The following is a 288,358-nucleotide window of genomic DNA, read 5'->3' on the forward strand; positions in this document are numbered from 1 at the left end:
TTAAGACCTTGCATTGATTATAGAGGTCTTAATAAAATCACCATCAAAAATGCTTACCCTATACCGTTAATAACAGAATTGTTTGACAGGCTCAAACATGCTACGGTATTCACCAAATTAGATCTTAGAGGAGCATACAATTTGATACGTATAAAAAAGGACCACGAATGGAAGACAGCCTTTAACACTCGGTCAGGTCATTATGAGTATACCGTCATGCCATTTGGGCTTTGCAATGCCCCAGCAGTGTTCCAAGAATTTATTAATGATGTCTTAAGGGACTTTATTCACTCATTTGTTATTGTGTACTTGGATGACATTTTAATATATTCTACAGACATTCACACTCATCACAGACATGTTACGACAGTTCTGAAGACCCTTCTTGCTAATGGTCTTTATTGCAAATTAGAAAAATGTCTATTCGACCAATCCGAGGTCCAGTTTTTAGGGTATTTGATTTCCGCTGAGGGTTTTCGGATGGATCCCCAGAAGCTCGCTGCGGTCATAGAATGGCCTCTGCCGCAAGGTCTGAAAGCCATCCAGCGTTTTCTGGGTTTCTCTAATTATTATAGACGTTTTATCAAAGGTTTTTCGTCTATAGTAGCGCCTATTACTCGTATGACTAAAAAGGATGGCAATACACGTGTCTGGTCTACTGAGGCACTTCAGGCTTTTGACTTTCTTAAGACTACGTTCGCCTCTGCCCCTATTTTACAGCATCCTGTCCCCTCATTGCCATATATACTTGAGGTTGATGCTTCCGATATAGGGGTAGGTGCTGTCTTATCCCAAAGAGAGTCTCCTGACAAGCCATTGCATCCTTGTGGCTTCTTTTCTAAACAAATGTCCAAAGCAGAAAGGAATTATGATGTGGGTAATCGCGAACTCCTTGCTATCATTTTAGCACTCAAAGAATGGAGACATTTGTTAGAAGGCACTAAGGATCCCATCCTCATATTTACGGATCATAAGAACCTGTCCTACCTTAGCGAAGCTAAAAGATTGTCTTCCAGGCAGGCTAGGTGGTCACTGTTCTTGTCTCATTTTAATTATATAATAACCTATAGGCCAGGTGACCGGAACACTAAAGCGGACGCTCTGTCCAGACAATTCGAGACTATTGACAAACAGGAGATTGATGTCACTCCTGTCATTCCCCCAGACAGGATAATAGCAACTACTATATTGTCTATTTCCTCGTCCCTCTTGCAGGCCATACAAGCGAAACAGAGCATGGCACCTGGCGAGAGGCCTAATGATAAATTGTTCGTTGACGTTCCCGAGAGACGGGATATTCTGTCACTGTATCACGATACTAAGACTGCTGGACATCCTGGTATTTCCAAAACAGTGTCAGCCGTTTCTCGGTATTTCTGGTGGGATACCTTACGTAAGGATGTTACTGACTATATAAGTGCTTGTTCTACTTGTGCATGTATGAAAACCTCTCGTAGAGTTCCTTGTGGGCTGTTGCATCCGTTACCCGTTCCCGAGAGACCTTGGTCTAATCTATCAATGGATTTTATTGTTGAATTACCCCCTTCGAATGGTAACACAGTCATCCTAATGATAGTAGATCGGTTTTCCAAAATGGCTCACTTTGTGTCTCTTCGCAAGTTGCCCACTTCCAAGGAACTGGCTCTTATCTTCGCTAAAGAAGTGTTTCGATTACATGGTATTCCCTTATCTATTGTATCCGATAGGGGTAGCCAATTTATTTCCAGGTTCTGGAAAGCCTTTTGTTCGGAGATGGGTATTTCCCTCTCATTTTCTTCCGCTTACCATCCCCAGTCTAATGGAGCTGCTGAACGTGCCAACCAGTCTCTGGAGCAGTACCTCCGTTGTTTTGTGTCTCACCATCAGGACAATTGGTCTGACCTGCTTCCTTGGGCTGAATTTGCTCGGAATAACGCCACTCATGATTCTTCCGGCAAAAGCCCTTTTTACGTTGTCTATGGCCAGCATCCCGTTGTTCTTCCGACTGCATTCTCCTCACAGGGCATGCCAGTTCTGGGTGAGCATTTGGCTGGTTTGCGTAATACTTGGGAGCAGGTTCAGCGTTCTTTGGTGGACTCTGCTGCCCGCCAGAAGGCTCAGGCTGACAAGCATCGCAGAGCGGCTCCTTCCTATGTTGTGGGGGACAGGGTTTTGCTTTCCACACGGAATATTCGCCTCCGGGTGCCTTCTATGAAATTGGCTCCCCGCTTCATTGGTCCTTATCGCATTATACATAAGGTTAATCCCGTTTCTTATGCCTTGGGTCTGCCTAAAAATCTGCGTATACCCAATGTATTTCACACCTCGTTGTTGAAGCCTTACGTACGCAACCGCTATACCCGGAGTACACCCCCTCCCCCTCCTGTCTCTGTGGAGGGTCATGAGGAGTTCGAAGTGTCTGCTGTTATTGACTCTCGTTTCCTCAGGGGTCGGCTTCAGTACTTGGTACATTGGAAGGGTTATGGGCCTGAGGAGCGCAGTTGGATTTCTGCGGATGCTGTTCATGCTCCCCGCCTTGTACGTTCTTTCCATTCGCGTTTTCCTGCCAGACCTGGTCCTGCCCGCCCGGAGGGCGTGTCCTCAGGGGGGGGTACTGTAGCGGTACTTACCTTATCCGGGGGCCGGCCGCGGTCCTCTCTTCAAGCCGCGCGCGGTCCTGCGGCTGCACGAGCCGCGCGCGGCTCATCCAACTGCTCAAACAGGAAGGCGGGCAGTGACCACGAGAAGCGGTCACGTGTCCCGCCTGCAGCTAAGAGCGCGCCGCGAATCTCGGGCGCGCTCTTAAAGAGACAGTGGGAGCCTAAATTGCAAAAAGGCTCCCATTGGCTCCTGTCACGCCAATCACCCCATACACTTACCTGTTGGGGGAGTGGAAGTGACAGGAGCCAATCACGTTAGTTTGAAGGCTACTTATACTTACCCTTTTCCCTTAGTTCCTTGCCCTATCGTGGTTTCTGCTACAGTTCCCTTTAGTGCTTGTTGTGTTCAGTTGTGTTTCTCCGTATTTGACCTTGGCTTTGTATTCTGACTTTGTTTTCGCTTTATCCTTGTCTGTACTGTTTGCCGGCTTGCTGATTCCTGTGTACCAGACCCCGGCTAGTTCTCGTTTACGCTGTCTCTTTGTGCCCTTGACCTCGGATCGCTCCTGACTCTGTACTTCTCCTTTACGTCGAGTCCGGCCACTCTAAGGTCCGGTAGACGTATCTCTCCTCTGTGCTGTCTTCTGTTTTGCTGGATCCTGCGTGTAGGGGTATATACTCGTTACAGCCATTCATGCGTTCCACTTTACCACTACTTTGTGGGTGGTAAGGGGTGTGAAAAGCTAGGGTCACTCCCAGAGCATTCCAAATTTCTTTAGTCACTGTTGCTGTAAAGGCTGGGCCCTGGTCACTTTCAATGACTTCTGGAAGTCCAAATCTACATACAATATCTGCAAGTAGACGTTTTGCTGTTGTCGTGGCAGTGATATTGGCCACTGGGTAGGCTTCTGGCCAGCCTGAGAACATGTCCACTATTACTAGTGCATACTCATGAGGCCCACTCTTGGGCATTTGTATGTGATCAATCTGAATTCTCTGGAATGGGTACATGGGCTTAGCCAGGTGTTTCAAAGGCACCTTGGTTGGTTTTCCTGGGTTGCATTTTGCACAAATGACACCGGCCCTACAGAAGCTGTTGATCAATGTTGTGATTCCAGGTGCTTCATAATACTTTTGTATGAGGGTGGCCATTAAGTCTTTTGACAGATGTGCAGGTCCATGTGCCCATTGGACAACTGCTGGATATAAATTCTTAGGAAGGCAGAATCTAAAGTTGTTGTAATATACTCCATCCTTTAGGACTGCTCCTTTCTTCTTCCACTTCTGTATTTCTTCGGGGGTAATTGTAGCTTGCTGTTCCCGTAAGATTCTTAGGTCAGTAGGAAGAGTCTGCAAGGTAAAAATAGGAAGTTCTTCGTGTCCGGACACTTCTTCATCCACTTCCTGCAATTTTCTTGCTGCTTGCTTAGCAGCCTGATCAGCTAAATGGTTGCCCCTTGCTTCATCTGTATCCAACTTCCCATGTGCCTTCACTTTCAAGATGGCCACTTCTTCAGGGAGTAGGAGGGCATCCATTAGTTCCTTGATTGCAGAGCTGTGTTTGACTGGTGTACCGGCAGTGGTAAGAAATCCTCTTGTTTTCCAAATTAGGCCGAAGTCATGTGCCACACCCAGAGCGTATCTTGAATCTGTGTAGATGTTGGCACGTCTTCCTTCGGAGATTTTGCATGCTGAAGTCAGGGCTTGCAATTCAGCTTCTTGTGCAGACATTGCTGGTGGTAAAGATGATGATTTGATAACTTCATCTGTTGTGGTCACGGCATATCCTGTGTGGTATTTTCCTTCTTCATCAGCATACCTTGAACCGTCCACAAACAGAGTGAAATCAGGATTTGTTAATGGATTCTCATGTACAGTTGGTAAGTGTATTGTCTCCATTTTAATCTGTTCAAAACAGTCATGAGGTGTCTCTGGGTCATAATCATTCACTATGACCAGATCTTGAAATTCATTTTCCAGGAAGTGGCGTGGCCATGCTTCAAGATGGTCAGTTGTTGGGTATTTGACAATGCCATTTTCCTGTAGCTGTGATTCATCCATGGTGGCCCATAATTTTGCCATGGGCCCAAGATCATTCCATGATTTTGTTTTCAACTTGGTGACAGGGACATGTGGAATGGCAGTATCCCAATGACGGTACAAGTATTTGAGTTCTGAAGGTAATTGAATCAAGGCCAGGCTGTTGCCTTCAGAGTCACAGTAGAAGTCTTGAGCAGTGAGTTTCACCTCCACCAGGTGATAAAGCTCATCTTCGTAGCAAGGCTCAGGAGTGCTGTTTGGCTTATACCACATGGTACAGAAGGCATATCCTGGTCCCTCGCAGAGAGGAGCTTGTCCATCATGAAAGGATAAATCAGGATGCATTTTCTTAATGGTACCAGGATGCATTTTCTTAATGGTACCAGTAAAAAGGTAGATGCAGGTTTCATCCATGATAAACCCATAGTGGATACCTCCCTCAGGTAGTGGGAGAAGAGTGGACGGATTGAGAACTTGACATCTTTGTATGGTAATGTTGTCAGGTAACAAGAGATGACATTGGAGGCGTAGGTGTCTTGCAGGAGACACATGCTTGAGTTGTACTTGGTTGATGATGGCAGAAATGTCATGAGGGGCCAAGACAACTAGAGGGTGGCCAAGGACCAGGTCTGCAGTTCTTTCAATGAGTTCTCTTGCTGCAAAAACGGCCCTAAGGCAAGAAGGGGTCCCTCTGGCCACGATATCCAGCTGGCAGGAGAAAAATCCAATAGGCCTTTGACGGCCTCTTAAGTCATTTGTTTGGGTAAGGACTCCTGTAGCATGGCCTTGTCTTTCAGAGACAAACAATTTGAAGGGTTTGGTATAGTCTGGTAGGCCTAGAGCAGGAGCAGATGCAATGGCACGTTTTAGTGTATTGAAATTATCCAGTGCTTCATTGGTCAGGCAGAAAGGGTCTGACTTGAGTGCATCATAGAGTGGTTGCATGAGCAGAGAGGCTTCTGGGATCCATGCTCGGCAGTAGGAAATGAGGCCTAAGAAGGCATGTAGAGATTTTGAAGTCCTTGGAGGTGGAATATCCAGTACTGCTCTAACTCGGTCACGAGTGAGGTGTCTGGTGCCTTGAGATAGACAATGTCCAAGGAAGATTACTGTAGGTTGACAGAATTGCAGCTTGAGAAGTGAAGCTTTGCATCCTTGTTCTGCTAAATAGCAAAGGAGACTAATTGAACATTCTTCAGTTGTTGGTATGTCATCTCCACAGAGCAGTAAATCATCCACATACTGGAGCAGGACAACTTTTGGGTGGTCTGCTTGCCATGGATCAAGGATAGAGCACATGGCCTTTGCAAACTGACTTGGAGAGTTTTGTGCCCCTTGGGGCATGACAGTCCATGTGTACTGTTGCATTTCATGTGTGAAAGCGAACAGGTATTGGCAAATTGGATCCAGTGGTACACTGAAGAAGGTATTGGCCAAATCAATGACTGTGAAGTATTTTGCAGAAGGTGGGACCCCAGAGAGCAGAGTGTGTGGGTTTGGCACAAAAGGGGTGTCCAGGACTGTTGCTTCATTCACTGCACGGAGATCCTGAACCATTCTATACTTCTCTGGTTCACCTTTTGGAGTTTTCTTCTTCACAGGAAATAATGGGGTGTTGCATTTTGATTCACATTTCACGAGAGCACCCTTCTCCAAGAGTGCTTTGATTTGAATTGAAATAGCTGCAGCTTGAGCTGGTTTTAAAGGGTATTGTTGTTTTCTTGGTAACTTTGCTCCTGGAATGAGCTTTACCACCACAGGTGGAACTTTTAGGTGACCTATGTCCTCTGGGCCTGAGGACCATAGTTTTACAGGTACCCTTGTCTTTAGGGCATCTGGAAAATTGGACCTCTGTTCCTTTGCTTCCCCATGGGGTTTTTCTAAATGCAGCATCAGAGGCAGGGAGCACAAGGCTGAGGTGTCTGATACAGATAGAGGGGTAGATAGTTCTACCTGTCCATCTGGAGTGAAGATGATAGATGCCTGCAGGCGTGAGAGGACATCAGCGCCTAACAGGTTAATTGGGCATGTGGAGGATACCACAAAACGAGCAAGCAAGCTGGGGTAGTTGCCAACTCGTAATGGAGTTGTTAAGGGATTGTGTCTTGGTTGGCCATCCACTCCTACACAAGAGACATCGATATTTGACAGAAATGATGGGTCTGGCAGGTCTTGTTCTCGTAGAACACTTCGGGCTGCACCTGTGTCAACAAGAAATGTAGTAGGTTGTCCTTCAATGGGTAGAGTCACAGTGGCAAGTGGCCCCCCTTTATCCCCTGAAGACACTGCCATGACAGGGGTTAATGACACAGGCTTGCCAATTTCCTAATCATCAGGTTCCTCAACTATTGGAACTGTTTTTGAGGCCTTGGGGCTAGGGGCAGGCTTGGACACCTTTTTTGGTTCAGGGCAGTCATTTTTGAAATGTCCTTTGGCTTTGCAATTGAAGCAATATCCATCCTCGGGTTTGGTGCCTTTAGGGACAGGTCCGGTGCGGGACACCATGAGAGGAGCTGAATTGGGCCTTTTAGGAGTCTGGGCAGATTCCAGACCCCTAGCAACTAAGAGTAAGGTATCCAGAGGGACTACCTTATATTCAGGGCGTGCAGCAATGATTCCCTTGCGTATGGAGTCTTTAACACCCTGGACAAATGCACCAGACAGCATTTGAGAATGGATCTTGTCTGTAAGATCAAATCCCAAATCTGTAAACAATTGAAACAGTCTTGCATGAAACCTTTCCACTGATTCTCCTTTGTCTTGTACAATATCAGTAAGGCCAGCAGCCTGATCTGCAAGTTTGTCCTTAGCCCATTCTTTTAGTTGGTTGCAAAAAGTTACTCCGGAGGGGTAGTCAATGTCACTTATAAGCAGATCTGTACTGAGGTGGCGGGCCATGCTGGGCCAGTATGCATCCCCGGCTTTAATAGCACAAATGCTCAGTAAATCACGCCATGCTGCAGAATAAGTCTTTTGAATCTGAACTATTCCTCGGTAAAAAGGCATAGGTTGTTTTTCTGGGTCAGGGAGTGATTTCATCAGGGCACTAGCCTGAGTAGGATTAAAAGCTACATATTTAGGAGGGGCCCGATCCCCCCGGCCCGTATGTCCGAAAGGATCATCGAGGGAACGGCGGGGCGGGGGCCCCGTGGCATCCTGTGAGCTCTGGGATCCCTCCTCATACTCATCTTCATCTGTGACCTGGACCCCTCTGAGCAATGGGGCCACTTGAAGTGTCAGAACCGGGGGAAATGAGGGAATCCCAGAAGCTGGAGTGGCCAGTGGATTATGAGCTTGGGGTGAGTAATCACCGGGAAGTACCGGCATTAGGGGTGCTGGATGACTGGGGACCGCCATATTGGAGGCGTGAAAGGAAGCTGCGTTAGGGTTAAGGGAAGAAGTGGCGGCCATGTTGGATGTGGGCACATCCGGGGCAGACTGTTCCGGACTGGGCATGACCGGGGTCTGGGGAGTGGCTTGGGAAAGGAAGTAGGCTTGGTTTGGATAGGGCAGGGCCAAGGGGTAAGGGAAGGGGTAGGGCCAAGACAACTGGGTAGGGTTTTGGGCGGAACCTGGGGAGGGTGGGTTAGTTGGGCAGGGGTTAGGGGAGGAGGTGGGACATCCGAGATACGGATATGAAACTGAAGGGGTGGGAACCTGGGCTGTGGGAGGGGTGGGAAGGAGAGAGAGCGGAGAGGGATTAGCAGAGGCAGGTGTAGTAGGAGGAGCCAGAGCGGGTGTAGTAGGATTGACAGTAGCAAGGGAGGAGGGGTTAGTGAACTGGGTGGATGCAGACGGGAGGGTAGGATTATTGACGGAGAGAGAGCGTAGGGAGGGAATGGCGGATGAAATGCTTGGATTAGGCAGAGAAGGTAGTGCAGGGATGGATGAGGATGATGGGAATGTTAGGGATGATGATGGGGAAAATAATGATCCATCAGAATTCAGGATCGGACAAACAGGGGAAATGACGGGATGGGTGATGGGAGGATTGGGAGTGGGGAACATGGTCAGCTGGCTGTCACTTATTGCTGACTGAACCTTGGGGATGGACATCCCCTGGGCGCCATTTTGGGGCGCTGGCTGAGGGAATGCCCCAGCAACACAATTATTATGATACACAAACAATTTTACACCTTTGTGATCTATTTCTTCCTCAACCCAACCTTCCTGCTGAATAGCCTTCGCTACTCTGTACCATGCTTCAGCAGTACGCAATAAATCATTATCTGTAAGCTTGCCTTTCTTCTCTGTCAGTAATCTACGCCAGCTTTCTGGCTGCAATCTACCACATGAAGGTACAGCAATTTTACACACTTTAGCAATCTTTTCAACTCCTTTAACCATCTCTTCACCCTCTCTATCCTCAACTAGATCACACGCTAGCCAGCCCTTACCGGGCTTACTCAATCCCTGTCCCATATCCCCCTATAAAAGGCGTCCCAGATATAGGGAAAGGAAAATGAAACAGAACGTCTACAATGCTCGACTGCCACTCGGGAGGGTGGGTCCCCCCAAGTGCATCCCCCCAAGTGCGTCTTCCCAAAAAGTGCGTCTTCCCAAAACGTAGACTAGTCACTAAATCCGCCTACCCGAGGTGGTAGTCACGGATTGGAGCGGGGTGAGAAGTGTGTGACCAATCACTTCTCTCACAAGAGAAATAGGAATGGAAAGTGTAAATAACACAGGAAGTAGAGTAAAAGTAAAAGTAAAGTGAAATTTAGAGACAGACACAGGAGTTTGAATGACTCCCAATTAAACAAAAACAACAATTCAATTGAAATACAGTGCATGCATCACAGTTCAAATAAAATCAACAGTAATCCCTTTCCTTTACTCATGTGACCAAAGTCACCTCCCTCAACCTCGTAGTGTCCCCGCTCGGAGAACAACTTTCGTAAGTTTCACTACCAGCGGCCAAGGATAACAGCTAACACCGGCCCGAAATCCATATGCCTCCCTCGTTACAGCAGTCCACTAAGTGTGGCCACCACTATCCTCACCCCCGTAGCGCCCCTATGAACCCACTCATAAGTCTCACTACCCCGTGGTGATGGAGACAGCAATGCCTGCCCGAATCCACGCACCACAAATAAAAATTGGAATGCCACCAGCCTCAGCGCTCGAAGCTGGAGGGTACCACCTCTCTGCAAGCAGAGCTATGTGCACAATGAGGCTAGCTAGGCTATCAAAGTGACACCATGGGGAATCCCCAGGAAGCAATGAGTCTACACCCCCTCCACAGATTCCCCCAACTTCTTTTTCCTTACTGCTGCAGCTACCCAGCACCTAAAAGAGGTAAACAGGCAAAGAAGACCCCCAGGAAAACTTCCACAGGTCCACCCCCCTTTTTCCCTACAGCCACAGCCACGTGGCTCCTAAAAGGAGTAAACAGGCAACAGAGGACCCCAGGCACACACCCCCAGGTCCACCCCCCTTTATCCCAAAAGGGGTAAACAGACAAACAGAGGACCCCCAGGCAAACTACCACAGGTCCACCCCCCTTTATCCCAAAAGGGGTACACAGATAAACACTCTACCCGGGCACTTAAACTAAAGACAGACCAATACCAACACACCCAGGCAACAGATAGACTAAATGCAGGTAAACAGGTGGGTAACAACAAGACACCGGGCAAGATATTACCTGTCTTTGATGTCCTCCCGGTAGCAGTCACAGACACGTGGACGGGTCAATCAAAGGGGCTGGAATCATACCGGATAGGCTCTGCAGTAGTCTCTACCGTGTACAGGGAGGTGATAAATCTCCTTTCCTTCCCCCCGGATTCCTCCGTCCAACAGCGTCTTCCTTAGGACGGCTTACCGGCCAGAGGCCATAGCCCGGTGCCCCACGTTGGATGCGCCAAATTGATGTAGATTAATTTAGAAATAAACAAATATGTTTAAATATCTATCTGTTCCTGTCCAAATCTGAGATAATTAAATTGCGTATACGCAGAAGTAAGTTCACACTGACACACGGAGTTCAGGTTAAAATAACTTCGAGAAAATTTATTAGCATCTGATTAAAAGCGGGCTCGCAGACCCTTATAAGAGCAAAATTACATCATCACTGTATATCAAGATATCAGTAAATAAACATCATTAATTGGATTAAATGTTAAGTGGCTATGTCAATGTCCACCCATCAATATTATTAATTGGCTCAAGAACTAAGTGGTTAGCTAGGTGTCCTCCCACCGGGAGGTGGTATTGTTCTGGACACGGGTGTGGACAGATGGCTCAAGCGCCATCTTACCCAGCACGAGGCTTACTCGGTGGGCAAGGGGGCTTGGGCGTCATTTTGCGTAGTTAGTGATGTCAGACTCGTGGTCAGGTTCAGGGTTCTTTTTATGAATAGAACATTTCATTAGGCCAGCTTCCCATGGCCTTGGCTATACTTTGTTGCATGTTACAGGAGATTCAGTAATTCCGGGGTTAGTCATGTCTTTATAGAAAATACAGTCTCTATTCATTACACTAAATGCTGTTAGGAAATTCTGTCATGTAATGTAGTTTAAAATGGAGGATCTGTCAGGTAATGTGGGTTAAAATGGAGTTAGTGCAAAAATTCAACACAGGTTCAATACAGGTTTTTAATAATTCTACATCAGTAGGACACTGACTGGCTGCTATTAGCTTACACTGGAAACCTTTTTTCTTTGTAAAAGCACGCTATAGAGACACCAGATATGAGTGGCAACTGTCAAAGTACGCTGGCAGGGTTGTGCAGGGCACACGCTGAAGGAAGGCCTGACAGAGCCGCTTGAAGGACACTGACTGGCTGCTATTAGCTTACACTGGAAACCTTTTTTCTTTGTAAAAGCACGCTAAAGAGACACCAGATATGATTGGCAACTGTCAAAGCACGCTGGCACAGGTCTGCAGAGTACCCGCTGAAGTAGGCCTGACACCCAGATGCTTGCAGACAACTAACTGCTCTTCTATTACAGTGAAAAAAAATTATTTATTTTAAATCTAAAAACCAAAGAAAAGAAAATGTTACTTGCGCTTTTTCCTTAATCCCTATGTATATTTAGGGATTAAGGAAAAAGCGCAAGTAACATTTTCTTTTCTTTGGTTTTTACTATATATTGGGGCTGATGTGTGTTGTAGTCCTTGCAGCTTAAGCGCAGGACTTCTCTTTTTGTATTTTAAATCTAAAGCTTAAGCTATTGTAAAAACAGATATGAGTGGTGACACTGGGCAAGTGGGCACAGTATCCAATGTGAACCTCACACAGAAGCTGGCAGGCAGGCAACTGCTCTTCTATTACAGTGAAAACAAATTATTTATTTTAAATCTAAAGCTTAACCTATTGTAAAAACAGATATGAGTGGTGGCACTGACTGTGCAAATGAGCAAGGCATCCAACCTGACACAGAAGCTGGCAGGCAGGCAACTGCTCTTCTATTACAGTGAAAAAAAAATATTTATTTTAAATCTAAAGCTTAACCTATTGTAAAAACAGATATGAGTGGTGGCACTGACTGTGCAAATGGGCAAGGCATCCAACCTGACACAGAAGCTGGTTGGCAGGCAACTGCTCTTCTATTAGAGTGAAAAAAAAATATTTCTTTTAAATCTAAAGCTTAACCTATTGTAAAAACAGATATGAGTGGTGGCACTGGGAAAGTGGGCACAGTATCCAATGTGAACCTCACACAGAAGCTGGCAGGCAGGCACCTGCAATTACATTACACAGGAAAAAAAAAAGCAGCCTGATGTTATAGCCCTAAAAAGGGCTTTTTGGGGTGCTGTCCTTACAGCAGAGATCAGATGAGTCCTTCAGGATTGTAGTGGACACTGAATACCCTAGCCTAGCTATCAATTTCCCTATCTAATCAGCAGCAGCTAAACTTTCCCTCCTCTCACTAAGCATGCAGCTTCAGAATGAATCGAAAATGGATGCTGGGAGAAAGGTTGGAGGGTGTGGAAGGGAGGGTGTGCTGCTGATTGGCTGGAATGTGTCTGCTGACCGAGAGGCACAGGGTCAAAGTTTGCCCAATGATGACGAATAGGGGGCGGATCGAACTGCGCATGTGTCCGCCCGCCGCGGCGAACGCGAACACGCTAAGTTCGCCGGGAACTGTTCGCCGGCGGACAGTTCGGTACATCACTACCTGACAGTTGTGCAGAAAACCATCACTGACACCCTCCATAAGGAGGGAAAGCCTCAAAAGGTAATTGCGAAGGAAGTTGGATGTTCCCAAAGTGCTGTATCAAAGCACATTAATAGAAAGTTATGTGGAAGGGAAAAGTGTGGAAGAAAAAGGTACACAAGCAGCAGGGATGACCGCAGCCTGGAGAGGATTGTCAGGAAAAGGCCATTCAAAAGTGTTGGGACTGAGGCTGGAATCAGTGCATCAAGAGCCACCACACACAGACGGATCCTGGACATGGGCTTCAGATGTCGTATTCATCTTGTCAAGCTGCTCCTGAACAACAAACAACATCAGAAGTGTCTTACCTGGGCTAAAGAAAAACAGACCTGGTCTGTTGCTTGGCGGTCCAAAGTCCTCTTTTCTGATGAGAGAAGCTTTTGCATCTCATTTGGAAACCAAGGACCCAGAGTCTGGAGGAAGAATGGAGAGGCACACACTTGCAGATGCTTGAAGTCCAGTGTGAAGTTTCCACAGTCTGTGTTGATTTGGGGAGCCATGTCATCTGCTGGTGTTGGTCCACGGTGCTTCATTAAGTCCAGGGTCAACACAGCCGTCTACCAGGAGATTTTGGAGCACTTCATGCTTCCTTCTGCAGACGAGCTTTATGGGGATGCTGACTTCATTTTCCAGCGGGACTTGGCACCTGCCCACACTGCCAAAAGCACCAAAGCCTGGTTCAATGACCATGGGATTACTGTGCTTGATTGGCCAGCAAACTCGCCTGACCTGACCCCATAGAGAATCTATAGGGCATTGCCAAGAGAAAGATGATAGACATGCGACTGAACAATGCAGAAGAGCTGAAGGCCGCTATTGAAGCATCCTGGTCTTCATAACACCTCAGCAGTGCCACAGGCTGATAGCTTCCATGCCACACCGCATTGAGGCAGTAATTGCTGCAAAAGGGGCCCAAACCAAGTACTGAGTCCATATGCATGCTTTTACTTTTCAGAGGTCTGATATTGTTCTATGTACACACCTTGTTTTATTGATTGCATGTAATATTCTGATTTAGTGAGAATGTGGATTTGGGGTTTTCATGAGCTGTAACCCATAATCATCGCACTTATGACAAATCACGGCTTGAACTATCTTGCTTTGCATGTAACACCTCTGTCTCATTTATTTGTTTCCCCTTTTACATTGTGTTACTGAAATGAATTAACTTTTGCATGATATTCACCTGTAGATGCATACAGGCTTAACATAGGCGTGTGTGTGTACACTTTTTTAAACATAAACAAACTAAATAATAACAGGCTGAACATAAGTGACGAATTACAATACAGTTGCAAGAAACAGTTGCTATACAGTTGCAAGAAAAAGTATGTGAACCCTTTGGAATGATATGGATTTCTGCACAAATTGGTCATAAAATGTGATCTGATCATCATCTAAGTCACAACAATAAACACTCACAGTCTGCTTAAACTAATAACACACAAAGAATGAAATGTTGCCATGTTTTTATTGAACATACCATGTAAACATTCACAGTGCAGGTGGAAAAAGTATGTGAACCCCTAGAATAATGACATCTCCAAGAGCTAAGAGATGTCAGGCAACTGGAGTCCAATCAATGAGATGAGATTGGAGGTGTTGGTTACAGCTGCCCTGCCCTATAAAAAACACACACCAGTTCTGGGTTTGCTTTTCACAAGAAGCATTGCCTGATGTGAATGATGCCTTGCACAAAAGAGCTCTCAGAAGACCTACGATTAAGAATTGTTGAATCTCCAAAACGTTGTATCTCCAAAAGCCTTGCTGTTCACCAGTCCACGGTAAGTCCACGGTATAAATGGAGAAAGTTCAGCATTGCTGCTACTCTCCCTAGGAGTGGCCGTCCTGTACAGATGACTGCAAGAGCACAGCGCAGACTGCTCAATGAGGTAAAGAAGAATCCTAGAGTGTCAGCTAAAGACTTACAAAAGTCACTGGCAAATGCTAACATCCCTGTTAGCGAATCTACAATACGTAAAACACTAAACAAGAATGGATTTCATGGGAGGATACCACAGAGGAAGCCACTGCTGTCCAAACAAAACATTGCTGCACGTTTACAGTTTGCACAAGAGCACCAGGATGTTCCACAGCAGTACTGGCAAAATATTCTGTGGACAGATGAAACCAAAGTTGAGTTGTTTGGAAGAAACACACAACACTATGTGTGGCGAAAAAGAGGCACAGCACACCAACATCAAAACCTCATCCTAACTGTTAAGTATGGTGGTGGGGGCATCATGGTTTGGGGCTGCTTTGCTGCGTCAGGGCCTGGACGGATTGCTAACATCAAAGGAAAAAATTAGTTTCCAAGTTTATCAAGACATTTTTCAGGAGAACTTAAGGCCATCTGTCTACCAGCTGAAGCTCCACAGAAGATGGGTGTTGCAACAGGACAATGACCCAAAGCATAGAAGTAAATCAACAACAGAATGGCTTAAACAGAAGAAAATACGCCTTCTGAAGTGGCCCAGTCAGAGTCCTGACCTCAACCCGATTGAGATGCTGTGGCATGTCTTCTAGAAAGCGATTCACACCAGACATCCCAAGAATATTGCTGAACTGAAACAGTTCTGTAAAGAGGAATGGTCAAGAATTACTCCTGACCGTTGTGCACGTCTGATCTGCAACTACAGGAAACGTTTGGTTGATGTTATTGCTGCCAAAGGAGGTTCAACCAGTTATTAAATCCAAGGGTTCACATACTTTTTCCACCTGCACTGTGAATGTTTACATGGCGAGTTCAATAAAAACATGGCAACATTCTATTCTTTGTGTGTTATTAGTTTAAGCAGACTGTGATTGTCTATTGTTGTGACTTAGATGATGATCAGATCACATTTTATGACCAATTTGTGCAGAAATCCATATCATTCCAAAAGGTTCACATACTTTTTCTTGCAACTGTAGATTACTGCAGTATAGTAAATGCTTGAGCATACATGTCGGTGGGAAAAACAAGGCAGGAGCATCAAACATAAGAAATATCTGACATGTAGGTTTTAAAATGATTAAATAAGTGTTATGCACTAGAAGAGAAATGGCATGAGATTAGGCTAAAAAAAAGTGAAGGTATCTCTCAGTAGGGCTATAGAAATTAAAACAAAAAACAGTATCAAACATGGTGTGTTAAAGTTGATTAGGCTTACACTTTGCCTGAGTTGGATAAACTGTGGATAGATGTCTGAACAGGGTAGTAACAGTCAGAAGCGAGAGAACAAACTAGGTTCACCAGTCTGAGCTTTAAATGTAGATTAAGTTTAAGATACTGAGAGACTGATACGTTCTAGAAATATAGTAGCATAATAACAGCGTTAAACCCTATAAAATGTTGTTGCTTTCGTGCCGATGGGTTAAGGGTAGCCTAGGTTAGAGTCCCTGTCTGGAGACTTATCTTGGCCGGCAGCCAGCTCCCAAAGTTAGAAAGTCAGCCAATACCCTGGCTGGGCTTCCATCTTCCTTGTGTATATTGTCCACTCCAGCTCGGTAGCCCATGGGTTGAGGTGCTGATGGATCATATGCCGCGTGGATGTGGTCTTAGTGAGGCATATAGAGTCTGTCTCGTGGTTGCCGGAGTGTGGCCTATTGGCCCTTGCTTGGGCCAGTGTGACTGGCTAGGGCGGTGTAGGGGCTGGACAGATGGTCTCCTACCTCGCTTCCCCAGTCGTGCAGAGTTGGGCCTGCACATGCGGAAAGTAATAAATTTATTTTGCCCCATGATGCGCAGTTCGTTTTTTGCGTGGTCCGGTCTTGAGGCTCCCTGCAGAGTCTCAGCATATCTGTGCGGTAGGCTCGGGCGTACCCTTGGAGTTGCTGCAGGGGCTTGGCATATCGGCTGCTGTGATGATCTCTGCTTTGCTGCTCGAGGTGCACGTCGGCCTTGCCTGCATGTGACGTCCCATATGGGAAATGCTTGTTTTTGACCTGGAGGTGAGTCAAGGCTGTGTAGTCGTTGCTCAAACAACCCTGGGGCACCGGAAGTTGGTTTCCCTGTACTGGCACTCCCCTGGAGGTCTCCTGGGCCTGGCCCTGAGAGGGACCTCCGCAGGTGCTGACCCCTCGTGGTTGTGTGTTGGGAGGGAGTTGTTGCATTTCCCTGCCAGGTCTCCTGTGGGGTGCACTGTGAAGATGAGTGAAGCAGCTTCTCAGCGACTGAGGGTGTCATACGGGCTTCAAATTTCTCCCAGAAGGCAGTAAAAATTGTATTTAATCGTAGCTCCGTTTCCCGCCATGTGTTGTGTGGGTCGGCGGTGTGGTAGGCATCCTCCATTTTGGAGGCCGCAGGGACAGTTGTCTCGGGGCTCCTTAGAGCCTGTACTGGCTCATTGCTTTGCCAAGGTATCATGTGGGGGTAGACCGAGATGACCCCACCGGTTCGGGGGGGGGGGGAGACTCACCTCCAAATACCCGGCATGGTGTGGCCGCAGGGGAGCGGCCGTCTCCCCTGCACCTGCCATGCCTGTAGGCCTCACCATGAGTAGAGCTCGATCTATTGCTTGAGCGGTGTTGGTCTGTTCACTTCGATGCCCTCTCTCGTGTGGTGGCCTTGTAACCTCGATTGAGTGCCTGTGTGGCAGTGAAATTCAGCTTTGAGTGCCTAGTTTAGCAATTGCTGCTGAGATGAACGTCCTCACAGCTCTGCGGTCAGGCCCCGCCCCCCCATGGATACATTTTGTTGGAGAGTATAAACTTCAGAAAAATTGGATCTCTGGGGTGACAGAGGGTATTGTCATTAAAATGTAAATATTTCAGCAGCAACTCATATCTTGCTCTAGACATGGTTTGGGTGTACACTGGACTAGAACAGATAGGGTTGGTGCTCCATTAAGAGCGAATTGATGGCTTCTTTATAATCCCCATGAACATTGTAAGAGCCCAGAATTTTTTTTAAGTTCAGGGACATCTGTGGGATGCCAAGCATTCTCCCTGACTGCATAGCTACCTGGATTGGTATCATTAAATTGGGTTGCATATAAATTAGTCTGGGAAGCAAACTCCTCCCAGATGATATCCCCTAAAAATAGCTCCATATATTGCATAGAGGAGAAGTCATCCACATTGATATTAATGCCTGCATTGGCACTAAAAGCGGGGATGTTGGGCTCAGCTAACTGTGGAGGTATCCAGTCCTCCTCCACATTCGGCGTAGCAGGGAAAGCACAGCTTCTTTTTGCAGCCGGCTCACACACAGATGACACATCACTAGACGTGTTAGAAAACTGATCTTTGTCAAAATCGGATGCAGTGTCAGTGACGTCATCCAAACTGCACATGCGCTGCATATTTCACCAACACACTAACTAACTGACTAAACGAACAAATTACTAACACACAATTCATTTTTTTTTTTTTTTTTTTTTTTTTTACTAAAACAGATAAAAATTGATTAAAACAGACAAAATGAGACTAAAACTTCCTTTAGCAGCAATCCTATACTAACTCCTGCAAAAAGAAGCTAATGGAGATTTGAGGGAAGGAAACTTACTGACTAAAATAGATTAAGACAGAATGAGACAGACTAAAACAGAATAAAACACAGCTGTTTAACATAAATTTAACCCTTAAGGACAAATAAAACAATTACTGGTACAAATGCACTGCTGTAACAGATTTGGCATAGAAGGGGTTAAAATGATTTTTTATTAAGTTTTAAAACTTTTTACACGTTCTGGAACACTTCTGGCAACACTGCTGGCTACAATATATCAGTATCTCTGTCTCTCTCCCTCACAAAACGCTACAGAGGAGAGAGGGGCAGAGATCACTGTCAAAGTGAGTACTTGTAACACCCACTTTGACAGCAGCCAATTATAAGCCACTCATTTTCCGTTGTCACCGGTTCTCAAGGGTATGTTTCCAGTGACGGTCATAACCCGTCAGTGGTCCTTAAGGGGTTAAAGGGAAACTATTGGCTTGGTATACAAAATCTTTAAGCGCACACATATTGTGTATTAGTTATTATTAGTATTGCTGTGTTAAGAAACCACAATGCTTAGGGAGGTTTTGCAGCTATTAGAACTTTATTTTTAACTTTTTAGGCACTATTTTCCATTTGTTTCTCAGTAGCTCTGAATAGTCCAACAAGCAAAGGACCCGTTGTGTCTCCTACTCCATTTAATAATTTTAGTTTATAGTGTATCTACTTATGTTGAAAATTAGGCAAGGTTAGCCCTTTAACATATATCAGTTTCATAGAATGCTTCTTGTGCTGCAACTTGTGCCATAATCGTGTGTGATGTCATAATCTTGTGTGATGTCATAATTGTGCATGACGTTCTTTACTTGCTTTAGTTCTGAGAACTGCTTTGTTGTGGAGTAGTTGGAGTGGGCAGGTGAAAATTAACTAGGATGGGGAAGCGAATGATATATATGAGTCTAATGGTGGTGAGAATCTTAAACAGACTGAGAGCAAAAACAAAAAAGGTGAGCTCAACACATGTGCAAATAAAAAAAGTCAAAAGTGTGAAAAGAAGAAGAAAGGAAAAAAGTATTTTGCTGCAGAAAAAATGCACAAAAAGTGTGCAAACAAAGAAAATAAAAAAATGTGACAGAGCAGCACAAGCGAACATGATGAATAAGTGCACAAAGAGCACGCAGACCTGCAGACTTGGTGTCCGTTCTATCAGTGTGCAGGCTAATATGGTAGAAAAAGATGAACCAATGGAGTATATAAATGCAGGAAACACCAGGAAGAAGAAGCCAAAACAAGAATCGATGGACACCAGCTAAAAAATGGGCTAAATAGACATCAAATTTGTCTTTTAAGTTTGTTTTTACATTTCATTTCAGCCTGCATTTTTTCCCACCATCCGCATCCTTATCGGAACGTATGTACCCTATTAGCTATTAAAACTATTATTTTGTGGGGGAACAGTGGAAGCCACAAGGCCGAACCAAATGGCCGACAGCACTGCTCCCCACACAGCACAATCAATGACCAGCGACTGGGCAGCAGCCTTCGAGGCAAGATTTGATGCCATATGCAGGCGATTCTGGGAACACCTGGAGAACAAGCGCCAGCCACCAGCCCCAACACAGGTCAGCATTATGGCCAGAGCACCACCGACACAGCAGCCAGCCAAGGATCTGTCCTCTGAATGGCGAAAGACCAAGGCGCAGTCGGAGGGGCACCAACCGGGCAAAGCAACTAACAGAACTACCTACTATCATCATGACGGCCCATCAGGGACTAGAGCCACCTAGGGGGCGACCCCTAATCACCACCCACACCTGCGAAGGAAAGCACGACGTCAGCGGAAACATGCAACTCTGCGCAGCCCCACACCGGGGAAGGACTCCCTGGTAATGACTCCCCAGAAATGAGGCAAGTCCGTGGTCCAGTGGTACCGGCTCTCAGAAGGTCCCCGAGCAGGAGGGGTGCCTCACCTGGACAGCGCTGTGCAGCTGACCCAGTTCACAATATGAGGACTCTTTCTCCACCTACCAAAGGCAACACACGCTTACTAGTTTAATGTGTGTAGTGATAGTGTCCTATATCCCGAAACCCATGCAGAAAAGTTAAGTCTCCTTTGAAAACTTGTGTGGTTTTATGATATGTTTTCTCTCTCATGCCACTCACATGGTAGACATGTTGAAACGCACCCATACACATTTGTGTGCCTAATCCAGCTTGGAAGTACACCTAATGCTTTTCACAGCTTGTAGAGCCTATATACATTTTACCTTAGTAGACTCACCCTAGCTTTGTACTCTGCTTTTATGTATTTAGCTGATCTCATTCAGTACGCTTAGCTAAGCACTGACTATAGTTTAATTTGCTACGGTAAAGTCTGTACACCTTCTAAGAGCCAGTACTAGTAATATGTTTTTCTCACTTAAATAATTAATCTATGTACCTAGCGTGTTCCATAATATTAGCCTGTTTAAAGTCCCTATATAATTTGTGCTATGGGAACTGTCCCACTTAAGCCTGTACTCACATGACTTTCAATCCTTATGTCAGCATTTTCACTCTGTCTAGTACCGACTCTTTCTTCTTATATAGCTGACACAGAGACTTATCTTGAGACTTTTATACTTTATAATATAAAATGTGCACCGATGATGTATGCCTAACACATGTTTATAAATGTTGAATTGACAGGCGAACAACTGCTGTTGTGGCATTGTATGTCTCTTTGTTTTTTCACAAGCACAATAAAATAAAGAATTAAAAAATATATATATTATTTTGTATGTTAAATAATTTTGCTATGTGTATTTTCACATTTAATGTATGATAGAAAGCAGCTATAACACTTCTGTAATATTAAACTTGGGGAAAAGTGCAGCATTATAGGAACACTCCAAGCAAAGCTTATAGGATCTGGTTGAATAAAGTAAAAATCTTGTAAATATCACTTTTATTGTAAATGATGCACATATTTTACCAATCAGCGAAAGCCATGATACTATAAAGATGGGTACGTGGGGGTGACTCTGAGTATGGATTGTGTTGACTTATTGTTATACATTTTACTGGGATTAAATATCAAGTCCACTAGCCACTGCCAGCCTGAGAGCCCATGGCACACTCACCTGGGCTAATTTACTGCTTTTGCTAATTGATCACCTTCAAATGGAAAGTAGTAAGTATAAATTAGGAACCCTGCATTGTATATGCAACAGAATGTTTAAGTAATAGTGTATTATCTTTGCTGTACCATTAACCCCTTAAGGACGCAGCCAAATGTACATGTTGTGATCAAAACAAAACGTAAACAAAAACTGGAATTTGTGCTATTTGTCTGTTCAGGCGTAATTCGTGCACCCACGCTTATTATATATCATTTTATTCAGGGGAAACAGGGCTTTCATTTAACATCAAATATATCGGTATGAAACATAATTTAGTATGAATAAAATATAAAACAATGGGGAAAAATAAGAATTTTTAAAAATTATTTAGTTCTATGTGACATTCTAACTGTGATTGTCATAATACTGTTTGCTTTTACTGCAATACAATACACATATTTGTATTCAGCGATGTCTCACGTGTAAAACAGTACCCCCTATATACAGGTTTTATAGTGTTTTGGGAAGTTACAGAGTCAAATATAGCATGTTAAATTTTTCATTTTTTTCACATTGAAATTCACCAGATTGGTTACGTTGCCTTTGAGACCGTATTACAATGACGATATCGGCAGTGAAAGTGACATTTTTTGCATTTTTCACACACAAATGGCACTTACACTGACGATATAATTGTTGTGATACGTTTTACTGTTTTTAAACACTAATATTTGTGTTCAGCAAAGTCTCCCGAGTATAACAGTACCCCTCATGTACAGGTTTTATGTTTTTTTCAAAAGTTACAGAGTCAAATATAAGGCTTGCGTTTTAGTTTTTTCACATTGAAATTCGCCAGTTTGGCTATGTTGCCTTTGAGACCGTATGGTAGCCCAGGAATAAGAATTACCCCATGATGGCATACCATTTGCAAACGTAGACAACCCAAATGGGGTATGTCCAGTCTTTTTTAGCAGCCAAAGTTAGTGTTAATATTTTAAAATGCAAAAAACTAATTTGAACGCCAATTTTGGCCAGTGTTTGGGGGTAATTTTCATTCCTGGGCTACAGTATGGTTTTAAAGGCAACATAGCCGACCTGGCGAATTTCAATGTGAAAAAAATGAAACGCAAGCCTTATATTTGACTTTGTAACTTTTGAAAACACCATAAATCCTGTACACAGGGCCGCCACCAGAAATGTTGGGGCCCCTAACTCAGCTCAGGGTCTGGGCTCCCTGGGGCCCGCCTCCAATCCCGCCCACAGGGTCCGCCTCCAAATCCCGCCCACAGGAATACACACAGACACAAAAACACACACTGATACAAAAGGACACAGACACACACACACACAAAAATACATACTAACAGACACACATACTGAAACAGAAATACACGCATATAGACATACGTACTGACACACACATACTGAGACATACACACATATACAGACACACAGGCATACATAGTGACAGATAGACACATACTAACATACATACAAACACACATGCATGAGGACTTACACATACATACACCGACATTACATACATACACACAGACATACATTAATTCATACTGGCATACATACATATATACATACATACAGACATACTGACATACTGACATACACACACAGACAGTCACAGACATTCTGGCATACACACAGACATTCTAACATACACACAGACATACTGACATACACACAGACATACTGACATACACACAGACATTATGACATACATACAGACATTCTAACATACACACAGGCATTCTAACATACACACAGACATTCTAACATACACACAGACATACTGACATACACACAGACATTCTAACATACAGGTATACACACCATATATATAACAGTTGCCTGGTATTCGCACTGCATATCCATATCGGTGATTCAAGCCTTTTTTAAGTGGAATTAGCTCCTGGATTTACCTATTTCATTGCATCCACAATGATATAATTGTTTCTCTATATTTTGGGACAGATTTTTGGTGAAATTTCTGCCTACATCCAGTTTTGAGCACTCCATTTTAAGTCAGACTCCCTCATCCCTGAGTGTTGCTTTAGGCATACCAGACTAACCTATTTTAACATACACACAGACATACTGACATACACACAGACATTCTAACATACACACAGACATACTGACATACACACAGAAATTCTAACATACACACAGACATTCTAACATACACACAGACATTCTGACATACACACAGACATACTGACATGCACACATACATACTGACATACACACATACATACTGACATACACACATAAATACTGACATACACACAGACATTATGACATACACACAGACATACTGACATACACACAGACATTCTAACATACACAAATACATTCTAACATACACACAGACATACTGACATACACACAGACATACTGACATACACACAGACATTATGACATACACACAGACATTCTAACATACACACAGACATACTGACATACACACAGACATTCTAACATACACAAAGACATTCTAACATACACACAGACATACTGACATACACACAGACATACTGACATACACACAGACATTATGACATACACACAGACATTATGACATACATACAGACATACTGACATACATACAGACATACTGACATACACACAGACATTATGACATATATACAGACATACTGACATACACACAGACATACTGACATACACACAGACATTCTAACATACATACTGACATACATACAGACATTCTAACATACACAAAGACATTCTAACATACACACAGACATTCTAACATACACACAGACATTCTAACATACATACTGACATACATACAGACATACATACATTCTGACATACACACAGACATTCTAACATACACACAGACATTCTAACATACACACAGACATACTGACATACACACAGACATTCTAACATACACAAAGACATTCTAACATACACACAGACATACTGACATACACACAGACATACTGACATACACACAGACATTATGACATACACACAGACATTCTAACATACATACTGACATACATACAGACATACATACATTCTGACATACACACAGACATTCTAACATACACACAGACATTCTAACATACACACAGACATTCTAACATACATACTGACATACATACAGACATACATACATTCTGACATACACACAGACATTCTAACATACACACAGACATTCTAACATACACACAGACATTCTAACATGCACACAGACATACTGACATACACACAGACATTCTAACATACACAAAGACATTCTAACATACACACAGACATACTGACATACACACAGACATACTGACATACACACAGACATGATGACATACACACATACATTCTAACATACATACTTACATACATAAAGACATACATACATTCTGACATACACACAGACATACTGACATACACACAGACATACTGACATACACACAGACATTCTAACATACACACAGACATTCTAACATACATTCTGACATACACACAGACATACTGACATACACACAGACATACTGACATACACACAGACATTCTAACATACACACAGACATTCTAACATACATACTGACATACATACAGACATACATACATTCTGACATACACACAGACATTCTAACATACACACAGACATTATGACATACATACAGACATACTGACATACACACAGACATTCTAACATACACACAGACATTCTAACATACATTCTGACATACACACAGACATACTGACATACACACAGACATACATACACAAATACAGCTAATTTGTCTTACCTTTTTTTGCAGGTGGAAGGCTGTGGCTGATGGGAGTCGGCGTGGCTCCTGCGGGCTGCGGCCTGTCTTTCTTGCCTCCCGCGCGGCGCTGAGGGGAGGGAGATGGGAGGAAGTAACGGCCACTTCCTCCCAGTAGTACTTTGCGGCTGGGATTTTTTTAAAGGGGCCCGGTCGCGCTATTGCACGGCCGCAGCACTGACCGGGCCCCTGAAGATACAGGGCCCATCGGGTGGCCTAAGTGAGTGGGCCACCCGATGGGCCCCATCAGCATGCGCTACACGTGGGGCCCGGGCGGCCGGGCCCCCCAGGGCCGACGGGCCCGTGACAACCGTTATGGTGTTCACCCCCTGATGGCGGCCCTGCCTGTACCTGAGGGGTACTGTTATACTCGGGAGACTTTAGTATATATTAGTGTTTCAAAACAGTAAAACGTATCACAACAATTATATTGTCAGTGTAAGTGCCATTTGTGTGAGAAAAATTCAAAAAATTTCACTTTCACTGACGATATCGTCGTTGTAATACATTTTACTGTTTTAAAACACTAATATTTGTGTTCAGCAAAGTCTTCCAAGTAAAACAGTACACCCCCCCCCCCCCCCCCCATGTACAGGTTTTATGGTGTCTTGGAAAGTTACAGGGTTAAATATAGTGCTAGCAAATTAAGTTCCCTGAACTTTCGGCCTGGGTTGTCAGGCAGGTCCTGCAAATTGTAATTAATTAGATGGCCTAATTATGTAAAATAATAATATATACGTAGAAATATATATATATATATATATATATATATATATAAAACAGGAAGAGGCTGAAATGGGAATACAAAGAGATCTTCACAATATCAGTCCCTATACCCTAAAAGAAAGCTGTTCATAAGTCTAAGGCAGCAAATTGCCAGTATAGAACATAGATGAAATCTATGAAAAATAATACATTTTATTAACCCCTCTTAAGGAAAAATAATAAACAAATAATAATGGTAAAAGTGTATATACAGTGAAAGAATATAAAAATATATATATACAGGAATCATCTATTGTGTGCTATGTGTACAGCACACCAATAGGCTCCTAAGTTGGCAACTGAGATAACAGTATAAATTGTTGCTAGTAGTACATATGCAACAATGTCTCAGTAGCCAGTGTAACTGTTGTGTGTATAAACGGAAACCAGAATTAATCACGAGAATAAAGTGACCTCAATAACTTGAGATTAATATAGATGCAAATATAATGCAAACAGTCATCACCAGATCAGCCAAACTTTCATATTTTGCCCCTATGATACATCTATGGGCAAGATACATAGATGATAATTAATCGTTTGGAAAGGCACATCTAATGATTTTATTCGATTTGTGGTCCTATTAAATGACAATGACTGTAATCTCAGATTCACCTCTGAGTTCGGAGGGAAAACCCTTAACTTTTTGGATTTGACTGTTTCTACTGACAATCAATCATCAATTCAAACCACTCTTTTCAAGAAATCGACTGCTTCAAACAGCCTTCTGGATTGGGGCAGCTTTCATCCTAAACCCCTCAAGCAAGGCATCCCTATAGGCCAATACTTAAGGGCCCGTAGGAATTGTAGCACCATCCAGGAATTTCAAATTCAAGCTGATAGCCTGCGACTACAGTTTAGGGATTAAGGCTACCCCAACCGGTAACCGGTGTTTGAAAAAAGCATACAGGAGAGCCTTGGAGTCAGACAGAGAGACTCTTTTGAGCAAAAACAAGCCTGTAACATCTACTATCTCCCGTCCTCGTATGATTGCAACTTATGACGCTGGATGGGATAGAGTAAATTCTGGCCGCTTCTAACGGGGGATGTTCATCTCAAAAAGATTTTGGGACAAAGAGTGGAAATAACAGCACGCAGGGGCAAAAACCTAAGAGACCTCTTAGTTCCCAGCCATTTTCAACTATCACGTCCGGAGATGAAGACTTGGCTCAATAGACCTATCACTGGCACTTTTCAATGAGGGCGCTGTGTCGCCTGCAAATATATAAAACGTGACTCGAAAAAAGTGTCTGATAGTGAGAACAAACAGGTCTTTTGCATTACCTCATTCTTCAACTGTAACACCTCAGGGCTAGTGTATCTATTCACCTGCGAATGTGATTGTAAATATGTGTGTAAAACTTTCCGTCCTTTTTTTTTTTTGTATAATAATTTTTATTACATTTTCAAGTTTATAGTCAAGTTATACAGATGTACATAAATGAAATGATGGTCACAGTACAGAAATTAAATCATTTTTCGTGAACAGCATACATCTCCGAATTGATATTAGGAAACTCAGTGCAATGACAGAACATTAATTCGTATAACATTGAACAAGAACGTGCACCAGTATCTGTATCTCATTTATTCGGTTAGTTTCAGTAGCTATGTGTAACCATCGTTGCGAACTTTAAACAGGGGGATGGGGGTGAGGGGGAAGAGGGGGCAGGGGGGTATATGGGGGGGGGGATCGGCTTGTATTCTGAGGATCTGTGTCCCTTCAGGGTCTATACTGGTCGTGTGTTCTTTTGGACCGACAGTCGCCAATCATCCCATTTTTTCCATGCTGTCGGCCAAACCTTGTTAACAGCCCTCATCCGTTGTGCGGCTATTTCATATGACTTGGTGGTGTCCACCAGGTTTAAACATTGGTCAACACTCGGTGGGTTCTCGTTAAACCAGTTTCTACTTATGGACATTAGAGCTGCGATGATAATATGATATATGAGATATAGGTCTACCTTTCGCAATGTGTGGGGTAATGCTAGTAAAAGATATGTTTCTGGGGTAAACTGTAGCGTTTCATTTGTGGACTCATTTATCGTATTTGAAATATGTCCCCAGAAGGGTTTGAGCTTCGGACAAGTCCACCATATGTGGAGCATTGTTCCGGGCTCTTTCAAGCATCTCCAGCAGGAGTTTGATTTCCGTCCGTCAAATTTGTATAGCCTAGTAGGCACCATATACCAACGGTATAATATCTTCCTACTAGTCTCAATATGGGTTGTGTTCAGTGTTAGGTGTTTGTGGGCAGTCAATATTTTTGACCAGACTTCGTTGGTTATATCTAGGTCTAGCTCCTTTTCCCAGGATTTTATGAATTTTAAAGCCTTTGGTGGGACTCGGGTTCCAGATAACTTATATAAGAGAGATAATAATTTTTGTGGTGGTTTTTGGGCCATGCTGATTTTTTCTATCTCGGTCAAGTTGTTGTCTTGTTGGAGTGCGCTATCCGCTCTTATATGTTTTTTCACGCAGGAATGTAGTTGTAGGTAATTAAAGTATGCTTTAGAGGGTATGTTAAACTTTTTGGATAGTGAATCAAAGTCCAATAGGCGGCCCTGTGGCATTATCTGGGATAAGCATTTAATTCCCCTATTGTGCCACATGCCATGATCAAATCCGGGAATAAGGAGATGTATCGCTTGGGTTTGTAGTGCCGGGGAAATATAGGAGGCATGATAGTGTTTTTTAACATATCCATCCCACACTAGGAGTGTCGCTACCGTAGTAGGACATATGTTCTGGTATTTCGGTCTGAAATGTTTGGGGATCCAAGCTAGGGTTGATAGTGCCATCCCGCCAGTGTGTGCCATTTCTATTTGATGCCATGGTGGTGGCGTAGTATGATGGAAGGTCGTTATGAGGGTGCCTATTAAGGCCGCTGTATAGTATCTCGCTAAATCTGGGGCCCCCATCCCACCCTCTTTAAAGGGTTTGTACATGGTGACCGCCGCTATCCTGGGTCGTTTCCCTCACCAGATGAAATCGTTTAACATGCTTTGGGCCTCTGTAAATAATTTCTTTGGCAGGCTTATCTGGAGTGTTCTGAATAAATATTGGAGCTTGGGCAGTATCATCATTTTTGCTGCTGCTATCCTACCTGTCCACGAGATGTATTTCCCTTTCCAGCTATGCAGCTGTTGTTTGATGTTACTAAGTAATTTTAAGTAGTTCGCTTTATATAGCTTCTTTGTTGTAGGTGTGAGGTGGATCCCTAGGAATGTCAAGTGAATCTTCCTCCAATCATATGTGTGTTTGTCTTGCAACGTAGTTAGTTGTTCCGTTGTGAGATTGAAGCCCATGGCTTGTGTCTTAGTGACATTGAGTTTATAGTAGGAACAAGCACTAAATCTTGTTAGTAATTTGTGGAGTTGCGTTAATGAGGTGTCTGGGTTGGAAAGTGTGAGCATTACATCATCGGCGAACAGGGTGAGTTTATGTGTATTCTCCCCTACTTTGATCCCTTTAATGTCTTGTGAATCCCTTATGTGTTGTGCTAGGGGTTCCAATCCCGGTATATAGAGTAACGGGGAAAGCGGACATCCTTGCCTGGACCCATTAGAGACCGGAAATAGCTTGGAGGTAAAGCCTCCATTCGCTGTCCGTGCCGTAGGGTTGTCAAAGAGTGCTGATACCAAGGTAATGAAACATTCCGGGAAGGCAAACTTCCTCAGTACTGCATCTAGGTATCCCCAGTGCAGCCTGTCAAACGCTTTCTCAGCATCTAATGACAGTGCTACACTGGGCACCCCCGCCGTTTGGATTCTGTGGATGATGTTCACTAGTTTCCTCGTACCATCTGAGCCTTGCCTGCCTCGGACAAAGCCCACCTGGTCGTCATGGATTAGTTTGGGAAGAATATTCCCCAGACTATTTTCATAAATTTTTGCCAGTATTTTCAGGTCTGTATTTAGGAGTAATATGGGCCTTAAATTCTGGCATTTGTGTGGTGGTTTTCCAGGTTTGGGCAATGTTGTTATGTGAGCCAGGAGCATCTCTTTTGGTATTTTGCCTGACTTGAGGATAGTGTTGTAGAGTTTTTCTAATGTGGGGGCTAAAATGTGTGAGAAGGTGTGGTAATACAAATTTGTAAAGCCGTCTGGGCCTGGTGATTTCCCTTTTGGAAGGGTCTTAATTGTGTGCATTATTTCCGTCTGGGTAATAGGTTCGGTCAAAAGGGTGTGATCCTCTTGCGTGAGTTGATGCGTATGGGCTTCCTTTAGAAACATATTAATGTCCGTAGCTAGTGGTTGGTGTGTGTGTTTATCGTTTTTTAAGTTGTACAATGAGTCGTAATAGTCAGCCAACATGTCGTGGATGTCATGCGGGTTATATACCTTATTTCCCAAAGAATTTAGAAGGAACGGTATTTTCGCATTTTGTCGCTTTTGCTGCAGAAGCGCTGCCAATGCTTTCCCAGCTCTGTCCCCCTGGGTATATGTTGTAAGTTTAAGCCTATGTGCTATAGTAGCTGTAGTGTGTAGGTGGATGTCGTTCAACCGCCCTTTAATTTGGTCTATACGCTGTTGCTTGGAGGTTGTGGGGTTTAGGATTTGGGCAGAGGTTTTGGCCTTAAGCGCTCTCATTAGAGTTATATATTCTGTCTTTGCTTGCTTATTTAGATGGGATGCTTGGCTGATCATGAGACCTCGGATGAATGCCTTATGCGCCAGCCACGTTGTAGCTAATTTGACATCGGGTGTATAGTTTATGGCAAAGAACGAGATGATTTCCTCGTTAAGTTTGGTGGTAAAGTCTGGGCTGCTCAGGAGAGCTTTGTTCATGCGCCACGGTTTTGATCCGCAGGATTGAAATTCGTCCTGCAGGGTTACTATTACAGGGGCATGGTCGGACCATACTATATTTCCTATCTCACTATGTAGAGCTTTCGGCAGTATATCGCCGGAGATAAATATAAAATCAATTCTAGAGTACGTTTCATGTACAGATGAATAAAATGTAAATTCTCTGTCATTCGGGTGCTGTGCTCTCCATACATCATACAAATTGTGTTCCAGAAGGAGTTTTACCAGTGCTGCCGCCTGTTTACCCAGTGATTTACATCTTTGGGACTCAGCTGACTGAGTGGTGTCTAGTTTGGGTTGCATTACATGGTTCATATCTCCACAAAGGATTGTGGAAGAGGGATAAGTGTTGGGGATTTTATGTAAGATTTTTTGTAAGAAACTTCTCTGATCGGTATTAGGACTATATACTCCCACTAACGTGTATAGTGCATCATTGATTTTGCAGTGCATTATGAGATATCGACCTTGTGTGTCTTTTTTGATGCTCAGGAGTTCAAATGTAACCAACATAGGAATGAGGAAGGATACACCTCTTGATTTGGAAGAGTAAGTGGAGTGGTATTGCATAGGGTAATCCTTGCTCGCAAAGTTGGTTACCCTGTGGGGTACACAATGTGCCTCCTGTATGCATAATATGTCTGTTTTTGTGCGTTTTGCATCTTCAATGAGGAGCTGCCTTTTGTGCGGGGTATTCAGTCCGCGAGTATTAATAGTTTGTATTTTCATAATTTGTGTAGGTTTGTGACTACGTGAGAAATAATGCAGCTTCTGATTAATATCTTCCTTATAGTTAATAAGGGACCGTGTGTTGCCATTAGTAGCAAATAGGGTAGGCTCGGTTCTGCCGTTATAATGTGTCTTAGTATGTGGGTGGTTGGGCAATAATGTGTGCAGTGACTTCTATCAGTCTGTCCAAGGATGTGAAGCCGATCACGGGTTTCTATAGGTAGGGAGAAAGAACTTGGAGGGGGATTATTAACTATATACAGAATGTCTCTCTCGGAGACAGTGTGTGGTTGTACGACATCTGGGAGACAGAAGAGGTGTTTCTCTTCCATTAGCGTGGCTATTGGACACCTATGTTTGCGGTCATATGTTGCATCTACATTGTTGTGGTTTTGCTAACGCACCTGGTGTATGTCCCAGTGTTTGCAATGGCATAATCGCCCCGTTAGGATGGTGTGGGCCCCCCTGGGGTTAACCGGAGCACCGCCCAGGGGTTCACACCACGTTTTTATGTGTTAGCGACTTGAGGGTAGTTACTCTCCCTCTGCCCGGTGTTGGCCTGGTGTACATGTGTAACCCTACATCAGATATATTTTAATACAGACAAAGATTCGCAGGATTTACAGGAAGGGAGCAACCCAGGGAAGAATAAAGCATTTCACCATCCAAATTAACCGCCTCCCTTACTGCCCTCATTTTCCCCCGCTCCCCAAATTCCATCCCATATTGTTCCTCTCAAGTCCCTCGGTCTGCATATATTATGAGCCTGGGCTCCCAGGCCCCCCATTACCTTGCTGGGTTAGTGGATGCCCACCACGTAAATCAGTTCAGTTGGGCTGCCCCATTTATAGCTGTACGTTGGTTCACGATTGTGTGAGCGAGTCTTTACGGTAGCGTGTGTGCACCCAATCCAAGGCGCGAGGTACTGGAGCCCAGTAATTCAGAGTCCCAGGGTGACCTGATCAATATTCAACGGGGAGAAGGAGAAAGGGCAGCTCCGGTTCGGGCAAAGATCCAGACCGGGATCCCCCGCGTTTCTCCATTGCTCTGCTTGTGCCTCGTCACAGGGATGGCAGGAGACCCCGGTCCAGCACCCCACCCCCACCCCGCAGGTCAGCGTCCAGCGTCGTATAACTGAGAGTTACTGTTGGTGGTCCAGTGGGTTATTTGTCTGTAATATATTAATGTACAGGTAATGCATATGCCAGGGTCATCGTCCGCCAACCAGTATTTCGGTTGGTTTTATGTTTTATTTGTGTGAGCGTGTGTGCACCCCATCCCAAGTTGTAAGGTGTTTGAACCCAGTAAGTCAGAGTCCCAGGGGGACTGGCTCGACATCCAAGGGGGAGAAGTAGAAAGGGTATCACCGTTTCGGGCAAGACCCAGACCGGGATCCCCCGCATCTCCACTGCTCTGCTTGCGCCTCGTCACAGGGATGGCGGGAAACCCCGGTCCAGCACTCCATCTCCACCCCACGGCTAGCGTCCTGTTACACACAACTGAAAGTCACTGTTGGTGGCCCAGTGGGTTATTTATCTCTAGGGTAATAATGTATAGTCAGTGTATATGTAAGGGCTTTCGCCTGCTAACCAGTAATTCGGCTGGTTTTAATGTTTTTTCTTGGGTCTTCTTCCAGTCTTGTTTGAGTGTACCTGCTTGGGTCGTTGATTGTGTGGTCGGTTCTATCGGCAGATCCCAGGCCTGCAATTTCTTCACACCTTCCTCAGGGTTGTTTATCAGCGCTGCACTGCCATCTTTCAGGATCATCAGTTTGGTGGGGAAGCCCCATCTGTACCTGATACCGTGTGATCTCAGCGTAGCGGTAACTGGGGCGAATTATTTTCGCTTTTTTAGCGTAGCGGCCGACAAATCCGCATATATCTTGACGGTGGGGTAGTCGGTTGGTGGTTTAGCCCTCATTCTACTACCTCGGAGGATATGTTCCTTTATATGGAAATAATGGGCGCGAAGCAGTATGTCTCTAGGCACTGTTTGGGGAAGGTGCCGGGGTTTCGGGATGCGATGCACCCTGTCGACCAGCAGCATATCCGTGGGTATCTCCGGTGCATGTGCATGTAGTAGGTTTCTCACATATGCCGGCAAGTCATCGTTGGTTACGCCTTCTGGGACTCCCCTTAGACGTAGATTGTTTCGGCGGGAACGATCCTGCAAGTCCGCCAGCTTGTCTTCCAATTTGTTGATTTCTGTTGCCATGCGTTGCACTGTCGTAGCCAAATCGTTATGAGCTGTAGCGAATTCATCGCATTTATCCTCCATGTGCGATGTCCGTTTACCCAGCTCTTGTATGTCTTTCCGCATGGAGTCTGCTGTATGCTGCCATGTGGTGATGAGTTTGCTGGATAGAATCTCCAGGGCTGCATTAAGATCAGTTCGCTGGTGTGCATGCCGTCGTCCGATTCCGGATCCACGGACGCTTTTGAGGCCTGCGCCGCCATAGACGCAGAAGTTTGTTTTTGGCTGAAAAAATTGAGCTTGTCCGGTTTTGCCGAGCTCCGCTTACTTTTGTGGTGGGACATCGCCGGATAGTAGTGTTAGATGCCGCTTTAGTTGTTAGGATTGCTTTGGATTAGGTGTCCCAGTGCCGGAGCAAGTTTTCATGCGACCATCTTGCTCCGTGGTTAGCCACGCCCCCTTTCCATCCTTTTAAAGAAAGGATAAAAGAACATGTCAGGTCACCTAAACTCACTACGGAAACGCCAATTGCTCGTCACCTGAAGGAACATCACTCAGGCAAGTCACATGGCTTGAATTATGTGAGCTAGAATTAGTAAAACGTGACATGAGGAGAGGTGACTATGACAGGTTCCTAAGGCAACGTGAAAGCTTTTGGATTTATAGGCTTAAGACTCTACAGCCTAAAGGGTTAAATGAAGGATTTTCCTTTGCACCATTTATTTAAATACTGTGGAAGTTTAGTGTTAACTCTTGGACTCTAATCGGCGCTTCCTAAATAGAGGATACGTGAGAGTATTGTCCAACAATATACTGGAACTAGGATTGATCATTAAATTATCTCGTGAATTCATATGATTACCACATTTTGGTCATATAATATAATTCATAAGTCATCAATTTTAATAATTATTATGTAGTTCTAGTTGATTAATCAATGATTTAATACTCTCTTGAGCATCTATACTCATAGGAATATATAAGAAGCATTATAACCATAGACTAATTGTCACATTGGCTTATATGCAACTGGACAATTAATCTCCTATTTACTTGTATATTTTTCCTATGATTAGCATCCTCACTGTTTTGTTCCTTTTTCATATTCACTCAGTTTTCTGCATTTTGAAAATATGTTCATCCTCGGTACAGGTATAAATTCCTTTTTTGATCAGCTCAATATTTGTTGAAATGTACTATCAATATTTTATATTATTCCCTTTTTTAGGATTGTAGATTATACTAGCTTTAGTGTAACTATAATCTTAATTTTATTAATGACAGGAGGCGAATATTTGCTTAAGTCTCTCTTTACTAGAACTCCACAGCAGCACATTAACATAGAGAGATAAACACCAAAGACAAAAATAAGGTATCTATATAAGGCTCCTCCTAAGCCACCATTTCCTCTTTCACGCTGCGACAACGTAACGTACACAACAATGACAATAACTAAATAAAGAAAAATTCACAACATAACGATGAATGTCATCTGGAAAAACTTCGGATAATGGATGAACTTGATCTTTAACCCGCCAAACGGCCGATCCTATGAACTGAAGTCGAACCATTAAACTGAAACGAAATAAACAGAATCGAAAACACTGATTAGTGAACGAAATGTACTGATAAAACATAAATCCCACGATCCAGTACTGATAGAATAAAGACACGAAATCCATACTAATGACCGTCAATACAGTATAACATGCACTTCCCACAACATCACCCCAGACTAACCAGACTAGCCCAGATAATCAGACAAATCAACAGAAATACAATCAATGCAATCCATCCAAAACAAGGGGGGGAAGAAATCAAATTGGGTGGGAAATATTCGCCTCCTGTCATTAATAAAATTAAGATTATAGTTACACTAAAGCTAGTATAATCTACAATTTTATAACATGACAGGAGGCTTCAAATTTGCTGTTTTAAAGCATGTTCCGACGGTCTAAAGTAAAATAGGCGAAAAAACTCTACACGGGACCCGTCCGCCGAACGCAAAATGTCCTGAAGGGAAGCGCTCGCCAAAAAAGCTCCGGAAGCTGCGGCGCCCCTAACCAAAAGCGCTCCGAAGGTCGCATCCACGCCCGCCAGAGCCAAAAGACATCTTATCCATCGCGCCAGTGCCTTCGCTACACGAAGCTTAGGCGAGTCCTAGAAGTAAGGGCATGATACAACCGTCGATTCCGACTTGGTACATCTAAGCACCTTGACGGAGATCCCCTCTGGAGAAAAACGAGAAAGCGCCGACATCGAAGGCCCGGACATCCGAAACACGTCTGAACGAGACCAGACACAACAAGAGGGCAAATTTCGCTGAAAGCTGGCGAAGAGAAAGGTCCTGGTTATCAGGCCAAATCCGAAAGAACGCCAAAACCAAACGCACGTCCCAGAGGGAAGAATACGTGGGCGCCAGAGGGCGCACCAGTCTCATTCCACGCAGGAGCCTGCAGACTAGCGGATCCTGGCCAATGGGGAAAAACTCGAAGTGGGACATGTGCCGTCGAGATAGCTGATCTAACCACGATAACCGAGCGATATGACCGACCCAGGTCAAAGAGATGAGACAAGAAATTCAGCATGCAAGATACAGGACCCGTAAAGGGATCGGTATCCCGTTCCAAGCACCAGCGACACCAGGAGCTCCATGTTGAGAGATAACACCTCCTCATCCCAGAGGCCCAGGAATCCCAGAGAAGGCCACTAGCCGACTGCGATAACGCCTCGACATTCCAGGCACCCCTGAAAGAGTCCAGGGTCATCCCGAATATCGCCTTGCTGTTCCAGGCGGATATATGCAGGAGGCACCAGCTTAATCCGGCCTGCACGTCCGAGGCCAGGGAGATCATCTGGTCCTAAGAGGGTCTCTTGCGGAGAGAGTGCGCCTTCAGCCGCTGCATGGCCCTGTAATGTAGTGGGCCCGGGTAGAACGCCTGTATCGAGGCCAAGAGGAGACCCACCACGCGAGCCAACCTCCGGAGGGGAGTCCGGTCTTGTCAAAAACACGTCTGATCTCCTTCCGAATGGCCGTTATCTTCGCCACAGGCAGGCGGAGAATGCCGTCTTGCGCAACGACTACGAAACCCAAGAATTCCACCGTCTGCGCAGGTTCCAAGGCCGATTTCTTCAGAATGACCACGAACCCCAGGCATTCCAACGAGGAAAACGCAGAGCGCGTCCGAAATCTGAGCCCGGCAGGGTCCTCGCAAAGATAAGCAAGTCGTCCAGATAGATGATGCAGCGTACGGCCTCTGATCTGAATTGGGTGACCACCGGTTTCAGGAGCTTGGCCCAAGGGGCCGAGCTGAGGCCGAAGGGGAGGCATGGGAATTGGTACGGAGAGTCTCTCCATACGAATCAGAGGGGACTGCGACAGGCCCCGTCCACCGGGACGGAGAGGTAAGCGTCTTCTAGGTCCAGTCACGTGACCCAGTCTACTGGCCAGAGAAGTCATCGAAGAAGGTGAATGCCCTCCATCTCAAAGTGGTTGTATACCACGAAGGCGTTCATTTCTCCTAAATTGATCACTGGACGGAATTCTACAGACTTCCCCCTTACCAGGAGAAAATCGAGCTGACTAAACCCCCCAAATCCGGGGCCTGTAGGACCGCGCCGTTGGCTAGCGGAGCTCGAACTTCCACCTCCAACAAGGGCTGTTGGCCTCTTGTGATGCCGGGGATCCTCGGGCGTCCAACCTGTGTAGGGGAAGAGTGGAAGTCTGTGACATAACTCCGCACTGTCCCAAGGACCCATACGTCTGAAGGTAACCGTGGGCGGAAGACCTTCCCGATCGAAGACTTCGCTTTATCCCGGGAGGTAAACAGAATAACCTGTTTCTGCAGTTCCTCAACGAAAGGCTCCCTGAACAGCAGACCTTTAGCCAGGGGACCCACATCTTCGGCTCCCAAATCCGACAGCTTGTTGTCCATATGGAAGAGTGCCGTCTTCCTGGGTTCCGTGCAAAGGGCCACAGTGGCATTGCCCAGCAGGCAAATGGAACGAAGTGCCCAGTCCCTCATGGTGGCTGAGTCCAGAGCCCTACCTTCTTTGAAGGCCTCGTCTGTTAGGGCCAACTTCCGGGGTAACCGCCACCCTGTCCGGCAGTACCGGTCTGGGGCATTCCGCCCGCAGCTTCTTGCAGGCCTCACTTCCAAGGGGTCTACGGACCCAGTAGCGCACAAATTGTGCCAAGTGGTCGGGCAGTGACTAGTCCGAGGACCTGGGGCGTCGGATAGATTGAGGCTCTAACAGAGGTTCTCCAGTAGTGCCCAAAAGGGTATCGTCCCCCAACATTGTCGTGGGGGCCCTAGTCGGTGGCGCGTCTTCCTCTTCCCAGCGTCCACCGGGACCCTCGCCAAGGTCCTCAACCCAAACATCTTCTCCATCTGAGGGAGGCTGGCCTGCCCGCCACACATCCAGCGCGGCCAAGGTGGGGGGGTTAAGGAGGCCTCCTCCCCTGCGCCCGATAGGCGGTGGCGCCTGGCCGGTGAGGTTGTCAACCTCAAACCACGTCACTTCGCCGGAGTCTTGCCCGTCCAGGAGCGTGGTTCAGGGTCTTCACCCTTTCAATAGCGCGTTCGCGCACTTGCCTGCTCTCGCACCTGAGAGTCTGACTCATCTGAGTCTTCTGCCAAATGAGGGGTTCCACACACACCCCTGTCCGTATGTGGTTGAGGGAGGGCCCTAGCCAGGGCTTTTTCAACAGATGCGGTCACAGCCGCATTAAGTAAAGCCTGCAAATTCTGCTCCTGTGCAGAGGCGTCCATAAAGTCTGAGTCTATGATACTTGATACCTATGAAGCTAGAAAACAGGTATCATTAGCAGGAAAAAGGGGCAGCACCCCTAGTGTTGGCAGAGGCAAGTAATAATGCATGCAGGCTCAACAAACCGTTATCCAGGGTATGGAGCCACCAGTCCAATAGCATGCATAGTATGGCACAGACAAAGCAGGCCAATCATGGGGCACAGACAAAGCAGGCCAATCAAGGGGCACAGACAAAGCAGGCCAATCAAGGGGCACAGACAAGGCAGGCCAGTATAAGGGTACGGGCGGTACCGACCCAGAGGTATAATGCAGGCGGAAACCTAGATCCTTTTAGACATGTAGTAGAATCTTGACTATTAGGGTGCAGGGTAGAGACGAAGCTGGATCCTTATAGGCAAGGTTCTTCAAGATAGCGAAACACTTTAGTTTTTATATGGTTGTGCCTAATTCATTAGGCCACAAAATACGAGTGCCATGCTCAACCACCCAGATGGGGCCTGAACCCACAATCCCTGGCTTTGGACGCCAGTGCGACCTCCATCAGGCAACTGAGGCTTGATTAGAGCAGTCCTAGTTCAATAAGTGGGTAAGGACACCAGGCAGGGACACCTGCAGGAGGCACGCAGTGCCATGTGGAAGTCAGGAAAACCAGTAAACCGTAAAACCATGTCCATAGAAAAACATGCAGGGCAAGCACACATGCAAAGAATCGAAAACTAAAGTCTATAGCTTAGTTACTTGGGGAGGTGAGGGGGATTGAATCTGCGACCCTCATATATGGGGCATAATTTATGATGCAAGGGCTCACAGAGCTGCCTCACATGGACAGAAAAGAAAGCTGTCACCAAAAAATATGCATCCCCAAACCGCCCAGGAGATGGGGAAACACACTGGACCAACTAGTCACTGTACCTTTAATAAGGCAGTGACACGCGCGGCAAACAGTGGAGAGCCGCGCACCCGCTGCCCGACCACGCGGTCGCGGGGAGGGTGACCTGGAGCGGAGGCTCCCGCGGCAAATGAGTAGATCCCTGCACCGTCCCCACTCTGATAACAGTGTTAGCGAGTGAGCGGGGACGCGGGCAGGGTAAAGAACAAAACGGGGATTCCCGCTCGGCGGACGAAGCCGGCGGGCGGGAATCAAAGGCAACACACGAGGGACCGCAGGAGTCTTTCTCCGCGGTCCCGGCTTCTCGGCGACCACCACGGCCAATAAGCCAGAGGAAACAGAATAAACAATAAAGCCTACAGGGTAAAACAAAACTCCCAAGGAAAAAACAGGCACAGAAGAAATAAACACATGGTAAACTACCAGTAATCTGTATAAATAAACACATGGTAATCTATCAGTAATCTGTATAAATAAACACATGGTAAACTACCAGTAATCTGTATAAATAAACACATGGTAAACTACCAGTAATCTGTATAAATGAACACATGGTAAACTACCAGTAATCTGTATAAATAAACACATGGCAATCTATCAGTAATCTGTATAAATAAACACATGGCAAACTGTCAGTAATCTGTATAAATAAACACATGGTAAACTACCAGTAATCTGTATAAATAAACACATGGCAAACTACCAGTAATCTGTATAAATAAACACATGGCAAACTGTCAGTAATCTGTATAAATAAACACATGGCAAACTACCAGTAATCTGTATAAATAAACACATGGCAAACTACCAGTAATCTGTATCAATAAACACATGGCAAACTACCAGTAATCTGTATAAATAAACACATGGCAAACTACCAGTAATCTGTATAAATAAACACATGGCAAACTGTCAGTAATCTGTATAAATAAACACATGGTAAACTACCAGTAATCTGTATAACTAAACACATGGCAAACTACCAGTAATCTGTATAAATAAACACATGGCAAACTGTCAGTAATCTGTATAAATAAACACATGGCAAACTACCAGTAATCTGTATAAATAAACACATGGCAAACTACCAGTAATCTGTATAAATAAACACATGGCAAACTACCAGTAATGTAAAGGAAACATTCCCCAAAGAAAATAAAAGAGCCAGAAAGGCACATAAATCTCACAACCAAGTATAGTTCATAACAATCATAAATAAATCACACTAAATCCCAAAGCCACCCACTAGAAGCAGGAGGCAGTGGTACTCTGACCTGTACTGATGCAGAGCAGCAAAGAAAGAGGAAATGGTGGCTTAGGAGGAGCCTTATATAGATACCTTATGTTTTTGTCTTTGGTGTTTATCTCTCTATGTTAATGTGCTGCTGTGGAGTTCTAGTAAAGAGAGACTTAAGCAAATATGAAGCCTCCTGTCATGCTATAAAATTACTCTGCATCCAGCTGTATAACCGGCAAAGTTAGGGTTAACCTCAGTTATTCCCTCATGCCGAATGGATGCTCATGCCACTCAACTCCCCATTCCCCGCCCACTGACTGACGCCATCCGAGAGTGACGATGACGTCAGGGGTGTTATGGGTGGGGACTATGGGGTTTAAATTGTGGCGCGTTCTCTCGTTCCGGTAAGCTCTTGACAAAGGCGCAACGCTAGTGCCAAAACGCACGTTGAGTTTTACCGAGACCACTTGGTCTTAGATTAGATAAGGTATCTGTTTGTAGTGTTTACAATTAGGAAAGGGTATCAATATGTACTAGGACTTAGGTTTCTAGCCCGTTCCTCCTGCTCCTTTGCTACTTTAGCAACAGTAATATTTAGCAACAGTGTTCAGGATTACATCGATTAATATCAGTAGAAATTAGACTACTATACTCTGAACCACGGACAGGCTCTGGGGGCTGGTGATATATTGAGCTCCATTTCAACATATCTTATCCTTATATGGCATGATTTGATTATAGGCTATAGACTGACAGGCTCTTTGTACTTACATCCTGCAATCTAGTAGATTAGGGATCTAGACTATGCTCAATATATTTGTTTTTTTGTTGAGTATTTTTGGGATTATAGAACTACTCTATCGGCCACTATTCTGACGATTTTGTGTGGTCTGATAGTATTTGCCGTTTACATTTCCTCTATACTCCCTTACCCCCTGTATATATCCTTGGCTTTGGTATTCCCCCCTCCTCCCCCTTATTTACATGGATACTTAGTGATACATCTATATTCATCTCAAGTTTTTGAGGTCACTTTATTCTAGTGATTCATTCTGGTTTCTGTTTATACACACAACAGTTACACTGGCTACTGAGACATTGTTGCATATGTACTACTAGCAACAATTTATACTGTTATCTCAGTTGCCAATTTAGGAGCCTATTGGTGTGCTGTACACATAGCACACAATAGATGATTCCTGTATATATATATATATATTTTTTATATTCTTTCACTGTATATGCACATTTACCATTATTATTTGTTTATTATTTTTTCTCCTTAAGAGGGGTTAATTAAATGTATTATTTTTCATATATTTCATCTATGTTCTATAATGGCAATTTGCTGCCTTAGACTTATGAACAGCTTTCTTTTAGGGTATAGGGACTGATATTTGGGAGGATCTCTTTGTATTCCCATTTCAGTCTCTTCCTGTTTTATGTTATATCCTCTGGGTTATGCCCTAATACCCTGCAACCGTACCAATTCCAGTGCAAAGGTGAAAGGCAGTATAGACCGTGGCGCTGTAAGAAGTGGCTAGGACACACTTAATAGGAATAATCACTAAATCCCACAATACAACAGTGAAAAAATAAATAAAACAGTGTGCAGCACTAATTGTAAATACCACAAAATGAAATGCAATACATGCACTGTGGTGGTGTATATACCTAATCAAAGAACACACATACATATACCCCAAGTATATACAGGATCAGATGGTAGCCAGAAGTCAAATATAGTAAAATTCTGTAGTATATCCCATTTCTGAAACTCTGTATTGGGTGATGGTGTTAATAGGTGGTAATCCCAAAGGTATTTCTTTGTTTGAAGCTTGTTCCTCAAAGTAAATAGTGTAGAACAGGCACACCAATTAGGTATTCAATATACACATTTATTGGTAGAAAAATATAAAAATCTTACATTCAAGTAATACTGATGCCGTTCACAGGTAGATACCAAAAGCAAAACGCGTTTCGACGAACTAGGTCGTCTTCCTCAGGTGCAGCAATACATCACAAGCTTCAAAGTACATTTAAATGAAAAATAGCGCGGGAACGGGTACTTCCAACCCGCCCCCTTCGCCCAACAGCCAATCAACAGTAGATTTGCTCGTTTCCCTTTTGGATCCTCTGTAATCACTGTAGTCACGGCTGTTTTACTTCCGGTTTTCAGTGCTTTGCGTCGGCCGAGTTCACTTCCGGGTTTCTTTGCGTTCCACGGATGGCCAATCACACTCTCCATGCATTCCACAGATCGTAAATACAGTCTCTGAATGCAAAAAGCTGTGGTAATCACAGCTCAGTCCATAGAAGTTAGTAACAAACAGTCCATAAATAAAAGGGGAAAGAAATATAGATAAAATAGTTGTAAAAATAGCCACATATATATAAAAAAATAAAAGTGTCTAATGCATATATAGTGCAAACCTTAAAGTTAAATATAATTATACATGTCAAAGTCAATATTTAACCCCTGAGGAGAGAGGGTTTCCAGATCGAAGATCCATCTCATTTCTGTTTTATTGAGGATCTTCAGATGGTCACCCCCTCTCCAAGGTTTTAAAACTTTCTGAATTCCCATAAAGTGCAGTGCTTTTACATCTCCATTATGTTTTTGGTGGATATGAGCCGATACAGAATGGGTTAAAACCCCATTCTGTATGTTTCTTAGGTGTTCACCGATTCTAGTTTTTAATGGTCGGATAGTTCGCCCCACATATTGCAAACCGCATATACATGTTAATAAATAGATGATGTTGTGGGAACTACAGGTTATGAATTCGTTGACACTATATTCCTTTTTGGTTATGTTAGACTGGAATTTTTCTGTTTTTCTAGTTAAAATTCTACTGATTTTACAAGCCCTGCAATTTCCACAATTATAAAAACCTCTAAGGGTATTTCCGTGCACATCTTTATTTGACCCTATTTCTTTGGGTATATAGCTATGGGTTAAAATATTTTTACAATTATTAGAGCCTTTATATATTACCCGTGGTTTATCTCCTAAAAAAGAATGCAAGTCCTCGTTTTGTTTTAAAATGTACCAGTGCTTTTTTAAAATGTTATGAAAAGAGTGGCTCTGAGAATTAAAATCACAAATAAAAGAAACTCTTTCTTCTCTAGTATCATTATTTCTCTTTTTATAAGTTAGGAATTCTTCTCTAGGCATAGTATGTACTATTTTGAATTGTTCTTCTATGGCATCTCTCTCATACCCTTTTTGAATGAACTGTTTCTTAAAAAAATTGGATTGGTCTAAAAACATATCTTCCTCAGTGCAATTGCGTTTAAGTCTGATGAATTGACCCTTAGGGACATTAGAGCGCCACGGCTTAAAATGACAGCTATCACAGCTATAACCCCATACACCACGGTTTGAAAGAAATACACCTAGACAAAATCAGAGGGAATCGTTTACAGATAGAAACTTTGGAACTAATGATGAGTGGACAGAAGTTAGGAGGAAAAAAAGATATAATTATCAAACATCTAGGAAGACTTCTAACGCATATGCCCCACGATCCAGACAATATTATCCGAGAAATATGTCCCAAGACAGAATACAAAATGCACATGAACCGAGATCTAAATACTATCACACTAGAGACAGATCACAAGAAAGATCATACACATACAAAAATAAATATGAGCCTTTGCGCAATATAGAAGAACCGTTTTTTTTAGGGGTTCCAAAAACCCTTATAAGACCTCCTCGTTCCCCTCTGAAAAGAAGACGTTCCTCTGGGGCAGAGGAACAAGAGGAGGAAAGGGGAAAAAGAAGAATAAGGAATGTGTAGATAGGGACAGCCAAAGAGAGGAACCAATAAAAAATTTTAATCTTTCAGATAAAACCTTAAATGAAAATCATATAAAAATTTTGACTAAGGGATTCAAATTTGCCCCCAGTTGCAATATCAATAAATTTGATACGTTTATGGACCTTAACAGATTCATGCGAAAATTATGCCTCAAAATTTTTTTTGCCACTAAGAGAGATCAAGAACCTGCCACATCGGAGTTAGAAGGGTTCAAACATACTGATTTAAGACCTAAATCTTCCTTCTTCCCTCATTATTTAAAAACAGCTAGCATGAAAGCTTTTGAAAAAGCCTGTATTATTGACTTAAATTAAGCCTCTCTCTAAGTTCCAACAAAATCTTACATGGGGCGAGAGAAAGGCCTTAGAGGACCTTAGGAAGGATGAAAAAATGATCATCAAACCGGCTGATAAGGGGGGGGGGGGGGGGGTCATTATGAACAGGGAATTTTATATAGAGGAAATGTTTAATCAACTTAAAGAGGAGACCACATATGGCAAACTTTCTACCAACCCAGAACCCAATATTAAAAAAGCTCTTAATACATTCTTGAACCAAGGAGTGGAGGAAGGTGTCTTGAACCAGGACGAATATAAATTCTTAAATATGGATAAGTCTGTTATCCCAGTAATTTATATTCTGCCCAAGATGCACAAAGACCCGGTACATCCCCCAGGTCGACCTATAGTGGCAGGGGTGGATTCGCTTCTTTCACCTCTGTCCCACTATATAGATACTTTTTTGCAACCTATAGTGGTCAGTACCCGTGCGTACTTGAAAGATTCTATTCACGTTCTCCAAACATTACAGGAGATCACTTGGTCAGAGGAATATTTTTTAGTGACCAGTGATGTGAGTAGTTTATACACTATTATAGAACACCAGAAAGGTTGTGAAGCAGTGGAATTTTTCTTGAGAAAAACTGAATCCTTTAGGGAACAACAGATTAAATTTATCATTGGGGGCATTTCTATGACTTTACAGAACAATTTTTTTTGGTTTGAGGGTAATTTTTATATTCAAAGGAGGGGTAACGCCATGGGGACCAAGTTCGCGCCCAGCTATGCCAATCTGTTCATGGCATACTGGGAAGACTCTTACCTGTATGCGGGGCATGGCTGGAGCGCGAACTTGGTCCTCTATAGGCGGTACATAGACGATATCTTCCTCATTTGGAAGGGTGACTTACCCTCTCTTAATGACTTTTTGGCCCATCTCAATGCCAACTCTTGGGGCATAAAACTTACCTCTGAGATCAGCAACCAAGAAGTGCATTTCTTGGATCTAAGGATTTTTATTAAAAATAATAAGATCATGACAAGCACCTACTTCAAAACTGTTGACGCTAATAATTTTAAAAATATTTTAACCCATAGCTATATACCCAAAGAAATAGGGTCAAATAAAGATGTGCACGGAAATACCCTTAGAGGTTTTTATAATTGTGGAAATTGCAGGGCTTGTAAAATCAGTAGAATTTTAACTAGAAAAACAGAAAAATTCCAGTCTAACATAACCAAAAAGGAATATAGTGTCAAAGAATTCATAACCTGTAGTTCCCACAACATCATCTATTTATTAACATGTATATGCGGTTTGCAATATGTGGGGCGAACTATCCGACCATTAAAAACTAGAATCGGTGAACACCTAAGAAACATACAGAATGGGGTTTTAACCCATTCTGTATCGGCTCATATCCACCAAAAACATAATGGAGATGTAAAAGCACTGCACTTTATGGGAATTCAGGAAGTTTTAAAACCTTGGAGAGGGGGTGACCATCTGAAGATCCTCAATAAAACAGAAATGAGATGGATCTTCGATCTGGAAACCCTCTCTCCTCAGGGGTTAAATATTGACTTTGACATGTATAATTATATTTAACTTTAAGGTTTGCACTATATATGCATTATAGAGTATAAATAGAATAGGATGGCGCAGAAGTATGGAGAAAACAAATTAAACAAATAAATGCAGCAACCTACAAGGGGATCTGATACAATTCACCAAGTAAGACATAAACCATAAAAAGTAGGTGCGCAAAATAAATTTATCACTTCAACAATAAAATGTGCAAAGCATGCAAACTTATCTTACAATAAGCTGTAGAAACGCAGGTATATCCATATATTCGGAAAACACCATATATCAGGTGACCAGCTATAGAATTGCAGGTCTATACATAAATTAGGAAAACACCATATATTGAGTGATTTGTGCAGAACAATTACACACTGATCAAAAAATAGTGAATAGTAATAAATAATACTTGCACAGGTCAGCTCAGATGGTCCAATCTGAAAATATAAACAGACACAGACCTAGTGCAACACTGTTAAAACGAATAGATATAGCTGGAGAGGAATATTTCAAACTCACAATTGTGGAGTGGTTGTAGTACCACTCCAGACTATCTGGCTCTGGGGGGGATCAGTCCCCTGTAATCGTGGGATCCGGTGGGTAGACAACTGGAAGCAATCACTCGGTAACAGGTCCGTTTATAATTAAAATTCCATTTTATTTCCACATAAAAATTATGTATAAAAATAACATAAAAGTTAAAAATAAGTCTTCCTGTCGCTAGTATGAGAGTTCAACAAGTCCAGAGTTGCACTTTCTGCATAAAACGAAAGTAATAGTTCTCTTACTCTGTCTTCGAATTCTCCCAGCCAGTGAAGATACTTCCGGCTTCCGGTTTCCGGTATCACGCAACGCGTTTCGCCCCGCCTCTTGGGGCTTTCTCAAGCGTAAATGTGGGTGGCTCCCAATGTCCTTTAAATAGTCTCTACCCAATTAGCCAAATTGGCATCTTTATAAGTGTCATTACTTGATCCTGTCATATCATACATATAAAGTGCAAATGTGCTTCAAAAAACCAGCATCTAATGTGTCCATTAATCCAGTTATAATTAGTTGAAGATACATACATCTGTTAGAACGATATCTAAAAAATGTGCAGTAAAAATGTATAAATGCTTTGAGAATTTATATTGCAAATATATACATACCAAATCAAAGCAACAATATTCTTGGAACAAGATCACTTAACATAGTGTCTGAATACATGTTAAATGAATACATCTTGTGGGGGGATTTAAATATATACATAGATATGGGTGAAATTAAATGCAGCCTAAAATATATTCACCAACTAATGTTAAGCTGTCACCAATTTCCCAAAACCAAAAGAGAAGGGGATATCTACTAAACACATACCCATCTGAACACCTTATTATCTCCTTATTAGAAACTACATAAATGTTGAACATTAGCCATACTGATCATATGACCACCAAAACCGTCAGAGAGGGTTAAACTCTAGAAAAAAATGGAGGGTTAAGCACTAGAGAAAAATAAAGGAAATTATACTGATAATATGTCCCAAATATATTAATCCTCTGTCCAAAATAGCTATCAGAGAGGGTTCAACACTAAAGGAAGTTAGAAGGTCAAACGTTAGAGGAAGTTAGGGGGAAAATATATTGATCACATGTCCCGAATAACTGCCAAAGAGGGTTAAACACTAGGGGAAATTAGAGGGTTAAGCACTAGAGGAAGTTAAAAAGGTCAAAATCGATATTCAGTCCTGTGGGGAATAATGTATCCATATAGTAGGCCCATTTCATCTCTTCCTGCCCAATTTTCTTGATGAAATCGCCTCCTCTCCAGTCTTTATACACTCTTTTTATCCCTGTAAAAGAAAGGCCTGAAGGATCTTGATTGTGTGTCTCCTTAAAATGGTTTGAGACACTGTGACTTGTGACCCCCTTCCGGATGTTGTATATATGTTCACGTATTCTCACATAGAGAGGCCGTGTGGTTCTCCCAATATACTGGAGACCACAGGGACATTCTAAGAGGTATATTACATTAGCACTTCGGCATGTAATATGCTCCCTTATGTCGTATTCCTTTTTGTTTTTAGTTGACCGGAATTTGTGTACTACTTTGTCAGTCCGGCGTGTATCTCTGCACCCCAGGCATGTTCTACATTTGTAAAAACCTTTTAGGTCGAGACTATTTAAAGGACATTGGGAGCCACCCACATTTACGCTTGAGAAAGCCCCAAGAGGCGGGGCGAAACGCGTTGCGTGATACCGGAAACCGGAAGCCGGAAGTATCTTCACTGGCTGGGAGAATTCGAAGACAGAGTAAGAGAACTATTACTTTCGTTTTATGCAGAAAGTGCAACTCTGGACTTGTTGAACTCTCATACTAGCGACAGGAAGACTTATTTTTAAAGGACCACTCTAGGCACCCAGACCACTTCAGCTTAATGAAGTGGTCTGGGTGCCAGGTCCAGCTAGGGTTAACTAATTGTTTTATAAACATAGCAGTTTCAGAGAAACTGCTATGTTTATCAATTAGTTAAGCCTTCCCCCTAATCCTCTAGTGGCTGTCTCACTGACAGCCACTAGAGGCGCTTGCGTGATTCTCACTGTGAAAATCACAGTGAGAGCACGCAAGCGTCCATAGGAAAGCATTGTAAATGCTTTCCTATGTGACCGGCTGAATGCGCGCGCAGCTGTTGCCGCGCGTGCGCATTCAGCCGACGGGGAGGAACGGAGGCGGAGAGGAGGAGGAGAGCTCCCCGCCCAGCGCTGGAAAAAGGTAAGTTTTAACCCTTTTCCCCTTTCCACAGCCGGGCGGGAGGGGGTCCCTGAGGGTGGGGGCACCCTCAGGGCACTCTAGTGCCAGGAAAACGAGTATTTTTCCTGGCACTAGAGTGGTCCTTTAACTTTTATGTTATTTTTATACATAATTTTTATGTGGAAATAAAATGGAATTTTAATTGTAAACGGACCGGTTACCAAGTGATTGCTTCCAGTTGTCTACCCACCGGATCCCACGATTACAGGGGACTGATCCCCCCCAGAGCCAGATAGTCTGGAGTGGTACTACAACCACTCCACAATTTTGAGTTTGAAATATTCCTCTCCAGCTATATCTATTCGTTTTAACAGTGTTGCACTAGGTCTGTGTCTGTTTATATTTTCAGATTGGACCATCTGAGCTGACCTGTGCAAGTATTATTTATTACTATTCACTATTTTTTGATCAGTGTGTAATTGTTCTGCACAAATCACTCAATATATGGTGTTTTCCTAATTTATGTATAGACCTGCAATTCTATAGCTGGTCACCTGATATATGGTGTTTTCCGAATATATGGATATACCTGCGTTTCTACAGCTTATTGTAAGATAAGTTTGCATGCTTTGCACATTTTATTGTTGAAGTGATAAATTTATTTTGCGCACCTACTTTTTATGGTTTATGTCTTACTTGGTGAATTGTATCAGATCCCCTTGTAGGTTGCTGCATTTATTTGTTTAATTTGTTTTCTCCATACTTCTGCGCCATCCTATTCTATTTATACTCTATATTGTTCCATTCTGATACATTGGAATTAGGGGCTGCAAACATGTCAGTTTTTGATTATAGAAGGAAAACGTGTGTTTTTGATCAGGAGGACGATCATGTAGAAATTAAAGAACAGACTGACAGTAATATTGATATTATATTTAAAAATTTGGAGAAATTGCTTATAAAAGAAACTAAGTACAAATGGGAAATCGCCACAATGGAAAAATACCTGAAAGAAAATATTACCCCTAGGGGCCTTCGTTTTTTTAAGAAACCCACCTTTGAGAAGGAAAATGCCAAATATGCAGCCATTTGGGATGCGGCATTAGAACGCTTCTCAATGGAATGTATGAATATCCTTATCTCATGCAGAATGGAGTCTTTGACAGAACTTGACAAACAGGTTGATTCCATACAGGAGCAATTGCAACCTTGTGTGGGAACAGAAGATTTTAATGAATTGTCAGATAGAACTAAAAAAAGTCTGGACAAAATAGAAAGGGAAATCAAAGACACCAAATATAGGAAATATAAGAGAGATAAGAAGGATTATGAAGAGGGGAGGGTCAGAAATTTCCAAAGAGAGAAAAGTAGCTCTGACATAACCCCACAGAGGAATTATTATAGACGTCAGGACCGAGTAAAATTTGTTACAGAAAGGTCTACCCAACCGAAGATAACCCCGTGGAGGGAAAGGGAGTTTAAGCCCAATGAGAAAGAAAAGAAAGAGGATTGGGTACAAGTTGTCAAACGAGGAAGGAAAAATAGCCATACCGAGCGTAATTATCAGACAAATAGAGATAATGTTAGATCTCAAAAAGAAAGAGGGGAATATATGCCCCCCAATAGAAATACCTTCCAAAACTATGCGTATTCCAACAGGAATACTTATCAAAATCGATATTCAGTCCTAAACAGAGAGGAAGGATCTGATTTTTTAGACAGAACACCGATGAGGAGAGAGTTTCCAACAAAAAGAACCAGGACGGCAAGCATAGAGGATGTAGAGGAGGGAAACAACAAAAAAGAAAAGAGATACAACCGATAATTCCAGTTGGCATTACTAATATCTCCACTCACACGTTGAGTGATAATGAGACTAAAGTGCTTAATAAGGGACTGAAGTTTGCTCCATCTAGAAAGTTTGATCCATTTACAGCACACATTGATGTGCTGAAATATGGTAGAAAACTATCTATAAAAAAATTCTTCCTAAATTCTAATAAAGAATGTAATAAGACTGAGAGGGAAGACCCGTTCAAACACTCCAATTTACAAAACAGGTCCACCTTCTATCCGAGTTATCTAAAACAAGGTGCAATAGAAACCTTTGAGAGGGTGGTCTCACATGATTTAAAGAAGTTGCAAAAGAGACAACAAGAGCCGAATCTCACACATGATGAGAGACAGGCATTGAAAGGTCTTAGAGAAAATGAACACATCATCATCAAACCCGCAGATAAGGGCGGAAGTCTGGTGGTGATGGATACAACTAAATATGTGGCAGAGTGCAAAAGGCAATTAGAGGATCGGGCAGTATATGAGAGACTGAGGAAAGATCCATTAGGGGATATAAGAAAGTCTCTTGTGAAAATTTTGGACAAGGGTAAATTGGAAGGGATTCTCTCCAAAAAGGAATACGAATTTTTAAACATCAAATCCCCAAGAACCCCAGTCTTTTATATACTCCCGAAAATCCACAAAAATCTGGAAACACCTCCGGGTAGACCCATAGTGTCGGGCATTATGTCCATTTCCTACAACATCTCCAAATATATAGATACATTTTTACAATCTATTGTACCCCTCACCAGATCATATTTGAAGGACACTATGGATGTACTCGATATGGTGAAGGATTTTGTATGGAAGGGAGAATACCTTCTTATTACGTGTGACGTGTCTTCACTGTACACCTGCATCCCACTGTCAGGGTACCTGAGGTCTCTACCTCTAAGAGAGGTAGAGACTTAGTAGTTTATCCGTCCAAACGAGCTGTTTCCTTCGTTCCTCGCGGTTCATCCAGTCACTTAAACACCGACCGCGAGGAATCCACGTCCTTTTCTAGCGGTACGCTCAATACGTGACGTCATGACGCTATCACGAGCGACCTGCCACTCAAGTGTCCGATATCCAATCGGTACTTGTCAGAGGCGTGTCTACCATCCGGAGCCAGGGTATTTAAGCTTACTTCTCACTTCAGCTCATTGCCCTGTCGTGGTTCTAGCTTGTCTAGTCACTCAGTGCTCTGGTATTCTAGTTTTCTCTATTGGTTTTGACTCGGCTTGTTGTACTACCCTGCTTATCTCTGTTATCCCTTGACCCGGCTTGTCTCTCGCTTATCTGTCTTCTCGTTCCCTCGACCTCGGCTTGTCTCTGACTATTCTCTATTACTCTCGGTACGTTAGTCCGGCCATTCTAAGGCCCGGTATACGTACCTTTCCACTCTTTGTACTCTGCGTGTTGGATCCCTGTCCCGATCCTGACATTACGACAGGGCCAATGGATCCTGCAGGTACAAACAGTCAGCTTGGTTCTTCTGATCCCAGGTTTGACGCCATGGAGCATAGGATGGATCAGATGGCTCTAGCACTACAGGCACTTTTGTCTCGTGCTAGTAACCCACCTGAGGAGACACGTACTCCTTCTATTTCTCCTGCAGTCTCAGGTCTAGAGGTAGCCACTGTAGGTGCTTCTTCCCGTATTACCCCACCAGTACGTTATGGCGGGTCACCGGAAAAGTGTCGTGGCTTTCTGAACCAGATTAGCATCCATTTCGAATTACAACCCCGCTCTTATCCTACAGATAGAGCGAAGGTTGGATTTGTTATTACTTTACTCATTGAGAAAGCTCTGAGATGGGCCAATCCTTTATGGGAGAATGATAATCCACTAGTCTATAATTATAATGCCTTTGTAGCTGCGTTTAGAAGAACTTTTGACCCTCCTGGTAGAAAGGTCAATGCAGCTAGATTACTGTTGCGCCTTAGACAGGACGATCGAACACTAGTGGATTATGCACTAGAGTTCAGGTCCTTGGCGGCAGAAGTTAAGTGGAACGAACAGGCTTATATAGATGTGTTTCTGAATGGGTTATCAGATGTAATTCTTGACGAGGTTGCTACTAGAGAACTCCCTGAGAATTTGGAGGATTTAATTTCCTTTATATCTCGTATTGATGAACGCCTAAGAGAGAGGCAGAACACTCGAGATAGGACCCGTAGACCCTCCTTTAAACTAGCGCCTACCTTTCAAAATTCTGAGTTCGAGGACTTACGTATTTCTGAACCTATGCAGATAGGCAGTACTCATCTCACAGAGAGGGAGAGACAGTACAGAAGAAGGGAGGGTTTATGTATGTATTGTGGAGTCAGAGGTCATTTACGCCTAAATTGTCCTAATCGTTCGGGAAACGCTCGCACCTAAGTTTCTCTAGAGGACAGGCCTTGGGTGTTTCTACTTTGTCCTCTATTCACAACTACAAAGAATTCAGGCTTCTGTTACCCGTTTCTTTAAAATGGGAAAAGGGAGTAGTCAAGACTATGGCACTAATCGATTCTGGAGCTGCTGAGAGCTTTATAGATCAGGGTTTTGCTGCCAAGCATGCTATTCCATCCCAGTTAAAAGAGACACCACTGGCTGTTGAGGCCATCGATGGTAGACCGTTACTTGAGCCTGTCATTTTCCGTGAGACCATACCGATTAACTTAACTGCTGGCATCCTACATAGAGAGGACATATCCTTACTGCTCATTTCTTCTCCGTCTATTCCCATAGTCCTGGGGTACTCCTGGTTGAGGAGACATAACCCTATTATTAATTGGGAGTCAGGGGAGATAGTTTCATGGGGACAGAATTGTCAAGAGAAATGCTTGCGGAAGGTCTCACCTCTCTGCTTAACCAACACCTCGACTAACTCTGACAATCCTACAGAGACACAAATTCCGTCTCAGTATCTAGATTTAAAGGCAGTGTTTGACAAAAAGAAAGCCGATACCTTACCCCCACACAGGTCCTTTGATTGCAAAATTAACCTACTCCCTGGTACCATGCCGCCCAGAGGTCATGTATACCCGTTATCTACGAAAGAGAACTCAGTTCTAGAGGAGTATATTCACGAAAATTTAGACAAGGGATTCATTAGGAGGTCCTCCTCTCCTGCCGGGGCTGGATTTTTTTTTGTTAAAAAGAAGGATGGTTCTTTAAGACCTTGTATTGATTATCGAGGCCTAAATAAGATAACCATTAAAAATGCCTACCCGATTCCCTTGATCACCGAACTCTTCGATCGTTTGAAGGGCTCTACAATTTTCACCAAATTGGATCTCAGAGGGGCATATAACTTGGTGAGAATCCAGCAGGGACATGAGTGGATGACGGCATTCAATACTCGATATGGCCACTATGAATATACAGTCATGCCTTTTGGGTTATGCAATGCACCAGCTGTATTCCAGGATCTGATAAATGAGGTTCTTAGGGAATTTCAGCAAGATTGCGTCATTGTATACCTAGATGATATACTCATACATTCTAGTGAGATTGAGACTCATCACAAGCAAGTCAGGAGGGTTTTGCACAAGCTTCTTCAACATGGCTTGTACTGCAAGTTGGAGAAATGTAGCTTTGATCAAACCCAGGTAACCTTTCTCGGCTATGTGATCTCGGAAGAGGGATTTAAGATGGATCCGGATAAGCTCCAGTCCATTCTAGAGTGGCCTTTACCCAAAGGTCTTAAAGCCATACAGAGATTTATTGGTTTTTCTAATTATTATAGGCGCTTTATTAAGGGTTATTCTTCAATTATCGCACCTATCACCAATATGACCAAACAGGGGGCTGATACTAAGAATTGGACTACTGAAGCCCTTCTTGCGTTCAAAACTCTCAAGGAGCTTTTCGCTTCCGCTCCAATTTTAGTTCACCCCGACACTTCCCTGCCTTTTCTACTTGAGGTAGACGCATCAGAGACTGGTTTAGGTGCTGTCCTATCTCAAAGGTTGGGTGTTGATAAACCATTACATCCATGTGGATTTTTCTCTAAAAAATTGTCTGGTACAGAGAGCAGATATGACATTGGTGACAGAGAATTACTAGCGGTTATCAAGGCTTTGAAAGAGTGGAGACATTTATTGGAAGGTACATTACATCCTGTTACCATTCTAACGGACCACAAAAATTTGTCTTATATCGGAGAGGCCAAGCGTTTGTCCTCCAGGCAGGCTCGTTGGTCGTTATTTCTTACCCATTTCAATTACGTTCTGACTTACAGACCTGGGTCAAAAAATTCTAAAGCCGATGCGCTATCTCGCCAATATGAGCTGTCTGCTTCAGTTGAACCACTTTTGTCCTCCATTGTACCCAAATGCAATATTATTGCTAATACCAGTCTCAAGATCCATTCTCCGCTACTTGACCAGATCTTGAAGTCACAACATCTGGCACCCGGAAACACTCCTGAGGGAAGAAACTTTGTCCCTCCTGAACTCCAACTGGAACTCTTACAATGTTTTCACGAAAGTAAAGTAGCTGGACATCCTGGTATTCGCAAGACATACTCTCTGATATCCAAAGATTTCTGGTGGCCTTCACTACGAAAAGATATTGAGGAGTTCGTCGCAGCTTGTGAGACTTGTGCCAAGACTAAGCAACCTCATACATCCCCTTGTGGCCTGTTGCACCCCTTGGACATTCCTGAGAAACCTTGGTCCTGTTTGTCCATAGACTTTATCGTAGATTTACCTGCTTCCAAGAGACAGACTGTTATTCTCACGGTGGTGGATAGATTTACAAAGATGGCCCATTTCGTGCCATTACCTAAACTTCCGACTTCTCCTGAATTGGCAGAGATTTTTGCGAGAGAAGTTTTTCGCCTACATGGGATTCCTTCGGAGATTGTTTCTGATAGAGGTTCTCAATTTATCTCACGTTTCTGGAGATCCTTTTGTTCTCAAATGGGAATCAAATTGAACTTCTCCTCTGCCTATCACCCTCAGTCTAACGGAGCTGCTGAACGCACCAATCAAAAGATCGAGCAGTATCTACGTTGCTTTGTTTCCGAACACCAGGACGATTGGGTCGGTTTGATCCCTTGGGCGGAGTTCGCACACAATAACCTTGTTTGTGATTCAACTCGCTCTAGCCCTTTCTTCATGAACTATGGCTTTCATCCTTCAATTTTTCCTTCGGTTTCCTCTTCTCAGGGGATACCGTCGGTTGATGATCATGTCGCCAGCCTGAAGAAATTATGGGATCAGACTCGGCAAATTCTGTTACATAATTCCTCGTTGTTCAAGAGACACGCTGACAAGCATAGAAGAGCGGCTCCGGTCTTCGTTCCTGGGGATAGGGTGTGGCTGAGCACTAAGAATATTCGCCTAAAAGTTCCATCTATGAAATTTGCTCCTCGCTACATAGGTCCTTACAGGGTTCTCACTCGTATCAACCCGGTTGCGTATCGCCTTGCTCTGCCACCTGCCTTACGCATTCCTAACTCTTTTCATGTCTCCTTGTTGAAACCTCTTATTTGCAACAAATTCTCCTCTAAGGTTTCCTCACCTCGTCCTGTTCAGGTGGAGGGTCGGGAGGAGTACGAGGTCAGCTCCATCATTGATTCCAGAATTTCAAGGGGAAAATTGCAATATCTGGTCAACTGGAGGGGATATGGTCCTGAGGAGAGGAGTTGGGTACCTCAGGAGGACGTTCATGCTTCTCGCCTTCGCAGAGCATTTCACCTCCGCTTTCCATCTCGTCCCGGTTCCTTCCGCCCGGTGGGCGTATCTGAGAGGGGGGGTACTGTCAGGGTACCTGAGGTCTCTACCTCTAAGAGAGGTAGAGACTTAGTAGTTTATCCGTCCAAACGAGCTGTTTCCTTCGTTCCTCGCGGTTCATCCAGTCACTTAAACACCGACCGCGAGGAATCCACGTCCTTTTCTAGCGGTACGCTCAATACGTGACGTCATGACGCTATCACGAGCGACCTGCCACTCAAGTGTCCGATATCCAATCGGTACTTGTCAGAGGCGTGTCTACCATCCGGAGCCAGGGTATTTAAGCTTACTTCTCACTTCAGCTCATTGCCCTGTCGTGGTTCTAGCTTGTCTAGTCACTCAGTGCTCTGGTATTCTAGTTTGCTCTATTGGTTTTGACTCGGCTTGTTGTACTACCCTGCTTATCTCTGTTATCCCTTGACCCGGCTTGTCTCTCGCTTATCTGTCTTCTCGTTCCCTCGACCTCGGCTTGTCTCTGACTATTCTCTATTACTCTCGGTACGTTAGTCCGGCCATTCTAAGGCCCGGTATACGTACCTTTCCACTCTTTGTACTCTGCGTGTTGGATCCCTGTCCCGATCCTGACACCCACATGATAGGGGATGCGCGGCCGTAGAACACTTTTTGTTGAAATATCATGATTTACCCCCTCACAGGTGAAGTTTCTCTTGGAATGCATTCGGTGGTCCCTCCAGAACAATTATTTTTGGTTTGACTCTTCATTTTTTCTGCAGTTACGTGGAACGGCGATGGGCAGCACGTATGCACCTAGCTATGCCAACCTATTCATGGCCCATTGGGAGGAAAGTTTCATCTATGGTGACCATGGCTGGGGTGCACACGTGCTTGCCTATCGCCGTTACATAGATGATATGTTCCTCATATGGAATGGTACTGAAGACACCTTTCTAGACTACTTGAGGTTTCTTAACCATAACGACTGGGGAATTGAACTTACCCATAATATCAGTCCCTCAGCCATTGATTTTTTAGACCTGAATATCTACGTAGCGGATAATACATTGAAAACAAAAACCTTCTTTAAGAAGGTGGATGCCAATGGTTATGTGGCGTATAACAGTGGCCACTATTCACCCTGGCTCAATGGTATCCCGAAAGGGCAACTGTTGAGACTGAGGCGGAATTGTACAGAGGACAACACCTTCCAGATACAAGCCAAAGAGTTACTGAATAAGTTTAAGGAGAAGGATTATCCTGATGATATTCTAAACAAGACATGGCATGAGGTGGAAAAGCTAACGCAGAGGGATGTTTTGGAAAAACCTATAAACAGTAGAAAGGACCCCCCAAAAGATTTAATGGTGTTTAATTTTAATTCGGAACATAAAGCAATAAAACGAGTGATTAACAAATCATGGCATATCCTGAAAATGGACAAAGATCTTGGAGATACATTACCTGAGAAACCAAATATCACTTTCAGGGGAGCACCGAGTTTCAAGACTTCATTGGTGAGAAGTTTTTTAAAAGAAAAAATTCCACCGATGACTAATAATGCATTTGGGGACCTAAAAGGTTTTTACAAATGTAGAACATGCCTGGGGTGCAGAGATACACGCCGGACTGACAAAGTAGTACACAAATTCCGGTCAACTAAAAACAAAAAGGAATACGACATAAGGGAGCATATTACATGCCGAAGTGCTAATGTAATATACCTCTTAGAATGTCCCTGTGGTCTCCAGTATATTGGGAGAACCACACGGCCTCTCTATGTGAGAATACGTGAACATATATACAACATCCGGAAGGGGGTCACAAGTCACAGTGTCTCAAACCATTTTAAGGAGACACACAATCAAGATCCTTCAGGCCTTTCTTTTACAGGGATAAAAAGAGTGTATAAAGACTGGAGAGGAGGCGATTTCATCAAGAAAATTGGGCAGGAAGAGATGAAATGGGCCTACTATATGGATACATTATTCCCCACAGGACTGAATATCGATTTTGACCTTTTTAACTTCCTCTAGTGCTTAACCCTCTAATTTCCCCTAGTGTTTAACCCTCTTTGGCAGTTATTCGGGACATGTGATCAATATATTTTCCCCCTAACTTCCTCTAACGTTTGACCTTCTAACTTCCTTTAGTGTTGAACCCTCTCTGATAGCTATTTTGGACAGAGGATTAATATATTTGGGACATATTATCAGTATAATTTCCTTTATTTTTCTCTAGTGCTTAACCCTCCATTTTTTTCTAGAGTTTAACCCTCTCTGACGGTTATTCTGGTCATATGATCAGTATGGCTAATGTTCAACATTTATGTAGTTTCTAATAAGGAGATAATAAGGTGTTCAGATGGGTATGTGTTTAGTAGATATCCCCTTCTCTTTTGGTTTTGGGAAATTGGTGACAGCTTAACATTAGTTGGTGAATATATTTTAGGCTGCATTTAATTTCACCCATATCTATGTATATATTTAAATCCCCCCACAAGATGTATTCATTTAACATGTATTCAGACACTATGTTAAGTGATCTTGTTCCAAGAATATTGTTGCTTTGATTTGGTATGTATATATTTGCAATATAAATTCTCAAAGCATTTATACATTTTTACTGCACATTTTTTAGATATCGTTCTAACATATGTATGTATCTTCAACTAATTATAACTGGATTAATGGACACATTAGATGCTGGTTTTTTGAAGCACATTTGCACTTTATATGTATGATATGACAGGATCAAGTAATGACACTTATAAAGATGCAAATTTGGCTAATTGGGTAGAGACTATTTAAAGGACATTGGGAGCCACCCACATTTACGCTTGAGAAAGCCCCAAGAGGCGGGGTGAAACGCGTTGCGTGATACCGGAAACCGGAAGCCGGAAGTATCTTCACTGGCTGGGAGAATTCGAAGACAGAGTAAGAGAACTATTACTTTCGTTTTATGCAGAAAGTGCAACTCTGGACTTGTTGAACTCTCATACTAGCGACAGGAAGACTTATTTTTAACTTTTATGTTATTTTTATACATAATTTTTATGTGGAAATAAAATGGAATTTTAATTGTAAACGGACCGGTTACCGAGTGATTGCTTCCAGTTGTCTACCCACCGTTTTAACAGTGTTGCACTAGGTCTGTGTCTGTTTATATTTTCAGATTGGACCATCTGAGCTGACCTGTGCAAGTATTATTTATTACTATTCACTATTTTTTGATCAGTGTGTAATTGTTCTGCACAAATCACTCAATATATGGTGTTTTCCTAATTTATGTATAGACCTGCAATTCTATAGCTGGTCACCTGATATATGGTGTTTTCCGAATATATGGATATACCTGCGTTTCTACAGCTTATTGTAAGATAAGTTTGCATGCTTTGCACATTTTATTGTTGAAGTGATAAATTTATTTTGCGCACCTACTTTTTATGGCCTATATATGCATTAGACACTTTTATTTTTTTATATATATGTGGCTATTTTTACAACTATTTTATCTATATTTCTTTCCCCTTTTATTTATGGACTGTTTGTTACTAACTTTTATGGACTGAGCTGTGATTACCACAGCTTTTTGTATTCAGAGACTGTATTTACGATCTGTGGAACGCATGGAGAGTGTGATTGGCCATCCGTGGAACGCAAAGAAACCCGGAAGTGAACTCGGCCGACGCAAAGCACCGAAAACCGGAAGTAAAACAGCCGTGACTACAGTGATTACAGAGGATCCAAAAGGGAAACTAGCAAATCTACTGTTGATTGGCTGTTGGGCGAAGGGGGCGGGTTGGAAGTACCCGTTCCCGCGCTATTTTTCATTTAAATGTACTTTGAAGCTTGTAATGTATTGCTGCACCTGAGGAAGACGACCTAGTTCATCGAAACGCGTTTTGCTTTTGGTATCTACCTGTGAACAGCATCAGTATTACTTGAATGTAAGATTTTTATATTTTTCTACCAATAAATGTGTATATTGAATACCTAATTGGTGTGCCTGTTCTACACTATTTACTATGAGGAACAAGCTTCAAACAAAGACGTACCAATTCCAGTGTAGGATTTTCATTTCTTACACTGGATGTTGTGCCTTTTCTTTAATATATATATATATATATATATATATATATATATGTATATAATTTTTTAAAATTATTTTTATTTATATATAGGTATATATATAGTGATATATACGTATATACTTATGTTTATATACAAAGTAACAACAAATTAAAAATGTAGCGCTTATGTGTCAATAAATTATTCACCTTTTGGAGTTGTTAAGAGCAGAATTTCACTGTCAATTCAACAGGTAGTAGCCTATAAAAAATAATCATACATAGTGTAGGTCTTACTTTATATAACGATTTGTATTTATATAATAATATGCGCACTCACAAACAGAGAGCTATAAACCCAGCTCTGGTGTGGATAATTTCTGGGTCCGTACAGGCGACCCACCCCTATTTGTGATGTAAATTGGAGGTCTGTAAAACAGTAAAGGTATACCCAATTGCGCAGTATTGTTTGAAAATATTTCTAGACATATAATGCACTTATCCCAAGTGGGTACTCACAAGTGTGGAGTCAGGATATACTGACTCACTTTTGCAGCGTTGTGCAGATTTGGGACTGCACTCCCTGTTGGATATAATGATGCTGGGAACCAGGATCAGTAAAAACAAATTAATTTAATAATACAATATAATACATAAAATAAAATAGCTTCAAAGACCTGAAAAAAGTAGGGACGCATTTCGCCACTACAAGCGTGGCTTCAAACCGGGTATAATTGATGAATGTCCTGGATTTCCCTGTACAAGTTTAAATAACCGAAAACGTCAGGCAAACAGTTCGTGCACATTAATCGTCACACATTGCGGTCCATGCCTCTTTTCCATGTCGGGTATCGTAGAGGAGAGGGTACACACACACACACACACATCATCCAGCACACACACACACGCACACACACATCATCCAGCACACACATCATGCGGTCCATGCCTCTTTTCCATGTCGGGTATCGCAGAGGAGAGGGCACACACACACACACACACACACACATCATCCAGCACACACACACACGCACACACACATCATCCAGCACACACATCATCCAGCACACACGCACACACACACACATCATCCAACACACACACACACATCATCCAACACACACACACAGACACACACACATCATCCAGCACACATACACACACACAGCATCCAACACACACACACATCATCCAACACACACACATCATCCAGCACACAAACACACACACACACACACACACAGACACATCATCCAGCACACACACACACATCATCCAACACACACACACACACATCATCCAACACACACACATCATCCAGCACACACACACACATCATCCAGCACACACACATCATCCAGCACACACACACACACACATCATCCAGCACACACACACATCATCCAGCACACACACACACACATCATCCAGCAAACACACACATCATCCAGCACACACACACACACACATCTTCTTGGCTATGTCTTCTTGGCTATGTTCTTCTTGGCTATGTTCATTCCTCCATGTAGTGGACTGCATGTGTATAAAATCCAATTCAGCAGTAAATTCGTTGGGAGCTTGTAGTTCTATAGTTCAGTATAATCTTTTACTTAATGTCCACATATATTTAATTATCGTAAGATGATGTCCGCATATAAAAGAGAGAGTAAGACAAAACAAAAAAGGCAATATCAATGGTCTTATCATTGCAGATATGTAGTTTATTCTGATCTATAACGTTGTATCTCATGAATTATAATTTGTAATGATAACACATCAGTAAATATTATTAATTCCAATTTTAAATGAACAATTCATTTTTATAGAACAAACAGGGAGTAACGAAAGAGCCACAGGGGAAGTACACTTTTAGAGAACGGGGGGTAACCCCAAAAGTAACATAGCAAAAAGAGAGGGCAAAAGTGTACCTATGTATATTGAATAGTTACTCAAAGATACGTAAATGCAGATAGGACTAAGGTGAGCTATACAGAGTATTCAACTGTAAGACAACGTCTACCTTAGGTAAATTGCTCAGCAAATTTAAGCAAAGAAAAACAAATACATTTTATTCATTAATATTAAAACCACAACGTGCTAGTGTACAAAAGTGTGAACCTAAATTAGTGATAACCTGAAATCCCAACATAGGTGTAATATATAAAAGAAATGAAAAAAAAGAAAAAAAAAAAAGAAAACAATCGCTTCCAGGACCTATATATCTATATAGTGAAAAATATCAGGACTGTTAAGTTGTCCCCAGGCCGCTGGGTAGGTGTATGAAAAACCTCAAACCCTTCTTGCGGTAACACAGGGTAAAATACGTATAATGTAGGTCAATATGATAAGGCTCAGTCCTGAGTTGAGAATGTATAGGTAGGGATAGACAGAGAAAAGAGCACTTTCTCCCCGTAACAACGGAAAGATAGTGACAGTCACGGCTGTATAAACTGCCACAGTGTAGCTGGATTAGTTACTTATTAATGGTCTAGTTGTTAGACAATTCGTGACCTCTTATTTAAGCGTATATTGTCGCAGTGGCAGTGGTAGATCTGTCCATATGATAGCAGCAGCCTGAAGTCATAGGTAGTCAAATATAGCATAAATTATCGGCTGTCTGTGCCATAGCGAACTCCTCAAATGAACAATTGTTTAGTACGGTAAACAGAGCAGTGGTTTTAAGGAAAAAGAGGAAGTTCCTCCCCGTGCCTACATGGGCACCTAACAATGCTTCCACTTTAGCAGACAGAATATCTTGAAGTGTTCTTTAGTATATAATTGCTTAGTACGGAAACCAAGCTTAGTACGGAAACCCCTCTGACGAGCCAGGTCGGGCGAAACGCGCGCGTCAGGGTGTCCTTCAGTACTTCTCCTATGATTTAGAGGGAAGCACTGGAACTAGCAACCACGCTACTTTCTAACTATATTTAACTTTGCCTTTATTTGGAGGCTGGGAGTGTGCCTACTTGATCTATATTGCAGCGCACTAGTAGTTAGATTCCACTATTAGTTCCTCGTTACTCTGAGGACAGACATCTCTTCCAGGGGTGTTAGATTTGAGGTGCCCTTGAAGGCACAGTTTTCTAGGGTATACGGCAGGGTAACTCTGTTACAGCAGCATTCTTGTTTCTTACTTAGCGATAACTACCTCCGGTATTTACGATTTGCTTTGGTACATCCAAGATTCTCTTAGCGATCAAGTGGGATTACTGTTAGGTGCCCATGAAGGCACGGGGACTAGTATTTTCCTCTCCGAAAAAGACAACCTACCAACTCCGCTTCCTTTACCACATATAGCAATCATATACCTAAGTACACTTAAGATACTCTGTTTGTTTGAGTGGGCTTGGTGTTAGGTGCCCTCGAAGGCACGGGGATTGGCTGTTCCTTTCTTTAAGACCACTTATTAACATAGCTTGGTTTCCGTACTAAGCAATTATATACTAAAGAACACTTCAAGATATTCTGTCTGCTAAAGTGGGAACATTGTTAGGTGCCCATGTAGGCACGGGGAGGAACTTCCTCTTTTTCCTTAAAACCACTGCTCTGTTTACCGTACTAAACAATTGTTCATTTGAGGAGTTCGCTATGGCACAGACAGCCGATAATTTATGCTATATTTGACTACTTATGACTTCAGGCTGCTGCTATCATATGGACAGATCTACCACTGCCACTGCGACAATATACGCTTAAATAAGAGGTCACGAATTGTCTAACAACTAGACCATTAATAAGTAACTGATCCAGCTACACTGTGGCAGTTTATACAGCCGTGACTGTCACTATCTTTCCGTTGTTACGGGGAGAAAGTGCTCTTTTCTCTGTCTATCCCTACCTATACATTCTCAACTCAGGACTGAGCCTTATCATATTGACCTACATTATACGTATTTTACCCTGTGTTACCGCAAGAAGGGTTTGAGGTTTTTCATACACCTACCCAGCGGCCTGGGGACAACTTAACAGTCCTGATATTTTTCACTATATAGATATATAGGTCCTGGAAGCGATTGTTTTCTTTTTTTTTTTTTCTTTTTTTTCATTTCTTTTATATATTACACCTATGTTGGGATTTCAGGTTATCACTAATTTAGGTTCACACTTTTGTACACTAGCACGTTGTGGTTTTAATATTAATGAATAAAATGTATTTGTTTTTCTTTGCTTAAATTTGCTGAGCAATTTACCTAAGGTAGACGTTGTCTTACAGTTGAATACTCTGTATAGCTCACCTTAGTCCTATCTGCATTTACGTATCTTTGAGTAACTATTCAATATACATAGGTACACTTTTGCCCTCTCTTTTTGCTATTCATTTTTATAGAATACAATAAAATGAATTATTATCAAATCCAAAGAAAAACATAATAAAACAAAAGTTAATTTCCCCCTTTTTTTTTTTTTTTTTTTTTTTAATTCTGTATTTTATTTGTGCATGAAGATATACATATAGCACACCTTGCCACAATAGCTAGAGTATGCAGAATGAAACAAAGGTGTACATCGGTAAGACAGTGGAATTACTTTGCACATTTTTTAAATTTTAAACGTTTAACAATGAGTTATGTCTAGGCTGATTTTTGATAAAAATACGCAACTGGGTTAGCTTAAGACAGGTTATAACTGTGATAGTTAACATAGCATGTTAGTTGTTTAAGCATACGTTACTATGCAATAGATATGTTATTGATTAGCTGCGTCTGGCTAAACATGCTGTTTAGAGCAATAGAAGCTTCACACGTTAGTATCTATGTTACGCAGGCTGGGAAGTCCAGCAGAGAGTAGCTTAGGCAAGATAAGTAGCCTGATACTGCTAGAGAGGTGAACCACAATAAGCAGATTAGTAGATAGAGCAAAAGAGTGAAACAAAAGTAAAACAAAAAGTCACAGGCAATACATCAATACAAAAAGCAAATGCCATGATAAAAAATAATGTGGCTGCAGGAGCGTGGCTTGTATGAGGCATGAGTCCTTCATCTGTGGCATTGTCTCATGAATTATGAGTGCAGGCCTGTGTTTAGAGTCCCGATCAGCTCACGCCTGTTCTGGTCGGAACAGAATAAACGAAGTATAAGGAGCTTTACTGGCTAGAGTTATCAGAGTCCGAGGAGGTAGTCCATGAATGCATCAGTCATTTCCTAGAGGCAAACGGTATCTGTGTAGTTCTTTTAGCCGATGCCCATGAGTGGGGGGTCAGTAACCCAGGAGTGTAAAAGTCTCGGGTGTCGTGGCCCTAACTGGGGCCAGTGGGGCTGGCTGGGGCAATTCAGGAGCGGGACAAGCGTTGGCATACCTCGCTCCCTTGGACATGTGCGGCCATCTCCGCTCGTACAGCAATTGCCAGGTGTTGTCAGTCCTGTAATGCTCTGGTTTTTTATTGCGCCGTCTGGCTGTATGTGCCATCGCTGGGTCCCGGTATTTCGGTGCGGACGGCTCGGATCTGTTCCCAGAGCTGCTGCAGAGGTGTGGCGTATCGGTAGTAGTGAAGATTTCTGCCTTATAGCTCTGGGTGCTCCTCCGCTGTGTCGACTGTGCTGTTGGATCCGTGTGCACGGGGGGTTTGGTGCCCCATCCCGCCTTAGAGCCCGGCGGTATCTGTTGTGCCGGACGGCCATCTTGGAGGCCCGGGGTGTCTGTATATAGTAGCTGCGCCTCGCTGCAGGACGTATCCATGAGGCCACCTTTACTTCAGCTTGGCGGTGAGTTACTCCCCGGCTATGTAAAGCCTTCCTGAGGCCTGTGCAGATCCAGTCAAAGGTTTCCAGTGAGGACTTGTGGGTCCCGAGGCTGGCACTCCGCATTTCAGACACTGGCTGGGTGGCCCTTGTGGGCAGGTTGTGTGGGTTTGTTGCCCCGCTTTGCTTCACCTCTCTCTTTCTCGCTTTAGAGCTGTGAATGGGTGATGTAGGCTGCTGCTGCGTGCCTTCGAGTTCTGTGATCGCTTGCGTCCGCCATTTTGGAGGCCCTCACCTCCGGTCTGTTTGTTCCGGCTGTCGGTCCCGATTGCTGGCGTGCAGCCGAGCCAGCTCCATGCGGCGGGGACCGGGATATCCCCCCCGGTCCATAGGGGGGGGGAGGGATGCTTGGTGTCCGCTCGTGGCCCGGTGTGGTAAGCAGGAAGCGGCCGCCTTCCCAGCCCGACCAACTCTGTAGGCCTCACTCCGCCGTTTCGGTTCCCGGGCATTCTGCGTGGCAAGTCGGGTGTCCGCAGGTGTGTGCCGGTTTCCCCAAGCTTTGTACACGCAGAATGTGGTTCCTTCTGTGGTTCACCCCCAGTTATTAGGCTGTAAGTGTTCCGATCGGCGGGAGCTCGAGCAGAGCACGTCTAGCTCGCTTGCTTGTCAGGCTCCGCCCCAATTTCCCCCTTTTTATCCATAATTGATATCAGTCTTATAATTAATCTAAAAAAATAAATGGATAAAACGGACTATTAATTAGTCCTCACTTCTTATCTAGTGTCTACCTCAATTTTATGATTAATGCTATATACAAAATTAGATCCAGATAGTGTTTAAGTGTGTTAAGCCCTGATGAATTAGACTTTCTGTTCTGATATTATGTATCTATAAACTCATGTTTCTATTTCACATACATTGTTATACGTTATGTAGACTCTTGCTTATTCCCACTGTTCTTAATATTCATGCTTTGTCATCTATTAGATGATTGATTTATTTTTATTTCAAGGTTATGTATCTTTTTTCCCCCCATTAATTCCAAAATTCATAAATATTATACTAAAATATCTATTTTCGGGTATGTAGGAGAAACTGCAGGCGACCCTAACAGTGTATTATTTTGAAAGTTCCTAACTATTTCCATTTAAAGGTGGCAGCTCTAATAAGTGAGTAATCACACTATAATATATATCTATATACACCATATAACATATTATAGTGTGATTACTCACTTATTAGAGCTGCCACCTTTAAATGGAAATAGTTAGGAACTTTTAAAAAATACACTGTTAGGGTCGCCTGCAGTTTCTCCTACATACCCGAAAATAGATATTTTAGTATAATATTTATGAATTTTGGAATTAATGGGGGCAAACAGTAATACCACTCATGCATAGGCTTGTCGGGTTGTTAGGGGGCTAAAAAGCCACATTTGGCAGGTGTGCATATCCATTTTCCAACTTGGAAATTTGACATGTAGTCAACCTGTGCCCGTTTCCTATTTGGGCCAATGCATTTTATCCCCATCAAATCATATATTTTTGGAAAGTAGATAACCCAGGGTATTGTAAATGGTGGTATTTTAAAACATTTCATGCACTGAATTCTACCACCAGCCTTTGTCAAACTTTTGGGTAGTAATTTTGTTTGTGTTTTTTTTGACACATACATTGTACTTTATGCATGAATTAACAGATCCTGTTATGTATCACTGCCAATAAAACACCCTAATATGTGTTCAGCAACATCTCCTGAGTACAGTGATGCCACCCATGCATAGCTTTGCTGGGTTGTTTGGGGGCTCAAAGGCCACGGTATAGACTTGTGCATGTCAGTTTTTCAACTGGATATATATGTATGCTTGGCCTATCCTTATTTTGGTGTATTTTTACATCCCCCAGTAATATTACCATCATGAAAGTATATATTTTTATAAAGAAGACATGCCAGGGTATTGTATATGGGGTATTTTAACATCCTTCTCCCAATGATTTTGCTAAAAATTTCAGAGAATGTGCATGGTTGTAATTTTTGAATTCTCCTTTTTGATTTTAGCCAGCTAGTTATATGTTACTGCCAGTTTTCCAGGATTCAGTATTTTAAAAAGCAAAAATTAATTGTGGGTTGCTACTTGCATCAGATAGCCACCTTTTTATACCAGGCTTTTGTTTTTCTTAAAACAATATATGGCTGCATCAGCTGATCAGCCAAATCAACACCCCCCATGTGCCTGTTATAAGCCCTGATGCAAACAGGTTTGGTCTGTTCTCTGCCTCGGACCGTGACGTCTGACATCTTTCGTCATGGATGGTGGTTAGCATGTTAACACCCTTCCTGTCCTTAAATTTTATTAAAAGCACTTTGGCTTAGCGCAGAGCTTTACATTCACCTTTTTTTAATTTGGCCTCTATGAGAGGTCTGGGAATATCCTTGGCATTTGCTCTCACAGTGCCACAGGCCAGTGTCTGCAAACCATAAAGAGTTTGAAACAAACGGACACTGCTATAAAAATTGACCACATAAAGGTGGTAACCTTTATTGAACAAGGGGATCAGTAGGTCCCAAACAATTTTCCCACTTGTCCCCAGAGAGGCAGGACAGCCAGGAGGGTCCAGTTGACCATCTTTTCCCTCACATACACGAAAGGCAAATGTATAGCCACTTTCAAGCATAGTTTGTAGAATTTTACGCCATACCTAGAGCGCTTTTCGCGGATGTATTGTTTGAATCCTAATCTCCCTTTATATTTCATTAAAGATTCATCCATGGATACATTTTGTTGGTGAGTTTAAACTTCAGAAAAATTGTGCTGAAAATGGTCTAGCAGTGGGTGTATTTTATGAAGCCTATCATATTGGGGTGATCTCTAGGGTGACAGAGGGTATTGTCATTAAAATGTAAATATCGGAGCAGCAACTCATATCTTGCACTAGACATGGTTTGGGTGTACACTGGACTAGAACAGATAGGGTTGGTGCTCCAGTAAGAGCGAATTGATGGCTTCTTTATAATCCCCATGAGCACTGTAAGAGCCCAGAATGTTTTACGTTCAGGGACATCTTTGGGATGCCAAGCATGCTCACTGACTGCATAGCTACCTGGATTGGTATCAGTAAATTGGGTTGCATATAAATTAGTCTGGGAAGCAAACTCCTCCCAGATGGTATCCCCTTAAAATAGCTCCATATATTGCATAGGGGAGAAGTCATCCACATTGATATTAATACCTACATTGGCACGTGGAGCCCTTTGTTTGGTTAAAATGGGACAAGAACATGCTAGACCTTCAAAGGTTATGTGGCTTGTGATATTGTTAAAGAGAGGGCAGGAGAAGAAGCTAAGCTGAAAATGAAGAAGTTAGCAAAAAGATTTCTGGTTTTCAAATGTCACCCAGTGACCTTATTCATTATTGTATTGTGATGATTGCTTAATTGTAGTTATATTGTGTGTGGTGTATTTGCATCTGTGCGATGTTGGGCTCCGTTAACTGTGGAGGTATCCAGTCCTCCTCCACATTCGGCGTAGCAGGGAAACCACAGCTTCTTTTTGCAGACGGCTCACACACAGATGACACGTCACTAGACGTGTCAGAAAACTGATCTTCGTCAAAATTGGACACAGTGTCAGTGACGTCATCCAAACTGCATGTTGTGGACAGAATATTAGCTAAAGTAAAATGCCTATTTACTCCATTTAGTCATAATCAGTATTATTCAATAAATTACTAAAATGACCACTAGTTGTCACTCAGGAGTACCCCACCCATCGACTGAATACTCTCATTTTCAAGATGGCGCTGGAATCCGGGGGAGAACTTCATGACGACAGTAATGACATAAGATGGCACACCCAGTAGGACGTGCTTTGAATAAAACACTTAACACTTAACCAATTATTAATGTATTATTTCATGTTATCTCTGACAATGCTTATGATGTGATTTTGCTTTATAAGGGGCATGCCACCCCCTCTAATAAACATTCCTCAAGTTTTTCATTAACCTGAAACTTGTGTCTGGTGTGAATTACTTCAGGGAGCGTGCACGCACTGTTTCTTTAATTTGGCTAGGGGCAGATACACAAAATAATCAATTTATTGATTGATTTCCACTTCATATGGCGCCCAACGTGGGCGCACCGGATTTGGACGGCCAGAAACCAAGGACCGGAGCGGAACCCCAGAAAGTGGGACAATCAGAGCCTGATCACCTCCTAAATACAAACGTTTGTCTTTATTCTCCTGTTTTGTGCCGGTCCGTCTCAGTGTCCACTTCCGGCTTCCAGAAGGCTACAAGACAGGTAATCTCTTATCCGGTGCCTCTTTGAACGAACCTGTCGATTGTCTATCTGCCTCCTGAATGACTGTATGTGTGTGAGATGTCCGGTGTGTGAGTTTTGCTTTTTTTTGTAGTTATATTGTGTGTGGTGTATTTGCATCTGTGCGATGTTGGGCTCCGCAAACTGTGGAGGTATCCAGTCCTCCTCCACATTCAGCATAGTAGGGAAAGCACAGCTTCTTTTTGCAGACGGCTCACACACAGATTTCCACTTCACTGCACATGCACTGCATATTTCACCAACACACTAACTAACTGACTAAACGAACAAATTACTAACACACAATTATTATTTTTTTCACTAAAACAGATAAAAACTGATTAATACAGACTAAATGAGACTAAAACTTCCTTTAGCAGCAATCCCTATACTAACTCCTGCAAAAAAGAATCTAATGGAGATTTGAGAGAAGGAAACTTACTGACTAAAACAGACTAAGGCAGACTGAAACAGACTAAAACACGGCTGTTTAGCACAAATTTAACCCTTAAGGGCAAAAAAGAAATAAATACAGACAGTACAAATGCACTGCTGTAACAGATTTGGCATGGAAGGGATTAAAATTATTTTTTAAGTTTTAAAACTTTTTACAAGTTCTGGAACACTTCTGGCAACACTGCTGGCTACAATATATCAGGATCTCTGTTTCTCTCCCTCACAAAACGCTACAGAGGAGAGAGGGGCAGAGATCACTGTCAAAGTGAGTGTTTGTAACACCCACTTTGACAGCAGCCAATTATGAGCGATCGCATGTCACTCAGTCGACATAATTGGCTCTTACTATCTGCCTGGCATCTCTGATCGCCGCTCGTTTTCCGTTATGACGCTTCCGGACTGTCACCAGTTCTCAAGGGCATGTTCCCAGTGACGGTCATAACCCGTCTGTGGTCCTTAAGGGGTTAAAGGGAAACTATTGCCTAGGTATACAAAAAAAATGTTCCTCTTTAAGCGCACACCTATTGTGTATTGGTTATTATTAGTATTGCTGTGTTGAGAAATCACAATGCTTAGGGAGGTTTTGCAGCTATTAGAACTTTATTTTTAACTTTTTAGGCACTTTTTTACATTTGTTTCTCAGTAGCTCTGACTAGTCCAACAAGCAAAGAACCCATTGTGTCTGCTACTTCATCTAATAATTTTAGTTTATAGTGTATCTACTTATGTTGAAAATTAGGCAAGGTTAGCCCTTTAACATATATCAGTTTCACAGAATGCTTCTTGTGCTGCACCTTGTGCCATAATCGTGTGTGATGTCATAATCGTGTGTGATGTCATAATTTTGTGTGATGTCATAATCTTGTGTTATGTTCTTTACTTGCTTTAGTTCTGAGAACTGCTTTGTTGTGGAGTAGTTGGAGTGGGCAGGTGAGAATTAACTAGGATGGGGAAGCGAAAGATATATATGAGTCTAATGGTGGTGAGAATCTTAAACAGACTGAGAGCAAAACCAAAAAAGGTGAGCTCAACACATGTGCAAATAAAAAAAGTCAAAAGTGTGAAAAGAAGAAGAAAGGAAAAAAGTATTTTGCTGCCGAAAAAATGCACAAAAAGTGTGCAAACAAAGAAAATTAAAAAATGTGACAGAGCAGTACAAGCGGACATGGTGAATGAGTGCACAAAGAGCACGCAGACCTGCAGACTTGGTGTTCGTTCTATCAGTGTGCAGGCTAATATGGTAGAAAAAGATGAACCAATGGAGTATATAAATGCAGGAAACACCAGGAAGAAGAAGCCAAAACAAGAATTGATGGACACCAGCTAAAAACTGGGCTAAACAGACATCAAATTTGTCTTTTAAGTTTGTTTTTACATTTAATTTCAGCCTGCATTTTTATCCAATGTCCGCATCCTTATCCGAACGTATGTTCCCTAGTAGCTATTAAAACTATTATTTTGTGTGTGGCCGAACCAAGATTGCCGACAGCACCGTTCACCACACTGTGCAATCAATGCCCAGTGACTGGGCAGCAGCCTTCCAGGCAAGATTTGATGCCATATGCAGGCGATTCTGGGAACACCTGGAGAACAGGCGCCAGCCACCAGCCCCAACAAAGGTCAGCATTATGGCCAGAGCACCACCGACACAGCAGCCAGCCAAGGATCTGTCCTCTGAATGGCGAAAGACCAAGGCGCAGTCGGAGGGGCACCAACCGGGCAAAGCAACTAACAGAACTACCAGCTATTAACATGATGGCCCATCAGGAACTAGAGCCACCTGGGGGGTGACCCCTAATCACCACCCACGCCTGCGAAGGAGAGCACGACGTCAGCGGAAACATGCACCTCCGCTCAGCTCCACAACGGGGAAGGAATCCCCGGTAATGACTCCCCAGAAATGAGGCAAGTCCGTGGACCAGTGGTACCGGCTCTCAGAAGGTCCCCGAGCAGGAGGGGTGCCTCACCTGGACAGCGCTGTGCAGCTGACCCAGTTCACAATATGAGGACTCTTTCTCCACCTACCAAAGGCAACACACGCTTACTAGTTTAATGTGTGTAGTGATAGTGTCCTATATCCCGAAACCCATGCACAAAAGTTAAGTCTCCTTTGAAAACTTGTGTGGTTTTATGATATGTTTTCTCTCTCATGCCACTCACATGGTAGACATGTTGAAACGCACCCATACACATTTGTGTGCCTAATCCAGCTTGGAAGTACACATAATGCTTTTCACAGCTTGTAGAGCCTATATACATTTTACCTTAGTAGACTCACCCTAGCTTTGTACTCTGCTTTTATGTGTTTAGCTGATCTCATTCAGTATGCTTAGCTAAGCACTGATTATAGTTTAATTTGCTACGGTAAAGTCTGTACACCTTCTAAGAGCCAGTACTAGTAATATGTTTTTCTCACTTGAGTAATTAATCTATGTACCTAGCGTGTTCCATAATATTAGCCTGTTTAAAGTCTCTATATAATTCAGGCTACGGGAACTGTCCCACTTAAGCCTTTACTTACATGACTTTCAATCCTTATGTCAGCATTTTCACTCTGTCTAGTACCGACTCTATCTCTTCTTATATAGCTGACACACAGACTTATCTTGAGACTTTTATACTTTATAATATAAAATGTGCACCGATGATTTATAAATGTTGAATTGACAGGCAAGTTGTGGCATTGTATGCCTCTTTGTTTTTTCACAAGCACAATAAAATAAAGAATTAAAGAATATATATATAATTTTGTATGTTAAATAATTTTTCTATGTGTATTTTCATATTTAATGTATGATAGAAAGCAGCTATAACACTTCTGTAATATTAAACTTGGGGAAAAGTGCAGCATTATAGGAACACTCCAAACAAAGCTAATATAATCTGGTTGAATAAAGTAAAAATCTTGTAAATATCACTTTTATTATAAATGATACACATATTTTACCAATCAGCCAAAGCCATGATACTATCAAGATGGGTACGTGGGGGTGACTCTGAGTATGGTTTGGCAAATTTCCTTTGTCCAGATTCCTCCTGCATCACTTATTGTTATACATTTTACTGGGATTAAATATCAAGTCCACTAGCCACTGCCAGCCTGAGGGCCCATGGCACACTCACCTGGGCTAATTTTCTACTTGTGCTAATTGATCACCTGCAAATGGAAAGTAGTAAGTATAAATTGGGAACCCTGCATTGTATATGCCAGTGTTTCCCAACCAAGTCCTCAAGGCACACCTACCAGTCCAGGATTTAACCCCTTCAGGACGGAGTCAATAGTGCACGTTCTGATCAAAACAAAACGTAAACAAAAACTGGTATTTGCGCTATATGTCTGTTCACCCGTAGTTCCCATCTTTCATATTAAATGCACCCACACTTATTATATATCATTTTGTTCAGGAGAAACAGGGCTTTCATTCCATATCAAATATTTATATATGAAACCTAATTTATTATGAATAAAATGTAAAAAACTGTGAGAAATGTTAAATTTTTTTAAAAATTTGTAGTTCCGCCTCACATTTTAGCTGTAAATGTCATAATACTGTTAGGTTTTACTGCAAAAAATGCACATATTTGTAATCAGCGATGTCTCACGAGTACAGCAGTACCCCCCATTAACAGGTTTTATGGTGTTTTGGAAAGTTACAGGGTCAAATATAGAACGTTCCATTTTTAAATAGAAATTTGCCAGATTAGTAATGTTACCTTTGAGACCGTGTGGTAGCCCAGGAATGAGAATTACCCCCATAATGGCATACCATGTGAAAAAGTAGACAACCCAAGGTATTGAACGTGGGGTATGTTTAGTCTTTGTTAGTAGCCACTTAGTCACAAACACTGGCCAAAGTTAGCGTTCATATTTGTTTTTGTGTGAAAAAAGCAAAAAACTAATATTTGGCCAGTGTTTGTGACTAAGTGGCTACTAAAAATGACTGGACATACCCCATTTGCAATACCTTGGGTTGTCTACTTTTGCAAATGGTATGCCATCATGGGGGTAATTCTTATTCCTGGGCTACCATACGGTCTCAAAGGCAACATAACTAATCTGGCAAATTTCAATGTGAAAAAAATTAAATGCAAGCCTTATATGTGACTCTCTAACTTTCCAAAACACCATAAAACCTGTACATGGGGGGTACTGTTATTCTCGGGAGACTTCACTAAACACAAATATTAGTGTTTTAAAACAGTAAAACATATTACAACAATAATATAGTCCATAAAAGTGCCGTTTGTTTGTAAAAAATGCAAAAAACTTCACTTTTACTTAAAATATCATCGTTGTAATATAATTTACCAGTTTTAAACAGTAATATTTGAGTTCAGCGAAGTCTCCTGAGTAAAACAGTACCCCCTATGTACAGGTTTTATGATGTCTTGGAGAGTTACAGGGTCAAATATAGTGCTTGGGAATTAAATTCTCTGCACTTTCTCCCTGTGTTGTCAGGCATGTCAATCAAATTTTAATTAATCAAATGACATAATTATGTTAAAAGATTACTTAAATATACACGTAGAATTTTAATATATATGCATTTATAGGTATTTAAATTCTACGTGTATACTAATGTAATCTATTATGTAATTATATGTATTTATCTCTCTATATATATTTGCGGTTATTTGTATTTTATATATAGATAGATATATATAGAATGTCATTCTAAGTGTATTTTGTTACCAATATATATTTTTTAATAACAAAATACAGTTAGAATAAAATTACATATGAATATATAATTTATTTTAAATTTTGTTTCAATATTTTATTTATTTATTTAATAATTTTATTTATTTATTATTGTAATTATATGTATATATATATATATAATATATGTGTATATATCTATTATATATATAATATATATACATATTATATATATGTAACGTCACTCTAAGTGTATTTTAATACTAATATATATACTAATATTACTATTAAAATACATTACGCATGACGTTACATATATATAATATGTATATATATTATATATATAATATATATACATATATTATATATATAAAAATGCATTTATTTTAATTTTACACATGTCTAATTATTTTTTTTAATTCTTCCCACCAGCAGGGGGTCTGTCTGATATTTCAGACAGCCCCCCTGCTGGCAGATCCACAGCCAGCTATAGGGGGCCATGTGATCGCTCTTTGAGAGCGATCACATGGCCCCCGGGGGCCTGATTTGCCGTGGGGGGGCTGCCTGGGCTCTGAGGCCGCCCCCCAGAAGAGGATCGCGGCGGAGGTGAGTACCGCCGGACCTCCTGGGCTGCAAGCCGTTACGGCGTTCTATGCCGCCGCAACGGCTTTAAAGCCCTTTAAAGCCGCGACGGCATAGAACGCCGTAACGGCGTTAAGGGGTTAAGGATTACCCAGTTTTGTCTAAGGTGTTTTTAGAAAAAAAAGAAAAAACACCTTAGACAAAACTGGGTAATCTTTAAATCCTGGACTGGTAGGTGTGCCTTGAGGACTGGGTTGGGAAACACTGGTATATGCAACAGAATGTTTATGTAATATTGTGTTATCTTTGCTGTACCATTAACCCCTTAAGGACGCAGCCAAATGTACACGTTGTGATCAAAACAAAACGTAAACAAAACCTGGCATTTGCGCTATATGTCTGTCCAACCGTAATTCACCTCTTTCATATTAAATGCACCCACACTTATTATATATCATTTTATTCAGGGTAAATAGGGCTTTCATTTAACATCAAATATATAGGTATGAAACATAATTTAATATGAATAAAATATAAAAAATATTTTTAGTTCTATGTGACATTCTAACTGTGAATGTCATAATACTGTTTGCTTTTACTGCAATAAAATACACATATTTGTATTCAGCGATGTCTCACGTGTAAAACAGTACCCCCTATGTACAGGTATTATGGTGTTTTGGGAAGTTACAGAGTAAAATATAGCGTGTTATATTTTTCAGTTTTTTCACATTGAAATTCGACAGATTGGTTACGTTGCCTTTAAGACCGTATGGTAGCCCAGGAATAAGAATTACCCCCATGATGGCATACCATTTGCAAAAGTAGACTGTAACGGATCACCTGGCACCCCGACTGGGTACCTCCGTTAATGGATGCTCCTAGTGCTTCCTGAGGACTCCAAGCACTCTGGCAGACACCACAATCACCGAATCCGAGAAACCTTTAAATTCTCCCAAGCATATGAATGCTGTAGACCATTGAATAGGAACCATACGAATAGGCTTGTACTCCTAGCAGTCAACTGGAACAGCATACAATAAATCCTTCCCCCCAATAATGAGACGACACATCACTTTGAGGGTAAAACAGGAACTCTGGACTGGCTCATCCAGCCTGGCTTTTATTACACTAATCCACATACAGGCCACACCCAGGGGGAGGCATAAAATAACCAATCACATACATGGTTCAGCCCACACATCCCCTCCCCTCAGATAACATTAAACCCAATTATCCGGTACACTTTTTCAGCCAAGTTCTGGATGTACCCCAAAACCCGGGGGTACACCTTTAAATCCAGCATCGCTGGATAGCCCTTATTCAGGGGGACAACATATTCAAAATTCAAGTAATTCGGATGAATGGTTCGTGAGATATGGGGTTCCAAAGATTTGACCGACCGCATGGGTAAAGTATCCGAAAACAGTTCCATGCATTTTGGCCCTGCGGTCGGTCACAAACAAGGGAATGAAAACAGGCGAATTGCCTGTGTTATAGAGCCTGGAGAGGGTTTGAATGAATTCCCTTGTTTATGGGGCTCTTTCTACCGAACGGCGGGTCATTCGGTAGTTTCCATACGAATTTCTGGAAGTATGGAGGTCTCAGCGGTGTTTGCCTAGTCAAGTGTCCGATTTTAGTTCCAGACACTCAACGGCAAAACACCGCTGTTCGGTAGTTTAAGATGGCCGCCGCCACGTGTTTGTTTCCCGAATGGCGGCCACCCAGAGGACAAAGACCACACTGCACTGATTGCCAATTACCTGTTTGCAACATTGTTGCAAACGGTAATTGGAGGCACACTCATTCCTGGGTGGTCTGGTTGTTCGGTAGTTTCACTCAATATACTGAATGGAGTGATTCTGCCGAACAATCAGAATGCTGCATACAAATCACCCAGGATAAACTTAACACATCTATAAATACATATATAATATTACAGGCATTACACTTGAATATGCTTCACAATCTTAAAGGGACAGTAGTCCCAAAAGTCCCAATATGTCCATAGATGCTGTTAAAAGGGCCAGTAGCAGCAATATACAGTACAATATGCCCAAAATAACCCAGGGGCCATAGTCAGTAGGTAGGAGGCTAGCAAACAGGCTTCTCCAGGGCCCAGTGGCGAGGTTGGTTTCGCCACACTTCTCCCCTTTTCCAAACAGACTAACAGGGTACCTGACCTCTTGCCGGTCAGTGCCCTTGTTAGTCCAGCAGCCCACCCACAAAACAGAAACAGCAGTACAGCCCACCCACAATAAATGGTTACTACACCTGAGTAATGGAAAAACTTGTCCAGGTCCAGGTGCCTCACCCCGGCTGTGTGGGGGACTGGTAGGCTGTTTTGGTGGGTTGCTGAGTGGGCAGAGACCAGCGGTACTCTGCCCTGGTGCCAGCACTACTACAGGAGTAGTCTGGTTGGAGCCTGGTTGCTGGAGACCGACTGTCTCCCCTTTTGCTGCGCAGCTCTGCTGCTGGAGACCGACTGTCTCCCCTTTAGTTACACAGCTCTGCTGCTGGAGACAGACTGTCTCCCCTTTGGCTAAACAGCCCTGTTGTGGGGGGGCAGGACCGACCGTCCCTACCCCCTGTACTGGAAGTGCAGAGACCCCGGTCCCATCTGCACAGGTGTGGGGCTTACAGTCTCCCCCTGGTACATTAAGCTGCCGCTGGGGAGAGGTGGTAACCAGCTCCTCTCCCATTAGAACACTCTGCCCATTGATGATCCGCCGCTGGGGAGAGGAGGTAACAATCTCCTCTCCCATGCCTACTTTCAGTCTTTGTGGAGGGAGACCGACTGTCTCTCCTCCCAATTCAGTGTCCTGCTGCTGGGGAATAGAGACTGGGCTCTCTATTCCCAAAAAATCACGCTGCTGCTGGGGGGTAGGACCAACTACCTCTGCCCCCTGTAACTCAGCCTTCCGCTGGGGAGGGAGGACGCTGCTCTCCTCTCCCTGCACTTCACACTGCCTTCCCGGCATATCACTCTGCTGCTGGGGGGTAGGACCAACTACCTCTGCCCCCTGTAACTCAGCCTGCCGCTGGGGAATGGAGACTGGGCTCCCAATTCCCTGCAATTCACACTGCCGCTGGGGAATGGAGACTGGGCTCCCAATTCCCAACAAATCACACTGCCGCTGGGGAGGGAGGACGGCCCCTTCAGCTCCCTGTAACTTGGGCGCAGAGACCACGGTCCCATCTGCGCTGGTGTGGGGCTTACTGTCTCCCCTTGGTGTGCTAAGCTGCCGCTGGGGAGAGGGGGTAACAAACACCTCTCCCTTACACACTTTCTGCCGCTGGGGAGCAGGGCTGACCCTCTGTACTCCCTGTAGGCAGGGCGCAGAGACCACGGTCCCATCTGCGCTGATGAGGGGCTTACTGTCTCCCCTTGGTGAGCTGTGCTGCCGCTGGGGAGAGGGAATAACCAACTCCTCTCCCTTACACACCTTCAGCCGCTGGGGAGAAGGGATAACAGGCTCCTGTCCCTGCAGCCTTGAATGCAGCTGGATAGCAAGAACGGCACCGTCAGCTCCCTGTAACGCACATTGCCGCTGGGGATCTGGGCCGACTGCCCAGCATCCCTGTAGGGCCGGTAGAGAGACCGCAGTCCCATCTCCACCTGCCATCTGTGGGTCTTCCCAGGACCAATCCGTGAGGCCCCTCAACATTTGTGAGTAAGGGCCACCTGCTTCCCCACCTGGCAACTCTGGCTGCTGCTGGGGATCTGGGCCGGCTGCCCAGCATCCCGGTGGGCCCGGTGGAGAGACCTTGGTCCCATCTCTACCTGCCTGTTGTGGTTCCTCACAGGACCAGTCTATGAGGACCCCCACTTCGGGTTCCTCCCGCCGCCTCAGGGAAAGACGGCTAACCTCCTCGGATGCAGCCTCTACCCGGCTGCTGTAACGCTCCTGCTGCTGAGCATACTTCCTCTCTTTTGCCAACCGGAATTCTCGGTCCAGCCTTGTGTTTCGCTCGGCCATGACCTGGTTCCAGATCACCCGGCGTGTCTCCATGGGTATATCATCCCCATACTCGGCCACTCGCTGCCTCACCTCGGCCAGCCAATCATCTCCAGAGCCAGAACCTTCCATACTTGTCTGCTCCCAGGGGCACTGCACGACTGCTAGCGTTGCCCTCAATTTGTAAATCCAAACGTACTGTGTCTCCGAGCTGCTTTACCTCGCACTAGGACGCCATCCCACCGCTTGCCACCAATGTAACGGATCACCTGGCACCCCGACTGGGTACCTCCGTTAATGGATGCTCCTAGCGCTTCCTGAGGACTCCAAGCACTCTGGCAGACACCACAATCACCGAATCCGAGAAACCTTTAAATTCTCCCAAGCATATGAATGCTGTAGACCATTGAATAGGAACCATACGAATAGGCTTGTACTCCTAGCAGTCAACTGGAACAGCATACAATAAATCCTTCCCCCCAATAATGAGACGACACATCACTTTGAGGGTAAAACAGGAACTCTGGACTGGCTCATCCAGCCTGGCTTTTATTACACTAATCCACATACAGGCCACACCCAGGGGGAGGCATAAAATAACCAATCACATACATGGTTCAGCCCACACATCCCCTCCCCTCAGATAACATTAAACCCAATTATCCGGTACACTTTTTCAGCCAAGTTCTGGATGTACCCCAAAACCCGGGGGTACACCTTTAAATCCAGCATCGCTGGATAGCCCTTATTCAGGGGGACAACATATTCAAAATTCAAGTAATTCGGATGAATGGTTCGTGAGATATGGGGTTCCAAAGATTTGACCGACCGCATGGGTAAAGTATCCGAAAACAGTTCCATGCATTTTGGCCCTGCGGTCGGTCACAAACAAGGGAATGAAAACAGGCGAATTGCCTGTGTTATAGAGCCTGGAGAGGGTTTGAATGAATTCCCTTGTTTATGGGGCTCTTTCTACCGAACGGCGGGTCATTCGGTAGTTTCCATACGAATTTCTGGAAGTATGGAGGTCTCAGCGGTGTTTGCCTAGTCAAGTGTCCGATTTTAGTTCCAGACACTCAACGGCAAAACACCGCTGTTCGGTAGTTTAAGATGGCCGCCGCCACGTGTTTGTTTCCCGAATGGCGGCCACCCAGAGGACAAAGACCACACTGCACTGATTGCCAATTACCTGTTTGCAACATTGTTGCAAACGGTAATTGGAGGCACACTCATTCCTGGGTGGTCTGGTTGTTCGGTAGTTTCACTCAATATACTGAATGGAGTGATTCTGCCGAACAATCAGAATGCTGCATACAAATCACCCAGGATAAACTTAACACATCTATAAATACATATATAATATTACAGGCATTACACTTGAATATGCTTCACAATCTTAAAGGGACAGTAGTCCCAAAAGTCCCAATATGTCCATAGATGCTGTTAAAAGGGCCAGTAGCAGCAATATACAGTACAATATGCCCAAAATAACCCAGGGGCCATAGTCAGTAGGTAGGAGGCTAGCAAACAGGCTTCTCCAGGGCCCAGTGGCGAGGTTGGTTTCGCCACATAGACAACCCAAGGTATTGCAAATGGGGTATGTCCAGTCTTTTTTAGTAGCCACTTGGTCACAAACACAGGTAACGTGTTTAACTTGTTTGCCTGTAGTTAGATGGGCGTCAGAGTTCTACATCAGCATTTATGAGCAACGAGACGCGCAGGTCTCCACAACATTTGGTTAGAGGAATCGTGTCAGTAGTGCTGTGTTTCTGTGGCCCTTAGCGCCCTGTTAGTGGGGCATTGGTTAGCAATTCATTCAATGTAGCCGTTTTACTACCCATGCCTTAGAGTGTGTTTTATTCTATTGGTGACTTCTATGGGTGTGGGCAGGGCCAGATTAACCCCTTAACACCGCAGCCAAATGTACAAGTTGTGAACAGAACAAAACGTAAACAAAACCTGCCATTTGCGCTATATGTCTGTCCAACCGTAATTCACCTCTTTCATATTAAATGCATCCCCCCTTATTATATATCATTTTATTCAGGGGAAACAGGGCTTTCATTTAACATCAAATATTTAGGTATTGAACATAATTTAATATAAAAAATATATAAAAAAATGGGAGAAAAAAAATAATTTTTTAATTTTTTTTTGTTCTATGTGACATTTTAATTGTGGATGTCAAAATACTGTTTGCTTTTACTGCAATACAATACACATATTTGTATTCAGCGATGTCTCACGTGTAAAACAGTACCCCCTATGTACAGGTTTTATGGTGTTTTGGGAAGTTACAGGGTCAAATATAGCGTGTTACATTTGAAATTGAAATTCGCCAGATTGGTTACGTTGCCTTTGAGACTGTATAGTAGCCCAGGAATTAAATTTACACCCATAATGGCATACCATTTGCAATAGTAGACAACCCAAGGTATTGCAAATGGGGTATGTCCAGTCTTTTTTAGTAGCCATTTGGTCACAAACACTGGCCAAAGTTAGCGTTAGTATTTGTTTGTGTGTGAAAAATGCAAAAAACGCCAATTTTGGCCAGTGTTTGTGACTAAGTGGCTACTAAAAAAGTCTGGACAAACCCCATTTGCAATACCTTGGGTTGTCTACTATTGCAAATGGTATGCCATCATAGGGGTAATTTTCATTCTTGGGCTACCATAGGGTCACAAAGGCAACGTAAGCAATCTGGCGAATTTTAATGTGAAAAAAATGAAACACAAGCCTTATATTTGACGCTGTAACTTTTGAAAACACCATAAAACCTGTACATGTGGGGTACTGTTGTACTCGGGAGACTTCGCTCAACACAAATATTTGTATTTCAAAACAGTAAAAAGTATTGCAGCAATAATATCGTCCGTGTAAGTGCTGTTTGTGCGTGAAAAATGCAGAAAACGTCACTTTTACTGGCGATATCATCGTTGTAATACATTTTACTGTTTTGAAACACTAATATCTGTGTTCAGCAAAGTCTCCCGAGTAAAACAGTACCCCCCATGTACAGGTTTTATGGTGTCTTGGAAAGTTATAGGGTTAAATATAGTGCTAGCAAATTAAATTCCCTATACTTTCGGCATGGGTTGTCAGGCAGGTCCCGCTAATTGTAATTAATTAGGATACCTAATTATGTAAAATTATTACATAAATATATGTGTAGAATTAATATATGTATATATATACATATGTGTATATATACGTATATATATATATATAATTTTTTTAAAATATTTTTATTTATATATAGGTATATATAGTGATATATACGTATATATTTATGTATATAGATATATATATTAGATATATATATTATTTTGTTCTACGTGTATTTTGATATAAATATATATATATATATATTAATATCACAATACAGTTAGAACGAAATAACACACATCTATATATTTTTTAATTATTTATTTTTAAATATTTTTTTAATTTTATTTTTTACGTATTTACATATATATATTTTTTATATTATATATAAATATATATAACAATAATTATATATATATTTAATCAGTATCAGTCTACGTGTAATTTGATATTAATATATATATATATATATATATATTAATATTTAAATACACGTAGCGTATGTGTAAATGTGTGTATGTGTATATATATATATATATACTTAGATCATATATATATAATATATATGATCTAAGTATATTTTATTTGTAATATTTTTATTTGTAATTTTTGTAATTTATTTTTTTAACTAATATTTTATTTTTTTCACAGGACAGGGGGCAGAGACAGTGTCAGCCAGTGATTTCACATCACTGGCTGACACACAGGATCAGTGATCACAGTGACTGCCTGTCACTGTGATCACCTCCTGCAGATTGGGTAATAGACCACAGGGGGGAGTGCCTGGGTGGTACAAGCACTCCCCCCTTCCAATCTGCAGGGGGATCATTGTGCCAGTTACATGTGTCAGCCAATAGGCTGACACATGTAACACTGATCGCAGTGACAGATCAGAGCGCTCTGAGATCGCAGTGACATCCTGTCACTGCGATCTCAGACTTAGCAGATCGCGGTCACTGACCCCAGGGGGACTGCCTGGGGGGCCAGGTAAGTCCCCCGACCGCGATCTGCAGAAGGGGAAAGCCGCCGGCCGCATGTGTCAGCCGATTTGAAATCGGCTGACACATGCTGAATACTGGTCGCAGTGACAGCCTGTCACTGCGATCAGAGACTGCAGATCGCGGTCACCGGCCACAGGGGGGGTTGCCTGGGGGGCCAGGCATCCCCCCGACCGCGATCTGCAGCGGGCGATTAGCGCCGGCCACGTGGGCGGCCATTATGGCGAGGGCGTACTATTACGCCCGCCGGCGTTTAGAGCCGGTTCCTGCAGGGCGTAATAGTACGCCCTCCGGATTTAAAGGGTTAAGAGCCCAGTGGGCCTGGTGCTGACAATTATGACGGACCTAATTACAGAATCATATCAACCAAAAACACTAAAACACTCCCAAGCGTGGTGCTGGAGAGAAAGAAAACAGCAGCTATAAGCAAACACATACCCTAGGCCAGTGATGGCGAACCTATGGGACGCGTGCCACAGGTGGCACGCCGGGCCCTCTCTGTGGGCACGCGGCCATAGGTTTGCCATCACTGCAGAGTAGGCGCCTGCCTGCCCGAAACGGCAGGCGCCTACTCTGCTTCCGTGTCGGCAGGACCGGAAGCAGGGGGGAAGGATCGAGGAAGCAGCTCTACTGTCCTCCCTCGAGCTGTGTGGAGCGTTGCCGCGCGTTACCATGGCAACGCTCCACACAGCATCGCGCGGGAGGACAGGAGAGCTGCAGGACCTGTCCTGTCCTGCATAACACCACCGGACCACCAGGGATGGCTGTGTTCCCCCCCTCCCCTTCACCAAAGGTAACAAGAAGGGAAGGGGGGATACTGATTTAATTACCTACCCCCCTTACCTACAGCACCCCCTACTCCCCTTACCAACAGACCCCTACCATAGCACCCCTACCCCCAGCACCCCTACTCCCACTACTCCCAGCACCCCTACCCCAAGCACCCCTACTCCCACTACCCACAGCACCCCTACCCCCAGCACCCCTACTTCCACTACCCACAGCACCCATACCCCCCTTACCCACAGCATCCCTACCCCCAGCACCCCTACTCCCACTACCCACAGCACCCTTACCCACAGCACCCTTACCCACAGCACCCTTACCCACAGCACCCTTACCCACAGCACCCCTACTCCCAGCACCCCTACTCCCAGCACCCCTACTCCCACTACCCACAGCACCCCTACCCCAGCACCCCTACTCCCACTACCCACAGCACCCATACCCCCCTTACCCACAGCATCCCTACCCCCAGCACCCCTACTCCCACTACCCACAGCACCCCTACCTCCCTTGCCCCCAGCACCCCTACCCCCTTACCCACAGCACCCCTACCCCCTTACCCCCAGCACCCCTACTTCCACTACCCACAGCACCCATACCCCCCTTACCCACAGCATCCCTACCCCCAGCATCCCTACTTCCACTACCCACAGCACCCCTACTCTCAGCACCCCTACCCCCAGCACCCCTACTCCCACTACCCCCAGCACTCCTACCCCCAGCACCCCTAATCCCACTACCCACAGCACCCATACCCCCCTTACCCACAGCATCCCTACCCCCAGCACCCCTACTCCCACTACCCACAGCACCCCTACCTCCCTTACCCCCAGCACCCCTACTCCCCCTACACACAGCACCCCTACCCCCAGCACCCCTACCCCCCTTACCCACAGCACCCCTACCCCCAGCACCCCTACCCCCTTACCCACAGCACCACTACCCCCTGCACCCCTACTCCCACTACCCACAGCACCCCTACCCCACTTACCCACAGCACCCCTACCCCCAGCACCCCTACCCCACTTACCCACAGCACCCCTACCCCCAGCACCCCTACCCCACTTACCCCCAGCACCCCTACCCCAGCACCCCTACCCCCCTACCCCAGCACCCCTACCCACAGCACCCCTACCCCCGCACCCACAGCACCCCTATCCACAGCACCCCTACACACAGCACCCCTACCCACAGCAGCCCCACACACAGCACCCCTACCGCCCCACAAACACAGCACCCCCCCACACACAGCACCCTTTCCTTCCCCTACACAGCACCATTTCCCCCCCCCACACACAGCACCATTTCCCCCCCCACACACAGCACCCTTTCCCCCCCCCACACACAGCACCTTTTCCCCCCCCACACACAGCACCCTTTCCCCCCCACACACAGCACCCTTTCCTCCCCCCCACACACAGCACCCTTTCCTCCCCCCACACACAGCACCCTTTCCTCCCCCCACACACAGCACCCTTTCCTCCCCCCCACACACAGCACCCTTTCCTCCCCCCACACACAGCACCCTTTCCCCCCCCCACACAAGCACCCTTTCCCCCCCCCACACAGGCACCCTTTCCCCCCCCACACAGGCACCCTTTCCCCCCCCACACAGGCACCCTTTCCCCCCCCCACACAGCACCCTTTCCCCCAAACACACACAGCACCCCAACCCCCCACACACAGCACCCCAACCCCCCACACACAGCACCCCACCCCCCCACACACAACATTACACACAGACACATACACTGCACCCCTCAATGCAGTATATGTGTGTGTTCAGCAGTCTTTATGTATTCAGCAGTGTGTGTGTGTGTGTGTGTGTGTGTGTATTCAGCAGACTGCGTGCGTGTATTCAGCAGACTGCGTACTCAGCAGTGTGCGTGTATTTAGCGGACTGTGTGTGTATTTAGCAGTCTGTCTATGTCTCGGTGTGTGAATGTGTTCAGCAGTCTGTGTGTATGTATTGCATTTGTTGGAGATACTAATATAAGCTTAATTTATATCATTATTTAAAATTTGTATAATTTAACTCTATGTTGTGTTCTTCTTTTAAAACAAAAGTTGTTAACTGAACGAGTAGTTTTTTCTAAACGTAAACCTCAGTATTCAGGTTTAATTGTCGTGTTGGCACTTTGAGGGAAAAAAAGTTGGCATGTATTGCAGTTTGGGCACTCGGGCTCAAAAAGGTTCGCCATCACTGCCCTAGGCTAATCTCTCACTAATTTATGTTTTCATCTTTCAAGTAAATCCATAACCCCTAACAGCAGTGTCCAGTCAAGCAGGAAGTCAATGGGCACGGTAAAAGGGTGGGCCACTGACACAAATCACGTACCTGCCAAAAGGGCCGAACATGCCCAAAAAGAGGATATGTCTTCCCAAAGAATTAGAAGGCCAGCCTGGCATGAATGCATGTCAGGCTGCCTGCCAATCATGCAGCTGGCCAACTAAGGGTATACTATGCATACTGCACCCTGAGCTTGGCATAAATGCATCTAATGATGCGCCCGCTCAACGCTTTTTAAGGACTGTCCCCTAGCACTCGCTGGTCCACTTGTCTCCTTACCTTCTTACTAGCAGGCAGAAGCTCCTGGTATATAGTCTGGGACATAGAAAAGCTGTATGTAGTGAGTGTAGAAGAAAGGGGACATGCCACAGTGTTAGAGAGACCAAAACCAGCATTACGTTAAAGGATCACAATAGGGTTAGGAACACAAACTTGAATTCATGACCCTATAGTGTTAACACCACCATCTGGCCCCCCTGTGCCCCTCATGCCTCCATAAATATAGCAACATCTTACTGTTTTCAAGCCTGAAGCTGTAACTCTGTATGCTGTTAGACTCAGAAAAACAAGCAGTCTGCTGACATCATTATAAGTGGTGGTCTGATCCAATCACAGTGCTTCCCCATAGGATTGGCTGAGACTGACAAATAGGCAGATCAGGGGCAGAGCCAGCATGATTCAAACACAGCCCTGGCCAATCAGCATCTCCTAATAGAGATGAATTGAATCAATGGATATCAATAAGGAAAGTTCAGTGTCTGCATGCAGAGGGAGGAGACACTGAATGTTTGGATGCATTTTAGGCAGCCATGACCCAGGAAGGATCTCTAACAGCCATCTAAGGAGTGGCCAGTGAAGTTATCACTAGGCTGTAATGTAAAGACTGCAATTTTTCTGAAAAGACAGTGTTTACAGCAAAAAGCCTGACGGTAATGATTCTACTCACCAGAACAAATTCAATAAGCTGTAGTTGTTCTGGTGACTATAGTGTCCCTTTAACTATATTTATTGTCAGCCAGTCCACAAAAGTTTTGTTCCCATACATCCCTCTTAAGTTTCCATACTTAAGTAAGAGTATGTGAAAAGTAGTTAGGGTTGCCACCTTTCTTGGAAAAACATACCGGCCTTGCTAATTTGCATAATTAAATATGTACGGGTGACATCACATGATGTAAATCACAAGGAGTGACATAAGAGAAAATGCTGTAAAATCACCAAAAAAACTACTTAGTTTGATTCTGCTGTATAGATGGATTCCTCCCAGTGCCCCCATGTGTCGATTACTCCAGGTCTCAGTGTTCCTATGTATCAGTGTGTCAGTGCCCCATGTCTCCCAGTGTCACCTAGTATCGTGTCCCCAGGTCTCCCAGTTATCCTATGTATCACAGTGTCTCAATGCCCCATGTGTCCCTGTGTCCCCATGTATCCCAGGGTCCCCATGTCACTAGGACACTAGGAAGATGGGGAGACCTGGGGACACGGGGAGACCTAGGGACACGGAGACACCATTGACACTGGGAGACTAGGGGACTCTGGCTGGGACACATGGGACACTGGGAAAATAGGGGACACTTGAAGACATGGGGACACAGACACCAGGGACACAGACACTAGAGACACTGGCTGGGGGACATGGGGACATTGAGACATAGGGGCACTGGGAGACATGGGGACAATGAGACACCAGGGCCACAGACACTAGGGACACTAGCTTGGAGACATGGGGACATTGAGACACTTGAGGCACTGGGAGACATGGAGGCACTAGGAGACATGGGGACAGTGAGACACTGGCAGACTGGGGACACTGGGAGACTAGGGGGCACTGAGACACCAGGGACACTGGCTGGGAGACATGGGGACACTGAGAGACATGTGGACACTGTGTACCCATGTGTCTGTGTCATAATGTCTCCCAATGCCCCTTAGTGTCACAGTGTATGTCTCCTTGCAGCCTTTTCCCCATCCCTTACTACCTTTAGCTGTAGGCTGTCTCTGCAGGGTGGGAGTTGCTGTCTGGACTCTCTGTAGCTGCACCCCTGCAGATCAGTGAGTATAGATAGGCAGGGAGGGATATGCTGGAACTTCCTATCCCTGCCTGTTTCCACACACAGTGACCCCTACTGGCCAGTGCTGGTATTGCATAGTAATCTCCATTAAAAATACCAGCATTTGTATTGCCAATATCACTGTAATATTGGCACCAGCCAGGCAGCCTCAAATACTGGCTGTGCCAATAAAATAATAAAAGCCAGGTGGAATCCCTAAGAGTAGTGTGTGAAAAAAAAATGTAAAAAAAATATATATATTTTTTTTAAATCAATGGGCCTATTCCATGGGCCTGGGCCTGGAGCTGCAGCTCCATCAGCCCCTATGTTAATCCGGCCCTGGGTGTGGGGTGGTCCCATGAGGATGCAGGGCCGGTGCAAGGATTTTTGCCGCCCTAGGCAAAAAAAATGTTGCCGCCCCCCCATATGTCCAGCCCACCATGTGACATCACAATGCCCCGCCCATATGCTCTGCCATATGGGCCAACGCCAGTCTTCACAAAGTGTCTTATCTGAAAAGACAGTGTGTTTACATTAAAATGCCTACAGGCACAGGCTATAGACACCAGAACCACTACATTATGCTGTAGTGCTTCTGGTGACTATAGTATCCATTTAATGTGAGGTAAATTAGAGATTTACTTACCACCAGATGAGGACAAGAGGCTGATGATGGGCTCAGTCTGGCTCCACAGGTCTGGTGTAGAAGAGGCTCTCTGGAGACTGTTTTTAACAGTGCTCACAACAATTAACGAACAGGAAGCAGCTCCATTTTTTAGGGCCCCTTACACAGCTCAAGGTCTGGGCCCCCAGGGGGCATACGCCTACAATGCCCACCCATAAATCCACCTACATGGCCCATCCATGAGTTGGGGATGTTTTATGTGTGCAATTTGTGTAAGGGATGTAGTGTGTTTATAGGGGATGTAGTGTGTGTTTGCGTGTAAGGAATGCATTGTATGTTTCTGTGTGTGTGTGTGTGTAAGGGGTGCAAGGTTTGTTTCTGTGTATGTAATTGAATGCAGTGTGTGTCTGTAAGGGGTGCATTAATTATGTAAGAGAACGTAAGGGATGAATTGTGTGTTTCGGGTGTGTCTGTGTGTGAGTAGGAATGCATTGTATGTTTCTGTGTGTGTGTGGGGGGGATGCATTGTGTATGTGTGTAGTGTAAAAGAGAGTGTTTGTGGGGTAGGATAGGGACTGAGATGGGAACAGCTTTCTTTTTTTTTTTTAAATTCATAGTGCTCTCCCCTCAATTATTGATTTCCCCTTCCCTTCTGTCCCTCCGTGTTCTCCCCTTCTGTCACTTAGTGCTCTCCCTTGGCCCCCTGTCCCTCCTTACCCCCCTTTGGTGGTCCTTCCCCCCCTTAGTGGTCCTTATCCCCCCTCCCCTAGTGGTCCTTATCCCCCCCAACCTCCCATAGTGGTTCTTATCCCCCCTCCCTCCCTCCCCTAGTGGTCCTTATCCCCCTCCCCTAGTGGTCCTTATCCCCCCTCCCCTAGTGGTCCTTACCCCCCCTCCCCTAGTGGTCCTTATCCCCCCTCCCCTAGTGGTCCTTATCCCCCCCAACCTCCCATAGTGGTCCTTACCCCCTCCCTTAGTGGTCCTTATAACCCCCCCTCCCTTAGTGGTCCTTATACCCCCCTCCCCCCTTAGTGGTCCTTATACCCCCCCCCCTTAGTGGTCCTTATACCCCACCTCCCTTAGTGGTCCTTATACCCCCCCCTCCCTTAGTGGTCCTTATACCCCCCCCCTCTCCCTTAGTGGTCCTTAACCCCCCCCCCTCCGTGGTCCTTAACTCCCCCCCCCCCTTAGTGGTCCTTACCCTTCCCTCCTGCCCATGTAGCGTGGCCGGGCGGCACGGAACGCGAGACAGGAACCTTTGTTTCCTGTACCCGGCCACCGGCGGAATGACAGGAAATGCTCACTGAGTGAGCACTTCCTGTCATTCCGCCGGCGGCCGGGTACAGGAAACAAAGGTTCCTGTCTCGCGTTGCGCGCCGCCCGGCCACGCTACATGGAGAGACCGGCAGGAGGGAGCGCTCTGCGCTTCCCTCCTGCCGGTCACAAACCCGGCCGCCCTCCATGCAGCAGTGCTGCGCCGCCTGGGGCTTGCTAAAGCGCTCAGGCGGCGCAGCATGAGGAGCCACAGCGGGGACAGGGATCCGGCGCCCCCTGGTAAGTTGCACCCTAGGCGGCTGCCTAGGTCCCCTTACAGGTGGCGCCGGCCCTGTGAGGATGGTACGTCTCCCTTGTATCATGTTCGTGTTTTTGGACACTATTTGTGTTAGTTAGTGATTGCCTCCTCAGGTATATTGGGGGAGGGGGTCGGCCCAGTGGTGTGTGTCGGTTGTCTTGTGTTTAGTCATCTCTCCAGTAAAGGGGGGGGGGGGGTCTAAGACATACAGGTGAACCCTCAAGGGTTCACCTGTATGTCTGAGTCCCCCCCCCCCCCTTTTACTGCTTTTGCCACAGTTCCTCTTCGTGTGTGGTGTGTTGGGGTTTGTTCGTTTTCGACCTAGTGGGTTTCTTCACGTCTGAATTCCACGTCTCACAGCTTTTCAGTTTGCAATTTGTTGTGTGTGGTGTTGGCTAGTGAGTCGCCCACCATTGCATCCAGTATAGCCGTCTCGGTTACCCCTGTTTTGTCGTATGTCCGCTGGAGTGGGTATCTGACGTGTTCCTCGCTGAGGGGTATTACATATTTTTTCCCCTCCCTTGGCGCTCGTCTGTTTGAAGCCTCTGCTTCTTGGGTGTCTTATCCTTTGTTTGGTTGAGCCTCTAGTTTCGTTTGAAACACTAATGTTTGTGTTCAGTGAAGTCTTCAGAGTAAAACAGTACCCCTCCATGTACAGGTTTTATGGTGTCTTGGAAAGTTACAGGGTTAAATATAGTGCTAGCAAATTAAATTCCCTGAACTTTAGGCCTGGGTTGTCAAGCAGGTCCTGCAAATTGTAATTAATAAAATGGCCTGGTTATGTAACATTATTACATAAATATATACGTATAATTATTATATATATATATATATATATATATATATATATATATATATATATATATATGTAACAGTATAGAGTATAGTACCAATATGGGTAATTTTCGGAGTTTAAGTATTGGCACATTGATGTATGGATATGACACAGGTTCACTTTTATGTATATAGTAGTATATAGCACTCAGTATCACTTTAAAAAATATATGAGGCACTTTAATGTACATAATAAACACTTTAGGTCACTTTACTACACAAATGGCATTTAGCACTTTAATGTACATATTAGCAATGAGCATCACTTTAAGATTAAATGAGACACTTTATTGTACATAAGAGCACTTTGGGTCACTTTAGTACATATTTGCATATAGCACTTTAATGTACATAATAGCAATCAGTACCACTTTAGAGTCCATATGAGGCACTTTAATTTATATCCATACACATTAGGTCACTTTAATACACATTTGTAGATAGCATCTTTATGTATATAATAGCATCAAGTACCACTTGTTAAATCACAGGAAGCACTTTAATGTATATACTATTCAGCATATTGTTTGACACGTGAGTCTTATAATGATGTGTATTTTTCATTTTTTATTTGATATTCTTTATTAGGCATTGTATGTGATACCTGTGTGGGTTTCAGTATAGCTTTGCGGATATTAGCCGAGATCAAAGTATCTTATCTCTTTTTATCTCCCTGCATCACTATGTTTGCGATCCCTGTTAGTACTATGCTGTTACATCTGTAGATTAATATGTGTAGTGTGATGGTTTTATTTTATGAGTTTGATCACTGTGTAGGAGCCCTGGCGATTTGTAGAGTCATCCCGTTGCCGGGGAGCTTGTCAACATTGCGGGTAACCCCGGCAACGGATGATGACGCGAACACGCCATTTCCGGTTTCGGCGTGTTCGCACATGCGCACAGTCTCGGGAGAGACGCCGGGCGCACGGGAACACAGGTGGTGAGTGTTTTTAATTATTTAATTATAAGTCTGTTTAGCTATATATAAGCAAACATTTGGAAATGTATTTTTTGTGCTGAAATGATCCTGATGAAAGCCACAAGCAGTGGCTGAAACGTTGATGACAGCAACTATGTTTTAGAATGTTGGAATAAAGAAGAATTGTTTTACTACAATAACAGACCGTGAGTGCAAGCCTTTTTTCATTATATTTTATAAGTTTTTGGCTATGGCTGTAATGCACCCGGCATTTTTTTGATTCTTGAAAGTGTGTGTGCTGGGTACCATTGGAAGTTATATATATACGTATGTGTATATATATATATATATATATATATATATATATATATATATATATATATATGTATATATATGTATATATATATATGTATATATATGTATATATATGTGTGTGTGTGTGTGTGTGTGTGTGTGTATATATATATATATGTATATCATTTTTTAAATTATTTTTATTTATATATAGGTATATATGTAGTGATATATACGTATATACTTATGTATATAGATATATATATTATTTCGTTCTACATGTATTTTGATATCAATATATATATATATATATATATATATATTAATTTTAAATACAGTTAGAATGAAATTATACATGTATATATATATTTTTTTTTTTATTTATTTTTTTTTATTTTTTTTTACTTTTTTTTTTTACATGTACTTTGATATGAATATATGTATTAATATTAAAATACACTTAGACAGTGTATGTGTATTTATGTGTATGTGTGTATATGATCTAAGCATATATTATTTAATTTTACACTGTTTTAATGTTTTTTGTTTTTTTTTCAGACAGCAGGGGGAGTGCCTGTCATAACAGGTACTCCCCCTGCTGGCAATGCCGTCCATGTGATCGCGAGGTCCTCGCAAGGACCTCGCGATCACATGGCCCAGAGGGGATGAAGAGGAAGGAGGGGGACTCCCTGGGCTCCCAGGTGAGTCCCCTTACCGCGATCATCGGCATGGGATCGTCAGCATGGGATCGCCGGTGACCGGGTAAGTACATAAGATCGCGGGGAAGTTCTATGCCGCCTCGCAGCGTTTAGAGCTGCTTCCTTAAAGGTGGCATAGAATGTCCCGCGGTCTTAAGGGGTTAATAGTAAATTATTTCTCTTCTCTGTATTACAATATATAATTTCCTGTTCACAATATACCGTATATACTCGAGTATAAGTCGACCCGAATATAAGCCGAGGCCCCTAATTTTACCACAAAAAACTGGAAAAACGTATTGACTCGAGTATAAGCCTAGGGTGGGACATGCAGCGGCTACTGGTAAATTTCAAAATAAAAATAGATACCAATAAAATTACATTAATTGAATATTTATTTACAGTGTGTGTATATAATGAATGCAGTGTGTGTGTGTGTTTGTGTAGTGTGTGTATATAATGAATGCAGAATGTATGTGTTTGTGTGTGTATATAATGCACAGTGTGTGTTTGTATGAATGCAGTGTGTGTATATAATGCAGAGTGTGTGTGTATGAATGCAGTGTGTGTGTGTGTGTGTGTGTGTGTGTATAATGAATGCAGAGTGTGTGTGTATATTTTGAATGCAGTGTGTGTATATAATGCAGAGTGTGTGTTTGTATGAATGCAGTGTGTGTGTGTGTGTGTGTATATAATGAATGCAGTGTTTGTTTGTATGAATGCAGTGTGTGTATATAATGCAGAGTGTGTGTTTATAATGCAGAGTGTGTGTTTGTATGAATGCAGTGTGTGTATATAATACAGAGTGTGTGTGTATATAATGCAGAGTGTGTGTGTATGAATGCAGTGTGTGTGTGTGTGTGTGTGTGTGTGTAATGAATGCAATGTGTGTATATAATGCAAAGTGTGTTTGTGTGAATGCAGTGTGTGTGTGTATATAATAAATGCAATGTGTGTATATAATGCAGAGTGTGTTTGTATGAATGCAGTGTGTGTGTGTGTATATTGAATGCAGTGTGTGTGTGTATATATTGAATGCAGTGTGTGTATATAATGCAGAGTGTGTTTGTATGAATGCAGTGTGTGTGTGTATATATTGAATGCAGTGTGTGTATATAATGCAAAGTGTGTTTGTGTGAATGCAGTGTGTGTGTGTATATAATTAATGCAGTGTGTGTGTATAATGCAGAGGGTGGGTTTGTATGAATGCAGTGTGTGTGTGTATATAATGAATGCAGTGTGTGTATGTATGAATGCAGTATGTTTATAATGCAGAGTGTGTGTTTGTATGAATGCAGTGTGTGTTTATAATGCAGAGTGTGTGTTTGTATGAATGCAGTGCGTGTATATAATGCAGAGTGTGTGTGTATGAATGCAGTGTGTGTGTGTGTGTGTATATATAATGAATGCAATGTGTGTATATAATGCAGAGTGTGTTTGTATGAATGCAGTGTGTGTGTGTGTGTATATATTGAATGCAGTGTGTGTATATAATGCAAAGTGTGTTTGTGTGAATGCAGTGTGTGTGTATATAATGAATGCAATGTGTGTATATAATGAATGCAGTGTGTGTGTATAATGCAGAGGGTGGGTTTGTATGAATGCAGTGTGTGTGTGTATATAATGAATGCAGTGTGTGTATGTATGAATGCAGTGTGTTTATAATGCAGAGTGTGTGTTTGTATGAATGCAGTGTGTGTATATAATGCAGAGTGTGTGTATATGATGCAGAGTGTGTGTGTGTTTGTGTAGTGTGTGTAAACTGGGTGGGGGGAGGGCATTTTTATTTTAATATGGTTATTATTTTATTTTATTATTTTAATATTGTTAAAATTTAATTTTTTTATTTTAATATTTATTTGTTTCTTTTTTTCTTTTTATTCGTCCCCCCTCCCTGCTTGTTTCCTGGCCAGGGAGGGGGGCTATCTCAATCCCTGGTGGTCCAGTGGCATGGGCTGTGCAGGACGGGGGCTGGGAGCAAGCTGTTACTTACCTGTGCAGCAGCTCCGTTCACCTCTGCGGTTTGCGTGCCGCGCGGAGCGTTGCCACGGTAACCCGCGGCCACGCTCTGACGGCCGTAGGTCTCGCGAGATTTACACAGGGAACTGAACGGAACCGAGGTGAACGGAGCTGCTGCACAGGTAAGTAACAGCTTGCTCCCGGCCCCCAACAGGACTGCCAGGCTTGTAATGAGCCCGGCGGTCCTGGTCTGTATTATGGCAATGTAATACAGAGAAGAGAAATAATTTACTATTAACCCCTTAAGATCGCGGGGAAGTTCTATGCCGCCTCGTAGCGTTTAGAGCTGCTTCCTTAAAGGTGGCATAGAATGTCCCGCGGTCTTAAGGGGTTAATAGTAAATTATTTCTCTTCTCTGTATTACAATATATAATTTCCTGTTCACAATATACCGTATATACTCGAGTATAAGTCGACCCGAATATAAGCCGAGGCCCCTAATTTTACCACAAAAAACTGGAAAAACGTATTGACTCGAGTATAAGCCTAGGGTGGGACATGCAGCGGCTACTGGTAAATTTCAAAATAAAAATAGATACCAATAAAATTACATTCATTGAATATTTATTTACAGTGTGTGTATATAATGAATGCAGTGTGTGTGTGTGTTTGTGTAGTGTGTGTATATAATGAATGCAGAATGTATGTGTTTGTGTGTGTATATAATGCACAGTGTGTGTTTGTATGAATGCAGTGTGTGTATATAATGCAGAGTGTGTGTGTATGAATGCAGTGTGTGTGTGTGTGTGTGTATAATGAATGCAGAGTGTGTGTGTATATTTTGAATGCAGTGTGTGTATATAATGCAGAGTGTGTGTTTGTATGAATGCAGTGTGTGTGTGTGTGTATATAATGAATGCAGTGTTTGTTTGTATGAATGCAGTGTGTGTATATCATGCAGAGTGTGTGTTTATAATGCAGAGTGTGTGTTTGTATGAATGCAGTGTGTGTATATAATACAGAGTGTGTGTGTATATAATGCAGAGTGTGTGTGTATGAATGCAGTGTGTGTGTGTGTGTGTGTGTGTGTGTGTGTGTATAATGAATGCAATGTGTGTATATAATGCAAAGTGTGTTTGTGTGAATGCAGTGTGTGTATATAATAAATGCAATGTGTGTATATAATGCAGAGTGTGTTTGTATGAATGCAGTGTGTGTGTGTGTATATTGAATGCAGTGTGTGTGTGTATATATTGAATGCAGTGTGTGTATATAATGCAGAGTGTGTTTGTATGAATGCAGTGTGTGTGTGTATATATTGAATGCAGTGTGTGTATATAATGCAAAGTGTGTTTGTGTGAATGCAGTGTGTGTGTGTATATAATTAATGCAGTGTGTGTGTATAATGCAGAGGGTGGGTTTGTATGAATGCAGTGTGTGTGTGTATATAATGAATGCAGTGTGTGTATGTATGAATGCAGTATGTTTATAATGCAGAGTGTGTGTTTGTATGAATGCAGTGTGTGTTTATAATGCAGAGTGTGTGTTTGTATGAATGCAGTGCGTGTATATAATGCAGAGTGTGTGTGTATGAATGCAGTGTGTGTGTGTGTGTGTATATATAATGAATGCAATGTGTGTATATAATGCAGAGTGTGTTTGTATGAATGCAGTGTGTGTGTGTGTGTATATATTGAATGCAGTGTGTGTATATAATGCAAAGTGTGTTTGTGTGAATGCAGTGTGTGTGTATATAATGAATGCAATGTGTGTATATAATGAATGCAGTGTGTGTGTATAATGCAGAGGGTGGGTTTGTATGAATGCAGTGTGTGTGTGTATATAATGAATGCAGTGTGTGTATGTATGAATGCAGTGTGTTTATAATGCAGAGTGTGTGTTTGTATGAATGCAGTGTGTGTATATAATGCAGAGTGTGTGTATATGATGCAGAGTGTGTGTGTGTTTGTGTAGTGTGTGTAAACTGGGTGGGGGGAGGGCATTTTTATTTTAATATGGTTATTATTTTATTTTATTATTTTAATATTGTTAAAATTTAATTTTTTTATTTTAATATTTATTTGTTTCTTTTTTTCTTTTTATTCGTCCCCCCTCCCTGCTTGTTTCCTGGCCAGGGAGGGGGGCTATCTCAATCCCTGGTGGTCCAGTGGCATGGGCTGTGCAGGACGGGGGCTGGGAGCAAGCTGTTACTTACCTGTGCAGCAGCTCCGTTCACCTCTGCGGTTTGCGTGCCGCGCGGAGCGTTGCCACGGTAACCCGCGGCCACGCTCTGACGGCCGTAGGTCTCGCGAGATTTACACAGGGAACTGAACGGAACCGAGGTGAACGGAGCTGCTGCACAGGTAAGTAACAGCTTGCTCCCGGCCCCCAACAGGACTGCCAGGCTTGTAATGAGCCCGGCGGTCCTGGTCTGTATTATGGCAATGTAAGTTGCCATAATACAGGCCTTGTATGTACGTAGTGGGGAATTACGATGCAACATAAACATAACTAACCCTATTCAACCCCCCAATAACGACAGACAACGTAGTATGGATGAACAGGCCACAGCATTTATTATAACATAAATAAATTACTGTATAACACATCCATAACTTCATATATTAAACTCTTCTTTTCTGTAACAAAATTGTTAGAAATAAATAATCATAAATTAACATATATACATATATAACTCAACATACAGTGCTATACAGAGACCCAACTGTCCTTGCCAATAAACCTACAGTGGCTCCTAAACACCACTGCCTCTCACCTCCCCCCTCGTCATAAAAACATATCATTCCAATGCCCGCCATCAGCCGACCTTATCCACGCTCGATGGGCACGAGACCTCAGGCATGTTAAACCTTTGAAGCAGGGGAGGTTGAGACCTGCAAACATAATGAACTTACCCCATCCTTAAACATAACCAAACTTAATTGGCAAGGACATACCCCCGCCACCAGACCCGCTGCTTTACCCCCTAAATCAGCGGGGAACCCCACCAAAACCACCCATGGCCTGTTCCACCACCTCATGCAGGGCGAGATTAAAAAGGTCGAGCCCGACCTCCGTTCGGTGTACACCATCCCCACGAAACAAATGAGCCGCCTCCCGCTCAAAAACCCTATGGCGGACTGGGAGCCCCCGAGCCCCCAAAACAAACTGGGAAACCCGCCCGTTTAACTTGCGTCGGCAACGCTCCATGGCACTCTGACTCCTGGTGCCACGGCAATGGTTTCTGGCAATAACTTCAGACCAGATCATGCGCATGCCAGGGAACAAAATCAAAATGCGGGCCAAGTCCCTGAACCTGAGGACTGAACCTGAGGCGGGAGCAGGGCAGGGGACCACGCTGACCGGAGCTGACCATCAATAGCATTACCGCTAACCGCCACCCCCTTTTCCCACTGATCCAAAAAAACCCTAAGACCTAAGAGGAACCCCCCAACCCGGGACCCGCAGCGCCAGAAACGGAAGGAATAAGGTACTCAACGGTCGCAGACTGGCGATCCAAGCCCGGTACTGCGCTCACAGAAGGCTGAGGCAAGGAAACTGCAGTTCCAGCATCCACTGAAGACGTCAGCTGGGATCCAGACGCCACCTGCTGGACTGATCCATGAAGTGCAGCAGTATCCGCCCTACCGCCCCGCCGGCCGCGGGGGGACCTGGATCGTTGCCGGGCGGCCACCTGCCGCCCGGATGGCACATTCCGCCGCCCACCGCCCCCGGACCGCAAACCAACACAGGCGGCCGGGGCGGACGGTGTAGAGGGGGATTCACGAGTAGGCCGCGCGGCACCCGCACCAGGGGGCCGCGCGGAGGAAGCAGGCCGCATCCCTGGCCTAGTAGTGATAGGCCGCGCGGCCGCGGAGGCAGCAGGCCTGGCGGCGGACGTAGGCCGCATCCCCGGCCTCGAGGTAGAAGGCCGTGCGGCAATAGAGGCGGCTGGCCGTGCGGCAGTGGCAGGCCCTGTGTCTGAAGGCCGTGCCACGCGCGCGGCCGCAGAAGGCCGCAAAACGCTCCTCCTAGTAGTGATACCGGAGAAACTGACGGAAGCCAAACACAGAGAGATGGACACAGGTTTCTTCAGGTAGTAGGCCGCGTGTCTGGAGCCCCAGACACGCGGTTCCGGCGATGACTCGGGCCCGGGCTCCCAGTCCTCAACCGGGCCCGAGGAGTAGGATCAGGGGAGAGCCTGGCAGGCGGCCGGGAACGCCTGCCAGTGCTGGTGCGGCCCCCAGGGGCAGGGACCGCAGAAGGAGCAGCAGGGGGGACAACAGAGGGTAGGCCACGGGGGGTGCCCACACCGCTAGCCATACCTCCAGTAATGTTGGCAAATTGCTCCCTCAGTTGCCGGCCACCATCCAGCGCAGCAGCAGCCCTGAGGGACGACAGAATTGCCTCAACATCCATCCCTCAAGCTGTGAAGACTAAAGGCCCAGGCAAACAGGAGCAAGAGGCAGGAAGCTGTTCACTGGCCCGAATCCCAAGTGGCACTGAGGTAAGACCTCCCCCTGCTAGCTCACATAGCCCTAACCCCACCCACACAATACACCCACTATCAAAGACCCTCCCCTGCATCTATCCCCACACTCCTACATGTGCCCTTGTCCGCTTAGCTGCGCTATCTCCCCAGGGCCTGCAGCGTGGGGGGCGAAGCTTAACCAGTGAGCTAAACGGATGCCATCTCGACAAGCTCCCCAGTAAACGGGCACAATCTATTAAAAATCCCAACACCCTCAGCCGATCCAACCTCCTCCAGCCCCAAGTTGGACTCCCTACCTACTCCCGAGCCGATTGATGCCCTTCTTTGCGGCTTCCACCCAGCAGAAGCGGAGACGGAAGGTTGGGGCCTACCCCACACTCACAATCCCAGACCTGGAGAAACTACTCGGCGGCTACGGAGCGCGACAAGCGCGGGACGAAGCCTCCCTCCAAAGGTCAGACCATCCGGCACACACACCAGCCATGGGCCGCCGCTCACAGCGCCCACAAGCCATAGAACAAAACCGGGACATAGGGACCATGCTTCAAAGGCCTGCTCCGGCTAAAACTACTCCCGCGGACACGCCACGTACGGCGCCCCACTACCAACACACGGATCAACCGGAGGCAGAAACAACCTCAGAAGCCCACATAGGGCCACAACACCAACCAGGGGTGGACTGACAGCCTTCTGGGCCCCCGGACAAAATTAGGTCTAGGGCCCTTCGAAGACAAAATATTAAAGTAGCACTATAATATTAGAGTAGAGCCGGGCTCCCTCGGGGGAATTCTCCTTCCTCTGCCGACGTCAGATTCGAATGCGCATTCGCGGCAAGAGCCACGCACTCATTCAAACCGCCTATTGGAAAGCATTACTAAATGCTTTCCTATGGACGTCCAGCTTGTCTTCTCGCTGTGATTTTCGTATATATGCGTGGGCAGTGTGTGTGTATATATGGTTGGGCAGTGTGTGTGTGTGTATATATGGTTGGGCAGTGTGTGTGTGTATATATGGGTGGGCAGTGTATGTGTATATATGGGTGGGCAGTGTATGTGTATATATGGGTGGGCAATGTGTGTGTATATATGGGTGGGCAATGTGTGTGTATATATGGGTGGGCAGTGTATGTGCATATATGGGTGGGTAGTGTATGCAGTGTGTGTATATGTGTGGGCAGCGTATGCAGTCGGTGTGTATATAACGGTGGGCAGTGTATGTAGTGTGTGTGTGTGTGTGTGTGTATATTGGTGGGCAGTGTATGTAGTGTGTGTGTGTGTATATCAATGGGTGGGCAGTGTCTGCAGTGTGTGTATATATATATATGGGTGGGCAGTGTGTGCGTGTATATATGGGTGGGCAGTGTATATGTATATGGGTGGGCAGTGTATGTACATGGGTGGGCAGTATATATGTATATATGGGTGGGCAGTGTGTGTATATGGGTGGGCAGTGTATGTGTATGGGGGGGCAGTGTGTGTATGGGGGGCAGTGTGTGTATGGGGGGCAGTGTGTGTATGTATATGGGGGGGCAGTGTGTGTATGGGGGGGCAGTGTGTGTATGGGGGGCAGTGTGTGTATGGGGGGCAGTGTGTGTATGTATATGGGGGGGCAGTGTGTGTATGGGGGGCAGTGTGTGTATGGGGGGCAGTGTGTGTATGTATATGGGGGGGCAGTGTGTGTATGGGGGGGCAGTGTGTATATGGGGGGCAGTGTGTGTATGGGGGGGCAGTGTGTGTATGGGGGGGCAGTGTGTGTATGGGGGGCAGTGTGTGTATGGGGGGGCAGTGTGTGTATGGGGGGGCAGTGTGTGTAGGGGGGGGGCAGTGTGTGTATGGGGGGGCAGTGTGTGTATGGGGGGGCAGTGTGTGTATATGGGGGCAGTGTGTGTATATGGGGGGCAGTGTGTGTATATGGGGGGGCAGTGTGTGTATATGGGGGGCAGTGTGTGTATATGGGGGGGTAGTGTGTGTATATGGGGGGCAGTGTGTGTATATGGGGGGGCAGTGTGTGTATATGGGGGGCAGTGTGTGTATATGGGGGGGGCAGTGTGTGTATATGGGGGGCATTGTGTGTGTATGGGGGGGCATTGTGTGTATGGGGGGGCATTGTGTGTATGGGGGACAGTGTGTGTATGGGGGGAGGGGGGCAGTGTGTGTATGGGGGAGGTGGGGCAGTGTGTGTATGGGGGGTAGGGGGGCAGTGTGTGTGTTGGGGAGGGGGGGCAGTGTGTGTATTGGGGGAGGGGGGCAGTGTGTGTATTGGGGAGGGGGGCAGTGTGTGTATGGGGGGAGGGGGGCAGTGTGTGTATGGGGGGAGGGGGGCAGTGTGTGTATGGGGGGAGGGGGGCAGTGTGTGTATGGGGGGAGGGGGGCAGTGTGTGTATGGGGGGGCAGTGTGTGTATGGGGGAGGGGGGCAGTGTGTGTATGGGGGAGGGGGGCAGTGTGTGTATGGGGGAGGGGGGGCAGTGTGTGTATGGAGGGAGGGGGGGCAGTGTGTGTATGGGGGAGGGGGGGCAGTGTGTGTATGGGGGAGGGGGGCAGTGTGTGTATGGGGGAGGGGGGGCAGTGTGTGTATGGAGGGAGGGGGGGCAGTGTGTGTATGGAGGGAGGGGGGGCAGTGTGTGTATGGGGGAGGGGGGGCAGTGTGTGTATGCGGGAGGGGGGCAGTGTGTGTATGCGGGAGGGGGGCAGTGTGTGTATGGGGGGAGGGGGGGCAGTGTGTGTATGGGGTAGGGGGGGCAGTGTGTGTATGGGGGGGGCAGTGTGTGTATGGGGGGGGGGGCAATGTGGATCGGCTTACCTGTACAATCTGATGTTTTCTCCCTCTGTCTCCTGAAGCAGCACTTGTCAGGCCAGGCTCCTCTTCTCACCCTCCATCCATGCTGTGAGTGCTCCGTGTGAGAGGGAAGCAGGGGGTGATGTCACTTCTGTCAGTCCGCCCCTGACACCAACTAGACCCTCCAGCAGACATGACCCCAACATCCAGGCATGATTTAAAAATCCTATTATCGGACTTCCATAAAATCCTTGCGTCAGAACTGGCCCCCATCAAAAACGACATCACTGCCACTATAAACAGGGTACACACTAATGAAAAACACATTACAGACATGCAAACTCACCTAGCTGAGCTGCAAGAATCAATGCACCACCTTCAGGCGCAACAAAGAGCCATAATGGCACAGCAGACAACCATGGAGGAACGCCATCGGCGCACTAATATAAAAATTAGAGGCATCCCGGCAGCCATCTTGCCAGATGAACTACCGCACTACACAAGGCGCCTTCTGACCACTATTCTGCCTCACACCACGGTCAAGAAGATGGTCACTGAGGAGATCTACCGCCTGCCTACGTCCTCAAAGGTACGCTCAAACACACCCAGAGATGTGATACTCAGGTGCCCAAATGTACACGACAAGATTCAGGTCATGTCTGCATTAAAAGGTAAAACACCCCTGATATTTGAGGGCGCTAGCCTAACCTTTTTCCAGGATCTTACAAAGTCTACCCTCATGTGGCGCAAAACCTTCAGCTCCCTCACCAACAGACTGAGGGCAGCAGACATCACCTATCGATGGGGGGCACACGGATCCCTGGTGATACCACAGAACGGATCCCAACTCACACTTGCCTCCATGGAAGAGGCACCCACAATAATACAGGCCTTGGGACTGGACCCACCGACCGCCAACTCACCCTCAAGACTCAAGACTACTACCAATTGGGACCCAGAGCGCACCGCAACGTTTGTACCGCGGAACAGAAGCCCTCGGTCCTCGGACCCAAGACAGCCTCAAGGGACTGGCTGACAATGAGGCACAGTAGGGACACCTTCCCAGCGCTCACCTTTACCTCAGGTCTAAAGACTGCAAAGTTATTTTCATTGAACGTTTAACATTTCTTATAGTACCCCATTGTTCTTGGGGGCAACAATATATATATATATATTTTTTTTTTTTTTTGTGAGCCCAATTTTGGTAACCAAGTGCCGTTTTGGAAACGTTACCATAATTCCTACAGTTCGTACAGTCAATGTGAAAATCACAATTGTTTATTACCTTGTTCTTTCTCCTGAACCCTGTTTTTGAGCCGGTGGCTGTCAGTTTGTAAGGTCTCCAAACATCTGATAGAGGTTAAAGCCAAGCTCAGTGTCCCATGACTAGGGGACATTACCCTCCTAAGGCTGAATAGGGGCACTAAAATTTAAGCTACAAGCTACAAAAACAAGATTAAATGGTCTGACAAAATGTATATATTGCTAAAGCCCATTAAATGCTGACCTTATATAGATGACTAATCTAGAATACTGAACAGTAGCCGGCCTTTAAGAGGGCAGCATAGTAAAGGTACAGGTTGTATACGACCCATTACCTACCGTCAAAGTGTCCATATGGCAACGTACATTATTCTGCAAAGATTAGGGTTTGTCCTGCACTCTTAGTGGGTGTAGAGCTTTAAGCTCGAGGGTTTGTGAAGTCTAAAACGAGTCAAGAATTGCATACAAAAGCATAGGTCAGGAGAAACCTATCTAACTTCACACCATACCTGAGTTACAAAAGGACGTTTAAACGGTTTATTGTTTATGTTGTTGCGATCCCTACTAGAAGACTGACACACGTACAACAATCGACAGGCCTAACCCTGACATGGACCGTACTTGACTGACACCACAGGCTCAACGGGACCCACTCTCGCACGACTGGTACACCTAAGACGGGGACATACCACAAACGCTTAATGGAGTGACTGCTACACTCTTACCACGATCCCCCCGCGACTCCTTAGGTTAGGAGTTTCGATCACGTGAGGCAGAGACCACACTCACGGCAGGAGGCAGCATTGGACAGCCCACACGCTTCAGAAGTCACTCACTAGTACACACCCATCAATATGCCCACGGGACACCATACCAACACATACAGGCACACCCAAGTGTCATAACCATGGAGGCACCACATACTCCATAACTACTTCACACACGGAACGCGGATACCAGCACCGAATATACGACTCAAACACACAAATAACACAGGTTAAGCGGTTAATGACCCGAATCCAAGTTATTGCTTATATTTTATAAAATTATATAATTGGTGCAGTCTCACAAGATGCAAGATAAATATGTTGATGCTATATACTGGAAATTCTGACTTGCAATGTACTGTTTTACTGTCATGCAAAGCACCGCAAAAATAAAGAATTAAAAAAAAAATAATACAGCAGCATGTGGACCATTTTTAGCCCAAGGCAGCTCATCTCATCAGGCCTTTTTTAATCGAATGTATCGCCCATTGTCAGTCCCTTCGGGATCCATCCCTCATTCATCTTAATAAAGGTTAGGTAATCTAGACTTTTTTGACCTAGGCGACTTCTCTTCTCAGTGACAATACCTCCTGCTGCACTGAAGGTCCTTTCTGACAGGACACTTGAAGCGGGGCAGGCCAGAAGTTCTATCGCAAATTGGGATAGCTCAGGCCACAGGTCAAGCCTGCACACCCAGTAGTCAAGGGGTTCATCGCTCCTCATAGTGTCGATATCTGCAGTTAAGGCGAGGTAATCTGCTACCTGTCGGTCGAGTCGCTCTCTGAGGGTGGATCCCGAAAGGCTGTGGCGATGCGTAGGACTTAAAAAGGTCTGCATGTCCTCCATCAACAACACGTCTTTAAAGCGTCCTGTCCTTGCCGGCGTGGTCGTGGGAGGAGAAGGATGACTTCCACCTCTCCCCCGTTAGATTCCCGTTGTGCTGTGACATCACCCTTATACGCTGTGTAAAGCATACTTTTTAATTTATTTTGCAAATGCTGCATCCTTTCCGACTTGTTGTAATTCGGTAACATTTCCGCCACTTTCTGCTTATACCGGGGGTCTAGTAGCGTGGACACCCAGTACAGGTCGTTCTCCTTCAGCCTTTTTATACGAGGGTCCCTCAACAGGCAGGACAGCATGAAAGACCCCATTTGCACAAGGTTGGATGCCGAGCTACTCATTTCCCGTTCCTCCTCCTCACTGATGTCATTGAAGGTATGTTCTTCCCCCCAGCCACGTACAACACCACGGGTACCAGATAGGTGACAACGAGCACCCTGGGATTCCTGTTGTGTTTGGTCTTGCTCCTCCTCCTCCTCCTCAAAGCTACATTCCTCCTCTGACTCCTCTTCCTCACAATCCTCTTCCAGCGTTGCCGCAGGTCCAGCAAGCGATGCTGATAAGGCTGTTTCTGTTGGTGATGGTGACCACAACTCTTCCTCTTCACGCTCATCTACGGCCTGATCCAGCACTCTTCGCAGGGCACGCTCCAGGAAGAAAACAAATGGTATGATGTCGCTGATGGTGCCTTCGTTGCGACTGACTAGGTTTGTCACCTCCTCAAAAGGACGCATGAGCCTACAGGCATTGCGCATGAGCGTCCAGTAACGTGGCAAAAAAATTCCCAGCTCCCCAGAGGCTGTCCTAGCACCCAGGTCATACAAATATTCATTAACAGCTTTTTCTTGTTGGAGCAGGCGGTCGAACATTAGGAGTGTTGAATTCCAACGTGTAGGGCTGTCGCAAATCAAGCGCCTCACTGGCATGTTGTTTCGCCGCTGGATATCGGCAAAGTGAGCCATGTAGGAACGCCTGAAATGGTCACACACCTTCCTGGCCTGCTTCAGGACGTCCTGTAAGCCTGTGTACTTATGCACAAAGCATTGTACGATCAGATTACACACATGTGCCATGCACGGCACATGTGTCAACTTGCCCAACTTCAATGCCGCTATCAAATTTTTTCCATTGTCACACACCACTTTGCCGATATCCAGTTGCTGCGGAGTCAGCCACTTTTCCACCTGTGCGTTCAGGGCGGACAGGAGTGCTTGTCCGGTGTGACTCTCTGCTTTCAAGCAAGTCAAACCCAAGATGGCGTGACACTGCCGTAACCGGGATGTGGAATAGTACCTGGGGAGCTGGGGGGTTGCCGTTGATGTGGAGCAAGACGCAGCAGCACAAAAGGACTCACCCGAGGAGGTTATGGAAGAGGATGGAGTAGGAGGAGTAGAGGAGATGGCAGCAGGACTGCCTGCAAGTCGTGGCGGTGTCACCAACTCCTCTGCAATGCCATGCATTCCTTGCTTGTCAGCCGTCAGCAGGTTTACCCAATGCGCAGTGTAGGTGATATACCTGCCCTGACCATGCTTTGCAGACCAGGTATCAGTGGTCAGATGGACCCTTGCCCCAACACTGTGTGCCAGACATGCCATGACTTCATTTTGCACAATCAAGTACAAGTTGGGGATTGCCTTTTGTGAAAAGAAATTCTGGCCGGGTACCTTCCACTGCGGTGTCCCAATAGCTACAAATTTTTTGAACGCCTCAGACTCAACCAGATTGTATGGTAAAAGCTGGCGGGCTAATAGTTCGGACAAGCCAGCTGTCAGACGCTGGGCAAGGGGGTGACTTGGTGACATTGGCTTCTTACGCTCAAACATGTCCTTGACAGACACATGACTGTGGGCAGATGAGCGGGAACTGCTCAAGGCGGGAGACGGAGTGGCGGATGGTTGAGAGGGGGCAAGAAGGACAGCAGTGGTTGACGTGGCTGAAGATGCTGGACCAGGAGGAGGATGGCGGCTTAGAGTAGGCGTGCTGCTTGTACTCATGTGTTGATCCCATAGGCGTTTGTGATGTGAGATCATGTGCCTACGCAAAGCAGTTGTACCTAGGTGGGTGTTGGACCACCCACGACTCAGTTTCCTTTGGCACAGGTTGCAAATGGCATCGCTGTGGTCAGAGGCAGACACACAAAAAAATGCCACACTGCTGAGCTCTGCAATTACGGCATTCTGGTGGTGGACACAGCATGCGTTGATTGGCGTGCTGTCGGGCTGACCCCGGGTGCCGATGCATGCTGTCTGACTGTGCCACTAGCTCCTTGCGATGACCCCCCCCGCTTCCAACTCGTCTCCTCCTCCTCTCTGTCTCCCCATCTGAACTTTCGCCCTGTTCTTCTTCTTGCCGAGCGGGCACCCACGTGACATCCATGGACGCATCGTCATCATCAACCGCTTCGCTTGTATCTGACAACTCAGAAAAGGAAGCAGCAGCGGGTACAACATCCAGGGCCGGACTGGGGATACAAAGCAGCCCTGGAAAAAAAAATCTATGCCAGCCCCATAAGTCATTGCCCCATATATTGCCGTATGTATGGAAGGCAATGTCTTGCCACCCCAGATGGTTGAGTAATATATATATATATATATATATATATATATATATATTTCTTTTTCTAATATATAATATTGGTCCTTTTAATTTAATAATACATTACGCATACTCACATGCAGTGTTTACATTGCTTCCTAGTGACACCTCTAGTGACAGTCACTCAGACAGTCACTAGAGGTGCTTCCTGTGTCAGTGCTGCACAGCGTGATTGCACAGTGTGCAGCACCTTTGCAGCCAATCCTATGGCAGAGCATTGGATTGGCTCAGATCATCATGCTTGATGATCTCAGCCATAGAGGCAGAGCCATTCGAGGGGAGACCAGCACGGCGTGGGGAGAAAAAAAAAGGTGAGTAAAACACTTTTTAAATACACACAGACACACAGATACACCATGACACAGACACACAATGACACAGACACACACAATGACACAGACACACAAACACGATACAGACACACACACACACACCATGACACAAACACACATACACACACACACCATGACACAGACACACAATGACACAGACACACAATGACACAGACACACACACCATGACACAGACACACACACACAATGACACAGACACACACAATGACACAGACACACACATAATGACACACACACACACAATGACACAGTCACACACACAATGACACAGACACACACAATGACACAGACACACACACAATGACACAGACACCATGACACATACACACACACCATGACACAGACACACACACACATACACTCACACTGACACTGACAGAATTACATATTTTACCTGTTGGTGACCGGCTGGGTGGGCTAGTGGACGCAGGGGGAGGTCTTCTGCTGGCCGCTGGCTGGGGGAGGTCTGCTTGCCGGCAGCCGCTGGCTGGGGAGGTCTGCTGGCCGGCGGCCGCTGGCTGGGGAGGTCTGCTGGCTGGCGAGGTCTGCTGGCTGGCGAGGTCTGCTGGCCGGCGGCCGCTGGCTGGGGAGGTCTGCTGGCTGGCGAGGTCTGCTGGCGAGGTCTGCTGGCTGGGGAGGTCTGCTGGCAGCCGCAGGGGGAGCAGGCTCTTCTGTCTCTGCTCCCCCGCCCTTGCGCGCTAGCAAGAGACCGGCGCCGGAATATGACGTCATATTCCGGCCCTGGTCTCATTAAGCTGCGCGCGAGGGCGGGGGAGCAGAGACAGAAGAGCCTGCTCCCCCTGCGGCCGCCAGCAGACCTCCCAAGCCAGCAGACCTACCCAGCCAGCGGCCGCCGGCCAGCAGACCTCGCCAGCCAGCAGACCTCCCCAGCCAGGGGCCGCCGGCCAGCAGACCTCCCCAGCCAGCAGCCGCCGGCCAGCAGACCTACCCCAGCCAGCGCCCGCCGGCCAGCAGACCTCCCCCAGCCAGCGGCCGCCGGCCAGCAGACCTACCCCAGCCAGCGGCCGACGGCCAGCAGACCCAGCTGTCTGCCCGGCCCCAGGTGCCGGCGGCCCACCACCGGGAAATTTCCCGGTATCCCGGTGGGCCAGTCCGGCCCTGACAACATCATCATCATCACACCGTACCTCCATGTGTTTAATGCTGCCTGCCTGAGACATATCCCTGTTATCAACATCCTCTAGCAATAATGGTTGCGCATCACTAATTTCTTCAAACGAGTGTGTGAATAACTCCTCTGACATACCAAGTAAAGCGGATGTGGTGCTAGTTTTGGTGGTGGCGGCAGGCGGGTGAGTGGTATCTTGAGAGGTGCCTGAAGCTAAGCTGGAGGAGGATGGTGCGTCAAGGTTCCGAGCGGAGGCTGTACAAGATTGGGTGTCCTGTGTTAGCCAGTCAACTATGTCCTCAGAACTTTTCAAGTTCAGGGTACGTGGCTTCTGAAAACTGGGCATTATTCTAGGGCAAAAGGGAATCACAGCACCACGACCACGACGGCCCCTGCGGGGTGGCCTGCCTCTGCCTGTCATTTATTTTGGGATTAGTGGTACTATGCGTGCAAGCTACTGTGAGACCAGATATGATTGGCAATGTGAACTGTAACAGTTCTGCAGAGCACACACTGTAGGCCTGACACACCCGCTTGAAGACAAGTAACTGCTATTCAATCTATAACAGTGAAAAACTAATTTTGGTTTTAAAAGCACGCTATAGAGACACCAGATATGATTGGCAACTGTCAAAGTACGCTGGCAGGGTTGTGCAGGGCACACGCTGAAGGAAGGCCTGACAGAGCCGCTTGAAGGACACTGACTGGCTGCTATTAGCTTACACTGGAAACCTTTTTTCTTTGTAAAAGCACGCTAAAGAGACACCAGATATGATTGGCAACTGTCAAAGCACGCTGGCAGTGTTGTGCAAGGCACACGCTGAAGGAAGGCCTGACAGAGCCGCTCGAAGGACACTGACTGGCTGCTATTAGCTTACACTGGAAACCTTTTTTCTTTGTAAAAGCACGCTATAGAGACACCAGATATGAGTGGCAACTGTCAAAGTACGCTGGCACAGGTCTGCAGAGCACACGCTGAAGTAGGCCTGACACCCAGACGCTTGCAGACAACTAACTGCTCTTCTATTACAGTGAAAAAAAATTATTTCTTTTAAATCTGAAGCTTAAGCTATCGTAAAAACAGATATGAGTGGTGGCACTGGGCAAGAGGGCACAGTATCCACTGTGAACCTCACACAGAAGCTGGCAGGCAGGCAACTGCTCTTCTATTACAGTGGAAACAAAATTTTGGTTTTAAACGCACGCTATAGAGACACCAGATATGAGTGGCACCTGTCAAAGTACGCTGGCAGGGTTGTGCAGGGCACACGCTGAAGGAAGGCCTGACAGAGCCGCTTGAAGGACACTGACTGGCTGCTATTAGCTTACACTGGAAACCTTTTTTCTTTGTAAAAGCACGCTAAAGAGACACCAGATATGATTGGCAACTGTCAAAGCACGCTGGCAGTGTTGTGCAGGGCACACGCTGAAGGAAGGCCTGACAGAGCCGCTTGAAGGACACTGACTGGCTGCTATTAGCTTACACTGGAAACCTTTTTTCTTTGTAAAAGCACGCTATAGAGACACCAGATATGAGTGGCAACTGTCAAAGTACGCTGGCACAGGTCTGCAGAGCACACGCTGAAGTAGGCCTGACACCCAGACGCTTGCAGACAACTAACTGCTCTTCTATTACAGTGAAAAAAAATTATTTCTTTTAAATCTAAAGCTTAAGCTATTGTAAAAACAGATATGAGTGGTGGCACTGGGCAAGAGGGCACAGTATCCACTGTGAACCTCACACAGAAGCTGGCAGGCAGGCAACTGCTCTTCTATTACAGTGGAAACAAAATTTTGGTTTTAAAAGCACGCTATAGAGACACCAGATATGAGTGGCAACTGTCAAAGTACGCTGGCAGGGTTGTGCAGGGCACACGCTGAAGGAAGGCCTGACAGAGCCGCTTGAAGGACACTGACTGGCTGCTATTAGCTTACACTGGAAACCTTTTTTCTTTGTAAAAGCACTCTAAAGAGACACTAGATATGATTGGCAACTGTCAAAGCACGCTGGCAGTGTTGTGCAGGGCACACGCTGAAGGAAGGCCTGACAGAGCCGCTTGAAGGACACTGACTGGCTGCTATTAGCTTACACTGGAAACCTTTTTTCTTTGTAAAAGCACGCTATAGAGACACCAGATATGAGTGGCAACTGTCAAAGCATGCTGGCACAGGTCTGCAGAGCACACGCTGAAGTAGGCCTGACACCCAGACGCTTGCAGACAACTAACTGCTCTTCTATTACAGTGAAAAAAAAGTATTTATTTTAAATCTAAAGCTTAAGCTATTGTAAAAACAGATATGAGTGGTGGCACTGGGCAAGTGGGCACAGTATCCAATGTGAACCTCACACAGAAGCTGGCAGGCAGGCAACTGCTCTTCTATTACAGTGAAAACAAATTATTTCTTTTAAATCTAAAGCATGCAGCTTCAGAATGAATCGAAAATGGATGCTGGGAGGGAGGTTGGAGGGTGTGGAAGGGAGGGAGTGCTGCTGATTGGCTGGAATGTGTCTGCTGACCGAGAGGCACAGGGTCAAAGTTTGCCCAATGATGACGAATAGGGGGCGGATCGAACTGCGCATGTGTCCGCCCGCCGCGGCGAACGCGAACACGCTAAGTTCGCCGGGAACTATTCGCCGGCGGACAGTTCGGTGCATCACTACCTGACAGTTGTGCAGAAAACCATCACTGACACCCTCCATAAGGAGGAAAAGCCTCAAAAGGTAATTGCGAAGGAAGTTGGATGTTCCCAAAGTGCTGTATCAAAGCACATTAATAGAAAGTTATGTGGAAAGGAAAAGTGTGGAAGAAAAAGGTACATAAGCAGCAGGGATGACCGCAGCCTGGAGAGGATTGTCAGGAAAAGGCCATTCAAAAGTGTTTGGACTGAGGCTGGAGTCAGTGCATCAAGAGCCACCACACACAGACGGATCCTGGACATGGGCTTCAGATGTCGTATTCATCTTGTCAAGCTGCTCCTGAACAACAAACAACATCAGAAGTGTCTTACCCGGGCTAAAGAAAAACAGACCTGGTCTGTTGCTTGGCGGTCCAAAGTCCTCTTTTCTGATGAGAGAAACTTTTGCATCTCATTTGGAAACCAAGGACCCAGAGTCTGGAGGAAGAATGGAGAGGCACACACTTGCAGATGCTTGAAGTCCAGTGTGAAGTTTCCACAGTCTGTGTTGATTTGGGGAGCCATGTCATCTGCTGGTGTTGGTCCACGGTGCTTCATTAAGTCCAGGGTCAACACAGCCGTCTACCAGGAGATTTTGGAGCACTTCATGCTTCCTTCTGCAGACGAGCTTTATGGGGATGCTGACTTCATTTTCCAGCAGGACTTGGCACCTGCCCACACTGCCAAAAGCACCAAAGCCTGGTTCAATGACCGTGGGATTACTGTGCTTGATTGGCCAGCAAACTCGCCTGACCTGACCCCATAGAGAATCTATAGGGCATTGCCAAGAGAAAGATGATAGACATGCGACTGAACAATGCAGAAGAGCTGAAGGCCGCTATTGAAGCATCCTGGTCTTCATAACACCTCAGCAGTGCCACAGGCTGATAGCTTCTATGCCACACCGCATTGAGGCAGTAATTGCTGCAAAAGGGGCCTAAACCAAGTACTGAGTCCATATGCATGCTTTTACTTTTCAGAGGTCTGATATTGTTCTATGTACACACCTTGTTTTATTGATTGCATGTGATATTCTGATTTACTGAGAATGTGGATTTGGGGTTTTCATGAGCTGTAACCCATAATCATTGCACTTATGACAAATCACGGCTTGAACTATCTTGCTTTGCATGTAACACCTCTGTCTCATTTATTTGTTTCCCCTTTTACATTGTGTTACTGAAATGAATTAACTTTTGCATGATATTCACCTGTAGATGCATACAGGCTTAACATAGGCGTGAGTGTGTACACTTTTTTAAACATAAACAAACTAAATAATAACAGGCTGAACATAAGTGACGAATTACTGCGTTGCTATACAGTTGCAAGAAAAAGTATGTGAACCCTTTGGAATGATATGGATTTCTGCACAAATTGGTCATAAAATGTGATCTGATCATCATCTAAGTCACAACAATAAACACTCACAGTCTGCTTAAACTAATAACACACAAAGAATGAAATGTTGCCATGTTTTTATTGAACACACCATGTAAACATTCACAGTGCAGGTGGAAAAAGTATGTGAACCCCTAGACTAATGACATCTCCAAGAGCTAAGAGATGTCAGGCAACTGGAGTCCAATCAATGAGATGAGATTGGAGGTGTTGGTTACAGCTGCCCTGCCCTATAAAAAACACACACCAGTTCTGGGTTTGCTTTTCACAAGAAGCATTGCCTGATGTGAATGATGCCTTGCACAAAAGAGCTCTCAGAAGACCTACGATTAAGAATTGTTGAATCTCCAAAACGATGTATCTCCAAAAGCCTTGCTGTTCATCAGTCCACGGTAAGTCCACGGTATAAATGGAGAAAGTTCAGCATTGCTGCTACTCTCCCTAGGAGTGGCCGTCCTTTACAGATGACTGCAAGAGCACAGCGCAGACTGCTCAATGCGGTAAAGAAGAATCCTAGAGTGTCAGCTAAAGACTTACAAAAGTCACTGGCAAATGCTAACATCCCTGTTAGCGAATCTACAATACGTAAAACACTAAACAAGAATGGATTTCATGGGAGGATACCACAGAGGAAGCCACTGCTGTCCAAACAAAACATTGCTGCACGTTTACAGTTTGCACAAGAGCACCAGGATGTTCCACAGCAGTACTGGCAAAATATTCTGTGGACAGATGAAACCAAAGTTGAGTTGTTTGGAAGAAACACACAACACTATGTGTGGCGAAAAAGAGGCACAGCACACCAACATCAAAACCTCATCCTAACTGTTAAGTATGGTGGTGGGGGCATCATGGTTTGGGGCTGCTTTGCTGCGTCAGGGCCTGGACGGATTGCTATCATCGAAGGAAAAAATTAATTTCCAAGTTTATCAAGACATTTTTCAGGAGAACTTAAGGCCATCTGTCTACCAGCTGAAGCTCCACAGAAGATGGGTGTTGCAACAGGACAATGACCCAAAGCATAGAAGTAAATCAACAACAGAATGGCTTAAACAGAAGAAAATACGCCTTCTGAAGTGGCCCAGTCAGAGTCCTGACCTCAACCCGATTGAGATGCTGTGGCTTGTCTTCTAGAAAGCGATTCACACCAGACATCCCAAGAATATTGCTGAACTGAAACAGTTCTGTAAAGAGGAATGGTCAAGAATTACTCCTGACCGCTGTGCACGTCTGATCTGCAACTACAGGAAACGTTTGGTTGATGTTATTGCTGCCAAAGGAGGTTCAACCAGTTATTAAATCCAAGGGTTCACATACTTTTTCCACCTGCACTGTGAATGTTTACATGGCGAGTTCAATAAAAACATGGCAACATTCTATTCTTTGTGTGTTATTAGTTTAAGCAGACTGTGATTGTCTATTGTTGTGACTTAGATGATGATCAGATCACATTTTATGACCAATTTCTGCAGAAATCCATATCATTCCAAAAGGTTCACATTCTTTTTCTTGCAACTGTAGATATAGTAAATATATGCAGTATAGTAAATGCTTGAGCATACATGTCGGTGGGAAAAACAAGGCAGGAGCATCAAACATAAGAAATATCTGACATGTAGGTTATAAAATGATTAAGTAAGTGTTATGCACTAGAAGAGAAATGGCATGAGATTAGGCTCAAAAAAGTGAAGGTATCTCTCAGTAGGGCTATAGAAATTAAAACAAAAAACAGTATCAAACATAGTGTGTTAAAGTTGATTAGGCTTACATTTTGCCTGAGTTGGATAAACTGTGGATAGATGTCTGAACAGGGTAGTAACAGTCAGAAGCGAGAGAACAAACTAGGTTCACCAGTCTGAGCTTTAAATGTAGATTAAGTTTAAGATACTGAGAGACTGATACGTTCTAGAAATATAGTAGCATAATAACAGCGTTAAACCCTATAAAATTTTGTCGCTTTTGTGCCGATGGGTTAAGGGTAGCCTAGGTTAGAGTCCCTGTCCGGAGACTTTTCTTGGCCGGCAGCCAGCTCCTAAAGTTAGAAAGTCAGCCAATACCCTGGCTGGGCTTCCATCTTCCTTGTGTATATTGTCCACTCCAGCTCGGTAGCCCATGGGTTGAGGTGCTGATGGATCATATGCCGCGTGGATGTGGTCTTAGTGAGGCATATAGAGTCTGTCTCGTGGTTGCCGGAGTGTGGCCTATTGGCCCTTGCTTGGGCCAGTGTGACTGGCTATGGCGGTGTAGGGGCTGGACAGATGGTCTCCTACCTTGCTTCCCCAGTCGTGCAGAGTTGGGCCTGCACATGCGGAAAGTAATAAATTTATTTTGCCCCATGATGCGCAGTTCGTTCTTTGCGTGGTCCGGTCTTGAGGGTCCCTGCAGAGTCTCAGCATATCTGTGCGGTAGGCTCGGGCGTACCCTTGGAGTTGCTGCAGGGGCTTGGCATATCGGCTGCTGTGATGATCTCTGCTTTGCTGCTCGAGGTGCATGTCGGCCTTGCCTGCATGTGACGTCCCATATGGGAAATGCTTGTTTTTGACCTGGAGGTGAGTCAAGGCTGTGTAGTCGTTGCTCAGACAACCCTGGGGCACCGGAAGTTGGTTTTCCTGTACTGGCACTCCCCTGGAGGTCTCCTGGGCCTGGCCCTGAGAGGGACCTCCGCAGGTGCTGACCCCTCGTGGTTGTGTGTTGGGAGGGAGTTGTTGCATTTCCCTGCCAGGTCTCCTGTGGGGTGCACTGTGAAGATGAGTGAAGCAGCTTCTCAGCGACTGAGGGTGTCATACGGGCTTCAAATTTCTCCCAGAAGGCAGTAAAGATTGTATTTAATCGTAGCTCCGTTTCCCGCCATGTGTTGTGTGGGTCGGCGGTGTGGTAGGCATCCGCCATTTTGGAGGCCGCAGGGACAGTTGTCTCGGGGCTCCTTAGAGCCTGTACTGGCTCATTGCTTTGCCAAGGTATCATGTGGGGGTAGACCGAGATGACCCCACCGGTTCGGGGGGGGGAGACTCACCTCCAAATACCCGGCATGGTGTGGCCGCAGGGGAGCGGCCGTCTCCCCTGCACCTGCCATGCCTGTAGGCCTCACCATGAGTAGAGCTCGATCTATTGCTTGAGCGGTGTTGGTCTGTTCACTTCGATGCCCTCTCTCGTGTGGTGGCCTTGTAACCTCGATTGAGTGCCTGTGTGGCAGTGAAATTCAGCTTTGCGTGCCTAGTTTAGCAATTGCTGCTGAGATGAACGTCCTCACAGCTCTGCGGTCAGGCCCCGCCCCCCCATGGATACATTTTGTTGGAGAGTATAAACTTCAGAAAAATTGGATCTCTGGGGTGACAGAGGGTATTGTCATTAAAATGTAAATATTTCAGCAGCAACTTATATCTTGCTCTAGACATGGTTTGGGTGTACACTGGACTAGAACAGATAGGGTTGGTGCTCCATTAAGAGCGAATTGATGGCTTCTTTATAATCCCCATGAACATTGTAAGAGCCCAGAATTTTTTTTAAGTTCAGGGACATCTGTGGGATGCCAAGCATTCTCCCTGACTGCATAGCTACCTGGATTGGTATCATTAAATTGGGTTGCATATAAATTAGTCTGGGAAGCAAACTCCTCCCAGATGATATCCCCTAAAAATAGCTCCATATATTGCATAGAGGAGAAGTCATCCACATTGATATTAATGCCTGCATTGGCACTAAAAGCGGGGATGTTGGGCTCAGCTAACTGTGGAGGTATCCAGTCCTCCTCCACATTCGGCGTAGCAGGGAAAGCACAGCTTCTTTTTGCAGCCGGCTCACACACAGATGACACATCACTAGACGTGTTAGAAAACTGATCTTTGTCAAAATCGGATGCAGTGTCAGTGACGTCATCCAAACTGCACATGCGCTGCATATTTCACCAACACACTAACTAACTGACTAAACGAACAAATTACTAACACACAATTCATTTTTTTTTTTTTTTTATTTTTTTTTTTACTAAAACAGATAAAAATTGATTAAAACAGACAAAATGAGACTAAAACTTCCTTTAGCAGCAATCCTATACTAACTCCTGCAAAAAGAAGCTAATGGAGATTTGAGGGAAGGAAACTTACTGACTAAAATAGATTAAGACAGAATGAGACAGACTAAAACAGAATAAAACACAGCTGTTTAACATAAATTTAACCCTTAAGGACAAATAAAACAATTACTGGTACAAATGCACTGCTGTAACAGATTTGGCATAGAAGGGGTTAAAATGATTTTTTATTAAGTTTTAAAACTTTTTACACGTTCTGGAACACTTCTGGCAACACTGCTGGCTACAATATATCAGTATCTCTGTCTCTCTCCCTCACAAAACGCTACAGAGGAGAGAGGGGCAGAGATCACTGTCAAAGTGAGTACTTGTAACACCCACTTTGACAGCAGCCAATTATAAGCCACTCATTTTCCGTTGTCACCGGTTCTCAAGGGTATGTTTCCAGTGACGGTCATAACCCGTCAGTGGTCCTTAAGGGGTTAAAGGGAAACTATTGGCTTGGTATACAAAATCTTTAAGCGCACACATATTGTGTATTAGTTATTATTAGTATTGCTGTGTTAAGAAACCACAATGCTTAGGGAGGTTTTGCAGCTATTAGAACTTTATTTTTAACTTTTTAGGCACTATTTTCCATTTGTTTCTCAGTAGCTCTGACTAGTCCAACAAGCAAAGGACCCGTTGTGTCTCCTACTCCATTTAATAATTTTAGTTTATAGTGTATCTACTTATGTTGAAAATTAGGCAAGGTTAGCCCTTTAACATATATCAGTTTCATAGAATGCTTCTTCTGCTGCACCTTGTGCCATAATCGTGTGTGATGTCATAATCTTGTGTGATGTCATAATTGTGCATGACGTTCTTTACTTGCTTTAGTTCTGAGAACTGCTTTGTTGTGGAGTAGTTGGAGTGGGCAGGTGAAAATTAACTAGGATGGGGAAGCGAATGATATATATGAGTCTAATGGTGGTGAGAATCTTAAACAGACTGAGAGCAAAAACAAAAAAGGTGAGCTCAACACATGTGCAAATAAAAAAAGTCAAAAGTGTGAAAAGAAGAAGAAAGGAAAAAAGTATTTTGCTGCAGAAAAAATGCACAAAAAGTGTGCAAACAAAGAAAATAAAAAAATGTGACAGAGCAGCACAAGCGAACATGATGAATAAGTGCACAAAGAGCACGCAGACCTGCAGACTTGGTGTCCGTTCTATCAGTGTGCAGGCTAATATGGTAGAAAAAGATGAACCAATGGAGTATATAAATGCAGGAAACACCAGGAAGAAGAAGCCAAAACAAGAATCGATGGACACCAGCTAAAAAATGGGCTAAATAGACATCAAATTTGTCTTTTAAGTTTGTTTTTACATTTCATTTCAGCCTGCATTTTTTCCCACCATCCGCATCCTTATCGGAACGTATGTACCCTATTAGCTATTAAAACTATTATTTTGTGGGGGAACAGTGGAAGCCACAAGGCCGAACCAAATGGCCGACAGCACTGCTCCCCACACAGCACAATCAATGACCAGCGACTGGGCAGCAGCCTTCGAGGCAAGATTTGATGCCATATGCAGGCGATTCTGGGAACACCTGGAGAACAAGCGCCAGCCACCAGCCCCAACACAGGTCAGCATTATGGCCAGAGCACCACCGACACAGCAGCCAGCCAAGGATCTGTCCTCTGAATGGCGAAAGACCAAGGCGCAGTCGGAGGGGCACCAACCGGGCAAAGCAACTAACAGAACTACCTACTATCATCATGACGGCCCATCAGGGACTAGAGCCACCTAGGGGGCGACCCCTAATCACCACCCACGCCTGCGAAGGAGAGCACGACGTCAGCGGAAACATGCAACTCTGTGCAGCCCCACACCGGGGAAGGACTCCCCGGTAATGACTCCCCAGAAATGAGGCAAGTCCGTGGTCCAGTGGTACCGGCTCTCAGAAGGTCCCCGAGCAGGAGGGGTGCCTCACCTGGACAGCACTGTGCAGTTGACCCAGTTCACAATATGAGGACTCTCTCTCCACCTACCAGAGGCAACACACGCTTACTAGTTTAATGTGTGTAGTGATAGGGTCCTATATCCCGAAACTCATGCACAAAAGTTAAGTCTCCTTTGAAAACTTGTGTGGTTTTATGATATGTTTTCTCTCTCATGCCACTCACATGGTAGACATGTTGAAACGCACCCATACACATTTGTGTGCCTAATCCAGCTTGGAAGTACACATAATGCTTTTCACAGCTTGTAGAGCCTACATACATTTTACCTTAGTAGACTCACCCTAGCTTTGTACTCTGCTTTTATGTATTTAGCTGATCTCATTCAGTACGCTTAGCTAAGCACTGACTATAGTTTAATTTGCTACGGTAAAGTCTGTACACCTTCTAAGAGCCAGTACTAGTAATATGTTTTTCTCACTTAAATAATTAATCTATGTACCTAGCGTGTTCCATAATATTAGCCTGTTTAAGGTCTCTATATAATTTGTGCTATGGGAACTGTCCCACTTAAGCCTGTACTCACATGACTTTCAATCCTTATGTCAGCATTTTCACTCTGTCTAGTACCGACTCTTTCTTCTTATATAGCTGACACGGAGACTTCTCTTGAGACTATTATACTTTATAATATAAAATGTGCACCGATGATGTATGCCTAACACATGTTTATAAATGTTGAATTGACAGGCGAACAACTGCTGTTGTGGCATTGTATGCCTCTTTGTTTTTTCACAAGCACAATAAAATAAAGAATTAAAAAATATATATATTATTTTGTATGTTAAATAATTTTGCTATGTGTATTTTCACATTTCATGTATGATAGAAAGCAGCTATAACACTTCTGTAATATTAAACTTGGGGAAAAGTGCAGCATTATAGGAACACTCCAAGCAAAGCTTATAGGATCTGGTTGAATAAAGTAAAAATCTTGTAAATATCACTTTTATTGTAAATGATACACATATTTTACCAATCAGCGAAAGCCATGATACTATAAAGATGGGTACGTGGGGGTGACTCTGAGTATGGATTGTGTTGACTTATTGTTATACATTTTACTGGGATTAAATATCAAGTCCACTAGCCACTGCCAGCCTGAGGGCCCATGGCACACTCACCTGGGCTAATTTACTGCTTTTGCTAATTGATCACCTTCAAATGGAAAGTAGTAAGTATAAATTAGGAACCCTGCATTGTATATGCAACAGAATGTTTAAGTAATAGTGTATTATCTTTGCTGTACCATTAACCCCTTAAGGACGCAGCCAAATGTACATGTTGTGATCAAAACAAAACGTAAACAAAAACTGGAATTTGTGCTATTTGTCTATTCAGGCGTAATTCGTGCACCCACGCTTATTATATATCATTTTATTCAGGGGAAACAGGGCTTTCATTTAACATCAAATATATCGGTATGAAACATAATTTAGTATGAATAAAATATAAAACAATGGGGAAAAATAAGAATTTTTAAAAATTATTTAGTTCTATGTGACATTCTAACTGTGATTGTCATAATACTGTTTGCTTTTACTGCAATACAATACACATATTTGTATTCAGCGATGTCTCACGTGTAAAACAGTACCCCCTATGTACAGGTTTTATAGTGTTTTGGGAAGTTACAGAGTCAAATATAGCATGTTAAATTTTTCATTTTTTTCACATTGAAATTCACCAGATTGGTTACGTTGCCTTTGACACCGTATTACAATGACGATATCGGCAGTGAAAGTGAAATTTTTTGCATTTTTCACACACAAATGGCACTTACACTGACGATATAATTGTTGTGATACGTTTTACTGTTTTTAAACACTAATATTTGTGTTCAGCAAAGTCTCCCGACTATAACAGTACCCCTCATGTACAGGTTTTATGTTTTTTTCAAAAGTTACAGAGTCAAATATAAGGCTTGCGTTTCAGTTTTTTCACATTGAAATTCGCCAGTTTGGCTATGTTGCCTTTGAGACCGTATGGTAGCCCAGGAATAAGAATTACCCCATGATGGCATACCATTTGCAAACGTAGACAACCCAAATGGGGTATGTCCAGTCTTTTTTAGCAGCCAAAGTTAGTGTTAATATTCTAAAATGCAAAAAACTAATTTGAACGCCAATTTTGGCCAGTGTTTGGGGGTAATTTTCATTCCTGGGCTACAGTATGGTTTTAAAGGCAACATAGCCGACCTGGCGAATTTCAATGTGAAAAAAATGAAACGCAAGCCTTAAATTTGACTTTGTAACTTTTGAAAACACCATAAATCCTGTACACAGGGCCGCCACCAGAAATGTTGGGGCCCCTAACTCAGCTCAGGGTCTGGGCTCCCTGGGGCCCGCCTCCAATCCCGCCCACAGGGTCTGCCTCCAAATCCCGCCCACAGGAATACACACAGACACAAAAACACACACTGATACTAAAGGACACAGACACACACACACACAAAAATACATACTAACAGACACACATACTGAAACAGAAATACACGCATATAGACATACGTACTGACACACACATACTGAGACATACACACATATACAGACACACAGGCATACATAGTGACAGATAGACACATACTAACATACATACAGACACACATGCATGAGGACTTACACATACATACACCGACATTACATACATACACACAGACATACATTAATTCATACTGGCATACATACATATATACATACATACAGACATACTGACATACTGACATACACACACAGACAGTCACAGACATTCTGGCATACACACAGACATTCTAACATACACACAGACATACTGACATACACACAGACATACTGACATACACACAGACATTATGACATACATACAGACATTCTAACATACACACAGGCATTCTAACATACACACAGACATTCTAACATACACACAGACATACTGACATACACACAGACATTCTAACATACAGGTATACACACCATATATATAACAGTTGCCTGGTATTCGCACTGCATATCCATATCGGTGATTCAAGCCTTTTTTAAGTGGAATTAGCTCCTGGATTTACCTATTTCATTGCATCCACAATGATATAATTGTTTCTCTATATTTTGGGACAGATTTTTGGTGAAATTTCTGCCTACATCCAGTTTTGAGCACTCCATTTTAAGTCAGACTCCCTCATCCCTGAGTGTTGCTTTAGGCATACCAGACTAACCTATTTTAACATACACACAGACATACTGACATACACACAGACATTCTAACATACACACAGACATACTGACATACACACAGAAATTCTAACATACACACAGACATTCTAACATACACACAGACATTCTGACATACACACAGACATACTGACATGCACACATACATACTGACATACACACATACATACTGACATACACACATAAATACTGACATACACACAGACATTATGACATACACACAGACATACTGACATACACACAGACATTCTAACATACACAAATACATTCTAACATACACACAGACATACTGACATACACACAGACATACTGACATACACACAGACATTATGACATACACACAGACATTCTAACATACACATAGACATACTGACATACACACAGACATTCTAACATACACAAAGACATTCTAACATACACACAGACATACTGACATACACACAGACATACTGACATACACACAGACATTATGACATACACACAGACATTATGACATACATACAGACATACTGACATACATACAGACATACTGACATACACACAGACATTATGACATATATACAGACATACTGACATACACACAGACATACTGACATACACACATACATTCTAACATACATACTGACATACATACAGACATTCTAACATACACAAAGACATTCTAACATACACACAGACATTCTAACATACATACTGACATACATACAGACATGCATACATTCTGACATACACACAGACATTCTAACATACACACAGACATTCTAACATACACACAGACATACTGACATACACACAGACATTCTAACATACACAAAGACATTCTAACATACACACAGACATACTGACATACACACAGACATACTGACATACACACAGACATTATGACATACACACAGACATTCTAACATACATACTGACATACATACAGACATACATACATTCTGACATACACACAGACATTCTAACATACACAAAGACATTCTAACATACACACAGACATTCTAACATACACAGAGACATTCTAACATACATACTGACATACATACAGACATACATACATTCTGACATACACACAGACATTCTAACATACACACAGACATTCTAACATACACACAGACATTCTAACATACACACAGACATACTGACATACACACAGACATTCTAACATACACAAAGACATTCTAACATACACACAGACATACTGACATACACATAGACATACTGACATACACACAGACATGATGACATACACACATACATTCTAACATACATACTTACATACATAAAGACATACATACATTCTGACATACACACAGACATACTGACATACACACAGACATACTGACATACACACAGACATTCTAACATACACACAGACATTCTAACATACATTCTGACATACACACAGACATACTGACATACACACAGACATACTGACATACACACAGACATTCTAACATACACACAGACATTCTAACATACATACTGACATACATACAGACATACATACATTCTGACATACACACAGACATTCTAACATACACACAGACATTATGACATACATACAGACATACTGACATACACACAGACATTCTAACATACACACAGACATTCTAACATACATTCTGACATACACACAGACATACTGACATACACACAGACATACATACACAAATACAGCTAATTTGTCTTACCTTTTTTTGCAGGTGGAAGGCTGTGGCTGATGGGAGTCGGCGTGGCTCCTGCGGGCTGCGGCCTGTCTTTCTTGCCTCCCGCGCGGTGCTGAGGGGAGGGAGCTGGGAGGAAGTAACGGCCACTTCCTCCCAGTAGTACTTTGCGGCTGGGATTTTTTTAAAGGGGCCCAGTCGCGCTATTGCACGGCCGCAGCACTGACCGGGCCCCTGAAGATACAGGGCCCATCGGGTGGCCTAAGTGAGTGGGCCACCCGATGGGCCCCATCAGCATGCGCTACACGTGGGGCCCGGGCGGCCGGGCCCCCCAAGGCCGACGGGCCCGTGACAACCGTTATGGTGTTCACCCCCTGATGGCGGCCCTGCCTGTACATGAGGGGTACTGTTATACTCGGGAGACTTTAGTATATATTAGTGTTTCAAAACAGTAAAACGTATCACAACAATTATATTGTCAGTGTAAGTGCCATTTGTGTGAGAAAAATGCAAAAAATTTCACTTTCACTGACGATATCGTCGTTGTAATACATTTTACTGTTTTAAAACACTAATATTTGTGTTCAGCAAAGTCTTCCAAGTAAAACAGTACACCCCCCCCCCCCCCCCCATGTACAGGTTTTATGGTGTCTTGGAAAGTTACAGGGTTAAATATAGTGCTAGCAAATTAAGTTTAACTTTCGGCCTGGGTTGTCAGGCAGGTCCTGCAAATTGTAATTAATTAGATGGCCTAATTATGTAAAATAATAATATATACGTAGAATTATATATATATATATATATATATATATATATACATATATATATATATATATATATATATATATATATATATAAAACAGGAAGAGGCTGAAATGGGAATACAAAGAGATCTTCACAATATCAGTCCCTATACCCTAAAAGAAAGCTGTTCATAAGTCTAAGGCAGCAAATTGCCAGTATAGAACATAGATGAAATCTATGAAAAATAATACATTTTATTAACCCCTCTTAAGGAAAAATAATAAACAAATAATAATGGTAAAAGTGTATATACAGTGAAAGAATATAAAAATATATATATACAGGAATCATCTATTGTGTGCTATGTGTAAATTGTTGCTAGTAGTACATATGCAACAATGTCTCAGTAGCCAGTGTAACTGTTGTGTGTATAAACGGAAACCAGAATTAATCACGAGAATAAAGTGACCTCAATAACTTGAGATTAATATAGATGCAAATATAATGCAAACAGTCATCACCAGATCAGCCAAACTTTCATATTTTGCCCCTATGATACATCTATGGGCAAGATACATAGATGATAATTAATAGTTTGGAAAGGCACATCTAATGATTTTATTCGATTTGTGGTCCTATTAAATGACAATGACTGTAATCTCAGATTCACCTCTGAGTTCGGAGGGAAAACCCTTAACTTTTTGGATTTGACTGTTTCTACTGACAATCAATCATCAATTCAAACCACTCTTTTCAAGAAACCGACTGCTTCAAACAGCCTTCTGGATTGGGGCAGCTTTCATCCTAAACCCCTCAAGCAAGGCATCCCTATAGGCCAATACTTAAGGGCCCGTAGGAATTGTAGCACCATCCAGGAATTTCAAATTCAAGCTGATAGCCTGCGACTACAGTTTAGGGATTAAGGCTACCCCAACCGGTAACCGGTGTTTGAAAAAAGCATACAGGAGAGCCTTGGAGTCAGACAGAGAGACTCTTTTGAGCAAAAACAAGCCTGTAACATCTACTATCTCCCGTCCTCGTATGATTGCAACTTATGACGCTGGATGGGATAGAATAAATTCTGGCCGCTTCTAACGGGGGATGTTCATCTCAAAAAGATTTTGGGACAAAGAGTGGAAATAACAGCACGCAGGGGCAAAAACCTAAGAGACCTCTTAGTTCCCAGCCATTTTCAACTATCACGTCCGGAGATGAAGACTTGGCTCAATAGACCTATCACTGGCACTTTTCAATGAGGGCGCTGTGTCGCCTGCAAATATATAAAACGTGACTCGAAAAAAGTGTCTGATAGTGAGAACAAACAGGTCTTTTGCATTACCTCATTCTTCAACTGTAACACCTCAGGGCTAGTGTATCTATTCACCTGCGAATGTGATTGTAAATATGTGTGTAAAACTTTCCGTCCTTTTTTTTTTTGTATAATAATTTTTATTACATTTTCAAGTTTATAGTCAAGTTATACAGATGTACATAAATGAAATGATGGTCACAGTACAGAAATTAAATCATTTTTCGTGAACAGCATACATCTCCGAATTGATATTAGGAAACTCAGTGCAATGACAGAACATTAATTCGTATAACATTGAACAAGAACGTGCACCAGTATCTGTATCTCATTTATTCGGTTAGTTTCAGTAGCTATGTGTAACCATCGTTGCAAACTTTAAACAGGGGGATGGGGGTGAGGGGGAAGAGGGGGCAGGGGGGTATATGGGGGGGGGGATCGGCTTGTATTCTGAGGATCTGTGTCCCTTCAGGGTCTATACTGGTCGTGTGTTCTTTTGGACTGACAGTCGCCAATCATCCCATTTTTTCCATGCTGTCGGCCAAACCTTGTTAACAGCCCTCATCCGTTGTGCGGCTATTTCATATGACTTGGTGGTGTCCACCAGGTTTAAACATTGGTCAACACTCGGTGGGTTCTCGTTAAACCAGTTTCTACTTATGGACATTAGAGCTGCGATGATAATATGATATATGAGATATAGGTCTACCTTTCGCAATGTGTGGGGTAATGCTAGTAAAAGATATGTTTCTGGGGTAAACTGTAGCGTTTCATTTGTGGACTCATTTATCGTATTTGAAATATGTCCCCAGAAGGGTTTGAGCTTCGGACAAGTCCACCATATGTGGAGCATTGTTCCGGGCTCTTTCAAGCATCTCCAGCAGGAGTTTGATTTCCGTCCGTCAAATTTGTATAGCCTAGTAGGCACCATATACCAACGGTATAATATCTTCCTACTAGTCTCAATATGGGTTGTGTTCAGTGTTAGGTGTTTGTGGGCAGTCAATATTTTTGACCAGACTTCGTTGGTTATATCTAGGTCTAGCTCCTTTTCCCAGGATTTTATGAATTTTAAAGCCTTTGGTGGGACTCGGGTTCCAGATAACTTATATAAGAGAGATAATAATTTTTGTGGTGGTTTTTGGGCCATGCTGATTTTTTCTATCTCGGTCAAGTTGTTGTCTTGTTGGAGTGCGCTATCCGCTCTTATATGTTTTTTCACGCAGGAATGTAGTTGTAGGTAATTAAAGTATGCTTTAGAGGGTATGTTAAACTTTTTGGATAGTGAATCAAAGTCCAATAGGCGGCCCTGTGGCATTATCTGGGATAAGCATTTAATTCCCCTATTGTGCCACATGCCATGATCAAATCCGGGAATAAGGAGATGTATCGCTTGGGTTTGTAGTGCCGGGGAAATATAGGAGGCATGATAGTGTTTTTTAACATATCCATCCCACACTAGGAGTGTCGCTACCGTAGTAGGACATATGTTCTGGTATTTCGGTCTGAAATGTTTGGGGATCCAAGCTAGGGTCGATAGTGCCATCCCGCCAGTGTGTGCCATTTCTATTTGATGCCATGGTGGTGGCGTAGTATGATGGAAGGTCGTTATGAGGGTGCCTATTAAGGCCGCTGTATAGTATCTCGCTAAATCTGGGGCCCCCATCCCACCCTCTTTAAAGGGTTTGTACATGGTGACCGCCGCTATCCTGGGTCGTTTCCCTCACCAGATGAAATCGTTTAACATGCTTTGGGCCTCTGTAAATAATTTCTTTGGCAGGCTTATCTGGAGTGTTCTGAATAAATATTGGAGCTTGGGCAGTATCATCATTTTTGCTGCTGCTATCCTACCTGTCCACGAGATGTATTTCCCTTTCCAGCTATGCAGCTGTTGTTTGATGTTACTAAGTAATTTTAAGTAGTTCGCTTTATATAGCTTCTTTGTTGTAGGTGTGAGGTGGATCCCTAGGAATGTCAAGTGAATCTTCCTCCAATCATATGTGTGTTTGTCTTGCAACGTAGTTAGTTGTTCCGTTGTGAGATTGAAGCCCATGGCTTGTGTCTTAGTGACATTGAGTTTATAGTAGGAACAAGCACTAAATCTTGTTAGTAATTTGTGGAGTTGCGTTAATGAGGTGTCTGGGTTGGAAAGTGTGAGCATTACATCATCGGCGAACAGGGTGAGTTTATGTGTATTCTCCCCTACTTTGATCCCTTTAATGTCTTGTGAATCCCTTATGTGTTGTGCTAGGGGTTCCAATCCCGGTATATAGAGTAACGGGGAAAGCGGACATCCTTGCCTGGACCCATTAGAGACCGGAAATAGCTTGGAGGTAAAGCCTCCATTCGCTGTCCGTGCCGTAGGGTTGTCAAAGAGTGCTGATACCAAGGTAATGAAACATTCCGGGAAGGCAAACTTCCTCAGTACTGCATCTAGGTATCCCCAGTGCAGCCTGTCAAACGCTTTCTCAGCATCTAATGACAGTGCTACACTGGGCACCCCCGCCGTTTGGATTCTGTGGATGATGTTCACTAGTTTCCTCGTACCATCTGAGCCTTGCCTGCCTCGGACAAAGCCCACCTGGTCGTCATGGATTAGTTTGGGAAGAATATTCCCCAGACTATTTTCATAAATTTTTGCCAGTATTTTCAGGTCTGTATTTAGGAGTAATATGGGCCTTAAATTCTGGCATTTGTGTGGTGGTTTTCCAGGTTTGGGCAATGTTGTTATGTGAGCCAGGAGCATCTCTTTTGGTATTTTGCCTGACTTGAGGATAGTGTTGTAGAGTTTTTCTAACGTGGGGGCTAAAATGTGTGAGAAGGTGTGGTAATACAAATTTGTAAAGCCGTCTGGGCCTGGTGATTTCCCTTTTGGAAGGGTCTTAATTGTGTGCATTATTTCCGTCTGGGTAATAGGTTCGGTCAAAAGGGTGTGATCCTCTTGCGTGAGTTGATGCGTATGGGCTTCCTTTAGAAACATATTAATGTCCGTAGCTAGTGGTTGGTGTGTGTGTTTATCGTTTTTTAAGTTGTACAATGAGTCGTAATAGTCAGCCAACATGTCGTGGATGTCATGCGGGTTATATACCTTATTTCCCAAAGAATTTAGAAGGAACGGTATTTTCGCATTTTGTCGCTTTTGCTGCAGAAGCGCTGCCAATGCTTTCCCAGCTCTGTCCCCCTGGGTATATGTTGTAAGTTTAAGCCTATGTGCTATAGTAGCTGTAGTGTGTAGGTGGATGTCGTTCAACCGCCCTTTAATTTGGTCTATACGCTGTTGCTTGGAGGTTGTGGGGTTTAGGATTTGGGCAGAGGTTTTGGCCTTAAGCGCTCTCATTAGAGTTATATATTCTGTCTTTGCTTGCTTATTTAGATGGGATGCTTGGCTGATCATGAGACCTCGGATGAATGCCTTATGCGCCAGCCACGTTGTAGCTAATTTGACATCGGGTGTATCGTTTATGGCAAAGAACGAGATGATTTCCTCGTTAAGTTTGGTGGTAAAGTCTGGGCTGCTCAGGAGAGCTTTGTTCATGCGCCACGGTTTTGATCCGCAGGATTGAAATTCGTCCTGCAGGGTTACTATTACAGGGGCATGGTCGGACCATACTATATTTCCTATCTCACTATGTAGAGCTTTGGGCAGTATATCGCCGGAGATAAATATAAAATCAATTCTAGAGTACGTTTCATGTACAGATGAATAAAATGTAAATTCTCTGTCATTCGGGTGCTGTGCTCTCCATACATCATACAAATTGTGTTCCAGAAGGAGTTTTACCAGTGCTGCCGCCTGTTTACCCAGTGATTTACATCTTTGGGACTCAGCTGACTGAGTGGTGTCTAGTTTGGGTTGCATTACATGGTTCATATCTCCACAAAGGATTGTGGAAGAGGGATAAGTGTTGGGGATTTTATGTAAGATTTTTTGTAAGAAACTTCTCTGATCGGTATTAGGACTATATACTCCCACTAACGTGTATAGTGCATCATTGATTTTGCAGTGCATTATGAGATATCGACCTTGTGTGTCTTTTTTGATGCTCAGGAGTTCAAATGTAACCAACATAGGAATGAGGAAGGATACACCTCTTGATTTGGAAGAGTAAGTGGAGTGGTATTGCATAGGGTAATCCTTGCTCGCAAAGTTGGTTACCCTGTGGGGTACACAATGTGCCTCCTGTATGCATAATATGTCTGTTTTTGTGCGTTTTGCATCTTCAATGAGGAGCTGCCTTTTGTGCGGGGTATTCAGTCCGCGAGTATTAATAGTTTGTATTTTCATAATTTGTGTAGGTTTGTGACTACGTGAGAAATAATGCAGCTTCTGATTAATATCTTCCTTATAGTTAATAAGGGACCGTGTGTTGCCATTAGTAGCAAATAGGGTAGGCTCGGTTCTGCCGTTATAATGTGTCTTAGTATGTGGGTGGTTGGGCAATAATGTGTGCAGTGACTTCTATCAGTCTGTCCAAGGATGTGAAGCCGATCACGGGTTTCTATAGGTAGGGAGAAAGAACTTGGAGGGGGATTATTAACTATATACAGAATGTCTCTCTCGGAGACAGTGTGTGGTTGTACCACATCTGGGAGACAGAAGAGGTGTTTCTCTTCCATTAGCGTGGCTATTGGACACCTATGTTTGCGGTCATATGTTGCATCTACATTGTTGTGGTTTTGCTAACGCACCTGGTGTATGTCCCAGTGTTTGCAATGGCATAATCGCCCCGTTAGGATGGTGTGGGCCCCCCTGGGGTTAACCGGAGCACCGCCCAGGGGTTCACACCACGTTTTTATGTGTTAGCGACTTGAGGGTAGTTACTCTCCCTCTGCCCGGTGTTGGCCTGGTGTACATGTGTGACCCTACATCAGATATATTTTAATACAGACAAAGATTCGCAGGATTTACAGGAAGGGAGCAACCCAAGGAAGAATAAAGCATTTCACCATCCAAATTAACCGCCTCCCTTACTGCCCTCATTCTCCCCCGCTCCCCAAATTCCATCCCATATTGTTCCTCTCAAGTCCCTCGGTCTGCATATATTATGAGCCTGGGCTCCCAGGCCCCCCATTACCTTGCTGGGTTAGTGGATGCCCACCACGTAAATCAGTTCAGTTGGGCTGCCCCATTTATAGCTGTACGTTGGTTCACGATTGTGTGAGCGAGTCTTTACGGTAGCGTGTGTGCACCCAATCCAAGGCGCGAGGTACTGGAGCCCAGTAATTCAGAGTCCCAGGGTGACCTGATCAATATTCAACGGGGAGAAGGAGAAAGGGCAGCTCCGGTTCGGGCAAAGATCCAGACCGGGATCCCCCGCGTTTCTCCATTGCTCTGCTTGTGCCTCGTCACAGGGATGGCAGGAGACCCCGGTCCAGCACCCCACCCCCACCCCGCAGGTCAGCGTCCAGCGTCGTATAACTGAGAGTTACTGTTGGTGGTCCAATGGGTTATTTGTCTGTAATATATTAATGTACAGGTAATGCATATGCCAGGGTCATCGTCCGCCAACCAGTATTTCGGTTGGTTTTATGTTTTATTTGTGTGAGCGTGTGTGCACCCCATCCCAAGTTGTAAGGTGTTTGAACCCAGTAAGTCAGAGTCCCAGGGTGACTGGCTCGACATCCAAGGGGGAGAAGTAGAAAGGGTATCACCGTTTCGGGCAAGACCCAGACCGGGATCCCCCGCATCTCCACTGCTCTGCTTGCGCCTCGTCACAGGGATGGCGGGAAACCCCGGTCCAGCACTCCATCTCCGCCCCACGGCTAGCGTCCTGTTACACACAACTGAAAGTCACTGTTGGTGGCCCAGTGGGTTATTTATCTCTAGGGTAATAATGTATAGTCAGTGTATATGTAAGGGCTTTCGCCTGCTAACCAGTAATTCGGCTGGTTTTAATGTTTTTTCTTGGGTCTTCTTCCAGTCTTGTTTGAGTGTACCTGCTTGGGTCGTTGATTGTGTGGTCGGTTCTATCGGCAGATCCCAGGCCTGCAATTTCTTCACACCTTCCTCAGGGTTGATTATCAGCGCTGCACTGCCATCTTTCAGGATCATCAGTTTGGTGGGGAAGCCCCATCTGTACCTGATACCGTGTGATCTCAGCGTAGCGGTAACTGGGGCGAATTCTTTTCGCTTTTTTAGCGTAGCGGCCGACAAATCCGCATATATCTTGACGGTGGGGTAGTCGGTTGGTGGTTTAGCCCTCATTCTACTACCTCGGAGGATATGTTCCTTTATATGGAAATAATGGGCGCGAAGCAGTATGTCTCTAGGCACTGTTTGGGGAAGGTGCCGGGGTTTCGGGATGCGATGCACCCTGTCGACCAGCAGCATATCCGTGGGTATCTCCGGTGCGTGTGCATGTAGTAGGTTTCTCACATATGCCGGCAAGTCATCGTTGGTTACGCCTTCTGGGACTCCCCTTAGACGTAGATTGTTTCGGCGGGAACGATCCTGCAAGTCTGCCAGCTTGTCTTCCAATTTGTTGATTTCTGTTGCCATGCGTTGCACTGTCGTAGCCAAATCGTTATGAGCTGTAGCGAATTCATCGCATTTATCCTCCATGTGCGATGTCCGTTTACCCAGCTCTTGTATGTCTTTCCGCATGGAGTCTGCTGTATGCTGCCATGTGGTGATGAGTTTGCTGGATAGAATCTCCAGGGCTGCATTAAGATCAGTTCGCTGGTGTGCATGCCGTCGTCCGATTCCGGATCCACGGACGCTTTTGAGGCATGCGCCGCCATAGACGCAGAAGTTTGTTTTTGGCTGAAAAAATTGAGCTTGTCCGGTTTTGCCGAGCTCCGCTTACTTTTGTGGTGGGACATCGCCGGATAGTAGTGTTAGATGCCGCTTTAGTTGTTAGGATTGCTTTGGATTAGGTGTCCCAGTGCCGGAGCAAGTTTTCATGCGACCATCTTGCTCTGTGGTTAGCCACGCCCCCTTTCCATCCTTTTAAAGAAAGGATAAAAGAACATGTCAGGTCACCTAAACTCACTACGGAAACGCCAATTGCTCGTCACCTGAAGGAACATCACTCAGGCAAGTCACATGGCTTGAATTATGTGAGCTAGAATTAGTAAAACGTGACATGAGGAGAGGTGACTATGACAGGTTCCTAAGGCAACGTGAAAGCTTTTGGATTTATAGGCTTAAGACTCTACAGCCTAAAGGGTTAAATGAAGGATTTTCCTTTGCACCATTTATTTAAATACTGTGGAAGTTTAGTGTTAACTCTTGGACTCTAATCGGCGCTTCCTAAATAGAGGATACGTGAGAGTATTGTCCAACAATATACTGGAACTAGGATTGATCATTAAATTATCTCGTGAATTCATATGATTACCACATTTTGGTCATATAATATAATTCATAAGTCATCAATTTTAATAATTATTATGTAGTTCTAGTTGATTAATCAATGATTTAATACTCTCTTGAGCATCTATACTCATAGGAATATATAAGAAGCATTATAACCATAGACTAATTGTCACATTGGCTTATATGCAACTGGACAATTAATCTCCTATTTACTTGTATATTTTTCCTATGATTAGCATCCTCACTGTTTTGTTCCTTTTTCATATTCACTCAGTTTTCTGCATTTTGAAAATATGTTCATCCTCGGTACAGGTATAAATTCCTTTTTTGATCAGCTCAATATTTGTTGAAATGTACTATCAATATTTTATATTATTCCCTTTTTTAGGATTGTAGATTATACTAGCTTTAGTGTAACTATAATCTTAATTTTATTAATGACAGGAGGCGAATATTTGCTTAAGTCTCTCTTTACTAGAACTCCACAGCAGCACATTAACATAGAGAGATAAACACCAAAGACAAAAATAAGGTATCTATATAAGGCTCCTCCTAAGCCACCATTTCCTCTTTCACGCTGCGACAACGTAACGTACACAACAATGACAATAACTAAATAAAGAAAAATTCACAACATAACGATGAATGTCATCTGGAAAAACTTCGGATAATGGATGTACTTGATCTTTAACCCGCCAAACGGCCGATCCTATGAACTGAAGTCGAACCATTAAACTGAAACGAAATAAACAGAATCGAAAACACTGATTAGTGAACGAAATGTACTGATAAAACATAAATCCCACGATCCAGTACTGATAGAATAAAGACACGAAATCCATACCAATGACCGTCAATACAGTATAACATGCACTTCCCACAACATCACCCCAGACTAACCAGACTAGCCCAGATAATCAGACAAATCAACAGAAATACAATCAATGCAATCCATCCAAAACAAGGGGGGGAAGAAATCAAATTGGGTGGGAAATATTCGCCTCCTGTCATTAATAAAATTAAGATTATAGTTACACTAAAGCTAGTATAATCTACAATTTTATAACATGACAGGAGGCTTCATATTTGCTGTTTTAACGCTCCGACAGCAAAGCAAAAGAAGCATGTTCCGACGGTCTAAAGTAAAATAGGCGAAAAAACTCTACACGGGACCCGTCCGCCGAACGCAAAATGTCCTGAAGGGAAGCGCTCGCCAAAAAAGCTCCGGAAGCTGCGGCGCCCCTAACCAAAAGCGCTCCGAAGGTCGCATCCACGCCCGCCAGAGCCAAAAGACATCTTATCCATCGCGCCAGTGCCTTCGCTACACGTAGCTTAGGCAAGTCCTAGAAGTAAGGGCATGATACAACCGTCGATTCCGACTTGGTACATCTAAGCACCTTGACGGAGATCCCCTCTGGAGAAAAACGAGAAAGCGCCGACATCGAAGGCCCGGACATCCGAAACACGTCTGAACGAGACCAGACACAACAAGAGGGCAAATTTCGCTGAAAGCTGGCGAAGAGAAAGGTCCTGGTTATCAGGCCAATTCCGAAAGAACGCCAAAACCAAACGCACGTCCCAGAGGGAAGAATACGTGGGCGCCGGAGGGCGCACCAGTCTCATTCCACGCAGGAGCCTGCAGACTAGCGGATCCTGGCCAATGGGGAAAAACTCGAAGCGGGACATGTGCCGTCGAGATAGCTGATCTAACCACGATAACCGAGCGATATGACCGACCCAGGTCAAAGAGATGAGACAAGAAATTCAGCATGCAAGATACAGGACCCGTAAAGGGATCGGTATCCCGTTCCAAGCACCAGCGACACCAGGAGCTCCATGTTGAGAGATAACACCTCCTCATCCCAGAGGCCCAGGAATCCCAGAGAAGGCCACTAGCCGACTGCGATAACGCCTCGACATTCCAGGCACCCCTGAAAGAGTCCAGGGTCATCCCGAATATCGCCTTGCTGTTCCAGGCGGATATATGCAGGAGGCACCAGCTTAATCCGGCCTGCACGTCCGAGGCCAGGGAGATCATCTGGTCCTAAGAGGGTCTCTTGCGGAGAGAGTGCGCCTTCAGCCGCTGCATGGCCCTGTAATGTAGTGGGCCCGGGTAGAACGCCTGTATCGAGGCCAAGAGGAGACCCACCACGCGAGCCAACCTCCGGAGGGGAGTCCGGTCTTGTCAAAAACACGTCTGATCTCCTTCCGAATGGCCGTTATCTTCGCCACAGGCAGGCGGAGAATGCCGTCTTGCGCAACGACTACGAAACCCAAGAATTCCACCGTCTGCGCAGGTTCCAAGGCCGATTTCTTCAGAATGACCACGAACCCCAGGCATTCCAACGAGGAAAACGCAGAGCGCGTCCGAAATCTGAGCCCGGCAGGGTCCTCGCAAAGATAAGCAAGTCGTCCAGATAGATGATGCAGCGTACGGCCTCTGATCTGAATTGGGTGACCACCGGTTTCAGGAGCTTGGCCCAAGGGGCCGAGCTGAGGCCGAAGGGGAGGCATGGGAATTGGTACGGAGAGTCTCTCCATACGAATCAGAGGGGACTGCGACAGGCCCCGTCCACCGGGACGGAGAGGTAAGCGTCTTCTAGGTCCAGTCTCGTGACCCAGTCTACTGGCCAGAGAAGTCATCGAAGAAGGTGAATGCCCTCCATCTCAAAGTGGTTGTATACCACGAAGGCGTTCATTTCTCCTAAATTGATCACTGGACGGAATTCTACAGACTTCCCCCTTACCAGGAGAAAATCGAGCTGACTAAACCCCCCAAATCCGGGGCCTGTAGGACCGCGCCGTTGGCTAGCGGAGCTCGAACTTCCACCTCCAACAAGGGCTGTTGGCCTCTTGTGATGACGGGGATCCTCGGGCGTCCAACCTGTGTAGGGGAAGAGTGGAAGTCTGTGACATAACTCTGCACTGTCCCAAGGACCCATACGTCTGAAGGTAACCGTGGGCGGAAGACCTTCCCGATCGAAGACTTCGCTTTATCCCGGGAGGTAAACAGAATAACCTGTTTCTGCAGTTCCTCAACGAAAGGCTCCCTGAACAGCAGACCTTTAGCCAGGGGACCCACATCTTCGGCTCCCAAATCCGACAGCTTGTTGTCCATATGGAAGAGTGCCGTCTTCCTGGGTTCCGTGCAAAGGGCCACAGTGGCATTGCCCAGCAGGCAAATGGAACGAAGTGCCCAGTCCCTCATGGTGGCTGAGTCCAGAGCCCTACCTTCTTTGAAGGCCTCGTCTGTTAGGGCCAACTTCCGGGGTAACCGCCACCCTGTCCGGCAGTATCGGTCTGGGGCATTGCGCCCGCAGCTTCTTGCAGGCCTCACTTCCAAGGGGTCTACGGACCCAGTAGCGCACAAATTGTGCCAAGTGGTCGGGCAGTGACTAGTCCGAGGACCTGGGGCGTCTGATAGATTGAGGCTCTAACAGAGGTTCTCCAGTAGTGCCCAAAAGGGTATCGTCCCCCAACATTGTCGTGGGGGCCCTAGTCGGTGGCGCGTCTTCCTCTTCCCAGCGTCCACCGGGACCCTCGCCAAGGTCCTCAACCCAAACATCTTCTCCATCTGAGGGAGGCTGGCCTGCCCGCCACACATCCAGCGCGGCCAAGGTGGGGGGGTTAAGGAGGCCTCCTCCCCTGCGCCCGATAGGCGGTGGCGCCTGGCCGGTGAGGTTGTCAACCTCAAACCACGTCACTTCGCCGGAGTCTTGCCCGTCCGGGAGCGTGGTTCAGGGTCTTCACCCTTTCAATAGCGCGTTCGCGCACTTGCCTGCTCTCGCACCTGAGAGTCTGACTCATCTGAGTCTTCTGCCAAATGAGGGGTTCCACACACACCCCTGTCCGTATGTGGTTGAGGGAGGGCCCTAGCCAGGGCTTTTTCAACAGATGCGGTCACAGCCGCATTAAGTAAAGCCTGCAAATTCTGCTCCTGTGCAGAGGCGTCCATAAAGTCTGAGTCTATGATACTTGATACCTATGAAGCTAGAAAACAGGTATCATTAGCAGGAAAAAGGGGCAGCACCCCTAGTGTTGGCAGAGGCAAGTAATAATGCATGCAGGCTCAACAAACTGTTATCCAGGGTATGGAGCCACCAGTCCAATAGCATGCATAGTATGGCACAGACAAAGCAGGCCAATCATGGGGCACAGACAAAGCAGGCCAATCAAGGGGCACAGACAAAGCAGGCCAATCAAGGGGCACAGACAAGGCAGGCCAGTATAAGGGTACGGGCGGTACCGACCCAGAGGTATAATGCAGGCGGAAACCTAGATCCTTTTAGACATGTAGTAGAATCTTGACTATTAGGGTGCAGGGTAGAGACGAAGCTGGATCCTTATAGGCAAGGTTCTTCAAGATAGCGAAACACTTTAGTTTTTATATGGTTGTGCCTAATTCATTAGGCCACAAAATACGAGTGCCATGCTCAACCACCCAGATGGGGCCTGAACCCACAATCCCTGGCTTTGGACGCCAGTGCGACCTCCATCAGGCAACTGAGGCTTGATTAGAGCAGTCCTAGTTCAATAAGTGGGTAAGGACACCAGGCAGGGACACCTGCAGGAGGCACGCAGTACCATGTGGAAGTCAGGAAAACCAGTAAACCGTAAAACCATGTCCATAGAAAAACATGCAGGGCAAGCACACATGCAAAGAATCGAAAACTAAAGTCTATAGCTTAGTTACTTGGGGAGGTGAGGGGGATTGAATCTGCGACCCTCATATATGGGGCATAATTTATGATGCAAGGGCTCACAGAGCTGCCTCACATGGACAGAAAAGAAAGCTGTCACCAAAAAATATGCATCCCCAAACCGCCCAGGAGATGGGGAAACACACTGGACCAACTAGTCACTGTACCTTTAATAAGGCAGTGACACGCGCGGCAAACAGTGGAGAGCCGCGCACCCGCTGCCCGACCACGCGGTCGTGGGGAGGGTGACCTGGAGCGGAGGCTCCCGCGGCAAATGAGTAGATCCCTGCACCGTCCCCACTCTGATAACAGTGTTAGCGAGTGAGCGGGGACGCGGGCAGGGTAAAGAACAAAACGGGGATTCCCGCTCGGCGGACGAAGCCGGCGGGCGGGAATCAAAGGCAACACACGAGGGACCGCAGGAGTCTTTCTCCGCGGTCCCGGCGGTCGGCACGGGGAGCGGTCGGAAGACCGCTTCTCGGCGACCACCACGGCCAATAAGCCAGAGGAAACAGAATAAACAATAAAGCCTACAGGGTAAAACAAAACTCCCAAGGAAAAAACAGGCACAGAAGAAATAAACACATGGTAAACTACCAGTAATCTGTATAAATAAACACATGGTAATCTATCAGTAATCTGTATAAATAAACACATGGTAAACTACCAGTAATCTGTATAAATAAACACATGGTAAACTACCAGTAATCTGTATAAATAAACACATGGCAATCTATCAGTAATCTGTATAAATAAACACATGGCAAACTGTCAGTAATCTGTATAAATAAACACATGGTAAACTACCAGTAATCTGTATAAATAAACACATGGCAAACTACCAGTAATCTGTATAAATAAACACATGGCAAACTGTCAGTAATCTGTATAAATAAACACATGGCAAACTACCAGTAATCTGTATAAATAAACACATGGCAAACTACCAGTAATCTGTATAAATAAACACATGGCAAACTACCAGTAATCTGTATAAATAAACACATGGCAAACTACCAGTAATCTGTATAAATAAACACATGGCAAACTGTCAGTAATCTGTATAAATAAACACATGGTAAACTACCAGTAATCTGTATAACTAAACACATGGCAAACTACCAGTAATCTGTATAAATAAACACATGGCAAACTGTCAGTAATCTGTATAAATAAACACATGGCAAACTACCAGTAATCTGTATAAATAAACACATGGCAAACTACCAGTAATCTGTATAAATAAACACATGGCAAACTACCAGTAATGTAAATGAAACATTCCCCAAAGAAAATAAAAGAGCCAGAAAGGCACATAAATCTCACAACCAAGTATAGTTCATAACAATCATAAATAAATCACACTAAATCCCAAAGCCACCCACTAGAAGCAGGAGGCAGTGGTACTCTGACCTGTACTGATGCAGAGCAGCAAAGAAAGAGGAAATGGTGGCTTAGGAGGAGCCTTATATAGATACCTTATGTTTTTGTCTTTGGTGTTTATCTCTCTATGTTAATGTGCTGCTGTGGAGTTCTAGTAAAGAGAGACTTAAGCAAATATGAAGCCTCCTGTCATGCTATAAAATTACTCTGCATCCAGCTGTATAACCGGCAAAGTTAGGGTTAACCTCAGTTATTCCCTCATGCCGAATGGATGCTCATGCCACTCAACTCCCCATTCCCCGCCCACTGACTGACGCCATCCGAGAGTGACGATGACGTCAGGGGTGTTATGGGTGGGGACTATGGGGTTTAAATTGTGGCGCGTTCTCTCGTTCCGGTAAGCTCTTGACAAAGGCGCAACGCTAGTGCCAAAACGCACGTTGAGTTTTACCGAGACCACTTGGTCTTAGATTAGATTAGGTATCTGTTTGTAGTGTTTACAATTAGGAAAGGGTATCAATATGTACTAGGACTTAGGTTTCTAGCCCGTTCCTCCTGCTCCTTTGCTACTTTAGCAACAGTAATATTTAGCAACAGTGTTCAGGATTACATCGATTAATATCAGTAGAAATTAGACTACTATACTCTGAACCACGGACAGGCTCTGGGGGCTGGTGATATATTGAGCTCCATTTCAACATATCTTATCCTTATATGGCATGATTTGATTATAGGCTATAGACTGACAGGCTCTTTGTACTTACATCCTGCAATCTAGTAGATTAGGGATCTAGACTATGCTCAATATATTTGTTTTTTTGTTGAGTATTTTTGGGATTATAGAACTACTCTATCGGCCACTATTCTGACGATTTTGTGTGGTCTGATAGTATTTGCCGTTTACATTTCCTCTATACTCCCTTACCCCCTGTATATATCCTTGGCTTTGGTATTCCCCCCTCCTCCCCCTTATTTACATGGATACTTAGTGATACATCTATATTCATCTCTAGTTTTTGAGGTCACTTTATTCTAGTGATTCATTCTGGTTTCTGTTTATACACACAACAGTTACACTGGCTACTGAGACATTGTTGCATATGTACTACTAGCAACAATTTATACTGTTATCTCAGTTGCCAATTTAGGAGCCTATTGGTGTGCTGTACACATAGCACACAATAGATGATTCCTGTATATATATATATTTTTTTATATTCTTTCACTGTATATGCACATTTACCATTATTATTTGTTTATTATTTTTTCTCCTTAAGAGGGGTTAATTAAATGTATTATTTTTCATATATTTCATCTATGTTCTATACTGGCAATTTGCTGCCTTAGACTTATGAACAGCTTTCTTTTAGAGTATAGGGACTGATATTTGGGAGGATCTCTTTGTATTCCCATTTCAGTCTCTTCCTGTTTTATGTTATATCCTCTGGGTTATGCCCTAATACCCTGCAACCGTACCAATTCCAGTGCAAAGGTGAAAGGCAGTATAGACCGTGGCGCTGTAAGAAGTGGCTAGGACACACTTAATAGGAATAATCACTAAATCCCACAATACAACAGTGAAAAAATAAATAAAATAGTGTGCAGCACTAATTGTAAATACCACAAAATGAAATGCAATACATGCACTGTGGTGGTGTATATACCTAATCAAAGAACACACATACATATACCCCAAGTATATACAGGATCAGATGGTAGCCAGAAGTCAAATATAGTAAAATTCTGTAGTATATCCCATTTCTGAAACTCTGTATTGGGTGATGGTGTTAATAGGTGGTAATCCCAAAGGTATTTCTTTGTTTGAAGCTTGTTCCTCAAAGTAAATAGTGTAGAACAGGCACACCAATTAGGTATTCAATATACACATTTATTGGTAGAAAAATATAAAAATCTTACATTCAAGTAATACTGATGCCGTTCACAGGTAGATACCAAAAGCAAAACGCGTTTCGACGAACTAGGTCGTCTTCCTCAGGTGCAGCAATACATCACAAGCTTCAAAGTACATTTAAATGAAAAATAGCGCGGGAACGGGTACTTCCAACCCGCCCCCTTCGCCCAACAGCCAATCAACAGTAGATTTGCTCATTTCCCTTTTGGATCCTCTGTAATCACTGTAGTCGCGGCTGTTTTACTTCCGGTTTTCAGTGCTTTGCGTCGGCCGAGTTCACTTCCGGGTTTCTTTGCGTTCCACGGATGGCCAATCACACTCTCCATGCATTCCACAGATCGTAAATACAGTCTCTGAATGCAAAAAGCTGTGGTAATCACAGCTCAGTCCATAGAAGTTAGTAACAAACAGTCCATAAATAAAAGGGGAAAGAAATATAGATAAAATAGTTGTAAAAATAGCCACATATATATAAAAAAATAAAAGTGTCTAATGCATATATAGTGCAAACCTTAAAGTTAAATATAATTATACATGTCAAAGTCAATATTTAACCCCTGAGGAGAGAGGGTTTCCAGATCGAAGATCCATCTCATTTCTGTTTTATTGAGGATCTTCAGATGGTCACCCTGTTACGGAACGCAGTATATTAGTCCACGATATCCGTTGGTATCCTCAGGAAATCCACAGTCACGACAGAAAGCACGGCAATATTCCCCATCCTCCCAATAACCGGACGAAACACAGTTTGGGAGTCAACTAACTCGGTTTATTCACAGGTAGCATATTTATACAGTTCCCCATGCAAGGGGTTTCCAGACAGTAATTCCAGGGGATTTCTCCCAACATGCACTGCGACTTTCCCAACAGGCATTGCTGCACGAGAAGGATACTCCTACCAAAATGGACGCTTAAGTGGATTATCTCCTCGTGCAGCAAAACCGACAATTGACCTTAAAATACACAATTCACACAATACTCGGTACTTTATAATAATCGAACGTTCGGTAGATAGCTGGGGTCGGGGCGCACACCTTGGGAGAATACCGCTCCGATCCCAGCTGAATTGACCGAACGCCGCACATAATACGATAAAACATTAAAGTGGTTTTAAAAGTACCGGATAAGTACAGGGCATAGAATGCACCGAACGCGGGACTCCCGAACGCTCTGAAAGTCCAGCGGTGTTCACTCATCGAGTAGCCGTTTTCCGTTCCAGGCTCTCGACGACCGAACACCGCTGCAGAGACAAAGGATCCAAGATGGCCGACCGCCGCATGGTCGGTAGCCGATCGGCGGCCACCTAGGAGAGCCTTGAAATACCAATTGCAACCGGGATGCACTCGGTTACTTGGTGCCACACAACTGGTGAAGGTGTGGTCTACCTGGGGAGCCCACATTCGTACGGCGAACGGCTGTACATAGCATTATCACAGGTAACGACTTGCAGCATACATTCAGCCTATGGACAACATGCGATACATATAAGTCAGAAGTGGCTGGGTTTGCCACAATGCTCCCCCAGAACCAAGCCGGCATACACAGTCTGATCCCAACGGATCGGCTTGGGGATGTCCGGGGGAGTACTCACAGATCATTTTTCTAATTCTGTTTGTCTGGATAACCCGTCGGCGTTACCGTTTTGTTTTCCTGGTCGGTAGTGGATGGTAAAGTCAAAGGGCTGCAGCGCCAAACTCCAGCGCAACAGCCGGGCATTGTCTCCAGATACACGGTTTAGCCATACCAACGGGTTATGATCTGTGAGTAAGGAAAAGGGTTGTCCATACAAATACGGCTGTAACTTTTTAAGGGCCCACACCACGGCCAGGCATTCTTTCTCGATGGCGGCGTAGCTTACTTCGCGGGGTAACAACTTGCGGCTTAAGTAGGCTACGGGATGTTCTCCGCCATCGGCTCCCACTTGGCTCAGCACTGCCCCCAATCCAAACATTGAAGCGTCTGTGTGGACAAGAAATATTTTAGTTGGATCAGGAGCCATTAACACAGGAGCATTAGTTAGTGCGGTCTTGAGCTGTTGGAATGCCTGCTCACACTCTGGGGCCCAGACAACCAGTCGGGGAAGGTTCTTTTTGGTCAGGTCCGTCAGGGGTTTGGCCAGGGTACTGTAGTCAGGTACAAATTTCCTATAATACCCTGCAGTCCCTAGAAACGCTAGCACCTGGGTTTTGGTCCTGGGGGTAGGCCACTTGGCCACGGCCTCAATTTTGGCTGGCTCGGGTCTCTGCTGCCCACACCCTACTCGGTGTCCTAGGTACTGCACCTCGGCCATCCCTATGTGGCACTTACTCGGTTTCAGCGTTAACCCCGCTCCCCCAATACGATCTAGGATCGCCCCTATATGTTGGAGGTGATCTTCCCAAGTCTGGCTGAAGATGGCTATGTCGTCCAGGTAGGCACAGGCATAGTCCTGGAAGCCGTCCAGTAGTCGATCTACCATCCGCTGAAAAGTAGCCGGAGCGTTTTTCATCCCGAAGGGCATGACCTTGAACTGGTACAGGCCAAACGGGGTGACAAACGCCGACTTGGGGATGGCATCATCGGCTAAAGGAATCTGCCAGTATCCCTTACATAAGTCAATTGTAGTGAGATACTGGCCCCGTGCCATTTTATCTAGCAGTTCGTCTATACGGGGCATCGGGTAGGCGTCAGACACGGTCTTGTCATTCAGCCTCCGGTAGTCAACGCAGAATCGGGTTGTGCCGTCCTTTTTAGGCACCAGGACTACCGGTGATGCCCAGGGGCTATCTGAGGGTTCGATAACCCCTAACTGCAGCATTTCATCCAGCTCGGCCTTCATATGAGTCCGGACTGATTCCGGGACCCTATATGGTGCCTGCCGCATAGGTAGCTGTCCCGGGGTTTCAACTCGGTGGGTGGCCAGCGGAGTGTACCCAGGTAAATTAGAGAACGTAGCCCCTTTAGCTACGATCAGCGCCTGTATCTGGGCACGCTCGCGAGGGTTTAGCCGCTCCCCCAGTTGAACCCCCCGGGAGGGCTCTACCGGCTCTTCCTGTTCTAGCAGATCAGGTAGTGGTAAGTTCTCCTGATCTTCCAGGGCTGAGGCACAGATTGCCGTCACATCCTCTATCCGCTCGTGGTAGGGTTTGAGCAGGTTGACGTGAAGCATGCGTCTCTTCCCTACCCCGGAGCAGGGGCCAATCACATAGGTAGTGTCGCATCGCTGCTCCACTACCTGGTATGGGCCTTGCCAGATGGCCTGCAGCTTATCGGTGCGGACAGGTTTTAAAATTAAAACCTTCTGCCCCACTTGAAAGCTGCGGTCCCTGGCTCCCCTATCGTACCATCGCCGCTGACGTTGTTGGGCCGCCTGGAGGTTGGTGTGTACGGCCTGAGTTAGCGCCTCCAGTCGGTCTCGGAACTCCAGTACATACGATACTATAGGGGTTTCGCTAGCGATACTCTCCCCCTCCCAGTGCTCCCTAATTAAGTTTAAAGGTCCCCGTACTCTTCTCCCGAACAGTAGTTCGAATGGGGAGAACCCGGTCGATTCTTGGGGAACCTCTCTATACGCAAAGAGCAGGTGAGGTAGAAATCTCTCCCAGTCTTTGTGGGTTTCCCCGAACGTCCGAAGCATCTGCTTCAGCGTCCCATTAAAGCGTTCACATAGTCCATTGGACTGGGGGTGGTAGGCTGAATTGACTATGGGCTTAATGCCACACACTTTCCACATCTGTTGGGTAACCTCAGCAGTAAATTGGGTGCCCCGGTCAGATATTATCTCCTGGGGGAACCCTACTCGGGAAAATACTTTTATCAGCGCTTCCGCCACGGTTTCAGCGTGAATGTTAGAGAGGGCTACTGCTTCGGGATATCGGGTGGCGTAGTCCACCACAGTTAAAATGTATTTCTTCCCAGAAGGACTGGGTTTTGGCAGGGGCCCTACTATATCTACGGCGACCCTGCTGAAGGGTTCGGCGATAATGGGAAGGGGGCATAACTTGGCCTTGTGGCGATCCCCTCGTTTTCCTACTCTCTGGCAGATGTCGCAGGACGTGCAATATTGTCGCACATCCTGTGAGATTCCGGGCCAGAAAAATGCGTGCGTTAGGCGGTACCGGGTACGGGTCATCCCTAGGTGTCCTGATAAGGGGATATCGTGAGCAATTCTGAGCAGCTCCTGCCTATACTTCCGGGGTACCACTAGTTGTTTGTTCGTCAAAGTGACGGACCCCCCCAAGTCCTTGGCCGTGATACGGTACAGTAACTCTTTTTCCCACGTGTAATGCTCCCCCTCTAGCCCGGCCTGGACAGCTTGTGCCCGGTCCCTATAGACTTGTAGAGTGGGATCGGTCTGTACTTCGGTGATAAAGGTAGTCGGGGTATCCCAGGATATGGAAGTCGGGTGAGGGTCGTGGTCTCTTACCTGAGCCTCAGAGTGTATCGGTGTAGCCGTGGTGCGTGCCTGTTGCCGTGTGGTTACTGGATGGGCTTCCTGGTAGGGTGCCTGCGGAACAAAGGCAGAGGTCATCTGACCCAAATCATTCCCTAACACAACATCTGCTGGTAAGTTCTGCATTAGTCCCACTTCTACTGTCCCCTCTCCCGCACCCCAGTTCAAATGTACTTTCGCCGTGGGTAGTCGGTATACAGCTCCCCCGGCTACCCGAACGGCCACAGATCCGCCGGTATGCGTGCCCTCCGAAACCAAATGGGGGGCTACCAGGGTTAAGGTAGCTCCCGAATCTCGCAGACCCTGCACTTCGGTGCCCTCAAGAGTTACCAGTTGTCGGTGATGCTGCCGGTTATCAGTGGCTCGGACCGACATGACTTCGTGCAAAATGCCCAGAGGTTCCTCCGCCTGCACACTCCATAAATCCTGAGTGGCGGGTTCCCTCTGGTAATGGTGAGCAGCCGCCCTGGGTGCGGGGTTTGGACGGCCCTGATTCCAGGTGGGCCTGCTGCGATTCTGGGTGCATTCCCGGGCCATATGCCCCCATTGTTTGCAGGAATGGCATTGGATGTTGGCCCGCCCGTTGTATCTGGACGGTGGCGGTATCTGTCCTTGTGAGGGACGGAACGGTGCAGCGGTGGGCGCTAGGGGTGTTGTGGCGCTAGGTAGTCCTGGGGGTCGGGAGTAGCTTTTGGCTACGGGTCCCTGGGGTCTCCGGGCATCAAAATGTTGATCGGCCAATCTAGCCGCTTCCGTTAGGGTAAGGGGTTTCCTATCCCGTACCCATTCTTGCGTCTCCGGGGATAATCCATTAAAAAATTGTTCCAGCAACATCAGCTGGCGCAACTCCTCCATGGTGGTGGCGTTGCTGGCCTGGATCCACCCTTGGGAGGCTTGATCCAATTTGTGTGCCCATTCTGCGTGCGAATCTCGCTCTGGTTTGCGTAAGTGTCGGAACTTGCGCCGGTATGCCTCTGGGGTAATGGCATACCTCTCCAAGATTGCACGCTTTACTTTGGCATAATCTTTGCTGTCCTCACTGGGTACAGCACGGTACGCTTCGGCTGCCCGACCTGCTAGTTTGCTTGCTAGCAGTTGCACCCATACGGACCGTTCTAGCTCATGCAGATCACACAGTCTTTCAAAGTCCTGCAAGTACCCGTCTATCTCGTCCTTTTCCTTGCAAAAAGCCCTGAAGGCCTGGTACGGGATCTTGGTCTTTACTGGGTTGTAGAGGGACCCTGGGTTTGACTCGGTTCGAGCCAGGGTGTGTTGCGGGCTGTGTGCCATAACATATTCCTGCACATTTGCCATTACCATATTTAACATGGCATCTGATATCGGTTGCGGCAAAAACGCTAGCCTGGTCCTCATTTCTCTTTCATAGAGCGTTTCCTCCATAACTACCGGGGGGGTAGCGCTGCGGGCTTGGTCTCCCTCCATCAGCTCGGCAATGATTGTCGCCTTGTTTTTGCTGCTGGCTACTTTCCCTCTGGCTTCCAGTAGTTCCTTTAACGTCTGTCGCTTCAGTATGGTATAGTCAATCTCCATACGAATTGCCTTTGCTTTCCTAGTTCGGTAGTTCCAGTTACACGAACTCCGTTTTTCGGCTGTAAGGTTCGGATCCCGTCGCTTGCCACCAATTGTTACGGAACGCAGTATATTAGTCCACGATATCCGTTGGTATCCTCAGGAAATCCACAGTCACGACAGAAAGCACGGCAATATTCCCCATCCTCCCAATAACCGGACGAAACACAGTTTGAGAGTCAACTAACTCGGTTTATTCACAGGTAGCATATTTATACAGTTCCCCATGCAAGGGGTTTCCAGACAGTAATTCCAGGGGATTTCTCCCAACATGCACTGCGACTTTCCCAACAGGCATTGCTGCACGAGAAGGATACTCCTACCAAAATGGACGCTTAAGTGGATTATCTCCTCGTGCAGCAAAACCGACAATTGACCTTAAAATACACAATTCACACAATACTCGGTACTTTATAATAATCGAACGTTCGGTAGATAGCTGGGGTCGGGGCGCACACCTTGGGAGAATACCGCTCCGATCCCAGCTGAATTGACCGAACGCCGCACATAATACGATAAAACATTAAAGTGGTTTTAAAAGTACCGGATAAGTACAGGGCATAGAATGCACCGAACGCGGGACTCCCGAACGCTCTGAAAGTCCAGCGGTGTTCACTCATCGAGTAGCCGTTTTCCGTTCCAGGCTCTCGACGACCGAACACCGCTGCAGAGACAAAGGATCCAAGATGGCCGACCGCCGCATGGTCGGTAGCCGATCGGCGGCCACCTAGGAGAGCCTTGAAATACCGATTGCAACCGGGATGCACTCGGTTACTTGGTGCCACACAACTGGTGAAGGTGTGGTCTACCTGGGGAGACCACATTCGTACGGCGAACGGCTGTACATAGCATTATCACAGGTAACGACTTGCAGCATACATTCAGCCTATGGACAACATGCGATACATATAAGTCAGAAGTGGCTGGGTTTGCCACACACCCCCTCTCCAAGGTTTTAAAACTTTCTGAATTCCCATAAAGTGCAGTGCTTTTACATCTCCATTATGTTTTTGGTGGATATGAGCCGATACAGAATGGGTTAAAACCCCATTCTGTATGTTTCTTAGGTGTTCACCGATTCTAGTTTTTAATGGTCGGATAGTTCGCCCCACATATTGCAAACCGCATATACATGTTAATAAATAGATGATGTTGTGGGAACTACAGGTTATGAATTCGTTGACACTATATTCCTTTTTGGTTATGTTAGACTGGAATTTTTCTGTTTTTCTAGTTAAAATTCTACTGATTTTACAAGCCCTGCAATTTCCACAATTATAAAAACCTCTAAGGGTATTTCCGTGCACATCTTTATTTGACCCTATTTCTTTGGGTATATAGCTATGGGTTAAAATATTTTTACAATTATTAGAGCCTTTATATATTACCCGTGGTTTATCTCCTAAAAAAGAATGCAAGTCCTCATTTTGTTTTAAAATGTGCCAGTGCTTTTTTAAAATGTTATGAAAAGAGTGGCTCTGAGAATTAAAATCACAAATAAAAGAAACTCTTTCTTCTCTAGTATCATTATTTCTCTTTTTATAAGTTAGGAATTCTTCTCTAGGCTTAGTATGTACTATTTTGAATTGTTCTTCTATGGCATCTCTCTCATACCCTTTTTGAATGAACTGTTTCTTAAAAAAATTGGATTGGTCTAAAAACATATCTTCCTCAGTGCAATTGCGTTTAAGTCTGATTAATTGACCCTTAGGGACATTAGAGCGCCACGGCTTAAAATGACAGCTATCACAGCTATAACCCCATACACCACGGTTTGAAAGAAATACACCTAGACAAAATCAGAGGGAATCGTTTACAGATAGAAACTTTGGAACTAATGATGAGTGGACAGAAGTTAGGAGGAAAAAAAGATATAATTATCAAACATCTAGGAAGACTTCTAACGCATATGCCCCACGATCCAGACAATATTATCCGAGAAATATGTCCCAAGACAGAATACAAAATGCACATGAACCGAGATCTAAATACTATCACACTAGAGACAGATCACAAGAAAGATCATACACATACAAAAATAAATATGAGCCTTTGCGCAATATAGAAGAACCGTTTTTTTTAGGGGTTCCAAAAACCCTTATAAGACCTCCTCGTTCCCCTCTGAAAAGAAGACGTTCCTCTGGGGCAGAGGAACAAGAGGAGGAAAGGGGAAAAAGAAGAATAAGGAATGTGTAGATAGGGACAGCCAAAGAGAGGAACCAATAAAAATTTTTAATCTTTCAGATAAAAACTTAAATGAAAATCATATAAAAATTTTGACTAAGGGATTCAAATTTGCCCCCAGTTGCAATATCAATAAATTTGATACGTTTATGGACCTTAACAGATTCATGCGAAAATTATGCCTCAACATTTTTTTTGCCACTAAGAGAGATCAAGAACCTGCCACATCGGAGTTAGAAGGGTTCAAACATACTGATTTAAGACCTAAATCTTCCTTCTTCCCTCATTATTTAAAAACAGCTAGCATGAAAGCTTTTGAAAAAGCCTGTATTATTGACTTAAATTAAGCCTCTCTCTAAGTTCCAACAAAATCTTACATGGGGCGAGAGAAAGGCCTTAGAGGACCTTAGGAAGGATGAAAAAATGATCATCAAACCGGCTGATAAGGGGGGGGGGGGGGTCATTATGAACAGGGAATTTTATATAGAGGAAATGTTTAATCAACTTAAAGAGGAGACCACATATGGCAAACTTTCTACCAACCCAGAACCCAATATTAAAAAAGCTCTTCATACATTCTTGAACCAAGGAGTGGAGGAAGGTGTCTTGAACCAGGACGAATATAAATTCTTAAATATGGATAAGTCTGTTATCCCAGTAATTTATATTCTGCCCAAGATGCACAAAGACCCGGTACATCCCCCAGGTCGACCTATAGTGGCAGGGGTGGATTCGCTTCTTTCAACTCTGTCCCACTATATAGATACTTTTTTGCAACCTATAGTGGTCAGTACCCGTGCGTACTTGAAAGATTCTATTCACGTTCTCCAAACATTACAGGAGATCACTTGGTCAGAGGAATATTTTTTAGTGACCAGTGATGTGAGTAGTTTATACACTATTATAGAACACCAGAAAGGTTGTGAAGCAGTGGAATTTTTCTTGAGAAAAACTGAATCCTTTAGGGAACAACAGATTAAATTTATCATTGGGGGCATTTCTATGATTTTACAGAACAATTTTTTTTGGTTTGAGGGTAATTTTTATATTCAAAGGAGGGGTAACGCCATGGGGACCAAGTTCGCGCCCAGCTATGCCAATCTGTTCATGGCATACTGGGAAGACTCTTACCTGTATGCGGGGCATGGCTGGAGCGCGAACTTGGTCCTCTATAGGCGGTACATAGACGATATCTTCCTCATTTGGAAGGGTGACTTACCCTCTCTTAATGACTTTTTGGCCCATCTCAATGCCAACTCTTGGGGCATAAAACTTACCTCTGAGATCAGCAACCAAGAAGTGCATTTCTTGGATCTAAGGATTTTTATTAAAAATAATAAGATCATGACAAGCACCTACTTCAAAACTGTTGACGCTAATAATTTTAAAAATATTTTAACCCATAGCTATATACCCAAAGAAATAGGGTCAAATAAAGATGTGCACGGAAATACCCTTAGAGGTTTTTATAATTGTGGAAATTGCAGGGCTTGTAAAATCAGTAGAATTTTAACTAGAAAAACAGAAAAATTCCAGTCTAACATAACCAAAAAGGAATATAGTGTCAAAGAATTCATAACCTGTAGTTCCCACAACATCATCTATTTATTAACATGTATATGCGGTTTGCAATATGTGGGGCGAACTATCCGACCATTAAAAACTAGAATCGGTGAACACCTAAGAAACATACAGAATGGGGTTTTAACCCATTCTGTATCGGCTCATATCCACCAAAAACATAATGGAGATGTAAAAGCACTGCACTTTATGGGAATTCAGGAAGTTTTAAAACCTTGGAGAGGGGGTGACCATCTGAAGATCCTCAATAAAACAGAAATGAGATGGATCTTCGATCTGGAAACCCTCTCTCCTCAGGGGTTAAATATTGACTTTGACATGTATAATTATATTTAACTTTAAGGTTTGCACTATATATGCATTATAGAGTATAAATAGAATAGGATGGCGCAGAAGTATGGAGAAAACAAATTAAACAAATAAATGCAGCAACCTACAAGGGGATCTGATACAATTCACCAAGTAAGACATAAACCATAAAAAGTAGGTGCGCAAAATAAATTTATCACTTCAACAATAAAATGTGCAAAGCATGCAAACTTATCTTACAATAAGCTGTAGAAACGCAGGTATATCCATATATTCGGAAAACACCATATATCAGGTGACCAGCTATAGAATTGCAGGTCTATACATAAATTAGGAAAACACCATATATTGAGTGATTTGTGCAGAACAATTACACACTGATCAAAAAATAGTGAATAGTAATAAATAATACTTGCACAGGTCAGCTCAGATGGTCCAATCTGAAAATATAAACAGACACAGACCTAGTGCAACACTGTTAAAACGAATAGATATAGCTGGAGAGGAATATTTCAAACTCACAATTGTGGAGTGGTTGTAGTACCACTCCAGACTATCTGGCTCTGGGGGGGATCAGTCCCCTGTAATCGTGGGATCCGGTGGGTAGACAACTGGAAGCAATCACTCGGTAACCGGTCCGTTTACAATTAAAATTCCATTTTATTTCCACATAAAAATTATGTATAAAAATAACATAAAAGTTAAAAATAAGTCTTCCTGTCGCTAGTATGAGAGTTCAACAAGTCCAGAGTTGCACTTTCTGCATAAAACAAAAGTAATAGTTCTCTTACTCTGTCTTCGAATTCTCCCAGCCAGTGAAGATACTTCCGGCTTCCGGTTTCCGGTATCACGCAATGCGTTTCGCCCCGCCTCTTGGGGCTTTCTCAAGCGTAAATGTGGGTGGCTCCCAATGTCCTTTAAATAGTCTCTACCCAATTAGCCAAATTGGCATCTTTATAAGTGTCATTACTTGATCCTGTCATATCATACATATAAAGTGCAAATGTGCTTCAAAAAAACAGCATCTAATGTGTCCATTAATCCAGTTATAATTAGTTGAAGATACATACATATGTTAGAACGATATCTAAAAAATGTGCAGTAAAAATGTATAAATGCTTTGAGAATTTATATTGCAAATATATACATACCAAATCAAAGCAACAATATTCTTGGAACAAGATCACTTAACATAGTGTCTGAATACATGTTAAATGAATACATCTTGTGGGGGGATTTAAATATATACATAGATATGGGTGAAATTAAATGCAGCCTAAAATATATTCACCAACTAATGTTAAGCTGTCACCAATTTCCCAAAACCAAAAGAGAAGGGGATATCTACTAAACACATACCCATCTGAACACCTTATTATCTCCTTATTAGAAACTACATAAATGTTGAACATTAGCCATACTAATCATATGACCAGAATAACCGTCAGAGAGGGTTAAACTCTAGAAAAAAAATGGAGGGTTAAGCACTAGAGAAAAATAAAGGAAATTATACTGATAATATGTCCCAAATATATTAATCCTCTGTCCAAAATAGCTATCAGAGAGGGTTCAACACTAAAGGAAGTTAGAAGGTCAAACGTTAGAGGAAGTTAGGGGGAAAATATATTGATCACATGTCCCGAATAACTGCCAAAGAGGGTTAAACACTAGGGGAAATTAGAGGGTTAAGCACTAGAGGAAGTTAAAAAGGTCAAAATCGATATTCAGTCCTGTGGGGAATAATGTATCCATATAGTAGGCCCATTTCATCTCTTCCTGCCCAATTTTCTTGATGAAATCGCCTCCTCTCCAGTCTTTATACACTCTTTTTATCCCTGTAAAAGAAAGGCCTGAAGGATCTTGATTGTGTGTCTCCTTAAAATGGTTTGAGACACTGTGACTTGTGACCCCCTTCCGGATGTTGTATATATGTTCACGTATTCTCACATAGAGAGGCCGTGTGGTTCTCCCAATATACTGGAGACCACAGGGACATTCTAAGAGGTATATTACATTAGCACTTCGGCATGTAATATGCTCCCTTATGTCGTATTCCTTTTTGTTTTTAGTTGACCGGAATTTGTGTACTACTTTGTCAGTCCGGCGTGTATCTCTGCACCCCAGGCATGTTCTACATTTGTAAAAACCTTTTAGGTCGAGACTATTTAAAGGACATTGGGAGCCACCCACATTTACGCTTCAGAAAGCCCCAAGAGGCGGGGCGAAACGCGTTGCGTGATACCGGAAACCGGAAGCCGGAAGTATCTTCACTGGCTGGGAGAATTCGAAGACAGAGTAAGAGAACTATTACTTTCGTTTTATGCAGAAAGTGCAACTCTGGACTTGTTGAACTCTCATACTAGCGACAGGAAGACTTATTTTTAAAGGACCACTCTAGGCACCCAGACCACTTCAGCTTAATGAAGTGGTCTGGGTGCCAGGTCCAGCTAGGGTTAACTAATTGTTTTATAAACATAGCAGTTTCAGAGAAACTGCTATGTTTATCAATTAGTTAAGCCTTCCCCCTAATCCTCTAGTGGCTGTCTCACTGACAGTCACTAGAGGCGCTTGCGTGATTCTCACTGTGAAAATCACAGTGAGAGCACGCAAGCGTCCATAGGAAAGCATTGTAAATGCTTTCCTATGTGACCGGCTGAATGCGCGCGCAGCTGTTGCCGCGCGTGCGCATTCAGCCGACGGGGAGGAACGGAGGCGGAGAGGAGGAGGAGAGCTCCCCGCCCAGCGCTGGAAAAAGGTAAGTTTTAACCCTTTTCCCCTTTCCACAGCCGGGCGGGAGGGGGTCCCTGAGGGTGGGGGCACCCTCAGGGCACTCTAGTGCCAGGAAAACGAGTATGTTTTCCTGGCACTAGAGTGGTCCTTTAACTTTTATGTTATTTTTATACATAATTTTTATGTGGAAATAAAATGGAATTTTAATTGTAAACGGACCGGTTACCGAGTGATTGCTTCCATTTGTCTACCCACCGGATCCCACGATTACAGGGGACTGATCCCCCCCAGAGCCAGATAGTCTGGAGTGGTACTACAACCACTCCACAATTTTGAGTTTGAAATATTCCTCTCCAGCTATATCTATTCGTTTTAACAGTGTTGCACTAGGTCTGTGTCTGTTTATATTTTCAGATTGGACCATCTGAGCTGACCTGTGCAAGTATTATTTATTACTATTCACTATTTTTTGATTGTAATTGTTCTGCACAAATCACTCAATATATGGTGTTTTCCTAATTTATGTATAGACCTGCAATTCTATAGCTGGTCACCTGATATATGGTGTTTTCCGAATATATGGATATACCTGCGTTTCTACAGCTTATTGTAAGATAAGTTTGCATGCTTTGCACATTTTATTGTTGAAGTGATACATTTATTTTGCGCACCTACTTTTTATGGTTTATGTCTTACTTGGTGAATTGTATCAGATCCCCTTGTAGGTTGCTGCATTTATTTGTTTAATTTGTTTTCTCCATACTTCTGCGCCATCCTATTCTATTTATACTCTATATTGTTCCATTCTGATACATTGGAATTAGGGGCTGCAAACATGTCAGTTTTTGATTATAGAAGGAAAACGTGTGTTTTTGATCAGGAGGACGATCATGTAGAAATTAAAGAACAGACTGACAGTAATATTGATATTATATTTAAAAATTTGGAGAAATTGCTTATAAAAGAAACTAAGTACAAATGGGAAATCGCCACAATGGAAAAATACCTGAAAGAAAATATTACCCCTAGGGGCCTTCGTTTTTTTAAGAAACCCACCTTTGAGAAGGAAAATGCCAAATATGCAGCCATTTGGGATGCGGCATTAGAACGCTTCTCAATGGAATGTATGAATATCCTTATCTCATGCAGAATGGAGTCTTTGACAGAACTTGACAAACAGGTTGATTCCATACAGGAGCAATTGCAACCTTGTGTGGGAACAGAAGATTTTAATGAATTGTCAGATAGAACTAAAAAAAGTCTGGACAAAATAGAAAGGGAAATCAAAGACACCAAATATAGGAAATATAAGAGAGATAAGAAGGATTATGAAGAGGGGAGGGTCAGAAATTTCCAAAGAGAGAAAAGTAGCTCTGACATAACCCCACAGAGGAATTATTATAGACGTCAGGACCGAGTAAAATTTGTTACAGAAAGGTCTACCCAACCGAAGATAACCCCGTGGAGGGAAAGGGAGTTTAAGCCCAATGAGAAAGAAAAGAAAGAGGATTGGGTACAAGTTGTCAAACGAGGAAGGAAAAATAGCCATACCGAGCGTAATTATCAGACAAATAGAGATAATGTTAGATCTCAAAAAGAAAGAGGGGAATATATGCCCCCCAATAGAAATACCTTCCAAAACTATGCGTATTCCAACAGGAATACTTATCAAAATCGATATTCAGTCCTAAACAGAGAGGAAGGATCTGATTTTTTAGACAGAACACCGATGAGGAGAGAGTTTCCAACAAAAAGAACCAGGACGGCAAGCATAGAGGATGTAGAGGAGGGAAACAACAAAAAAGAAAAGAGATACAACCGATAATTCCAGTTGGCATTACTAATATCTCCACTCACACGTTGAGTGATAATGAGACTAAAGTGCTTAATAAGGGACTGAAGTTTGCTCCATCTAGAAAGTTTGATCCATTTACAGCACACATTGATGTGCTGAAATATGGTAGAAAACTATCTATAAAAAAATTCTTCCTAAATTCTAATAAAGAATGTAATAAGACTGAGAGGGAAGACCCGTTCAAACACTCCAATTTACAAAACAGGTCCACCTTCTATCCGAGTTATCTAAAACAAGGTGCAATAGAAACCTTTGAGAGGGTGGTCTCACATGATTTAAAGAAGTTGCAAAAGAGACAACAAGAGCCGAATCTCACACATGATGAGAGACAGGCATTGAAAGGTCTTAGAGAAAATGAACACATCATCATCAAACCCGCAGATAAGGGCGGAAGTCTGGTGGTGATGGATACAACTAAATATGTGGCAGAGTGCAAAAGGCAATTAGAGGATCGGGCAGTATATGAGAGACTGAGGAAAGATCCATTAGGGGATATAAGAAAGTCTCTTGTGAAAATTTTGGACAAGGGTAAATTGGAAGGGATTCTCTCCAAAAAGGAATACGAATTTTTAAACATCAAATCCCCAAGAACCCCAGTCTTTTATATACTCCCAAAAATCCACAAAAATCTGGAAACACCTCCGGGTAGACCCATAGTGTCGGGCATTATGTCCATTTCCTACAACATCTCCAAATATATAGATACATTTTTACAATCTATTGTACCCCTCACCAGATCATATTTGAAGGACACTATGGATGTACTCGATATGGTGAAGGATTTTGTATGGAAGGGAGAATACCTTCTTATTACGTGTGACGTGTCTTCACTGTACACCTGCATCCCACATGATAGGGGATGCGCGGCCGTAGAACACTTTTTGTTGAAATATCATGATTTACCCCCCTCACAGGTGAAGTTTCTCTTGGAATGCATTCGGTGGTCCCTCCAGAACAATTATTTTTGGTTTGACTCTTCATTTTTTCTGCAGTTACGTGGAACGGCGATGGGCAGCACGTATGCACCTAGCTATGCCAACCTATTCATGGCCCATTGGGAGGAAAGTTTCATCTATGGTGACCATGGCTGGGGTGCACACGTGCTTGCCTATCGCCGTTACATAGATGATATGTTCCTCATATGGAATGGTACTGAAGACACCTTTCTAGACTACTTGAGGTTTCTTAACCATAACGACTGGGGAATTGAACTTACCCATAATATCAGTCCCTCAGCCATTGATTTTTTAGACCTGAATATCTACGTAGCGGATAATACATTGAAAACAAAAACCTTCTTTAAGAAGGTGGATGCCAATGGTTATGTGGCGTATAACAGTGGCCACTATTCACCCTGGCTCAATGGTATCCCGAAAGGGCAACTGTTGAGACTGAGGCGGAATTGTACAGAGGACAACACCTTCCAGATACAAGCCAAAGAGTTACTGAATAAGTTTAAGGAGAAGGATTATCCTGATGATATTCTAAACAAGACATGGCATGAGGTGGAAAAGCTAACGCAGAGGGATGTTTTGGAAAAACCTATAAACAGTAGAAAGGACCCCCCAAAAGATTTAATGGTGTTTAATTTTAATTCGGAACATAAAGCAATAAAACGAGTGATTAACAAATCATGGCATATCCTGAAAATGGACAAAGATCTTGGAGATACATTACCTGAGAAACCAAATATCACTTTCAGGGGAGCACCGAGTTTCAAGACTTCATTGGTGAGAAGTTTTTTAAAAGAAAAAATTCCACCGATGACTAATAATGCATTTGGGGACCTAAAAGGTTTTTACAAATGTAGAACATGCCTGGGGTGCAGAGATACACGCCGGACTGACAAAGTAGTACACAAATTCCGGTCAACTAAAAACAAAAAGGAATACGACATAAGGGAGCATATTACATGCCGAAGGGCTAATGTAATATACCTCTTAGAATGTCCCTGTGGTCTCCAGTATATTGGGAGAACCACACGGCCTCTCTATGTGAGAATACGTGAACATATATACAACATCCGGAAGGGGGTCACAAGTCACAGTGTCTCAAACCATTTTAAGGAGACACACAATCAAGATCCTTCAGGCCTTTCTTTTACAGGGATAAAAAGAGTGTATAAAGACTGGAGAGGAGGCGATTTCATCAAGAAAATTGGGCAGGAAGAGATGAAATGGGCCTACTATATGGATACATTATTCCCCACAGGACTGAATATCGATTTTGACCTTTTTAACTTCCTCTAGTGCTTAACCCTCTAATTTCCCCTAGTGTTTAACCCTCTTTGGCAGTTATTCGGGACATGTGATCAATATATTTTCCCCCTAACTTCCTCTAACGTTTGACCTTCTAACTTCCTTTAGTGTTGAACCCTCTCTGATAGCTATTTTGGACAGAGGATTAATATATTTGGGACATATTATCAGTATAATTTCCTTTATTTTTCTCTAGTGCTTAACCCTCCATTTTTTTCTAGAGTTTAACCCTCTCTGACGGTTATTCTGGTCATATGATCAGTATGGCTAATGTTCAACATTTATGTAGTTTCTAATAAGGAGATAATAAGGTGTTCAGATGGGTATGTGTTTAGTAGATATCCCCTTCTCTTTTGGTTTTGGGAAATTGGTGACAGCTTAACATTAGTTGGTGAATATATTTTAGGCTGCATTTAATTTCACCCATATCTATGTATATATTTAAATCCCCCCACAAGATGTATTCATTTAACATGTATTCAGACACTATGTTAAGTGATCTTGTTCCAAGAATATTGTTGCTTTGATTTGGTATGTATATATTTGCAATATAAATTCTCAAAGCATTTATACATTTTTACTGCACATTTTTTAGATATCGTTCTAACATATGTATGTATCTTCAACTAATTATAACTGGATTAATGGACACATTAGATGCTGTTTTTTTGAAGCACATTTGCACTTTATATGTATGATATGACAGGATCAAGTAATGACACTTATAAAGATGCCAATTTGGCTAATTGGGTAGAGACTATTTAAAGGACATTGGGAGCCACCCACATTTACGCTTGAGAAAGCCCCAAGAGGCGGGGCGAAACGCATTGCGTGATACCGGAAACCGGAAGCCGGAAGTATCTTCACTGGCTGGGAGAATTCGAAGACAGAGTAAGAGAACTATTACTTTCGTTTTATGCAGAAAGTGCAACTCTGGACTTGTTGAACTCTCATACTAGCGACAGGAAGACTTATTTTTAACTTTTATGTTATTTTTATACATAATTTTTTTTTTTTTTAATCATTCTTTATTTGTCGGATTTTTTGTGAATTTAAGTAAACATATCGATATTCGGGAGAGGGGGTACAGAAAAGAAAAGAGGGAAAGGGTTGGGGTGGGGGTATAACATTTGCATCCGATCAGATTTGTACCATCGCAGGGTACGCATAAGAATATTATTATGCAAGCAATGGTATACAGTGATGTATCGGTATTGATTGGTGGTCAGGAATCCATGCGTTCATTCTCGCTCTTTTGGGAGCCAGTAATTGTGTATACCAATATCGTCGCGGTGGGGGGGTTGCCTTTAGGTTAAGGGGGGGGGGGTGGGGGTCTGGTCAGGTCGTGAGTCCAGCCAGGGTTAGAGTGTCTAGTCCCGTCGGGGACGTTGTTTGGTTCCTGTCTGTCGCGTCCGTCGGGGGTGATTCGTTTAGGGTTGCGTCAGGGGGCTTGCCTGGTTGATCGCCCAGTTGGTATTGGGTGGTGAGGGTGTTGGGGACTCGTGCTGAGGGTAGTCCTGCTGTAGATCCAGATGTCGGGTTTGTCCATCTCTTGTCGTTTGTGATAGGCTGTGCGTGGTCCCTACAGTGTCCCCTCTGTAGGGTCGAAGTAATGGTCTGTATTTGTCGGGTTCGGTAACGTGTATGTTGGTGGGGTGGTCGTCTGTGCGTCTCTCTGATGCGTGGGTGTGCTGTGTGTCTGTTTGTGTTGTGTTAGGGGACGTCATGACGGTGGGTTTAGGTAGGTGGGTTGATATCCCTGCAGGTGGTCTTATATGGGTGAGTTGGGATATAGGAAGGGGTTACAGCCTGTGGACCGCCCGGGGCGTCGGTCCCCCCCGCCCGGGCCCCGGGAGGGCCTAGAGTGAGTAATGTGGAGTATGAGTTTTGTGGTGAGCCAGTGTTGTGGTGGAGTGTTGGCGGTTCAGTCTATACTGACGATGTTAATCTTGTCCCTGTCTGTGTGTGCGAGTCACCAGGGGATAGTCGTGTCCCCCTCCAGCCATGGGTCCCATATTTTGTGGAACTGTTTAGGGGTGTCTCGAATTAGTGCCGTCAATTTGTCCATTTGCGAGCACTCTACTATTTTTCGTGTGATCATGTCTTGTGGTGGGATACGGGGCGTGGACCAGAGTTCTGCAATGGATCTGCGGATGGCCAGTGCGATACGGGCAATTAGTTTGTTTTCTGATCTTGTGAATGGTTCTATGGGTTTGGATAGCAACAGGGCCCAAGGGTCCACCGGGCACGGTTTGTGTAACAGTTTGGTGATTAATTGGGTGGCGCTTTGCCACAGCGGGCGGAGTTTCGGGCATGTCCACCAGCAGTGTAGGAATGTCCCCGTTTCCCCGCACTGTTTCCAGCAGGTGTTAGTCGGCGTCTGGTGCATGGTGGCTAGGCGTTGTGGTGTGAGGTACCACCGGAATAGCATTTTATATGCTTGTTCTGAGTGGGTTACGCATATGGACACTGAGGCTATTGCCTCCCAGATGTCGGGCCAGTCCGTCGATTCAGTTGGTGGGCCTAGGTCTCTTTCCCATGCTAAAATGTATGGGAGGGAGCGTTGTGTGGGGTGGTTGGCGATGGTCATGTATAGGTCTGATATTTGGCCTTTTCTGTTTGGGCGGGTTGTGCAGTCACGTTCGAATTTGGTGAGCGGAGCTGTTCCCGCTTGCTTGATGCTCGGTGTAGCCGCGAAGCTTCGCAGTTGGATATACCTGAAGTGGTCAAATGTTGTCAGGGAAGAAGATTCTGGGATGTCCGCGAATTGGATGGTTTCGGTGCCCTGATAGAGGTGTCCTATTCTGGATATATCTCTTTGCTCAAAGTTGGCAAAGTGTTTGGGGGTGAGACCTGGGGGGAACAGTTTGTTCCTCCAGATGGGGGTCATCAGGGATAGGAAGGAGGAGAGGTCATATTTGTCCCTCGTCTTGTCCCACAGGTCCAGTGCGTGGTTAATCGCGGGAGCTGTTGGCGGTGGTAGGGGTCTATGAGGTCTGGGTGTCCACATGTATAGGGACGGGTGGTCGCGTCCAAAGATCAGGTGTTCCAGGTCCACCCATCTTTTCTTTCCAGGCGGGATATGCCATTGCTGGATCTGGGCTAAATGTGCTGCCGTATGGTAGTGTAAAAAGTTAGGTAGGCCCAGACCTCCTGTTTTCTTTGGCACGTATAGTGTGCTCCTTCGCACCCTTGGTCTACGTCCGTTCCATATGAACGTGTCAATAGCTGATTGGAGGGCTTTGAAGTCTGGTTTATGTAGCGGGATGGGTAGGGTTTGGAAGAGGTAGAGGAACCTAGGGAGGAGATTCATTTTAATGGAGGTCACGCGCCCTATCCATGATATCCCCAGGGGTCTCCATTTGATGAGGTCCTCGTGTGCTTTAAGGAGTATGGGGGTGTAGTTCTTGGCATATAGGGAGGAGACGTCAGCTGGCAATTGGATTCCGAGGTAGGAAATAGCCAGGTGGCAGATCCTAAGTGGGAATGTTTGGCGTAACCTTTCTAGGCTCGCGGGGTCTAACTGCACGGGAAGGAGTTCAGATTTGTTTAAATTGAGCTTGTAGCCCGAGATGTCGGAGTATTCCTGTACGATGCTTAGAAAGTGCCCTAGGGAGTGTTCCGGGTTGGTCAGCGTCAGGAGAATGTCGTCGGCGTACGCTGAGATCTTGAATGTCTCCCCCCGTACAGTGATCCCCTCCACCTCCCCGCTGGCTCGCACCGCCTGGAGTAAGGGTTCCAGGGAGAGGGCAAACAACAGGGGTGATAGAGGGCACCCCTGGCGTGTGCCGTTGGTGATGGGAAAGCGCGGGGGCGGTATGTGGGGCAGTAGGAGTGCCCCTTGAGGATCGTGGTATACCGCCTGCAAGAATGAGGTGAATTCCGGCGGTAGTCCTATGTGCGTTAGGGTGTGGTGTAAAAAGGGCCATGTCAGGCGGTCAAAGGCCTTTTCGGCGTCGAGTGATATTACTGCAGTTGGAGTTTGTCTGTGGTTAGCGAGCCATATAAGGTCCACCGCTCGTCGAGTGTTGTCCGCGGCCTGTCTGTGGGGGATAAATCCCACTTGATCTGGGTGGATCAGGGATTCTAGGTACGGGTTCAGTCTATTTGCCATGACCTTAGTCATGAGTTTGAGGTCCACGTTAAGTAGAGATATTGGCCTATAGTGAGAGGGTTCTAGGTGGTCCTTACCGGGTTTGGGCAGGAGGCAGATGTTCGCGCTAGTCAGATCCGGTGGGAGGGTTTCACCCCTAAGTGTAGCGTTAAATACCCTGCACAGGTGGGGGAGCAGTAGTGGGCTAAATTCCTTATAATATAGGGCAGAGTAGCCATCTGGGCCCGGGCTTTTGTTGGGCTTGAAGGAGCCTAGGGCTAACGCCATCTCTTCCACCGTCACATCTTGCCCCATTGAGGCCTTTGCCTCCTGGGTCATCGTGGGTAGGGACACGTCGTTCAGGAATTTATCTATACGGGCGTGTAAGGAGTCTAGGTTGTTCTGGGAATGTCGGGAGTGGTTATAGAGGTCAGTGTAGTAGTCCTGGAAGATACGACCTATGTGTGTCGGGCAGTTGCTTGTATCACCTTTTTCGGTGCGTATAGCGGAAATCCGTTTAGCTTCGATTCGTTGCTTAAGGCGGCGGGCCAGCATTGTGTCCGCCTTGTTCCCTTTTTCGTAAAAAGTGCGTTTTAGCCACATCAAGGCTTTGGCAGTGTCTTTTTGTGTAAGGCTTTTGAGTAAGTCCCGAAGTGCAGTTAATTTAGTTAGCGTGTTGGGGTGTGGGCTCTTTTTGTGTATTGTTTCTAGGTGACGGAGCTCCGTCATTGCGTCGGTGATTTGTTGTTGCGATCGTTTTTTCTTATGTGAAGCTAAGCTAATAAGGGTGCCTCTAATGACCGTTTTGTGCGCGGCCCATATCATCGCGGGAGTGGTGTCTGCCCGGGTATTGAGGTCGAAGTAGTCCTTTAACTCCTTTGTGATTTTGTCTTTGATTAGGTCGTCGTGTAAGAGGAGAGGGTTTAGCCTCCATGTCCAATGTTTGTGGATGGTTGGCAGGGTCAAAGTAATAGCGATCTCAGCATGGTCTGACCATGATATGGAGCCTATTTCCGATCTAGTGACCTGGGGTACTAGGTTAGGGGTCACTAAGAAGTGGTCTATACGGGAATACGTGCCGTGTGGGTGGGAGTAAAATGTGTAGTCCCTGATTGTTGGGTGTTGTGCTCTCCATATGTCGATCAGGTTTTGTGACGTTAGGAATTGGTGGAATAGAGCGTCATTTTGCGATGGGCGGGTGCGCGTGTTATGGGGATGCGTCCTGTCGATGGCCGGAGTATGGACTGCATTGCAGTCTCCTCCCACGATGAGGCGTGTAGTGGAATAGGTGTTGAAGTGTGTCGTTAATTGTTGCCAAAATGATGTATCTGGTATTGTAGGCGCATAAACTGAAGAGAAGGCATAGGCCGTGGTGCCCACCCTCCCTTGTATCGTGACGTAGCGTCCCTGTGGGTCCCTGTTGCATACTATATCAGAGAGGGGGCAATTGGCTTTTAGTAAAATGGCAACTCCTTTTGTTTTGGAGTCTGGGGACGTAGCCATATAGCTTTTCGTGTAGTATCTATTTGTTAAGGGGAAGGCTCGTTGGGTTGTGAAATGAGTTTCTTGAATAAGCAGGATGTCTATGTTTTGTTTATGTGCCCATCTGAGTATGCTGTGGCGTTTGGTGGGTGAGTTTAGGCCTTTTGCGTTAATGGATACGCAGCGTAGGTGTGTGGGCATTGTGCTAGTGGTGCTCGTGAACGGTAGCTAGGTGTGGAGTGTGAGCGGGTGTGGGGCCCGCGCCCGGGCGGTCCAAGGCTGTGGGGCTGAGGGGAAGGGAAAGAGGGAAAGATGGGGGGGGGACTCTAGTTCTCGGTTCCCGAAAGGGGAAAAGGTAGAGGGGGGGAAGCCGGGGAGGAAGGGACGGTAAAGGGTAAGCGAAAAGTCGGGGGGGGTGAGCTACTGGGCTTATAGTGTGGCCAGTAGGGAATGGGGGTGAGCGTCTAGCCGCTCCGTGGGTATTCTTACCCTGGTGGTGTTGTGTCGTCTGGGGTTGGCGGTCTCTCTAACAGAGTCGCCGGCAGGCATGTAAGCTGGTGATGCGTATACCTTAGTGTGTGGTGGTCGGTCCGTGTCACTGGTGGTTCCGTATGGTCTGTATTGTCTTACCTTATGCCAAGGCGTAAGTGTCGTAGGTCAGTGCTGTCAGGTCGTTGGGAAGTTGGTACTGTATCTTGGAGTTGTCGATCAGGTAGCTGTCCGTGTCGTCCTTTGTGCGTCGGTGGGTCCAGTCTTCCATGTTGCTTACGCTAAGTCTAGAGGGGAGGCAGCGTCACAGTGAATAAGACATATAACACTCAAAACATTTAAAACATTTAAAACATTGAAAACATGGCATGCATAACATAAACAGCTTGAATGTTCCCTAATGCAGTACAGCTTCATATACACTAAGTCCTGATCTCTATGAGACCCTGCGCGGGGTTTGCATGTATGGTGAGGAGGGGATGCCAATCATTTGGTGACGGTTTCTCTGTATTTCGCGCCTCCGAGGTCAGGCGAGGTGGCATCCAGTGAGCGTGGGATAAAGCGGGGTGGCTATGGGTCTAGGATTGCTCGTATGTCCCCCCCCAGGGGTATTGGAAAGTTGCTTGCCTATCCTTTCTTGAGCATCCCCTACATCACCTATTCCCTGTGGTGCTGTCGGAGGGGTTTAAAGTCAGTGCGACCGGCTATAGGTGAGGATCTAAGCTATAGGGTTAGGCAATCATGAATACTTTTTTTTTTGTTTTTTATATCTTATTAGTACTTTAGCATTTTTTTTTTTTTTTTTGGTTTTTTTTTTTGTGTCTTATCCCTTTGTTTTTTTTGTGTTTTTTTTTTTTGTGTTTTTTTTTTTTGTGTTTTTTTTTTTTTTTTCTGGTTTCTAAGTGTGGGGGGGGGGAGGGGGGGGGGGAGTGTAGCGGGTTGCGCTCAGGGCCAGCGGCTAAGGTCTAAGCTGGTGTTTTATCGTGCCCCTCTAGCCTGTCATAGGGGCAAGGGTTAGGTGTACATGTTCAGGACAAAGTCATATCTTATCTGGTTCTTGTCGACAATTGGCCGGGAAAATGTTGTCTTCTGGTGAGCGTGTCCATGGGTTTGGCAATCTCACGGATACAGTCCTTATAGTCCTGGTGGCTTATTGATGGTGAGGTTTGTGGAGGAAGTGGTTGTCTAGTCCTTGATGTCTCTCGTATATAATCGTGGTTAGTTGGTGGTTGGGGGACGAGGTCCTCCGGGCGCTGGGTTTCCTGCTAGATTTGGGTGTGGGCCTCTGGCTGCTGGCCTTCCAGAGGGTCGCCTGTCTGTCGGTTCCGCAGAGAAGTCAATGGCGGGTAGGCCCAGACGTTCTGCAAATTCAGCGGCCTCCGAAATGTTGTGCAAGGTGTGGGTTCTGTCATTCCGCCTGACCTGCAGCTTGAAGGGGTGTCCCCAGGTATACCTAATATGTCTTCTGGCCAGTTCCTGGGTGAGGGGCCGCAGTTCCCGCCTTTTGCGTAGAGTGCTCGGGGCTAGATCTTGGTAGAAGGATATCTGGTGCCCCTCTATCTGCAGTGGGTTGTCTCTAGCCGCCCTCATGAGTGCTTCCTTGATGTGGAAGTAATGCATGCGGATAATAATGTCCCTGGGCTGGGTTGCATTGGGGAGGGGGGCTTTGAGGGCCCTGTGTGCCCTGTCTAGCAGGAGTTCGGCTGGTGAGGCTTCGGGTAGTAGGCCGCAAAATAGTTCCCGTAGCGTGGATGCTAGCGTGTCGATTCCCACTGACTCTGGCACCCCTCTAATCCGTATGTTATTACGGCGGGAGCGGTTATTAAGGTCTTCTTGGGCCTCTTCTAATTGGTGTACCTGCTCTTGTAGTGCAGCAATGGCGGTCTCGTTCGCCTGGGTCCGCGAGGATGTGCGGTCCATTTGATCTTCAATGGCTGTGGTTCTGTGTGTCAAGTCATTGAGGCTCGCAGTGATAGGTGCCAGGTGCCTGGTGAACTCAGCGGCCATGTTAGTTTTGATCTCCTGTAGCAGGTGCCGGAGGTCGTCCTTTGTGAGGGGTTTTGCGGCTGCTGTGCGGCTTGTATCACTTGCCGCAGAGTCAGAGTCCTCATCGCGGCCATCTTCCCCGCGTGTGGAGCTCTCTGCCCTGCGGGCGCGGAATATCGGCGCCACCTCCGCGCCGTGTTTCGATTTTCGTCCTCCACCCATGTTAGGTCGGTCAGGGGCGTTGTGGGGATGTTGTGGACCGAGTGTGGGGGAATTTCGTCGGGTATACTCGCGGTTATTTGTGCTTAAGAAGCCTGCCGGTACAGAGCTCTAGCAGAAAGCAGCCATCCGCACCGGAAGTCAGGCGCCGCCCCCCCTTTATACATAATTTTTATGTGGAAATAAAATGGAATTTTAATTGTAAACGGACCGGTTACCGAGTGATTGCTTCCAGTTGTCTACCCACCGTTTTAACAGTGTTGCACTAGGTCTGTGTCTGTTTATATTTTCAGATTGGACCATCTGAGCTGACCTGTGCAAGTATTATTTACCCACCGGATCCCACGATTACAGGGGACTGATCCCCCCCAGAGCCAGATAGTCTGGAGTGGTACTACAACCACTCCACAATTGTGAGTTTGAAATATTCCTCTCCAGCTATATCTATTCGTTTTAACAGTGTTGCACTAGGTCTGTGTCTGTTTATATTTTCAGATTGGACCATCTGAGCTGACCTGTGCAAGTATTATTTACCCACCGGATCCCACGATTACAGGGGACTGATCCCCCCCAGAGCCAGATAGTCTGGAGTGGTACTACAACCACTCCACAATTGTGAGTTTGAAATATTCCTCTCCAGCTATATCTATTCGTTTTAACAGTGTTGCACTAGGTCTGTGTCTGTTTATATTTTCAGATTGGACCATCTGAGCTGACCTGTGCAAGTATTATTTATTACTATTCACTATTTTTTGATCAGTGTGTAATTGTTCTGCACAAATCACTCAATATATGGTGTTTTCCTAATTTATGTATAGACCTGCAATTCTATAGCTGGTCACCTGATATATGGTGTTTTCCGAATATATGGATATACCTGCGTTTCTACAGCTTATTGTAAGATAAGTTTGCATGCTTTGCACATTTTATTGTTGAAGTGATAAATTTATTTTGCGCACCTACTTTTTATGGTCTATATATGCATTAGACACTTTTATTTTTTTATATATATGTGGCTATTTTTACAACTATTTTATCTATATTTCTTTCCCCTTTTATTTATGGACTGTTTGTTACTAACTTTTATGTACTGAGCTGTGATTACCACAGCTTTTTGTATTCAGAGACTGTATTTACGATCTGTGGAACGCATGGAGAGTGTGATTGGCCATCCGTGGAACACAAAGAAACTCGGAAGTGAACTCGGCCGACGCAAAGCACCGAAAACCGGAAGTAAAACAGCCGTGACTACAGTGATTACAGAGGATCCAAAAGGGAAACTAGCAAATCTACTGTTGATTGGCTGTTGGGCGAAGGGGGCGGGTTGGAAGTACCCGTTCCCGCGCTATTTTTCATTTAAATGTACTTTGAAGCTTGTAATGTATTGCTGCACCTGAGGAAGACGACCTAGTTCATCGAAACGCGTTTTGCTTTTGGTATCTACCTGTGAACAGCATCAGTATTACTTGAATGTAAGATTTTTATATTTTTCTACCAATAAATGTGTATATTGAATACCTAATTGGTGTGCCTGTTCTACACTATTTACTATGAGGAACAAGCTTCAAACAAAGACGTACCAATTCCAGTGTAGGATTTTCATTTCTTACACTGGATGTTGTGTCTTTTCTTTAATATATATATATATATATATATATATATGTATATAATTTTTTTAAATTATTTTTATTTATATATAGGTATATATATAGTGATATATACGTATATACTTATGTTTATATACAAAGTAACAACAAATTAAAAATGTAGCGCTTATGTGTCAATAAATTATTCACCTTTTGGAGTTGTTAAGAGCAGAATTTCACTGTCAATTCAACAGGTAGTAGCCTATAAAAAATAATCATACATAGTGTAGGTCACACTTTATATAACGATTTGTATTTATATAATAATATGCGCACTCACAAACAGAGAGCTATAAACCCAGCTCTGGTGTGGATAATTTCTGGGTCCGTACAGGCGACCCACCCCTATTTGTGATGTAAATTGGAGGTCTGTAAAACAGTAAAGGTATACCCAATTGCGCAGTATTGTTTGAAAATATTTCTAGACATATAATGCACTTATCCCAAGTGGGTACTCACAAGTGTGGAGTCAGGATATACTGACTCACTTTTGCAGCGTTGTGCAGATTTGGGACTGCACTCCCTGTTGGATATAATGATGCTGGGAACCAGGATCAGTAAAAACAAATTAATTTAATAATACAATATAATACATAAAATAAAATAGCTTCAAAGACCTGAAAAAAGTAGGGACGCATTTCGCCACTACAAGCGTGGCTTCTTCAAACCGGGTATAATTGATGAATGTCCTGGATTTCCCTGTACAAGTTTAAATAACCGAAAACGTCAGGCAAACAGTTCGTGCACATTAATCGTCACACATTGCGGTCCATGCCTCTTTTCCATGTCGGGTATCGTAGAGGAGAGGGCACACACACACACACACACATCATCCAGCACACACACACACGCACACACACATCATCCAGCACACACATCATGCGGTCCATGCCTCTTTTCCATGTCGGGTATCGCAGAGGAGAGGGCACACACACACACACACACACATCATCCAGCACACACACACACACACACATCATCCAGCACACACATCATCCAGCACACACACACACACACACACGCACACACACACACACACATCATCCAACACACACACACATCATCCAACACACACAGACACACACACATCATCCAGCACACACACACACACACACAGCATCCAACACACACACACATCATCCAACACACACACATCATCCAGCACACACACACACACACACACACACACAGACACATCATCCAGCACACACACACACATCATCCAACACACACACACACACATCATCCAACACACACACATCATCCAGCACCCACACACACATCATCCAGCACACACACATCATCCAGCACACACACACACACACATCATCCAGCACACACACACATCATCCAGCACACACACACACACATCATCCAGCAAACACACACATCATCCAGCACACACACACACACACACACATCTTCTTGGCTATGTCTTCTTGGCTATGTTCTTCTTGGCTATGTTCATTCCTCCATGTATTGGACTGCATGTGTATAAAATCCAATTCAGCAGTAAATTCGTTGGGAGCTTGTAGTTCTATAGTTCAGTATAATCTTTTACTTAATGTCCACATATATTTAATTATCATAAGATGATGTCCGCATATAAAAGAGAGAGTAAAACAAAACAAAAAAGGCAATATCAATGGTCTTATCATTGCAGATATGTAGTTTATTCTGATCTATAACGTTGTATCTCATGAATTATAATTTTTAATGATAACACATCAGTAAATATTATTAATTCCAATTTTAAATGAACAATTCATTTTTATAGAACAAACAGGGAGTAACGAAAGAGCCACAAGGGAAGTACACTTTTAGAGAACGGGGGGTAACCCCAAAAGTAACATAGCAAAAAGAGAGGGCAGAAGTGTACCTATGTATATTGAATAGTTACTCAAAGATACGTAAATGCAGATAGGACTAAGGTGAGCTATACAGAGTATTCAACTGTAAGACAACGTCTACCTTAGGTAAATTGCTCAGCAAATTTAAGCAAAGAAAAACAAATACATTTTATTCATTAATATTAAAACCACAACGTGCTAGTGTACAAAAGTGTGAACCTAAATTAGTGATAACCTGAAATCCCAACATAGGTGTAATATATAAAAGAAATGAAAAAAATGAAAAAAATGAAAAAAAGAAAACAATCGCTTCCAGGACCTATATATCTATATAGTGAAAAATATCAGGACTGTTAAGTTGTCCCCAGGCCGCTGGGTAGGTGTATGAAAAACCTCAAACCCTTCTTGCGGTAACACAGGGTAAAATACGTATAATGTAGGTCAATATGATAAGGCTCAGTCCTGAGTTGAGAATGTATAGGTAGGGATAGACAGAGAAAAGAGCACTTTCTCCCCGTAACAACGGAAAGATAGTGACAGTCACGGCTGTATAAACTGCCACAGTGTAGCTGGATTAGTTACTTATTAATGGTCTAGTTGTTAGACAATTCGTGACCTCTTATTTAAGCGTATATTGTCGCAGTGGCAGTGGTAGATCTGTCCATATGATAGCAGCAGCCTGAAGTCATAGGTAGTCAAATATAGCATAAATTATCGGCTGTCTGTGCCATAGCGAACTCCTCAAATGAACAATTGTTTAGTACGGTAAACAGAGCAGTGGTTTTAAGGAAAAAGAGGAAGTTCCTCCCCGTGCCTACATGGGCACCTAACAATGCTTCCACTTTAGCAGACAGAATATCTTGAAGTGTTCTTTAGTATATAATTGCTTAGTACGGAAACCAAGCTTAGTACGGAAACCCCTCTGACGAGCCAGGTCGGGCGAAACGCGCGCGTCAGGGTGTCCTTCAGTACTTCTCCTATGATTTAGAGGGAAGCACTGGAACTAGCAACCACGCTACTTTCTAACTATATTTAACTTTGCCTTTATTTGGAGGCTGGGAGTGTGCCTACTTGATCTATATTGCAGCGCACTAGTAGTTAGATTCCACTATTAGTTCCTCGTTACTCTGAGGACAGACATCTCTTCCAGGGGTGTTAGATTTGAGGTGCCCTTGAAGGCACAGTTTTCTAGGGTATACGGCAGGGTAACTCTGTTACAGCAGCATTCTTGTTTCTTACTTAGCGATAACTACCTCCGGTATTTACGATTTGCTTTGGTACATCCAAGATTCTCTTAGCGATCAAGTGGGATTACTGTTAGGTGCCCATGAAGGCACGGGGACTAGTATTTTCCTCTCCGAAAAAGACAACCTACCAACTCCGCTTCCTTTACCACATATAGCAATCATATACCTAAGTACACTTAAGATACTCTGTTTGTTTGAGTGGGCTTGGTGTTAGGTGCCCTCGAAGGCACGGGGATTGGCTGTTCCTTTCTTTAAGACCACTTATTAACATAGCTTGGTTTCCGTACTAAGCAATTATATACTAAAGAACACTTCAAGATATTCTGTCTGCTAAAGTGGGAACATTGTTAGGTGCCCATGTAGGCACGGGGAGGAACTTCCTCTTTTTCCTTAAAACCACTGCTCTGTTTACCGTACTAAACAATTGTTCATTTGAGGAGTTCGCTATGGCACAGACAGCCGATAATTTATGCTATATTTGACTACTTATGACTTCAGGCTGCTGCTATCATATGGACAAATCTACCACTGCCACTGCGACAATATACGCTTAAATAAGAGGTCACGAATTGTCTAACAACTAGACCATTAATAAGTAACTGATCCAGCTACACTGTGGCAGTTTATACAGCCGTGACTGTCACTATCTTTCCGTTGTTACGGGGAGAAAGTGCTCTTTTCTCTGTCTATCCCTACCTATACATTCTCAACTCAGGACTGAGCCTTATCATATTGACCTACATTATACGTATTTTACCCTGTGTTACCGCAAGAAGGGTTTGAGGTTTTTCATACACCTACCCAGCGGCCTGGGGACAACTTAACAGTCCTGATATTTTTCACTATATAGATATATAGGTCCTGGAAGCGATTGTTTTCTTTTTTTTTTTTTCTTTTTTTTCATTTCTTTTATATATTACACCTATGTTGGGATTTCAGGTTATCACTAATTTAGGTTCACACTTTTGTACACTAGCACGTTGTGGTTTTAATATTAATGAATAAAATGTATTTGTTTTTCTTTGCTTAAATTTGCTGAGCAATTTACCTAAGGTAGACGTTGTCTTACAGTTGAATACTCTGTATAGCTCACCTTAGTCCTATCTGCATTTACGTATCTTTGAGTAACTATTCAATATACATAGGTACACTTTTGCCCTCTCTTTTTGCTATTCATTTTTATAGAATACAATAAAATGAATTATTATCAAATCCAAAGAAAAACATAATAAAACAAAAGTTAATTTCCCCCTTTTTTTTTTTTTTTTTTTTTTTTAATTCTGTATTTTATTTGTGCATGAAGATATACATATAGCACACCTTGCCACAATAGCTAGAGTATGCAGAATGAAACAAAGGTGTACATCGGTAAGACAGTGGAATTACTTTGCACATTTTTTAAATTTTAAACGTTTAACAATGAGTTATGTCTAGGCTGATTTTTGATAAAAATACGCAACTGGGTTAGCTTAAGACAGGTTATAACTGTGATAGTTAACATAGCATGTTAGTTGTTTAAGCATACGTTACTATGCAATAGATATGTTATTGATTAGCTGCGTCTGGCTAAACATGCTGTTTAGAGCAATAGAAGCTTCACACGTTAGTATCTATGTTACGCAGGCTGGGAAGTCCAGCAGAGAGTAGCTTAGGCAAGATAAGTAGCCTGATACTGCTAGAGAGGTGAACCACAATAAGCAGATTAGTAGATAGAGCAAAAGAGTGAAACAAAAGTAAAACAAAAAGTCACAGGCAATACATCAATACAAAAAGCAAATGCCATGATAAAAAATAATGTGGCTGCAGGAGCGTGGCTTGTATGAGGCATGAGTCCTTCATCTGTGGCATTGTCTCATGAATTATGAGTGCAGGCCTGTGTTTAGAGTCCCGATCAGCTCACGCCTGTTCTGGTCGGAACAGAATAAACGAAGTATAAGGAGCTTTACTGGCTAGAGTTATCAGAGTCCGAGGAGGTAGTCCATGAATGCATCAGTCATTTCCTAGAGGCAAACGGTATCTGTGTAGTTCTTTTAGCCGATGCCCATGAGTGGGGGGTCAGTAACCCAGGAGTGTAAAAGTCTCGGGTGTCGTGGCCCTAACTGGGGCCAGTGGGGCTGGCTGGGGCAATTCAGGAGCGGGACAAGCGTTGGCATACCTCGCTCCCTTGGACATGTGCGGCCATCTCCGCTCGTACAGCAATTGCCAGGTGTTGTCAGTCCTGTAATGCTCTGGTTTTTTATTGCGCCGTCTGGCTGTATGTGCCATCGCTGGGTCCCGGTATTTCGGTGCGGACGGCTCGGATCTGTTCCCAGAGCTGCTGCAGAGGTGTGGCGTATCGGTAGTAGTGAAGATTTCTGCCTTATAGCTCTGGGTGCTCCTCCGCTGTGTCGACTGTGCTGTTGGATCCGTGTGCACGGGGGGTTTGGTGCCCCATCCCGCCTTAGAGCCCGGCGGTATCTGTTGTGCCGGACGGCCATCTTGGAGGCCCGGGGTGTCTGTATATAGTAGCTGCGCCTCGCTGCAGGACGTATCCATGAGGCCACCTTTACTTCAGCTTGGCGGTGAGTTACTCCCCGGCTATGTAAAGCCTTCCTGAGGCCTGTGCAGATCCAGTCAAAGGTTTCCAGTGAGGACTTGTGGGTCCCGAGGCTGGCACTCCGCATTTCAGACACTGGCTGGGTGGCCCTTGTGGGCAGGTTGTGTGGGTTTGTTGCCCCGCTTTGCTTCACCTCTCTCTTTCTCGCTTTAGAGCTGTGAATGGGTGATGTAGGCTGCTGCTGCGTGCCTTCGAGTTCTGTGATCGCTTGCGTCCGCCATTTTGGAGGCCCTCACCTCCGGTCTGTTTGTTCCGGCTGTCGGTCCCGATTGCTGGCGTGCAGCCGAGCCAGCTCCATGCGGCGGGGACCGGGATATCCCCCCCGGTCCATAGGGGGGGGGAGGGATGCTTGGTGTCCGCTCGTGGCCCGGTGTGGTAAGCAGGAAGCGGCCGCCTTCCCAGCCCGACCAACTCTGTAGGCCTCACTCCGCCGTTTCGGTTCCCGGGCATTCTGCGTGGCAAGTCGGGTGTCCGCAGGTGTGTGCCGGTTTCCCCAAGCTTTGTACACGCAGAATGTGGTTCCTTCTGTGGTTCACCCCCAGTTATTAGGCTGTAAGTGTTCCGATCGGCGGGAGCTCGAGCAGAGCACGTCTAGCTCGCTTGCTTGTCAGGCTCCGCCCCAATTTCCCCCTTTTTATCCATAATTGATATCAGTCTTATAATTAATCTAAAAAAATAAATGGATAAAACGGACTATTAATTAGTCCTCACTTCTTATCTAGTGTCTACCTCAATTTTATGATTAATGCTATATACAAAATTAGATCCAGATAGTGTTTAAGTGTGTTAAGCCCTGATGAATTAGACTTTCTGTTCTGATATTATGTATCTATAAACTCATGTTTCTATTTCACATACATTGTTATACGTTATGTAGACTCTTGCTTATTCCCACTGTTCTTAATATTCATGCTTTGTCATCTATTAGATGATTGATTTATTTTTATTTCAAGGTTATGTATCTTTTTTCCCCCCATTAATTCCAAAATTCATAAATATTATACTAAAATATCTATTTTCGGGTATGTAGGAGAAACTGCAGGCGACCCTAACAGTGTATTATTTTGAAAGTTCCTAACTATTTCCATTTAAAGGTGGCAGCTCTAATAAGTGAGTAATCACACTATGATATATATCTATATACACCATATAACATATTATAGTGTGATTACTCACTTATTAGAGCTGCCACCTTTAAATGGAAATAGTTAGGAACTTTTAAAATAATACACTGTTAGGGTCGCCTGCAGTTTCTCCTACATACCCGAAAATAGATATTTTAGTATAATATTTATGAATTTTGGAATTAATGGGGGCAAACAGTAATACCACTCATGCATAGGCTTGTCGGGTTGTTAGGGGGCTAAAAAGCCACATTTGGCAGGTGTGCATATCCATTTTCCAACTTGGAAATTTGACATGTAGTCAACCTGTGCCCGTTTCCTATTTGGGCCAATGCATTTTATCCCCATCAAATCATATATTTTTGGAAAGTAGATAACCCAGGGTATTGTAAATGGTGGTATTTTAAAACATTTCATGCACTGAATTCTACCACCAGCCTTTGTCAAACTTTTGGGTAGTAATTTTGTTTGTGTTTTTTTTGACACATACATTGTACTTTATGCATGAATTAACAGATCCTGTTATGTATCACTGCCAATAAAACACCCTAATATGTGTTCAGCAACATCTCCTGAGTACAGTGATGCCACCCATGCATAGCTTTGCTGGGTTGTTTGGGGGCTCAAAGGCCACGGTATAGACTTGTGCATGTCAGTTTTTCAACTGGATATATATGTATGCTTGGCCTATCCTTATTTTGGTGTATTTTTACATCCCCCAGTAATATTACCATCATGAAAGTATATATTTTTATAAAGAAGACATGCCAGGGTATTGTATATGGGGTGTTTTAACATCCTTCTCCCAATGATTTTGCTAAAAATTTCAGAGAATGTGCATGGTTGTAATTTTTGAATTCTCCTTTTTGATTTTAGCCAGCTAGTTATATGTTACTGCCAGTTTTCCAGGATTCAGTATTTTAAAAAGCAAAAATTAATTGTGGGTTGCTACTTGCATCAGATAGCCACCTTTTTATACCAGGCTTTTGTTTTTCTTAAAACAATATATGGCTGCATCAGCTGATCAGCCAAATCAACACCCCCCATGTGCCTGTTATAAGCCCTGATGCAAACAGGTTTGGTCTGTTCTCTGCCTCGGACCGTGACGTCTGACATCTTTCGTCATGGATGGTGGTTAGCATGTTAACACCCTTCCTGTCCTTAAATTTTATTAAAAGCACTTTGGCTTAGCGCAGAGCTTTACATTCACCTTTTTTTAATTTGGCCTCTATGAGAGGTCTGGGAATATCCTTGGCATTTGCTCTCACAGTGCCACAGGCCAGTGTCTGCAAACCATAAAGAGTTTGAAACAAACGGACACTGCTATAAAAATTGACCACATAAAGGTGGTAACCTTTATTGAACAAGGGGATCAGTAGGTCCCAAACAATTTTCCCACTTGTCCCCAGAGAGGCAGGACAGCCAGGAGGGTCCAGTTGACCATCTTTTCCCTCACATACACGAAAGGCAAATGTATAGCCACTTTCAAGCATAGTTTGTAGAATTTTACGCCATACCTAGAGCGCTTTTCGCGGATGTATTGTTTGAATCCTAATCTCCCTTTATATTTCATTAAAGATTCATCCATGGATACATTTTGTTGGTGAGTTTAAACTTCAGAAAAATTGTGCTGAAAATGGTCTAGCAGTGGGTGTATTTTATGAAGCCTATCATATTGGGGTGATCTCTAGGGTGACAGAGGGTATTGTCATTAAAATGTAAATATCGGAGCAGCAACTCATATCTTGCACTAGACATGGTTTGGGTGTACACTGGACTAGAACAGATAGGGTTGGTGCTCCAGTAAGAGCGAATTGATGGCTTCTTTATAATCCCCATGAGCACTGTAAGAGCCCAGAATGTTTTACGTTCAGGGACATCTTTGGGATGCCAAGCATGCTCACTGACTGCATAGCTACCTGGATTGGTATCAGTAAATTGGGTTGCATATAAATTAGTCTGGGAAGCAAACTCCTCCCAGATGGTATCCCCTTAAAATAGCTCCATATATTGCATAGGGGAGAAGTCATCCACATTGATATTAATACCTACGTTGGCACGTGGAGCCCTTTGTTTGGTTAAAATGGGACAAGAACATGCTAGACCTTCAAAGGTTATTTGGCTTGTGATATTGTTAAAGAGAGGGCAGGAGAAGAAGCTAAGCTGAAAATGAAGAAGTTAGCAAAGATTTCTGGTTTTCAAATGTCACCCAGTGACCTTATTCATTATTGTATTGTGATGATTGCTTAATTGTAGTTATATTGTGTGTGGTGTATTTGCATCTGTGCGATGTTGGGCTCCGTTAACTGTGGAGGTATCCAGTCCTCCTCCACATTCGGCGTAGCAGGGAAAGCACAGCTTCTTTTTGCAGACGGCTCACACACAGATGACACGTCACTAGACGTGTCAGAAAACTGATCTTTGTCAAAATTGGACACAGTGTCAGTGACGTCATCCAAACTGCATGTTGTGGACAGAATATTAGCTAAAGTAAAATGCCTATTTACTCCATTTAGTCATAATCAGTATTATTCAATAAATTACTAAAATGACCACTAGTTGTCACTCAGGAGTACCCCACCCATCGACTGAATACTCTCATTTTCAAGATGGCGCTGGAATCCGGGGGAGAACTTCATGACGACAGTAATGACATAAGATGGCACACCCAGTAGGACGTGCTTTGAATAAAACACTTAACACTTAACCAATTATTAATGTATTATTTCATGTTATCTCTGACAATGCTTATGATGTGATTTTGCTTTATAAGGGGCATGCCACCCCATCTAATAAACATTCCTCAAGTTTTTCATTAACCTGAAACTTGTGTCTGGTGTGAATTACTTCAGGGAGCGTGCACGCACTGTTTCTTTAATTTGGCCAGGGGCAGATACACAAAATAATCAATTTATTGATTGATTTCCACTTCACTGCACATGCACTGCATATTTCACCAACACACTAACTAACTGACTAAACGAACAAATTACTAACACACAGTTATTATTTTTTTCACTAAAACAGATAAAAACTGATTAATACAGACTAAATGAGACTAAAACTTCCTTTAGCAGCAATCCCTATACTAACTCCTGCAAAAAAGAATCTAATGGAGATTTGAGAGAAGGAAACTTACTGACTAAAACAGACTAAGGCAGACTGAAACAGACTAAAACACAGCTGTTTAGCACAAATTTAACCCTTAACCCCTTAAGGACCTAACTTCTGGAATAAAAGGGAATCATGACATGTCACACATGTCATGTGTCCTTAAGGGGTTAAGGGCAAAAAAGAAATAAATACAGACAGTACAAATGCACTGCTGTAACAGATTTGGCATGGAAGGGATTAAAATTATTTTTTAAGTTTTAAAACTTTTTACAAGTTCTGGAACACTTCTGGCAACACTGCTGGCTACAATATATCAGGATCTCTGTTTCTCTCCCTCACAAAACGCTAGAGAGGAGAGAGGGGCAGAGATCACTGTCAAAGTGAGTGTTTGTAACACCCACTTTGACAGCAGCCAATTATGAGTGATCGCATGTCACTCAGTCGACATAATTGGCTGTTACTATCTGCCTGGCATCTCTGATCGCCGCTCGTTTTCCATTATGACGCTTCCGGACTGTCACCAGTTCTCAAGGGCATGTTCCCAGTGACGGTCATAACCCGTCAGTGGTCCTTAAGGGGTTAAAAGGAAACTATTGGCTAGGTATACAAAAAAATGTTCCTCTTTAAGCGCACACCTATTGTGTATTGGTTATTATTAGTATTGCTGTGTTGAGAAATCACAATGCTTAGGGAGGTTTTGCAGCTATTAGAACTTTATTTTTAACTTTTTAGGCACTTTTTTACATTTGTTTCTCAGTAGCTCTGACTAGTCCAACAAGCAAAGAACCCATTGTGTCTGCTACTTCATCTAATAATTTTAGTTTATAGTGTATCTACTTATGTTGAAAATTAGGCAAGGTTAGCCCTTTAACATATATCAGTTTCATAGAATGCTTCTTGTGCTGCACCATATGTCATAATCGTGTGTGATGTCATAATCTTGTGTGATGTCATAATCTTGTGTTATGTTCTTTACTTGCTTTAGTTCTGAGAACTGCTTTGTTGTGGAGTAGTTGGAGTGGGCAGGTGAGAATTAACTAGGATGGGGAAGCGAAAGATATATATGAGTCTAATGGTGGTGAGAATCTTAAACAGACTGAGAGCAAAAACAAAAAAGGTGAGCTCAACACATGTGCAAATAAAAAAAGTCAAAAGTGTGAAAAGAAGAAGAAAGGAAAAAAGTATTTTGCTGCCGAAAAAATGCACAAAAAGTGTGCAAACAAAGAAAATTAAAAAATGTGACAGAGCAGCACAAGCGAACATGGTGAATGAGTGCACAAAGAGCACGCAGACCTGCAGACTTGGTGTCCGTTCTATCAGTGTGCAGGCTAATATGGTAGAAAAAGATGAACCAATGGAGTATATAAATGCAGGAAACACCAGGAAGAAGAAGCCAAAACAAGAATTGATGGACACCAGCTAAAAACTGGGCTAAACAGACATCAAATTTGTATTTTAAGTTTGTTTTTACATTTAATTTCAGCCTGCATTTTTATCCAACGTCCGCATCCTTATCCGAACGTATGTTCCCTAGTAGCTATTAAAACTATTATTTTGTGTGTGGCCGAACCAAGATTGCCGACAGCACCGTTCACCACACTGTGCAATCAATGCCCAGCGACTGGGCAGCAGCCTTCCAGGCAAGATTTGATGCCATATGCAGGCGATTCTGGGAACACCTGGAGAACAGGTGCCATCCACCAGCCCCAACAAAGGTCAGCATTATGGCCAGAGCACCACCGACACAGCAGCCAGCCAAGGATATGTCCTCTGAATGGCGAAAGACCAAGGCGCAGTCGGAGGGGCACCAACCGGGCAAAGCAACTAACAGAGCTACCAGCTATTAACATGACGGCCCATCAGGAACTAGAGCCACCTGGGGGGTGACCCCTAATCACCACCCACGCCTGCGAAGGAGAGCACGACGTCAGCGGAAACATGCACCTCCGCGCAGCTCCACAATGGGGAAGGAATCCCCAGTAATGACTCCCCAGAAATGAGGCAAGTCCGTGGACCAGTGGTACCGGCTCTCAGAAGGTCCCCGAGCAGGAGGGGTGCCTCACCTGGACAGCGCTGTGCAGCTGACCCAGTTCACAATATGAGGACTCTTTCTCCACCTACCAAAGGCAACAAATGCTTACTAGTTTAACATGTGTAGTGATAGTGTCCTATATCCCGAAACCCATGCAGAAAAGTTAAGTCTCCTTTGAAAACGTGTGTGGTTTTATGATATGTTTTCTCTCTCATGCCACTCACATGGTAGACATGTTGAAACGCACCCATACACATTTGTGTGCCTAATCCAGCTTGGAAGTACACATAATGCTTTTCACAGCTTGTAGAGCCTACATACATTTTACCTTAGTAGACTCACCCTAGCTTTGTACTCTGCTTTTATGTATTTAGCTGATCTCATTCAGTACGCTTAGCTAAGCACTGACTATAGTTTAAGTTGCTACGGTAAAGTCTGTACACCTTCTAAGAGCCAGTACTAGTAATATGTTTTTCTCACTTGAGTAATTAATCTATGTACCTAGCGTGTTCCATAATATTAGCCTGTTTAAAGTCCCTATATAATTTATGCTACGGGAACTGTCCCACTTAAGCCTGTACTCACATGACTTTTAATCCTTATGTCAGCATTTTTACTCTGTCTAGTACCGACTCTTTCTTCTTATATAGCTGACACGGAGACTTCTCTTGAGACTATTATACTTTATAATATAAAATGTGCACCGATGATGTATGCCTAACACATGTTTATAAATGTTGAATTGACAGGCAAGTTGTGGCATTGTATGCCTCTTTGTTTTTTCACAAGCACAATAAAATAAAGAATTAAAAAATATATATATTATTTTGTATGTTAAATAATTTTGCTATGTGTATTTTCACATTTCATGTATGATAGAAAGCAGCTATAACACTTCTGTAATATTAAACTTGGGGAAAAGTGCAGCATTATAGGAACACTCCAAGCAAAGCTAATAGGATCTGGTTGAATGAAGTAAAAATCTTGTAAATATCACTTTTATTGTAAATGATACACATATTTTACCAATCAGCAAAAGCCATGATACTATAAAGATGGGTACGTGGGGGTGACTCTGAGTATGGATTGTGTTGGCAAATTTCCTTTGTCCCCATTCCTCCTGCATCACTTATTGTTATACATTTTACTGGGATTAAATATCAAGTCCACTAGCCACTTCCAGCCTGAGGGCCGATGGAACACTCACCTGGGCTAATTTAGTACTTGTGCTAATTGATCACCTGCAAATGGAAAGTAGTAAGTATAAATTGGGAACCCTGCATTGTATATGCAACAGAATGTTTATGTAATATTGTGTTATCTTTGCTGTACCATTAACCCCTTAAGGACGCAGCCAAATGTAAACGTTGTGATCAAAACAAAACGTAAACAAATCCTGGCATTTGCGCTATATGTCTGTCCAACCGTAATTCACCTCTTTCATATTAAATGCACCCACACTTATTATATATCATTTTATTCAGGGGAAATAGGGCTTTCATTTAACATCAAATATATCGGTATGAAACATAATTTAATATGAATAAAATATAAAAAATATTTTTAGTTCTATGTGACATTCTAACTGTGAATGTCATAATACTGTTTGCTTTTACTGCAATAAAATACACATATTTGTATTCAGCGATGTCTCACGTGTAAAACAGTACCCCCTATGTACAGGTATTATGGTGTTTTGGGAAGTTACAGAGTAAAATATAGCGTGTTATATTTTTCTGTTTTTTCACATTGAAATTTGGCAGATTGGTTACGTTGCCTTTAAGACCGTATGGTAGCCCAGGAATAAGAATTACCCCCATGATGGCATACCATTTGCAAAAGTAGACAACCCAAGGTATTGAAAATGGGGTATGTCCAGTCTTTTTTAGTAGCCACTTGGTCACAAACTTGGTCACAAACACAGGTAACGTGTTTAACTTGTTTGCCTGTAGTTAGATAGGCGTCAGAGTTCTACATCAGCATTTATGAGCAACGAGACGCGCAGGTCTCCACAACATTTGGTTAGAGGAATCGTGTCAGTACTGCTGTGTTTCTGTGTGTTTTATTCTATTGGTGACTTCTATGGGTGTGGGGTGGTCCCGTGAGGATGGTACGTCTCCCTTGTATCATGTTCGTGTATTTGGACACTATTTGTGTTAGTTAGTGATTGCCTCCTCAGGTATATTGGGAGAGGGGGTCGGCCCAGTGGTGTGTGTCGGTTGTCTTCTGTTTAGTCATCTCTCCAGTAAAGGGGGGGGGGGGGGTCTAAGACATACAGGTGAACCCGCAAGACACCCCCCCCCCTTTACTGCTTTTGCCACAGTTCCTCTTCGTGTGTGGTGTGTTGGGGTTTGTTCGTTTTCGACCTAGTGGGTTTCTTCACGTCTGAATTCCTGTAGGAATTTGTGGTGTGTCTGTGTACCGTCTAGTGTTTACGTCTCACGGCTTTTCAGTTTGCAATTTGTTGTGTGTGGTGTTGGCTAGTGAGTCGCCCACCATCGCATCCAGTATAACCACTGTTTTGTCGTATGTCCGCTGGAGTGGGTATCTGATGTGTTCCTCGCTGAGGGGTATTCCATATTTTTTCCCCTCCCTTGGCACTTGTCTGTTTGAAGCCTCTGCTTCTTGGGTGTCTTATCATTTGTTTGGTTGAGCCTCTAGTTTAGTTTGAAACACTAATGTTTGTGTTCAGCGAAGTCTTCAGAGTAAAACAGTACCCCCCCATGTACAGGTTTTATGGTGTCTTGGAAAGTTACAGGGTTAAATATAGTGCTAGCAAATTAAATTCCCTGAACTTTAGGCCTGGGTTGTCAGGCAGGTCCTGCAAATTGTAATTAATAAAATGGCCTGGTTATGTAAAATTATTACATAAATATATACGTATAATTATATATATATATATATATATATATATATATATATATATATATACGTATGTATATATATATATATATATATATATATATATATATATATGTGTGTATATATATATATATATATATATGTATATCATTTTTTTAAATTATTTTTATTTATATATAGGTATACATGTAGTGATATATAAGTATATACTTATATATATAGATATATATATTATTTCGTTCTACATGTATTTTGATATCAATATATATATATATATTAATTTTAAAATACAGTTAGAATGAAATTCTACATGTATATATATTTTTATTTATTTATTTATTTCTTTTTTACGTATTTACATATTTCTTTGTTATATTATATATAAATATATATAATGGTAATTATATATATATTTAGTCAATATCATTGTACATGTACTTTGATATGAATATATGTATATAATTATATATATATATATATTAATATTAAAATACACTTAGACAGTGTATGTGTATTTATGTGTATGTGTGTATATGATCTAAGTATATATTATTTAATTTTACACTGTTTTAACGTTTTTTGGGGGTTCTTTCAGACAGCAGGGGGAGTACCTGTCATAACAGGCACTACCCTTGCTGGCAATGCCGTCCATGTGATCGCGAGGTCCTCGCAAGGACCTCACGATCACATGGCCCAGAGGGGACGAAGAGGAAGGAGGGGGACTCCCTGGGCTCCCAGGTGAGTCCCCTTACCGCGATCGTCGGCATGGGATCGTCAGCATGGGATCGCCGGTGACTGGGTAAGTACATAAGATCACAGGGAAGTTCTATGCCGCCTCGCAGCGTTTAGAGCCGCTTCGTTAAAGGCGGCATAGAATGTCCCGCGGTCTTAAGGGGTTAATAGTAAATTATTTCTCTTCTCTGTATTACAATATATAATTTCCTATTCACAATATACTGTATATACTCGAGTATATGTCGACCCGAATATAAGCCGATGCCCCTAATTTTACCACAAAAAACTGGGAAAACTTATTGACTCGAGTATAAGCCTAGGATGGGACATGCAGCGGCTACTGGTAAATTTCAAAATAAAAATAGATACCAATAAAATTACATTAATTGGATATTTATTTACAGTGTGTGTATATAATGAATGCAGTGTGTGTGTGTGTTTGTGTAGTGTGTTTATATAATGAATGCAGAATGCATGTGTTTGTGTGAATGCAGTGTGTTTGTATATAATGAATGCAGTGTGTGTGTATATAATGCACAGTGTGTGTTTTTATGAATGCAGTGTGTGTATATAATGCAGAGTGTGTTTGTATGAATGCAGTGTGTGTGTGTATATAATGCAGAGTGTATTTGTATGAATGCAGTGTGTGTGTGTATTTTGAATGCAGTGTGTGCATATAATGCAGAGTGTGTGTTTGTATGAATGCAGTGTGTGTGTGTGTATATAATGAATGCAGTGTGTGCTTGTATGAATGCAGTGTGTTTATAATGCAGAGTGTGTGTTTGTATGAATGCAGTGTGTGTATATAATGCAGAGTGTATGTTTATAATGCAGAGTGTGTGTTTGTATGAATGCAGTGTGTGTATATAATGCAGAGTGTGTTTGTATGAATGCAGTGTGTGTGTGTATATAATGAATGCAATGTGTGTATATAATGCAGAGTGTGTTTGTATGAATGCAGTGTGTGTGTGTATATATTGAATGCAGTGTTTGTATATAATGCAGAGTGTGTTTGTGTGAATGCAGTGTGTGTGTATATAATGAATGCAGTGTGTGTATAAAATGAATGCAGTGTGTGTGTGTATAATGCAGAGGGTGGGTTTGTATGAATGCAGTGTGTGTGTGTATATAATGAATGCAGTTTGTGTATGTATGAATGCAGTGTGTTTATAATGCAGAGTGTGTGTTTGTATGAATGCAGTGTGTGTATATAATGCAGAGTGTGTGTATATGATGCAGAGTGTGTGTTTGTGTTTGTGTAGTGTGTGTAAACTGGGTGGGGGGAGGGCATTTTTATTTTAATATGGTTATTATTTTATTTTATTATTTTAATATTGTTAAAATTTTATTTTATTATTTTAATATTTATTTGTTTCTTTTTTTCTTTTTTTTCGTCCCCCCTCCCTGCTTGTTTCCTGGCCAGGGAGGGGGGCTATCTCAATCCCTGGTGGTCCAGTGGCATGGGATGTGCAGGAGGGGGGCTGGGAGCAAGCTGTTACTTACCTGTGCAGCAGCTCCGTTCACCTCTGCGGTTTGCGTGCCGCGCGGAGCGTTGCCACGGTAAACCGCGGCCACGCTCTGACGGCCGCAGGTCTCGCGAGATTTACACAGGGAACTGAACGGAACCGAGGTGAATGGAGCTGCTGCACAGGTAAGTAACAGCTTGCTCCCGGCCCCCAACAGGACCGCCAGGCTTGTAATGAGCCCGGCGGTCCTGGTCTGTATTATGGCAATGTAAGTTGCCATAATACAGGCCTTGTATGTACGTAGTGGGGAATTACGATGCAACATAAACATAACTAACCCCATTCAACCCCCCAATAACGACAGACAACGTAGTATGGATGAACAGGCCACAGCATTTATTATAACATAAATAAATTACTGTATAACACATCCATAACTTCACATAATAAACTCTTCTTTTCTGTAACAAAATTGTTAGAAATAAATAATCATAAATTAACATATATACATATATAACTCAACATACAGTGCTATACAGAGACCCAACCGTCCTTGCCAATAAACCTACAGTGGTTCCTAAACACCACTGCCTCTCCTCCCCCCTCGTCATAAAAACATATATAATTCCAATGCCCGCCATCAGCCGACTTTATCCACACTCGATGGGCACGAGACCTCAGGCAACCTAAAGTTAAACCTTTGAAGCAGGGGAGGTTGAGACCTGCAAACATAATGAACTTACTCCATCCTTAAACATAACCAAACTTAATTGGCAAGGACATACCCCCGGCTCGCTGTGACTAACTAATCCTACACGGGGTGGGCGGGCGGGAAGCTGTTTGCTGGCCCGAATCCCAAGTGGCACTGAGGTAAGACCTCCCCCCTACTAGCTCACATAGCCCTACCCCACCCACACACATACACACTTCCAAAGACACTCCCACGCATATATCCCCACACTCCTACATGTGCCCTTGTCCGCTTAGCTGCGCTATCTCCCCAGGGGCTTGTATGTACGTAGTGGGGAATTACGATGCAACATAAACATAACTAACCCCATTCAACAACCCCAATAACGACAGACAACGTAGTATGGATGAACAGGCCACAGCATTTACTATAACATAAATAAATTACTGTATAACACATCCATAACTTCATATATTAAACTCTTCTTTTCTGTAACAAAATTGTTAGAAATAAATAATCATAAATTAACATATATACATATATAACTCAACATACAGTGCTATACAGAGACCCAACAGTCATTGCCAATAAACCTACAGTGGTTCCTAAACACCACTGCCTCTCACCTCCCCCCTCGTCATAAAAACATATTATTACAATGCCCGCCATCAGCCGACCTTATCCACGCTCAATGGGCACGAGACCTCAGGCAATCTAATGTTAAACCTTTGAAGCAGGGGAGGTTGAGACCTGCAAACATAATGAACTTTCTCCATCCTTAAACATAACCAAACTTAATTGGCAAGGACATACCCCCGCCACCAGACCCGCTGCTTTACCCCTAAATCAGCGGGGAACCCCACCAAAACCACCCATGGCCTGTTCCACCACCTCCTGCAGGGCGAGATTAAAAAGGTCGAGCCCGACCTCCGTTAGGTGTACACCATTCCCACGAAAAAAAATTAGCCGCCTCCCGCTCAAAAACCCTATGGTGGACTGGGAGCCCCCGAGTCCCCAAAACAAACTGGGAAACCCGCCCATTTAACTTGCGTCTGCAACGCTCCATGGCACTCTGACTCCTGGCGCCACGGCAATAGTTGCTGGCAATAACTTCAGACCAGATCATGCGCATGCCAGGGAACAAAATCAAAATGCGGGCCAAGTCCTGCTTCATTGCCGAGATCAAATCCCAAATGGGTACTGAACCCAGATCATTCCCCCCCAGGTGGATCACCAGGACACTTGGCGCCCCCAGGAGATGGGACAGCTGCACTAACTCGGGGAGGAGCCGTGACCACCTCATACCCCTCGCACCGAGCCATCGAACTTTCGCTTCGGAAGGCGTGAAACCCAACCTCTCACCTCCAGGCCGAACCGCCGCACGCTGCCCAGCCCAGTAAACATAAGAGTGCCCGACGATCCAGATCCTGGGGGGAACCGAAACTGTGGAAAGAAATCACGTCAATAAACCGGCCGGACGATCATAGGAAACATAACGCCTCGAGTCCCACCTACCAATCCTCTGAACCACTTGCGCTGGCATGCCAAGCCGAGAGGCCTCAGTTGCCGCCCCAATACGGAAGGAATGGCCCCCGAACTCCCTTCTATCCAATCCCACTGCTTCCAGCCCCAAACGAAACACTCTAACAAACTGGAAATGGGAAAGGAAACTCCCATCCCCATGCACCAGGAGTGGCAGCGCAGGAGAAGAGCGCACATAACAATATTCCGTGGTTCCGGACGGAGAGCAGCGGAGGGCGTTTCGTCGCCCTTATCCCACATGTCCCCTTTCTCCCCCGTTTTGCCCCGCTTGAAATAGCGGGAGGCAGGATGGGCCCCACCGCAGCTGGAGCACTCGTGCTTAAACCGGCACGAGGACCCCCACTTACAGAGACTGTCATTAAATTTCCAACAACAGCCGGACCTCTGACCGGAGGCCGATGAGGAGGAGGATGTGCCCCCACCAGCCCCCCCAAGAAAAGATGAAAACGCGCCCTGTTGAGGGGCAGGACGAGTCATGATGGAAAGCCAGAGGCCGATATCCATCTAATCCCACAACAGCGAGGGACGCACTGCCAGCCGCTGTCGAAACTGCTCATCGTACCTCCACCAACCCAGCCCCCCATAGGTGTGGCAAGCTTTCCAGATCGTGTCCTGATAACAGAACAGTGCGGAACACTTCTGGGGAGACTTCTCCCCCACTATGCTGGCCAAAATAGAGAACGGGCGAATCCAGTTCCCAAAGTTCTTGGGAATTTTGCGAAAACGGTACTTCTCCCTATCCTTTTCTGACTCCTTGCTGTCCTTGTCCGCCACGGGAGGAGCTTCCTCCAGCGGCAGGAGAGAAAATATCTCTACAAATTCCCCCTTCCACATTTTTTCTTTAGTCTCCTGCTTCAAGTGCAAGCCCAGGGGGCCAGACCAGCACATATAAGCAGCACACCGCGTCACATCCGAGACCCCCCCCCCCCCCGTCGAGACGAGCATCGCCCGAGGTGGAACTAACACTGGCCACCACGGGCGGCGGCGAACTCAGAGGCACTGTACTGCTAGCCGACCCGGGTAGGGGCCCAGGAGTAGGAGAAGACTGAACTTGAGGAGGGAGCAGGGTTGGGGACCACGATGACCGGAGTTGACCATCAATAGAATTGCCGCTAACCGCCACCCCCTTCTCCCACTGATCCAAAAAAAACCTAAGACCTAAGAGGAACCCCCCCAGCCCGGGACCCACAGCGCCAGAAGTGGAAGGAACAAGGTACTCACCGGTCGCAGCTTGGCGATCCAAGCCCGGCACTGCGCTCACCGAAGGCGGAGGTAAAGAAACTGCAGTTCCAGCATCCACTGAAGACATCAGCTGTGTTCCAGGCGCCACCTGCTGGACGGATCCATGAACTGCAGCAGTATCCTGAGAAGAGAGCAGCAGAGAGGACGTGAGCCCATGCCCCAGAGGAGATGGCCGAGGTAAGTGACCTGCGGGGGGGAGGGGGGCCAGGCAGGGCAGAGGGGGCAGTATAGAGTAGAGGGGAGGCAGACAGGGAGGGGGGGAACAGAAGGAGGGGAAGAAAAAGAAGAAGGGGTAAAAAGGGGGGGAGAGGGGTGGAGGCCCACCAGAGGAGGTGGGGGGGAGACAGAAACCAGACAGGAGGGAGGGGGACCAGGGGGCCCAGGAAAGGGTAAGCTGGGCCCCCTGGAAGAAGAAAAAGAAGAACGGGCAGGGGAAGGAGGGGAGACATAGCCCTGGGAGCCTTTCTTTACTGGCAGAGGAGGCTCCCGACAGGCAAGGGGACCACCCTGGATCCCCAACGGCAGTACCAAGGTACCCCGCGCTGGCCGCAGGGGGATGGTGTGGAGGGGGACCCTCGGGTAGGCCACGCGGCAACCGCACTAGGTGGCCGAGCAGCGGAAGCAGGCCGCATCCCCGGCCTAGGAGTAGTAGGCCGCGCGGCTGTGGAGGCAGCTGGCCGCGCGGCGGAAGTAGGCCGCATCCTCGGCCTCCCAGTGGCAGGCTGAGCGGCAATGGAGGCGGCTGGCCGCACGGCAGTGGCAGGCCTCGTGGCAGAAGGCTGCAAATCACCTCTCCTTGTGGTAGGCCGCGTGTCTGGAGCCCCAGACACGCGGTCCCGGCGATGCCTCAAGCCCGGGCTCCCAGTACTCAACCGGGCCCGAAAAATGGGATCCAGAGAGAGCCTGGCAGGCGGTCGGGAACGCCTGCCAGTGCTGGTGCGGCCCCCAGGGGCAGGGACCGCAGGGGAGGCAGCAAGGGAAGACCACAGGGGGTTATCAAGGGGGAGGCAGGCCGCGTGGGGGGCCCACACCGCTAGCCATACCTCCACTAATGTTGGCAAATTGCTCCCTTAGTTGCCGGCCACCATCCAGCGCAGCAGCAGCCCTGAGGGACGCCAGGATCGCCTCAATATCCATCCCTCAAGCTGTGGACACTAAAGGCCCAGGAAAACAGGAGCTGGAGACAGGAAGCTGTTTGCTGGCTCGAATCCCAAGTGGGACTGAGGTAAGACCTCCTACTATCTCACATAGCCCTACCCCACCCACACACATACACACTTCCAAAGACACTCCCACGCATCCATCCCCACACTCCTACATGTGCCCTTGTCCACTTAGCTGCGCTATCTCCCCAGGGCCTTGACTCAAGTATAAGCCGAGGGGGCCTTTTTCAGCACAATAAATGCTTATTTACTTGAGTATATACGGCAGGTGCTTTTCCTTTGCTTCTATGATTTTAAAGGCAAGTAGAATTTGCAAGAGCAGTAATACAAGCAATGACAACTGTGAGATTTACACTGAATACTTTCTAATAATCATTCAATTTATTATTACTGATATATCACAACAAGGGATCTGAGTTTGTATTAGTTTATTGTGTTTTCTAGACATGTTCTATGCAGGGCCACCATCAGAAATTTTGGGGCCCCTTACACAACTGAAGGACTAGGCCTCCGGGAGCCAGCCCTCACGGCACGCCTCCAAATCCCACCCACAGGACCCACCTCCAAATCCCCCCACAAGGAAGTAGTTTTGTAGAGTGGGTAAAGAGTGTGTGTTTTGTGGCTGCAGTGTGTGTAAAGTGCAGTGTGTTTTAGTCTATGTGTAGTGGATGCACTGTGTTTGTGTGTGTGTGTGTAAATACACACAAACACAATTTGTGGTATAATGTAAGCATGTTTTTGTATGGAGTATGTGTGTGAATGTTGGTGTTTGAATGTTGGTGTGTAGTGATGTCTCAAACATAACATTTTCCGTTCGCAAACGGCGAACGCGAACTTCCGCAAATGTTTGCGAACGGGCGAACCGGGCGAACCGCCATAGACTTCAATAGGCAGGAGAATTTTAAAATCCACAGGGACTCTTTCTGGCCACAATAGTGATGGAAAAGTTGTTTCAAGGGGACTAACACCTGGACTGTGGAATGCCGGAGGGGGATCCATGGCAAAACTCCCATGGAAAATTACATAGTTGATGCAGAGTCTGGTTTTAATCCATAAAGGGCATAAATCACCTAACATTCCTAAATTGTTTGGAATAACATGCTTTAAAACATCAGGTATGATGTTGTATCGATCAGGTAGTGTAAGTGTCACGCCCGCTTCACAGTGACAGACCAAACTCCCCGTTTAACGCACCGCTAAAAACTGCAAACAGCCCATTTGCACAACCGCAAACTCCCCATTTGCACAAGGTTGGATACCAAGCCAGCCATGTCCCGTTCCTTGTCCTCACTGATGTCATTGAGGGTCTCTTCCTCCACCCAGCCACGTACAACACCAAGGGTCCCCGAAAGGTGACAACAAGCCCCCCCCCCCTTTTTTTTTTTTAAATGCACACTACTGTTACACAAGATATGAGTTGCACTGGTGTGACACTGTGCCCTGGCAGGCCCTGAAAGGCACACGTGTGAAGGAAATCCAAGCTATTGTGACAACAGATATGAGTGGTGGCACTGGGCAAGTGGGCACAGTATACGCTGTAAGCCTGACACACGCTGGCAGGCAGGCAACTGCAATTAGATTACACAGAAAAAAAAAAAGCAGACTGATGTTCCAGCCCTAAAAATGGCTTTTTGGATGCTGTCCTTACAGCAGAGATCAGATGAGTCCTTCAGGACTGTAGTGGACACTGAATACACTAGCCTAGCTATCGATTTCCCTATTAAATCAGCAGCAGCTACACTGTCCCTCCTCTCACTAAGAATGCAGCTTCCGTGGGGTGGGGCCTAGCTGTCATGGAGGAAAGACGCACTTTGTGTGAGCTCCCTCAATATCTCACTTTAAGCAGCTATCAACAAGCGAATTTCACCCCAGAAGGGGATGACCCAGCAATGTTGCTCCTACCTGACCGACCCGACATGCTTAATAGCGGTCAGCAACTCGACAGAGTCTTACTTATGTCCGCGTGGCAAGTGTGCCCTGGTGCTCACCGGGCGGGAGAGGCGGCCGATCTCCCGATCCTGGGATGCCCAGGAGCAGCTACTTCCCGGCAGGAGCTCCGTTACCCCCCCCTCGGACCGGTGGGGGTTATCCCGGTCCACCCCCGAGAGGCTGTCTGGAGCTAATGGACGCACAGAGCACAGCCGCCCAGGCTGACATACTCATCTGCGACTCTCCCAATATGGCGGCAGCCGCGTGTCCTCCTGGTAACAGCAAAGCATGGCAGGATATTGAGTCTAAGCTGGACAGACTCTTTAATCAATTTTGGAAGCAAATAACAAGCAGGAATCCCCAACAAGCACCACCACAGCCCCAACAAGCTCCACCACAGCTAAGCAAAGCAGTCCCCATTAAAATACACTAACGCAAAAGGCGTCGAAGATGGGACCGGAGGCACAAACAGAAATGCAGAGCCTGCCCCACGTCAAGCACTCGCCTCCACCTTAAGCCACCACAATCCCGCACCGGACGTGAAGCACCACAGGGACAGATCCGACCACCCGACAAAACAAGCTTCCACCACCTCAAGCCGCGAACCCGGCACTCAGCCAGAGACTTGCCTTTGTTGTTCCAGGTATCAGGGACTCCCAGGGTCTGCACCTGGCGTCCAGAAGGGATCGGATGAGCACAAGCAGTAAACAGCAGCCTGCCAAGCAGGTCCCACTATAGCCGATCCTCCACACCATGCCTTTGATCACATGAACTGCTCTCTGCACATTAACTAATCGTAAAGTAGCAAGCGTTTAAACATGTCATTATTTCACCTCCTAAAGATTTTATTGTCGTAGTTCCTTACATGCCTTTACCTTAACCGTTCATGTATTATGTTATTCACTAGTCTCATCTCATGGGGTGACTCACACTTGATTTATAACTAGTGGTGGAGCTGCTGATATAAATACACAGTTGATAACGTGCAAGCTACACCCTAAACATGACAGCCATCTTTCACAACAATGTACTGCTATATACTCATACCTTCAGTGCAGCCTAGCATGCTCAAATATAACGCACTTCTGTCTAAAAAAATAAATAATAAAAAAAAAAAAAAGGAATGCAGCTTCCGAATGAATATAAAATGAATGCTGTCCAGGAGGTGAGAGGGTCTGGGAGGGAGGGTCTGCTGCTGATTTGCTATAATGTGTCTGCTGACTGTGAGGTACAGGGTCAAAGTTTACTCAATGATGACAAATAGGGTGCGGACTGAACATTGCATATGTTCGCCGTCCGTGGCGAACGCGAACAAGCTATGTTCGCCAGGAACTATTCGCCAGCTAACTATTCGGGACATCTCTAGTCAGGATAGATGCCTCTGGAATGGGAGGTACGGGTTGAGGTGGTACGCATACCAGTGTCTCAGGGGCCAAATAAGCATTTCTGGACAAAAGTGTCTGATGGGCCTGGGCAATCTGGTCCATACGGTGATCCTGTTCTTAAAATCTTGTCTCATAGGAGGCCATTTGCTGTCCTAAACATGCAGGACCCATGGTCCTATCATAATGTCATGATGTAATACCCCAACACGCAGAGTTTAGGATAGCAAGAGTTTAGGATATAACTTATTACCTGGACTTAGAATGGCCAGACTAAACGTCAGACAGAGATAAAGCGTAATCAGAAACAAGACAAGGTCATGGTAACAGAGAGACTACGAAAACGAGAACAAGCCAGAGTCAGGAGTCAAGAACAAAGTCATGGTCAATACCAAAATAAACAAAATAGATCAAGGAACGCACTAAAGGGTACTAACACAGAAACCACGATAGGACAAAGTGGATAGGGCTAGGGAAGTTTAAATATCCTTTAACATTTGATTGGCCCACGTCATGCCTATGCCCCCAAAACGTTCGTGTGTGGGAGTGCTGGAATGACGTGGGCCAATGGGAGCCTGAATCAACTTTTGGCTCCCACTGCCCCTTTTAAGAGCGAGCTCGTGACTCGAGCCATGCTCCTAGTGCCAGGCGGGCCACGTGACCGATCACTGCGCTCAGTGCACGCGGCTAAGTCAGAAGAGGAGATCAAGCCGCATGTGTGGAGGCAGGAGTGATCCAGCCACGTGCGGCTCAAGCTTAGGAGCCAGGTCGGTCCTAGGATAAGGTAAATACAGCCACAACCACTTATCCCAATCACACACCTTTCCTAACGTCCTATCCCATTAAAAGCATATTACCGCGTATTTAATAAAACAGATAGACCCCCTACTTCATCCAGGTTACCGATCGATGGTTCGATATTCTGAGCCCTCTCTGATTTACTGTACACGACTATTCGATATTCCCACAAATTTTATATAGCATTTTATGTTTGTTTGAGACCACCTTAAAAATATTGGATATCGCTAAAAATCATGATCACTATATACTTTCTCTACAAACCTCTAAAACTAACCAAACTACTCATCCATCCGCTATACCGCTTTATCCCACCTAGAACTAGTGCCCAGTTAAAATACTTGACTCTTACTTACCCACACTCAGTCATGCCACACACATTTCACCACTACTCTCACTGAATCCCTCTGACTACAGCTAAATTCATCTTCTACATCAGAACACTACTCCTAAGATTGGGTTGTATCCATGTCTCGGGTCTTTCATTTAGAATAGGGGCAGCTTCGGCAGGGGCGGGCTGGGCCGGGGGGCAGGGAGGCAATTGCCCCCCAGGCCGCCCGAAATTATTTTAGGACCGGCCGTGGCGGGCCGGCCCTTTAAATGCTGCAGCCGCCGAGCGCTCTTTATAGAGCGCTCAGACGGCTGCAGCTGCTTTTGTCTCCCTCCCCTCCCCTGTAGGTGGCCGAGCTGCACTCCGGTCCGCGGTCCCGGCCGGAGTGATGGGAAGGTGCACACTGAGTGTGCACTTCCTGTCAGTCCGGCCGGGTACAGGAAACAGAAACTCCTGTTCCGCGCGGAACAGGAGTTCCTGTTTCCTGTACCCGGCCGGACTGACAGGAAGGTGCACACTGAGCACCTTCCTATCACTCCGGCCGGGACCGCGGACTGGAGTGCAGCTCGGCCACCTACAGGGGAGGGGGTAAGAAGAAGGGGGGGGGAGAGAGAGTAAGAAGAGGGGAAGGGGGGGGGAGAGTAAAAAGAGGGGAAGGGGGGAGAGTAAAAAGAGGGGAAGGGGGGGAGAGTAAAAAGAGGGGAAGGGGGGAGAGTAAAAAGAGGGGAAGGGGGAGAGTAAAAAGAGGGGAAGGGGGGAGAGTAAAAAGAGGGGAAGGGGGGGGAGTAAAAAGAGGGGAAGGGGAGAGTAAAAAGAGGGGAAGGGGGGGAGAGTAAAAAGAGGGGAAGGGGGGGAGAGTAAAAGAGGGGAAGTGGGGGGAGAGTAAAAAGAGGGGAAGGGGGGAGAGTAAAAAGAGGGGAAGGGGGGGAGTAAAAAGAGGGGAAGGGGGGGAGAGTAAAAAGAGGGGAAGGGGGGAGAGTAAAAGAGGGGAAGGGGGGAGAGTAAAAAGAGGGGAAGGGGGGAGAGTAAAAAGAGGGGAGGAGGGGAGAGTAAGAAGAGGGGAGGGGGGGAGAGTAAGAAGAGGGGAGGGGGGAGAGAGTAAGAAGAGGGGAAGGGGGGAGAGTAAAAAGAGGGGAAGGGGGGAGAGTAAAAAGAGGGGAAGGGGGGGAGAGTAAAAAGAGGGGAGGGGGAGAGTAAAAAGAGTGGAGGGGGGAGGGGGAGAGTAAAAAGAGGGGAGGGGGGAGTAAAAAGAGGAGGGGGGAGTAAAAAGAGGGGAGGGGGGAGAGTAAGAAGAGGGGAGGGGGGAGAGTAAGAAGAGGGGAGGGGGGAGAGTAAGAAGAGGGGAGGGGGGGAGAGTAAGAAGAGGGGAGGGGGGGAGAGTAAGAAGAGGGGAGGGGGGAGTAAGAAGAGGGGGAGTAAGAACAAGAGTGGGGAGTAATTAGAAGAAGGGGGTAAGAAGAAGGGGGGTAAGAAGAAGGAGGGGGCAAGAAGAAGAAGGAGGGGGTAAGAAGAAGTAGGAGGGTTAAGAAGAAGGGGGGAGTAATAAGAAGAAGGGGGTAAGAAGAACAAGGGGGGGAGTAAGAAGAACACAGGGAGGGGGGGTAAGAAGAACACAGGGGGGGTGAGAACACACAGAGGGAGGAGTGAGAAGAACACAGGGAGGGTGGAGGGGGGATGAGAAGAGCACAGGGAGGGTGGGTGAGTGTGAGAAGAGACCGCTAGGGGAGGGTGGGGGAAAGGAGAGAGCACTAAGGGGCAGGGGAGAGCTCTAAGGGACAGAAGGGACAGCTCTATAGGACAGGGGGCAAGACAGGGAGCTCTTTAACACTACGCGCACACACACACACAATGCATCCCTATACATACACAGAAACACACAATGCACCCCTATACATACACAGAAACACACAATGCATCCCTATACATACACAGAAACACACAATGCATCCCTATACATACACAGAAACTGAACACGCTTCCCTTACACACAGAGAAACACACAATGCATCCATTACACACACACACAATGCAACCCTTACACACAAAGACAATGCATCATTTGCACACATACACAGAAACATACAATGCAAACACTTACACACACATGCAAACACACACACTGTTTTTCTTACATACACACAGAAACACAATGCATCTCTTACACTCAATGCACACACATACAGACACACACCTTGCATCCCTTATGCATACAAACACAGATTCACACAATGCATCCCTCACACACAACCAGAAACACATAATACATCCCTTATACACAAATACACACTGCTTCCACTACACACAAACACACTGCATCACCTGCACAAACTGGTATCCCTATACACTACATACCATAAGCACACATATTAGATAACACATAACACATCCCCTACACACTCCACTCCCTGTGAGCGAGCTCATGGGTGGGTGGAACATATAAGTGGACTTATGAGTGGGCCTTATGGGCATACTCACCGTCAGGCACTGGGGCCCAAACCTTGAGCTGTGTAAGAGGCCCCCCAAAAATGGAGCTGCTTCCAATTCTCCCAGAACGTTGAATTTTGTGACCACAGTTGCAAACAGCCTCCAGAGGTTCTGTTCTACACCAGACCAGTGGAGCCAAACTGCAGCCCATCATCATCCTCATCTAATTGTAAGTAGGCAATCTAGTATATTATTAGTGACACTAATCTATTATTTACCTCACATTAAAGGGACACTATAGCTTAATGAAGTGGTTCTGGTGTCTATAGCTGGTCCCTGCAGGCTTTTTAATGTAAACACACACTGTGTGCAGCACTGGCGTTAGTTCATATGGCAGATCATATGGGTGGGGCATTGTGATGTCACATGGGGGGGGGGGCGGCAAATTTATATTTTGTCTAGGGCGGCAAAAATCCTTGCACCGGCTCTGATCCTGGGCAGGTGCACCAGTCTACTGGTGACCCACAGGAGGGGAGTGCACTGATTGCACTGCACTCTCCTCCTGCCCAGACCTGTCTTGACCGCAGTGCAAGTGCCCTCTGCCCCTAATTTACAGTGGCTCACACTCACAACAAGCAGTGCCTGGAGCTCTTTGCAGAGACGGAAACAAAGAGGTTCTGCAGCAGCTGGCCGTCCTGCAAGCATTACATTAAACAGCTGTTCCCCATGCAGCCACAGGTGGCGTTGTGCTGGGAGACTGTGATTACTCTTCACTTCCTCCCAGCCTACAGAGCAGCGCATGGGGGAGAGAGGAGGAGGCATGATTTAATCTTGAATAAATCCTCTAAGCAAACCTTTATAAATTTGGGGGGGATCAGCTCTGTTTCCACAGTTTATTGGTGTTTACTCTCATCTCTGTATTAATATTGAGGGATGTCTAAGTAGTAACATCAGTGTGTGTCAGCAGGGCCAGCCGTTGGGGTGGGCAAGCTGTGCGGTCACGCAGGGTGCCATGACAACAGAGGCGCCCGGCGGCCAACACAGCTCACAAGTTGGGTACACCAGCATATTTAATTTAAACGATTCGCTGGTGGTCCACTGGTGCGCACCAGCAGTAGGTGCTGTCAGATCATATCCTCTCCCTCGTGGTTCCGGCGCTCAGTTAGTGAGTCAGAGCACAGGCTCAGAGATTCTCAGCCTGTGCTCTGACAACATTGAAAGTCAGAGCCGTGAAGGAGCGGGTATGGCAAAGAGCTACTGATTAGCATAACATCAATATCCGTTATAAAACCAGAAAAAGGTGGGCATGGATGGTGAACTGATTTGGTGGCGCAATGGGCCACTTGACTGGTTTTGCCCCCCAGGCCTAAGGCTGCCAGCCCTCCCCTGAGCTTCGGTCTCCTTCAACACTGACACTTCAGTGCATATTATTAAAAGATTGGGCAGATGGAAATCTTCAGTCTACAACCGATATATTCCTCATCCCACAACCGATATATTCCTCATCCCGAGAAAGAAATGAGGAAAGTTTGGCTTTGTAAATTTGATGCAATAAATGTGTTTTTCTTTAATACCTTTTCACCCTCTTTGCATGAACCCGATTTACATATATTACTAATATGTTTCTGAACATATATATTATATTATTCACTCACTCACTCACTCTCTGTCCCGGCCTAAGACATCATGCTGTCTAGGTCCAACGATAAATGACTATGGGGGATAATGTATAATAAACACAGGTTACTGGCTATGGGGTGGGATAATGTATAATAAGCACAGGTTATTGGCTATGGGAGGATAATGTATGATAAACACAGGTTACTGGCTATTGGAGGGATAATGTATAATAAACACAGGTTACTGGCAATGGGGGGATAATGTATGATAAACACAGGTTACTGGCTATGGGGGATAATGTATAATAAGCACAGGTTATTGGCTATGGGAGGATAATGTAGAATAAACACAGGTTACTGGCTATGGGAGGGATAATGTATAATAAACACACAGGTTACTGGCTATGGGGGATAATGTATAATAAACACAGGTTACTGGCTATGGAGGGAAAATGTATAATAAACACAGGGTACTGGCTATGGGAGGATAATGTATAATAAACACAGGTTACTGGCTATGGGGGAAATAATGTATAAAAAAACACAGGTTACTGGCTATGGGAGGATAATGTATAATAAACACAGATTACTGGCTATGTGGGGATAATGTATAATAAACACAGGTTACTGGCTATGGGAGGGATAATGTATAATAAACACAGGTTACTGGCTATGGGGGGATAATGTATAATAAACACAGGTTACTGGCTATGGGGGGATAATGCATGATAAGCACAGGTTATTGGCTATGGGAGGATAATGTATAATAAACACAGGTTACTGGCTATGGGAGGGATAATGTATAATAAGCACAGGTTATTGGCTATGGGAGGATAATGTATGATACACACAGGTTACTGGCTATGGGAGGGATACTGTATAATAAACACAGGTTACTGGCTATGGGGGGGTAATGTATAATAAACACAGGTTACTGGCTATGGGGGGATAATGTATAATAAATACAGGTTACTGGTTGTGGGGGGGATAATGTATAATTAACACAGGTTACTGGCTATGGGGGGATAATGTATAATAAACACAGGTTACTGGCTATGGGAGGATAATGTATAATAAACACAAGTTACTGGCTATGGGGAGGATAATTTATAATAAACACAGGTTACTGGCTATGGGAGGATAATGTATAATAAACACAGGTTACTGGCTATGGGGGGATAATGTATAATAAACACAGATTACTGGCTATGGGGGATAATGTATAATAAACACAGGTTACTGGCTATGGGGGGATAATGTATAATAAACACAGGTTACTGGCAATGGAGGATAATGTATAATAAACACAGGTTACTGGCTATGGAGGATATAACGGAACCGCTGGCACCCCGACAGGGTACCTTCCGCCGACTGATGCTCCTAGTGCTTTCCGAGGACTCCAAGCACTCTGTCTGACACCATAACCACTGCAGACCCCACGAACCGCCGCAGCTTGGTTGGGGTCTCGCCGTCTCCACCCACTCTGGACCCAAGACCAGGGTCCAGCTTCCAGTAGGTGGGCCTCTCCGAATTCCAGAGAGCAGGAACAAAACAAGCTCTTAGCCGAGCTTAGTGATCATACCCTGGGGAGTATAGAGATTATAGCAATCCCCAGAGTGTAGTTCTCCAATCCCCCAAACATGAGCCGAAACTTCATGAAGGTCCAAGATGATCTGCCTTTAATTAACACACACAGACTTTTATGCAAGTCCCCATGCAAGGGGATATCCCACAGGGAGGGACAACATGTAACCAATCCCGTACAGTAAAACATAAAACACACCCAGCACATAAAATCCTCCCCTCTGCAAGTGATATAATTACTGAACACAATGGGTTAATGTAATTTATCACAGGCAGGAAAAATACACTTTTTATACATATACTATAACTTTGAAAATATGCATCATATTCACATAAAACATACATATTTACTGTACACGACTATTCGATATTCCAACAAATTTTATATAGCATTTTATGTTTGTTTGAGACCACCTTAAAAATATTGGATGTCGCTAAAAATCATGATCACTATATACTTTCTCTACAAACCTCTAAAACTAACCAAACTACTCATCCATCCGCTATACCACTTTATCCCACCTAGAACTAGTGCCCAGTTAAAATACTTGACTCTTACTTACCCACACTCAGTCATGCCACACACATTTCACCACTACTTTCACTGAATCCCTCTGACTACAGCTAAATTCATCTTCTACATCAGAACACTACTCCTAAGATTGGGTTGTATCCATGTCTCGGGCCTTTCATTTAGAATAGGGGCAGCTTCGGTCTCCTTCAACACTGACACTTCAGTGCATATTATTAAAAGATTGGGCAGATGGAAATCCTCAGTCTACAACCGATATATTCCTCATCCCACAACCGATATATTCCTCATCCCGAGAAAGAAATGAGGAAAGTTTGGCTTTGTAAATTTGATGCAATAAATGTGTTTTTCTTTAATACCTTTTCACCCTCTTTGCATGAACCCGATTTACATATATTACTAATATGTTTCTGAACATATATATTATATTATTCACTCACTCACTCACTCTCTGTCCCGGCCTACGACATCATGCTGCCTAGGTCCAACGATAAATGACTATGGGGGATAATGTATAATAAACACAGGTTACTGGCTATGGGGGGGATAATGTATAATAAGCACAGGTTATTGGCTATGGGGGATAATGTATAATAAGCACAGGTTATTGGCTATGGGGGATAATGTATAATAAGCACAGGTTATTGGCTATGGGAGGATAATGTAGAATAAACACAGGTTACTGGCTATGGGAGGGATAATGTATAATAAACACACAGGTTACTGGCTATGGGGGGATAATGTATAATAAACACAGGTTACTGGCTATGGGAGGGATAATGTATAATAAACACAGGTTACTGGCTATGGGGGATAATGTATAATAAGCACAGGTTATTGGCTATGGGAGGATAATGTAGAATAAACACAGGTTACTGGCTATGGGAGGGATAATGTATAATAAACACACAGGTTACTGGCTATGGGGGGATAATGTATAATAAACACAGGTTACTGGCTATGGGAGGGATAATGTATAATAAACACAGGTTACTGGCTATGGGGGGGATAATGTATAATAAACACAGGTTACTGGCTATGGGGGGATAATGTATAATAAACACAGGTTACTGGCTATGGAGGGATAATGTATAATAAACACAGGGTACTGGCTATGGGAGGATAATGTATAATAAACACAGATTACTGGCTATGTGGGGATAATGTATAATAAACACAGGTTACTGGCTATGGGAGGGATAATGTATAATAAACACAGGTTACTGGCTATGGGGGGATAATGCATGATAAGCACAGGTTATTGGCTATGGGAGGATAATGTATAATAAACACAGGTTACTGGCAATGGGAGGGATAATGTATAATAAGCACAGGTTATTGGCTATGGGAGGATAATGTATGATACACACAGGTTACTGGCTATGGGAGGGATACTGTATAATAAACACAGGTTACTGGCTATGGGGGGTAATGTATAATAAACACAGGTTACTGGCTATGGGGGGATAATGTATAATAAATACAGGTTACTGGTTGTGGGGGATAATGTATAATTAACACAGGTTACTGGTTGTGGGGGGATAATGTATAATAAACACAGGTTACTGGCTATGGGGGAGATAATGTATAATAAGCACAGGTTACTGGCTATGGGGGGGATGATGTATAATAAACACAGGTTACTGGCTATGGGAGGATAATGTATAATAAACACAGGTTACTGGCTATGGGAGGATAATGTATAATAAACACAAGTTACTGGCTATGGGGAGGATAATTTATAATAAACACAGGTTACTGGCTATGGGAGGATAATGTATAATAAACACAGGTTACTGGCTATGGGGGATGTAACGGAACCGCTGGCAGGGTACCTTCCGCCGACGGATGCTCCTAGTGCTTTCCGAGGACTCCAAGCACTCTGTCTGACACCATAACCACTGCAGACCCCACGAACCGCCGCAGCTTGGTTGGGGTCTCGCCGTCTCCACCCACTCTGGACCCAAGACCAGGGTCCAGCTTCCAGTAGGTGGGCCTCTCTGAATTCCAGAGAGCAGGAACAAAACAAGCTCTTAGCCGAGCTTAGTGATCATACCCTGGGGAGTATAGAGATTATAGCAATCCCCAGAGTGTAGTTCTCCAATCCCCAAACATGAGCCGAAACTTCATGAAGATCCAAGATGATCTGCCTTTAATTAACACACACAGACTTTTATGCAAGGGGACATCCCACAGGGAGGGACAACATGTAACCAATCCAGTACAGTAAAACATAAAACACGAGGGGCGGAGCTTACCAACCGATCGAGCAAGACGCACATGGTGGGAGCTCCCATATCCGAGGCCCTGATTCTGGGCATTACGCCCGACCACCGCTTCGTGCCCGCAGCGGACGACTACCCTCACACCCGGGAGGTGATGCGGAGTCCGGCGATACCCGATTCGGGGCTACCCGCCACTAAGTTGCCCGCTTTTCAATCCGCGGCCTGCACGGGTGGGAGCCGCGGAGAGACGGCCGCTCTCCCGGTTCTCGGGCTGAAGAGGGGATGCTCACACATCGATCCCCCCCCCCCCCCTGGACCGGTGGGGGATATCCCGGTCCCCACCAGCATGGGACACAATACACGGAGGCATCATGGCAGATGAACCTCCAAGCAGAATGGAAGCAGCAGTACCCAAGATGGCGGACAAGCGCGCCACTACATGTGGCCTGATGCAGCCACAATGCAGCAAAGAAAGGCACACAGCGAAGGAATTAAAGAAGGCAAAGCATGGAACAAGCAACACCCTTGCCACTCCACCCAGGCACACCCGGGAGTTCTTTGACCGACTCTGCTCTTACCTCTGGTCAAAACTCCGTCACAGGGTCCGGGCCTTCACACAAGCAGTTCGAGAGGCGGCAGCATGGATCCGACCAGCTACCCGGCGGCACCTGAGTGAGTACCCACAACAAGCCCCCAGAAGGGGACGAAGACAGCAATCAAAGCAGCGAGTAGCGACGACTCGCCCCTCAGGCACCAGCAATCACCCTCTTAAGAATCCACATCCAGCAGTGAAAGTCCCCGGACGACCGACTGCCCACACCCAGCAATGCCCCGACGCTAGCGGACAAGCTGGGGGACCAGCTCATGAGACTGCTCGCAGCCGAAACTGTACAGCCGCGGCACAAGGGATGACCCCCACGTCGAAAGCCCCGGACTGCTCTCAAACCTATGCTAACAGCCTGCCGACCACTGGTATAGGGTAAAAGGGGACATTTGTATCGAGGTGGCATACTGTAATGACAATATGCGCGACTAATGGACTACCTAGCTCTTAGTATATTACATGCTATTTTATCGAATGTTGCAAAGTCACAGTTAATCACTATTGCTTTTAGACGTGATTACACAGCATGTTATATTTAACATTTCCTTACTAAGCAAGCTAATGTACCTACAGCTTAAACTCTTATATTGTGACTCAAGCCTCAGTCCAAAAACTGTGTGCAAAGCTTGTCATCCTTACTTATCACTATTAAGTTTAACACGAGCTCGGCAAATCACATTATAAGCATTAATGTACTTTTTTGCGTAATGTTGGGTTAAACACTATAAGTTCCCTGTCTTACTACGTATTCTAATTAAGATCTCTGAGCCTGTCGCTCTGCTGCCCCCCTGGTGGATAAATTTATGCATACAGAAATCTATAATTAACTGAGACCTTAAATCGCGTCTTCACGACAAAACGCAGTTCTCTATTATATTACTCACAACAAATGCACAGTGGGACCGCCAACCCGGTTAAGCGACAGTTACCCTGACGCATATCTAATAGTCTACTCGACTAATTATACATCTGCCCAGCTTAGCATGTTCATTCTATTACTGCTATATAGCTTGATATCTCTATGTTTTCCATAAAATATATATTGATGTTATAACGTTACATTAACTAAGCTGGATAACCAAGATATATATTATCACTCACCTGTTTGAATAATTCCATGTTCTAAGCTTGTTTTAAAAATATAAAATGAGGCGGATATCTTTAGGAGATTTTGTAAACTGTTATGACGATATTAACCTGTATAACCCCTGCAAGTCTCCCTCTCTTTATTCTGTACCACCATAACCATATGCCTCAATAAAAGAAAGATTGACAAATATAAAAACATAAAACACACCCAGCACAAACACATACAATCCTCCCCTCTGCCTGTGATATAATTACTGAACACAATGGGTTAATGCACTTTATCACAGGCAGGAAATATACACTTTTTATACATATACTATAACTTTGAAAAAATGCATCACATTCACATTCGGAATCAGCATACTTTAAATACAGACATAACCAAAAATCAGACAAATCCCCCCAGTACATAAAAAGTTAAGTGGAAGTCCTTTATGACCGACCGCAAGCACATTTCCCTGCCCAAAACAGTTCCATAGATTTGGGCTGTGCGGTCGGTCAATTTCCTACAGAAAAAGGTCTAAGTCCCCTTCGAATGCACGAACGGTTCGTTCGTGCAAATAGCACATTGCAACCGGCTGTTCGAATTGTCGAACGTACTTCAACTTTTACCGAAGTGTCGATGTGGAGGTGACGGTAAGGGTCAGCGGTGTTCGTGTATTTGCGCATCCAATTTTAGTTCCATAGATTCTTTAGCTTACACCGCTGACTGCGTTTGACTAAATTAAAATGGCCGCCGCCACGTGTTCCTTTGTCGAATGGCGGCCACTTCGACGACTTCGACGACTTCGGCAAACTTCGGCACTTCTGCGGCATCTGAAGTGCCATATAACAAGTACCAATCCTTCCCCATAGTTCTTAAAGGGTCAGCAGCAACATAATAAAAATCCATTAGCCAAAAAAGGTTTGTAAAGGGCCATACAACCCAGGGCCATAGTCATAAGCAGGAGGCTGGCACTCAGGCTCCTCCAACAGCCAGGGGAAAAGGGCAGCTGGTTACCTAAAGATCCAGTGACAAAAGGCGTTTCGTCACAGAGGATAATGTATAATAAACACAAACACAAAAAAAAAGAATGCAGCTTCAGAATTAATCTAAATTGTATGCTGTCTAGGAGGTGGGAGGGTCTGGGAGGGAGGGTCTGCTGCTGATTGGCTGGAATGTGTCTGCTGACTGTGAGGTACAGGGTCAAAGTTTACTCAATGATGACGAATAGTCGGCGGACCAAACATCGCATATGTTCGCCATCCGTGGCGAACGCGAACAAGCTATGTTCGGTAGGAACTATTCGCCAGCGAACCGTTCGGGACATCACTATTGCTGTGCATTTGTGTGTAGTGTATACACTTCCACACACTGACACACATGCAAATACACAGACTAAGCTACACACACTGACACACAGATACACACACCAACACACAGATACACATACCGACACACAGCCTGGAGCCTTGTCGTAGGTCCAGGGTGGGTAGGAGATGGCAAGATCCCAACCAAGCTCTGGCGGTTTGGGGGTCTCCAGTGGTTGTGGTGTCTGGTGCAGTGCTGATGGTCCTTGGTGAGCACTAGGAGCATCCGGCAGGGGGTACCCAACCGGGGTACAGGAAGCTCTGTTACATGTCACTGCCAAACAACACCCCAATATGTGTTCAGCAACATCTCCTGAGTACAGTAATGCCACTCATGCATAAGCTTGTTGGGTTGTTAGGGGGCTAAAAAGCCACAATTGGCAGGTGCGCATATCCGTTTTCCAACTTGGAATTTTGACTTGTAGTCCACCTGTGCCTGTGTCCTATATGGGCCAATGCATTTTATCCCCATCAAACCATATATTTTTGAAAAGTAGATAACCCAGGGTATTGTAAATGGTGGTATTTTAAAACATGTCATGCACTGGATTCTACCACCAGCCTTTGTCAAACTTTTGGGTAGTAATTTAGTAATTTTGTTTGTGTTTTTTGACACACATTGTACTTTATGCATGAATTAACAGATCATGTTATGTATCACTGCCAATAAAAAAAAACAATATGTGTTCAGCGACATCTCCTGAGTACAGTGATACCATCCATGCATAGGTTTGCTGGGTTGTTTGGGGGCTCAAAAGCCACGATATAGACTTGTGCATGTCAGTTTTTCAACTGGATATATATGCATCCTTGGCTTATCTTCAATTTGGTGTATTTTTGCATTTCCCAGTAATGTTACCATCATGAAAGTATATATTTGTATAAAGTAGACATGCCAGGGTATTGTATATGGGATGTTTTAACATCCTTCCCCCAACCATTGTGCAAATAAATTTCAGAGAATGTGCATGGTTGTAATTTTTGAATTATGCTTTTTGATTTTAGCCAGCTGGTTACATGTTACTGTCAAGAAACACCCCAGTTTTCAAGGATTCAGTTTTTTAAAAAGCAAAAATGAATTGTGGGTTGCTACTTGCATCAGACAGATAGCCACCTTTTTATACCAGGCTTTTGATTTTCTTAAAATAATATATGGCTGATCAGCCAAATCAACACCCCCCATGTGCCTGTTATAAGCCCTGATGCAAACAGGTTTGGTCTGTACTCTACCTCGGACAGTGACGTCTGACATGCTTTCGTCATGGATGGTGGTTAGCATGTTAACATCCTTCCTGTCCTTAAATTTTATTGAAAGCACTTTGGCTTAGCGCAGAGCTTTACATTCACCTTTTTTTTTTAATTTGGCCTCTATGAGAGGTCTGGGAATATCCTTGGCATTTGCTCTCACAGTGCCGCAGGCCAGTGTCTGCAAACCATAAAGAGTTTGAAACAAACGGACACTGCTATAAAATTTGTCCACATAAAGGTGGTAACCTTTATTGAATAAGGGGATCAGTAGGTCCCAAACATTTTTCCCACTTGTCCCCATAGAGTCAGGACAGCCGGGAGGGTCCAGTTGACCATCTTTTCCCTCACATACATGAAAGGCAAATGTATAGCCACTTTAGCTCTCGCATAGTTTGTAGAATTTTACGCCATACCTAGAGTGCTTTGCGGGGATGTATTGTTTGAATCTTAATCTCCCTTTAAATTTCATTAAGGATTCATCCATGGATACATTTTGTTGGTGAGTTTAAACTTCAGAAAAATGTATGGCTTCTTTAGAATACCCATGAACATGGTAAGAGCCCAGTATTTTTTTAAGTTCAGGGACATCTGTGGGGTGCCAAGCATTCTCCCTGACTGCATAGCTACCTGGATTGATATCAGTAAATTGGGTAGCATATAAATTAGTCTGGGAAGCAAACTCCTCCCAGATGGTATCTCAGTAGCTCTGAATAGTCCAACAAGCAAAGGACCCATTGTGTCTGCTACTTCATCTAATAATTTTAGTTTATAGTGTATCTACTTATGTTGAAAATTAGGCAAGGTTAGCGCTTTAACATATATCATAGAATGCTTCTTGTGCTGCACCTTGTGCCATAATCATGTGTGATGTCATAATCGTGTGTGATGTCATAATTGTGCATGATGTTCTTTACTTGCTTTAGTTCTGAGAACTGCTTTGTTGTGGAGTAGTTGGAGTGAGGCAGGTGTGAATTAACTAAGATGGGGAAGAGAAAGATATATATGAGTCTAATGGTGGTGAGAATCTTAAACAGACTGAGAGCAAAAACAAAAAAGGTGAGCTCAACACATGTGCAAATAAAAAAAGTCAGAAGTGTGAAAAGGAGAAGAAAGGGAAAAAGTATTTTGCTGCCGAAAAAATGCACAAAAAGTGTGCAAACAAAGAAAATAAAAAAATGTGACAGAGCAGCACAAGCGAACATGATGAATAAGTGCACAAAGAGCACGCAGACCTGCAGACTTGGTGTCCGTTCTATCAGTGTGCAGGCTAATATGGTAGAAAAAGATGAACCAATGGAGTATATAAATGCAGGAAACACCAGGAAGAAGAAGCCAAAACAAGAATCGATGGACACCAGCTAAAAAATGGGCTAAATAGACATCAAATTTGTCTTTTAAGTTTGTTTTTACATTTAATTTCAGCCTGCATTTTTATCCAACGTCCGCAAACCTTATCCGAATGTATGTTCCCTAGTAGCTATTAAAACTATTATTTTGTGGGGGGGCAGTGGAAGCCACAAGGCCGAACCAAATGGCCGACAGCACTGCTCCCCACACTGCGCAATCAATGACCAGCGACTGGGCAGCAGCCTTCCAGGCAAGATTTGATGCCATATGCAGGCGATTCTGGGAACACCTGGAGAACAAGCGCCAGCCACCAGCCCCAACACAGGTCAGCATTATGGCCAGAGCGCCACCGACACAGCAGCCAGCCAAGGATCTGTGACCCCTAATCACCACCCACGCCTGCGAAGGAGAGCACGACGTCAGTGGAAACATGCAACTCTGCGCAGCCCCACACCGGGGAAGGACTCCCCAGTAATGACTCCCCAGAAATGAGGCAAGTCTGGGGACCAGTGGTACCGGCTCTCAGAAGGTCCCCGAGCAGGAGGGGTGCCTCACTTGGACAGCGCTGTGCAGCTGACCCAGTTCACAATATGAGGACTCTCTCTCCACCTACCAGAGGCAACAAATGCTTACTAGTTTAATGTGTGTAGTGATAGGGTCCTATATCCCAAAACCCATGCAGAAAAGTTAAGTCTCCTTTGAAAACTTGTTGTGGTTTTATGATATGTTTTCTCTCTCATGCCACTCACATGGTAGACATGTTGAAACGCACCCATACACATTTGTGTGCCTAATCCAGCTTGGAAGTACACATAATGCTTTTCACAGCTTGTAGAGCCTATATACATTTTACCTTAGTAGACTCACCCTAGCTTTGTACTCTGCTTTTATGTATTTAGCTGATCTCATTCAGTATGCTTAGCTAAGCACTGACTATAGTTTAAGTTGCTACGGTAAAGTCTGTACACCTTCTAAGAGCCAGTACTAGTATTTTGTTTTTTTCACTTGAGTGAAACTAGCGTGTTCCATAATATTAGCCTGTTTAAAGTCCCTATATAATTTGTGCTATGGGAACTGTCCCACTTAAGCCTGTACTCATATGACTTTTAATCCTTATGTCAGCATTTTCACTCTGTCTAGTACCGACTCTTTCTTCTTATATAGCTGACACAGAGACTTCTCTTGAGACTATTATACTTTATAATATAAAATGTGCACCGATGATGTATGCCTAACACATGTTTATAAATGTTGAATTGACAGGCGAACAACTGCTGTTGTGGCATTGTATGCCTCTTTGTTTTTTCACAAGCACAATAAAATAAAGAATTAAAAAATATATATATTATTTTGTATGTTAAATAATTTTGCTATGTGTATTTTCACATTTCATGTATGATAGAAAGCAGCTATAACACTTCTGTAATATTAAACTTGGGGAAAAGTGCAGCATTATAGGAACACTCCAAGCAAAGCTTATAGGATCTGGTTGAATAAAGTAAAAATCTTGTAAATATCACTTTTATTATAAATGATACACATATTTTACCAATCAGCGAAAGCCATGATACTATAAAGATGGGTACGTGGGGGTGACTCTGAGTATGGATTGTGTTGGCAAATTTCCTTTGTCCCCATTCCTCCTGCATCACTTATTGTTATACATTTTACTGAGATTAAAATATCAAGTCCACTAGCCACTGCCAGCCTGAGGGCCCATGGCACACTCACCTGGGCTAATTTACTACTTGTGCTAATTGATCACCTGCAAATGGAAAGTAGTAAGTATAAATTGGGAACCCTGCATTGTATATGCAACAGAATGTTTATGTAATATTGTGTTATCTTTAATCGTAAATTATTTCTCTTCTATGTATTACAATATATAATTTCCTATTCATGATATAGGTGCTTTTCCTTTGCTTCTATGATTTTAAAGGCAAGTAGAATTTGCAAGAACAGTAATATAGGCAGTGACAGCTGTGATATTTGCATTGAATACTTTCTAATAATCATTCAATTTATTATTACTGATGTATCACAACAAGAGATCTGAGTTTTGTATTAGTTTATTGTGTTTTCTAGACATGTTCTATGCAGGGCCACCATCAGAAATGTTGGGCCCCTAACACAACTGAAGGACTGGGCCCACAGTACAAATCAAAAAAATAGAGGCTGCGCAAAATGTTGCTATGTGCACAAACAAAGTGCTACCAAAATTTTTGGAGGACAGAATAATAAACAGACGTTTCGATGCACCATGTTCCTTAGGGCCCGCCTCCAAATCCCACCCACAGGACCCACCTCCAAATCTGCCCACATGGAAGTAGTTTTGTAGAGTGGTTAAAGAGTGTGTGTATTGCAGATGCAGTGTGTGTAAAGTGCAGTGTGTGTTAGTCTATGTGTAGTGGATGCACTGTGTGTTTGTGTGTGTGTGTGTGTGTATATACACAAACACAATTTGTGATATAATGCAAGCATGTTTTTGTATGGAGTATGTGTGTGAATGTTGGTGTTTGAATGCCGGTGTGCATTTGTGTGTAGTGTATACACTTCCACACACAGACACACACACTGACACACATGCAAATGTGCAGACACTAAGCTACACACACAGACACACAGATACACATACCGACACACAGATACACACACTTATATACCCACACACACAGATACACAGGCACTGAAACATTGACACAGAATACAAACACAGATACACACACTGATACAAAAAGGACACAGATACACACACACACACAGACACACAAAGACATACTGACAAACACATACATACTAACAGAGACACATACTAAAAGAGACATACACACACATACAGAGATACATACTGACACACACATACTGAAACAGAATAGACATACATACTGCTTAGCTTTAAGCTTTAGTTTAGTTTAAAAAGGAGTGTGTGTTTTTTTTAACAAAAATGTTTGTTTTTCAATACCTATACCTTATCATAGCCCCATTTCCCCATTACAACCTCTATCCCACACTATAGCATATAACCATCACTTTAGTCACAGCTCCCCACTACAACCACTGCCCCCCACTACAGCTACCACTATAGATACTATCCCCGACTATAGTCACTGCCCCTCCTACAGCCCTTATGCCCTCACTGCTGCCACCATTTGTTTTACTATATCCACTATCCTTCCCACTACAACCCCTATTCCCCACTACAAAACCCTATTCCCCCACTCTAGCCCCTATCCTCCTCTATATCTACCACTATAGATACAAATCTCCCCACTATAGTCACTGCGACCCTACCCTGAACCTCCACTGCAGCCACTATTCCCTTACTTTAGCCACTATCCTTCCTATTATAGGCCCTACTTTCACACTATACCCTTCACACCCCCACTACAGACCCTTACCCCCATATAGCTCCTGTCCCCCACAGCAGCCACTATCCTTCCCACTACAACTCTTATCGCTTCCTTCAGCGGGTATCTTCCACTATAGCATTATCCTCCACTATAGCACTATCCACCTTACAATACAATATCCTCTCACTAGAGCCACTATCCCGCAAAAATGTCCCTCATATCCCCCCAATTGCCCCCAACATTAGCCCCTATGCCCCACTACAGCCCCTATCCCTCCACAACAGCCCATAGCCCTCTATAGTCACTATTATCATATTTATGAGTGGGCATTGACAAAACTGGCATTGGGGCAGCAAGGAGAGTATATCTGGCCCTGAGTGCACGGTATGCTATGTGCAGTGTAGTCAATGCAAATAATGTTTCAGTGGTAGTAAATACACCAAGCAGCAACCAATGTTTCAACACAAATATAAGGCAGGGTGAAACCACAACAATGGCAGCTAATTAAAAATGGTAGAGTAACAGCAGCAGCCATACTACCTCTTGAATATTTTGTTGGATTTCATGCCAGGGCAGTGTCAAAACAAAAGACTAACAAAACCACCTGCTTGATTGCTGTGAAGGAATATCCCCATCACTTTCGGCTCCGTTCGTTTATTTTGTTCGTACCTATAGTCATTTTGTCCGGTTCCCGAACCGAGACGACCCCGGAAACTAATTTGAACATGGAACGTTATGTATCTGTACGAAAACTGCAAAGGAAATTATTAATTGAATGCTCCACTGGGTGGCCGCCATTTCGTACATATGAACGCATGTGGCTGAAAAAATGGATGGCGGCCATCTTGTCTCCCAAACACTGGCAGCGAGACTTGGTCATCGAGTGCCTGGCACTAATTTTGTCCAGGCACTCCCACGAACACCGGTCACCATGGACCCACGGTTTGTTCCAGTTCACCTATACGAACGGCGTTCAGGAGTTCCAGACTAACGAACATGGGGAGCATTCTACACGAACCAGTTTTCATCTGTCTTATGTGTTTTTTGTACAAAACCCCACAAACAGAGACTGGCTCTTGCCACCATTTCCATGGAACTATTTGTGTCTTATTCCTCGTGACAGACCGGTCAGAACTTCCTTGTGATGGTGATTCAAAACTACCAAATGGATCTGGGTGATTTTTGTGGGGTTTCCCTGTATTTTGGGGGTACTTTTGAGTTGTTGCAAAATTGTCTATTTTTCTGTACTTGTAGATAATTGAGTTTAGTATATTTACTGACTCAATTATCTGTCAGTCACAGAGGAGGAGTTTATGGACTGTATAAATTTGATAAAAACGAGAAGAAGAGTCTGCGCTAAATAACAGAAAAAGCTGAAACCCTAATTAGGGAATCCCACAAAACCCTAATAAAACAGATTGGAAATAAAAAGAGGGGGGAAGGGCTGCGCTGGAAAGTTGTAATACAGTATAAACCAGACCAAATGGTCACAATACGATGATAACGGCAAGGATAAGTCTCTAGATACAAATGTAGAAAAATATATATAAAAAGAGTCCTTGGAAATGATAAAAATACAGTATAAAAATAAAAATAAAAAGTCTCACTGATATAACTTGGTGGGATATCTATACAGTCCTCAGGAGTTGATCCGTCCGGGTAGTAGGATAATCTGTATATGTGGAGACAAAATAGGAAACACGACAAACTGCCAATAGTGAAGTATTGCGGCTCCAAGGATAAAATGAAGAGTAAAAAATAGGATAATACACTCACATTTGCACCAGCTCTAGACTTTTGGGCGTTTTAGCGGTATGATCCCCGCTACCGGATAAACTGGAGGAATCGTCTGTCAATCCAACCTTGGTACTCCGAAATGTATGGGAAACAACGATAGTGCTCTCAGTAGGAAAAGTATATAGAAATAAAATAAAAATAAAATATACTTACAAGTGTAGAGCAGGAAATACTGCTCTATTAATACAGCGCCGGTGGAATAATCCCCACCTAGGATTTCTTAACTCAGGATACGAGTAATTGAAGATAAAAGATAAAAAATAAAAATATAAAAATGCCAGGAATAATAAAATTGTATATAAGGTAAAATATAATAAAGTAGGAGTTGGTCCTATAAAAAAGGTAACCAAAATCACTTTTATTATTAAAATACACAATGTAAAACCATTGACGCGTTTCACCTAAAAAGGCTTTATCAAAATGGTAGTATAGCAATATACCTGGCAGGGTACAATATATATAGGAGAAGGTAAATGTTAAAATTGGCGCCAAAAACTGATTAGCCAATCAGAAAACACTTGAATTAAAACATTGTTATAAACTTCACAAGGTAAAAACAAAAGTACATATAAATAGGTATTACTATTACAAACAGGTTTGAACAAATTAATATCTAAAACGAGGCTTATTACATATAATATAAATGAATGAATTAGGTCACATGACCGGACTTAGAATTTCTGGGAAATGTAGTATGTGGGCGCGGCGCGCGGTCCGAGAATAGTAGAAGCCCCTCCCCGTGGAGCTGCACTCCGCCGGCATCGTTGGGAAGCTAAGCCCCATGGGGCTTGTAGTAGTGCCGGTCAGGTGTGCGCACGCAGGAGGGGGCGGAGACCAGGAAGCGGCTCACTTTAGGTATTGACAGCGAGCTGCTCCCACATAGAGAAAATACGGATGCCTATAATACTCAAAATACTTAACGGCGAAAATAGCCGTCGGAATGGATATTTAGTGAGGCAAAGAGAGATATAGTTATTGCCTCACTAGAGAATAAAATAAACACATAAGCATTTTAGATAGTTATATAAAGAGCAAATAGTAATTGCAACATGAATAAAATAATACTGAAACATTATATGACTAGCTGTTATTAAAAATCTTAAAATGAATAGGAATAATAATAATAATATTAAAACTGATTAATTTTATAAAAAATATTAAAACTGATTAATTTTATAAAAAAATATGCAGATCAAAGTCTGCATTTAGACCATGAGGTGATAGGGTCTGTAGCTTATAGACCCATTCCATTTCAGTTCTTCCTAGGACATTTTTTATATTTCCCCCTCTCCAGGGTAGAGTACATTTTGTTATACCCATACATTTTAACATTTTAGGGTCTTTGTTATGGTTGATAAAATGTTTGGATACTGTGTGATTTAAGTATCCATTTTTAATGTTTCTACAATGTTCGCTCAACCTAATTTTTAGACACCTTGTGGTCATTCCAACGTACTGGAAGCCACATGGGCATTCGAGCAAATAAATTAAATTTTTGGTATTACAAGTAATAAACTCTTTGATATTATACACAGTATTAGTCCTATTTGAAGCAAATTGGGTCACCTTAGATGTCAATGTGGAATCTGTAGTTTTGCATACGATGCATGTTTTACATTTGTAGAACCCTTTAGTATGGGGAAAGAAAGATACAGGATTTTTGTGTGCAATAGTTTTGGTAAAATTTATAGTTAAAATCGATCTAAAATTAGGAGCTCCTCTAAAAACTATATTTGGTTTGTCAGGAATAATTTTGTTAAGTTTGTCGTCTTGTTTCAAAATATGCCAGTGTTTTTTGATATTTTTTTTAATTTCACTACTTTTATTATTGTAATTAAAAGTTATAGGGAGGGATATAGATTCGTTGTTATTTTTTGTTTTATATGTTAAAAGTTCATTCCTATTTTTGTGTTTGATCACATTAATATTTTCTAATAAATCGGTCTCTGAGTAATTTTTTTCGATAAATTTGTCTTTTAAAATGTTTGCTTGCTCATTAAAATCATCTAATTCTGTACAGTTTCTACGTAAACGTAAAAATTGGCTTCTAGGAGCACTATCGAGCCAGGGTTTATAATGGCAGCTGTTTCTATCAATTGCTGTATTTACACAGACTTTTTTGAAAAAAGTTTTCGTATGGATCTGCCCATTTTTAACAAATATATTTAAATCTAAAAAGTTAATTTGTACTTTACTAAATTCATGAGATAAAATTATGCCTCTATAATTTTTGTTAAGACCATTGATAAAAGAAATAAGACTATCTTCGGATCCATTCCAAATAAAAAAAAAGATCATCAATATATCTAAAATATGAGACCAGGTTTGCCCTTAGCTTGTCTCCATCATAGATAGCTGTGGACTCCCAGTCTGCCATAATTAAATTGACATAGCTAGGGGCAAACCTGGTACCCATAGCGTTCCCTCTTTTTTGGAGATAAAAGGAATCGAGGAACCAAAAATAGTTATTTTTTTAAATAATATTTATACCTTCTAATATAAAATCTATTTGTATTTCAGAGATCCTTTTTTCTTTTGTTAGAATGTTTTTTATCGCTTGACATCCTATGTTGTGTGGTATAATTGTATATAGCGATTGCATAGCTCTCCTGGCCAGGTACGCAGTAACTACCAGAGAAAATTTAAAAACTTCCGGAAAAAAGAGACTGACTTGCTGGCTGCACAGAGCAGCCACATATTGGGTTAATTGCTGTCAGGCTACCACCCTAGAGGAATTGCTTCAATTGGTTCTACTTGAGCAGTTCTTTACCTTACTCCAACCAGATGTGAAAGAATGGGTGAGGGGCCGTATCCCCCTCACCTTACCAGAGGCAGCCAGGCCTGCAGATGAATACTCGGATGCTCGCAAGCCAGAACAGCCTCAACCTCTCCCACAACCTCTCTGAATTGAGTCCCCAGTAAAGACCCCAAGGGAGAGCTATCAACCCCCTCTGCCACCCACTTCAGCGGTATACTGACCACCACAGATAACTCGCTGTTTCTGATGCAAGCAAGTGGGACACTACCGCAAGGACTGTCCCCTGGAACTACCCAGACCTACTTGGAATCGACAAGGGGGTCCCAACCCAAGGGCGGCCGTCCATTGCATTCACTATCCTGTCCCCACCACCTGGGAAGCCCGGGAATTAACTCGGGAAGAACCCCTGGGGTTCCTTCATGAAGCTGGCCCTGTGCAGGCGGCCAGTACCAACAACAGGTTACATCATCACCAGTTGGTAATGGTTAATGCCCAGACAGTTCAAGGCCTCCGAGAAACAGGGACCACCATCACGCTGGTTCAGAGGCACCTAATCAGCACAAGAGACCACAAGAGACCCAGAAAATCAGTCACAGTTCGAGTAGTTGGGGGAGCGATTTTTAGGCTTCCTACTGCCCACGGTCACTTGGATTAGGGTGCAGGGTGGGATACTGTAAATGTTGGAGTCATGAAAGATCTACCCGCCGATGTATTGCTCGGCAATGACTTGGGGCCCCTCATTTCTGCTTTTATGCCCACCCCCATCCAGGAGGTTCAAGCCGAGACCACCAGGGCCCAAAGCTGTGCTGCAGAGAACCACTCACATTCTCCAGTGACCCAGGTAAGGACCACGTCCCAGACTTTGACGATAGAACCCCTACCATGGGATACCCCTGAGGATTTTGGGAAGAAGGTAGCAGAGACCACACATTGTAGAAGTATAGGGAGAAAGCAGTGTCAGACCAAGGGGGAACGGTTTGTGTGGGAGGGTAGCAGGTTGCACCAGATCACCGATTCCCGGGTGAACGCTCCTGTGAGCTTCAATACCGAGGCGAGTGAGGAGGCCCTTACCTTATCCGGGAGCACTGAGAGGGGGCCACAGGGGTGGCCTACATACTGGAATTGAGGGACCGAATGGATTTATTGGCGCGAGAACATCCAGGTGGCCCAGCAACGCCAGCGGGTATGGTACGACTGGAAGGCCAGGCACTGCTGTTTTCGGGTCGGACAAAAGGTCTTCATACTCAAGCCGGTCTGACAAGACAAACTGCAGGTGGCCTGGCAGGGACCATACAAGATTATTGGGCAGGTATGTGACACCACATACACGGTAGCCAGCTGTGAGAATGAAGATGTGAAACGGACGTTTCACATCAACATGCTTAAGGAGTACAAAGGTAAATAAGAAGAAGTGGCTGCCATGTGTGCCCCGGTATCAGAGGACCCCGATGCTCTACCCTTAACCGACCTGCTAGGGAGTGACCATAGAGAAGGGGCCGTAGAGTTGGTCCAGTTGAGGGATCGACTGGGACCGCAAGAGCGAGCCCAAGCGATTGCCCTGCTGGAAGCCAAACAGGCCATGTTCTCCAAAGAGCCATGGCTGTATCTAACATTGAGGCGGAGACAGTGGCGGATGCCCTGGTGAAGATATTCTCCCGAGTCAGATTTCCCCAGGAAATTCTATCTGATCAGGGTACCCAGTTCACTGCCGAAGTGACCCACTATCACTAACAGTCTGTGAGAGCAGTTCAACTCTGAAGCAGATGCTGAAGACATTCACGGCCTCTTGCAGAGACTTGGAGCGATTCCTGCCTTACCTCCTCTTTGCTTATAGAGAGGTGCCGCAGGAATCCACTGGGTTCTCGCCCTATACCTTGTGGGTAACTAACCCATTTAGCGAACCAAAAGGGTCAGGCCCCCCTGAGGCAGCCCCCCTACCGCATCCCCGAGGCAGTCCAGGAAGGGATGCGGAAAGAGATAGAAGAGATGCTTCGCATGGGGGTCATTGAGCATTTGGAAAGTCTGTAGTACTAGTGCCAACACGGGATGGTACGACCCTTTTCTGCATGGATTAAAGGCAACTCAATGATAAGACAGTCACAGACGCCTACCCAATTCCCCGGGTAGACTAACTGCTGGACCATATAGCCAGGGCAAAGTATCTGACCACCAAAATGCAAGGCTATTGGCAGATTCCCCTAGCCGAGGCCTTCCAGAAATCGGTCTTCGTCACTACATTTGGCTTATACCAGTTCAGGGTTATGCCGTTCGAGATGAAGAACGCCCCAGCCACCTTACAACGGATGGTGGACCGCCTCCAACATGATCTCCAGGATTATGTGTGTGCATACCTGGATGGCATCGCGATCTATAGCAACACTTAGAACACATATGGATTAGGATTAGGGGAGCTGGTTCGACCTTGTAGCCAGATAAGTGTCATGTTGGTATGGCGGAGGTGCAGTATCTGGGCCATCATGTAGGATGTGGTAAGCAATGGCCAGAGCCCGCTAAGATCGAGGCCGTTGCTAACTGGCCCACTCCCCGTACCAAGACGCAAGTCATGGTCTTCCTACAGACAGCCGGGTATTATAGATGCTTTGTCCCTGAATATAGCGCCATGGCCAAACCCCTGACTGACTTGACAAAGACGACAGGTCCTGTGGTCCCAGGAATGTGAGACGGCTTTCCAATCATTGAAATAGGCTATTGTGAATGCACCTTTTCTCACTGCCCCTGATCATAACAAATGCTTTATCGTCCATACAGATGCTTCCATGTTTGGACTGGGGGCGGTTTTAAGCTAGGTCGGAGAAGACGGTGGGGAACACCCAGTGGCCTATTTGAGCCAGAAACTAAGAATTCGGGAGGTCAGTTACGCGGCCATTAAAAAAGAGTGTCTAGCTCTTGTGTGGGCACTGAAGAAAATAACCCCCTATCTCCCCTATGGCTGTGCATACACACTCATCACCGACCACAACCCCGTAGTTTGGCTCAATCAGGTCGCTGGGGATAATGCCTGCCTTCTGAGGTGGAGTCTAGCTTTACAACCGACTTCACCATACACTATTGACCTGGCAAACAAAACGGGAATGCAGATGGACTATCTCGACATACAGTATACTAACCCGGACAGGGCCCACGACAAGAAAGCAGGGCAGACTCTCCATGGGCCGGCAGGGGAGATCAAAGGATGTCAGCCTGGGTACACTGGGTAGCGCGGTGGGGCCCCTGGGCACCTGCCCAGCATGCCCATGGGAAAAGAGGGCCCTGATTTGAGCATTGTAGGAGGATTGCAATGCATATGTACCATAGTGTGAGGGCTAGCAAACTCTTGAGGCAGGAGAAAAAAAGGACTCCTAAACACAATCTATGACAGGATGTCAGTCATGGGCATCCACAGGGGCGGAGCAAGGGGGGGAGGGATTTTTCAACTTGTGCCGGTTATTTTTTTTTGCGATTGAGAATACACTGCAATACCATCTCCACACTGTGTGTGGAGAGAGGCAGAGATAGGAAGCTACATCTTATCCCTGCTTCTCTCTCCTGACTGAATCTGTAGGGGAGCGGCACAGAGTGCAGTCAGCAACTCCCAGACTGCAGAGACAGCCTACGGATCAGGTAAGTGAGTGATGGGGGGAGCGGGGGGGGGGGGGGGTCAGTCTACAGGAAGGATCAGGAAGGTAAAGAAGGAGAAGGAACAGAAATGAGCTGGAAGGGACATCAAGGAGCAGAAAAGGTCAGCAATGAGCTGGTCAGCAAGGAGCAGGAAGGGACAGAAGGAGCCAGGGCCGGACTGGGAGAAAAATTCGTCCCGGGCATTTTTTTAGCACAGCGGCCCACGAAGGGGGCGGGGCAGAGAGGAAGTGTTTCGTCATCACCAATGTGTATGTGCAGGGCGCAGTATGTGTGTGTGATGGATGCTGTGTTTGAGTGGTGCTGTGTGTGATGTGTGTGAGGGTGCTGTGTGTGAGCGTGCTGTGCATGAGGATGCTGTGTATGTGTGTGAGGGTGCTGTGTGTGATGTGTTTAAGGGTGCTGGGTGTGTGATTTGTGTGTGAGGCCAGTGGCGTACATACCGGGGTCGCAGGGGTCAGGCTGTGACCGGGCCCGGCCCACTAGGGGGCCCGGCCGCCCTGCGACCCAGGTATGTACCCACTGGGCCAGCCTCTTCTCCTGGGGGGCCCAAGAGCCGGCCACCTCAGGCCCCCCCAAGGCTGGCCCTGCTGTCACCCGGCTGGCGGGCGCGCGAGGAAGCACTGTCCCCTGAGCGCTTCCTCTTCAGCTCCCTCGCGCACCGCACTGATACTGGAGCCGGAAAATGATGTCATCTTTGCGTATCAGTACGCGGCGCGCGAGGGAGCTGAAGAGGAAGCACTCAGGGGACAGTGCTCCCTCGCGCACCAGCCAGCTGGGTGACACCACTGGACCCCAGGGAATCCCCTCAGCTCTCCCACAGGTAAGGAGGCTGGGGGGATTAAAAAAACAAAACAAAGTGTGTGAGTGTGTGTTAGTGTGTTAGTGTGTTAATGTGTGTGTTAGTGTGTTAGTGTCAATGTGTGTGAGTGTGTGTCAATGTGTGTTAGTGTGTGAGTGTGTGTGTGTGTGTGTTAGTGTGTTAGTGTGTGAGTGGTAGTGTGTGTGTGTTAGTGTGTGTGTGTTAATGTGTGTGAGTGTGTGTGTTAGTGTGTGTGTGCGTGTGTGTGAGTGTGTGTGTGAGTGTGTTAGTGTGTGTGTGTGTGTGTTAATGTGTGTGTGTTTGTGTGTTAAAGTGTGTGTGTGTGTGTGTGTGTTAGTGTGTGTGTGTGTGTGTGTGTGTGTGTTTTACTTCCCGATTAGTGTGAGTGTGTATCTTCACCAGATAAGGAGAACCTGTCCTTTTTGCCCTGAGGAAAACGCAATCCTAGTCCTGTGTCATTAGAAAAGGGATTCCATCAAAAAAGCATTCACATTTCACCTCTATTAATTTGTAAATTTTCTTTAAATTGTAAAACAAAGCTTATGTAGTGACTACTAAGACTTCTATAAACTATAATATATATCGTCCTACTGTTTAAAAAAAATGTGTGTGTGAGTGTGTGTTACTGAGTGTGTGTGTGTGTGTGTGTGTTAGTGAGTGTGTGTTAGTGAGTGTGTGTGTGTGTGTGTGTTAGTGTGTGTGTGTTAGTGTTAGAGAGTGTGTGTGTTAGTGTGTGTGTGTGTGTGTTAGTGTGTCAGTGAGTGTGTTACTGAGTGTGTTTGTGTGCGTCTGTTAGTGAGTGTGTGTTTTGTAAGTAAGTGAGTGTGCCTGTCCGTCTGTCAGTGAGTGTGTATGTATGTCTGTCACTGAGTCTGTGTCTGTCAGTAAATGTGTGCGTCTGTTTATGAGAGTTTGTGTGTGTGTCTTAAGCACTTACCTTTCTCCAGCGCCGGACTCCCTTGGCGCTGGGGATCTCTCCGCCCCGGTCCGCCTCTCAGCTCCGAATGCGCATGCGTGGCAAGAGCCACGCGCGCATTCAAACCGCCCATAGGAAAGCATTACTCAATGCTTTTCTATCGACGTTCAGCGTCTTCTCACTGTGATTTTCACAGGGAGAATCGCAGAAGCTCCTCTAGTGGCGGTCAGGGAGAAAGTGAATAGAGGCTGGATTAACCCTCAGTGAAACATAGCAGTTTCTATGAAACTGCTATGTTTTTAGCTGCAGGGTTAAAACTAGAGAGACCTGGCACCCAGACCACTTAATTGAGCTGATGTGATCTGGGTGTCTGTGCACGCCAGCCGGGTGACACCACTGGACCCCAGGGAATCCCCTCAGCTCTCCCACAGGTAAGGAGGCTGGGGGGATTAAAAAAACAAAACAAAGTGTGTGAGTGTGTGAGTGTGTGTTAGTGTGTTAATGTGTGTGTTAGTGTGTTAGTGTTAATGTGTGTGAGTGTGTGTTAATGTGTGTTAGTGTGTGAGTGTGTGTGTGTGTGTGTGTGTGTGTGTTAGTGTGTGTGTGTTAATGTGTGTGAGTGTGAGTGTGTGTGTTAGTGTGTGTGTGCGTGTGTGTGAGTGCGTGTGAGTGTGTTAGTGTGTGTGTGTGTGTTAATGTGTGTGTGTTTGTGTGTGTGTGTTAAAGTGTGTGTGTGTGTGTGTGTGTGTTTTACTTCCCGATTAGTGTGAGTGTGTATCTTCACCAGATACGGAGAACCTGTCCTTTTTGCCCTGAGGAAAACGCAATCCTAGTCCTGTGTCGTTAGAAAAGGGATTCCATCAAAAAAGCATTCACATTTCACCTCTATTAATTTGTAAATTTTCTTTAAATTGTAAAACAAAGCTTATGTAGTGACTACTAAGACTTCTATAAACTATAATATATATTGTCCTACTGTTTAAACACTCTGTACATTGGGAGGCCACGTAGTGAAACATCAATTCCTTTATATGCCTGAATGTCCAGTCCAACTGCTAGGACGTGATTTGTTGTCGAAATTACAAGCACAGATAACATTTCTACCTAATGGAACAACATCTTTAAAGTTCAATGGACCTTCAGGTATAATGACAATATCTGTACCAAAGGAAGAAGAGTGGCGACTTTATACAGTGTTGACTGGCCAAAACCCTAAGAGTGATGAATCCTTGTTCAATATACCAGGAGTGTGGGCAGAGAACAACCCACCAGGACTTGCTCACAATATTCCACCAATTCGAATCGAACTAAAACTTGGAGTTTATCCAGTGAGCTTAAGACAATATCACATCCCACAAAAGGCCAAGAAGAATATACAATCCTATTTGTATAAGTTCATAAGGTATGGTATCCTAAAATCCTGTACTTCCCCCTGGAACACCCCATTGTTGCCTGTTCAAAAGCCCGGTACAGATGAGTATCGCCCTGTGCAGGACTTGAGAGCAGTCAATGATGCGGTCGTAAGTATACACCCAGTTGTTCCCAATCCATATAACCTGCTTGCTTTAATTCCGGGCGGGGCTACCTATTTTACTGTTTTGGATCTCAAAGATGCCTTATTTTGCCTTCGAATTGCTGCGGATAGCCAGTGTATCTTTGCATTCCAATGGGAAAATGCTGTAACGGGCTCGAAACGCCAGATGACTTGGACAAGACTGCCCCAAGGGTTTAAAAATTCACCTACCCTATTTGGATCAGCTTTAAGTCAAGACTTACTGGATTTCAAGTCCATCCCAGGAGAGTGTGTATTATTACAATACGTAGATGATTTGTTGATAGCGGCAGTTACAAGAGAAATATGTCAGCAAGCAACACATTATTTACTACACATTCTCTGGAAGGCAGGATACAAGGTGTCCAGGAAGGAAGCTCAGTTGTGTCAGCCAACTGTCGAGTATCTGGGATTCCATATCTCTGAAGGTCAAAGGATAATGGGGCCAGAGAGAAAAGAAGCTGTATGCCAAATACCAATACCCAAGAATAGAAGACAAGTGCGGGAATTCTTGGGGGCAGCAGGCTTCTGTAGGATATGGATTCCCAGTTGTGCGATTTTGGCAAAACCTCTTTATGCAGCTATAAAAGGTACAGAACACGATCCCTTCCTGTGGACCCGTGAACAGCAAAAGGCATTTGAAGATGTGAAGAAGGCTTTGATGAGTGCCCCAGCATTAGGTCTACCTGATCATACACGCCCATTCTACTTATATGTACACGAGCAAAGAAGAATGGCTGTGGGAGTATTGACACAGTACTTGGGATCATGGCAACGACCTGTTGCATATATGTCCAAACAACTGGATGCAGTGGCCAGTGGTCTTCCACCTTGTCTAAGAACCGTAGCTGCCGCCGCCCTGCTGGTAGCCGAAGCTGATAAACTCACTCTGGGTCAGGAACTCTATGTGCGAGTCCCGCACGCAGTTTCTCCGGTATCAATATGTATACACACACACACAGACATACATCAATTGTGTTATTGTGTGTGTGTGTATAAATATGTATTTTGTTTAGTAGATAGCTCCCTTATTTGGTGTCCTTAACTCCTTAAGGACCGCGGACATACTAGGTACATCCGACAAAAACAGTCCTTAAGGTATTCCTCCGTACTTACCCAATCGACTGCCATTCCCCCACCGGCGATCGGTGTTGCTCCCGGTCTGGTGGGACTGCCTGACAGCCCAGACAGTCCCCCCTTGGAAAATTAGGCGGGTCATGTGAATGCTCTGAAAAAACGGTCCCATGTCCGCAATGGGCGTCCATAGTGCTGCCTGCAGGGGGACTGCCTGAACTGACATGCAGTCTCCCTGTATTTGTAAAATAAAATACAAATATGTTAGTAAATAAAAAAAAAAAAAATATATATATATATACATTTGTGTTCAGTGCATAGAGAACCGTAATGACAGTATATAACTTATACCATATAACAAAATAGAAAATATGAACAGTCGGTTGTGGTGTGCCGAAACCGACGATGCAGTAGACCTGTAATTAAAGAGGGCCTACCCTGAGCGGTGGGAGGGGTAAATCGCCAGACCAACAACGGTAATGAGGAGGGGTCTGGCGATCCTTAAGTAGGGAAATCATGCCCCTCCCCTCCCACAACTACAGGCCCAGCCTTCCATTTGTATATTAATATAAAAATACACTTATAATTAAATTAAACGTAAATATATAATATATATAATTTGTATGTATATATTATTATAAAATATAAATAATAAGTAAATAAAAATAAATAAAATGTAAAATAATTACAAAAAAAAAAAAAATATATATATATATATATATATATATATATAAAATCCTGGTTCCCCGCACTCAGTTTAACCGGTCTTGTTCAATGCCTCGGTGCAACAACTCCAGCCTCTCCATATATTCCCGAAAGAGTGCACTCAGAGGACTTGAATAAACTTCAAATAAATGCTTTTATTGAGCAATAATGTGCAGAGATATGCAGTTCAAGTCGACGTTTCAGTCCAGACGGACTTTTATCAAGACAATTTTCTAGCGTGCAAAAGATATTTAAATATACATCAGTGCATCATGATTGGAGAGTGAAAACTGAAATCGAGGTTCTGTGATGTCATCAGTGACGTGGATAGATTCAAATAACGTAGTGAGATACTATTAACCCCATACAGAGGGGAAAGCAGAGAATAAGTGTTGCTTAATGAAAGAGTTCCAAAAGGCCAATGACAGTAAAGATACAAATATTTACAAAAGAAAGATATATACAAAGAACTATTTACAAGCCAAGGAGAATACCCAAAGACAGAGGCAAAATAGAGAGAGCTGGGTCCGCTAGGATACAGTCCAGAGTAAGACAACTGATAAAATAAATAAATAAATAAAGACCTAAAGAGATGTATAAGTACGGACCCAGGACACCTCCACCTCTCATATAGGAGAACACCCCCCTCACCACGGAGAACATAGTCAGATAGTATATGTAAAGCGCATAATACAGAATATGACATAACGCACATGATATAATATAACATTGTATGAAATCGTATACATAATGCAGTAGCTAACGGGAAAGTAACAATGAGACAATCACTGAAATCAATAGACTTAGTTCATGCAGTCAATGTAACCAAAAATTGTTAGTTCATTCATCGTTTCGGAATGAAACAATATAGCGGATTCTTCTCATTCAGTCCATGGGGGGATAAGGTTCCCAGTGTGTGAATCCAATAAGCTTCTCTCCTAAGGAGCTGGATATCACGATTTCCTCCCCGGGGTGATTGGGGCACATGATCTATGCCCATAAAACGAAATGATGGTAAAGTATGCCCTGCTTCTAGGAAGTGTCTAGCAACCGGGGTAGTGGCCGTGCCACTCAATATTGCTAATCGAATAGCTGATCGGTGTCCTCTCATCCGTTCTCGAAGGTCATTGGATGTCTTTCCAATGTAAATCAGACCACATGGACATATGATCCGATATATAACATGGGTCGTGGTGCAGGTAATCTTATGACGAATCTTATATATTTTCCCAGTTCTTGGGTGAGGGAACACTTTCCCTGGAATCATATTATTGCATGCCATGCAATTTAGACACCGAACACACCCTACATTTTTCTTAGGTATCTGTTCTTGTATACGTGTGAATTGGTCTGTATGTACCAAGAAATCTCTCAAGTTCTTTCCTTTTTTGTAGCTCATCACAGGGGGTTGTTTAAACTGAGTGGGGAGAGAGGAATCCTTCCTCAGAGTTTCCCAGTTGGCCTATATTACAGATGCCACAGCCTGAGACTGAGTGTGTAGTGTCTGAGGAAAGATGAATCTATTACCTATTTCCATGGTCGGTGGCTGGATCGTCTTTGGTTCCTTGGCTTTAGATAATGCCGTCTGTATGGAGTATTTAGAATACCCTCTTTCAATAAATTTCTTAGACATACTCAGTATCTGTGCATCAGCGTTCTTTGGGTCTGAGTTATTTCTGATGACCCTAGCGAACTGTGCCACCGGTAATGAGTTTTTCAAACTCTGGGGATGGAAACTAGTAGCATGTAAGATCGTGTTCCGATCAGTGGGTTTTGAAAAAAGAGTATAACCCAATTTATTTTCATCAACATAGATCCGTAGATCCAAAAAATCGATTTGCTGGTCATTCAATTGATATGAGAATTTTATTGGTGATACAAGGTTATTCAATCCTTCAACCATTTGCTGCAGTTTCTGTTGTCCCCCTGTCCAAATAATCAAAATATCATCGATAAAACGAAAATATCCCTGAATGTGTTGGCCGTATACTTGCAAGATGTTTTCAGTTTCATATTTGTACATATATGCATTTGCATACATGGGGGCCATAGGTGCCCCCATCGACGTCCCAGTTCGCTGGATGTAAAACTTAGATTCAAATCTAAAGTAGTTAAGTGTCAGGATCGGGACAGGGATCCAACACGCAGAGTACAAACAGTAGCCAGATACGTATACCGGACCTTAGAATGGCCGGACTAACGTAAGTAGTACAGTATAGAATGGTCAAAGACAAGCCGAGGTCGAGGGAAACAGAAGACAGGTAAGCGAGAGACAAGCCGAATCAAGGGTAACAGAGATAAGCAGAGTAAGGTAAACAAGCCGGGTCAAAACCAAAAGGGATAATAGAATACACAAGCACTGAGTGACTAGAACAAGCTAGAACCACGACAGGGCAATGAGCTAATGAAAGAAGCTCTGTTAAATACCCTGTTCAGAGCAGTAACCACGCCTCCAAGGCGTCCTGATTGGTCCTGCAGCAATTGAGTGACAGGTCGTTCCGGAGGAGTGTCCTGATGACAACTTCCTGCCTAGATGCTGTAAAAGGCAGTCACTCCCTCGCGGCCGGCCTTGCATGACCGGATAGACCGTGGGGAAGGGAGCCATCAGGCCGTCTGGATGGAGGAACAGCTAAGTCTCTACCTCTTTCGGAGGTAGAGACCACAGGTACCCTGACAGTACCCCCCCTCTCAGATACGCCCACCGGGCGGAATACACCAGGGCGAGAAGGGAATCGAGAGTGAAACGCCCTGCGGAGACGGGGAGCATGCACCTCCTCCTGAGGTACCCAACTTCTCTCCTCAGGACCATAACCCTTCCAATCGACCAGATATTGCAGTTTCCCCCGGGAGATTCGAGAATCAACGATGGAATTGACCTCATACTCCTCCTGACCCTCCACCTGAACTGAGCGGGGAGGGGCGATCGTGGAGGAGAACCTGTTACATATTAATGGTTTTAGCAAGGAAACATGAAATGAATTAGGAATGCGTAAGGCATTAGGCAACGCTAAACGATACGCAACTTGGTTAATTTGAGACAGTACCCTGTAAGGTCCAATATATCGAGGAGCAAACTTCATGGACGGCACTTTTAACCGAATGTTTCTAGTACTTAACCATACTCTATCGCCTGGAACAAACACCGGTGCTGCCCTTCTACGTTTGTCAGCGTGTTTTTTAACCAGCGTAGAATTGTGCAGAAGGATTTGTCGAGTTTGATCCCGCAACTTTCTTAAATTGGCAACATGAACATCCACCGACGGTATCCCTTGAGAAGAAGACTCCGAAGGAAGGATGGAAGGATGAAAGCCATAATTCAAGAAAAAAGGGCTAGAATGCGTAGAATCACAAATGAGATTGTTATGTGCAAACTCCGCCCAAGGAATCAAACCGACCCAATCGTCCTGGTGTTCTGAAACAAAACAACGTAAATATTGTTCAACTTTTTGGTTAGTGCGTTCAGCAGCTCCATTGGACTGAGGATGATAGGCAGAGGAGAAATTCAATTTGATGCCTAGTTGGGAGCAGAATGATCTCCAAAAACGGGAAACAAATTGGGAGCCTCTGTCAGAGACAATCTGGGAAGGTATCCCATGCAAACGGAAAATCTCCCTGGCGAATATCTCCGCTAATTCGGGCGAAGATGGGAGTTTAGGTAAGGGAATGAAGTGAGCCATTTTAGTAAATCTGTCTACCACAGTGAGGATGACAGTCTGCTTTTTAGAGATAGGCAAATCAACAATGAAGTCCATTGCCAGGCAGGACCAAGGCTTTTCAGGAACCTCTAAAGGGTGCAGAAATCCGCATGGAAGCGAATGGGGTAGCTTGGTCTTGGTACAAACTTCACATGCCCCGATGAATTCTTTAATATCCTTGCGTAAGTCAGGCCACCAAAAATCTTTAGAGACCAGCGCATAAGTCTTGCGGATGCCAGGATGCCCAGCCACCTTGCTGTTATGGAGACAGCGTAGCACCTCCAGTTGGAGAGCGGCAGGAACGAAGTGTCGATCCCCAGGGGTCTGTTTGGGTGCCAAATGCTGAAACTTCATGATCTCAGAAAGCAATGGAGAGTGAATCCTGAGATTCGTGTTCGCGATGATATTCCCCTTAGGAACTATGGAGGACAGAAGTGGTTCAGTTATAGTGGATGGTTCATATTGACGAGACAATGCATCGGCTTTAGAGTTCTTAGAACCAGGTCTATACGTAAGTACATAATTAAAGTGAGTGAGGAACAAGGCCCAGCGAGCCTGCCTGGCGGACAAGCGCTTCGCCTCCCCAATATAAGACAAGTTCTTATGATCCGTTAGAATAGTAACAGGGTGTAGTGTCCCTTCCAGTAAATGTCTCCACTCCTTTAAAGCCTTAATGACCGCTAACAGTTCCCTCTCCCCGATGTCATATCTGCTCTCAGGCCCAGAAAATTTTTTAGAGAAGAAACCACAAGGGTGTAACGGTTTATCCACCCCTAACCTTTGAGACAGAACAGCCCCAACTCCTGTCTCAGAAGCATCGACCTCGAGCAAGAAAGGCAGAGTCGTATCAGGATGAACTAGAATGGGAGCTGAGGCAAAAAGTTCCTTGAGAGTCTTAAAAGCACCAAGAGCTTCCTCAGACCAGAACTTAGTATCAGCCCCTTGTTTGGTCATATTGGTAATAGGCGCAATGATAGAGGAGTAACCCTTAATGAAGCGCCTATAGTAGTTGGAAAAACCAATAAACCTTTGGATAGCCTTGAGTCCTTTGGGCAAAGGCCAGTCTAAAATAGATTGGAGTTTACCAGGATCCATTTTAAAACCTTCCCCAGAAATCACGTACCCAAGAAAGTCTACCTGAGACTGATCAAAACTGCACTTCTCCAATTTGCAGTATAGGCCATGTTGCAGAAGTTTGTGTAACACCTTTCTGACCTGTCTATGGTGAGTCTCAATCTCCTTAGAGTGTATTAGTATGTCGTCCAGGTAAACAATGACACAATCATGCTGAAACTCCCTAAGTACCTCATTAATCAAATCTTGAAATACTGCAGGAGCATTGCATAGTCCAAATGGCATAACAGTGTATTCGTAATGGCCATACCGGGTATTGAATGCCGTCATCCACTCGTGACCTTGCTGGATTCTCACCAAATTGTAAGCACCTCTGAGATCTAACTTGGTGAAGATTTTGGAGCCCTTAAGACGATCAAATAACTCGGTAATCAGTGGTATAGGATAGGCATTTCTGACAGTTATTTTATTCAAGCCTCGGTAATCGATACAAGGTCTCAGCGTGCCATCCTTCTTCTTAATGAAAAAGAACCCCGCCCCGGCCGGAGAAGAAGACCTCCTGATAAATCCCTTTTCTAAATTCTCCTGAATATACTCCTCTAGAACCGAGTTTTCCTGAACAGACAAAGGATATACATGGCCCCTCGGAGGCATAGTCCCGGGTAGAAGCTTAATTTTACAGTCAAATGACCTGTGTGGCGGCAAAGAATCGGCATTCTTCTTGTCAAACACTGCCCTTAAGTCTAGGTAAAGGTCTGGTATTTGTCTCTCTGTGGACTGAGTAGGATTCTCCTGTATGTTAATATTAGCTAATGGAGAAACCTTGCACAAACACCGATCCTGGCAGCCCTGGCCCCACGAGAGTATCTCTCCTAACTCCCAATCGATAATAGGGTTATGTTCTTTCAACCATGGGTACCCCAGAACTATGGGAACGGAAGGAGACGAAATGAGCAGAAGAGATAAATTCTCCACCTGTAGGATACCAACATTTAACTCAATGGGTATGGTCTCACGAAAGATAACAGGGTCTAGTAGTGGTCTACCATCTATGGCCTCAACGGCCAAGGGTGTCTCCCTTAGCTGAGATGGGAAATTGTTTTTACTAGCAAAGGCTTGGTCGATAAAATTCTCAGCAGCACCGGAATCTATCAAAGCCATAGCCCTTACTACTTCCCTCCCGCAAGTTAAGGAAACTGGTAGCAGAAGCCTGTGATCTTTATAATTAGGAGTAGAGGACAAAATAGAAACACCCAAGGCCTGTCCTCTAGAGAGACTTAGGTGCGAGCGTTTCCCGGGCGGTTAGAACAGTTCGAGAGTAAATGACCCTTAGCTCCACAATACATACACAAACCCTCTCTTCTCCTGTACTGTCTTTCCTCCTCAGAGAGGCGGGTATACCCTATCTGCATAGGTTCAGGAAGCAAAGATACCGTGGAGTCAGGACTTGGAAAAGCGGGGGCTAACCTAAAAGAAGGTCTCCGGTTCCTCTCTCGAGTGTTCTGTCTCTCTCTTAAACGTTCATCTATACGAGAGATGAACAAAATTAAATCCTCTAAATTCTCAGGGAGTTCTCTGGTAGCAACCTCATCAAGGATTACTTCAGATAAGCCATTCAAAAATACATCCATATACGCCTGCTCATTCCACTTGACTTCTGACGCCAGAGACCTGAACTCTAGTGCATAATCCACCAGTGTTTGGTTCTCCTGTTTCAGACGCAACAGTAATCTGGCTGCATTAACCTTTCTACCTGGAGGGTCAAATGTTCTTCTAAAAGCAGTTACATAGGCGTTATAGTTATAAACTAATGGGTTATCGTTCTCCCATAATGGGTTGGCCCATCTCAGAGCTTTCTCAATAAGTAGGGTGATAATAATCCTACCTTTGCCCTATCTGTAGGATAAGAGCGAGGTTGCAATTCAAAGTGGATACTAATTTGGTTTAAGAAACCACGACACTTCTCAGGAGCCCCACCATAGCGTACTGGGGGGGTAATGCGAGAAGAAGCACCCACTGTGGCTACCTCTAGACCTGAACCGACAGGAGAAACAGGGGTATTACGTATCTCCTCTGGTGGGTTATTGGCACGAGATAATAGAGCCTGTAGCGCAAGCGCCATCTGATCCATTCTGTGATCCATGGCTTCAAACCTAGGATCAGGAGAAGCCAGCTGACTGTTTGTACTTGCAGGATCCATTGGCCCTGTCGTATGTCAGGATCGGGACAGGGATCCAACACGCAGAGTACAAACAGTAGCCAGATACGTATACCGGACCTTAGAATGGCCGGACTAACGTAAGTAGTACAGTATAGAATGGTCAAAGACAAGCCGAGGTCGAGGGTAACAGAAGACAGGTAAGCGAGAGACAAGCCGAATCAAGGGTAACAGAGATAAGCAGAGTAAGGTAAACAAGCCGGGTCAAAATCAAAAGGGATAATAGAATACACAAGCACTGAGTGACTAGAACAAGCTAGAACCACGACAGGGCAATGAGCTAATGAAAGAAGCTCTGTTAAATACCCTGTTCAGAGCAGTAACCACGCCTCCAAGGCGTCCTGATTGGTCCTGCAGCAATTGAGTGACAGGTCGTTCCGGAGGAGTGTCCTGATGACAACTTCCTGCCTAGATGCTGTAAAAGGCAGTCACTCCCTCGCGGCCGGCCTTGCATGACCGGATAGACCGTGGGGAAGGGAGCCATCAGGCCGTCTGGATGGAGGAACAGCTAAGTCTCTACCTCTTTCGGAGGTAGAGACCACAGGTACCCTGACATTAAGTTTTAAACATAATTCCAGTAGTTCCATCAGATAGTCAATCGGTGGTGTTATTTTTCCACTGTATTGTTGTAAAACTTCTTTCATTGCTTGTATGCCCTCTCCATGCGAGATTACCGTATAAAGGCTGCTTACATCAAGGGTTGCTAAAGTAATTCCATCTTCGGGTACAATCAAGGTTTTAAGATGTTCAATTTCATCTTTAGTATCTTTTACACATGTGGGTAGTGCCAGTACTGGTGCTTTAAATTTCAAATCCAACCATTTACCAATCGGTTCCAGGAGGCCCCCTATAGCAGAAACTATGGGGGCACCTATGGTCCCCATGTATGCAAATGCATATATGTACAAATATGAAACTGAAAACATCTTGCAAGTATACGGCCAACACATTCAGGGATATTTTCTTTTATCGATGATATTTTGATTATTTGGACAGGGGGACAACAGAAACTGCAGCAAATGGTTGAAGGATTGAATAACCTTGTATCACCAATAAAATTCTCATATCAATTGAATGACCAGCAAATCGAATTTTTGGATCTACGGATCTATGTTGATGAAAATAAATTGGGTTATACTCTTTTTTCAAAACCCACTGATCGGAACACGATCTTACATGCTACTAGTTTCCATCCCCAGAGTTTGAAAAACTCATTGCCGGTGGCACAGTTCGCTAGGGTCATCAGAAATAACTCAGACCCAAAGAACGCTGATGCACAGATACTGAGTATGTCTAAGAAATTTATTGAAAGAGGGTATTCTAAATACTCCATACAGACGGCATTATCTAAAGCCAAGGAACCAAAGACGATCCAGCCACCGACCATGGAAATAGGTAATAGATTCATATTTCCTCAGACACTACACACTCAGTCTCAGGCTGTGGCATCTGTAATATAGGCCAACTGGGAAACTCTGAGGAAGGATTCCTCTCTCCCCACTCAGTTTAAACAACCCCCTGTGATGAGCTACAAAAAAGGAAAGAACTTGAGAGATTTCTTGGTACATACAGACCAATTCACACGTATACAAGAACAGATACCTAAGAAAAATGTAGGGTGTGTTCGGTGTCTAAATTGCATGGCATGCAATAATATGATTCCAGGGAAAGTGTTCCCTCACCCAAGAACTGGGAAAATATATAAGATTCGTCATAAGATTACCTGCACCACGACCCATGTTATATATCGGATCATATGTCCATGTGGTCTGATTTACATTGGAAAAACATCCAATGACCTTCGAGAACGGATGAGAGGACACCGATCAGCTATTTGATTAGCAATATTGAGTGGCACGGCCACTACCCCGGTTGCTAGACACTTCCTAGAAGCAGGGCATACTTTACCATCATTTCGTTTTATGGGCATAGATCATGTGCCCCAATCACCCCGGGGAGGAAATCGTGATATCCAGCTCCTTAGGAGAGAAGCTTATTGGATTCACACACTGGGAACCTTATCCCCCCATGGACTGAATGAGAAGAATCCGCTATATTGTTTCATTCCGAAACGATGAATGAACTAACAATTTTTGGTTACATTGACTGCATGAACTAAGTCTATTGATTTCAGTGATTGTCTCATTGTTACTTTCCCGTTAGCTACTGCATTATGTATGCGATTTCATACAATGTTATATTATATCATGTGCGTTATGTCATATTCTGTATTATGCGCTTTACATATACTATCTGACTATGTTCTCCGTGGTGAGGGGGGTGTTCTCCTATATGAGAGGTGGAGGTGTCCTGGGTCCGTACTTATACATCTCTTTAGGTCTTTATTTATTTATTTATTTTATCAGTTGTCTTACTCTGGACTGTATCCTAGCGGACCCAGCTCTCTCTATTTTGCCTCTGTCTTTGGGTATTCTCCTTGGCTTGTAAATAGTTCTTTGTATATATCCTTCTTTTGTAAATATTTGTATCTTTACTGTCATTGGCCTTTTGGAACTCATTCATTAAGCAACACCTATTCTCTGCTTTCCCCTCTGTATGGGGTTAATAATATCTCACTACGTTATTTGAATCTATCCACGTCACTGATGACATCACAGAACCTCGATTTCAGTTTTCACTCTCCAATCATGATGCACTGATGTATATTTAAATATCTTTTGCACGCTAGAAAATTGTCTTGATAAAAGTCCGTCTGGACTGAAACGTCGACTTGAACTGCATATCTCTGCACATTATTGCTCAATAAAAGCATTTATTTGAAGTTTATTCAAGTCCTCTGAGTGCACTCTTTCGGGAATATATATATATATATATATATATATATATATATATGTAATTTTATTCCAACTGTATTTTGATATTAATATATATATATTTATTTCAAAATACACTTAGAATGAAAGTATTTATATATATATATATATATATATATATATATATGTATATATAAATTAATAAAAAATATTTCTATATATATATCCATATACATAATTACATAAATAATTTCATAAATATACACATAGACTTCAAATTTGTAAATATGTATATATATTTAAATTCTACATGCATATTTATGTAATATTTTTACATGATTAAGTAATTTTATTGATTGCAATTTGAGGGACTTCCCAGGCCGAAAGTCCAGAGAATTTAATTTGCTAGCACTGTATTTAACCCTGTAACTTTCCATGACACCCTAAAACCTGTTCATGGGGGGTACTGTTTTACTCAGAAGACTTTGCTGAACACAAATATTAGTGTTTCAAAACAGTAAAACATATTGCAGCGATGTTTATGTCCGTGAAAGTGACGTTTTCTGTATTTTTCACACACAAACGTCACTTTCACTGATGATATCATTGTTGTGATACATTTTACTGTTTTGAAACAATATTTGTGTCCAGCGAAGTCTCCCAGATATAACAGTACCCTCCATGTACAGGTTTTATAGTGTTTTTGAAAGTTACAGGGTCAAATATAAGGCTTGATTTTCCATTTTTTTCCATTGGAATTTGCCAGGTTGGTTTTGTTGCGTTTGAGAGTGTAAGGTAGCCCAGGAATGAGAATTACCCCCATGATGGCATACCATTTGCAAAAGAAGACAACCCAAGGTATTGCACATTTTCAGTCTTTTTAGTGGCTACTAAAAAAAAAAACTGGACATACCCCATATTGAATACCCTGGGTTGTCTACTTTAAAAAAATATGTACATGTGAGGTGTGATTCAGACATTTATGACAGATAACAGTGTTACAATGTCACTATTGATAAATGTTAAATATGTATATTTTGAAACAGCAATGTCCAGCAAGAACATGTTAACATTGGGTATTTCTAAACTCAGGATAACATTTTGAAACTATTTAGCATGGGTGTTTTGGGGCGGTTGTAGATGCGAAACAGATTTTGGGGGTCAAAGTTAGAAAAAGTGTGTTATTTTTAATTATTTCATTATATTTTATAATTTTTTTATAGTAAATTATATGTTATGATGAAAATAATGGTATCTTTAGAAAGACCATTTAATGGCGAGAAAACCAGTATATAATATTTGTGGGTGCAGTAAATGAGTAAGAGGAAAATTACAGCTAAACAGAAACAGACACTGCAGAAATGTAAAAACAGCCCTAGTCCTTAACGGTAAGAAAATTGAAAACGGTCTGGTCACTACGGGGTTAAATATTGCGATCTCACATAAGGATAACAAATAAGTGAGTTATCTACTAAACAACTGAAATATTAAAATTAAGAAAAGGGATTTTTAAAATTTTCATCTTTTAGCTATTTACTAGATAATTCCCTAAATTGGTGCCCTTATGTGAGATTTCCATATTTAAAGATACCAAATTAGGGTGTTGTTTAGCAGAAGGTTCCCTTATTTAGTGTCCTTAAATATTGCAATCCCACAAGGATAGCAAATAGGGGAGTTATCTGATAAACAAATATCGAAGTTAAGAGGTGTCAGCCAGCCCAGAACAAGAAATCTTGGTGGCTAATGTGAATTCTATGCAAATTTGTTGTCTGATACCAGAGGGGAGGGGCTAAAATAGAAACCGCCCCAGGTGCCAAATGCTCTAGTTACAACCCTGCTTGTCCCTTTCTTCTCTCCCCCTCCCATCACCTGTTCTGCTTTTCTGTACCCCTGCATCACACAATTGTTCTCCTATTTCTCCTCCCATCCACCACTTACTCATCTTTGCTCACTCGTCTCTTCTCTGCCCTCTGCCAGGGTACTTTTTGTCCTGTAGTAGCAGGCAACCAGAGGTACAAGAGTTCTCACTGGGTTTTGATGCTGACGTAATCTCTGCATGCCCTCCTGCAATGGAAGATAGAGGATCTGCCACCTTGGTTGCTATGTGAGAAAGAGAAATAGCTATACACTACTCCTGTACCACCAAGGATGGACGGTTCCAGCAGTAATGCCCCTCTTCTGTGTGCCGTCCTGATGACATGGCTTCGGTGGCCTTGTGGAAAAAACAGTCCTGATCACAGACAAACAGAGGTATTTACTAAAGTGACAATTAAAAGTGAATTTCAGAGTATCCAAATTAGAAGCAAAGACGTCTATTTTGCCAGTTCAGCTATTTATAAAATTCGCTTAGAGATCACTTTGCATTCTCAATTTAGTGAATAACCCTTACAATCCTGTCCATGTTTTAACATTCAGACAGCCTACCATGTCATTACTTCATTCTAATTAAGGATTGTTTCTATCATCAACTCGTCATTAAAAAGGTTAAATTAATATTTCTCCTTTATTTATTTCATTCCTGTTCTATTTTGAGTTATACTGGTGACCTTGTTTTCAGTGCAGATAGAAACATTTGTCTTGTGTAACTAAACAACAGGAAAGAACCCCATCTTGGCACAACACATAATGGCTGAGTGGCAAGTAGTTAGTTTAAAGTTGACCAGCTGTAGATAATGCATCACATCCGCATGTGAATGTCAAAACCACAAGTAGGAAGCTGCCTACGCTCTAAGACGTATTATTATATTTATATCCTCTTCTGTGGCTTGTCTGGCTTTAAAAACATTACTGGTGCGACTTATTCAAAATGGTAATGAGACTTTATTTAAATTAGGTATCTTGTGGTATCAGAATAGGCACAATAAGAGCTTAGTGGTTAATCTATTTTTTGCTGCTACATCTATTAGATTACTTTTGTGAATGGTCAAACTTTCAGTGCATGCAGTGGTCACAAAGGTTCATAGTCCATCCACACTAGTGTTTATTAAAAAAAAGTAAGAAATATTATTTGGTGTTTAATAGGGATGCTTTGTAAACAATTACTGCAATCCGTGTGGTGTTAGAAGATATAAAAAAAAAAAATCAGAATTGGAAAATATTTTACCACAGTTTTCCAAACATATAGACTGTTCTATCTTTTATCCACAAAATGTCCTCAGATGACCTTGCCACTCCTTTGGAAAGGCTGATACCACCGCAATGAGCTGAAAAAAACAAACAGTTGGCATATCTTCAACGGTCTCAATGAGCAGTGCCTCCATTAGCTAGGGGGGTTCCTGTACACACCAGGAAATCCACAACCCAAGCGAACACTAAAATCTTAGGAATACAAACATGTACTCTGTAACGCTATAGTGTCCTGAAATTACTCCACGATGCCGCTCTGCCTTTCGTTGATACCATCTAAAGTTTAACTTAGCTATTAGGGTAGAACAAAGTTTTCAGTTTCTGGGTTTAACGGACAGGAACATGGCACACATAAAGCGGTTTACAAATACACATGCATATAATAATTGAACTCTAGAAGACAAAAGAACCAGTGCTCATAGAAGGACTTGTAAGGGTGGCCATAGGGTACACTATTAAACTGTAGTTGTAGGATGCAGTCTTATAGCACCATTTGACTGCTGATTAAAAGCAGCAGGAGTGGATTTTGGATATATATAGGCAGAGTACTGCATGGGTGAGAGACTTGTCCAGCTAGTGCAGCACTGTGTTAGTTTGTGCTTTAGGCCTGGACTGTCCCACTGAGATACTTCCCAGGAGACTGCAATATGGCTGCCAGACTATGATGAGTACATATGATGCCCTTGAAAATGTTTCCAAGTGGCAGTAGGTGAGATGAGACAGTGGCACTAATCAATACGATGTCAATGGTGGCAATGGAGTACATGAATGCTCCATCATTCTGTGAAGGTTATAATGATGAAGGTTGCAGGAATATATTCTGTCACACCCATTCCAGCAGTTTTCATCTGTCAAAACCATTTATCATGTGATGTGCTGAATGAGTACACAGATATTTGCGCATAAAAAAAGGCCATTCATTTGTACTTGTCCTCAAATTCCAAAGGTTTCCAACACTCCACTGCCAGAGTTCTACTATTGCACCTAATAGCACCCACGTGCCTGGTACAATCATTATAAATATAGTATAAACAATTATAAACATAATAATTGTTAACATGATAAAGTCTAGTTTTTAAAAATGCATCACATTTGCCATGTCAATCAATTGGATCCACGTCCATCGTCCATAACTCTGTCTTAGTATTTTGGGGCTGATAACATAGGCGAATATTAGATGACAAGCATCAGCAAAGGAACTACTGCCAGTGTGGTACAGGGGCCCAGTCAGCCACTGTGGCCCTTTAATAGTGCAACCAAGCCCCTGCATTATTGGCATGGGCATCCCATATACAGAAAGAAAGAGGATGAGGAGGCACAGACAGGAGTGGGGAGAACAAAAAGAGAGCCTGCTCAAGCCATACACTCTTATCAGTCTCAGCTGCAGCAAGACCCCAGGAAAGCCTCCCTCCTGCACACAAAAGGCATGTTATCAGAAGTGTTGCTAAAAATATAAAAATTCTGACCTTTATGTGGGTATCTATGTATGTATGTATGTATTTGTGTGTCTGTGTATGTATCAGTGTGTGTATCTATGTGTGTGCATCTGTGTGTCAGGGTATATATGTATCAATGTTTTACGGTGTGAGTATGTGTTGGTGTGTGTACCTGAGTGTGTGTGTGTGTGTGTGTGTGTATAAACACATCCTTGCATTCAAACATTGCACAAAAGTACATCACTTCATTCCAATGGCAAAAGTAAATACAAATACATCCCTACATGTAAACACATACTCTATACAAAGACATGCTTCCATTCAAACACAGAAACACTGCTCACAAATACAACCCGGCAAGAATGGACAAATGGTAGATCACTAGCTAGCATAGCATTGTGGGAGTTCTAAGACAGAAAGGGATTCTGCCCACCCTTGCTATACAGGTGGGCACAACAATGTCTTGCACCAGGTCCCTCTCTACATTAGTTTCGCCCCTGGGTAGTATACATGTTGATGTGGATGTCTGACTGTTTGGACGCACTTCCATTGCTGTGAAGAACACACTGAATTTGGTTTTAATCGGGGATGGGCCTGATCTTGGGAAGAAATATCTCCTTGTATTTTTATTTGAACCTTTTGAATAAGGTTTTCACTGTTCATGACATTTTCTTGCTGTCCTATGCGTGATAGCCCACATTCTTCTAGTCATATCCATGACCCAAGTTTACATAATGCATGCCATATACACAATCAAGAGTAAACAGTGTAAAACCCCAATTCAAGTTTCTTCCCTGTCAATAACATGGCTCCTAACCTGTCTTACTGACTGCATGGTACAGGAACATTCATTATCTATTGATCATCAGCAACAATAGTAAAGAGTATTACTTTGAATTTGACAGACATTAAATTATTGGCCACTATTACCATGACTATAAGTTAATATGACACTATGCCCAGTGATGCTAGTAAGGAATGCACAACCTTCAGAAATATGAAGAAACTATGAAAGTGGTTCTTAGAACTGCCGCTTTCTTGCTTGGTGGTTCTTTTGAATGAAAAGGAAAGTTCACTGGGAGCAATAGAGGAATGCAGCCAGACCCACAGGATATCTGTGGAAGCAGGATAGCCTCCAAGTAGCTTAAACTCACTCTAAAATCACTTGGACCATACGTTGTACTTGCACTGAGATATCTCACAGGTAGCCTTGACGGGAATATAGTATGACTGCTTTTACTAAGGTGTCAAAGAACTCTTACTATGTCTAGTCCTGAAAGAATCTGTACCAGCATACAGTTCTCTGGCATTATTGTTCAATATGTGACTAAGAAGCACAATTTATGAGATGAATAACCTTGTGTATAGTAGAATATTCCAGACAGATCAATCATATATGAACTGACCAGGGAGCCAGGGAAACATATACTCTTCATACACCAGACTCTTTGATATTACTTCTCATAAAAAAAAATTAAGGTTATTGGAATTCTAAGTAGAATTGGGACTATAAAAGGAAAAGGAATCAAATGTACACTATTTTTTTTTAAATATTGAGGTGGCAAGGTCATAGTAGTTTGGTGTCATCAGGTTTTCTGACATGAAACCCATTGACCTTTGTGTTTCAAGTCTCACTCTGCCTATTGTCAACATCATTGTAACAGCGTATTCACATTGCTTTAGAGATATAATTTATTGAAGGATATAATTTATTTGGCACATTACCATTTAAAACATGTTTGGAGTCAACTTTGGATATGTGGTTTGGAAAGAAATACTCTAATACCAAGGGGAATTCTGTTTCCAAACAACAGTTGTTTTTAAAATGACAGCGCTGTTTATCAAAAGTATTTGTAAATGACAGTTTTTCATTGTGCTTTAGATTGACAGTATGCTAGATATGTGGGTATAAACCATCAATCCATATATTCACAATAAAAATAGCATCCTTCCCAGCAAAGTTCCATTAGCTAGTTGTATTCATGGGCGTAGGAACCGGGGGGGATGGGGGGACGTATCCCCCCCCGCAAATCATGCGGGGGGTACAGGTAATGGGGAAATCCCCCCCAGCTCCGCCGGCCCCCCTTTTGCTGCAGCCGCCCGAGTGCTCTGCAGAGAGCCTCAGGCAACTGCAGCTCCGCCCGGGCGCAGCCAGAGGAGAGGGGCTGACAGGAGGGAAGCGCTCAGCGCTCCCTCCTGTCACTCCCTCAATGTAGCGTGGCCGAGCGCGGTATAGTCCGCCGGTACAGGGAGCATCTGTCTCCTGTACCCGGCCGGACTAAAAGGAAGTGAACACTGAGTGTGCACTTCCTGTTAGTCCGCCGGATACAGGAAACAAAAGCTCCCTGTACCCGCGGACAGTACACAGCTCGGCCACGCTACAACACAGGTAGGGGAGGGGGGAAGAAAGAAACAGGGAGGGAGGGGGGGGGAGATAAAGAAACAGGGAGGGGGGATAAAGAAACAGGGAGGGAGGGGAGAGGATAAAGAAGCAGGGAGGGAGGGGAGAGGATAAAGAAGCAGGGAGGGGAGGAAGAAAGAAACAGGGGGGGGTAAAGAAACAGGGAGGGGGGATAAAGAAACAGGGAGGGGGGGATAAAGAAACAGGGAGGGGGGATAAAGAAACAGGGAGGGAGGGGGGGATAAAGAAACAGGGAGGGAGGGGGGATAAAGAACAGGGAGGGGGGAGAGGATAAAGAAGCAGGGAGGGGGGGAAGAAAGAAACAGGGAGGGAGGGGGTAAAGAAACAGGGGGGGGGATAAAGAAACAGGGAGGGAGGGGGGGATAAAGAAACAGGGAGGGGGGATAAAGAAACAGGGAGGGGGGATAAAGAAACAGGGAGGGGGGGAAAGAAAGAAACAGGGAGGGAGGGGGGAAGAAAGAAACAGGGAGGGGGGGAGAAAGAAACAGGGAGGGGGGATAAAGAAACAGGGAAGGAGGGGGAGGATAAAGAAACAGGGAGGGAGGGAGGGAGGAGGGATAAAGAAACAGGGAGGGGGGATAAAGAAACAGGGAGGGAGGGGGGATAAAGAAACAGGGAGGGAGGGGGGATAAAGAAACAGGGAGGGAGGGGGGATAAAGAAACATGGAGGGGGGATAAAGAAACAGGGAGGAGGGGGTAAAGAAACAGGGAGGGGGGATAAAGAAACAGGGAGGGAGGGGGGATAAAGAAACAGGGAGGGAGGGGGAAGAAAGAAACAGGGAGGGGGGATAAAGAAACAGGGAGAGGGGGGAAAAGCAACAGGGAGGGGGGTGATAAAGAAACAGGGAGGGAGGGGGGGATAAAGAAACAGGGAGGGAGGGGGGGAAGAAAGAAACAGGGAGGGGGGGATAAAGAAACAGGGAGGGGGGGATAAAGAAACAGGGAGAGGGGATAAAGAAACAGGGAGGGGGGATAAAGAAACAGGGAGGGGGGGATAAAGAAACAGGGAGGGAGGAGGGGGATAAAGAAACAGGGAGGGAGGGGGGAAGAAAGAAACAGGGAGGAGGGGGGATAAAGAAACAGGGAGGGGGGATAAAGAAACAGGGAGGAGGGGGTAAAGAAACAGGGAGGGAGGAGGGGGTAAAGAAACAGGGAGGGAGGGGGGATAAAGAAACAGGGAGGGAGGGGGGAAGAAACAGGGAGGGGGTGGGGAAAGAAACAGGGAGGGGGGAAGAAACAGGGAGGGGGGAAAGAAACAGGGAGGGGGAGAGAGGGGGAGAAAGAGTGACAAGGGAGGGGGAGAAAGAGTGACGAGGAAGGGAGGGGGAGAAAGAGAGTGACGAGGGAGAGAGATTGACACACAATCATGCCACCCTTACACACACAGAAACACACAATTCATCCTTACACACACTCGATGCACCCCGTGCACACACACACACAATCACACAATCATGCAATCCTTACACACACAGAAACACACAATGCATTCCTTACACACACTCAATGCACCCCGTACACACACTCAATGCACCCCTTACAGACGCACACACTGCATCCCGTACATACACAGAATCACACCTTGCAGCCCTTACACATACAAACACAGATTCACACAATGCATTCCTTACACACATATCAGGACATCCCCTACACACTCCACCCCCTGTGAACAAACTCATTGGTGGAACGTGAAGGTGGACCCTGGGACCCAGACCTTGAGCTGTGTAAAGGGCCCCCCAAAAATGGAGCTGCTTCCCGTTCTCACAGAACATTGATTTTTGGGACCAGTTACAAACTGAAGCCCATGGATCAGCGCAGTCAGGGGAATGGGCCTTGACAGAGCCAAGGAGTAGGCAGGTGGAGCTATAGATTCGGGGGTGGGGTTAGGGTGGAGCATGCTAAAGGGTGTGGAAAAGTGCGAGTATATTAAGCGGCCATTTTAGCAAACGGCCATTTTAATTCAGAATCCGCACTTACCTGTTAATTGTTTTGGCAGGTTGTGGGGTTTCTTTTCTTCTGTTTTTCAGATGGCTTCGCTTGAAGAGATCCTGGACGGTGTGAGAGCAGCAGTGAGAGACAGGGGGATGGCTTGGCTGCAGCAGCAACTGGCGGTTCCTGGGACCAGCGGTAACCCCCCAGCGGCTGTGGAAAGGCGATCGGTGCGGAGGGCGAGACCGCCCCAGCGGCTGAGCCCGGGCGTGATGCCCGCAGCGCGTCGGAGACGGAGTCCTTCCAGAGAGGCGAGCGGATCATCAGTTAAGGAGGCTGGCCAGTCGGAGCCAACGCAAACGCCGCCGGCCCCGTCTGTGCGACGCGGTGCCGGTAAGGCAAGGGCGGAGAGTAGGCCTGGCACGGTGTCGCGGCCTACCACGAGGAGCGCTGCTCGCAGGACGGCGGGCGGCAAGGCGGCGAAAGTAGCGACGGCCTCCGAGGAGACCGGGACCGCAGAGGATGTCGGAGGTGTGGATAGAGCCCAGACACGTCCCGGTGAGTCTGCCGCTGGTTTAAATACCGGGCGGCAAGGAAAGGCGCTGGGGATTGGGAAGGACGGGCTGACACCACCTCAGAGGGCAGCAAGGGATTCCAGCGGAGGGAGACCTGATCAGGCGGGCGAGACAAGGCCCAGGCAAGGCAGCGGGGGGACAGCAGGACAGGTCACCCAGCTAGGGCTGCAGGACCGAGTCAGGGCGACAACGGAAGGGGCTTCTGTTTGTCAGGGCCAGCGCAGCGCTTCCCCAGTGGACAGAGGAGCGGACAATGAGGGAATGTCCCAGGGGTACGACACACACTCTGACAGCGGGGTTAGGAGTGTACGGGAGGGCCATAAATGTTGCTCCCGGGGACGGCATGATTACAGAGACAACCCTAGGCCTGCGGAATACAAGAGGCGGCGCAGGACAAGCGCCAGGCAAGTCCGGGCAGGGTGTGTCAGGGAGAGGAGCCCGTCTACTGACGGGTGCAGTAGGCAGGGATCAGTCTGCAGGGCCAGGAGGAGAGGGGAACGGCGCTGCGAGTCTGGGTCCTCCGACGGGAGCGCTCAAGGACGGCCGGACAGTTCTTACGGCCCAGAGGGCCTGGCTACTAGGCGAGAGAGGCGCAGGGTTGACGATAGGGAACGTATGGAGGAAGGGCGGGTAGAGGGGCACTCGAACAGACTACCCAGGTGTTCTTCTCCCTACAGGTCGCGGAGCGGTACACCTACGGTCCCGCGGAGGGATCTGGCGGAAGGGAGTCGGCGTCAAAGGGACACCCCGGAGCCGCACGCGGCGGAGGGAAGGAAAACGACCCCGCGGCCTTCCGCGGCCGGAGGCTCTGGCGGTGAGTTGCCTGTCACATCACATTCTGATTCCATGTTAACTTGCCTAAAATCATTGTTAGACTCATGGGGCGGTGGGGAGGGGGCTTCACCGCAATTTTCGAGGGTATGGGTTCCGGAAGTAGGTTCCGGGACGTCGGGGCAGGCGAAGGGGGCGGTGAGTGGTGTCTCCGGACGGAGCACGCCCGAAACAGGCGACAAGACAGGCTTAAGTTCGGTGGGAGGAGGGGAGGTTTCTGACGCGGCGCGGCAGAATGTACATGTCTCTTTCGCGGGCCCCTTGGGATGTCACCTGAAGTCTGAGGTGAAGGACAGGATTTGGAAGGGTGAGTTCGTAGAGGTTTTTTCTCTCCTTCCTCTGGAGGAGTTCCTCGATCTAAAGGATGAGGATAAAAAGGATGCGAAGAAGGAGGAAGAAGAGAAGAAGCATAGGTATCGGAAGATACCAAAGACGTTTGCGAACTGGTTGCGGGCTTTTTGCATACTGGCCAGCGTCATCGGGGAAAAGTTTCCCGATCGCTGTTCACAACTTTTTTGCTATTTGGACGGGATAGGGGACGCTTACCGGACGTATGGTGGGATTGCTTGGTGGAAATACGATGAGCAGTTCCGCCAACGTTTAGCAGCGAACCCGAACATGAGATGGGATCAGATGGATCTCCCCCTGTGGATGCGGCTCATGATGGCGCAGAAGGCTGCGCCCTTTCACGGGGCGGCCGGTGCAGCACCTGGAGGAGCGGCGCCGGCCGGACAAAAGAAGGGTTTCTGCTGGCTTTTCAACGAGGGCCAATGTAAATGGGGCTCGTCGTGCAGATTCAAACACGAGTGTTCCGGTTGCGGCGGTACACATGGAGTCAATAGGTGCTTCAAGAGAGGCAAATCGACTAGCGGGGGAGGTCCCAGTGGCGCCACGGCTCCTGCCGCTGCCACTGGGGGCAACTCCGGTGAAGGTAGGCGAGATGCTGCCATGGCTAAAGCGCTACGCTAATCGGGCGGACGCGGAATTTCTGAGGGAAGGATTCACGGAGGGGTTTAAGATACCGTTTAAAGGGACAGGGTCAGGGACTTTATGTTTGAATTTACGTTCCGTTCGGGATCACCCAGGGGTGGTGCGGGACAAATTGATGGCGGAGGTACGGCTTGGCAGGATGGCAGGACCCTATGCGGTCCCACCTTTGCCGAATTTGAGGGTGTCTCCGTTGGGGGTGGTCCCCAAGAAGGAACCAGGCAAATTTCGGTTGATACACCACTTGTCTTACCCAAAAGGGGCGTCCGTTAACGACGACATTGACGCGGCCCTGTGCTCTGTGTCATACGCGTCATTCGATCAAGCGGTGGAGTTGGTACGGAGAGCGGGGCCGGGAGCGTTGATGGCGAAGGTGGACGTGGAGGCGGCTTTCAGGTTGCTTCCTATTCACCCGACATGTCACCACTTACTGGGTTGTTTCTTTGATGAGGGTTTTTTCGTGGATCTGTGTTTGCCCATGGGCTGCTCTATTTCTTGCTCGTACTTTGAAAAGTTCAGCTCTTTCTTTGAATGGGTGGTGCGTCTGGAGTCGGCTGGGGGTGCAGTAGTGCACTATCTGGACGACTTTTTGTGCGTAGGTCCGGCAGGGTCCGATCGTTGTGGGCAAATACTAGGGGTGTTGCAATGGGTGGCACAGGTCTTTGGGATCCCGTTGGCGGCGGAGAAGACGGTAGGCCCGACGGTATGCTTGAGCTTCCTAGGGCTGGAAATAGATTCGGTGAAGGGTGAATGTAGGTTGCCCTTGGATAAACTGACAGCGCTCCGCCAGCGGGTGGGGGTAGTCAGGGGTTCGAAGAAGGTGACCTTGAGGCAGTTGCAGTCCCTGCTGGGGAGCTTGAACTTTGCTTGTAAGGTGATCCCTATGGGGAGGGTTTTTTGCAGGCAGATGGCTCGAGCAACCTGCGGGGCGCGATTGCCAGGTCATTATATCAGAGTCTCCGCTGCGATGAAGGCGGATTTGGATGTTTGGTTGTGTTTCTTACAGGAGTTCAATGGTCGGGTATATTTTAGGGAGGAGGCGACGTCATCAGAAGCGATAGGCTTATATACGGACGCTTCCGGGAGCGTAGGTTTCGGGGCCTACTTGGCTGGGAGATGGTGCGCGGAAGAGTGGCCAGAGGCGTGGAAGGAAAACGCCTTGATCAGGAACCTGGCCTTCCTTGAACTCTTTCCTGTGGTAGTGGCGGTATCTTTATGGGGCGCAGAGCTCGCGAACAGGAAGGTGATCTTTCATTCTGATAACATGGCGGTGGTGCAGGCAATTAATAATATCTCGGCATCTTCGCTGCCTGTGGTATGGTTGTTGAGGCGTTTGGTGCTGCTGTGCATGTCTTGGAATATTGTGTTTAGGGCGAAACACGTCCCGGGATTGTTGAATGTTATCGCTGACGCCTTATCTCGTTCGCAGTGGGAACGTTTTCGGGCAGCGGCGCCGGGAGCTCAGGAGACAGGTCAGTCATGCCCGGCGGAGATGTGGCGGCTCGGGACGTCTTGCTTGGGGGCTTTATAAGAAGTTCCCTGGCGCCCGGAACGTGGACTGCGTACACCAAGGTATGGTATGAATGGGAGGAGATGATGGGGCAGTCTGGAGGGGCGAATTCGCCGGCAGGTAGGTTGGACACGCTTTTGTGGTTATTGTGTCGGTTATTCGCGGGAGGGGCTTCTCCCGCGAAGGTGGACCGTTACATGTCAGCATTGGCATTTTGGTTTAAATTCACGGGTAAGGAGGATATTACAAAAACTTTTTTGGTGAAGCAGGTGTTGAAAGGCTTTCGTAAAGGACGTAGGTCTGTAGACTCGAGACGGCCTGTGTCGTTTAACATTCTACAAGGCCTGGTTGACAGGCTGCATGACGTTTGCACATCTGCGTTTGAAGTGCTCTTGTTTACCGTAGCTTTTGTTTGGGCGTTTTTTGGGGCATTCCGCATCGGCGAACTGGTCAGTTCTAATAAGTCCGGGGCGACTGGGATCCGGTTCGAGGATGTGTTGCTGGGACAGGACAAGGTCGAGATACGCCTGAGGCACTCCAAGACGGACGTCTTTGGGCGAGGTAAGACGATAAGTTTGTTTGCGTTGCCGGGGTCGGTAGTCTGCCCAGTAGCGTGTGGGCACAAATACTTGGGCGTGCGCCCTCAAAGCTCTGGGTGCTTCCTCGTTCACGAGGATGGTCTTGCGCTGTCACGCTTCCAATTTGTCAGGGTATTCCGCATGGGGCTGCAACAACTGGGTTTGCATCCCTTACAATTTGGGACTCATTCATTTCGCATAGGGGCTGCAACGGAAGCAGCACGGCTCGGACTCGGGGATGAACGGATTAAGCAGATAGGTCGTGGGAGTCCGCGCGCTTTAGGACTTATGTACGAACAGATAAGTTGGTTTGAAAAGGGTGTCTGGTTAGGTTTGAGTTGTGGTGTCGATGCTCTGCTAGTTTATAACTTGTGTTTCTTTACAGGTCGGGTTGTATGGTTGGTGGGTCACTCCTACGTTTATTGGGCGCAGAAGAGGGCCGCAGTTCGGAGGAATGGAGCACAACTGGGCTTTCTTCAGGACACTGTACAGTTACAATGGTTTGGTTTTCGTGGTTTCAGTTGGCAGAGCATTAGTGGACTGATTTTTGGTAAATTGTTGGAAGGAAATTCCCCGGACGTAATACTGATACATGGTGGGGGTAACGATTTGGGGCTTATCCCTCAGAGGGAGCTAATTAGGAGGATGAAACGGGATTTGGATCGCATCCGGGAGCGGGTGCCAGGAGTGGTTATAGTGTGGTCTGAGATGGTGCCTAGATTTAATTGGAGACACGCCAGGGACACAGCGGCGGTGTCGAGATGCCGGGGGAAGGTTAATAAGGCCATGTCAGTTTTCGTTAGGAGGTCAGGCGGGGTCCCGGTAAGGCATTGGGAGTTAGAGGGTATGTTACCTGGGTATTATCGTAAGGATGGGGTGCACCTTTCGGAGGTAGGTTGTGACTTGCTAAACCTCGGTTTTCAGGAAGGGATCTCCCGGGCCCTATTTCTGTGTGGTGGGGGGCGCTCGAGACATTAAGGGATCAAGTCTCGGGCTGTGGCGGGATAGGGCTAGGGTAATTGGGATGGAAGTGGATTAGCAAGTGGCTAGGCTAAGCTTAAGTTGAATTAGGCCAGAGTTGGAAGTGGTCTGTTGGTTCGAGCTCATCGGTGGCTCCGAACCTGGTGGTGTAGGGGTGTCTCGGTACGCCCCTACAGTTAATAAAGTTACAATTATGGGGCCTCTTTGGTAGGCCGTGTGTTATATTTATGTGTTATTTATATTGTTATATATATTGTTTATGGTATGGGGTCATTGTCGGGGTTAATGCTGTACGGATGGGGGTGGGGGTAAATTAATTTATTTGGCAATGACCCCAATCTGTTATCTTGTTTATTGAAAAATTTAAATAAAGCTGTGGACTTTTATTTTCCAACAGAAAATTGGTGTCTGTGTTTATTGGTGGGTTATGGGAAAGAAAATGCCACAAGCCGAATAACGACTGTGCGCATGTCATGAAGCCCATGGATCAGCGCAGTCAGGGGAATGGGCCTTGACAGAGCCAAGGAGTAGGCAGGTGGAGCTATAGATTCGGGGGTGGGGTTAGGGTGGAGCATGCTAAAGGGTGTGGAAAAGTGCGAGTATATTAAGCGGCCATTTTAGCAAACGGCCATTTTAATTCAGAATCCGCACTTACCTGTTAATTGTCCCTCCCACCCTCCCTAGGTTTTTTAGCAGGTCCCGTTTTGTCACAGCGGCGGGATAGGGCTAGGGTAATTGGGATGGAAGTGGATTAGCAAGTGGCTAGGCTAAGCTTAAGTTGAATTAGGCCAGAGTTGGAAGTGGTCTGTTGGTTCGAGCTCATCGGTGGCTCCGAACCTGGTGGTGTAGGGGTGTCTCGGTACGCCCCTACAGTTAATAAAGTTACAATTATGGGGCCTCTTTGGTAGGCCGTGTGTTATATTTATGTGTTATTTATATTGTTATATATATTGTTTATGGTATGGGGTCATTGTCGGGGTTAATGCTGTACGGATGGGGGTGGGGGTAAATTAATTTATTTGGCAATGACCCCAATCTGTTATCTTGTTTATTGAAAAATTTAAATAAAGCTGTGGACTTTTATTTTCCAACAGAAAATTGGTGTCTGTGTTTATTGGTGGGTTATGGGAAAGAAAATGCCACAAGCCGAATAACGACTGTGCGCATGTCATGAAGCCCATGGATCAGCGCAGTCAGGGGAATGGGCCTTGACAGAGCCAAGGAGTAGGCAGGTGGAGCTATAGATTCGGGGGTGGGGTTAGGGTGGAGCATGCTAAAGGGTGTGGAAAAGTGCGAGTATATTAAGCGGCCATTTTAGCAAACGGCCATTTTAATTCAGAATCCGCACTTACCTGTTAATTGTCCCTCCCACCCTCCCTAGGTTTTTTAGCAGGTCCCGTTTTGTCACAGCGGCGGGATAGGGCTAGGGTAATTGGGATGGAAGTGGATTAGCAAGTGGCTAGGCTAAGCTTAAGTTGAATTAGGCCAGAGTTGGAAGTGGTCTGTTGGTTCGAGCTCATCGGTGGCTCCGAACCTGGTGGTGTAGGGGTGTCTCGGTACGCCCCTACAGTTAATAAAGTTACAATTATGGGGCCTCTTTGGTAGGCCGTGTGTTATATTTATGTGTTATTTATATTGTTATATATATTGTTTATGGTATGGGGTCATTGTCGGGGTTAATGCTGTACGGATGGGGGTGGGGGTAAATTAATTTATTTGGCAATGACCCCAATCTGTTATCTTGTTTATTGAAAAATTTAAATAAAGCTGTGGACTTTTATTTTCCAACAGAAAATTGGTGTCTGTGTTTGTTGGTGGGTTATGGGAAAGAAAATGCCACAAGCCGAATAACGACTGTGCGCATGTCAAGCCTCCAGAGAGCCTGTTCTACACCAGACCAGTGGAGCCAGACGGCAGCTAGAGCCCATCACCATCCTCATCTGGTTGTAAGTAGGCAATCTAGTATATTATTTGTGGCACTAATCTCTAATTTACCTCACATTAAAGAAACACTATAGTCCCCAGAACCACTGCAGCTTAATGTAGTGGTTCTGGTGTCTATAGCCTGTCCCTGCAGGCCTTTTAATGTAAACACGGCGGCACTCCAGCACTGGCGTTAGTTAACATGGCAGAAAAATAATTGGAAAGGGTTAGGGGGGCTACTAATAAGGATAGGGGGAGAGGGGTAGGTAGAAAAATAATTGGAAGGGTTTAGAGGGGCTACTAATATGGATGGGAGGAGGGGGGAGGTAGAAAAATTATTGGAAGGGGTTAGGGGAGTACTAATATGAATGGAAGAGGTAGGGTGGGTTCTAATATGCATGGAAGGGGTTAGGGGGTACTAATATGCATGGACGTTGTTAGGGGGTACTAATATGCATGGAAGGGGTAGGGGGTTAATATGCGTGGAAGGGGTAGGTGGGGTTCTTTTGTGCATGGAAGGGGTAGGGGTGGTTCTAATATTCATGGGAAGGGTAGGGGTGGTTCTAATCAGGAGGATCCCGGCGCTGTATCTGGGTAAGTAAAACCCCTTCCTTGTAGTGACCCTTTAATGTTATTATTTAATCATTTATATAGCGACTGCAAATTCCGTAGCGCTGTACAATGGGATAAACAACTCCTAGTTTTAGAATATACCCGGCGAGTAAAAATGCTATCCCCCCCAGATTTTTTTGGGTTCCTACGCCCATGGTTGTATTAATGGTCACAGAACCTCAATGATCAAATAAGATTTCCCATTGACAATTGTTAGAGTGGGAACTCTGACTCACATCAGGCTGAGCCACCACTGGACCACAGGGAAGTCACCATCCTGCACCTAAAAGATAGGAAACAGGGTGACTAAAACATTTTGTATATGTGTGTGTTTGTTTGTTTGTTTGTATGTATTTGTGTGTCTTTTTGTATGTGTGTCTGTATGAATGTTTCTATGTGTGTGTGTGTGTGTGTTTGTATGTATGTGTCTATGTCTGTATGTGTGTTTTATATGCATGTGTGTTTGTATATATTTGTGTCTGTATGTGTGTGTGTGTGTGTTTGTATGTATGTGTGTGTCTCTGTATATGTGTGTGTGTGTCTGCATGTGTGGCGGGGCAACGTATTGGAGGGGGAGGTTAGATGTATGGGGGGGGGGGGGCAGGGCAGTTAAGCAAGAGCATGTGAAGAGTAGTTTATTTGTTTTTTTTTTAAACAATGGGCCTGGAGCAGCAGCTCCATCAGCCCTTATGTTAATCCGGCCCTGCCTCTGGTATTCTACTTTTGGAAAGATCAGAGACAATTCTCCAGCATTACATTTACTTGCACTGCAGTAAACAAACACAACGCATTTTCTTATGCCAGAGCTCTTCAACGCGTCACTGAGCGTAGACTGCCCTAAAGTGTTTTGTTTTGTTTGCCACATCAAACAACACAAAACACTCTCTCACTGGTCTCGACCCCCTGTGTTGGCTGCTCTTCCTTTAAATGTTCTGGATGCATTTTTGTCCCAGTATGTGCATACTCCATTGCAATCCTTTATCAGTGATCTGCATTCACTGAATCGTCCCACTGGGCTGCCAGGGAGCTGCAAAGGACCCACCAAGCTGTTGCAGACTCCATTCCCTTGTGTTCAGTTGTCCGTACTCCTTTCGTCTCCCGAATAACTGGTGCGTGGTCCCCCTTGTTATGTCCCAGTGAACACCGACCTCCCCTGGCTGTTAACACAAATTACGAATTAACACGTCTTCTGAACACAGGCAGCAGTACATGGTCGCCGAAAGCCTGGAACTATTTTTGGCCACGTGAGTCTGCGTACCCTGGCTGAGTTCGTACCCCTGTCCGTTCAACTTCCCGGTGTTCGCACAGGATCCCCTGAAAGCCGAACGGCCATTCTGCCCAATCCTCTGGAACTGTTTTGGACTATCACATCGTGGCCGGTTGGTCAAAACTTTATGCGAACAGAACTTTTGTTCTACCAAACTGATTTAAGAGCTTTTTGGATATGTTGTGCACTCAGATCGGGGCTATTCGGGAATATGATTTTTGTGGGATTCCTGTATTCCTTTCGTGTATTTTGGGGGTATTGTAAAATATGCATGTAAGTTTCTGTATTTGAGAGGTAATTGAGTGACAGATGAGGGAGGTCTCATATCTACTTTATTCCGTAAACCCACAGCAACCAATAACCTTTTAAATTGGACAAGCTACCATCCTCCCTCACTAAAAAGAGGGATCCCAATTGGGCAATATCTGCGCCTTCGAAGAAACTGTTCTGCCGTGGAGGACTTTAAACTAAAGGCTAAAGTTCTACAACATCAATTTAAACAAAAGGGTTACCCAAATAGATGTTTAAAAAATGCATATAAACGAGCACTATGTTTAGAACGGTCAGACCTTTTAAATGATAAAATGCATCCTAAGTCAACACAAGACATAATCAGATGTATAGGGAACTTTGATGCAGGATGGAACCAAATCATGAAGATTCTGGATAGATTTTGTCCCCTCCTGCATCAAGACACACATCTAAAGAGAGTGATCACCCCAAGAGCATCAGTAACAGCAAGAAGGGGACGTAATATTAAGGATATATTGTTCCCTAGTGACCTCAAGAACACATCTCAAAAAACCACATGGCTGAAATCCTCAGTTATAGGTACATACCAATGTGGTAAATGCAAGGCATGTAAGTTTAAAAAGTTCCAAGACTCCTCAGGGAATCAGGAGTTTACAGTTAAAAACATTTTTAACTGTCAAACTATAGGAATAGTATACCTTTTGACATGTTCCTGTAATAAATTGTACGTGGGCAAAACCTCACGTAAGTTTAAATTCAGGATTGGAGAACATGTAAATTCGGTCAATCCTAAAAGACTGATTGATACCCCAGTCTCTAAACATTTAAAACTAAACCATGGTGGTTCAGCAGAGGGTATTAGATTTTCAGGCATTGAAAAGGTCACACTTGGCCAAAGAGGAGGTGACCTGAATAAAAGGTTACTTCAAAGGGAGAGTTTTGGGATTTACAAATTGAAAACTCTCTCTCCCTTGGGCCTGAATGAGGGTTTTTCTTATGCACCCTTTATATCAGATTCATTCTGATATTGACATACGGTCTGTGCCAGTGTCACTGGCATCTATATATGCCAACATATATCATGTAAATCATGTAAATATTTGTATATATTTTGGATAGGATAAGAATTTTGTACATCATGCCAGATGCACTTGTAAAAAATGTTTTAATTAGTACATGTAGTTGTGTGGATATTTAGCTATTCACTTGGATTGGAGATGCCTTCACATTTACCTCTCCCCCAGTCAGTAAGATATGGATAATATCAATTGGAGTGCTTCATAATGAGCAGGGAGTATAGATATAGGGTATTTTTTATATATGCAAACCCCTTTTTTTGTGTGACAGAAGTGGTCCTCATAATATGGACATAAATGTCCATATGAGGTGACTATACCCCTGTGGAGCAGGGTGTCCTTAATCCACTAAGTCACTTTGCCATAGAGCACACATACATAATCAGATCTTTTACAGTTGGGGATATATGCATCTCTTTGATACTCCCTAGGACCCTAGTTGGAGCGTACTCGTATGGAGCTGATTCGGACTGATGATTGACAGCCCGGGTTACTCTAAGCACGCCTATATCTGACGTAAGGTATTTGAGTCATGAGTCTATACACGCCCACAGTACATCTAGGGGAGTTCCTTGGCGGCTACATGCGAGGCTGTTTGAATCTGACAGCTCGCGAGTTAGCTCCGCCCCCACGTAGACCACGTGGTTACGCACACCACGTGACCGGACTAGATACACGGAAGGATTGGTGCATTATTGGAAACACATGGAGCACATACTCCCCCTATACCGATTGGCTGGAGGTAGGGCGATTGTGTCGGCATCTAGAGTATTTAGGAGATAGGATTATCAGTAGTAAGTTGGCCCCTGATGAAGGTGCACTCCTTAAGCACCGAAACGCGCGTTGGGCGTTCATGTTCACTGCACAAGGACACTGGGCACTGTATGACACTCTAGCACCATGATTTTCACTTAATTTATTTTCTCTTATTATCATTTTCTCTCTGTATTCCTATGTCTGTCCAGTCAGTTTACCAGGGAGAGAGGCTTTGTCATTTTTACAGTCAGTCTATTTTAGACTGACTTTCTGATATTTTCTTTTCTCCTTCTCCCTGTGGCTCTATTTTCTATGAGCATCATCCTGTTTGGAATTTTTTTTGTATATAAAAGGTGTACTGCTGTGTAAGGTATTTACCATGCATTGCAATAATACATTATGTTGTATGCCTGCATAAACTTACAGCAGACACCTTTACCATTTGGCCTTTTAATATTTGGATACAGGATTTCTGTGTGACACTGCATTTAGGATGGTAATAGTTGGAGTATAGTATACTGGACCCTTCCATATTTAGTCTACATATCTTTGAATAAAGCTGTTATATAGGATGGGTGATCAGACTATATAATGCCATACATTGGATATCCTATATACCTCCTTTGCAGTTGGCATAAGGAATATTAGTTTTGAGCTTATATCAACTTTACACAACTTTCTTGGTCTCTATCCCGTTATATGATAACCAGTTCACTTTCCACGCTACTGTACTATATATCATTTCCAGGTTATACAGACAGTCTAGGATTGATCGTTATCCAAAGACTGTCTGTATTTTTCTTCTTTTTTCTTAGTATTTATATTTGGGGTTAAGCCCTGTCAGGGTACCTGTAGTCTCTACCCCTGAGAGGGGTAGAGACTTAGACGTTTTTCCATCCAGACGGCATGATTCTCCCGTTCCTCGCGGTTCCCTCGCGCATGTAAACGCCGGCCGCGAGAGAGCTATGCCTTTTTGTAACGTGATGCTCAATAGTCGACGTCATGACGCTATGCTAGCCCGACCTGTCAGTCAAATCCCGGACACGAATCAGGTCTCGGCGGAGGCGTGATTAGTCTCTAGAACCAGGGTATTTAAGGGAGCTCTCAGCATTTACTCATTGCCCTGTTGTGGTTCTAGCCAGTCTAGTCGCACAGTGCTCTTGTTTTCTCTTGTCTTTTGGTTCTGACCCGGCTTTGTTATTACTTACCTGTTCTCTCTGTTATCCTTGACCCGGCTTGTCTCTCGCTTACCTGTCTTCTCGTTCTCTCGACCTCGGCTTGTCCCTGACCATTCTATACGTAGTTCTTACGTTAAGTCCGGCCATTCTAAGGTCCGGTATACGTATCTGCTACTCTTTGTACTCTGCGTGTTGGATCCCAGCCCCGATCCTGACAAGCCCCTATTGAGACCCCTGGAGTCTCCCCACGGTACGTTAGACTCTGGTGTGTATTTGTTTCTCCCCCTGTTTTTTCATGTGGGGTTGGAGTATACGGATACACACACTGTCTAATTAGTCCTTTGTATTTTGAGGTAATTGAGTTATCCTAATTTGAGCTCAATTATCTCTCAAAGACAAAGGCTCTTGGGAAAAAACTCTTGTGTTCTTGATATGGAAACCCTGTGCTAGGGGCAATGCATAAAAGCTGTGTGTGTGGCAGAATACACTTCAGTTGTACTACCAGAACTGTGCGTTGTCCAGTTACTGGGGAGGAGGTGGGCTATTTACTTGACAATTTCTTGTTCCTGATTTCTTCTCTTGGTGATCCAGCGGAGGAGAGTCCTGGGCAGGACTAGGGCTCCGCTACATGGGCCACCTGGAAGCAGGGCAATGATGATCACAACCACATTGGACCACCAGGGAGCAGTGCCATGGTCACAGCCTCAATAGGCCACCAGGAAGCAGAGTCATGATCACAGCTTCACTATGCCACCATGGTCACAGTCCCTCTGGTTTACCACAGAGTTCCACTGGGCCACCAGGGAGCAAGGCCATGGTGAAGGCCTCACTGGATCACCAGGGAGCAGAGCCATGATGAAAGCTCCACTAGGTCACCAGGGAGCAGGGCCATGATGAAATGCCCCACTACACCATCAGGGAGCATGGCTATAACCACCCACACAGAGCAGCACACATCATTCATAGTTACCTACACATGACTCATTGCTACTCACACACTGCAATAGACATCACTTACATATATGCACATAACTAACCATACATAATTTACTCCCACTAATCATGTACTCCCACACAAGATTCATTTGGATTGACTATCCAATGGTGATTTACAGAACTTGGAGGTTAGGTAGTATTTCAGACTACACTAGGGAAAGGAAGAATGTAATTATTATATTATATGGAAGGTGGTATCTGCACTATTCATATTTTTTTTCCCCAGTGGCAGCACAAATGACTCAAAGCTAGCCACACACATCACATACTGACTGCCATATAAATCATACTTACAGCCACCTCATACACAGCTAAAACACATACAGCACATGCAGCTTACAGCCAGTACACCCATACACAGTCATTCCTCACACACACATATCGTTTTGGTTTGTTTGCAACCTCTTATAGTGGTTATGGAGCCAGGAGCACTTTGGGTCCCTTCCTGTGTAACTTTTTGTTTGCAAATACAGGTGCCTGGTGGGACCTAGTTAAGTTGTTTCACTGTTCTAAAACAGTATTAAAAATTACAAGGGAGGGCAACAGGGCAGTCTTGCCACCATAACCACTGCAGTTGTTAAATAATATTCACCTTATATAAAATGTAATAGAGTAACATTGAGAACTCTAAGGTGCACACCCTATGGCGAGCGGAGCAAGGAAGGATTCCTGGACCAAATAGATCTGGCATTCTACAATGGAGTAAATTCTTTGTGATATTTAGAGCTTTGCTACATCTTGTAGCGTGTTAACACCTATGATAATCTTTCCATCATAATTACAGGTGAGTAGATAATTATGGAGTTAATACATGTATGTACAGGCCAAATCTATGTACAATAACTTATTATTATAATAGACTGTGCAGTAAAACAATTCCCTTTTCATCTTGACAAATACCCCCTCGTTTTCTATACTCCATGGTGAATTTTGATAATTAGCACCTATTTTAGCACCAGATAACACCTAGGCTGCATCCAAGTACACTTCATAGTAAAACGATTCATATATGGAACATAATTCGTTATGAATAAAATGTAAAAAAATGTGAGAAAATAAGATTTTTTTTAAAATTTGTATTTCCGTCTGACATTTTAGCTGTGAATGTCATAATACTGTTTTACTGCACAAAAATGCACATATTTGTAATCAGCGATGTCTCACGAGTACAACAGTACCCCCCATTAACAGGTTTTATGGTGTTTTGGAAAGTTACAGGGTCAAATATAGAACGTTCCATTTTCAAATAGAAATTTGCCAGATTGGTAATGTTACCTTTGAGACGGTATGGTAGCCCAGGAATGAGAATTACCCCCATAATGGCATACCATTTGAAAAAGTAGACAACCAAAGGTATTGAAAGTGGGGTATGTTTAGTCTTTTTTAGTAGCCACTTAGTCACAAACACTGGCCAAAGTTAGCGTTCATATTTGTTTTTGTGTTAAAAAAGCAAAAAACAAATATTTGGCCAGTGTTTGTGACTAAGTGGCTACTAAGAAAGACTGGGCATACCCCACTTGGAATACCTTGGGTTGTCTACTTTTGCAAATGCTATGCCATCATGGGGGTAATTCTCATTCCTGGGCTACCATACGCTCTCAAAGGCAACATAACGAATCTGGCAAATTTCAATGTCAAAAAAATGAAATGCAAGCCTTATATGTGACTCTCTAACTTTCCAAAACACCATGAAACCTGTACATGGGGGGTACTGTTATTATCGGGAGACTTCACTAAACACAAATATTAGTGCTTTAAAACAGTAAAACATATTACAACAATAATATAGTCCATAAAAGTGCAGTTCGTTTGTAAAAAATGCAAAAAATGACACTTTTACTTAAAATATCATCGTTGTAATACAATTTACCAGTTTGAAACACTAATATTTGAGTTCAGCGAAGTCTCCCGAGTAAAACAGTACCCCCCATGTACAAGTTTTATGGTGTCTTGGAGAGTTACAGGGTCAAATATAGTGCTTGCGAATTAAATTCTCTGCACTTTCTCCCTGTGTTGTCAGGTATGTCAATCAAATGTTAATTAATCAAATCACCTAATTATGTTAAAAGATTACTTAAATATACACGTAGAATTTTAATATATATGCTTTTATAGGTATTTAAATTCTACGTGTATACTAATGTAATCTTTTATGTAATTATATGTATTTATCTATATATATATATATTTGCGGTTATTTGTATTTTATATATATATATAGATAGATATATATAGAATGTCATTCTAAGTGTATTTTGTTACCAATATATATATATTAATAACAAAATACAGTTAGAATGAAATTACATATGTATATATAATTTATATTAAATTTTGTTTCAATATTTTATTTATTAATTTTATTATTTTATTTATTTATTATTGTAATTATACGTATATATAATATATATATATATATATATATATATGTAGATCTATTATATATAATATATATACATATTATATATATGTAACGTCATTCTAAGTGTATTTTAATACTAATATATGTACTTACATTAGTATTAAAATACACTATGTATGATGTTAAATATATATAATATGTATATATATATTATATATATAATATATATATATATATAAATATATTTATTTTATTTTATAACCTGTCTAATATTTGTTTTTTACACTACCTACCAGCAGGGGGACTGTCTAATATTTTAGACAGTCCCCCTGCTGGCAGATCCATAGCCAGCTATAGGGGGCCATGTGATCGCTCTTTGAGAGCGATCACATGGCCCCCGGGGGCCTCATTTGCCGGAGGGGGGCTGCCTCACCTCCAGGGCTCAAAGCCGTTACGGCGTTCCATGCCGCCGCAACGGCTTTAAAGCCCACTAAATGCGGGACGGCATGGAACGCCGTAACGGCGTTAACGGGTTAAATTATTATGAGGTTTGTCAGTCAGATTCAACAACTTGGTAGTGTTTAGACAGGCTTAGACAATTTAAGAACATCTTTGAATTTAAACAAGGCTTAAGCTTACGTCATAGTGAATACGTTATATTAAGCAGTGCGTGAGTATATATATCTACATTTAGATAATTTAAGAACATCTTTGAATTTAAAGCGGCACTGTCATGCCGAATCCTGTTTTTTTTTTAACCCCCCTCCAGCCTCCACTACATCCAATTGACCCCTTAGTCACCCCCAAATACCCCTAAGCCCCCCAGATTACCTATTTATTAATCTGTATTTTCTGCCCCGATCTATATTCAGCGCGCCGCCATCTTTGTGTGGGTAGGTGAAGTCCCTGTGGCCTTCCCCCGCCCTGCAGAGCTCAGTTTGCGTGGAGCCCTCCATGGGTGAAGATGGATTAATTTTTTGAGCGTCAGGTTTTTTCTTTTTCGTCGGGAATTTTTTTTTGCGCTCTGTTTTTTTATTTTATTTTTAAGTTCGACGGGTATGATGGCTTTTTATTTGACCTTTTTTGGGGCTGAAAAATGAAGATTTTAGAAAAAAGAAGACGTCGAATGGTAAGTAGAATTTTACTTTACAGGGTAGTAATTTTATTCCCCCCTCACAATTTTTTAGGGTGAGGGGGGTAGGTAGGGGCTTTTTTATTTGGATGGGGGGGTGGGTGACTTTACGTGCGGCCGGCTTTTTTTAAACATACTTACTTTAGCCACTGTACTGCCGGCTCCTGCATGTGCTAGCTATGTTGGCTGCCCTGCATCACTGCTGCCACAACACCCTGTGCTGCAGGGGCCTGCCCTGGCTTCTTGCATTAATGAAGAAACATTGGCCCTGAACAAGATGCATTGAGGAAGCATTGGCCCTGAACTGCAATGGGCAGCACACTTTCAGACTACCACAGCCACATATTGTTGGTATGAATTGTAATGGCAAAAGAAAGTGTGTAATCTCTACCATGCCTCTAGTGAGGTATCCAGGGATCCTTACCATGGGAGTCCTCATGGGGGGACAAGAGGGCCCCCTCCCCACAGGCAATTTTCCCTCAGACTGTGAAAGCTCAGTCCGAGGGAAAGAAGGAGGAAGGTGCCAGGGGCTGGAGTTAGGTGCTGGGGGCTGCATTGCACTGTGAGGCTCTCTTCCAAATCCCCATAATTTCCGTGCCTCTATGCTCTGCCTCTGCATGCATGCCCTGCCTCCCGCACGCAAGCTCCGCTCCCGCACTCACGCTGCTGACTATGGAAGAGGACAGAAGATCTTCAGCCCAATGGTTCTGATTGTGATTCTGTGTGTGTGTGCCTGCTAGTGAGTGAACTTGTATGTGTGTGTGTGTGTGTTTCAGTGAGCTTGTAGTGTCCATGTGTGTGTCAGTGAGGTTGTCTGTAGTGAGCATGTGTGTGTGTCAGTAAGCTTGTAGTGAGCATCTGTGTGTGTGTCAGTGAGCTTGTATGTGTGTGTGTGTGTGTGTCAGTGAGCTTGTAGTGTCCATGTGTGTGTCAGTGAGCTTGTCTGTAGTGAGCATGTGTGTGTGTCAGTAAGCTTGTAGTGAGCATCTGTGTGTCAGTAAGTGTGTCTGTTGTGAGCATGTATATGTAGTGAGCATGTGTATATGTATCAGTGAGCTTGTGTGTGTCGGAGAGTTCATCTGTAATGAGCATGTGTGTGTCAGTGAGCTTTTGTGCAGTGAGAATATGTGTGTGTGGATCAATGAGCTTTTCTTTAGGGAGCATGTGTGTCAGTGAGCTTATGTGTAAGCGAGCTTGTGTGTGTCAGCTAGCTTTTCTGCAGTAAGCATGTATGTGTGTGTGTGTGTGTGTGTGTGTCAGTGAGCGCGTCTGTAGTGAGCATGTGTATATGTGTCAGTGAGCATGTGTGTGAGTCAGTGAGTTTGTAGTGACTATGTGTGTATCAGTGAGCTTTTCTGTAGTGAACTTTGTCTCTAGAAGTATGTGTGTCAATGAGCTTGTCTGTAGTGAGCATGTGTATGTGTGTCAGTGAGCTTGTCTGAAGTGATCATGTGTGTGTCAGTGAGTTTTCTGTAGTGAGCATGTGTGTGCCAGTGAGCCTGTGTGCGTGTCAGTGAGCTTGTCTGTAGGGAGCATGTGTGTGACAGTGAGCTTGTCTGTAGTGAGTGTGTGTGTGTGTGTGTCTGTGACAGTAAGCATGTCTGTAGTAAATTTGTGTTTGTATACCAATGGGTTTGTCTGTAGTAATCTTGTGTGAGTGTCAGAGTTTGTACTACGTTTGTGTGTGTGTACCAGTAAGCGTGTCTCTGTGTGTCAGTGAGGTTGTCTGTCAGTGAGCCTATTTGTGTGCATCAGTGAGCTTGTATTTAAATGTCAAAGAGCTTATGTGTATCTATGAGATTGTTTGTCTGTGAGCCTGTGTCAATGAGCATGTGTGCTTTTGTCAATGAGCTTGTCTGTATCTGCATGTGAGGATGCTTACTGTATAATTAAATTTTTACAACCAATATTTTGAATTAGAATATTTTGAATTAGAAAAAGAAACATACCAATAATACACACACACACACACACACATATATATATCCCCAATTCAGACTGTTTTGCAGGGCTGCACTGGGAATCTAAACCAGCCCTGGAAAAAAATTTTGCCAGCCCCATAAGTCATTAAGCCATGTAGTGTGTGTTTGTATGTGTGTGTGTATATATATATATGCCATTTCGTGTGTGTACATATACATATACACACAATGACTTATGGTGCTCTCATACATTTTTTTCCAGGGCTTTATATCCCCAGTCCAGCCCTGCAAAAAAGGGCCGATTATGGATGACATTACAATTATGCCCCCCTGGAAAAATTCCTGTGGATGCCCATGATCCTTACTCTTTGTTATTCTGCTTGAAAATGGTTTGGTGCTGAAGATGGGGTCTCCAAATGCTGTTTTGACTTGTTCTGGTGGCTGGCTCACTGTACTGACAGCAGAACCACCCCAAAACTAAGCAATGACTATATACTGTTTTACATTTGAAATGCCCCATACATATATGCATTTTCAGTTGATTTAGAACCTGACCTGTTGACCCTATAAGGAAAATGATATTCAGTGAAACATGCTCATACTTCACTTGACCATTACAGTTTTCTGTGGCACTACCCATCCATCCATCCCATTAATTTAGTTTTATTTTATTGTTTTAGTTTTACTATTTAACTGTTGTTGCAAATGCTGGAACAGTGAGTACACCCTATAGCACTTGGGACATTTCAGGTTCTAACGTGCTCTTTGATTCTTACATAGCATACTTTTACAAACCAAATATTATAACTGCTAAGTTTTCCTGCTGTTACTGCTTCAGACCCGATTGTTACCTGTTACCTGTAAAACCTGTTAGCTACAAAAACCTAGAACTCAACCGTTGATAGTATGTGGCTGCAATTATATAAAAGGGAAAAAAATAGCACGCTGACAAACGCTCAGGAGGATGACCTTTGGGTTTATAACATTTTGATGTCTACTGCTACAATGTGCAGGGTGTCAGAAATTCCAAACTATGAACATAAAAATTTAACTTTGAACCTGTCTTGTTAAAAATAATGCTGCAGTGTGGGCTGCAATGTAAAGCATAAGAATAGTTAAAGGATCACTATAGTCAACATATAAAAGCAAGAAAGACAGGTCCCCTGGGCTTCTTTCTTGCTTTTATATGAACTTGCACCTAATAAAAAATAAATTTGAGCCCTTTTTGTAATTAATACTTACCTCCATTCCAGCACTGAGCCCCTAGTCAGGCCACGTCCCCTTTTTCGTCAAAATTACGAAATTGCAGGGCCCAATAGTGATTTTCTCTTTGAGAAGCGTCATCGTGCTCTGGTGCGCATGCACGGCTTCGTACTGCACCAATCAGGTTCTTCATAGAGCGGCATTGAATGCCGCTCTATGAAAGTACTAAGCACTCTGCCGTGCATGTGCACGGTATGCGCGTTCGCAAGATGAGATGACTGACAGCTCAGCTCGGTGTCTATGCCCATCCCCCTTCTACGGCAACCCTCCAGCCCAAAGTAAGTATGCAAACACTATATATAGAGAGATCTATATATATAGTGTTTGTATACAAACACACACTGTAAATAAACATTCTTAAACATAAACACACACACTCTATCTATATTTATCTATCTCTATCTATTTCTATCTATCTATTTCTATCTCTATCTATCTTTATCTATCAATATATTTTTATTTATTTCTATTTCTATCTATATCTATCTATCTATTTCTATCTCTATCTATCTTTCTATCTATTTCTATTTATCTTTTTCTATCTATTTACATGTATATCTATCTATCTATATATGCAGAACAGAAAAAAATCAGCACTCCCAGGATTTTTAAATAAAGCTTCTTTTTACTCCAAAATATCGGCGTTTCAGTTTCTACCAGGAACTTTCATCAGGATAACAAACATTTCTTTTTTATTAGGGGCAAGTTCATATAAAAGTAAGAGTCTGTGTGGGTGGGTAAGCAAGTGGATGGGTAAGCAAGCAAGTAAGCTAGCAAGCACTCACCCACCCACACTCACTCAGTCACTCACGTACCCACCCACACACACTCATAAAATAAGTTTACTTACGGTTTGGGTCCTCCTGCTCGGTCTCCGGTCTTCAGCCTATCAGCTTGAGCTGACGCTGTGTGTAGGAGATCTTATCTCCCACACTGTCGGCTCTCATTGCTGACAGGCTCCGGGGTTACTACAGGACATACGAGGCACGTTCACAGTGCCTCCTATCTCCTGTCTGCTGATAGCATCTTTAAAGGACCACTATAGGCACCCAGACCACTTCAGCTTAATTAAGTGGTCTGGGTGCCTGGTCCAGCTAGGTTTAACCCTTTTTTTTTTATAAACATAGCAGTTTCAGAGAAACTGCTATGTTTATATTAGGGTTAATCCCGCCTCTAGCGGCTGTCTCATTGACAGCCGCTAGAGGCGCTTGTGTGCTTCTCACTGTGAAAATCACAGTGAGAAGACGCCAGCGTCCATAGGAAAGCATTAAGAATGCCTCAGGGCACTATGTCCTTTAATGTCTTCACCAAAGCATGAAAATGTCAAACGTGATGAATGCGAATTAGGCATTCATGAACTCGGACGTCCCTCTGGTGGTAGGCTGAGTGACTGCAACTGGAGGTGTTTCTAACTTTCAATGTAAACACTGTATTTTCTCAGAAAATACAGTGTTTTCGTGAGAAAGGCTGCAGGGAGCTATAGTTCTCACCTGAACAACCTCATTAAGCTGAAGTTGTTCAGGTGACTATAGTGTCCCTTTAACACACAGTTGTAGCTTATGCATTTTGTGCACTTAATTATAGGAAATAATACCATTATAGTCTCTTCATAGATAAATCTAAATGTCAAGAAGTCTCACAAATGGCAGAAAATTATAAAGATTTTCAAATTAATTTAAAGGGTTAATCCAAGCACATACGAAGTTTAACCACCAAGCCCCACACCCACACTATACTGGATCAACACATTCACATACACTGCACCCCTCACCAACACTGGATGCTCTTTGCACAAATTAGATACCCTATAGAAACACTTTTGAACCACTGGACCAATTTGTATGATTTTGACGTATGTTTGTATTTGGAGTATGCTGATTCTGAAAATGTTTTATGTGAATGTGATGGAAAAACTGTATTTCTCTGCTTGTGATAAATACATTACCCATTGTGTAAGGTAATTGTATCACAGGCAGAGGGGAGGATTTTGTGTGGGAGTGTCTGAGTGTATTGTACGTGTTTATTGGTTGTTTTCCAAAACCCTGTGGGTGGTACTAATGTGTATATAAGAACAATAAACCCACAGCTCTGGCAGTTCTGCTTGACCTCAAAACGAAGTGTCATCTCGTTATTGGGGGACTTGGATTGTATACTGATTTCCAGGAGTGTAAGCTGATTGTATGCTTTTCCTGTTCAGCTGTTTACAGCATTCAAATGCTTGAGAGCATTCGTATGCTTCTCCGGTTCGGTGGATGTGGTGTCTGCTGCAGTGCTTGGAGTCCTCAGGAAGCGCTAGGAGCATCCTTCAACGGAGGTACCCAGTCGGGGTGCCGTCTATCTGTTACAACAACACTCCCCTTTTATGGCTTCATCCTATTGTGATAGAATGTATCTTGATTCCAAGGCTCAAGCTTATAGGTGTCATATAATGATATCCTATATTAAAATTGGCTAACTTGGAATCAAGAAATGCTTGATGCTTGAACAACACTTAAGACCATATATGTCTAAGTTCCGGGAGCAGAGAGCCCCCACCTAAGATGTCTTCTCTAATCTTTTTGTTCTCTCTTACCTTGAAACTTATTTGTTATGTGTACATGACGCTCATCCCTATGTCTTATCTGTACTCCCTTGCTATTACTGTTCTAAGAGTATTTGTACGTAAGCACTTACTTTTTAATGTATAAAACCCAGCTGATGAATAAAATGTCAGAGGCTTATTTTGAATACCAACAGGTGTCTGGTGTCGAATTCTCGCTTCTCCAAGTGCACTTGTAACAACAATTGTGGCTTCCTCTGAATATAACAAAGATCATTATTTGGATCCACAACACTACCAAACATTAAAAATGATTTTTAAAAAATGCCATGGACAATTTTTTTCCCAGTCCAGGCTTGGTCTCAGCCAATAATGTTGTAAATCATGCTTCAGAGGAGTCCCAGTTCCAGGCTGGACCAGGTAAGAGGCAAACTGTTGTAAAAAGGTTTACCCCATTACCAAGTAATGGCACCAGTTATGAATTGGTTATGGTGGCTGAGTAATCATTTAAGAGTACGTTTTCAAAATGCATAATATGAATTCCAATTAGTAATACAGCTGTATACTCTTTACATATCATGCTAAAATTGTGCGGTCTGAGTTTTAGTGTGGTAACATAATGATGGTTACATTTTCAAATTCTGCATTTTTAGAAGATATTTTTAAAGTGATCTTGCTGGAGTACTCTGATATCCTCACCAAGTTCTATCTGTACATAAGGTAAGAGGTAATGGGTCACTCATGGTGTTAGAATGCTGCAGTTGTTGCTTTGTCTCTTCATGATACATGATAATGCTTCAGTTTTTATTGAAAACATGTCCCTTAAGTTTTTGTTGTGCATATAATGTTACAAATTAGGGTGTTTTTCTGTTTCTTTTTTAAGTATTTAGAATTTCAAGACAGGAACCAACTTTCATAATGTACAATTTCTGAGTACAATCCAAACTCAAGTCAACAATTATCTAAAAGTCTTGTTTTGCGGTATGTAAAACCAAAATGGAAATGGTCAAATGTAGGTTTTCTCATAGTTCACAGTTTAACCACATAATGGTGGAATATAATAAGTCAGTGAGTTGTGTTCTCAAAATATATATTTTTGGCTTCAATATATTAAGAAAAAAAACTACAAAATCTAGATGTAAATGTTTTTTTTTTTTTTATAAATTCTTTATTTTGAAAGATTTTTTGTTTTATGGGGTGGGGGTACAAAAAAGAAAATTGGGAAATAGTTTGTGGTACAGTGTTTACATAACATACATTTACTGTTATAGCAGTCGCTCACCATAAGTATAAGTGCTAGTCAAACAGTCTTAGTTACAACAGTTGTCCATTGCTGGTATACCCTTATTATTTTCTTAACATTGTTCGAACATTTCCCTGTTGTTATGACATTTTCTTTACAAATTGCGTGATAGGTTTCCGTAATGGTATTAGGGTGGGGGTACAGAAATAAAGGGGATGATTGGGAACATGGTTTTTGGCACAAGGTTACAGTTTGAACTTAAACATCAAGAAGCATTTAGTGTAATATCTTGTGACTTAATGGTCTGCTTGGTCGTTTGTGAACGTGCTAGGTCCAAGTGTTTTTGTGGGGGAGCGTGTCCGCTCTGGTGCTCTGGTTGTGGATAGGTTCATGGTGTGTGTTGTCTAGTAGTTACTTGTCTGTTTGTATGATTGATGAGTAGAATCTATAGACAAGTATATAGATATAAAAAATTCCGCTACAATAAGTGATATATAAGTGACAAAATATATACTTATCTCAATATTTCAAAATAAAACAGCCTCCCAGGTCATCACCCAGATCGGATAACCTTTACACAGCAAAATATAGAACAACAGGGATATTCGGGATACGGCTGAGAGATCTATAATTGAAACATAAAAGTGTACATAGTGTAAATCTACATAGAGTAATTAGTAAGTGATCATGAAATGCACTCACGAGATGTAGATGAAAAGATCACGTTTCAAAAGGTGCCTCCCCCGGTAGTAATGGGGGGCTGATGCCTTTCTCCACTTGCTTCCGATAGTAGATGAAAGAAACAGGACTTCCAGGTGGTGGAAAAGATAAAACAATTTATTCGGGGTAGAAAGAAATCCCCCAGCAATAAAAATAGGAATACAGGCTTTAAAAAGAGGTCCTACGCGTTTCGTTCACCAATTGGAACTTCCTCAGGGACCAAATAAATTAAAATTACATGTGAAAATCACAAGCATAAAGAAATATACAGCCTACTCCCACCCTCCCATCAGTCCTGTTTTATAGGGCTAATCCCTGAGTTAATTGATAACCATCTGGGCGTTCTCCTTTCTTTCCTTCCTCATTGGTGGAACAGTGGGTCCTCTCCAGCTGATTTCTTTCGGTGTTAATTGAATTTCCCGGGTTCTATGCCGGCCGAAAACCGGAACCGGAAGTGAACCTTCACTTCCGCGTTCCACTGAGTCATGCGTTCCAGCAGTGGAATTCAAAGAGGTTAGGATGTGTAATGGTGTGGCCATCTAGTGGTCGCCAGAAGAACAGTCCCAGAGAATAGGATTTGTAAATAAATTTGAATCTAACAAGAAAAAACATAATAACATCGGTAGCAAAAAGTGGAAAATAGATTTATGCAACATATATCGCTTATACACCTTGAAAACACAGTTCATATATAATTCGATATTAGAATATATAAATTTGAACGAATGGTACTACATCTATGTGGATAATCTTGACTGAAGTGCCCTATTTGTGCTCAAATATTTTTAGATATTTTTAGATTTTATTTGAGATTATTTAAAGTTATAAGAAGTTATAAGGTATACAATTTGAATTTAAAGTTATAAGATATACAATTTGAATCATAGTGAATGTGAATTTAGAAGGTAATGTTTATAATATAAACATCTACCCTCAAAAAACCTTTTATACGTGGGCATATATTAATCCCAGTTGAACACCTTAAATTGAAGAATAAGAAGTGGTGGTGATAGCAAATATCACCTTATCAAGAAAATATGTGTAAAATATGATGTCGGGGCTTAGATCAGATGCCCCCTGGGTATCAGTGCAAAGTTATATAGGTGTAATAAGAAAAACCCAGAAATGTACTATATGGAAAATATATTAAATGCATCTACCTTAAATGTGTCTTTCCCATTAATAATCTTATGGATAGAGGGAGATATGAACGGGTATTGATCCAGAGACCACAAAACCACTGTGCTTTATAGGAAGCAAATAAGATCTATGTCTACGTTCAATCCCATAGGTTCTAATGTTTGTAGTTGATGAATCCAAAAGGTTTCCCTTTGGGATAAGTTCTTAATCCTATCACCCCCACGCCAGTGGGGCATAACCCTCTCAATGCCCATACATTTAAACTGTTTCCATGAAAAGGAGGGGCATGTGCTGCAATGAGCAGAAACTGAATGGGTGGTTAACCCTTTTTTAATATTATTCAAGTGTTCAAGAATACGGACTTTCAAAATTCTCGTGGTACGACCCACATACTGTCTGCCACACGGACACTGCAGTAAGTAAACCACAAAGTCCGTGTGGCAGCTTATATCTGATTTAATGTGGTATGTCTTCCCTGTTATATAACTGGAAAAGGTGTCAGATCTCATAATGGACACAGTTTTACAAGCTTTACATACGTTACCTCCCCTGCAGAATCCCGTATTGGTGTTGGTAAGGGAAGATTTAATAGCGTAGCTAGGGGCCAGCATATTCTTCAAATTCTGATTCTTTTTAAAGATCACTTGAGGGTGTTGGGATAAATGTTTTCCCAGCACTGGATCTTGTAATAATATTGACCAATGATTTTGTATTCCCTTTTTGATCTTCCTATGGTCAGTGTTGTATTGAGTGAGGAAAGCAGATCTAAATCGGTTGTCTGTAGTGTCAGGGGTGAGTTTGTCCTCCAATAACTTGTTCCTTTTAATTTGTGTTAGATGACGAATTTCTTTTTCCAAGGCATTTCTCTTATATCCTTTTTCTAGTAGTTTCCTTTTGATATGATGTGATTGAGTATGGAAATCATGGTCATGCGAGCAATTGCGTCTGAGTCTTGTAAATTGACTCTTAGCTATCCCATTGAGCCACGGCTTATGGTGACAGCTATCCTGATGTACAAAACCATTGCCGTCTGTTGGCTTGAAATAGCATTTGGTACGTATCTGGCCAGCTTCATTAAACAATGTCAGGTCCAAGAAATTAATTGTGTCTTTACTCCAAACTGGGGTAAAGACCAGATTATATTGATTAAAATTCAGATATTCAACAAACTCAAAAAATAAACTAGAAGACCCCTTCCAAATAATGATCACATCGTCAATATAACGCCGCCAGAGCACCAGGTTTTCCCTCCAGCCATGCCCAGACCACACAAATAGCTCTTCCCATCTGCGGACATAGGTGTTGGCATAACTGGGGGCAAACCGGGTGCCCATGGCGGTCCCCGTGATCTGTAAATAAAAATTACCATTAAAGAAAAAATAATTGTGCTCTAAAATAAATTGAACTGCAAATAAAATGAACGTTTTTAGGTCCTGTGGTAAATCAGGATCTTGGGCCATGAAGTGATCAATCGCTTCCAGCCCTAATGAATGACTAATAATAGTATATAAGGATGTGACATCCAAGGTGGCCCAACTATAATCTGGATCCCACTCAATGTTTTCAATTTCCTGCAAAAAAGATTTTGTATCCTTAACATAGGAAGGTGAATTTTGGGCGTATTTCTGCAGGATGGAGTCTACAAAGGCAGATAGATTAGCAGTTATCGAATTGATCCCGCTTATAATTGGGCGACCTGGTGGGTTGGGAAGGCGTTTATGGGTCTTAGGGAGAAAGTAAAAAATAGGGGTGATGGGATTTTTCTGAAATAAATATAGAAACATTTTTGAAGAAATAATTTCATCGTTTTTGGCTTGTTCCAAAATATTTTTTAGTTGTAAATTAAATTGATGTGTAGGGTCAGACTTCAAGAGTACATATGTGTTTAGGTCGTTCAAAATATTGGAAGATTCTTCCAGGTAGTAGGTCATTGTCATCAAGACAATACCCCCCCCTTTGTCCGCTTCCCTAATAACCAAATCATCCCTTTTCATGAGATTTTTTAAGGTATTGGATTCTTTTTTAGTAAGATTATAAGTGCGCCCCTTAGATTTGTTATCCCATGTCAAAGATTGGAACTCCTGTTCAACCATTCGTTCGAATATTTCCAAATAGGGACCCCTACTTTGTACAGGAAAAAAATTAGACTTTGGTTTAAATTTGAAATTCGATTTAAAGTGGGGTTGTGTATTTTCACCTGAACCGTCGGTGTTAGGTGGTGAGGGATGTAAGAGAAAGTGCCTTTGGATCGTCATTGATCTAATGTATTTTTTTAAGTCTATATATAATTTAAAATCATTGGCCGATTTATTGGGGGCAAATTTCATCCCTTTAGACAATAGATGGATTTCATCATCTGACAGTGGTATTTCGGTTAAATTAAAGATACCTTTTCTCACTTCTTTTTCCCTCAGAGGATGTACCAAAGGGGAGGTGGTATTTAGTCTTCCGTCCTTATTCTCTTTTGGGGAGAATCTTGTTGTAGCAGGGAGAACCGATTGGGATGTTCCCACGTTTCTGCCCTGGGGCGGAAATAGTTGGTAATATTCTTTTCTCGTGGGCCTTTCAGTCGCCCCTGAAAATTTGATTCTCTATCATTGGATTGAATATCGGTCCTATCTCTATCGTTAAACCGAGTGTTAGTTCTGCTTTGATCAAATTTACTCCTAACAACCTGGGCATAGGTATGTGTGTCCCTATTAGAATCAGGGGATGATCTCCTATATGGTAAACGTGATTTCTCCTGATACGGAGTAGTGTTGGGATGGTCAGAATGCCGGTGTTGCTGGGTATTGGACTGGTATGTGTCCCCTTGTCCATCTTTGGACGCTAAATTGGTCCTCTTTTTGTACGGTGTTCTAGGGGGAATAGTTCTATTTGTATGGGGTCGTACTTTTCTCCGATGTAGTTTATTTAATGTTGAGAAGGTATTAGATATTTTGTCTTCCTTATCTCTTTTGTATTTTTTACTTTTAGTCTCTGCAATTTTTTCATCAAGGTTTTTAACATTAGTTTGTAAAATGGTATCTCTCTCTTTGAACTCTTTACTTGTAGAGTCTAAAGTGGAGTTAGTCTCCATGGTATTGAGTTCTCCTTCCACTTTAGTCTGGATATCCTTAGAATCCTGATCTAAGCCCCGACATCATATTTTACACATATTTTCTTGATAAGGTGATATTTGCTATCACCACCACTTCTTATTCTTCAATTTAAGGTGTTCAACTGGGATTAATATATGCCCACGTATAAAAGGTTTTTTGAGGGTAGATGTTTATATTATAAACATTACCTTCTAAATTCACATTCACTATGATTCAAATTGTATATCTTATAACTTTAAATTCAAATTGTATACCTTATAACTTCTTATAACTTTAAATAATCTCAAATAAAATCTAAAAATATCTAAAAATATTTGAGCACAAATAGGGCACTTCAGTCAAGATTATCCACATAGATGTAGTACCATTCGTTCAAATTTATATATTCTAATATCGAATTATATATGAACTGTGTTTTCAAGGTGTATAAGCGATATATGTTGCATAAATCTATTTTCCACTTTTTGCTACCGATGTTATTATGTTTTTTCTTGTTAGATTCAAATTTATTTACAAATCCTATTCTCTGGGACTGTTCTTCTGGCGACCACTAGATGGCCACACCATTACACATCCTAACCTCTTTGAATTCCACTGCTGGAACGCATGACTCAGTGGAACGCGGAAGTGAAGGTTCACTTCCGGTTCCGGTTTTCGGCCGGCATAGAACCCGGGAAATTCAATTAACACCGAAAGAAATCAGCTGGAGAGGACCCACTGTTCCACCAATGAGGAAGGAAAGAAAGGAGAACGCCCAGATGGTTATCAATTAACTCAGGGATTAGCCCTATAAAACAGGACTGATGGGAGGGTGGGAGTAGGCTGTATATTTCTTTATGCTTGTGATTTTCACATGTAATTTTAATTTATTTGGTCCCTGAGGAAGTTCCAATTGGTGAACGAAATGCGTAGGACCTCTTTTTAAAGCCTGTATTCCTATTTTTATTGCTGGGGGATTTCTTTCTACCCCGAATAAATTGTTTTATCTTTTCCACCACCTGGAAGTCCTGTTTCTTTCATCTACTATCGGAAGCAAGTGGAGAAAGGCATCAGCCCCCCATTACTACCGGGGGAGGCACCTTTTGAAACGTGATCTTTTCATCTACATCTCGTGAGTGCATTTCATGATCACTTACTAATTACTCTATGTAGATTTACACTATGTACACTTTTATGTTTCAATTATAGATCTCTCAGCCGTATCCCGAATATCCCTGTTGTTCTATATTTTGCTGTGTAAAGGTTATCCGATCTGGGTGATGACCTGGGAGGCTGTTTTATTTTGAAATATTGAGATAAGTATATATTTTGTCACTTATATATCACTTATTGTAGCGGAATTTTTTATATCTATATACTTGTCTATAGATTCTATTTTTCTTAACCCAGTATTGTACATACATCTATTGTTAGGCCAATATGGCTACAAATGTGAATTTTTTGTCTAATCTGCAACATAATCGCAGAAAGAAATTTGAGGCTATGTTCCAAGAGTGGGACAAACCACAACCCCTAAAAGGGATGGATGAATTTTTTAAACAAAAAGAAAAACTATTAATGATCGAGACAAAAAAATGGTGGGAAGTAGCCTTTTTGGACAACTATCTTAAGGAGGGTCTAATTCCGAGAGGCTTAAGGATTGACAAAACCCCAGCCTTCGGATTAGATGATCCACTATTTCTAGAAGAATGGGATGAAATCCTTAGTAACTGCTCTTTTCAATTAATCCAACTTATTATTAAATATTCTAAGGATATCCAGACTAAAGTGGAAGGAGAACTCAATACCATGGAGACTAACTCCACTTTAGACTCTACAAGTAAAGAGTTCAAAGAGAGAGATACCATTTTACAAACTAATGTTAAAAACCTTGATGAAAAAATTGCAGAGACTAAAAGTAAAAAATACAAAAGAGATAAGGAAGACAAAATATCTAATACCTTCTCAACATTAAATAAACTACATCGGAGAAAAGTACGACCCCATACAAATAGAACTATTCCCCCTAGAACACCGTACAAAAAGAGGACCAATTTAGCGTCCAAAGATGGACAAGGGGACACATACCAGTCCAATACCCAGCAACACCGGCATTCTGACCATCCCAACACTACTCCGTATCAGGAGAAATCACGTTTACCATATAGGAGATCATCCCCTGATTCTAATAGGGACACACATACCTATGCCCAGGTTGTTAGGAGTAAATTTGATCAAAGCAGAACTAACACTCGGTTTAACGATAGAGATAGGACCGATATTCAATCCAATGATAGAGAATCAAATTTTCAGGGGCGACTGAAAGGCCCACGAGAAAAGAATATTACCAACTATTTCCGCCCCAGGGCAGAAACGTGGGAACATCCCAATCGGTTCTCCCTGCTACAACAAGATTCTCCCCAAAAGAGAATAAGGACGGAAGACTAAATACCACCTCCCCTTTGGTACATCCTCTGAGGGAAAAAGAAGTGAGAAAAGGTATCTTTAATTTAACCGAAATACCACTGTCAGATGATGAAATCCATCTATTGTCTAAAGGGATGAAATTTGCCCCCAATAAATCGGCCAATGATTTTAAATTATATATAGACTTAAAAAAATACATTAGATCAATGACGATCCAAAGGCACTTTCTCTTACATCCCTCACCACCTAACACCGACGGTTCAGGTGAAAATACACAACCCCACTTTAAATCGAATTTCAAATTTAAACCAAAGTCTAATTTTTTTCCTGTACAAAGTAGGGGTCCCTATTTGGAAATATTCGAACGAATGGTTGAACAGGAGTTCCAATCTTTGACATGGGATAACAAATCTAAGGGGCGCACTTATAATCTTACTAAAAAAGAATCCAATACCTTAAAAAATCTCATGAAAAGGGATGATTTGGTTATTAGGGAAGCGGACAAAGGGGGGGGTATTGTCTTGATGACAATGACCTACTACCTGGAAGAATCTTCCAATATTTTGAACGACCTAAACACATATGTACTCTTGAAGTCTGACCCTACACATCAATTTAATTTACAACTAAAAAATATTTTGGAACAAGCCAAAAACGATGAAATTATTTCTTCAAAAATTTTTCTATATTTATTTCAGAAAAATCCCATCACCCCTATTTTTTACTTTCTCCCTAAGACCCATAAACGCCTTCCCAACCCACCAGGTCGCCCAATTATAAGCGGGATCAATTCGATAACTGCTAATCTATCTGCCTTTGTAGACTCCTTCCTGCAGAAATACGCCCAAAATTCACCTTCCTATGTTAAGGATACAAAATCTTTTTTGCAGGAAATTGAAAACATTGAGTGGGATCCAGATTATAGTTGGGCCACCTTGGATGTCACATCCTTATATACTATTATTAGTCATTCATTAGGGCTGGAAGCGATTGATCACTTCATGGCCCAAGATCCTGATTTACCACAGGACCTAAAAACGTTCATTTTATTTGCAGTTCAATTTATTTTAGAGCACAATTATTTTTTCTTTAATGGTAATTTTTATTTACAGATCACGGGGACCGCCATGGGCACCAGGTTTGCCCCCAGTTATGCCAACACCTATGTCCGCAGATGGGAAGAGCTATTTGTGTGGTCTGGGCATGGCTGGAGGGAAAACCTGGTGCTCTGGCGGCGTTATATTGACGATGTGATCATTATTTGGAAGGGGTCTTCTAGTTTATTTTTTGAGTTTGTTGAATATCTGAATTTTAATCAATATAATCTGGTCTTTACCCCAGTTTGGAGTAAAGACACAATTAATTTCTTGGACCTGACATTGTTTAATGAAGCTGGCCAGATACGTACCAAATGCTATTTCAAGCCAACAGACGGCAATGGTTTTGTACATCAGGATAGCTGTCACCATAAGCCGTGGCTCAATGGGATAGCTAAGAGTCAATTTACAAGACTCAGACGCAATTGCTCGCATGACCATGATTTCCATACTCAATCACATCATATCAAAAGGAAACTACTAGAAAAAGGATATAAGAGAAATGCCTTGGAAAAAGAAATTCGTCATCTAACACAAATTAAAAGGAACAAGTTATTGGAGGACAAACTCACCCCTGACACTACAGACAACCGATTTAGATCTGCTTTCCTCACTCAATACAACACTGACCATAGGAAGATCAAAAAGGGAATACAAAATCATTGGTCAATATTATTACAAGATCCAGTGCTGGGAAAACATTTATCCCAACACCCTCAAGTGATCTTTAAAAAGAATCAGAATTTGAAGAATATGCTGGCCCCTAGCTACGCTATTAAATCTTCCCTTACCAACACCAATACGGGATTCTGCAGGGGATGTAACGTATGTAAAGCTTGTAAAACTGTGTCCATTATGAGATCTGACACCTTTTCCAGTTATATAACAGGGAAGACATACCACATTAAATCAGATATAAGCTGCCACACGGACTTTGTGGTTTATTTACTGCAGTGTCCGTGTGGCAGACAGTATGTGGGTCGTACCACGAGAATTTTGAAAGTCCGTATTCTTGAACACTTGAATAATATTAAAAAAGGGTTAACCACCCATTCAGTTTCTGCTCATTGCAGCACATGCCCCTCCTTTTCATGGAAACAGTTTAAATGTATGGGCATTGAGAGGGTTATGCCCCACTGGCGTGGGGGTGATAGGATAAAGAACTAATCCCAAAGGGAAACCTTTTGGATTCATCAACTACAAACATTAGAACCTATGGGATTGAACGTAGACATAGATCTTATTTGCTTCCTATAAAGCACAGTGGTTTTGTGGTCTCTGGATCAATACCCGTTCATATCTCCCTCTATCCATAAGATTATTAATGGGAAAGACACATTTAAGGTAGATGCATTTAATATATTTTCCATATAGTACATTTCTGGGTTTTTCTTATTACACCTATATAACTTTGCACTGATACCCAGGGGGCATCTGATCTAAGCCCCGACATCATATTTTACACATATTTTCTTGATAAGGTGATATTTGCTATCACCACCACTTCTTATTCTTCAATTTAAGGTGTTCAACTGGGATTAATATATGCCCACGTATAAAAGGTTTTTTGAGGGTAGATGTTTATATTATAAACATTACCTTCTAAATTCACATTCACTATGATTCAAATTGTATATCTTATAACTTTAAATTCAAATTGTATACCTTATAACTTCTTATAACTTTAAATAATCTCAAATAAAATCTAAAAATATCTAAAAATATTTGAGCACAAATAGGGCACTTCAGTCAAGATTATCCACATAGATGTAGTACCATTCGTTCAAATTTATATATTCTAATATCGAATTATATATGAACTGTGTTTTCAAGGTGTATAAGCGATATATGTTGCATAAATCTATTTTCCACTTTTTGCTACCGATGTTATTATGTTTTTTCTTGTTAGATTCAAATTTATTTACAAATCCTATTCTCTGGGACTGTTCTTCTGGCGACCACTAGATGGCCACACCATTACACATCCTAACCTCTTTGAATTCCACTGCTGGAACGCATGACTCAGTGGAACGCGGAAGTGAAGGTTCACTTCCGGTTCCGGTTTTCGGCCGGCATAGAACCCGGGAAATTCAATTAACACCGAAAGAAATCAGCTGGAGAGGACCCACTGTTCCACCAATGAGGAAGGAAAGAAAGGAGAACGCCCAGATGGTTATCAATTAACTCAGGGATTAGCCCTATAAAACAGGACTGATGGGAGGGTGGGAGTAGGCTGTATATTTCTTTATGCTTGTGATTTTCACATGTAATTTTAATTTATTTGGTCCCTGAGGAAGTTCCAATTGGTGAACGAAACGCGTAGGACCTCTTTTTAAAGCCTGTATTCCTATTTTTATTGCTGGGGGATTTCTTTCTACCCCGAATAAATTGTTTTATCTTTTCCACCACCTGGAAGTCCTGTTTCTTTCATCTACTATCGGAAGCAAGTGGAGAAAGGCATCAGCCCCCCATTACTACCGGGGGAGGCACCTTTTGAAACGTGATCTTTTCATCTACATCTCGTGAGTGCATTTCATGATCACTTACTAATTACTCTATGTAGATTTACACTATGTACACTTTTATGTTTCAATTATAGATCTCTCAGCCGTATCCCGAATATCCCTGTTGTTCTATATTTTGTATGATTGATGAGTTGTACTCAATCTTGGTTCCTATTGTTCCCATTTAGGGGTTTGAGGGGAGAGAATGAGAGTGGGGGTGGGCCGAGGGTGTGGGAAGTGGGGTAGGGTAGTCAGAAAGGTTGGATAGTCCTTGTTTTGGGTAAGTGAGCCTAGTGGACTGTGGACTATGTTAGTCGAGTTTGTGGGCTCTCAGTGAGGGTTTCTTCCCTGTCGGATTCAATGGCTTTGTGTGGGTTATGATGGTCTGTGTCCAACTGGGTGTGTGTCAAGTGATGTGGGTGTAACTCTGTCTCTGGGAGTCCCCAGATGCATAGTCTCGTGTTTTCTCTGTTATGTGGCACTTTTTCTAGAGAGTTAAGGTGGTTGTTGTGAGCTTTTGGGTTGTGTAGTGCAAGTGATCTTGAGTAAGGTAGGTTGGGTGTGGTGTGAGTGTGGTGTGTGCAAGTGAGAAGGTGGGGGGTGTGGTGTGGGGTGAAGGGAGGGGCAATGTGTTGTGGGTTACAGGTAGGGAGGGGGGTTTTGTAGTATTCATGGCTGTGCGCCTTGGGTGGGCTCACCCGCCTGGTCTGTCACTCTGTGTTAAGTTGTATGAGTTAGGTGTGAATTCATACAACCATGGGTCCCAGATTTTGTTGAAGTATTTAGTGGTGTCATGTATAAGGGCTGTAAGTTTATCCATGTTCATGGCTTCGTTTATTTTTCGAGTTATCTGTGTTATTGTTGGGGTGTCTGGGCTTCCCCATGTTTCGGCTATTGCTCTCCTGGTGGCTAGCGCCAATTTGGCTATGAGTTTATTTTGTGCTCTAGGGATGTCCTTGAGGGGTCTGGATAAGAGCCAGAGCCAGGGGTCCATCGGGATGGTTGTGTGAAGTGCCTGTGTCGCCTTTTGTGCTATTTGCTGCCATAGTGTGGTTACCTTGGGGCATTCCCACCATGTGTGTAGATATGTACCCCTACTCCCGCATCCCTTCCAGCAAAGGTCAGAGTTTGTTTGTTTCATTTGGTTTAGACGTAGCGGGGTGAGGTACCATCTGAAAAGGGTTTTATAAGCTTGTTCTTTGTGATTGACACATATGGATATCGTTGCAGTGGCTTCCCAAATGTCTGTCCAGTCGCTTTGTTCCCTCGTGGGGCCTAGATCACGTTCCCAGGCTGCCATATACGGCATAGAGCCTTCTCGTGTGTGTCTACTTAGTAGGGAGTATATCTTCGATATTTGTCCCTTTTGGAGTGGGTGGTTTATGCATGTACTTTCTAGTGCCGTGAGCGGGGTGTTGCTTGCTTGTCGTGTAAATGTTTTTAAATATGAAGTAATTATATATTTTTTACAAATGTAGGAGTCAACTGTAACCCAAGTGCCCCAGGACTGGTCATTTCTTCCATTAAAGGACCACTCTAGGCACCCAGACCACTTCAGCTTATTGAAGTGGTCTGGGTGCCAGGTCCAGCTAGGGTTAACCCATTTTTTTTTATAAACATAGCAGTTTCAGAGAAACTGCTATGTTTATTAATGGGTTAAGCCTTCCCCCAAAGCCTCTAGCGGCTGTCTCATTGACAGACGCTAGAGGCGCTTGCGTGATTCTCACTGTGAAAATCACAGTGAGAGCACGCAAGCGTCCATAGGAAAGCATTGTAAATGCTTTCCTATGCGACCGGCTGAATGCGCGCGCATCTCTTGCCGCGAGTGTGCATTCAGCCGACGGGGCGGAACGGAGGAGGATCGGAGGCAGAGATCTCCCCGCCCAGCACTGGAAAAAGGTAAGTTTTACCCCTTTTCCCCTTTCCAGAGCCGGGCGGGAGGGGGACCCTGAGGGTGGGGGCACCCTCAGGGCACTATAGTGCCAGGAAAACGAGTATGTTTTCCTGGCACTAGAGTGGTCCTTTAAAGAGTTACTCCAAGCATCCAGGGCCAGCGCTTTCATAAGGTGGCACAGGTGGCACACCAATGGTGCACATGCCGAAGGGGGGGGGGGATTTCAGGGTGACCAGCAGGAGCGGGGAACACAGAGATCTTTTTTTGACGGTCACATCTCATAGCATGGTCGAGCGCAAGCACCTTTGAGCAACCCAGCACTTAACTATGCATTGACCAGGCTGTGTGGAACTGGCTTACATCATCCCTCGTCCCTGTGTGTAGCACACATCACTGGCTACACTGGCACCAGTGGTGAACATACGTCACTCCAGGGGGTTCGGCCACCCTGCAGACCCCAGCAACCGGGTGCCCGCCGCCATGTTTTGCGGCCCCTGGCCCATGCTACAAACCTCTAGGGCCGCACGTTCAAGGGGCCCATCGGGTGGTTCATGCCGATGGCTATGGATTTCCAGGGGGCGTGGTCAGCGCTGCGGCACTTTAACAGCGCGACCGGGCACCCTGTGATGACATCACAGCTGGGAGGAAGTGCCTGCCCCGTCACTCCTCTCAGCTATCAGACAGAGCCGCGTGGGAGGAAGGAGAGGGAGTCAGAGTGGGAACTCTGACTCCCATCAGCCTGAGCCACCACTGGACCCCAGTGGTGTCTGTGTGTATGTGTCTCTGTGTGTGTCTGTATTTCTGTCTATATGAATGTATGTGTGCCTGTCTGTTTGTATGTGTCTCTGCGTGTGTCTGTCTGTATGTGTATTTGTATGTGTCTGTATGTGTCTGTGTCTGTGTTTATATGTATGTGCCTGTTTCTCTGCGCATACAGTCTACAGGCACCATTACTACTTCAAACCAATGAAAGGTGCTTGGAACAACCATTTAAATACAGTCCTTGGATTTTACAGTAGCAGTAGATAAAACCACTTTAAAATATTTCAGACAGGTTATAATTTCCTATCGCCTTGTCTATATCAGTCTATATAACTGTTGCATTGCCTGGCATTGACAAAACATTGATGCTTTATTTCATTGTTAAGTGGTTTAGATAAAAAATGTCTTCAATCTGTTACTGATAATAGTGATGGGTGGTTGTAAAAAAGACTCATTCTAGAGCAAAGGTACAAAGGTAGAGCAATCATCATGGAAACCAATTGAATGTACTGGCCCACTTTTTGAACCTGTCCCAATATGATTCTGTATACATACCCTTCATATTTTGAAAACTTTTCATCATTGAGATTCTACGTGCTTTTCAACCTTTAGAATTGAGGGTGACTTTCTTTATCTACAGTAATTATGTTTACAGAAAGCTGATTTCTGAGGTTGCTGCATGGAGATCTCCAAAGAGATCTTTAGATTTCCAGGTAGGACTTTAATTTTATTTTTATTTATCTTATTAGACATAGGGGCATATAAATGAGATAATACATTTACATCACCACAATTTCTTCAAGCTGGGGAAGAGGAGTCAGGAAAAATTAAATTGCTACATTTTATAAATGACTCAATCTAAACGACAAATCAGGAATATTGGTCATCATGCATAAACAAGAACAGTTTATCTTCTTACTTGGGGTCCACTGGTGCCATTCCCCATCTCCTCTCAGCAACCAAAAGTAGAGTGGAAGCATCAGCTAAACACTGTCAGCAAATGAGCCTTCATACAATGGGTAGATGGCATGGCAGGGTTCTCCTGGCACCATAATCACAATAGCATATGGTACTGTTTACAGTCCCTGGAGAGTTCTTTAAAAGCTTGCATAACAATGATTTAAGTTGAAATGATTTTGTGAAGAAATTATCAACATTAGTTCTAATCCTAGGATGGTTAATAACAGCAAAAAATAGATGGTGTAATATTATACTAATATTAGAGCTATTATACTCCAGCTCTAATGATGTAGGACAAAATAATAAATACAGCATCATCATACCATAATGGCAATACTGCAAACATTGCAATGGTATACTGTGCTGGGGAAGAAAAGTTGGTCTTGCAATAGCTGCAGATATTACAGCTGCAATTATTACAAACCAAAATTTATTATACCCTGTGTACAAAGCATGCAAAACTAATTTCATGTTTTCTTTAGGGTCTGTACCTACTAAATTATAATTTTTTTTGTTTTGTTGGTTTGTTAGTAGTTTTTTGAGTGTTCCTCTTGTAGCAATTTAAGAGATAGGTGTGTAGGTTTGTTTCTGACTCTTACATGTTACATTATATTGGTAATCAAATCACAACAACAGAGGATGCTTATATTTCACGAACTAGTCAATATGTCTTGTATCCAATAAAATGTGATACGAAAAAATGATCTATAGAAGTAATAGCAGTAGTTGTAGTAGTTAAAGTAGCGGTAATAGTTGTAGTATTTACAATCAACATATTCCAAAAATAATCAAGGTGATTTCACCCATATTTTTTCTATTCAAGTGTCAAAAAGTAGTCTGAATTTATGATACTTTTTATATTGTCTCACTGTGGGTACATCTTTTTCATCTGTCCATTTACTTTTCATGTGATGATCATTCCCACTAATATCTGGAAGAGCAGGATCTGTATGTACTGGTGCTGCCATAAGGTTAACCTAACTCTTAAAAAAATAACTTAATCTTGATCCCATTGTACAATGCTGCAGAATTTGTTGGCGCTATATAAATAATAATACCTACATTAGCATCACTAAATGATCATGTAATGCAAAGGATACATAATGGTGAAGCAACTTTGAAGATTGGTATTGTGACATTACAACTGCTATGGAATGCAACACACAGACACGCACATAAACATACTTTTTTTCTTTTATTGCCGTGGCCTGCCTGAGATTTGCAGCTTTTGGGGCTTTAAATACCAGAGAACTGTAAGTTGGATTCAGACACGGCCTTGAAAAACATCCAGAAGCTAGGCAAAATTATTTGGATGAGAGACTTACTTACTAAAATGAGACGTCAAAGTGAATCCAAAGTGAATTTCAAATTTAAGGCTACAGTAGCAGAACTGGTGGAATAGCTGGCTTAGAGAGTTTATCCAGTTCAGCTATTTTTACCTTAAATTTAATATCCACTTTGAATTCTCGCTTTAGTAATAAACCCCTTAGTAAATGATATGTGAGGTTTTTAAGATGTAATGCCTTGTTTTCACTGTGCTATAGTGCTTTTAAAACACAGCTTTAAAAGATTTCATATGCAATCAACTTGTAAACCTTTTTAACACTAACAGGGTTACCATTCACAGTAAGGCTTCAAAGTTATTTTCAAATTTAAGGTCAAAATAATGAACAGGAAACATTTTTTTAAGTCACCTATGCTTTCATTTCGGCTACTATGATCTTAAAGGGACACTATAGTAACCAACTACAGCTTAATGCAGTTGTTCTGGTGTGTATAGTATGTCTCTGCAGGCATGTGTTGTCAGAGAAAAGGCAGTGTTTACATTACTGCCTTGTAACACCTCTAGTGGTAGTCACTCAGACAGCCACTAGAGGTGCTTCCTGGGTCAGTGCTGCACACCATCGCAATGCTCTGCATTGATTCAATGAGGAGATGCTGATGGGTGCATCGTGGCATTTTTGCTGTGCATGCACAATAGTCTCTCAATGCTTTCCGATAGGATAACACTGGATTGGCTGAGATTGTCAAATCTGATTATCTCAGTCGATAAGGTGGAGCAGGGATGGGGCCAGCCGCAGCCCTGGAAGTAAGGTGAGTTTTACATCTTTTTAATGTGGGCACGGCACATTGAGAACTGTATGTCAGGAATACATGTTTCTGACAATATATATTGTTCCTTTAATTTTGAAATTCACTGTAAATCTCTATTTTGTGTGCTATTTACATTTCAAAATTTCTATTTTTTTGTAAAAAATAACCAAGAAAACTCAAAATGTTATTAAAGGACATGGAGGCTCATATTATGCTTCATCTCTTTCTTTATAGCAAAGAAAGAATAATGTAATATTCATATAAAAAAAACTGTGTACCCTAAAAGGGTTAACAACATAACATGACATCCCCTAATAATGCTCCTTGGCAATAAATCCCCATGTGATCCTAATCCACTCCTCTTTCTTTGCTGCTGCCTCCTTAGTTAAGTACAATTCCATTTTCCCTGTGTCTGGGGGTGGGAGTGTGCCAATTCGTCGTCCAAGTAGCTAGGCAGCCCACCAGTTCTCCCCAGGAGCCATTCCTGAGGGAACACTTGGTGAGCTTGCCTTTTTCATATTTACCAATTATTGGTTTATGTGTACTTGGCAGAACTGGCAAAATAATTCTGGCAATTTTGCCTAGATCACAATATCTCGGTTCAGGCGGTATACATTCCCGGGATGTCCAGCATAGTGGTGGATTGGAACTCCCCGATACCTGCAAGATGCCAGCAATTGGCGGCCCAACCGTGTCGTTTTGCTCTGACTGCAGTAACTCTGGGGCTCTCTGGAAATCGACAATTTTGCATCATGGGTGAACTCCCAACTGCTGAAGTTCTTCAGTTGGAGACAAGATCCAGAGGCATTGGCGTTAGATGCTTTCCTTCAGCCATGGCCAAACACTCGTCACTACTCTTTTCCTCCGTTTTCCCTGATAGCTCGGACACTACTACACCTCAGACGTCACCAGACCTCTCTGATGCTCTGATTTCCTTTCTGGAAGGCTCAGCCATGGTTCCCTACTCTCATGGAGATGGCCATAGACTATTCGAGATTACTCTTTACCTCACCAGACCTATTGCTAGTCCCAAGCGGGAACTCACACTCCCTTCTATTACATGGGTACCTCAAGTTACTGGCAAGGCTTCTCACTGGGGACTCGGCTTCGTCCTAAATGATCCACAGTCAACTCTTGACCTTCTTGCAGGAGCTTGGTTTCCAGGAGCACGAAAATCCTACCTTCATGCCTTGAATTCATGGAATAGTTGGTGCATGGAACAACATGTGGATCACATATCTGCATTTGTGAGTCATGTTTTGAGGTTCCTTACTTTGCTATTTGACCATGGCTTAGCATATCGTACGATAAATTTATACCGATCAGCTATTTCTGCAGGCCACCATGGACTGGATGGTAGACATCTGCAATTCAGTTCGGTCCAAATGGAAATTCAGATGAATTTTGGACATTCAGATGCTTCGGTTAGGGTTAGGGGTAGGGTTTGGGTTGGGTAAGGAGTATGGTTAGGGGTAGGGTTGAGTTAGGAGTACGGTTAGGGTTAGAGGTAGGGTTAGGAGTAGGGTTACAGTAAGGAGTAGGGATAGGGTACCTCTACCCCTAACCCTACTCGTAACCCAACCCTAAGCCTACCCATAACCCTACTCCTAACCCTAACCTACTCCTAATCCTAACCCAATCCTAACCCAACCCTAACCCTTCTCCTAACCCTAAACCTACTCCTAACCCAACCCTAACCCTACTCTTAACCCTAACCCTACTCCTAGCCCAACCCTAACCCTAATCCTACTGCCATGGCATCTACAGAGTTCTCCAGAGGATGCAGATTAGAAGACCTCCTCCAGGCTGCTGATTGGTCCTGTAAATCGACGTTTAGAGAAATCTATTTTCATCAAGTTTCTTATTTTTCTGATATTTAACAGCTCTAAACTAGCATAATATAAGCCTCTGTGTCCTTTAATAAAATTACCAGATTTTACAAATTTCATGATGTAAAGTCATGATTTTATAAAGGACATGGAGGTGAGTATTATCCCACCCGATTCAGGTATGTTGCGCCCTCCCTCGTATTTTTCTCAGAAAATTATTTTACAGTCTTTATGATACTACATGCATTTGCTTAACCTCCCTGGCGGTATGATTATGTCAGGAATTTTGTACCAAAAGCGGTACCATTTTTTTGCATGGAAATTTGGTGTTATGTATTGTAGGCCAGTAATTACTTTCTTAAACCTGACCAAAAGTACTCTCAGATGTGATAAAGTTCGAAACATAAAATCATGAATTATAATCTAATAAATAATATACCGGTTCCCATTTTCTGTTCCTGGAAAACTTGCTATGCAGAGTAGCTGATTGCTGCTCGTTGTAGCGATTTGTCTCCGTGACAATCTTTTCAATGACGTCATCTGTGAGAAATAATTTTAGGTATGCCAAAGGATCATTGTGCTCAACGTCTACCTTCATCCCAGGTGATCCAGTAAACAGAAATCTTGGCGGCGGTACCTCATCCATACCGCAATCAATAAGGCACCAAGTGCGCACATCACTGAGCTCGGGTGCAGAATCGTCGCTGTCGCCACTTCTCTGGTCACTGTCAGAGTCGGATGACGAATC

This window comes from Pelobates fuscus, chromosome 4 (genome assembly GCF_036172605.1).
Source record: "Pelobates fuscus isolate aPelFus1 chromosome 4, aPelFus1.pri, whole genome shotgun sequence".
Classification (NCBI taxonomy): Eukaryota; Metazoa; Chordata; class Amphibia; order Anura; family Pelobatidae; genus Pelobates; species Pelobates fuscus.